Below are 247923 nucleotides of genomic sequence, written 5' to 3'. Positions count from 1 at the left end.
ATTTCATGTAACCAGTGGGCCAAAGTTCAGTTAAGAGATTGAGGGTGAATTAGCATAAATTATTGAACAATGCTGGAAAACAATTCAGAAGTATATCTCCTATTCATATAATGGTTACTATTACACTCATTACAGTGTGGCAATGTAATTGTTATATAATGACCAGTATACACAAATGTAAAATAATTTAAGCAGACAACCAAATCCTTAAGGCACTCATAAAGTCTAGTTAAGGTAGAAGACTTTCAGGAACCAGCTTACCTGGGATTGCCACAAATTACTGGAAATTTAGATGCTTCAAAATAGATCAATGTCCAGTTTTAGACAATTGTGATTATGGAGGGGGTGGGGTTGTTTTATACAAAATGATCACAGATGTTGACAGAAAAGGTCTCTTTGAGCCAGAACACTGGTGGCTCACACCTGTAATCCTCGCTACTCAGAAGGCTGAGATCTGAGGATTAAGGTTCAAAGCTAGCTAGAGCAAGAAACTCCTTGAGACTCTTATCTCTAGCCACCAAAAAGCCAGAAGTGGTTCTGTGACCCAAAGTTGGTAGAGTGCTAGCTTTGAGCAAGAAAGCTCTGCCCTGCACCCAGGCCCAGAGTTCAAGCCCCCCAACTAACAACAACAACAGAAAAAAAAATCACACTGGGCACTGGTGGCTCAAGCCTGTAATCCTCAGGAAGCTGAGATCGAGGATCGAAGTTTGAAACCAGGCTGGGCAGGAAAGTCCATGAGATTCTTATCTTCAGTTAACAACCAAAAAACCAGAAGTTATGGTGTGACTCAAAGTGGTAGAGTGCTAGCCTTAAGTGAAAAAGCTTAGAGACAGCATCCAGGCCCCAAATTCAAGCCCCACAACTACTACTACTACTACTACTACTAATAATAATAATAATAATAACAACAATAGATCTCTTTGAGGCATTGCTAGCAGACTATTATCTTCCTTAGGTTCCCTCTTACTGAATTTGGCATTTTTGCAGATATATTGATCTTTATGGAATATTACATTTTATATATAGCTTAGTGTTTCTGGGCTGTGTTTACATTATTGGACTGAAGTTTTGTCTTTTATTCCTCCCCTCATTTATGAACAAAAGTTCATACCAGGGCTGGGGATATAGCCTAGTGGCAAGAGTGCCTGCCTCGGATACACGAGGCCCTAGGTTCGATTCCCCAGCACCACATATACAGAAAACGGCCAGAAGCGGCGCTGTGGCTCAAGCGGCAGAGTGCTAGCCTTGAGCGGGAAGAAGCCAGGGACAGTGCTCAGGCCCTGAGTCCAAGGCCCAGGACTGGCCAAAAAAAAAAAAAAAAAAAAAGTTCATACCAACTGATACATGGTAGTTTTTAATACTTTTCAATCATGGAATTAAAATTTTTGCATTTTTGGGAAAAAAGGACAGTACTTTCATTTTGAAGGAAAAGTTTATAAATTAGAGAGCTAATGTAATTATATCTTGTGTTGTTTTTCTTTTACTGAAAACTTTATTTCCAAGCTCAAATATTAAAACAGGACATATATCTTGATTTATATACAAACCACTTCAGAGGAATTTAATCAAATAAATTTCTTATAAACCCAGTAATTTTTAATGCAGTAGTGCTATGGGCTGTTTAACAGCATGTAGTAACTCTCTTTATGAATATGAATACTCTCACTTGTAAGCAATGAGGAGCTGAGATTCTACCTCTTATTTAAACATTCAAACTCTTCAAAACCTATTCTTTTTTGCCAGTCCTGGGGCTTGAACTCAGGGCCTGGGCACCATCCCTGCGCTTCTTTTGCTCAAGGCTAGCACTCTTATCAAGCCATAGGGCCACTTCCAGCTTTTTCTGTGTATGTGGTATTGAGGAATCGAACCCAGGGTTTCATGCATGCTAGGCAAGCACTCTACCACCAAGCCACATTCCCAGCCCCAAAACCTATTCCTTTATTTCTGAAAAGGTAAGTTACTACTTCTTAAAAGAAATGCACTATTTTATAGACGGGTGTGGGTGGCTCATGCCTGTAATCCTAGCTGCTCAAGTGGCTGAGATATGAGGATCGAGGTTCAAAGCCAGCCTGGGCAGGAAACTCTGAGACTCTTTATCTCTAACAAACTACTCAAAAAAGCCAGAAGTGGCACTGTGGTTCCAGTGGTAGAGTGCTTGCCTTAGCAAAAGAAGCTCAGAGACAGCACCCAGGCCCAGAGTTCAAGCCCCAGGACTGGCAAAAAAAAAAAAAAAAAAGCACTATTTGAGTGTGGAATTGATTTCATAATGCTTTTATTAGGGTACTTATTCTGTTTGTTTTGTATTGTATTACTGTATCCTGAGAGGCTTTTGAGTCTGTCTCTTGTTCATGGACATCATGATGGCTCACTCAGGTAGGTTCTGATATAGCTACTAAACCTAGCTGCTCCTGATATCTGAGGCTCACAATTCCAAGCCAGCTTAGGCAGGAAAGCCTGTAGACTCTTATCTCCACTTAACTACCAAAAAGCCAGAAGTAGAACTGTGGATCAACTGGTACTTTGCTAGCCTTGAGCAAAAAAAGGTTCAGGGACAGGGCCTTGGCCCTGAGTTCAAGCCCTAAGACTAGCGCAAACGCACACGAAAAAAAGTTTACCTTTCTCTCCTGATTTTTATCTTTTCACTTTCTTATTTTTGGTCAACTCTTTCTCTAATTTCACTATTTCTTGACCATGAACTGTTAGTAGCCCTGGAGACTGCCTCCCTTTTAAGTAACTTTTTTTTAATTTTTTTTTGCCAGTCCTGGGCCTTGGACTCAGGGCCTAAGCACTGTCCCTGGCTTCTTTTTGCTCATGGCTAGCACTCTGCCACTTGAGCCATAGCGCCACTTGTGGCCGTTTTCTATATATGTGGTGCTGGGGAATTGAACCCAGGGCTTCATGTATACGAGGTGAGTGTTCTTGCCACTAGGCCATATCCCCAGCCCCCTAAGTAACATTTTTAAAATACTTTGCACTCCAGCCACTGTTGCCCCTTTGTAGCAATAAAGTTCCCCTGTCATTTATTTCCAAATAGTAAAAGAAGCTAAAATAAGTTGTGACTCTAGCTCATTCTGTCTTTCTGAATTCACAGAATTCAGCAGCCAACACACCCACAAATTTGGATGGCTAAATATGATGGATTGAGCAGCTAAACTTGAAACAATCATGTCTTTATGTGATGTGTATAGAAAGATGATGCTACTCTTCTCAAAGAGGAGTATTTAAAATCAACTTACATGAGAGTTTTTGTTGTTATAGTTCTTTTAGAGGAGTTCTTTTAGAGATAGTCCCTTGTTTTTTGGAGGCAAGTGCTTTGAACTACTTCAGATTTATGTTACCTAAATATTTCTTTTTTTTTGTTTTGTTTTGTTTTTGGCCAGTCCTGGGCCCTGGACTCAGGGCCTGAGCACTGTCCCTGGCTTCTTCCCACTCAAGGCTAGCACTCTGCCACTTGAGCCACAGCGCCCCTTCTGGCCGTTTTCCATATATGTGGTGTTGGGGAATCAAACCGAGAGCTTCATGTGTAGGAGGCAAGCACTCTTGCCACACTAGGACATATTCCCATGCCCACTTAAATATTTCTTACAGCTAAATATTTGTATAGCCACTATCACGATTTGATGCAGCATATTGCTCCTATATTTCATGTTTCTGTTTTTCTGTTGCAAAGCACTAATGCTGATGGAAGACCTAGACCATTACAGTTCTCATCTTTGAGTCTTCCCATGTGCTGCTTTCTTACAGTGACATGGAGATCAACTGAAACACTCCTAATTATACCATGAGGTTGATTCTAGTCCCTCTGGGAAGAAATGAAATCACTGCATTTTTGAGACCATTTTCAGTTGTTGTAAATGTAGTTACATTAAAGTTTATTTTAAACTAAAATTCAATAAATAGTTCAGCTAGGGAAGATCTCCTAAACCATGCCTTTATTTGGAAAACCATTGTGATATAATAAGTTGTTCTTTCTATGAAAGAAGAATTAGATGAAAAAAATTCTAAAACTATGAAATTGCAGTTTTATTCTTTAGAAAAAGATATTAAGCTTTAGGCTCAACTGTGCCAATTTCATTTTCCTTCCAGCTTTTACTACCTCTGTGTCATAATTTTAGCACATAACATATAACTCCTGTCTTTTAAGGCAGTTACCATATGGTATTTATGTCAGACTGGATATATTTATCTAATTTTGTGTGATTCTTTTTTAGCTCCCAACACAATTCTTGAAAGTAATACCACTGTTGTTATACTTTCTCCATACAATTTTATGTTGAGATTTATCAGTTATATCTTGTAATCATGAAAGTCTCTTGGCTTCAAACTTAAATTTTGTAGTTTGAGTGGTGCTCCCAACCCACCCCCACACAAAAGCTGTATTGTTATAACTGCAATTGTATAGATCCTTAATTTGCTTTATAAGAGTCACACATCATGACTCTAATTATGTCCCAGCAGTACTAGTTTTCTCATTACAACTTAAATTATAACCTCTTTGATACTTTACCTTCATATCTAATGAGTAACTTAGTTTTTCTTTGTATAGTCTCTGCTTTCTCATTCTTACTAGTTTCAAAACACTATTGTCACTGCTGTCATTTGACCGTGTTCAAACCCTATTTAAGTATAATTGAAATATGTCTAGAACGGCTTACATGTAGGGTCCATTTGGAAAGAAAATATAGAGTAAAAGGAATTTTTTGAGAACCTTGTTAAAGCTATTAATATGTAAAATGAAAAAGAATATACCAGCCATGTGCTGGTGGCTCATACCTGTGATTCTTGCTACTCAGGAGGCTGAGATCTGAAGGATTGTGATTCAAAGACATTTAAGACGAACAAAACCTTAGGACTCTTATCTTCAGTTAACCACCAAAAAGTTGGAAGTGGAGCTGTGGCTCAAATGTTAGAGCACTAGCCTTGAGTAAAAGAGCTAGTCCCTGCTAAAAAAAAAAAAAAAAAAAAAAAAAAAAAAAAAAAAAAAAAAAAAAAAAAAACATACACACACACACAGGTAGACAAAATCAGTATTTTACAAGGAAAGATTTGAAATTTTGAGTAAAAATTCTAGGTCAAGTATGAAACATCCTCATGTAGTTAGATGTTTTGCAGGAAAGGGTGCTGGATACTGAACTGAGGCTCTCATGCTTGCTTACTAAATTAAATATACCCCTCCCATCCTAGCATACACCCCTTTAAACTTTTATATTTTTATTTTTTGCTGGAATCAGGGTTTGAACTAGGGCTTTGCTCTTGCTTGGCTTGCTTTCTTGGCTTGCACACCACTATTTGAATCACAACTCCAGCCTAGCTTTTTGCTAGTTACAAAGATGAGTCTCGCAGACTTCTCTGCCTAGGCTAATTTGAGCGTTGAGTCTCTAGATTTCAGCTTCCTGAGTAGCTAGGAACAAGTACAGGCATAACCCACCAATGCCCAGCTTTACACATTAAGAAGTTCCCTATCAGTGCCAGACCATCCCTTCACAGCTCAAAGGTTGGTTTGACATTTCTTTTGTAGCAAGGCATACCTGTTTTCCTAGCTACTCCAGAGGCTCACACAGGATGACTTGAGTCTAGGAGTTCAGAACCAGTCTGAGCAACATTCTGAGACTCTTGTCTCAATAAAAGAAGTAAAAAAAAAAATTTTAATTCTATTCAATCTTCATTTTGGAGTACATAGTCTGTATAAGCCGGGAATTTATGTATTATCACTTCTTTTAATTCCCATAGCAGTCTCGCTAATTTTACAGAAGAGGAAGTCAGAGTTGAGAGGTCCCTCACTAGGGTCACACACCTAACATCTAGGTGAACTAGCATGCTGTTCTAAGAACACTAGTTTTGATGTTTGACAAAATTATGATTCCTACTCCAAGGCTTACTAAAATACACTGGAAATATTTTGAGGCAATTACTATTTCTATAAATATGAAATACAAACACATACACTTGAATATTATAAAGAACATCAAATTCTAGGAGAAGAAAGATTTGTGTGATAACTGCAATCTCCAAATGAGCTGCGCTGGGTTTTATTAGTCCAACTTTAGGGCATTTTACACACGGTGTAGAACTTTCTTCCTGCTAAAGGCCATTTAAATATTTAGAATATACTCACAGAACATGCAAAAGTGCCAATCCATAGATTGACCTCAGGTGCCCAACTAGAAGCATTATTCATCAGTGTGCCCGATACAGGCCTTACAAGGCCTGCATAGTAGCTGTTTCTCACCACTTCCAGAGATCTAATTTATTTCAGAGACAATTATACACTAGTAATATAAGTGGTTAAGAACTGAGGATCTGGGATAAGACTTCAAATCTCAGTTCTGTTACTTCTGCTACTTACTAAATACATGATCTCTCCAAAGTAAAGTTCTAGTGTTCTCATCCTTATTGTTTCCTTACAATGTGACAGAAGTCATCTGGAGTTCTCAATTACTTGTAACTAGTTGAGGAAACCACATACCCAAAATGATACCTAATATAAGACTATCTGCTTAAGTACCAAGGCATCAGTAACAACATTTTTGCTTCTATTTTATAATAGGCATTTAGTCTCTGTCCTTAGAAACTTTACAGTTTTGAAGAGAATACAGACCTTTAAAAAGTGTGCACAAGTTCGGTGAAACACAGTGCAGATTAATATGGAATCATAAAATACGTATCTTAGCCTGTTCACCTGTGCCTCAGGTTAATATTGCTTGGGAAAACCAATGAAATGAAAAGGTTCAGTGGTGTTTATATGAGATTTGAGATAGGTTTGAGAGATATTGGACAGTATGTTAGGCAAAGACCTGAGAAGGCCAATCTGTGAACTGAAGACACGGATAAGAGTGCATTTTGGTGTTTTCAGGAAAAAAAAGTTTGTGAGAGATCAAGGCCCAATAATGAAAATTCCTTGAAAACCACACAGTATAATACAGGTAAAGGTTCTGAGTATTGTTAATAAGCTGAAACCATGGAAGATAAAGTTAACAGCAGAATAAAGTATAAGAAATACAGAGAAGGAAAAGCTAGAATATGATGCAGTTGTCCTGCTGAGATTGCAACAGGATTAGCTGAGAGTGGTTTATTTGGAAGGGATGCTTCCATTCAGAATATTATGGGTGGAATAAATAAAATAGGGATGGTAAGTGAAAATCCTGATGACATCACTGACAGGTTAATTGCAGGCATTGGTGACTCACACCCACTGTCCCACCTACTCAGGAGGCTGAGATCTGAGGATTGTGGTTTGAAGTTAACCTCAGAAAAGTCAGTGAGACATCTCCAATTAACCAGAAAACATAACAAGTAGATGTGTGACTCAGATGGTAGAGTGCTAGCCTTAAGCAGAAAAGCTAAGGGTGGGCATGAGCCCCTGAGTTCAAGCCCCAGTACTGACACAAAAAACAAACAAGAAAATTGTGGAAAGGAATCTAAATGATAAACCAAGTGCAGTGTTTTCTCTTTGTTCAGAAACTTTACTGCACTAATAAATATGTATACCTAAAATCAAACAATAGCCACTTAAAAAAAATCTGTACCATTATGACAAAGCAGTTTGCTCACTGTGCAGTGACTTAAGGAGTGATACCAAAGCAGCCCATTCATTGCTTATGAAGATGGTGTGAATTTTCTAGATTCCTTAGTCATTCTGTCAGGAAGGTGAAGAGTCAAGTTTATGCTTTGGTAAGTAAAGCATTCAATTTCAAGTGCTTTATATATGCACACATACCAAACACATTATTATTGGTTAGAAACAGTCCAGAAGCATATCCTAGGAAAAATATCTTTAGCGGTTGCTTTAAAATGCTTAAGATTACCATAACCTTGTGAACATCTGGATAGTGACCTACCTATCCAAAAGTATTTTTACTTTCTAAATATGCACAGGCTAATGTTTCTATGCAACAGTTCAAACAGGTTGCTTTTTACCTTGAGAATCTGTATTTTAAGAAAAATGTTTAGGTGAGCTGGGAATATGGCCTAGTGGCAAGAGTGCTTGCCTCATATACATGAAGCCCTGGGTTTGATTCCCCAGCACCACATATATAGAAAACGGCCAGAAGTGGCGCTGTGGCTCAAGTGGCAGAGTGCTAGCCTTGAGCAAAGAGAAGCCAGGGACAGTGAGTGCTCAGGCCCCGAGTCCCAAGGCCCAGGACTGGCAAAAAAAAAAAAAGAAAAAAAGAAAAATGTTTAGGTCCCAACACCATCACAGATGGTATACAGATACTACACAACACAGAAACAAAATGTTATTGTAACCTTTCTATGAGTGTAAGTCAGAAAAAGACATATTTGATCCTGAACTTCTAGGCTCATGCACCAGTTATCTTACCAGAAAGTTTACAGAAGCTAAATCACCTGGGTCTTTGCATCTGGCCAGAGAATTATTCAGGCAAGACATGAACATATGATAGGAAATTTTATTAGGGAACTATGGCAAAGAAAAAGAGAGCACGTGGCATTTGTACAACACTTCAGCCAGTCCCCACTATCTTGGCCTTGGGTTAAACAGAAGTCTAATTGGTGAGTCTCCTGTTTCCTGTAAGATTGTTATGCCGAAGATTTACTGGGCCAAAGACTTACTGTCCAGGCCTTATTTCCTCATTCTTTTGTAGCTCCCAGCCCCCATTTCCTTGTCAGACTGGTTTTGGTTTATCAGCTTATCCTACCATCTGCAAGTTCCATAGGCCTGCTTTTCTACTAACCTATATCATTATCTAATTTGCACGGAGACTCTTGGTTTAAGGGTCTATTGTCCAGAATTGCATTGTGCTGTGTTGGGGTTGGGGGGAGGGGTGTCATTTTTGGTAAAGGGGAATTAAACACATTCCTTGTGGCTTATGCTTTGTTGCCAGATTTGAGTCTAAAGTTTAGTGAGCCTTCTGGCTACCTTAAAAGATTCAAAGTCTGGATAAGCTCATTCTCAGTTGTAGCTGAACCTTCATTGCTCAATTCACTCCCTGTTTTTGTAATATACAGTTTGGATTTTCAAAAGCTTCTATACAGAAAGACAGGCAGAGTAAGAAAAAGAGAATGTCTACATTGGAATTTCAGACATTTTCTTAGCACATGGGGCACACAGTATTGTTACCTAATTACTATGTATATAGTATACGTAATACATACTGTAGTATCCTGGCCACCTAGGTGAGACTGGAACCCACAATCTGGTATACCAGCCACCACAGTGGGACTGGAATCCACGACAATAAAGTCACCAGCACTCAATCGGGCTAGGAGTCTTCAGCTGTGCACAGCGTCTGTTCGCCACTATCGACATGGTGAAGAACAGCACTGGGCTTCAGTGGGGCTGTGTTTTTAAAGGCAAAACCCACACAGGTGGTCACATGTACCACACGAAGGTGATCAAGGCAAGGTAGGCAAAGCAAGCAGACAAACAGAAGCAGAATTGGCAGTGATAGCGATTACAATTCTGGTGAACTCCAGTAAAGAAAGCAATAGATCATTTTAAAGTAAGCAGTATACTCTCTTGGTTCAATTCTTGGTTCTGGGTGTGACTGAAATGTACAGCATACTCATTTAATTTCCTAATTTACCTTAAATTTCTCTACTGCTGGAATTTTATGCTGGTTGTCCTCATTCCTTTGTTTTTCAAAAGTCAAGCAGCTTTAGGTCAAGCTGCTTTGGGCTCCTGATATTCAGCTTTAGTTTGCCTTTCCCTAGGCCTTGTCTAAGCCTTAGACCTGAGACCTTGTCTAAGCCTGCCGTTTCTAGGGGCTCAAAAAGGGGGCTCCCCTACACCTTTCACTTGGTTTCCACAAATATGTATACACACATGGGTTTATATAAAATTTTGGGTTCACAGGGCATCCTGTATTATACCAGGTAAGCCCTGGTAACTTTTGCTTTAAAATAACACCCTACAAACATTTGTAAAGGAGAAGAGGAAAGTTATGAGGGCCAAGAGGGACTAGGCCGCGGGCGGTGGGCAGTGGTCCCTTTCCCAAATTCGGCTTCAAAATGGAAAGGAGCCCGCGGCGCGGCCCGGCCGGGCTCGGCCCGGCGCCTGCGCACTGCGGCGCCCGCTTTCCCGCCGTTTTGTGCGGAGCGCCGCGGGGTGGGGCGCCGGGCCTCGTCTCGGCCGGATGGGAGGAGGCGCCGGAAACTTTCCACGCCGGCCGGAGAGTACAACGTGTCCAGTCGGTGGCGGCGCCGCCATCTTTCTCGCGGGCGTAGGCCGGGGAACGCGCAGGTTGTGCTTCGCCCCACGGAGCGGCGTCGCGGCCTCGGAGGTAGGGGGAGGCCGCGCCGCGGCTCCGGTCCCCAGGTGACGTAGCCGGGGGTCCCCCTGGCGAGGCTGGCTCCTAGCGGCGCGGCGTGGCGCAGCCGGGCGGGGCGCGCAGGACGCCGCCTTGGCCCCGGATGTAAGATGGAGGCGGGGGTGGGGTGGGGAGTGGTCACGTGGTGCGAGCCGCACGCCCGCCTCCTTAAGTGATCGCTATGGTTGGTGGGGACGCACTGGGGTGGCAGAGCGCGGGGCGGCGGCGTGTCCGCGGACGCCGAGCCGCCTTCACGCCGCCCGGGGCTGGGTGGGACGCGGTCTCTGCGCTCGGCGGCCGCTTCTGGAAGGAGCCAAGTGTCACCGCCCTCCCTGCGTTGTCGGGGACCGGGTGGCCTGGGGAGTCGCTCGGCGCCGGGAGGGCGCGGGGCTCCCGGCGGCTGGCGGAGCGTGGGCGGCGGCAGCGCGGGGGACGCGGTTCCTCCCCGGAGCTCGGGGCCGCGGCCGGGCTGGGCGGGGTCTCGGGAGGGCGCGGCGGGCCTGGGCGAGGCGGAGGCGCGGCGAGCCGGCGAGGAGGACGGAGCGCGGCCCGCGGGGCCCCGACACCCCGGTCCTGGCTGAGGTAGTAGTTTGTGCTGTTGGTCGGGTTGTGACATTGCCCGCTGTGGAGATAACTGCGCAAGCTACTGCCTTGCTAGTGCCGGAGACGCTCAGCGCCGCCGAGGACAATGGCCGGGGACCCCCCTTTGTGTTGCGGGGCGCGGGGACGGACGGCCTGCCCAAACCCGCAACCCGCGCCCCGCCGTCTGCGCGGTCGGGCTCGCCCTCCCCGGGGGGCGTGCGCGGGACTGAGAGCCGCGTTCCAGCTGGTAAGAGCTGAGTCTCGGTGTCCGTCCTCCCCCTCCCCCCCCGTCGAAGGGAGGGTGCAGTTGTGCAAGCTACAACTTTTCACCCCGAGTGGTTGTAAGGCCGTTTTGCTGGAATGCGGGACGGGGAAGCCGAGTGCGGGTTTTGCTTCCTTCCTGGGCTGCCGGGGCGGAATGGAAAGGAGCGAGCGCCTCTGCCATGCTGAACCGGCGCCGGAGGGTGCCAAGGGTGGGGGTGGGGGGCAGCGCGGAAGACCCCCGCAACCACAAAGTTTTGTTTTTCCCCTTTTAGATCTGCTTTGCTCAGTTCTCTTGAAAAGAAAAACCATGTAAGCCGAAAGCAATTTAGGGTTTCGGGCTTAAACTTTGCTTATAACTCCTTGAGAAGATTGGACTGACATATAACTGCACTGTTAAGATTTTCTGATGTACAAGACAAAAATAAATTCTTTTTACAGTGTGCTGTGGCTTTGTTTGTTTTAACTGGAGGATCAAATCTTGCCGGCGTGCTAGGTTGGTTTTTCTGAGGGGGGTTGGGGGAGCCTTGGAGTCTCATGTTCACATGGTACTTCGTCTCACTGCATTTTAGTGTGGGAATCGTTAAGGATCTCGGAGTTGGAAGTAAGGTTTCTAGACGATTTCGAGCCTTAATAACATACAGTTGGATTCGTGAATGAGTTCACATAGAAAATGCAGTTTCTATGGAGCAAAGGTAGTTTGGATAACAACTACTTGATATTTTGAATCCCTCTAAGACACTATAGAAGAAACTTTAAAAAAATTTTTTTAACTGGGAAAAGTAGGTGATAAAGTTTAGATCGTTTCGTAAAACCTTGTCTGTGATTTGTGCAGAGTTGTATAATTATGGTATTTGGGCGCTTCGTATTTTAAAAAGTTAATTCTTTGCTAAGGAAAAGGCACAAGGAGAAAAAAATTGGAACACATCTGAATTAGACCCCTCCCATAGCCATTTAATGCCTTTGTAATTATGTGTTCCTGGGTGAGTTGGTTTAAAAAAAATGCTATGTGGACAAAGTTATCTATCTCACGTGAAGGATAGAACAGACTCTGACTCTTGCCTTGAATCTTAAATACTTGCTGCGGGCTCTAAGCTTGCTTTTTTTGATAACAAAGAGCAAGGAAAACTTAGGACTTTTTATTAAGTAACTTCTAGAAACAATATTGTGTATACTATATACAGTACTTAAAGCCAGTCACCAAACATCTATTTCCCTAACTTGTAACTTTCTCGGCTTTAAATGGGTCAATGAAGAAACCCCACTACCCTATCCTGACATGCTATATGTGGTTTGTCATGTGCTTTTAAATTTTGTCTAAAACTATATTAATGCCTGCAGAGTAGCATTTCAATCTGTTAGATACATTGTTACTTTCATATTACTGTTAGCAGAGAAAATACTGTGAGCACCTGGCTTGGTTTTAGTTCCACACTTGATCCATTTCTTACTTTTACAGTTCTCTGCAGCGTGATGAAAACTACCAACTGAACGTTTTCATCCTTGACTGTTACCTGCAAGATGAATTTACTTTATCAAAAATACAGTTTTGTCATGTGATTGACATTTACATGGTGCAATTAACTTTGTTAAAGGTCTACCATGAAGTATTTAAGTAATTTGTGGTAGTAGAAAGCCACTGCTGGGAAGGGGTAAGACAGTATTTTGAATGTCCTAATAAATACTGATCCAAAGAAAGGATGGGTTGTGGTAATGACATTTTAATAAGTTCCATTTTCAGTTAGAACTAGACAAGTTACAGTGTAAGGATGTGCCCGGTGGAGAAGATTCTTGGGGAACAGTTTGCTTCATTGCCTCAAAGTTAAGAATTGTTGGTGTATAGGAAAGCTTCACTTACACCTTTTTCAAATGAAATGACCTTTTTTTTTGGGGGGGGGGTGGTCCTGGTCCTTGAACCCAGGGCCTGAGCACTATCCATGGCTTCCTTTTGCTCAAGGCTAGTGCTCTACCACTTGAGCCACAGTGCCACTTCTGGCTTTTTCTATATATGTATTGCTGAGGAATCGAACCCAGGGTTTCATGTATGCAAAGCAAGTATTTTACCACTAGGCCATATTCCCAGCCCTCCATGAAACTCATAACTCCAGTTAACCAGCAAAAAACAAAACAAGTGGAGCTGTTGCTAGAGTGATAGAGTGCCAGCTTTGAGCAAAAAGCCAATGGACACTGCCCAGGTCCCTGAGCTCAAGTTCCAGTGCCAGCACACACACAAAAATATGTGAAATGACCTTTTTTCAGGTAGCCAGCCCATTTTTGTCTTGTAGAGTAGTCCCCAAAGCATTCTTGCAGAGGCACCTGATGGTGAAGATTAACTATGCCCACTGTATGCACAGTAACTGTTGTTAATTGCCCTGTGTCACACCCCTTTCCACAGTATAGAAACCTGACATGGGAGGCAGTTGTATTACACTGAATAACCAGTCCCTTCAGGCTTTTACAACAAAAGGCATATGGAACAATCATCTTCAAAAATGAATTTGATGATACCTAAATGAAGAGCTGTATTGTCATAAAATCTGCAAGCCATTGGTACTACTAACAGCTAGATAATCGAAATGCTAAAGTTACCTGTTTGGTTGTCTAATGTTTTTGTTAGATTATATTGTTAGGCATTACAGAGAAAACACAATAACTGTTTTCCCCAAGGGTGGGGGATGTTAAAGGGGAGGTTTAAAAATCAAAATGTGGAAAATGGAGAAAAAAAAAAAAAAGCATAAAAAGCTCTAGTGCCTTTCTTCACTTTAGAGGTCTGGGTGGCTGAATGCCCAGGCCACATTGACCAGTTTTCACATCACACCCTAGAGACAACTAGAGCCCCACCTCCCATGGTGCACATATAGCTAGCTGAACATCCCCTCCGTGAAGGTCAAGTAACAGCTTACATTCTCATCAAGCTTCTAGATGCAACTTCCCATTTACAAGACCGTTAAGATGCCGAAGGCCTGGCACAGGGAGGCTGAGGTCTGAAAAATGGTTCAAAGCCAGCTCGAGCAGACAAATCCTCAAAACTTATCTCTAATGAGCTAAAAGCTGGAAGTGGAGGTAGGACTCAAGTGGTACAGTATGTGCCACTTGAAAAACCAAGTGAGAGGCCCTGAGTTCAAGCCCCAGTAACAGCAAAAAATAAATGACCTCGTATAAACCATCTCTCTCCCCTTTCCTCCCATCTCCTACTACTTTATTCAATCCCACATGCACAAGTAGATGCAGAGGAACATGTGAAATAACCAGAGTGGGTGCACTGGAAAGTAATAGAGACAGATGATCTGTGTTCTTCAAAATAAGTAAATTGCAAGGAAAAATGGTAAAACCTACAGATTAAAGTGAACTTGATGTCAGTTAATTGCAATGTGTACACCTTAAGATCCTCATTTGATCAAAGCCACCAGGAAAATAGAAGCCAATTAGAGTACTTTAAATAATGCTTGAATATTTGAAGTTTGTCATTTTTTGATATTATGGTTATTGTTTAAAGGCACACTGAGGAATTTACCAATGAATAATTTAGGACATATGGATTTTGCTTCATGCTTTCAAAGAAAGCTTGTTGGCTTCCTCCTGTAATCCTAGCTAGTTGGGATGTGGAGATCAAGAAGATCTTGGGTCAAGTCCATCCCCAGGCCAAAGAGAAAAAGATCAAGAGACCCCATCTTAATTAATTAAAGGAAAAAAATGCACTGTGATACGTACCTGTCATCTTAGCTACATGGAAAATGTAAATAGAAGGAATGATGTCTAGGCCAAACCAAGCACAAATGTGACACCCTATTTGAAAAAAAGGGGGAGGGAGGGACCTGGGGATGTTACTCAAGTGGCAGAGCAGTTGGCCTAGCAAGTGTGAGGTTCTGAGATTAAACCTCATTATTGCCCCAAAGAAAAAGAATCCATTGGGTAAGGAGATATGCATAGAAAGGACTATGTGTAGAAGAGACTTGACCTTGTGTGAGTATTTGGGGTTACACTGTTCTGTTTTTGTGGTATGGGATGTTGCATAGTGAAAAAGATATCTGAAACCACAAGCGCATGCAGAGGTCAACACTCGACAGGTGAGTGTGTCTTTCCACACCTCTGAAATACAAGTTCTATCACATTCCATTACAATTCAGATCACATTTGAACTACAAGTTCACACATGCTGTAGTGGTACCATTGTTTAAATGTATTATAATTTTGTATATAGTTTTTCTTTATCATTTGGCCATCTTGAGGTTTGAACTCAGAATCTTGTGTTTGCTACCCTCATGCTCTACCACTTGAGCTACCTCAAGCACTTTTTATTATTTTGCTTTAGTTATTTTTTCACATAGGGTCTTCTGTTTTGGCCCATGGCCGGCCACAGACATTGGTACTACCAGTCCTGTCTCCTAAATAGATGATATTGCAGGCATAAGCCACTGTGCCTGGCAAAATTATGTATTGTAATGAAAACTAAGAATTAGTAAGAAATGCTGGGTGCTGGTGGCTCATGCTTGTAATCGTAGCTACTCAGGAGGCTGAGATCTGAGAATCACAGTAAAAAGCCAGCCTGGGCAAGAAAGTCTGTGCGACTTATCTCCAGTTAGCCATCAGAAAACTTGAAGTGGAGGTGTGTGGCTCAAAGTGGTAAAGCACCAGCCTTGGGCAAAAAAAGCTCAGGGACCAAGCCCAAGCCCTGAATTCAAGCCTCACAACTAACAACAACCACCACAGCAAAAGAATCAGTAAGAAATGCTGAGGGTGTGGTTCAAGTGCTAGAGTGCCAGCTTTGAGGGAAAAATCTAAGAACATGAGACCTTGAGTTCAGCCCCCATACCTGTAAAACAAAAAGGGTGGGGGATGTGGGTGGGTTTTTGCTTGGATACCCACAATAGCAATCCTCAGTGTTCCCCCATGAAGAAAAGAACATCCAGCACTTTTGTAGGCTTCTCAGGTCTGCTTTAGAGAAGGATGCTGAAGTGGACATTGAAGCCACTCAATTGCTGGTCTTCTCTAATGGACCAGAAGTACTTCCAGATAGCATGCTGTCTGGAAGGCTGTGTGAACCTGGTTCCCCTAATGGGCCATCTGAAAAACCTTGGAGTCTAAAGTATTGTTGAGTCTCACTATGGAACCGCTCTGTGTGCTAGCTACTAAAGCCCTTACTATAGAGAAACCTTTATTCTGAAGGACTGACATTTCCTGGGTGGGCCTGGGGAAAGGTTTTCATTTGCCAAACCTCAGTGGGGCTTTGTGTGATGTTAAAGCCATCATACCGCACTGATTTGCTTGTTAAATTGAAAATAACGAAGTTCTCAAGAAACACTGACTTCCATCAATAATAACACCCTCCCATACACTGAAGGCTTACAAAACTTTAATAAAAAAAAGAAACCATGTAACTTTAGGAATGAATTTATTACTAAGTGAGTTTAATTCACCAAAGGAATTTTTCCCTAGTATTTGTGCCATTGTTGGTTTTTGCAGTGTTTGTTTTTAATTAACATTTTAATTGTTTGGTTTGATCAAATATTGAATTTGAGTTCAAAGATCCATTTCCTCTGAGGATGAAAACTGAAGAGGCCACATAATTAACAGAAAATCCGCAGTTTCCAATTTTTCAGAGCAGCCTTCCCTAGTCTTCCCATGGCATGCAGTATGTGGTGTTTTTTCCAGCATTTTATACAATTAAGTGATGCCCTCTTACTGCTTTGCCTCTTGTCTTCTTTGCTCATTTTATTTCTTATTATTTGCCTAATTTCTTTTTTACTTGCTAAGTAAGCTATGACAATCTGAGGAGGAAGTGGGTCTAACAGGGTTAGTCCATGTATGGCCTCAGGTGTTATACCTACTTTCCTTGTTTGCCATACCTACAAGGAGAGTTTGTTCTGGAGGGAATAATAAACCCAAAGCCCAACAAAGCTCTTAGCAAAGGCAAGTGCTTCATAAAAGGTAGCTATTGGGGGTGGTCTATAAGGTGTTTTTTTTTTTTTTGTATTGTTTTAAGTAGTTGGACAAAGGAGCTTGAATTCAACAAGTCAGATTATTAGAATGCATCTTGATCAATGTCACATTGCATATTTACTATAACAGTGCGGGTTTGTGGGAAATAGCAATGGCTGTGCTTTAAGTGAATATTCTGGAAGCAACTTGGAAAAGGATAGAAAACAAAAATACTATTTCCTTAAAATCTTCATTGCTAATTTTGGCAATCTCTTTGCCTAATTTTGGTGTCAGATTTGACCAACACAGCAGCCCAGCTGAGTCATTTCTTGTTGACTGAGTTCTAGACAAGTGTGGGACTTGAACCCACAAGCAAAGGCGTGCTGGCCTATCACTGCAGCAGCAGTGTGGCATTGTCTGGATTGACAAGTAGATGGCCAGGAGTTGATTTGCATGACAGCCTAACAGTTCTACAGAAACTAAGAAGCTGACCAAATGGTTGAAGCTCTCTGGGTCTCTGATCTGCATGGAGCTTCTCATTAGAGTGCCAGGCCCTCTTGACTATCCAGGGTGTGGATGCAGGACCGTTGAGTGGCAGCACTGGAGAGGGAGGACGGGGCCAGGTGGTCTGCTGAGGCCACACGGTGGCCCCTATAGGAGGAATCCTGTTGTTGCTGAAGTGTATAGTATTGTTATTGTGACAAGTGCCTTTTTAGTTGAAAGCAATATGTCATCGCTTGTTTAAATGACAGATGGTTAGGGTTGTTACTGTTTCCAGCAAACCCATAACAGGGAAAAAAAACAAAACAAAAAAAACCAAAACAAGTAACATTCCGAGTCCCTGGTTTTCAAGAATACTGGGGTTTCAGAAGATGGAAATCCTGTGGTTTCAACAAGGGCTACAGAATAATAAGTTCCCAATTAGGTCTGATCCACAGAATCTAGGATGATGTTAGATTACATGACAAAGAGGGAATAATGGTAGCTAATATTGTAGACAGAATTGAGGTGGCTACTTTGCTGACCTTAAAATAGTCCAGGTGGGCCCAGTATAACCACAGTGGAAGAGTCGGGATCAGAGAACCCACAGGACACAGAAGCAAGGAGAAAGTGCCTTGAAGTGAACGCTACACTGCCACAGCTGGCTGTGACAATGCAGGAAGGAGAGGGCAGCCAAGTGATTCCAGATGCTTCTAGAAACTTAGAAAAATTAGAAGGAAACACTCTAGGAAGGGCTTCCAGTCCTTGTTTTTAGTCCACTGAGGCCTGTTTTGGACCTCTAAGACACAGAACTTTAAGAAAATAAGAGTTTATAGTAACTCGTTAAGTTTGCCCTACTTGGTTACAAGAGCAATAGAAAACCAATACAGCATTTAACTGAAAAAATTAAATGTGAAAAGTTGATGAACCTTAGCTGGGTACTAGTGGCTCAAGCCTGAGCTCTTAGCTACTGAGGAGACTGAGATCTGAAAAATCATGGTTCAAAGCCATTTTGGGCCGGAAAATCCATGAGACTCTTATCTTCATTTTACCAGTACAAAGCCAGAAAAGGATCTGTGGCTCAAGTGGTAGAGTGCCAGCCCTAGTGGGGGGAAAAGAAAAAAAAAAAAGAGCTTAAGAAACAACCCCTAGGCTGGGAATATGGCCTTGTGGTAAGAGCACTTGCCTCCTACACATGAAGCTCTCGGTTTGATTCCCCAGCACCACATGGAAAACGGCCAGAAGGGGCGCTGTGGCTCAGGTGGCAGAGTGCTAACCTTGAGCAAGAAGAAGCCAGGGACAGTGCTCAGGCCCTGAGTCCAAGGCCCAGGACTGGCCAAAAAAAAAAAAAAAAAAAAAAAAAAAAAACCCAAAGAAACAACCCCTAGAAATTGAGTTCACACTCCAATATCAGCACAAATAAATGAACAAATAAAAATTAATGGACCTAAAATGTATCTATTTTCAAACAAGATATTAATAGTGACATGACAACACAAAGGCAAAGAAGAGAGCATCAGTGGAGGGCATGGCTGGCTGTCTGCACAGGACAGAGTATTCAGACCCTGTTATTCTTGTATCACATGGGCTGCCTTAGACATGATTCCCTCTGCCATAACCTACTCTCTATGCTGCTTCCATTTTCTCTTTTCGTTCTTTGTTTTGCTTTCTGTGATCTCTTTGCTTATTTACTGCTTCCATTTCCCCATTGTTTTCTCAGATCCAGGTTTTCCCCCTTCTACCCTGACCCTAGCCAGTAAGAAGAAAACTGTCATCCAGAAACCAGTCACTCACACCTGTTACCCTAGATACTGAAGAGGCTGAGATCTGAAGATCACAGTCGGAAGCCAGCCTGGGTAGGAAAGTCCATGAAACTTATCTCCAATTAGTCACAGAAAAAGCCAGAACTGGCACTGTAGAGTAGAGTGCTATCCTTGAGCAAAAGGAGCTCAGGGACAGCGCCCAGGCCCAGAGTTCAAGCCCCAGGACCAGCAAAGTAAAAAAAAAAAAAAAAGTAAGAAAGAAAATGTTCAGCTCTGTCTACCTACTCACCCATCCTTACCACATCTGTCTTTCCCTGGAGAAGAGTCAGGCATGGCAGCTGGTGAAGACCACAAGAAGTAGAAGAGGCATCTGAAAACACTAAGGACAGAAACAGCCACAGGAAGGGTGATCCACGGGAGATGCGACCTCATATGGATGACTTAGTGCCACCATTTTCCTAGGAGAAGTTATCAAAGAGTTAATTTTTCCTATGCCCTTGGAGTAAAAGGGAAGTCCTCCACTTCTCTAAATAGTTAATGGCACACAGTAAGAGCTCTTGGCAGGGTTTAGGAGGCAGAGTTAAGCACTCAAGTGTACCAGGGCCCATCACCATCTGTGATCTGTTCAAAATCGGATCCACATTTATAAGTCAGATATTTACAGAGCCTTCACCAGATACTTGGCAAAGAAACTGACAGAGGTAGTGTGGTAAGCGACAAGCATCGAGTCCAGGGGAGTCAGTGCGGGTTGAGATGAATCCTCTCCTATCATCACGAGTAGTTGCCACTTCCCTGGCTTGATATATAAGCAACTTATTGGAAGTGGTGTCCCACAGCGCATCTAAAATCAAAATTCCTCCCTGTGATGGCAACTCTGGGTGCCTGCAGAGAACACAACTACTTCTTCTTTTGAAATTTCAGCAGGTGCTTCTAAGAAACAAAGGAAGCTGGGTGCTGGTGGCTCGCACCTGTAATCCTAGCTACTAAGAAGGCTGAAATCCAAGGGTCAAGATTTGAAGCCAGCCTGGGCAGGAAAGTTTGTGAGACTCTTATCTTCAATAAACTAAATGCCAGAAGTCAATCTGGGGCTCAAGTGGTAGAGTGCTAGCCTTGAGCAAAACAAAAGGTCAGAGACAATGTCCAGGCCCTGAGTTCAAGCCCCAGGACTTGCAAAAAAGAAAAAAGGGTGCTCCTTTATCCTTTATTTCAGGGTTCTCTATTACCGTAGTTAGATGTGATGTCCCCTGCATGCAAATAATGTTTTTTGTTTGTTTGTTTGTTTTGCCAGTCCTGGGCCTTGGACTCAGGGCCTGAGCACTGTCCCTGGCTTCTTTTTGCTCAAGGCTAGCACTCTGCCACTTGAGTCACAGCGCCACTTCTGGCCATTTTCTGTATATGTGGTGCTGGGGAATCGAACCCAGGGCTTCATGTATACGAGGCAAGCGCTCTTGCCACTAGGCCATATCCCCAGCCCCGCAAATAATGTTTTAATGTTGTTCCAATATGTGTTGTTATGCTATAGATTTTTATCAGATGACATTATATTGGATGAAACTAAATATTTAAAAGGGCCATCTGACAATGTTAACATACACATGTTGGACCTGTATTTCCACTCATTAGAAATGGAAGAGGGGACTTAGAATATCTTAATTTGAATCACAATATTGCTACAGCCCCCTCATTGTCTCCTTGTCTTTCCCTCTACCATCTTACCCATAAACTTCCATAAGAGAACAACAGAGCACCATTGGCAGCCGCCTCCCTCTCTGTGCCCTGAATCCTGCTTCCCTGAGTTCAGTGTTTTCACTCATCCTCCACCACCTTCCCTTTGTCAGCGTAACTCACTGAAGTGTGATTGTTGTCTTAGTCATCTCCATCTCCCACTCAGGTCTGATGCAGTGGCTGCCCCATGCCTTTGATGTCAGCCCCTCAGCCTTGGTACTGGGTGTAAGAGAAAGATACCTCCCTACCTAAGAACTCTCCATGGTGGAAATGTTTTCTCATTCCTTCGTGGCTCTCACCTGTCTCTTGTTTCTTCATGCTGTGAATTGTTTCCTCTGCCCAGACTTAAGGAGAACTATTATTACTATTCTCAGAGTGCTGAGCTGTCATCCACTAGTCCTGACATCCCTTTGGAGAAATAAAGCCATGTGGAGCAGTCTGAGGCAGGTGAAGAAGACAGCCTGGGTAGTCAGTCCAGTTGAGCTTTGAGGTGACTCCAGTCCCAGCTGATTGTAACTACACGATGGATTTGTAATTTTCAGGTGTACTACTCCACACAGGGGCTAGAAGCATGACTCAAATAGTAGAGTGCTCACTGCACAAGGCCTTGAGTTCAACCCCAGGACAGACAGACAGACACAGACAGTCAGACACATGGAAAGAAAGAAAAGAGAGAGAAAGAAAGAAAGGTGGTTAAAGAGCAAGAGATCCTCAATACTGTCAGCACTCCAAACTAGTGTTTCCGTAAAGCCTTACTCTACCACTCCAGTTCTACTGACTTTTCTAACTTGCAGTGAGCTCACTGATACTACACATTTCCCATGGCACTTCCTGGATTGTGTGACCAAGTGAACTAATTTTGAAATGTCAGACAATGAAAATACATCCTTTGTGGGGCTGGGAATATGGCCTAGTGGCAAGAGTGCTTGCCTCTTATACATGAAGCCCTGGGTTCGATTCCCCAGCACCACATATATAGAAAATGGCCAGAAGTGGCGCTGTGGCTCAAGTGGCAGAGTGCTAGCCTTGAGCAAGAAGAAGCCAGGGACAGTGCTCAGGCCCTGAGTCCAAGCCCAGGACTGGCCAAGAAAAAAGAAAAGAAAAGAAAAGAAAATACATCCTTTGTAATCTCTTCATCAAGTCCTACTAGGTACTGGACAGAAATTTAACAGTTGAACTGAATTAAAAGTATCCATCTGCATTTTAGCTCTCTGCCAACTACTTTAGCTTTGACTCTTCATAGTGTCTTTTAGAGCATTCCTTCAGATTACAGCTAGGAAAAGGAAGGCACCCCTGAGGATCGCTCCACTTAAAGGCAGGGTGTCATGCTACCGTGATTCTCAAAATGTCTGGGGTGAGCAGCACGGGACCACCTCCTGCCTTGGTCATGGGGCAGTCATGAGGATGACTTAATCATGTCACAGTGAATCTACCTCTCCCACTGTTGCACTGGGATCAGCTTTCCAACACATCACCTTTGGGAGGTGCATTCGACCCATGGCCCCTGGGAACCTGATGGACAGGTTCTTGAGCTAGGGATATAGCTCGGTAGAGAACTTGGCCTGGCATGCCTGAGGCCTTAGGCTGATACTGAGCACTGGAAAAAAAAAAATCTTGGCCTACTCCATAGTCACCAAATGAGAGATTCTGGTGGGTGAGTCTAGTATCTATATTAATATGCCTTCCAGATAGTTCTGGTGCCTGTTAAAGCATTAGAAATGGGCTGGGGATATGGCCTAGTGGCAAGAGTGCTTGCCTCGTATACATGAGGCCCTGGGTTCAATTCCCCAGCACCACATATGCAGAAAATGGCCAGAAGTGGCGCTGTGGCTCAAGTGGCAGAGTGCTAGCCTTGAGCAAAAAGAAGCCAGGGACAGTGCTCAGGCCCTGAGTCCAAGCCCCAGGACTGGCCAAAAAAAAAAAAAAAAAAAAAAAGCATTAGAAATGTTCATGTGTTAGAAAGAGTCCCTGTGTATGTAGTCCAAGTACTTGGGAATTTTTAGTCCTGATACTAGTTGTATATTTACAAGAAAGTTATTTTTTCTCTTTAAAAAAATAATCTGTAATATCATTCCAACCCTGCCACCCATCCAGAGATGGGACAAATAAGTAAGGTATCTGTGGCCCACTCATTACGGTGATGGAAGTCACAATTAAGTGGGACACAGAGCGATGAGGATGATGTAATATTCCTGCCATCTCTAAGTGGCTACACAGAGGTTATCAGCAGCCAAATGCTCAAGAACTCAAGGAAGGCATCTATACTATGGATGACTAAACCCCAAGATGGCAAAACCACAGTGAACCCAAAGAGAAACAAACCCTGTTCTCTAGGAGTCCCACCAGAAATTTGAAACAATTGCTCAGTTAGCACTGCCTTCTTACTCATCAAGCATGCGCTGTGGGACAGACCACTTCTGGACCAGGAATGGGAAGATCTAGGCCTCGTTGTTCTATCTGCTAACTCCAACTGATACATGCACTGAATCACTTCCCATTTCTGGGCTTCTTGGTGCTGGTTTTGTAGAAGGTGATGGTTGGAATGCTAGGTTTTTTTCATGTCTACAATAATGAGGTTGGGAGTCCGAACGTGGATTAAAAGGGCCACCGTTTAAGAAAGGAGCTGGCTGCCTTTGCAGGAAGTGGTGGGCCCTGTGATAGGCCTCTGGTATGAAGTGTCCTGGGGCACCAGGGTGGACATTGCTGTATATGTGGTTGCCTCATATTGCAGTGCAGGCTGATGAGTGAATGCTCCTAGTAATGAACCAGGAACTGAGCTCGAGAAAAATGAAATTGGTGAGAAAGGTGAGTCATCTTGCAGTTCCTAAGGAAGAATCCTGGCAAACAGGCAGGGCTGGCTCTGGGTCTGTCCCAGGTCCGCAGCTATCTTATTCACATGACTCACAGCAGGTATCAGATTGTCCCAGCCTGGTGGTCATTCCTTATCACAGTGGTCTCTCCACAGAGTGAAGGAGCAAATGAGATTATCCTAATTTTTCACTTTTACCACATGTGGATCAAAAGGGCATTACCCATGAATTTAAATAAGCTTTAATAACCCTTTTATTAAAATGAGTTTGCACTAGAATTCATTCAGTTAGCATCCCATTAATTATTTGATTGTAGGATTCATGTTCACTCTGGATATGATGGTGCATACCTGTAATCCCAGTGCTTCATCCAGATCCTGAGGCAGAAGGAGATAGAATTTAAGGTCAGCCTGGGCTACATAGTGACACATTGTTTCAAAAACAAACCAAAAGTGTGACTCCTGTTTATTCACCCTAGTCTACCTCCACTTCCATGCGAATCCACCTGATGCTCTTTGTAGCATCTTGGGGACATTCCCAGGCCCTTATTTCCTGAAGCTCCAATTGCACTGTGATGGATCCATGGGGTAAGTCATGGGTTTTGGTCCTGAGAGGGCGCCTGGTGTCTGAGGCATGGGTTCCAGTCAGTGTATCTGACAAAATTATTCTTTTCTCATTTCACTCTGTTCACATTTAGTTTTCCCTTCTGTCTCTTTTTCAATCCTACTCCTTTGTGCTTTTTCCACTCCTCCATTGTGCTTTTGCCTTCCATCTGTCCTTTTCCTTTCAGATAAGCTTTGTTTTCCACCTGCTGCTGGCTAAACCATTCACCCCTCTCCCTTCACCAGTTCCTCTTGCCCTTTGTGACCCAGGGCAGGGCTCAGCAGGGGCGGAGCCATCCCCCAGCCTCTCATGGCTTGTTATTCTTTCCCCGGGTGTCTTCACCTCTTACTATCTCACATGCACATTAGATAGTTAAGTGTTTATTTCCTTAGGCTTCTTACTCATCTCCACAGACACATGAAAGGGCTTCACTAATGTTTGCAGAATGAATAAATAAAAACCTAGAGGCTGTCAGAGTCATCCAGAACTGCTATTCACAAGCACAGCTTGAGCCCCCTTGGCAAGCCCCTGGGCTGACAGTCTCCTGCCCCAGAAAAATTCTCCAAAGGTTCAAGTCCAAGAATACCCCAAAGGAAGGGGGACTGTCAGCTAAAACAGGAAATGGGCAGCGGGCAGCGTGTAAGAGCAGGGGTTCTAGAAATGGTGTGTGCGATGGCCTAGAATCCACAACCAAGGAATTGTGTGTTCCTAAGACAAGCAGGACATCTTTCTAGAGCAACTAGAGCTGCCACAGAGACCCACAGTCCGTGAGGTTGAGTGAGGCCACACACAAGGGGTGGTGGCTTTTGTTGTTGTGATGGCATGGACAAGGAGCTGTGCAGAGGGAGGAGGAGATGAGGAGGCTGAAGTGGAAAGAAAGGGAAGCATCTACAGGGCGACCCAGTAAGCAAATGAATGGCAATAACCACAGCTGACTTGGGTTGTGATGACTGAGGGGTTTCCTACAGTGCAGAGAGCAGGCCAGAGGAAAAAGCAGAAGGGCAGAATGGCAGATGAAGCCAATGCTATTGCACAGCTGCTGGCCTGACTATCCTTGGAGAAAACTACCACAAGGGTTCAAGTGGCAATGTTGACATCACACAGTATTGTGATTTGCTTCTGGCCCATACTATTGGAAGAGCAGGATTATTTGAAGCTAAAAGTAATACTAGTATTATTTGGAGGGTGTGGGGGGAGGTTCTCTTTTGTGATTTTGGCATTCCCTGTCATCATGATGATTCAATATGCTGGAAGAAATGTGAATGGTTTTCTACCATTTTCCTTAGAAGATGAGCAAGAACACCTGACTGAGAGTCTTTACCAGGGAATGACGTTGAGAGGTGAGTCAGCTGGCAATCAAGATGTCCATCAGCCTCACTAACACCTCACAAAGTTGCACAGCCAGGATCACCACCATCCTTGTCTTCTCCCTTCAGTGCTTGCATCCTTCCACAGCTACTTTTTCTTTTTCTCTCCATTGTAGGGCTTGAACTGGGTTCTGTCCCCAAGCTCTTTTTGCTCAAGGCTAGGATTCTACCACAGTACCACTTCCTGTTTTCTGGTGGTTAATTGGAGATCAGGGTCTCATGAACTTTCCTGCCCCGCCTAGCTTTGAACTATGATCCTCAGATCTCACCCTCCTGAGTAGTTAGGATTACAGACATGAGCCACTAGTGCCCAGCTCATCACTACTCCCCCCCCCCCCCGACCCCGTCCTCTTCCTCCATGACCCAGGAGCAGAGATCTGTCTATACACAGGGCAAATTTCCCTTCCAAACTCTTTTAAGTCTGAAAAATGTAAGTCTTAAGACAGACTCTTCCATCTGTCCCCTCTGTTTTCCCACAGCACTCTCTTCTTACATCTGTTATCTGCCTATCACATAGTTCTGTTATCTGCCTATTACATGGTTCACACATCTAGGGAGGTTGGACACAGCACCTCTGTGCCCTATGCACATTCTCTTTGAGCCTGTGGCTCAAACAAGTTCCTGTTACTGACCTCTATTACTGCTCTGGAAGGCCACCTTTCCTTTCTACTACACTTTGCTTTGGTGACAGGACTACATGGGCTACCTTCCTTTCTTCCCTAACAGTGTTGGATGGGACTAATCAACGCTGACCTCATCCTGCTGAGCCGGTTCCACCTGACAGCATTGCACTTCTCCAGCTAGACAGTGGCAGGACCATTACTGATGGCCTCTAGACCTGCTTCAGCACTTCGTGTAACCTGGCAGTGAGTGAAATGTACAACCTTCCAACTCAATGACATTTAAGGCAGCCACTCATCTGCTCAGGCAGCACAAGAAATTGGTATTCAGCTGCTCCCAGTCGATGTTTCTGGTTAGAGCGATAAATAAAAGAAATGATTGTGCCATTGCAATAGCGACACACCAACCTGCCCTCTCCCCTAAGTAATCAAGATCTGGCTTTGTTCCTGTGGCCCAGAGGAGTGAGTGCTAAGGGTTGTAAGTGTAAGTTGTCTAGGGCTGTGTGTCCACATGTGAGTCCTCCCTTTCACAATACCACAAATGAATGGATGTACAAAAATCCACATCCAGCCCTGCTGAATGTGCAACTCATTCGTATGAAAACATTTTCCAATGCATAACTCCTCTCAATATTCTTATTTAGGCTTTTATTCATGAGACTATTCATGAGTCACAGCATTCCATGGTGATATTTAAATGGCAGTTCCTGCAAAATGACCTTAGTGTGTTGCATTTAGCCAATCGTGCATAGATACAGTAAACACTAGTGATGCCTATTGTACACTCGGAAGCAAGAACTAATTTTTCCACACCAAGATTATGAGATAGATAAAAGATTTCTAAAAAGCATGTCCCAATAATTGTCCCCAGCCCCCCCCCCAATTCCTTCTAAGCTGTGTTGCATTATTTCTCCCAGTAAAATAGAAACAGAAGCAAGAAGGGAAAATGTCTTTCTGTCAACCCTGTAAGCTCTGATGTCTTCGGTTTGTATAAACACTAAGAGGAGCGAAAAGACTATGTCTCAGTCAACCCAAAAGATCTTCACCCTCTCTCAGGCGAAATCTGCTTTAATCAGCAAGCTAGCACATTCTGTCAAACTCTCCGACTTTTCAAAGCAATAAATTCTTCCCTTTCGGCAAAAGCTAGACCTCACAGCTGCCGTGGATTCGACATTAAAGCGGTTACCAAGTTGCTTTCCCTGCTCAGCCAAGAGACTGCTCCCTGGCTCTGCCCTAAATTAATAAAGCCAATCAGAAATGCACAACGCCCGGACAGCCAATCATTCTTCTCGAGGTTTATGTCATCGTCTCTGCGGTTAGATAAATCACTGCTAAAGCTGTTACACCAATGACCATAAATTAGGGGGCCTTGTGTGTGTGTGTGTGGGGGGGGGGTGGTTGCGTTCCTCCCCTCCGGAGGACACTGCAGACTATGATCCCTGGGAGGGGGGGGGGGGTGCAAAGGGGGAGGGGGGATGGGGAGGCCCTGGGCCTTTGCAGTCCTGGAAGGCAGCCTGCCGGGCTCCCATTGCTGTGGGCACCGGCCGGTGACTCGCACGCACGCCTGGAGATGGCCTCAATCCCTCAGGTCTGGGGACTCCGCGTGTGCGCCCCCGTCTAGTTTATTTACAGCTCAGGTTAGGCCCGTGATGGCTGGGATGCAAAACTCATTTCTCAGTCCGGTTTTTAGTTTCACTCTCATCAAGGAGCCTCTTGGCCGTGGTGGGATGGCAGCCAGGGGCTGCCGCACGTGCGGGCCGAGTGGGTGGCGGTGGTGGGGTGCGGGGCGCAGGGAGCAGCAGAGCTCGCCGGGGAGCCTGGGCGCCCGGCCCCGCAGCGCGGTGGGACCCGCTTCCGGGGAACCCCTAGGTGCCCACCAGGACAGGGATCAAGCCCCGAGGCCTGGGCGGCGGCGTTTCTCTCGGGGATGCTTTGCTTCCCCCGCCCGGCCCCTCCCCCCGGCCACGCCCTCTTCGTAAACACTGACTGGGGCGGAGCCCAGTGAGTGTTGGGGTTCCACCCGCGCCTAAACCCCGAGTGACCTGCTCCCCCTTCCACCGAGTCCCTGTGATCCCCGGGAACGCAGTGGGGGGTGGATCGGCAGGAACGACTCCCAGGGGCAAGGCTGTTCTTTCCGTGAGCACCGCCTCCAGCTGGAGCTGGCCCGAGTGTGTGCGTGAGAGACTGCATGTCCCCGAACCCTGCGTGCAGCCGGCCACAGCTGGGCCCCCTAACAGTGCACGTGGATGCCCGCGAGCAGGAAAACGCAGGCCAGCTGCTCCGAGCCACTCACTGCAAGCTGACGAAGAAGACTGGGCACTCCGCGGCGCCTCCGTCCAGTGGGCCCTGGGGGCAGTTTTTGTTTTGTTTGTTGTTTTCTGAAAGGGACAAAGGAAGACCTGGGGAAGTCCTGGCGAGGAGCTGACTGGAGTATTTCTCCTCCTGCGGTGATAGACATCAGAACTTGTCTTTTGTGTACTATCCGCTCCCTCTCCAGGCTCTGGGAAGGGTGGACCTGGCTCTTCTCGTCGTCTTTCTACTGCGCAAGGGCCTTCTGGGCTTGCCTTGTTTTGCATCCCTTCCTCCATCGCCTGAGTGGCTCTTCTTCCCTTCCTAGAAAAGCGGATCCCTCTTCTGCCTGCCTGCCTTCCAGCTCTGTCACGTCCCTCACAGAAGCCTCTTGGTTTCCCTGCTTGGCCACTCTACACGGCGTGGAGAAGCAAGAGGGGCCCAGGGATGGGGTGGCACCGCGAAGCCATACCAGGACAGTAGTGCATGACTTCTCTCGAAACCCTAATACCCACAGACACCGAGTGTAGAAACAAGTGTGGGGCCCTGTTATAAACTCGTTTATGTCCACTAAAATCCACCCCCCACACCCCACTCCCCCGGGCCACAGAGTATGGCTGGATTTGGAGAAAGAACAAAGGGATTTAATTAGGCTACATAGAATCACATGGGGGAACCCTAATGCAGTCTGGTTTCTTAGAAGAAAAGGAAATTTGGATCCACAAAGAAACACTAAGGATATGAGGTCCCCAGAGAAAAGACTGAAGAAACCATGCCACCACCCACAAGCCAGGAGATACCCCAAAAACCTGGACCTTGGGGCTTCTAGGGTGAGAAAGGAGAAAGACATTCCTATTGTTGCAGACACCAAAGCTGTGTTCAGTCCTGGCAAACTAATCTTAGGAGGCTGAAACATCCACTGGACTATTTCTTCTTTCCCTGAGTTGGCACTGGCCTGGCACAACTTAAGCACTTACCCACGAATGAAACTACTCTGTTCATAAAACTCTATTTCTTCCCTCTTGTTTGCCCCCCCCTCCTGTGCCTGCCAGCATTTGTTCAGAAGTGTGTTCTTGATATCCTTACACATGGATCTCACCTCAGAATTCAAAACATCCTAATAAAGAATTCAAGATTCTGACTTGATAGGTCTGAGGTCTGATTCTGTTGACAGGGTCTTTTCTTAAAGTGCCACCAGGGTGAAGAGCCACTCTAGCAAGGGACAGGTATTCAATGGGTTTGGCTCCCACGCCATTGGATTTAGGCTCAAGTGAAAATACTTCCAATATCATGTTGTTGAAATTTATGTCATCACGTCACTCAGTCACACACCTTACTGCTCAGTTGAGGCAAAGGCCAAACAAAGCATCAGAAAACATCCATGTTAAGATTATTATGGAAATAAAGGGGATCAGTGGGAGGTGAGTGGGGGGTGGTAAGAGGGGGTTAAATATACATATACATGTATGATAATGTCCTAATGAAAGTCATGATTTTGTACAATGAATATATGCTAATAAAATGCATAAACCCTCACATTATAGCTTGTAGCCTGTGTTTGGAGGAAATATGTTCACTTCATCAAAAGCAAAAAGCTGTTAGTACATAAAACATTCTCTCTTATTTCAGGTCAACTGAGCCCATAAAGAGAGATGTCAAGAGGTGTAGAATACTGATACTCTGACAAATGGCTCTCCATCCAGACATCCAGGTTTTGTAATAAACAGTGCCTCCAGGCACCCTGACAGAAGATTTACCTTGTACCATTACTTTTATTGCAAACCAGTGCTTCAGAAGGAAGTCTCTGTTTAAGTACACTTCTGGTTCAAGAGGATTTGAACATAATTCTGTTCAGCCCTTTAGACACTGGACATATTTCCTTTTATACTACAGGTGGGCATGAATGGAAAGTTACAGTTCACCTGTTTCTCACTGTACTAACACGTAGAAAATGCAGGAGCTTTGGTTTACACTACCAGGCTTATGTATCATTCACTCTGCTTGGCTGAAAGACTTAGAATCAGGTCTTGGTGTTCAATGATCAACATGAACCCTTGTAGCAAGCAGTCAGGAATTGCTGGCATAGAGTGTCAATAAGGTACCAAGAGTGGCTGTGGTGCTTTGTCTCTGGTACTCTAGAGGCTGAGGCAGGAGGATCACTTGAGCCCTGGAGTTTGGGACCAACCTGGGCAACATAGGAGAACACACATCAAACAGCAAAACAGAATAGAACCCCCTCTAGAGGGAGAAGGAATAAGTCATGACCAAAACAATACTTTTTTTTTTCTTTTTCTGGGGTCAGAACCCCCAAGTGGTTCAGTGCAAAATTCAGTGATAGGGATTAGACATGAAAAGTCTTGTTAAAAATGTACAAACTGGGCACTGGTGGCTCACATGTGCAATCCTTGCTACTTATGAGGCTGAGATCTTATGATCATGGTTCAAAGCCAGCTAAGGCAAGAAAATCTGTGACATCCTGATCTCCATTTAACCTTATTTTTTTCTTTTGTTTTGCTTCTTTGCTCAAGGCTGGTGCTGTACCACTTGAACCACACCTCCACTTCTAGATTTTGCTGCTTACTTACAGATAAGAATCTCTCAGATTTATCTGCCTGGGCTGCCTTTGAATGGTGATTCCCAGATCTCAGCCTCCTGAGTAGCTAGGATTACAGGCATGAGCCACCAGCACCTGGCTTCTACTTTTACTTTATGTGACTACAATTACAAATATTAAATTTCAACAAATTGGAGAAATTCAGATTTGTATGTCACTTCTGGGGAAATGTTTCCGTCAGGTTTCCAGTCAGACGTTCCAATGCCTTGTCTCTGTTCCTCCAGTGACCTGCTCAGATCTGGTCCTGGAAGTTCAAGTACCCTGTCCCTATCATGTGCCCAGTCAGGTTTGAAATCTCTTGCAGGCAGGATCATTGGGATTAGTAGAGCAAAGGAGGTTTAGCTGGCTGGAAAAATCTTGTCAGAACTGTGAGAGAAGAGATGGAAAAGGCAGAGAGATTACACTGAGCAAGCGCAGTGGTTTCAAGGCTCTCATGACAGAAAAAGCAATTAGAAAGGCAGAGTAATTGCTAGGGTATATAATTCATGCTTTGGTCTGTCATTTAGGTGAAGGGAAATGGAATAAGTCTGAAGTACTTTACACATGGGGATTTTTAAAGCATGAGATTTTTAAATGATGATCATTTCTTTTTTTATTTTGCCAGTCATGGGGCTTGAACTTAGAGCCTGGGCACTGTCCCTGAGCTTCTTTTGCTCAAGCCTCTACCACTGGATCCACAGCACCACTTTCAGCTTTTTCTGTTTATGTGGTACTGAGGAATCGAACTCAGGGCTTCATGCATGCTAGGCAAGCACTCTACCACTAAGCCACATTCCCAGCCTGATGATAATTTCTTAAACACACAAAAAGATGCACATATGGTTGTGTGTGTTGCACGCATGTACACGTGTGTGCACACTGCTCCTGGCACTTGAACTCAGAGCCTGGGTGCTGCCTTTGAATTTTGTTTTGTTTGCTTAAGGCTAGTGCTATACCTCTTGAGCTACAGCTCCACATCTTGCTTTTTGGTAGTTAATTGGATGTAAGAGTCTCAGGGGCTTTCCTGCCCAGGCTGGCTTAGAACCAAAATTCTTGGGTCTCAGTCTCCTGAGTAGCTAGGATTACAGGTGTGAGCTACCAGCACCTGGCTCACACAGGATTTTTAAAACGTGTTATTCATTCCTGGGGTTGGGCATATGGCCTAGTGGTAGAGTGCTTGCCTCGTATACATGAAGCCCTGGATTCGATTCCTCAGCACCACATACATATAGAAAAAGCCAGAAGTGGCACTGTGGCTCAAGTGGTAGAGTGATAGCCTGGAGCAAAAATAAGCCAAGGACAGTGCTCAGGCCCTGAGTTCAAGCGCCAGGACTGGCAAAAAAACAACAACACAACAATTAAAAACAATTAAAAAATTAAAACTTGTCATTTATTCTTAAGCAACACAATCTTGGGGAACAAAAATAACTTTATGACTGGAAGGCTCATAAGTGATACGACTTGAGAATAGTCTTATGGAACTCTTTTTTTCGGGGGTGAGAGCCTCTAAATGGTAAGAATTTTCCTGGCTTAGTAATGATTAATGTGAATGGCATGAAGAAACAAAAGCATAACCCTGGAATGTAATTTTTATGAGATCCAAGCAATACTATCTCTGCCTTATTGCTACATGTTGGTTCCCTATTTCTGTCAGCCCATCATGTTCTTTATGAAAAACTCTTTCAGTGGTGCTGGGGCTCAAAGTGATAGAGTGCTAGCCTCGAGCAATAAGCTCAAGGACAGGGCCCAGGTCCTGAGTTCAAGCCCCATGACAAAAGAAAGAAAGGAAGAAAGAAAGGAAGGGAGAGAGGGAGGGGAGGGAGGGAGGGAAGGAAGGAAGGAAGGAAGGAAGGAAGGAAGGAAGGAAGGAAGGAAGGTTATTTCCGAGGTCACAAGTGTATTTTCTCAAAGCCATTTTTTTTTTTTTTTTTTTTTTTTTTTTTTTTTTTTTTTGCCAGTCCTGGGCCTTGGACTCAGGGCCTGAGCACTGTCCCTGGCTTCTTCCCGCTCAAGGCTAGCACTCTGCCACTTGAGCCACAGCGCCGCTTCTGGCCATTTTCTGTATATGTGGTGCTGGGGAATCGAACCTAGGGCCTCGTGTATCCGAGGCAGGCACTCTTGCCACTAGGCTATATCCCCAGCCCAAAGCCATTTTTTTCTTTCTCAATTTCTCCCTTCTCTTCTCCTCTATTTCTTAGTTCTTCCAAATCCAAATTGTCTATGTCTTATTCCATTTATCTATTGTTGTACAATATCATCCAAAATGTAATCACTTACAAAAAACTGTGGTATTTGCTCACGGTTCTGTGGCAGGAATCTGGGTGGGGGTGAGGTGGGGGGGGGGGAGGTTGACTCTGCTGCTTTACACAGCTCAGAGCCTCAGCTGCAGCAGCCTGAATGGATGGCGAATGGATGGCGAGAGCTGACTGGGCCTGTCTCCTCCTGATGTCACCTACAGTTACTCAGGGTTTAGGGACTGGAGACATAACTCCTCATGTCTGGGCATGTTTGTTTCTCTCCCGTGTGGCTTTCCACCATCCATCAGTAATCAGGTCTGACAATGACAGGGTATAAGCATCCACCGGCGAAAGCAGGTGCTGTGGAGCCTCGAGAGAGCTCCACTTGGAAGCCTCTGCATGTCATGTCTGGTTTCCATTAAGTCAAACAAATCACAAGGGAGGCCAGATTCAAGGTAGAGAGAAACAACTCCCCTTTCTTTGGGAGGAAGGCACATTTACAAAGGACCTTGGTTGCATTGGTGAAAGCCATTTTGGGAGAGAAACTTAACCATTGCTTTCAAGAGTTAATGGGATAAACACAATGTGGCTTGTGATGGTATGCTATGTGACGTCTACCTTTTAGATGTGCCAATCTTCTGGTCCATAATCTAAGGTTAAACCTCTCCCTGGGTTGCTGGTGTGATGAGGGGAGAAGGAGGCAGCATAAATACTAGGGTTCAAGAAGAGGTGAATCACTGGGGAAGCTTGACCATTGAATCATTCTACACAGCAGTCTTCCATTCTTCTCTCTCAGAATCAGAGGATGCTGGAACTACATCTAATGAGCCTTTGTGAATCACTACAGTGCTCCCTTTCTTCATAGCTTTGTGATCCATATTTTCAGATGCTTATACTTAACTTGGGCCCAAAGTATTAAATGGAAAATCCCAGGAACAAACAGTTCATGACTTGTAATACCATAGGTATTTTTGTGTGAGTGAGCCTTGGTTCTGGGGCTTGAACTCTTAGGAGTTTTTGCTTAGTTTTTTTTTTTTTTTCTGTTTTTTTGTTTGCTTGCTTAAAGTTGGCGCTCTGCCACTTGGACTGCATTCCACCACATGAATTTTATTAGTTAATTGTTATAATTGTTTTATTACCATTGTTACTAAATTTTATAGTGCCTAATTTAAATTAAATATCTTAATGTGTATGTGTAGGAAAAAAAGATGATTTGCCTGTAGGGTTTGATAAATATTATCTGCTTTTTCAGACATCCAACTAGAACCTTGGAAATATCCTCAGAGGGTAAGGGAGGAATATAGTACTTTATAGTACTTTCACTTTGAAATATGTTTTGTTGATACTTTCTAGATTACTTTTCACTTCCTGGATTCTAGAATAAGCACCATCAGCATGCTTTATGTCTTATCGCAGCTGTTTAAGTAACCTTCCTGTATGGAGATATTTTTGCAAGTACTTAAAAATGTGTAGGTGATGAAGGGTGTCTTTTTTTATCTTTTCTTTTCTTTATATTAGTTCTGATATTGGGGCTTGAACTTGGGGTCTAGGCACTGTCCCTTAGCTTTGGTATTTGAGCTACAGCTTCACTTTCAGCTTTTTGATGGTTAACTGGAGATGAGTCTCAAGGGCTTTTTTGCGCAGGCTGGTCTGAAACCACAATCCTCAGGTCTCAGCCCCCTAAGGTAGCTAGGATTACATACGTGCATGAGCCATTGGCACCAGGCTTAAGGGACTCCTTGAGTCTTACCTTTTTCTGCAAGATGGTGCTGGCCTCTTAGTCAAGAATATCTCTTGGGAGTAATTCTTCCTCCAAATTTTTGTGTGTTCAGCATGCTGTCCATGGTAGCTTCCCTAGAGGTGCAGGCCTTCCCTCTCAGTGAAGGCTTAGAGTGTTGGCAATTCTTCATTCTTGATTTTGAGTCTGTGCTCCTAGCTGATCACTTCACATTAGTCCATTAAACTCTCTTGCCATTCTATCACTTGATATGAAAATTACAGTGAGTCCAAAGAAAAGACACAAAAAGTTTTGCTAAAGATGTCCTATATACATATATGTATATATATAATATTTTATTTTAAAATGTCATTGAGCATATACAGTTCTTTAGCTTTTTCCAGGGGACATTGCACCTAAGTTTCAAAACACACAAAATAGATCCCCTTTACTAATCAGTTCTTATTTGGGGGTTACAAAAATCAGTGTTTCACAATCACAAAGCATAAAGGTATATGGTTCTGAGATCATTCCAAGCAGATTCTTCTCGATTCACTGTACGTAGGGGAGTTTTGGAAACCCAGAGAACAATATGCATATTCTTACAAATGATCATCAGTTAGGCCTTCCTGGGTCTCCAAACAAACAAAGAAAAATGGGAGGCAAACTAGGGGTGAAATAGTAACCTCAGGACTCCCCCCAAACAGACACAAAATACTCCTGGAAGATTGGAAGAGTGGACACACAGCTCTCCTTCTTCAAGTACATCACAGTAGAAAACAACAACACATTTACAGCCTTGTTTGGTCACTGTCTACCTGGTTGTTACACAAACAAAACTTCATCTGAGACATGGAGGGAAAAAATGAAAGCTATTTACACAGATAAACATAATGGAGTAGAAAGCAGCTCTCCCCAGACTGGCGATCAAACCAGACAGGTGTGGCAGGGCTCCTGGAAGAGACAAGCCAGCCACTCAAGAGACACACCTGGTGGGAACCTGGGTGTGCTAGGGTGTACATCATTGCACAAAAGCCAAGTTAGCTCCCAGGAGTGCCAGCAGTGGTAGGGTGGGATGGGGGGAGGGACATTTCTCTAACATATAGTTCCATCTGTTGACCAGAAACGCTCACTATTCTCCTACATCTGGTCATGTGTAGGGCCAGCATGGTTGCTTTTTGCATAAAGGACAGTCTCCTTGCTTTCTCCAGCTGTGCCAGCAGCACTCCTTTGTGGAAGTTCGAATCTCTTCAAATCTGTAACATCTGCACTACAGAACGGGCAGGGCTGCTGAGCCACTTAGAGAAAAGTGAGATCCTCAAACACAGAGAAACGAAAACATCCACTGCCTGGCTTCAGGGACTTTTAATCTTGTTCACCAAAATCCACTACTGGATTTCACTCCTCCCAACGGAGAGGAAGGGGAAGAGCTGTTCACAGGTGACTCCAACCGCCCCCCCCCCCCCTTACTAGAAACACTCCACTGGGGATCAGGGTTCACACCTGTAATCCTAGCTACTTAGGATGAGGATGGTGGTTCAAAGCCAGCCTGGAGAGTAGTCTGGGAGACTCTGACCTCCAGTTTACCACCAACAAGTCACAGTTGGAGGTGTGGGCTCAAGTGATAGAGCGCTAGCCTTGAATGAAAAAAAAAAAAAAAAGCTAAGGGATGACACCCAGGCCCAGTAGTTGGCACACACACACACACACACACACACACACACACACACACACACACATTTACATTTCAAACATCCCAAAGGTGAACACTGTGGGAAATAATGAAATACCCACCTCTCCACAGCTTTTTTTTTTTTTTTGAGACAAGGTTCACTGAGTAGCTTAGATTGGTGTGAACTCTCAGTCTTCCCCCTCAGCCTTGAATTCTCCACTTTTTAGGCTTTGCTCCAATAGACAGCTGAGTGTTTCGCCTAGCCTAGTTTTGATTTCCTTTTGCCTCTGGTTGGGTCTGCACCACCACAGAAGGCCCCACTCTACCTGCTGGCAAAGCTCTCCCTCAGGGTGACAGGAACACAGCTTTAGTGGCTGAGGAAGATGGACGGGCTTTGAGTTCACACTTTTTAACTGTTACCATATATTCCAACAAACAGGGGCTGGACCAGCAAAGAGATTCAGGGCAGGCACTGGCCCAGAAAAGAGATTTAGGGCTGAAAGGGCTTTTCATTAAAGGAAGTGGCCACACAACCCCCAAGACAACCATAAAGACCTGACTAGGAAAACAAAAGCTTTTCATTACACAACTTCCTCTGAGGCTGTTAGGGCCAGCAGATTTGGCTATAAGTCAGATACACAAGATTCCAGGATACATATATATGTATAAATATGCTCGGCAAAATTCTGGGTGTGTTGTCTTTTGACCTTTCCAGGAATGCTTCAAGGACCCACTCATTATATGGACTCAGTTACTGATCCAGGCCAGGATGACTTGGGGCTTGGGTCAAAAATAAGGCCAAAATGGAGTAAGCTCAATTCACAGAGCAATATTGGTGCTGGGTAGATCAGCCAGGGCATTCACAAATCATTTTTTCCCACTTTCGATTTATTTACCTCATTTGTAGTTCTATTCCTATCCCCCAAACACAAACATGGCCTTGGCTTGCTACATCTTTCTACCCCAGGGGATTTTTGAAAAGAATTCCTGGATACCTTTTTGTAATTCAAACCAGCAGAATGAAATGCTCCTGGGTTTTAGGATAATTTGAAGGAGGCAGTTTTTCCTGAGACATGCCTTGGCAGTCAATGAATGGGTGAATAGACTAGAAAGCTGTCATAATGTCTCCATGATATCTCTACCCAAGTTTGACTAGAGGCTTTGATGAAGCTAAAGTTCAGGTAGGGCCCAGAGAGAGGTGCAGAAAAGCAACAAAAGTGAAAGGCATTGGGAAAACAAGAAAGATCCCCCGAAAGGTGGCTTAGGGGTCTCTGTGGAAGTCTTTCTTCCATTTCCAGTTTGTGTGTGACTTTGGGAATGGGGGGTAGGGGTGGGAAGGAGGCAGGAACTGAAAGTGGGCCTCTGCTGTTGGAGGTCTGTAGAAGTTTCCCCATAGCATCACATTCTGCCAGGAAGCAAATGGTTTACCACAAACCTCTCCCCACAGAGACGTTCAGGGCAGCTCAGACAGACTGCACAACAGGGAACTCTGTCAGATAAACACAGCTCCTGACATCGTAGCCCAACTCTCTGGCAAAATGCTGGCAAACACCTTGAGGGGTGAATTCAAGTGTTTACCTGGTAGACAGGGCACAGGGTCCGTAACTGGGGAATGAACTCACTCCTGAGAAGGCCCTGAGCCTCTCCTAAGAAAGTGTGGGCAGCTCTAGGAATGTAGGCTGTTTGTCACCCTGGAGGAAAGGCTCCTGTGCTCACCTCTGGGAAGGAAGCTCCATGACATGAGAACAGGAATTGCCTCTCAGAATTTGAGAGAATGATACCGATGACTTTTCTTTATTGGGTAGGTTGAATGTTTTAATTCCGAAGGAGTTGTCAAAATGGTGACTGCAGCCAGGTGCCAGGTGGCTCACCCATGTCACCCTGACTCCTCAGGAGGCTGAGATTGGAGGAATGCTGGTTGAAGCCAGCCTGGGCAGAAAAGTCTATAAAACACTCACCTCCAGTGAACCACCGTAAAGCTGAAAGTGGAGCTGTGACTCAAGTGGCAAGAGAGCACAAAAACGAATGGAGAGCATCCTTGCCCTGAGTTCAAACCCCAGTACTGGCATAGACACATATTCTCTCTCTCTCTCTCTCTCTCTCACATACACACACACACACACACACACATACACACACAGAGTGATCACACACCAGTAGTAGCTCTAGAGGAAAAGGATTAATGAGTGAGATGCTGCTCTGGAATGTTCCTGTGCTCCTTACAGGCAATCTGCCTATGAGAAAGAAGTGATTCTAAAAATCAGCCATTTCTTCTGGGCAGATATCTGGGCAGATATGGTATCTGGGGTGTATGTGTGTGTGTGTGTGTGTGTGTGTGTGTGTATGTGTGTGTGTGTGTGTGTGTGTGTGTGTGTGTGTTGTCCATGCTTGTGAGAAGCACGCAGAGGACCCACAGTAGGAACAGGTTCTGATTTCTTCCTTCTGTGGCTACAGTGTGTTTCTGGGGAAGGACACAGAGAGCAGCATGGGGATGATTTAAAGCGCCACAGCAAGTGGGCCTTGCACAAAGATGACAGAAAGAGAGCTGCTGGCAGAACTCACAGTTAAGCTGGAGGATAGTTACAGCCCACGAAACCTGAATCAAAACCATCCTCAACGTAGGTACAGTGAACGGACATGAGGACTTCCTAGTGGGGGCCACCGCGCGCAACTTCCTACTTGTTCCCAGGACATGTGACACAGCAGGTGGGAGAGGGAAAACCCATTCCAGAAAAACCCAGACTCTCAGCAAAACCTCCAGCCAGATAATAGAGGAAACACCCACCCAAAGAAACACCTACATTTACAAGAAAACACAATAATTTGGTGAGAAATGCAATGCAGGAACGAATATTACACAACAGACACTCTGTTATGCAGCCCCCACCTCGGGCCCACTGCCTGGGTGGTGTGGGGTGCAGGACACGAGGCCAAACCAGCCTGGGTTGGATCCTGACACAGAAATTCCTCAGTAAGGAGCTGGAAAGTCCCAGTCTTGATCCACAGGAGGGAAATGAGATTCAAAGAATGTTTAAAAAAAAAATCCTTGCCACCCCCCCCTCCATCATCACTACAAAGGAATAGAGAGAGGGGGGAGGTAGGGAAAGACAGAATCCCTGAAATAAAGCTCGTGTGTACTAGAAGGTGGGTGCTTCTGTTTTCTGAGGCATGATCCCCAGCTTCAAATGTGGCACTTTCAATCCAGAGAGAAGCTGGCAGCTTGACAGGCTAAAGAATCTCCTGTCAGTTACACCTGAAAACAGATGCCCCAGCTATTCTAGATATAATAAATAGGAGATCTGTGCCCCTCCCGCACCCCCCCCCCCCCAAATAGGCAATAGCTTCTGGGAGGCCTGGCCAAGAAACCAGCAGACACACAACCCTTAGTGTACGCTTTGTCTTTTGATCTTGTCAAGTGTCCAAACCTGTTACTAAAGAAGAAATGGAAATCTAAGGGTCATCTTGAAGCATAGCTAGAGGCCTTTTGGCAGCAAACTCCCTACCTGGGCTCGGTAGAGATTCCATCGCCTGGAACCCAGCCAGGGCGCTTCCCAGCTCCATCCTGCCCAGAAGCATCCCAGTTTTCTTTCCCTCAGTCCTCCCAATCTCCCAGGTTGTTTTCAGGACAGTTTGTTTCCATGTATTAAAGGAATGACATATACAGAAATGTCGTCTCCTGAGCCCAGCCGGTCATTTGATATCCGCCATCCTCTGTCCTTCAGAACGCCGCGGGCACGCATCACCAGGTCCTGGGCTGCCAGCGTGTACCTGCACGGGGAGGGGCCGGGAGAGGACAGTTAGGACAGCAGAAGCCAGGAGTAGGAGAGGCTGCTAAGTAGGAGGCATCACTACAGCCCTACAGTCTTCAATACCTTCCAGGTCAACAGAAGCTGAGGTCGTTTTTTTTCCCCTCAAAATGTAGGAGGCTGATGTGAGAGAATTTTTCAAGTGGCACATGGACAAGGTTTTCGAATAGCTATGAGACATTAGAAAATCGAACGAAACATTGTCAGGGGACTATCAATACTGATCAGAGTGGAGAGGGTCCTTTAGCTGACAGACTTCAACAAAGACCGGCTGGCCATATTTGGTATGAGATGGACTAATTTCTTAGTCTATGCCAATAAATATATGATTCACTTTTTTTTTCTGTTTTCAGGGTCAGCAAATAACTGGATTATGACCTGCCTCCTTCTGTAGGCTTACCCACAGGGAAATAAATTAGTTATTTATGTTTTAATAATATCAGTTATAGTTCTCTAGATAAATGTCAACCACTATTTTGGTTTATAGATTAATCTTGTGAGCCTGGTTAAGGACTGAGTTCAGGTCTGATAATAAATCTTTTTTTTTTTTTTCTCGTGTCACTACTGGGGTTTTAGCTTGAGGGCCTTATGTTCTCACTTTGCTTCAGCTTTTTTGCTCAAGGCTCTATCACTTGAGCCATACCTCCACTTTGGGCATTTTGTTGGTTAATTGGAGATAAGAATATTACAGACTTTCTTGCTCTGGCTGGCTTTGAACTGTGATTCTCAGATCTCAGCCTCATGAGTAGCCAGGATCATAGGTGAGAGCCACCCCTGCAAGTTACTTTATTCAATGACAGTGTTTCCCCATGTGAACTTTTATGGGGTTCTGCTTCAAATCCACCTTAGGGCTCTATTGGCACAGCCTTAACTCTTATCTCAATTTGTTTCATTACAACCAGGTTTTCTCTAAAGGGTGAAAGGGAAAACTCCATTATATGTAGCTATTCTTTCTTGTGGTGGTGAATACAAACTTCTCTCCAGAAAGTAACCATTATTCCTCTGTACAGCTATTTAACTATAATGACAAAATCATAATAAAGTAGTTGTTTTACTATGCGCCCTATGTGCCCCCATGACATAAAAATCAGATTTTCTAGTGCTAGGACCTATGTGAGCTAATTCCTTTTTTTGAGGGTTTAGCATCCTTATGCCACAAGAGTATTACAAGGTTTATCACACTTTCCCTGTGTACTGGGCCTGCCCAGCTATTTCCTCCACTTCCTGGAACATCTTGCGTCAAGTACCTGTTTTCAGTCATGTGCATCAGGCAAGGAAGGACAGCTCCAGCCTGAGGAAGTTCAGGAAGAATCCCTAGGACCTCTCAGCTCGACATTGTTCTGGTGAGCCAAGATTCCTCTGCATGACTCACGCGACGTCCCTAGTACACATATGTTTTCCCCTGTCAGACAGTAGTCTGAGGGACAAGTGCAGAGGACTGAGTTGACACTGTATTCTGTAAGTGAACAAATATCTGAGTCTAGCAACAGCTTCGTGGTGCACTCTTCATGTGATGAGAGATCCCGCGGTGGTAATGGAAGTCAGAAAACAGGAAGGCTCGAACGATTTTGGTCATGGGGCTGAACAAAAGGGCATCCATATGCCTTAGACTGAGGGGTGTGTTAGAACATGAACCATTAACAAAAACCACTCAGGACAGCAGAGTAAAGATGGGGATGTAGCTAAGGATGGAATGGGAAGGGGACTCATACTCCTATCAGGGCTGGGAGCCGGCTGAGGAGTCTGGTGCTTTTGGAAGTTGCAGGCAGCCCAGGGCCATCACTGAATGCCTTCTTCATGGGTACCTGGGCAGGCTGCATTAGACACTGCGGGAGGAAAGTGCCCACTCTCTCTCAAGGAAGACTCTCCCCAGGAGACAGAGTTTGAATTTTGAGAGCATCTTTTTCTTCTGGTCCAAGCTTTCAATATTGATCAGCAACACTTTACTGAAAGAAATGGCTGCCAGGGAAGAACTGGACTTGGCAAACTCCACAGGACTGTGCTTTGAAGTGTGTGTGTGTATGTGTGTGTGTGTGTGTGTGTGTGTGTGTGTGTATGGGGGGGCAGAGAAAGAACAGCAGGGGCCGCAGGGAGAACAACAACCAAAAAAAAAAAAAGGATGAGGGGTGGGGAACTATGGGAAGATGCAAAGCTCTTTTCACAACCACTGACAAAGTTGGGGCAAAGGAGGCCAATAAATCCTCAACTGCTCTCTCCTATGGCAGTTCAGGGATTCTTTCTCTTCTTTACTGGTGCATACAAAAAAGTGTGGGTGTGGATTGCCTGAAATTTCCCACCACCCAAAAGGTGGCTCTGGAAAATTTACTCTGTGAACCCCTTTTCTTAGTGTAAGTCTGGAATAACAGTGCTGAGCTGAAGGGCATGGCAAGTATCAAGTACTATTTTTCCATAAAGCATTTTCCTTATTAGACGTCATGCCTTTCTCCTTCCCACCAGTTTTTGTCTTAAGTCATCAGCCTTCCAGAGGCTGCTTTCCACAAGAGCACCTCCAAATCAGCACAGGAGTGTTAGAAGGCAGCGCCTCAGGCCTCAGCCTCCAGTGCTACCTCCCAATCCAATAGCTTTTAGTTGGGTGGGAACTGCCATTTGCCATTTGGAAGGTAGAGAAAGAGGTCTAAGGAAAGGGAGGGTAGGTGGCAGGAACTGGGGAATTAATGGGTTCCAAATATTTGCATATAAAAGGCAGCCTCCATCTGCTAATACCCCCCAGTAACATAATGTGATGGGAACAGGAGGAGGAATCCTCTTTGCATTCTGAGCAGGCCTCAGAGATTTAAGAGGTAGAAAAGCTTCCCCCAGTTCTGGAAGTTGGCAAGGGTCTATGGTGACCGGGTGGGTGGAGGCTGGGGGCTGGCATGGGAGGTAGCCTTTGTCATACTTGGAAAGGGACACATCCAAGGAGGCAAGCATGGTTAATGACTGGTAAATGTTAGTTATTCTACTGGTAACCAAGTTACCAGAGAAGCTGAGCCACACCTCTAAAGCTGGTGAGACTGACTTCGGATGCCAGCCTGGGGTACAGGGCCTCCAATCAGTCAAAGCACCCTGAGCTCCTGGAACAAGGCCACAGGCTGGAGAGAGCTCCCCACTCTGGTGGGAAGGGTGAGACCTCCTGCCCCTCTCTACCCCCCCATGGCCGGGCTTTGTCTACCTCTTTGCACCCTGAGAGCCAGCGGCTCCTTGGTTTCTTAGGTGGGGAATGTTTCTTTTAGTTTAAATCCCGAACAGCAAACAAACATTTCAATACAATGGTGCTGAATATACCAGTTCCTTCTCCGTCCTCCCTGGCAAACTCTGGAATGTCCTGATGTGGCCACACAGCGAAGTGGCCACACAGCCAGCTCTGCTCTGCCAGCCACATCAACAACCCGAAGGACAGACTGAGGCTGTGTGTGCGCAGTTCAGAGGCCAAGCAGCCAGAACCTCAGGCTGCCTTCCAGATTCCCACAGATCTGAACAGAGGCAACAATGCCCAAGAAACAAAACTGAAGATTTTATCTCATCTTCAAACACTCACGAATTTGTTCTGAAAACCTGCAAGTGATATCATGTACGTGTGTGGGGGATCTCTTTCCTTTTTGCATTTGAGGCATACATAGTTCTTCAAAACCATATGGTGCTGCTAAAAAAAATTAGTTCAGCTAACTCAGGGAAAGATTTCAGGAAAAAAAAAAAGCTGTCTTTTGCCAAAATAAATTTCATGTTAGCAGAGCAATACAAACTAACATTTAATACCTAGCATTACTGTCACTGGGTGCTTTACCTTTAACCGTCCATGGATTAACTTCTTCCTTCCCTAGGCATATAGGTAATGGCAGAGGGTGGAGGTGAATGGCAGGAAAGGTGTGGCCATCAGAAGGGCTTCTCCATAAAGAGAAGGGAATTGTGGCACAAGGGCACAGGCTTGATACTCATTAAATGATCCTTGATAAAGCTGGATAGTAAAGTGCCAGGTAGAGACTCTGGCAACTGTAGTAGAGTGCCAGGTCCTGGGTTAAATAAATCTCTACACGTGCAGGGAGATAGAAGGTCATTAGTTCTGAGATACAACAAACAAACAAACAAACAAACAAAAATCCCAATTTGGAAAATCAAAGCTTTGCAAAGTTTGCCTCAGCATTTGGAATGTGGGTTCATGCCATGGTTTTGTTTGGTGAACTGCTCTCCGGTATCTCTTGCTTTTGCCTACTCCCATTCCTTTTAAGCAATATTAACAATTTATTTCTTTCTGACAAAATATTAAGGATCTTCTCTAAGTGTTTACATGTGTCTTCCATTTTGAGTATATCACCCAAGGAGATCCATGAGTAACTAGACAGGAGATTGAAGATAGTGTCTTTGAAAACCCCTTACAGAGCTTTCTCTCTGAGCCTTCTCCAAATCCTGCAGCATCCTTAGGTCTCGAGAGAGTCTTACTGGAACTACAGAGAACCAGAGCTGTGTGCAGCCCAACCTCATGACCTCCAACAGCCCCACTCTCGAGGGGAGCATGATGCGTTTCCTATGAACAGTTCATTTCACGACTGACCCCACAAAAGAGCCAAAGCACTGCCAGCTCTGCTACACTTCGGGGCAAACTGCAATAAAAAGAAAAGACAAAATCCTGCTGCACTCATGGTCTGGCTCGCCTACAAAGCTGCCTTTTAATTTTCTGGTTCCTTTGTGGAGACAGTTCAAAAAAGAGCAAAAGAACTTAATAAGGTGCATTAGGGTCAAGAGAATCACACAGTTCATTTGTCCCACATGGGCTTGAGAGCAAGGTGTGAGGGTCAGAACTAGGCAGACACCTCTGTATGCTAATCATCTCTTCTCCCACAAATGTGTGTGTGTGTGTGTGTGTGTGTGTGTGTGTGTGTGTGTGTGTGTTTTAAATTCCTTTTTGGGAAAGATGTCATCAGGGGAAGATAAAGCTGGCAATTTGTTGAGAATGGCTGTCATTAAGAGGCAAAAGAAATAGAAGATGACAAAAAAGCCTGGATACAATATAAACAAATTACAACAACTAAGAAACCCCAAACTCCTATCACTGAAAGAGTTGTGCTTCATGTCTTTCTATCCGCTTCCTTTGTAGACAAAGCTGGGGAAAACATGGTAAAATTCAAAGGAAAGCCAAGCCCACAGAAGCCTTATATGTGGAAACATTTTGTTATTCTTTGTGCTTGCTTTTTTTCTCTTCCTTCTCCTTCCCAGGTTCCCCTTCCGCTTAGTGCATCTTTCTTCCCTCACTCTGTATGGATGTATGGATTGGAACACAGCCTCTCTCCCTTCCCTGACCCATGACTGCACACACAAACCGGTGGTCCTGTGCTACATGCAAAGAGAAATGAACCCTTTGGCGTGGGCCTTTCTCATCTCAGCAATTATGACTTGGGCTAAATCCTGTCAGGGTGACTTCCTCTCTTATTTCCATTACATGGGATAAGATTAGTACAGCTTCCAGCTGAGGGGATGCTGGACTCTTGGGATTGAGCACGTGGTGTTTTGGGGTCTCTTAAGGAGACCATGCTAAGCCCCAGGTGTTAGAGTGGTTCACTCTGCCAAATTATACACAGATAGGTGCAAAAATGCCTCACAGGAGAGATCACCATCCTACACAACTGCTAGTTCCATTTCTGTGATTTCACAATGTGGCTTTAATTACCCAGGAGACCACAGGCTGGGGAAATGACCTCATATTGTGTTTCACTGTCAGATTGTGCAGAGCTTTTCCTGATTAGGGGTCATAATGAACGAATTACACAAATTCCGTATCATTACCACAGACTTCCTTTCTTACAAAGAATTTTCACATTTGTTAATCTAGTAATTTTGGAAAGTCTGACATAAACTGTCCCCTCCTGCCATCTCACACTTTGTTTGGCGACACTGTCCACACCAACCGGCAGCCATACTGACTGTTGGGCTCATTGAATGCGCCACATTCTTCTCCAACTCTGCCCCACTCCTACATGGTCTGGCTCATGCTTAATTCTTCAACCAGTAGATATCTCTTAGCCGAGATTAAGCACCCACTTAATTATTCATCTGGTAAATTTCTGGATTACAAATTCCAAGATGGCAGAGATGAGGTCTGTTTAACTCCTAGATTCTTTTTCTAGTGTCTAGCAGCCATTGGTTTATAAAATAGATCCTTAAGATTATATCCCAAATGAATGAATCTGAATAAGATGTATACCACAAATTAAGTATCACCAGCTATGTTCTATTGTGAGAGCTTAAAACCCAACCAGAATTAAACTGACAGCTTTTCCCTTGTGAAGCCATTATACCCTTGCTGAACTTTTCCTTTTACACAGGATTCTTTCTCAGGCTTTGGCTTGCCATCTTCCCCAAAAGGCAAACTGAAAAACATAGTTTTTAATTTCTTCCCTGTTTCAAGAGGATTCCATCACACCTTATCAATGGTTCTCATGGACCCCAGGAACCTGCCCTGACCTGGTGCATGCACACCGCACATGGGTTATGGGTGCCTGGCAGGCACAGTTGTTGCTATAGAGAGAGAAGGTAAGCAAAACCAGGCCAGCTTGGGGGTAATTTTAAAAGTGTGGCTTGCCTTTTAACTCATAACTGGCAGTTGGTTTTGTAAAAACTTTATAAAATAAATAATCACAGTAAAGGAAAATCAACATGAGAATGTGGCTCAAAAGAGTTGAATAGATTAAAACTAAAAACTTGCAAGGAATAAATAATAATTCAAATAAAACACTCTCTCATTATTCTACCAGCAGTTCCTCTACAGTTGAATAAAATTATACCAAATTCTTCTAGTAAGAGAAAGACGAGTTAGATTTGTGTTTTTCAGGAAATAATTGTTTTCGTTGTGAAATATAGAAACCTTCTCATAATAAACACAAACATTTCTATTTAGTACCACTATGTATCAGACACCTCACCTTATGTCTGTGTATTAGATCCCCACATCATATACAAGTAACCAGAAATCAACTCATTTCTCCAAGATTACAGGCTAGAAGAAGAGCCACTATCTGAATTCAGAAGGTCCAATAACTGATCTCCTGTTCACAGCCATGGGACTTACAGCCTCACTTATTTTACACACCAACAGATGTACACAACATTTATAGTTAAGAAATAACAGGAATTATGCACCTGCTATCTACTTAAAGGAACAGAACATTACCAGTAAGTATCTTAGAATCCCCGTGGGCACCTTCTGAAGCAATATGCTTATGTCCCTGTCACCTTTCCTCCCAAAACAACCTGTCCTAAAATTTGGGATAATTTTCTATTGTAGATTTAATACTATAGCCCTGAATGACATGTGGATGTTTTCACCTCATATAACTAGAATTATATTATTACTATCTATGACTTGCTTATTAAACTTAACATCATGTTCTTGAAATTCCTGCCTGTTAATGAGCAAGAGCTTTGGTTTATTGCCTTTGAGGGCTGTATTCTATTTTTATTTATCTATCCTACAATTGGATATAAAAGTAATTACAGTTTTTGTAATACAAACAAATTTCTGGATATCTTTTCACAGTATTGAGGATGAAGCAGGGAAGCAGGCCCTACAATTTTACCAGTACCAGAATTAACTGGCTGCATTGTTAATACACACATTGTTGGTTTTACCACTGGAGTTTCAATGTAGTTGACCAGAAGCTAGATCTAAGACTTGTCTTTCCTTCTCTTATTTCCTGCTCTTCCTTCCCTTTGATTTCCTCTTTTCCTTTTTCCCTCCTTTCCTTCTTTCCTTCTCTCCCTCCCTCCTTTTCCTTTTTTAGACAGGGTTTCACTATGTATGTAGCACAGGCTGGCCTTGAATTCCTTGTACCTTGAGGGTGCTAGGATTCCATCCGGCCCTACTCAGCTGAGGATGTACATTTCTGACAAGTTCTCAGATATGGCTGATGCTGTGTGGTCCAAGGAGCATTTCTACAGACTACAGAGCAAGAGTAGAACGGCTGGGTTATAGCATGTGTGCCTAACACCTCATTGGTGTGCCAAGTGGTCTCCTGAGCATTTCTAAAAATTCACATTCATCTGCTGTTGCTCCACATCCCTGCTAACATCCACATCCCTTTAAAAGGTTATCAATCTGGTGAGTAAACAGATCTCAATGCACTTTTTTTTTATATGTCTCTGATTACTGAAGTTAATTTTTCCCCCAGCTACGCAGTCTTATGTCTGCTTCTTGCTCATTTTTTTTTTTTTGGTTCCTTTTCTCTTCTTTATTGATCTGTGAGATTCCTTTTATACAATCCCACAATAACAATCCCACTTTAGTTACCCACATTGGAAATACCTTCTCTTGGTTCAAGGCTTGCCATTTTACATTTTTTTTTTTCTCAGTTGTGGGGCCTGAACTTAGGGCCTACATGCTGTCCCTGAGCTTTGTCGCTGAACCTAGTGTTCTACCACTCAGAGCCACAGCACCACTTCCAGTTTTCTGGTGATTAATTGGACAGAAGAGTCTCACAGACATTCCTGCCTGGGCTGGCTTTGAAACTCGCTTCTCAGATCTCAGCGTCCTGAGTAGCTGGGAGTATAGGCATGAGCCACTGGTGCCTGGCCCATTTCATATTCTTTATTTTGTTTTTGAGGAACTGATATTTATACATTTAGTATAACCAAATCTATAAATTAAAAACTTGCTCATACTTTTTCTATCTTAAGAAATTCTTCCCCAAGGCCATAAAATACTTTATGAAATTCTTCCCTATTCCAAGGACATAAAATAATCTCATATGCTTGCTTTTTCCTTCCTTCCTTGCTTCCTTCCTTCCTTCCTTCCTTCCTTCCTTCCTTCCTTCCTTCCTTGCTTCCTTCCTTCCTTCCTTCCTTCTTTCCTTCCTTCTTCTTTATTTTTATACCAATGCTAGAGCTTGAATTCAGGGTCCCCTGGGTTTGCTTTTCTGCTCATACCTGGGGCTCTACCATGTAAGCCATGTTTTGACTTTTTGAAAATTAGGGTCTCATGGATTTGTCTCCCCAGGCTGGCTTCAAACCTTAACCCTCAGATCTCATTCTCTGGAGTAGCTAGGATTAGAGACAGGTGTGAGCCACTGGTAGCAGGCTTAGGTGCTATTTTCTAAAAACTGTATTTTTCATTTTCACATTTGAGTCTTACTTCATCTAAATTTGATTTTTTAAAGGATGCAATGATCATTTTATTTTCCTATTATTTAAAGTACTCTGACTTTATCTTAATATCTATCAGAGCAAGATCTACATAGCCCTAACCACATTAGTCTTGGTATTCTGTTCTCCCACACATATCTGAAAATCAGCTAATGTTTCATGAAAACTCCATTGGTATTTTGGCTATAATTGAGCTGATTCCATAGCTTGGTTTATAATAAATTGATATCTTATTAAATAATATATATATGAAAATAGTAACGTCTACTGTTTTAACTTCTGCTGCATGCGTAATTACTATTTTTCTAATAATAATTTTCATTGTCCTCCATCTTTATTAATTTTTCAGAAACAATGTCTATTTTATTAACTTTTTTTTTTTTTTTGGCCAGTCCTGGGCCTTGGACTCAGGGCCTGAGCACTGGCCCTGGCTTCTTCCCGCTCAAGGCTAGCACTCTGCCACTTGAGCCAAAGCGCCGCTTCTGGCCGTTTTCTGTATATGTGGTGCTGGGGAATCAAACCTAGGGCCTCGTGTATCCGAGGCAAGCACTCTTGCCACTAGGCTATATCCCCCGCCCTATTTTATTAACTTTTGATTCCCTTTTAACAGATTTTTTTGCAGTGTGGTAAGACATAAATAAAATAAATTGTACTATATTAATGATTTTAAAGTTTATAAAGTACATATTAATGTTGTTTAAGTACACCCAGGTTGTTTTGCAATTATTGCCATCAGCCCTTGACTGCAGTTTTACACTCTCCCAACTGAAACTCATGGAACACTAACTCCCCACCATTTCCTCTTTTCAACCATTGGCAACCATTTTTGCTTCCTGCCTCTAAGCATTTGACCACTCAAGGCACTCAAAGGAATGGAATCATAGACTGTCCGTCCTGTTGTAAGAGCCTTGCTCCATTGACATACTGTGAAGTGGGGTCTCATATGGTTTGCAAAAATAAAAATTCCCTGAGTTCATTCTGCTCTTTTTATTTCTTTTTTTTTTTTTTTTTTTTTTTTTTTTTGGCCAGTCCTGGGCCTTGGACTCAGGGCCTGAGCACTGTCCCTGGCTTCTTCCCGCTCAAGGCTAGCACTCTGCCACTTGAGCCACAGCGCCGCTTCTGGCCGTTTTCTGTATATGTGGTGCTGGGGAATCGAACCTAGGGCCTCGTGTATCCGAGGCAGGCACTCTTGCCACTAGGCTATATCCCCAGCCCTTTTTATTTCTTATATTAGATGTTGTTACTGAGTTTGAAGACTACAGACTTGGAATTTTAAATTAAGATAGTTATTTATTTGTAGCCTGAAACCAGGAAAAAACCACATGGCCTACAGATAGACATACTTTGGCTCCTTAGGGCCTTGAAGTTGTAATGATTCCTTTGTAAATTAAATTTAAAAAGAATTCTTTTGTGCATGTTTATGTGGAGAAAAAGACAGAACTGAACAGTAAACCCTCAAGAGCTTATTAAAAAAAAAAACCCTTTGTGTTCTTATGGATTTTTCTTTCTGGTTTTCTTTTTCTGTGGTCAGGAGTCAGGAGCTTGTGACTGTAGATTCTCATGGCTCTGGGGAAGTTTTAGATGACGTTACCTTGTGACATGGGAAGGTGGGTCAGAGGTGACTGAGTCTTGATCTAGACTTAGCTCAAAAAAGAAGGCACAAGTTCTGCCTTTAAAATTTTAATAACAAGTATCTAATTTCCATTATAATTTCCACCCTTGATTTATAAGGTGTTCAGAAGCTATTACTTTGGAAATTATTATTTTAGTAGGTTTTGTTTTAGCAATTTTAAAGGTAAAAAAATACCTTTAACCAGCTCTCAAGTGGAAAAATCATGGCTCACATAAGCAGATTACTACCCCTTATTAATTACAAGCTAATTTTATCCAGTAATTTAGCTCTATCATTTTTCATCCCACATAGTAGACATTCCTATTACTATTTTATATAGCCAATGTAGATTTAAATATACCCATGTATTTACTCAGACGAGCGTAATAATCCATTTTATTTCTCAGCATTTCTATTTAGGACCATTTCCTTATGTGAGTCTAACCCTTAGGATTTCCATCAGAGATAGGTTGACAATAAAATGTCTCTGTTTATGTTAAGCTTGAAAATTTCTTTACCCTACTTCTTTATTGATGGTTTTACTCCATGAGAAAAAGTTCTAGATTGACAGCTTTTTTCTTAGCCAACTGAAGATATATTCTATGGTGTTTTGGCTTCTATTGTTGCTTTTGAAAAGCTGGCTGTCAATTTAAATGTTATTATCATTGGTGTTATCTTTTCTTGTTGGCTGCTTTTAATATTTCAGAGAGGGAGAGACTTTAAAAGTCTTCAGTTTCATTAAGATGTACCTATTTATAGTTTTCTTTTTATTTCTTCCACCTAAGATTTGTTGGGCTTTCTGGATTTTAGATTTAGTATCATTCAAGAATTGTGGAAGATTTTCTTCCCATCTCCTATAGTCTTTCCTTCTGCAATTCTATGTAGAACATCTTAGGGCATCCTCCTTGTCTCTTAATGTCATTTCACATTTCTCTGTTTCTCTCTGAGTTGTATTCTAGCTTATTTATTCAGACTGATATTCTAGTTTATTCTAGTTCAATCTGCTTATTTGCTGGATATTTAATTCCCATTAAATACACTTAAGATTAAAAATTTTTTTTTTCACTTTTTCAAACAAGGTATGTATCCTGGGTTGTCTTCAAACTCTTTGTTTGGTTTTGGATTGTTTGTGGGGCTTGAATTCTGGGCCTGGGAACTGTCCCTGAGCTCTTTTGCTCAAGGCTAGTGCTCTACCACTTGAGTCAAAGTGCCACTTTGTCTTCAAACTCTTGATGGTCTTGCTTGAATCTATTAGTACCAGTATGAAATAAGCACATGCAACTATACTATATATTTACTCTGTAAACATGATATTTCCTTATTTTAAAAATCTTCAGTCATTTTTATAGCTTTTGTCCTTGCTCATTCTTTAATATTCTTAATAATTTCTAAGGAAGATCACTGGCCTAGCAAGTATGATTCCCTGAGCTCAAATCCTAGGACCTCCAAAAAGAGCAATTCCAAAGTATGTTAGAATATTTTATATTTTTGACCAATGAATACAACAAGGAAGTATTTGTCTAGTTCTACTGTCTCTATTATTTCTGCTGCCTTATTTCTGGTCTTCTTTGTGTTCTTCTTAGAGCTGCCTTTCTGTAGAGATAATTTCTATTCATTATTTTAAATGAATATATATTAGTTGAAGGAGGATTTCATTGTGACATTTCCACACAGGTAAACTATATCTCTTGATCAAATTCATCCCTCCCACCATTCTGTCTCACCCTACTCCCGTTCCTTAAAGCATTTCATATTTCTGTTTATTTTTTACAATCTTCTAGTATTGTTTAAGAACTTTACATTGCAAACATATTAGGAAAGCTTACTTTAATTTCTCTCTCTACTCAGTGTTTCTCAAAAGAAACAATCCTCCAGTGAATAAAACTCAGTTCTAGGAAGAATTTTTCATTACACCTATCAGCAGGATCAAATTGGGATTATGTTTATGTTATTTTGGGTGATATAAAATAAAAATGTGAGAAAGATACAGTGCTAAATGAATTTTTTACCATCTACATCTTGGTTCAACTTAAGGAGGATTAAAAATATATGTACATGTATATTTTTGTGTCACTAGAGTTTTTTTTTTTTTTTTCTTCCCAGTCCTGCGGCTTGGACTCAGGGTCTGAGCACTGTCCCTAGGTTCTTTTTGCTCAAGGTTAGCACCCTACCACTTGAGCCACAGAGCCACTTCTGGCCTTTCCTGTTTATGTGGTGCTGAGGAATAGAACCCAGGGCTTCATGTATGCTAGGTAAGCACTCTACCACTAAGCCACATTCCCAGTCCGTCACTAGTGTTTTAACTCAGGACTTGCTTTGTAGGCTGGAGGCCAACTGCTGAGCCAAGTCTCCAGATCTCATTATTATTGTGCTCATTATGTTTTAGATAGGATCTTGCTAGTTGTCTGCACATGCACCTGTGTTAAGCTTATCACTGAAGGACTTGTCTCTCCCCTCTTGGGCCCAATCATTTTATGTATGCAAAGATGGAATATGAAGGAATGACCCCCCCACCCTATTATCCCAGGTGTATACAGATGCCAGGCAAAACTCCAGGTATGCACACAGGTGCTTGGTGTGCAGGACAGGTCAATCTACCTAAGCAAGGCTGTAAATATTCCATTATGGGCCCAACCAAAAAGCTACCACCTCCCTAGATCTAATGGCGTTTTCATTAACCTCTGCCTCCTTGCTCAGACCCCATGTAAGCCCAACCCCAAATCCACCCCCCACATAACCTCATACCCCTGTGCTCTCACTGGCAATAAACAGTCCTAACCTATTGAGAATTGAATTTGGTCTATTCCTTTTTCTTTCTCCTCCATTTTCCTAACACTCATTGCTAGGATGACAGGTAAGCATTGCCATATCCACTTTCATTCTTTCTTTTTCTAGGTGTTTTATTCCAATTTAGTAACTATAGAACATCTTCCTAATAATTTTCTTTCTTTGACATGGAGTATTGTGGAATTTTCTATCCTGGAACCATGAAGCTTCCAATCTCTGATTTTCATCTAACTTGGAATGACAGGCAAGCATCACTGTGCCTACCTATGGATTGAGAAGGGGTCTTGTGAACTTTTTTGCTTGGGCTTGAACTGTAATCTTCTTTTTCTTAGCCTGCCAAATAGGGTTACAGGTATAAGTAAGGGCACCCAGTTTAAGGAAGATTTGGTCAAGAAAAGACCTTGAATAAATTTGTAGTGTTTTCTGCACTTTGGTTATTGAGTAATCTATATTGGACTCTATTATAAAACATAAATGAGGAAATTACATGGAATTATTTATTTCCTTTTTGCAAGAGAAATAACCCTACATTCACAGAAATGCATATACCTGTGAGGGTCGTCTGGATCACAATTAGGAAGAAACTGAGTGATTGCTTCTGCTACTTCTTCATTTGTTAAAACATCCCAGAGTCCATCAGTAGCCAATATAAGCACATCATCTGCTCCATGATCATATTTGGAAAGATCGTAGACTCTCACCTGAAGAGAACAGGAATATTACTACTTAGAAACACCACATTGTTTTGTCCCCAATAAGTTGACTTCTAATTCCCCTTTTCTTTTTCCTGTCCAGCCTAGAGGTCTTCAAGGATGTGCTACTGTAAGGTACCTGATTATACAGCAAGCCTTGTGACCAAGGACAGCCTCCTTTGGAGCCTTGATATATAGACACATGGACACAATCACACCTATAAATGAGTCTAAGAAGAGGGCTTAAAATTGATAATAAAAAATAGCTGACGTCTTAATGTTTAAAATATAGATTGAGGGCTGGGGATATGGCCTAGTGGCAAGAGTGCCTGCCTCGGATACACGAGGCCCTAGGTTCTATTCCCCAGCACCACATATACAGAAAACGGCCAGAAGCGGCGCTGTGGCTCAAGTGGCAGAGTGCTAGCCTTGAGCGGGAAGAAGCCAGGGACAGTGCTCAGGCCCTGAGTCCAAGGCCCAGGACTGGCAAAAAAAAAAAAAAAAATATATATATATATATATATATATATATAGATTGAATATCTTACTAGTACATACTAAGGGACTATCCTATGCCAACTGCTATGAATACAAAGATGAATTGTAAACTGCCTTGCTTCAGATGATCTCTCAGTTTGTGGGAGAAACAAAGCTGGACTTCAGTGAGAGCTCGACAAATATTTGTTTTGGATGAAGGAGACACACTTTACTTAATGTATTCATTTGAAACCCTTCCTGCTTTCCTTGCTCTGAGATTTAAGGAACCAAACTCCTCCCATGTAAGGATGGGGGGGGGTGTCTTACCTGACACAGGCTCAGTGAGCCTCATCATAAATAAGCTTCAAAGGACATATGCTCAGTCTTAACTTTAAAGTATGTTTTTGTCTGGACAAACTTCTAAGTTTCTCCTCACCTCTAGAACCTTGAAAAACTTGGATATTTCAGCATCTACCTAGGCCCTTTCAAAAAAGACATAAGCATCTCTGATCAACTAATAATAAAAATCAATCTCATAGTTGGGTGCTTGTGGCTCATAGCTTGGGCAGCTGAAATCGTTGGGCTTATATTGGGAAGCTGGCTTGGATAGAGAAGTTCACAAGACACTTTCTTAGTGGCACATGACTGCCATCTTAACGATGGAAAAGCCTAGCAAAGGCAAGTCATGTCGAGGCATGAACCTGGGGTAGGAAGGGAAGCCCTTTCTCAAAACTGATAAGCAGAAAATAGAATTGGAGCTACTTCAAGCAAGCAGTCCTGGAGTTCAAACCACTTACCACGAAGAAAAGAAGAAATAAAGAAAAGTAGATCTCATTTGGTCTATGTTATAGTTCTATATCCATGTTCCCCTACTTCAGGGCTGGAGGAGAGAGGGAGGAATGGAGAGGAGCCTGGAGTCTCATTGCTGTTCCTTCCTGATTTGGCAGTAGAGCCCACGCCTATACCACTCAGGGAACTGAGGACTAAGATCAAATCATGAGCTACTTCATTCCTCTATTCTGTTTTCTAAAAGCAAGACCAGATGAAAGCTATTGGATGGGGCAGGGGGAAAGGAAAGGAAGCGGTATGTGATATCCCATCACATAGTAGGCCTTTGGTCATCTCAGATTTAGAGACAATCAAATTCTTAGAGGCCTATTTATTGTTCGAATGCAGTTCTTTGAAAGCCAAGCTTCCCATATTTTAGAAAGGTTTTCCCAGGCCTGACACCTTGTGTGGAGCTGGACTTAAGGATTAACAGTCTATACCCAGAAGCAAGAGGCAGAAAACAACAAATGCCTATTCCCCAGATTCTTGGTAAATGAGTTCAAAAGAAAAAGGGCCACCAACTGTCTGTGGTAACAATTAGCTAATGGCCTAGTACATGAGCCACACCCAGGGGAAGAGCACTTAGAGATGTATAGCACTGACTTTTAACATCTCTCAATCAAAGCTAAGCTTACATTCTGGAGAAGGCTCAGTGTTGCAAGAGCCAAACAGCTGGGATGAAGACAAAGGAAGAGGGACTTTCTAGAAGACAGGCAAGTTTCCAATGCCAGAATTCTATTCAGAAGCTATTAAAGAATGTCTGATTTTCCCTTGATGGGAAGCAATCAAAACGCCTTCGCCTTGTTTCCAGTGGCAGCTGGGTGTGGGAGCAGTGCTTTCTCAAGTGTTAGAATACACACTTGCAGCTGAAAAACCATTACCATGTGGCTTTTAATCAGTTCTGAGGTGAGGTTTGATACCAGTGCTGCAGGTCAATGGACCATATGTACTTTAGCAATGCTATAGAGGGTTCCTACTGGGCTAAGTTTACAAAAGAAAGAGATGGAGGGCCTTGTGGACTGTGGAAACCACACATATTTTTCCCTAGGGCTATGGAAAAGACAGCAAAAGTCACTCCTGGCATTCCAACTTCCAAGTCCTGGTGCATTGTGCTATTGTTTCCAGTTGTTTAACAACTGTTTAAGAGAAGACTGCCAGCTTCTTACCAAGGCATAGCTATTAGACATTTCTGTGATTTCCTTGAGCTTTAGTGAATGTTCAGAAAAAGGAGTTGAGGAGATGGATATCAGGTGGCCCAATCTTACATTTGAAGCTAACTACGAGATTCTGTTCCTCTTTGGGGCCTTCTAAAAGAATTTTTTGGCTAGGCAAGTGGGGTCTTACAAGCCTGTAGTGCTTGTAATTCTAGCTCAGTGAGGGGTAAAGACAGGAAGGATGGAGACCTGAGGCTGACTAGAAGCAAAAATGAGACATCCTAACTGAAAAATAAATGCAAGGCCTGGGGTGTAGCTCAGGTGATGGAGTAGGCCTTTCCAAAAGGGGAGTTTCTGGGTCTGATGAAAACATACAGTTAATTTAAGGACTTGTCCCATGAGCAGAGAGCCAAACTCTCTGAAATGTTTTCTGCTGACCCAAGAAATAAGAGAGGTTGAGTGCCTCAGGCTGCCATTGCCCTGCCCAGGACTCAAATGGAAAGTTGGCCCACAGAACCATATGGACTCATAGAAACCTGTTGGAAAATGCTGCTCTTCAATCCCATCAATAAATGGAATCCTTCCCTAATTCTATTCACATTTCCACTCACAGCTCACTAATGCAGTTTCATTAGCTAACATGAAAATCCCTTTCAATGCCATTTTCCACGTAATTTTTATGCAAATAATAAAAAGCTAGTAGCAACCCCATTCCCTGAGGTGCTCTTCAACTAACATCCTTTTAGGTTTTTATTGCTACCCTTTGTTTCCTGCCCTTTAGCCAATTTCTAGAGGACTCTGCCAAGTTTCCACTTACCACTCCTGTCTTATACATTAACCTATGATGCAGAACATTTTGTGAAAATGCTTTTGGGACAATTGGACTGCCATGCAAGTCACCCCTCCTTCCCAGCAGCAGAGCCTTCAAAGGGTTGGGGGGGCGGGGGGCGGGCTCCAGGGTCCTGGCTTCTCTGGCTGAAGCTGCTGTTGGTTTTCCTCAGTCAGACCACTTGCTTCTCCCAAGTTCCCCTGATCAGTTCCTGAAATAGCTTCTCCATGTTCTCAGAAGGCTGACATCAAGCTAAAGGTACTGAGGCTGTCTGGGAGTGAGGCATTTGGAATAATATCCACAGGCCCTGGAGGGGAGGAATGCATACGTATCACCCTAAGGGAAGGGGACTGAAGCATGTGGTAAGCGCCTCTAATGCTTTCCTCCCTGATTCTCATCTGCCAAGAAAGGGAGGGAAAGGCCACAGGAATTCCCAGATGTCTTGCTGCTCTTTATAACAATATACAGATGATACTGGACTTACAATTGGATTATATCCCAATGAACCCACTGTTGAACTGAAAATATTGTAAGCCAAAAATGCATTAATACATGGAACTTGAACATCACAGTGTAGAGTAACAGGGTACAATGTAGAATACCGGTCACTTCTCATGGTGATGGTGTGACTGGAAGTTGTGGCTTTGTGTTGTTGCTCTGTGTGGCCAAGAGGAAGGATCTTACTGCATATTGCTAGCCCAGCAAAAGATAAAAACTCAAAATATGGTTCCTACTATGTATTGATTTTATACTATCATAAAACAACAACAAAAAATCTTCAGTCAAACCACTTGGGTTTTGGTCCTTTGTAATTGGAGCAACTAAGAGCCAAGGCCTTTTGGATCTTCTGTCTTTATTATGTGTTTATTGAGTACTTGCTATATGCTAAGCACTCAGAGGACAGTAAACAAAAGTGAAAATGAGGAAGTCTCTCAAGTGTTGTAAGCCAGTGAATTATATGGATAATAGGGTGTCTCTTGGACAGTGGCTTTGGAACATGTGAGGCTGTTTCCTGAAGGTCCTTTCCTGAATCTTCCCTTTGGGCACCTGCTCCTCTTCTGGATTACAAGGGTATGGACACAGTGTTAGACTGGTGGGGCTAAAACAGGTGATGCCACCTTCTGTTGCCACAGAAATTATGAGGGCCACCAAAAACAGCTTTTTGTCTTGTTAACATTCTGCAGGAAAAATCCTTTAAGTCCACTAGCAAATTTATCTCTAGATTCACCTATATGCTCCTTCTATAGGACTCATTATTCTGAAACTTTAATATTGTTTAAGGAGTATATGGGTCCTATTTAGCCAAATTAACATGCAGTAATCCCACTTTAAAAAAATTTAGTTGTTATACCTGATTGGGATCAGGCATCAGTGTGAACAAAACCCCTAGGTAATCCCATGCAAGTACTGGGGGCATCTCCCCTGGAAATATTAATCCTGGTGGTGTTTGCCTATAACCCCAGCTGCTCAGGAGGGGAGACAGGCAGTTTGAGCCTAGCTGGGACTAAGTTCATGCAAGACCCTATGTGAAAAACAAACTAAAGCAAAAGTGGACTGGGAATGTGGTGTAAGTGATAGAGTGCTGGCCTGTTTGAGGTCTTGAGATCAAGGCCTAGTGTCACAGAAAAAGATAGAAAAGGAGAAAATAAGGGAGCAAGGGAAGAAAGGAGGAAGGAAAGAAAGAAGGCAGGAAGGCAAGAAGACAGGAAGGGAAGGAGGGAGAGAGGGAGGAAGGGAGGGAGGAAGGAAGGAAGGACAGTGATTGGCTATGGGATGGTCTTCCATGTCCTAGTTGTTTCTGAATGTAGAACATAGCCCAGGACTTTATAATGACTGCACAATCAGAGGAAGCATTTATCCTGTGGGGTATTTGCCTTTCCACTAAACTATGAACACCAAGGAAGTCAGCTGTCTTATCTTCTCCTTAAAACTCATTTTATATTTCTCCTATGGGCCTACAACTATCTTTCATGAGTATGTTCCAGAGTGTACTTTGTGACAAAAAGATAAACAGGGGAAGAAGGGAAGAAGAAAAATAAATTGAGAAGATTCTTTAATTGAATGGTGACCCCACAGACTTTCAAATAGTCTCTGAAATGTACTGTGCTCACAGGCAGCAGAATTAGTCCACACTTCCCCTTTCCTCCCATTCTCAGAGTAGCTGCTAATAAACAGAAAGTCACCATTGGTAGAGAACAGGAATGAGCTGGGGGCAAATGAGAGCCTGACTACGGTGTTCAAACAAGCAGAGTGCTGACTGCTCACAGGGCTCTCAGCTTCCCAGCACTCACAGACACTCCTAATGTCATCACTGGCACCTGCTTTCCACAGGAACTTGTGGCGAGTACCTCCATTTAGCACTCAGCTGGAGAGTGCTGTCTGATCTGTGCTCCCATCTTTGTCCTAGTACTGATGATATTCGTGACTTCAAGCTACTTTTATAAAATAATCAGTTCTTCCTTTTGCTGAATGCTCCTCTGGGATGTCCTCAAAGCTCTTTTAACTTCATCAGCTTAGCAAAGTCTCCAAGTCTTTTTTCCCTTTAAAGTGCTCAGTGTGGGACAATGAGCTCCTGCAGCTCATGCTAGGCTTTGTGGCAGTGAGAAAGCAATAAAAGGCTTTGCTTCCAGCTCTGGGACTTGAGACGAGCTATATTCTCTCTCTCTCTCTCTCTCTCTCTCTCTCTCTCTCTCTCTCTCTCTGTCTGTCTCCGTGTCCATCTGTCTTTCTGCTTCTGTCTGTTTCATTTGTCTCTCTTTCTCTCTTTCTCTTTGTGCTGGTACTGGGGCTTGAACTCAGGGTCTAGGAACTTTCCCTTCACTTTTTCACTCAAGGCTGATATTCTACCACCTGAACCACAGTTCTACTTTCAGCTGTTGAGATAAGTCTCACAGACTTTCCTGCCCAGGCAGGCTTCAAACTGTGACCCTTAGATCTCAGCTTCCTGAGTAGGTAGGATTATAGGTATGAGATACTGGTGCCTGGTTACCAGTCTGGTTTTTAATCTATCATACTTCCTTCTAAGGTTATCTTGAGTGGTCAAGGGAAAATTTTAAAACAAGATTTTCCTTGCTATCATTCAAGGATAATTATCATCATTACCATTTTAGAAAGATTCAAAATGTTCAACTATGTTTATACATTCTTTACCTACCCACGATCATACTCTTGTATATACAAGCATGCTCTGCTTCACTTACTATCTACACAGCTACAGCACGCACACTATACCATTTCCCCACCACTTGTGGACTGATATTGTTTCTTATGAATTGGCCAGGCTGCAGAGAGCACAAAATAAAACAAATCATTTTTGGCTTGGGGCACAAAAAAATCCTATCAAGAACTAGAAGATTCTACAAGTAAAGATGTTCACATAAGATGATCATTAAATAGGATTCAAGTTTTCAAGGGAGAAAACAAGAGTCCCAAACAAAACAGTTAACAGTCAGTCTCGATGTGATAGTGAACTGTGGTAATCTCTGAGTGTAAAGTTTTCTCGGAGCTGATAGAGAAGAACAAATAGTATTTATTGACCATCTTTGACCACACATCAGGCCTCGCAAGATCATTGGATCTTATTGCTTTTCCCAATGTCTCATCTGTCTCATCAGTACAGGTCTTTCTCCTTATGGGAGAGGAAAAGCAGGCTAAAACTACTTATGTGACCAGGTGCTGGTGGTTCACACTGTAATCCTAGCTACTCAAGAGGCTGAGATCTGAGGAGCTCAGTTCAAAACCAGACCAGGCAGGCAGGAAAGTCTCTTATCTCCAATTTAGCAGCAGAAAACAAAGTGGTGTTGTGGCTTGAAGTGGTAGAGCACTAGCCTTGGGCAAAAAGCTCAGGGACAGAGCCCCAGCCCTGAGTTCAAGTCCCATGACCGACAAAAATAAATAAATAAAATAAAGCTGTATGCATGGTTCACACTACTGGGGTATGGGTGTCCTAGAGTCCAAGTTCTTTGTTCTTTTTAAGTAAGCTGTTGCAGATTTTTTTTTAAAAAGCATTATCGAGATTTTAAAAAATTCCTTGAAATGAGCTGCATGAGCAATCTAGAGCTATTTAAAAAACAAGAACATCAACAACAGCTGATAAGAATCCAGAGAACTAACAAGAGAAAAATGAAACAAAGGGAAATTCAGGATCCTTCTGCCAGGGCAAGAAGAAAGGATAGGGAAGTGATAGTGGAGGGAACTGGCTCGGAAAACTGATCCTCAGACAGCAAAAGGCTTTGTTCTTGCAAAAGCCCAAACTGGGGCTAAAGACAACAGCACAGTCTTGGACTGGAGGCTGGAAAGAAGAGTGAAATGAAGACAAACCCTAGACTATAGAGGGCCTGTCACAGGCCCAAAAGGGGCGTGGATCAGACAACATCTGGAAATGAAGGCTGCAGGTCTGTGCCAAGCTGCCTGAGTAACAGGACACGTTGAATGTGCTGGACTGGGGGTGGAAGAATTGCTAGGGCAGAGGGGAATGTGGAGGGCCGGGGGCCCCGTGCCTGTGAGTGAACAAATCCTTTCCTTCTCCACTTGAATCCTTTCAGGATGGTATAAAAAAGTTGAACAGGGAGCTGCAGTAAGCAAGGAGACTGAGACCAGGCTGGGCATAGTTTCCTTCTTGTGAGGGGAGGGGCTGAAGCCTGGGCTGTCACAGACATAATAAGGTGCTATGGACCCAAGAGCAGAAACGTCTCCATTGTAGCTTGCAGCCAGAAGGCCCGGGCTCCCATGGCGGGGCCTCTTGTGGAATTTAGGACTTGGCCAGAACTCCCTCCCTTCGACCCCAGAAGGTTTGGGGGAGGCTTAATAAACCTGGCGCTGCTCTTTGGGTTTGGCAAACTCAAGGTTTTTCCAGCGCCTTGTGTTCAGTGAAACCGAAAATGTGTTTGGCTAAGAAACCCTTCTCTAATTTTTAAACCCCTGTGCATTTTTTATGCAAATTTGATCCACATGTTTTTGATTTATTTATATTGAAGTCATCAAATCAAATTAGGAGCTACAATGATGAATGGGAACAATGCTAATTTCCAAGAAGGTTTTGGAGTCCTTTTTCTTAGAACTAAATCACATTTCCTCATCCACCCCCCTCAACCGTGAAAATTACCAGACTGAGCTGGATTTGAAAGTTAGAACCCCAAATGTGAAATCAAGATCCAGGCTTGGCAAAGACAAAGCCAAGTAGAGGAATGTTCATAGGAAGTCACAGTTAGAAAGCGAGGGCGGGCTGTGTGGGGGTGATGAAGACAGGGAAGGAGCCTGTTATTTTTCACTCAATGACTTAAATAAATTAACCTGGCTTTTGAGGGTCCTTCAGAAGTCTCCTAACAACTCCCCTTAAATATGAACTTACCACAACCTCCTCAGGCAAAGGCATCTTAGCCCCAAGGATAAGGAGGGGGGAGGGTGTATGCAGAACCTATAAGTGGGTTGGGTGCCAAACCTATCTTCTTTCTTCTGCTCTCCTCCACAAAAGCCAGTTCATGCTGTTCCTCCTCTCCCCTTCTAATGGTACTCCTTCCCCCTCCCCACTTTCCTGGCTCTGGCTAAGTCCTTTCCATCTGGAAGCATTTAAAATGTACAACAATTTTTAATTTCATGCAAGATACCTTAAGATATATACTACATACCCGTTGAGATAAATTATAAGTACATAATCATATTTTGCACAATTCTGTTTGGCCTAGGCTTCTACACATATAAAAGACCATTACTGTCTTTTCCAATTACCTTTCCTACTGTATCATCTTCCTGAACTTTAGTCTGTACCAGCTTGCTATTCAGTAATTGTACAAGCTTGGGGAGTTATTTTACTTCCCTGAGTCCCAATTTTCTCATCTATATACTTACAGATGGGTCTAGCGGCTACACTTCCCTCATAGAGGTAAGAGGATTAAATGAGGTGCTGCATGTAAAAATCTCTGTATATTAGATTGGGAAATCGGATTTTCAAAGGAAGAAACAAGCTTTAGGATGAATTACCTAGTGTGGTGACTATGGTTAATAGTAATATATTTAGATTTCAAAATTGTTGTAAGAGTATATTTTTAGAGCAGGTCAATTCCTATGATCAATAGTAGCAGAGTGATTAGAAGATCTAAAAACATAACTTGCACAGAGCATTCTCCTTTAAATCACACTGAACTTTTCTTTACACACACACACACACACATATACATGTGTGTATGGGAAATGAGAGAGAAATTTTAAGTCTTCTTGAAAGAGCAAAATGCCTAATTAATGTTTGCTGAAATTCCAGGAAACTTCTGGGAAGTAGAAAAATAAGGTACCACTAGCATGTCTTCCCTTCAGGGAGAAAGTAGAGAATGAGTCCGATGACAAATTGGACTCCTAAGGGTTCAAAGTTCAGAGTTTAATATACTTTTTTCTGATGGGAAGGAGTTTTAGCAGTACTTCCTCAGAATCGAGAGATGGGAGCCCATCGGCTCCTGGGGGTCCTTGAACACATGTATGGAGTATTGGTCTTAGTGATGCAGAACTGTCACAAGGGCCCAGCTCCAGAAAAGTACTTGCTTTCTCTACCAAGCTGACCTCATTTGAGATCCTAGGGTTCATGCATAATGTTTACTAGAGCTTTTTTTTTTTTTTTTTTTTTTGCCAGTCCTGGGCCTTGGACTCAGGGCCTGAGCACTGTCCCTGGCTTGCTTCCCGCTCAAGGCTAGCACTCTGCCACTTGAGCCACAGCGCCGCTTCTGGCCGTTTTCTGTATATGTGGTGCTGGGGAATCGAACCTAGGGCCTCGTGTATCCGAGGCAGGCACTCTTGCCGCTAGGCTATATCCCCAGCCCTTACTAGAGCTTTTTTTTGTCTCAGTGACTTTATCCAGATATATTTTGGATGCTAGTCCCAGCTCTAGAGGACTCTCAAGGAACTATTCCTGCTCACAGACCTACCAAGGGACTAGGCTATCTGGTTGCTTGGGCCCATAGAAGACACTGGAGTAGATGGCCATACCATGTGAAGGGGGAATTGTTAAACTGGAATGCTGTGCATGAGTTGTATGGTCATGTATGAAAGGTGAGCTGGGTCACTCAGGCTCCTCTCTAAAAATAAAGATTTGAGAGAATGTGAAACTGGGTTGGTTGACTAGAAGTGGACATAAGGAATGTGGCTGGCTACATTAGTGGCAAAACTCCCTTATGAAGTCTGTCAGACTCCTGCTGTGTTAGCTCTGCAGGACTGCTTTGATTACTATAAAGCCTGGCTTTTCAAAGATTCTTCTTATAAATAATATAAACATCTCTCCCAATAGAAATACCTCCCCGTTGTGTATGCGTGTTAGCATGAATGGATTACAGTTTTCTCCAGTGGAAAGAGATGACATTAAAACTGCATATATTGAGCTGAGTATGGTGACTCACTGCTGTAATCCCAGCTAATTGGAAGGCTGAGAAAGGAGTATCATGAGTTCAAGGCCAGCCCAGGCAACGTAACCAAATCCCATACCAAGGCCAGCCTGGGCTGGTTTTACGGCCCAGTGGCAGAGTGTACAAGGCATAGATTCAATTGCTGATACCACCAAACAACCAACCTATACAAATAAATGAACAACCAAAACCCAGAATTATACAAAGATGGACTTACATCTAAATATTTTGGGCACTTCTAGTATAAAGGCTAGTGCTCTCTCTCTCTCTTTCTCTCTCTCTCTCTCTGTCTCTCTCGTGTGTGTGCGTGCATGCATGTGCATGTGTGTGCACGCGCCCTGGGGCTTGAACTCAGAGCCTATGCACTGTCCCATTTTTTGTTAAAGGCTAATGTTTTACCACTTGAGCCACAGCTCCACTTCTGCTTCTGGCTTTTTATTTATAGATTTTTCTGGTAGTTGATTGGAGGTAAGAGTCTCATGGACTTTTCTCCCCAGTCTGGTTTTGAACCACAATCCTCAGGTCTCAGCCTCATGAGTAGTTAGGATTAGGGGTATAAGCCACTGGTGCCCAACTTAAAGCATAGCTTTAGTGATTAATTTCAAAGCAAAGCATGGCAAACACCACTGGTTTCTCACTTAGCCCTCTCTCACCTCCATAGAGAAACTAGAAATTAAAGTGTGTTTTTTTAATTCCTCCCAACTTCCTTTGCAGTGATGGGACAGCCTGGGAAACAACTGTGGCCAAGGTGATGCAAGAGAATAGATGTTGAGATATAGGCAGTCCCTTCCCATCTTTATAAAAAGGTTGTGCATCAAGCTCCTGCCATCATTTGCAGCCATAAAGGGCAACTCAGAGAAATACAGAAATGCAAGCCTTGGTACTGTTGAAGACCCAAACCAACACACATGATTGTAGAAACCTGATTTTTCAAAAGCAAAATATAGAGGACCAATATGTTTTTCGTTTGACTTCTCAAAAAAAAAAAGACAGGATGGTAGAAGCTCCCCAGGTAATTAAAATCTAATGAGAAGATAAGGCATACATAAATGACTGACATCAAACAGTGGAATCAGGAGTAGGCAATGGTATTGCTTCTGTCTGGGGGAGAGGGAAATCAGAAAGTCCACACAAGAGAAATATCTGACCACACCGAATTGGATGTTTGGGGATGAGAAGGAAGGGAATTCTTGACAGAATAAAGAGTTTCACACAGAGGAGAAATGGGAGGTCATGTACAGGAATAACTTCACCTGGCTGGTACGGGGGCATGAAGGCCAGATTAGCAAGTTGGACAGAATTAGGAGCCTTCCATGGTGATTAAAGAAGGGTTTCTTTATTCTCCAAGTCATGGGGTACTACTGAAGACTTCTGAGCCATTAGAAGTCAGAGTAGTTTTGGGGGTGAGCTCACTTGATGGCAATATATGGGATGGACAGAAGGAAGTGGAGAAGGCCACGAGAAGGCTATGAGGCTCTCTGGGGAGAAGGGTCTGAACCAAGATAGGCACAGTGGGAAGGAGCACAGGAGAGGAAGAGAGACAGGAGAGGGAGAGCTTGTGTTGGCTACTGTCTGGACAAGGACTGTGAGGAAGGGAAGGCATAATGTAGAGAACATTTTATTGTACAAAATAGATAAAACCTCATGTGTTACCTCTGGAGCTGAAGACAAGAATGGTTTTATGTAGATGTTGGAGTCATGCACCTTCAGGTCATGGTCTCCAAGTCCCCTGGTCACTCCAATAGTTGCCATTACCCGGGCCTAGGATTACAAGGAGAAGGTAATCAGAAACATATACCAACAGTGAAGGCATCCTACCACATGACATCTGAGAGGAGTGAGGAAAGAATGATTTCCCAATTCTTCCAGCCCATTTTTCCATGCCCTTTGCTATTACATGAGTACTTATTACCAGGGAAGGCTCACTAAAATCACTTCTGTATTAGGCAAGTGCTTTTTCAACTACTTACCCCAAGCTTATTGGGTGGCTCATGTCTCTTCTATGCTTTCTTGAGACTAAAGGAGGAGGACTCAATTAACTCATACTAACACAAGTGCGATACATACTGAAATCAGTTTATATCAAATCCAACAGCAGCCATCCATCCATCCATTCATCCATCCATCTATCCTTCTACCCTTCTGCAACATACCTACTCTACCAGTATTTGTTGAATCCCAGCTGGGTCCCCAGTCCTGTAATAGGTATTAACAGGGATGTAAAGTCAGAGGCATCATCAGTCTTCCCAGAGCTCACCTATTAAGTTTTATGGGTAGAGAAAACAATTCATTACTAATTCCATGATCCATCCTTGTAAAATTCCATGAATTCTCCCTCTGGACTTAGAGGAACAAAATGGCACTAAAACTACAGCTACTCAAAGACTTCTGGGGCTGAAATTTTTTTTTTGAGGGGTGGAGGATGGTTCAAGAAATTAACACATTGTACTAAGATCTATAGTCAGCTTAAATATCTCCTGCAGTGCAGTTTTGATTTACCCAGTTACTTATTGAATACCTACTATGTGCAGGTAGTATATAGTAGGATACACAAATGTCTAAAGCTTCATCCTTATTACAAAGAACGTGGCTGCCAGGTACCAGTGGCTCATGTCTGTAATCCTAGCTACTTAGGAGGCTGAGATCTGAGGGGAATAATTCAAAGCCAGCATGGCAGGAATGTCCATGAGACTCTTATCTCAGATTAACTACAAAAAGCTGGAAGTAGAGCTGTGGCTCAAGTGTTAGAGCTGAAGCCTTGAGCACAAAAGCACATAGACAGTGTCCAGGCCCTGAATTCAAGCCAGAGAGAGAGGGGTGGGAGGGAAGGATGGAGGGAAGGAGGGAGGGAGGGAGAGAGGGAGGGAGGAAGGATCTTGACAAAGGAGGTAAGAGGTACATGTTGAACTAATAACATGGCCAAGTAGCATGGTTAAATGACATGGCTATGTGCTGAAGGTAACATGATCAATGCGTTGTGTGAATTTAGAAGAAATAATAATTCTGAGAGAAGGTTCACTGGAGGAAGTGGCCCTCTATCTGAAGGCAAAAGGATGGATAGCACCATGCAGGCAGATGCATGGAGAGGCAAAGTGCAAGTTACTGTGGGCAGAATGAAGTCAAACGGCCTAACCCTTAGGCCATTCACAACACAGACTGTGTAATGTCATGATCCAAAGACCTGACCTTCAGTCCTTATACTACTTGGCTAATAGAGTACCTCATAGGGGCTGAAGGTATAGGCTCAGCAGTAGAGCATCTGCCCTGACTTCAATTTCTAATACTAGCAAAACAAACAAACAAGCAAAAAAGTATCTCATAGAGGCAAGGATGAAGCAAATAGTTTGTGCAAATAGTGCAACAGTGTCTTCATCTTCACCTTAGTCTCAACAGGCTGTGAAGTTTGGAGCTGATCTCAAGTCAGAGGTTAGGTAGAGTTTATATTACATACATTTACATTAGAGTAGAAATGAGACCATGACATGTATATGTATTTTTTTTAAGGGCTAGAGTCAAACACAGAGAGGAGATACAGAGAGGAGCCTTCAACCCCTGGTCCAGCATGCTGACAAAACCCTGTCCTCTGCGGGGAGGCAGATGGGCTCTCTTCCAGCTAAGAAGTGTTCAGCTCTAAGTGTGAGTGTGCTGGGTCCCCCTCTGCTTTCTCTCTGACTAGCAGCTTCTCTGGCTGGAAAAAGTACATGCTCATCATACTTTAGTCCAAAGGAATCTGATGTTCCTGCTAGTAACTAAAGCTGTTTACAAAGTATACAGGTGTTACACAAACCCAGAAAAAATTCTAGGTTTCTAGAATTTTTACTTCCATGAGACTTCTGAGAAGTCTTCTGGGACTCCTGAGTTCACAGACAAGGGTGGTGTGCTACTTTTGTCCAGGGTGAGCCTGCCAACAAAAGCCAAATGGCTTTTAAATAGGCCAATGACAGAATTGGCCAGCTACTTAGCACAGGATTATCAAGCTTTAATTAACAGAAATGCTTGAGGAACACAATGTTTTGGTGAACTGAACTTTTTGCTTAACTGGGAACCCCCTGATCCTTTCATTCTTGTTTCTGATAACCTAAGAACATATCATTCCATTTTTGTTTTGCACAATGGAAGGCATACTGAACAGCTTGCTTACTGCTGAAGCATTCATCCTAGGTCTGCCATGTGTCAGGGAGCAGGCTGGGCAGGTACTAAGATACACAGATAACAGGGTGTGGTCTGGAGCTTAATGATAGCAGGGCAACACAGAATTTCAGTCCTACTAGCAACTGCAGCTTCAGGCGCAAGTCAGTGAGTGCAATGATAGACATCAATAGAATCCATGTTAACAAAGGATACACACATTCCTCTCAGGAAGAGAGCTTATTCCTGTCAGAATTCTCAACCTGAGGTGGTGAGGTGGGAGTTTATAAAGTGATGTCCACATGAGTCAGGTATTTTGATTTTGTTTCTTTCTATAAAAAGCCTTTATCTGTCTCTCCCTGTCTCCTCCCTTCATCACACACACACACACACACACACACACACACACACACACACACACACAGCTCCCCTCCACGCACACATAACATACATGCACACATATTCTGTACAAGAAGAATGACTTTGATTTCCTGTGAGTTATCCTTTCTTGATTAAAAAAACTATAGAAATCTAGGAGGGAAATCATTGAAGATTCTCTTTAATGTGAATTTAAAAGAATCAGACCTCTTAGCACTGAGTTGAAATGTACTGCTGTTCAGAGGAAGAATGCAGAGATTCAGCAGGTGCTTATTTTAACTGGGCAATGGGTCCAGAGCTGAGGAAGCTTTGAATCTACTGCAGGGATGAGGATCTCTGCTCCAGTATTTCACATCTCTGTTCATTTCAGAATCAACAACTTTCTTGCCCAGCTGTGTGCTACTCCATGTTTGCTTCTCCTCAGGGCCCTGTGAACTACTGATGGTTTTTGCTACTTAGGCTTAAGGCTGTGGCTGAGGTGAATGTAGCTTAATTATAGTAAAGTCTTGGAGTTGTTTCCATAGGCAAGTAAAAAACTGACTTGCACAGTGTGAACTTCCATGGTGGAGCATGAGGACACTGGAGCTTGGGAGAGGACACCAGGGGTCCACAGTGACCCTTGCTGCCTGTGTGATTTTGCCTAAGCTGTTAAATCTCACAGTACTGGATGCCACATCTACCAAATGGATATGTACAGCTGTCTGGATGTACCTCCTTTTGCCATATGTAAAAGGAGATGGTGTATGTCAAATGGAATAGAGGGGGAGGTTATTTTCACAAAATTGACTTTTGTCCCTTATGCTCACCACACATCTTCCTACCACTAATCTTGCCACTCCTTGAACTTGGAAGGTAGGTGACCCAAAGAATGATGGATGTGGGGCTCTTTTAAGCTGCCAACACCATAAAATCATTAGTGACTGAGTGGAACATTCAGACTGCCACAGGCTATGCCGACAAGAAAGGAACACAGCCTCCTCTTAGTTCAGGATAGTGTGTGTGCCTACCTTCTTGCCTTCTCCATATATAAGGGGAAACTTCAAGTCATCGTCCTCAATGGTTTTGTATGCCCTGTAGGAGGATAAACAACATTTTAAAAAAGGTTGACACTCAATTAGTGACCTCTGCCCTGACACAGGCCGCTTGACACTTCATTTTCTCCAAGACACCATCCACTCACTATGCTGCCTGTCTCTTTTTTGATAGTTATTCTCCCTACAGAATGTGTGTGTGTGTGTGTGTGTGTGTGTGTGTGTGTATTTTAGCAAACCAGAAAACATTGTCTTCATATGTTTGACTAATGGGAAAAGAAGTTGGCATAACTGTTCACAATAGCCAAGTTATGGAAACAACCCAGATGCCCCACTACACATGAATGGATTTTAAAAATGTGGTACTTATATATAATAGGATTTTACACTGCCATTAGACAGGATAAATTTAATGGCATTCACTGGTAAATGGATGGAACTAGAACAAATCAAGCTGGGCGAGACAAGCCAAGAACAGAGACATATAGCATATGGCCTCTTTGATATGCGGGTGTTAGAATTAAAATGCAAAGAGATACAATAAAGTAAATAGGTCTCAAGATACCAAAATACAGTAAAAAGAAAAGAGGACACAGAATGAATGGGAAGTGTGTAGAATAATAATAACAACAACAACAACAACAACATAGCAGAGAGGACCGTCACTACATTGGACATGAAAGGGAACTAAGCAACTCATGGGTGGGAATGGGAAGGAAGGAATGAGTGAAGGAGGGAACAGATGTTGCTAAACAAAAGGAATGTAATGTACATATCATCTGAAATGGAGAAAATGAGTTTATTGTTAAAGTTCTTAGGCTTCATGGGCTATGTAGAATAGAATGACAATTTTCATCATTGTGAAAGTTAAAATGTACACTGTGAAATATATGTAATAACTTAAACCCAATTAAAAAATAAAAAAAAGAAGTTGGCATATTCAGTGAGTGAGAAGGGGAGATGGGTTTCTGTTTTTATTGTCTGTGTACTCATGATGCGGCTCAGCCAAAGGAATTTGATTCTCCTCACTGTGTAGCTGTGAGAAAGAGTGGTGCTCAGAGGTGGATGGAGTGTGAAGCTGCTCCCTGAGCCAGCTCTCACCTTCAGGGGCCATTTACATCAAAGCAGCAGTACTGGAGTGCCTGGGGAAGGAATATTTAAGAGTCTGTATGACCTTAGCATGCTATTCAAGGTTGAGGGAAAATTCTTTGCTTCACAATAGCTGTTAGATAGCCATTTGACACATAGGAAAAAACAATCTGGTTTATGCTTTATGGGTTTATTCCAGACATGGCTGCCTTAATTCAGTGGCCAGAAAGTCATTTGCTCATAAGCAAGTTAAAAAACAAACACTATGTCCAATTATTATCTATATCATCTTGGGCAAAGAGTGTCACCTTTCTCATTTTTAGTTTCCTCATCTATAAAAATGAGGGTAATACACGGATGTAAAGAACTTGGCCTATGTCTCCACTTATTAAGAGCCTGTGTTAGTGCAGCTATCTGTGATATTTAGTAGGTAATTAATATTAAGTTATTAAGAGGAGCAAGTAAAAGATGGAACAGGTTAGGGAATATAGATGCTTTACTATGATGATGTCTCCTGAGCGCATAAGAAAAACTAATTCATTAAATTGTCTTCCAATCAGACACACACTTAGGACAGCTAGGAAGCAATGCTGAAATCACATTTATGGAAGCTCTTGATGTACAATAGACTGCAATCTAGTTTAGAAAGCATGCCACCCTAAAGTTAAAGCAACTGTACACCTCCTGTTCAGAAGTCTACTTGGGTACTTTGTTCTTTCCCTGGGTGGGAGTGAGGGGCAGAGAACACATGAGGTTTGGGCACCAAATGTACCTAGGTTCAGGTTTGGCCCTGGTGAGTGGATGTGCCCTCTGGACTTCATTAATCAGGCAAGGCTCACTCGTGGGCTGTTCTAAGGACTACTCGGCACAGTGCATGTTGAGAGCTAATAAAGCCAGTTGTTGCTGCTACTCCTGGCAAGTGAGCCCAGAGGTAATCTAGGAATCAAATTTTCAAGAAAGGAACTATACTATTTCCTTTCCCTGAATCTATCAAATTAACTCAAAGTGGAAATAGCCACTTTAATGTTTTATATACTCCGATGAACTATTTTAAACACTGTGGTATACAAGTCACTTGGAGGAACAAATAAAACTATTATTAGAAGCCTGCCCCAGCATGGGGATTGATGGGGTTTATAGACAAGTGGTTCTCAACCTTTGCTCCACACTAAAAAACATTTAAGGGCTTAAAAAAAAATATCTTGATGCCAAGGCATCAGCAGTGAGCAGAATCTATGGGGAGTGAGTCTCGGGTTATCAGTAGTTTTTGAAGCCTTCCAAGTGATTCTACATGCCACCAAGGTTAAGACCCCCAATGCTGTCCAAGCATCAGTCAGGTCAGATTTGAAGTGAGCTAAGCCCCTCACCATCTTGACCCCTGAAGAAGACAGATGCAGAGCTCCATGGAGGGGAAGAAAATGGCCTAAGAAAGATCTGCAAATGAGCTGACTTTAGAATGCTATATGGAGACAGAGAAGAATAGTACAGACTAAGGAGTGAGTGTATAATGAGGACCACCTGTAGGAGAAGCACTAGCCTGGAGATCCAGGGACAGAAATTCGGTATTGATGGGAGGCAGAGATAGGTAGACCCGGAATCAAGGACGGGAAATTACTTAGAGCTCACTCGATGCCAATGAAGAGACTCTTAAAGGTTTAAAAGAGCAGTGACAACCCTGTTTTCTGATATCACCACACGCCTAGGCCACTGACTCCTCTAAGGCAAAGACCTTTTGGAGCACAAATTCTATGTTACAATAGCTCTGAAAGACAGTTACTCCCGCTGAAGTTTTTATCCAGCAACACAAATTTTAATGTTATATTTTAGCTTCTGCTTATTTATCTTCAGGAACAACAAAAAATTAAAAACAGAAATGACAACCTTGGAAAAAGCAAGATTTATTCTGTTTCTACCAGTGCTAGATTTTAATAAAATATGAGCCCTCGCTCTTCCCACAGCAACAAATGGCAAGGATAATAACTATTAGAAGAGAAAAATACAACACTCTCTTCCCCTTAGTCTTCTGCATCCTAAGCACAACTCATCATAAAAAAGTAAGTGCACTTCCACTCATAAGAGTCTTGAGGAATAATGCAGGATGTATTGGGGGTGTGTGTGCATAGCATGAGTAATATCCTGACTTTCATTCCCACCACAGACACACACACACACACACACACACACACACACACACACACTCAAGAATTAAAACTAGAAAGCTGATGAGACACCGTATAGCACAAAACAATATCATTATAGCAGAAAACAATGATGAAACATACATGTGTGTTATAGAGTTAGTTACAGAGACTATCAACAAAAACAAACAAGGCTGAATATAAATAAAATAGGCCTCAGTCCATAAAAAAGGAAGACCTGAAGAGATTTTTCTTGGCTCATTTCCTTTTCTAGTTTATGTTGACAGAGTAGATATTTTACTCTGAATGGAGAATTCTGTTGCTCTTACTAATTTTATCTTGCTAATTTCATTTTTTAGCTCACCCAGAGCTTTTGGAATTCAGGTCCTTCCATCCAAAATATGAGTTCTTTCTAGTGCTTTGACATGTTTAGTTTGAAAAGTCGCTCTGCCATCTTTATCTAGATCACTAGAATAAGACCCCAAGTGCACCAAGCCATTACAGACCTTCCTGCAGGCTGAGCTACTAGACAAGAGAAGCTATCAACATTTCTTGGAGATGCGTGGAAGAAAAGTTAGCAATTCGTGAAACCATATTCTGTACCATGGTTTTGCCTCATGAAAAAAAATCTGTTTTCTCTTTAAGGCAAACAATAGATGGTAAAAAGCTTAGCAGAATTCTATCGAGTCAAAATGCACCAACTGCAGGCTCAACAGTAGAGAGGCAATGAAATATTAATGTTGAAAGTGAGAATATTTAGGATTTAGAAAAGAATGAGCTGAAAACTCGGTTCCATGTAGATGCTGGTCTCATGGACTGTGACTCTTTAGGGATAGTTCTTAGGTTACAGGAAGCCTGGACCGAACCATTATCTACTCTGGGTTTTTCTCTCATCCAGAAGGCTAAGAGCAGAAACTCAGATTTTTTGCAAAGTTAAAATGCATCCATGTGCACTATTTCCATTATCAAGCAGCTTGGAAACATTATGCAATGGGGAACTAATTGAATTTAACTTACCAGTGAATCTAAGGTGGTGTCTCTGATTCTACAACATCCACATCCTGATTCTTCAGTCCTGATTCTGACTTTTCTCCATAGCATCTTACCACTATTCAATGCTTCAAAAGGTTTGTTTCCTTACTATGTTTCTTTCTTTCTTTTTTTTTTTTTTGCCAGTCCTGGGCCTTGGACTCAGGGCCTGAGCACTGTCCCTGGCTTCTCTTTGCTCAAGGCTAGCACTCTGCCACTTGAGCTACAGTGCCACTTCTGGCCATTTTCTATATATGTGGTGCTGAGGAATTGAACCCAGGGCTTCATGTATACGAGTCAAGCTCTCTTGCCATTAAGCCATGTTCCCAGCCCCACCCTTACTATGTTTCTTTTCTCGATTGCTCTCTCACTCCCCTTGAGTAGTGTGAGGACAGAGGTTTTTCGCTTTGGTCACTATGGCATTTGGGACACAGGCGAGAGTACCTAGCATGTAATGGGTACCCAAGACATGGTTGATTAAGCAACCAAAGCAACGAATACCTTCTCCAAGTAGAAGCTTTGTGTATTTTCTTATTTGCACACACATTTACAAAGCAGAGCCACCATATTCTTCTGCATAATCCAGCCACAGGGTACTCCTTGCTCTGGTCTTCATGACCCTGGATGTCTTAGTGTGCTGCACTCTTGGAATTCTGCTCTGGCTCCCCCCACCCCACACACACACCCCTTTTTTCTTCCTTTGTTTCAGTTCAGTACTGGGGCTTTGTACTCAAGGCTACATGCATGTTAGTTAGGTGCTCTATCACTTGAATCATGCTCCCCTAGCCTTTTTGTTTCAGCTCAGCATAGGCAAAATAGCAAGATCCCCTTCCAAAAGAAGGAAGAAAAAAGAAGTGGAAAACAAAGTAGAGGAGGAAGTAGTAGGGAGAGGAAGTCCTTCCTAGTCTTTGTTGCATTCCTCCATCCCCAACCAGAGCTCTCAGCTTGACTTTCACTCACAGGCTAGGAGCCCATAGTTCATGCTTTGCATCATCCATAGATTGCTTCCCACGATCTCTCTTCTCTCCTAACTCATGACCTTTCACTAGAAAGAGGAAGAGGAAAACCACTTGCACCCCTAAGACTAAATTTCTTTAGCAAAACTTCAAAGTCATTAAAAAGAATATGATTCTGTCTGGGGGAATGAAAGGACTCTCTCCCTTCAGGGACTGCATAATCTCAACAATCCTCTCTTACAGTTCCAAGGACAAGGACAAATGAGTCACATTCTTCCACTAACCTCTGGACATTGCCTTAGATGCCTGTCCTCCCCTGGGGAACTTTCTTCTTGAATTCTCTCTCCCTTCCTGGCAGAGTCTACTGTGGTGTGGTAAAGCACACTAAGCTTGGAGTCCAAAGTTTCCAAGTCACATTGCAATCCTCACGTGAGTGAACTTGCTGTGGAACCTGGGGCGGGGGCTGAAGCTTCCCTGAACTTGCTTCTTCGGCTAGATACTTCTTCACAGGAGAGTGGTAAGGATTAAGGTCAAATACATCTGGGAAAGTCCTTTATAAAGGACACCACATTACTTAATCCTGAGTTGTGGCTTTTAAGTTCATAGGAGCCTGATGTTTTTTCTTTTGATTTTCTTTTCTTTTTTATTTATTTAATTTTTGGCAGTCATGGGGCTTGAACTCAGGGCCTGGACACTGTCCCTGAGTTTTTGTTCTCAAGGCTGGTGCTCTGTCACTTGGAGCCACAGCTCTACTTCTGGTTTTCTGTTGGAGATAAGAGTCTCATGAATTTTCCTGCCCTGGCTGGCTTTGAACCGTGATCCTCAAACCTTAGCCTCCTGAGTAGCTAGGTTTATAGGCATGAGGCACCAGTGTCTGGCCTTTTAATTTAATTTTCTTTTCCTTTTTCCTTGTCTCTCTGTTTCTCTGTCTCCCCTCTCTCCTCTCTCCCTCGCTTCCTCTTCCCTTCCTCTTCCCTCTCTCCCCTCCTACCCTCGTCTCTCTCCCTTCCTTCCTTCCTTCCTTCCTTCTTTCCTTCCTTCCTTCCTTCCTTCCTTCCTTCCTTCCTTCCTTCCTTCCTTCCTTCCTTCCTTCCTTCCTTCCTTCTCTGTCTCTCTTTCTCACCTCTCCTCCCCTTTTTTTTTTTTTGAGACAGGATCTATGTAGCAAAGGCTGGCCTTAAACTTGCAACCATACTGCCTCACCTTCCCAAGTTCTGGCATTACAGAGGCATACCATTATACCCAACAACAACCATTTTTACAGTTCAGATGTGGAGTCAATTGATTACCAGAGGCAGAAGACACAACACATATCCAAAGCAAAGCTCCTTCTGGCTACATAACCGAACCTCCCCAATTTAAGTTCCTTCTACCATTGCTAAAGATGTTAAAGCGTGAAGGAGAGTACATATGCAACTTTATCCAGAAAAGTTCATTGTCTGGTCTAATGTGAAGCCTGAGCTTCTCAGAAGGATGAATCAGAGATAACAATCGAAAGGGGATATTGCTAGGTTCATTTGAAACAGTCTTAATTGGAGATATTGCCCCCCTTCAGCTGGGAGCCCAGAGTCCCTCTCTAGGAGAGTCAGGAAAGACACAGGCAGTCTTGTTTTCTTCACAGCAGAAGCCAAGTCCTAGCCCGGAAGAGGCACTTTCCACAGGGGTTCCCGACTTGCACGTATTATGGTGGCAGAAGCATCTTGGTCTTGAGTTTCCATTCCCACCATTCCGGGACAAAGTCTCAACATCAGTTCAAATCTCAGGGGGCCCAGGAGGAAATACCACCCAGTCCTGGCAGGTCCTAACAGACATGTGTCTGCAGAACAAATGACACTGGTGGCTTTTAAGAGTGGCATGACCCCAGTTAAGCAATTCTGGAATCTGGAGTCTGCAGAGACTCTTCTCCCTGACTCACCTCTCCACAGCCTCCCTCCTCAGACCTTCCTGGAAAAAGCAGTGCAGGACTGGGCAACTACTTCAGGCTTCCTCTCCCCCACCCCCGCCCCCCTTCTATGAGCCATTTGTATTTCCAAAGGCCCATGTCTGACCACAGAGCTCCGGAAATAGAGGCTGCTTCCTGTTTCTGGAGAAACCTAGCAGGCAGTCAGCTCGCGTCCTCAATGCCAGAGTGTATGTGCATCTCTTTTAAGGTCACAAAGATGATTTGGCTATCTGAGTAAGTCTTACAATTATTTTTGAAATGTCTTTGCAGAGCCTTTTTTCTTCTTCTGGGTTTAAACGTTCAGTTTGAAAATTTTCAGAGATTTCTCACATTGACCTGTGGATTAAAACTTGGTATGTAGGAAAGACGGACTTAAACTGTCAGAGGACAGGTTGCCTGTGGCTCACGCCTATAATCCTAGGTACTCAGGAGGCTGAGATCTGGGGATTGTGGTTAAAAGCTAACCTGGGCAAGAAAGTCCATAAGACTCTTCTTCTTTTATTATTATTATTATTATTATTATTATTATTATTAATTTTTGCCAATCCTGGAGCTTGGACTCAGGGCCTGAGCATTGTCCCTAGCTTCTTTTTGCTCAAGGCTAGCACTTACCTCTTGAGCCACAGCCCCACTTCTGGCTTTTTCTGTTTTTATGTGGTGCTAAGGAATCGAACCCAGGGCTTTATGCATGCTAGGCAAGTACTCTCCCTCTAAGCCACATTCCCAGCCCCATAAGACTCTTCTTATCTTTTTTTTTTTTTTTTTGGCCAGTCCTGGGCCTTGGACTCAGGGCCTGAGCACTGTCCCTGGCTTCTTCCCGCTCAAGGCTAGCACTCTGCCACTTGAGCCACAGCGCCGCTTCTGGCCGTTTTCTGTATATGTGGTGCTGGGGAATCGAACCTAGGGCCTCGTGTATCCGAGGCAGGCACTCTTGCCACTAGGCTATATCCCCAGCCCCCTCTTCTTATCTTTAATTATCCATCAGAAAACTGGAGTGGCACTGTGGCTCAAGTAGCCACAAGTAGCTCTCAAGTAGAGAGCTAGCCTTGAGCTGAAATGCTCAGAGACAGTGCTCAGGCACACAGTTCAAGCCCCATGACCAACAAACAAAAAACCTGTCAGGGAAGTGTCACAGAGGCAGGCTCATACCAGAGTGAGGATGTATCCTGGGATAGGCTAGAGAGGTTAAGAAATATCATATACAGCAAGTAGTTTGGAAGTTTAAAGTATACTTTATGTTGTTGTTGGTCAGGTTCAATTTATCTGCTATGTGCTCAAAATGGCATAGCAGGCAAAGCTGTCTGCAAATCTAAGTTTGATGGAACATATTTTGACTCTCTGGGCTCCTGAACTTATGTGCTAGTAGATTGTTTCAATAGGTCCCTAAATTCTATGATCCTTGGAAAAATTCCCCAATAGGGTGGATTTTTTTCCAAACAAATACTGTCTTGCTTTCTTCCTTTGGTCCCTGGGTGTCTTTTAAATGAGATGACAGCTACATGCACTAAGCTCTGAAGAAGTGGATGCATTTCTGCTCACAGTCCCATAGTTCGATCCAGGCACACACAGTATGTTGGACTTGTCAGAATAAGATTCTTACTTGTTGACTCACTAAGAAGCGCTGGCAGCAATCTAACTAATAAATACCTGAATACCTGTGACGAGAGGAAAACCTCCACATTTCCTTAGCCACATGAAAAGGGGAGTCTGCTGGCCTCTCCAAGAATGTTTTTCACAATGGGGTTTAAGCTCTGGTCTTGGAGGGCATTCCTTGCTTAGAAAGGCTGACTCACAGTCCCTGGGAAAATGCTTGCCTCCTTTCTTCCCTCCATTGGCATTCTTTCCTTCCTTTCTTTGGTCTAAAGCCTTCTCTTCCTCCATCAGGCCTATGGGTGGCAAGCCAGCGGCAACAGAACTTCCATTTTTTCTTGGTGCATTATCTGCTCTGGGGGAGTTGACTGGATTAGAGCAGAGGTTTCACACCTGGAACCAGTGGTAAGACACATCAAACTTACAACACAGTACATACGTACACATACATCTTAAATGAAAAGATTTACCCTTATCTGTGATATATACTTACATTTTTTCTAACCTATGATATTGAATCTGTTGACATGTGGACACTAAACTGACTTTACCACCTCACAGGCCTTGTGCCCACAGTGAAATTTGGTAGAAAGGTACAGACCTGCTGTTAGTAGATTCTGTCAAAGAAGATCAAAACAATGAACCCAATAGAACTCAACAGGACTCATGTGCAAGTATGTGCTGAAAATCTATTGGGTGCTAACCACTGGCAGAAATATTGGGTTAATGAAGTTAAATAAACCAAAGGTCATCTCTTAACACACAGGTCCAAGTTTGGTAGCAAGAAAAGGATTTGTTATAAAAAAAGAAAAAGAAGAAGACAATGCCTCATGTCAGTCATTTGAAAAACAAAACCAACAACAAAATCATGCAAAACAGAATAAATAATATTTCATCATAAAACACTCTGAAAGACGCTTAGAGAAATTCCAGATTTGGAAATCATTACTGGCTCACTATCCTATTGGGATGCATTAACACTGGCTAAAATATAAGCAGGAGGAGAGCTTCATATTCTACTCAGTAACACTAGATTTCCCCAGGCATCTGAATCATAAACCCTTACACCATTTGAAACCACAAATGAGGACTGATTTCTGCTTTCTCAGGAGCCATTCATTCTGAAACAAACATAACTTTTATTGCTTTTATATATATTGCATGAGACCAAGTCAATATATGCAAATCAGGAGATGACCAAAATGGACCATACAGCCACAGTTGGTGGTGAGAAAACAGGACATATATTGTTATAGTGAAGGTTCCTTCTGTATAGGCCTGTTCCTCTGTCCTGGCCCCTGCAGTCCTTACTTAGAAAGCTTCGCCTCCCCTGGCTATCCTGGCATTTGTATCTGAGCAGGGGGTTCTGCAGACACCTCTCTCCCTAGGAGAATCCACACTTGGGACTCTATTCTGTGACACAACGTTTACAATTTTCCACCTAAGTGACCTTAAGTGGCTAACATCACACTGGACAAAGTTTGAGTACCTCAAAAGCCTCCATGCATTCCAAGTTCGTTGTGTCTTAAAAGAACCAAGAAAATTTTGCATAAGCCTACACATAACCAACACTTATATGTACAATAGTTCCTCTCCACATGCTTGAAATGTTCAAGGATATGGGAAGGCTTTGTAAAATACATGGAAAATCTATAGGAGAGTTACAGTACCTCCTTTGGAGTTTCCTTAAAATAGGATTCTATAAAGAGGATGACCCATATGTCCATCTCACTGTAGTGTTAGCTCAGTATTTGTTCTGATGTGATTATACATTTCATACTTTAAAGGTGTATAGACCTCTTAAGGGTGGGAAAATATGACAGTATTCGTTTTCATCATCTTTGCAGCATGGAATTCAAAGTTCCTCAAGGATTAACTGGAATCTACTTACTGAGCTCAATGATTGGCTTCATTTTCCACCCTGTTCTATGGCAGCACTTCCTCCTACAAGTGCCTTCTATGAGGCTCCTATCGGGATTATTATCTATCTGATATACTCCAAAGTAAACTGCCCAAGGGGTCAAAACACTGACATTGTTCTCTTCTGGGTGGCAAAAGACTGCTTGCTCCTTGTGAGTGCTCCGCACATGCTTTTCAGGGCCCTGAGGGGGAGTCTCTGTGATAAACTAGTCAATAAAGGGTTAATGCTTGGCATAGTGGTGGGCTTCCAGGACCCTGTGGTAGCTCAGCTGAGCCTCCTCCTCCATGCTGTTCTTTTTTTTTTTTTCCTTTCATTTCTCCCAGAAGTGTTTTTCAGTTCTCCATGCTGTTCTTTAGGACATTGTAATATTACCCCTGGCTTCCATATTCCCCAAACACACATCCTATCTTAGCTCTCTAGACATCTGTTAGTGCTGGATCCTTCATTCAACGTCTCTCTCTCCAGTCCCCAGCTTTCTTGAAGCCCCACTCCTGATTCAGGCCTTCCTTCTCTATGAAGCTATTCCTAAACTCAATCTCCCCTCCTAAAACCAACCATTCCTTCTATCACCACTGTGGGCTTTTTTGGAAAACTTTTCAACAACCTCTTCTTATTTTTGTCTATGTTCTAACAGTGTCTTTTCCCCATGGCTGAGATTTTAGGAACAGATCGAAAGGTAAAATGGAATTTTTTAATAAATTTCCAAAGTGCCAGTGCTGAATCATCTAGTAACATCATAGAGACTAAAATAAAGTCATCTAGGGGAGGGCTCATAAAACAGAAAACACCCAATTGATTAGTGCCTGGGGACAGAGAGGGTGGCATGATATGACTTAATGATCATCCTGATGGTGTTTCTTCACATACATTTGGGCCCTGCCTCAACTGTGTTGAGCCATCTTCATTTGTCCTGATGTGAGCGAGCACACCTTGATGCTGCACCACTAAACTGCCTTTCTAATCCTTTTTGGCTTCTAGCTTCACATTACCTCAGGATTAAGCATCAAACACACACTATGTGGTAAGCCCCTGGATCCTTTCTACTATCCAAGGCATGTCATGATTGTAGAATTAAACATTCATCTGGAACTTACTATATGCCAGGCTTTTTGTTTAAGGCACCTGCCATAATAACTTGCATGACTATCGGCTACTATAATTAACCCCCTTTTACAAATGGAGAAACCACAACTGCGAGCAGTGACATGATTTCTATAAGCCGCACAGGTGGGAACTCACCCAGCCATGCAGCTGGCTTTACTATCCCTGTTTTCAACACCACTTAATATATTGTATGCCACACATGTGTACAATCAAGATTTGCCAAATATAAACGAGTACCCTGGAGGGTTCAGTGGCCCAAAGTACACTGCCTCTCTATCAGGGATTTCTGTAAGCTCTTGATATCCCAAAACTTTCCCTTATGACTTAGAGTTATATTACCAGCACATATGGACTATGAACCCCCAAGCACTAGTTGTGGGGAATGAATGTTAGATACACTGTGCTCACGCGCATGTCAGTGAGTACAGGTAAATGCCACGATTGTTCAAAGGGTCTAAGAGACCAAGACAGGCTTGCAAGTAGTCTAACCACTTTGGAAACATTGGGCTTCTAGTTAGCACCGAAGCAGAGATGTGAGAGCATGTGGGTGTATATGTGTGCAAGGTGGGTATACATGTGTGCAAGGTGGGTGCTTGATCAATAGGGAGTGTGCTGATAGGAGTGTGGCTTTTCTTTCCTCTCCCCATGGCCTGACAAAGCCCAATTTTCTTGGCTTGCAACCATTTGTAAAGACCCTATAGCTTCCTATGACCTCCTGCATTGGGCGTGGAGTGGGAAGTCATTCATCAGTGTCAGGAGATGTGCTGCACACAGCAGGGCCAGCTTTCTTCCCTGCTGCTCCTGCAGCCAGAGCTGCAAATCCTGAAAAGATGCAGAACATGCACATTGCAAATAACCATTCATCATCTGGGTTCATGGAACCTCGGAGGGATCCCTTCCCACAGTCCCAGCCCCCACTGGAATTTAAGACAGTCAGGATATGGGGGTACCTAATCCCTGCTCTAGCCAATCCTCATTCTGGATAATCCATTGAAGATTTTGGGGCTAACATTCTCCAAAGTGATAACCATTCCTCTCCCTTTCTCCGTCAGATTTTCAGATTGCCCTCAGCAATTAGACTGCTGCCAAGGTGGCCCATAATCATTAAATTATGAAAATACAAGTTGCTGGGAGGAAATCAGTATCAGGTTGCACTAGGGAAAGGCCTGTCTTCTTGTGAAGTAATTATAAAATCAGAATGTGATATTTCTCTGGTGAGTCTAAAAAGCCTGCCAGTGTGGTCTGTGGTACAACAGTAATATCAGGATTTGCACTGGGGCGGGACTTGAAAGATCCTTCTGTGCCTCCCAAATACAAGTCGGAGGCATCTGTAGGTAAATTTCCAAAGACTGAGTTAAGAGTGATTAAAGACAAAAAGAGGGGAAAGTATGGAATTTGGAATTTTCAATTACTCTGTAAAACTCAAGAGTTGAGCTGTTAGAAAATGCAGGTTTTTCCAACTAAGACTACTGACTCTGAGCTCATTAGGACCCACAGGCAGGGCTAACATATAAATTCAGTCTCCAAAGAGGGACACTGTCCCTTTAAAAACTGCCTGGGGAGCAGTGGAAAAGCTAATGAGGAGTGTCAGTTGGGGCAGCTTTATTAGGTGGTCATGGGGAGGAGGAAGCCTGGGGTTTCTATAACAGGCTTTCTGCGCTTGATTCAATAAATCAATTTGTATTAAAAGCGGGTGCTACTCTGGAGTTGTTTTCCCAGAGCCTTTTATGGCACTTCTCAATCTGTTCATCCACAGTCTTGTCAGCCTGCCCAAACGTGCTGTCAGAGAACACTGAAGAAGAACTAGAAAGAAGATAGAAGCTATGTCTACAATACTTGTAAAACTTGACCCTGCAGTTCCAGATCATGCCTGGGCTGCCTCTCGTGAATTCTACTTTCCAGAAAATATTTGGGTGGTTAGGAAGAAGACCAAGGCTATTGAACTGTGCCTCTCGTGGCTGAGCTGGGACTCCCAACAGAATGGAGAGGCTTAGAAAGGAAGTTGCCTTTTAATCACATTCTTTGGGTCTGAAATACATTGTAAGAAGTAAAAGTAAAAGCAAGAAGGAAAGAGGCTAAAGGCTGAAATGAACTGGGATCCCTCCCTGGCCAGCAGGAGTGAGAGCTGGAGAAGAGTCAGTTGGTGACTGAGAAGATGGGGTGAAGCCCATCCTCCATCTGACTCAGTAGGGTCAGGGGTCACAGAGAGTGGCCTATGCCATTTAGTTTTCCCTGTCTGTCCTTTGCTTTTTCAAAATGGTGCTGTTGCATGTTCACTGCCTACTGAGCAATTGTGACATGGCTAGTGAAACATGAAGAATTTGTTTTTTAATTTTAATTTTACTTAACTTTAGCAAATTGAAATATAAATAGCCACATGTGGCTACTGGCTGATGCACTTAAGAGCACAGAGAATGCAAAAGATTTCCTTTACCTTCATCAAAGTAAGGAGCAATGAATGGAGAAAATGATGGTTAACTGCTCTGTTCTCCATGGAAAATCGTCTGATTTGCTCATGGTCTTAAGGGAAACAGAGGAGGAAAATTATCCTGACACATCATTAAGTTAGAGTCATAAAATGTTAAGGGTTGCAAAAGACAAGAATAAAAGGTTACCATCTCTGGAGTCTTTCTAGTGGAAGCTGCCTTTCCCAGAAGCTCAAAAAAGCACAACGGAAGTCTCCCATTCCCTATAGTGAGTCTCAACGGGCAAAGGAAGCATTTTTACAAAGGAGGTACCTTGAAAAGGCAAAGCCTCAAAAAGCCTATCACCCAAAGCAGCGCTCTCCTTGCAACGTCTACCCGGAAACAAGATCACCATAAGGGGAGAATTCTAGTTGCTTAAAGGAAGAATTCTGGTGTGCCTTGTTCGTGAACAGAACCATCTGGAGACAATTTCAAATTCATATGACGGACTTTTCTTCTTTGGCCTCTGCTCTCTCTATAAATCCCATCAGCCCAAGAACAGCTGCCAGAGAACTTGGCCTGAAGCCAAGGGTGAAGTCACAGCCCCCTCCCACACCAATGTCATTCTGGGCCCCCAGCTGGCTTGTCACCCCATGTGGCTGGAAGCACGGCATGAAGAGCACTGGTCCTATATATGAGAAAGCAAAATCACCAGCACTCACAGGAGGAGGGACCTGGTGCCACAAAGCCAGCTGTGAGAAACTGTTGTTTCCAGTCGCTAACATAGATGCTTGCCAGCAAATTATGACCTGAGACAGCTCTGAGGGCTGTGGGTCACGACGCAGAGCTCTCAAGATGACACAATGCCAGCTACAGTGTGAATCCTGCAATAGCAGCTCAACACAAAGGACTGGAGGGTGGGGGTGAAGGGAGGGCCCTGGCTTGAGAGATTCTGGCACCAGGACCAATGACACCAGGCACAGAAGGTGAGAGCTGAACGGGTGATGGGAGAGCAAAGGAAGGCCATACCAGGGACCAAACCGTGCTGGGTATAGACAAAGGCTTTGTAAATCAAGCCACTGAACCAACTATCAGAGGAGAGGAAAGAGGGGGAGGAGGGGGAGGTGGGGGAGCCAGGGAAGAGACCAATTTCATTATGACAGGCATGGTGACAATAACCTTTTGTCCTCTAAACAATCTGGGCCTGCCAAGCTGCTCCACAGTCTCTGAGAAATCAGGAGGGTGGGGAAGGGTCCCTGGCAGGAGGCAACAGACTCATCCTTAATGATGAGACAAGGCTTCCCAGAGCTGACATCCTTTCCTCCACTTCCTTCCTGCTGCAGACACACCACAGAATGCTGGCATGGTGCTCTTCTAATGAGAGCAGTCAATTTTCCTAAGCACAGGAGCTTTAGGTTCTTCCCCACCATCACCCCCCACCCCCAAATCATGGTGACGAGTATAAGGCATCTCTGTTTAATTTGGCCAGTGATCTAGGGAACAAGAAAAGTCACTGCCGTCCGTCCTATTCTTAAAATGCGTCATTCCATCCTCTCCTTCTCTAATGAACTATCAAGGAGACTCTGTCCAAGTAGAAAGAAATCCCCTTGTTTACATTTATACCAGAGTTCAAAACTGATGATATCTGCACACTGCATCAGAATAAATTCTGGAATAGGAGTCAGAAAGCTGGGCAGTCTTTATTCTGATTCTTGTTTACTGGTGAAAATGGGGTAAACCACTGAATCTCTATTTAGAGACAGTTTAGAGACAGAGTCTCTATTTGGTCAACTTTGAAATGGGAATAAAAGAATTGTTCCACAATTGGCAGTAGCTAATAGTGCGCACTCTGAATCACAGTCTGGCTTCATATTCCAGCCTTGGAAGAGTTAGTCAGCCTCTGTGCCTCGGTTTCTTCATCTATATAATGTTCCTCCATCACAGGGCTGTTTTATGAGTTCAATATGAGGAATTAGGCACAGCTCTCATTCACAGTGCCTAGCCTATAGCTCTAATAACTGTCAGCCAGCCCCATTACTATCATAATTAATGAGAGTGAAGGGGGACATAAAAATCTACACAAGTAGGAATTTACTACAAGGATTAAATGGCTTAGCAGTGGGGGTGGATCCTGTTATAACAGACAGTTTTCAGAGAAATCAGTTAAAGTGCAAGGCTACCTCTGGAGCCAAGAAACATAAAAGTAGGACTAAGAGAACTCATTTGCATCCTCGCCCATGACATCTTCCAAATGCTCATCAGTCTACCTTCAACCCTTTCCAATACCTTTGTAGTAACTGAAGACAGTGAGAAAAGAAATCAGATAGAGTTTCCTTACCTCACTTTCTATGGCATTGATTTAACAGCCCTTTCCCACCAAGCAACTAAGAATGACAGCTGATTCCATTTTCTTTAAGTCCTAGAAAATAAATCTGTTTGGTCTGAAGCTTTATGTCCCAGGGCAAAAATACTACTAAAATGAGCTCATTAAGTATGGGGGAAAGGGATTACAAAAACTTATGGTCTAAACTGTAATATTCCCAAGTTACCCCAGTGAACACATACAGGGCTTTCCTTCTCCCAAAGTCCCATTTTCAAATTGAAAGAAAGAACAAATAAGGAAACACACAAAGGTATGCATAAACCTCTGCTCATAGTTAACCTTGTGAGTCAACAGCCATGTTGGGAATTATGCTGAAAACAAATCATGTCTGACAGAAGCCATTCTTAGTCCTGACTCTTCAATTATTTAGTGGTTTCTGTGAAGTTCCATGTAATTAAAAACAGGCATTTATGGACTGCTTATCTGTGCTGCAGGACCCCCCACCCCACAGCTGGGAGTGGGGGATGGATGGGATATTTGAGCACATGAAGCTTGATGTAACAAAGCTCCTGAAATTACTGAAATTAAAAAGGTGATCTTTAGCCATGTCTTAAAGGAAAAGATGTACAAGCCACTCCCCCAAGAAAATATACCTTGGAGAGATGAGTTTATAAAAATCTAATCTCATCATAGTGCTTGAGTGGCCTGTTTACAGCTTTTGAAAGCACCTTGCACATTAAAGTAGAATGTCTAGCTATCATCTATTAGAAGTGCTTTGGAAAGCTAGTACACTAAGTTGTTCTCTCCATGAACTGACACTAAGTATCTGCAAGAAATATACTCTTCTGTTTGGCAGATTTTTAAACATGATATTTACAAGCTCTGAAGACTTTGATCTGACTTGCCTTTCTGGCATAGAAAGACATACAAACAAGTTCAGTGTCTCCAAGGCAATGTCCCCACTCTCACTGTTCACACTGGCTGTCTACAACGTTGGCCTGGCCCCCACAAATTCTGTTGACTATACCCCTTTTCTTTCAGCCAATTAACATTTGCAATCTTTTTACTATGTGGCAGTCACTGGACTACAGGCTGAGGCTCTTGTGTTCTTTATCGCCCTTAGAAGCTAGTTTATACTAGACATATTTAAATAGATAATGGAGCTATTGATGGCTAACCTGCTTGTTTCTTGTTCCTTGTGTTGTTGTTTTTGTTTTACTTCTTTCCTTTTTCAACCCTGTAGTTAGTCCTAGAGATCTCATACAGATATTTCTATGAGTTTTTTTTTTTTTTTTTTCCTGGAGACCCAAATCTGCTTTCTGGAATTAGTCTTTTCCAAGTTTCTCTTAACATATAGCCTTTTCAAACACTGCTTCCATTGAATTCTTTTTCCCAGGACTATACAAAAGGCAATTTGCAGTCAATGTAAATTTCTTGTCTGGCTTTTCGTCTTCTGGTATGTTCTGTCAATATAAGCTGATTTTGCTTCAAAGTGCATTGTTTTCCTCTTGTACTTTGTCCTTAGGCATTTTCCTCACTCTCCTTTTAGATCAACTTAAAAAATATTGTTTACAACCATACAGCATCCTAACTTTTTCTATAATAAATATAGTATAGTATAGAACTCTATAGTAGCTGGGTGCTGATGGCTCATGCCTATACTCCTAGCTACTAAGGAGGGAAGAAAAGAAACCCCAAAGCAGAGATGTGGCTCAAGTGCTCAAGTAGTAGAATGCTAGCCTTGAGCCAAAAAAGCCAAGTGAGAATACAAAATCCTGAGTTCAAGCCCCAGCACTGGCACAAATGGATAGGTAAGCAGGAAGGTAGGCAGGTAGGTAGATAGACAGTCAGATAAGTTATCACTACAGTGCCCAGATCAAACCCCTAGGTATTTTCAAATGCATTAGTTCTTGCTCTCAACTTTTCTGCAAGATGTGCTGATTTTGCTGACTGAATGTAAATCAATTTAAAAGAAAATTCAGGTAGAGTTAGAATAATGACTCTGGGACATAAAACCTCAGAGCTGCAAAGATCACAAACTCTGTGACAAATCTATTCATGTTTTAGAGCAGGGCAAAGATTTGAGACTGTGTGGGCTTTACAGACTTTATTGTAACTATGCAACTGTCTGGCTGTCCTGTGAAGGCAGTCATAGATCAAATGTAAGCAAACACATGTGGCTGTACTTTTCTTTTTTTTCTTTTAAAGAATAATTTGGAAAATCAGGTGGTGGGCAGGCTTTGGTGCTTCAGCCATAGTGTGCTGAATTCATTATAGAAGAAGAAGAGTGGATCTACATGAGGCTCTTCTTTTTCAGTTAGCAAAGGACAAGCAGAAGTCCCTTAGCTCAGCTTTAACTTGTTCAACTTGTTCCTTTGTAACAACATATGCCCAGGAAGTAGATCTCAAGCTTAGAGGTTATCAACATGGGGAACCCTACTGGCATACTTTGTCACAATTGTTTTAGTCAATAGAGAAGTATCATGAAAGGGACTTCTTTGCTTTTGTTGGGGACATAGTAAGGAAAGGGGAAATTATGTAAGCAGGTATGAGGTTTACTTATTAGGATCTCAAGGCATAAGAGGAAGTTCTCTTTCATTTCCTCTCTATACCATTTGCCACTAACTGTTTCTGTCTTTCACCAAGTCTCTTATTCAGGTGGAATAAGCACATGAGGTCTAAGTCAATGGTCCTGGTGTGCATACAGGTGTTTTGGGAATAAGACATGCCTTGTTAAGTAAGTGTTCTTATTTCAATCTGCCTGCCACATATGCTGTTGGTTCTGCCTATCTAAAGGTTTCATACCTGAGGATTTAGACAATTGTGTGTGGAATTTTTTCAAGTTCCTGCAATAAAAATGTTCATATCATTTTTTATTCCCTAAATGATATAGCATGGGAACTTCTTACAGAGCATTTACATGTGTTAGGTATTTTAAGCAATTTAGAGATGATCTAAAGTATATATGCGTATGCTAAATACAATAAATACATGCTAGTTTACTTATGGGAGGGTTGTGCACCTTCAGATGTTGACTTCTGTAGGAGATACTGGAGCTAATCTTTCCCAGACACCAAAGGCTGCTTTTAATGAAACTAATTCATTACTTCCAGTCTCCATAACAACGTTTCAATCTTCTTTGTTCTTCTTTTCACTTTATCCTTGTAAAAATAGGGGTTAAGTATTTATTCAACTTGGCTCATTTAGAAAATCAGTTGGGAATATGTCCATGCCAGTCTAAGTCAAGAAGCCTTTGGAAAATAACCATCAGCTCTTCTATATATTTTATCTTATTTTAATTTTTTTTGAAGAAAGGTCTTTCTGCATAGCTCAAGCTGACTTTGAATTCAGAATGTAGCCCAGGCTAGCCTGAAAGTCGCTATTTTGGTTCCTTAGCCTACCAGGTGCTGAGATTGTAGGCATAGGCTTGTAACGACTAACTAAAGAAAGGCCTTCTATCCCTGGTTTATAAACATAAAAACTTAATGTATTTTAAGTTTCCAAATGATTGCTCCATGCAGGAATAAAGAATTAGGTTAGCTTCACAGGGAAAACAGTGCTTGAGATCTGAGCTCTGGTCCTAAGCAAGTACAGGAGTAGGTGTAAGGCCTTGTCCTTTACAAACATGGGCTGCACCACCTCTTGTGATGCTACACACACAGACACACACACACACACGCACACACACACAAACACTTTCTCTGAGGTGGTGCCCAGGTAGAAGGAGGCATGCTCTTACCAGCCTGTCATGTTAAAGTCCCTGTAGAGCATCTTCTTTCCAAGCTCCTTTCTCTGTACTCTCCTTGGAAACTCCAAATGTGTGAACTCATTTCCCAGCAAGTGAGGCTGCATGAATGCCTAAATAGAAAGAAAAAGCCACACACATATTTAGAGGACAAAATAAGTCTCAAAGATGTTTTGCAAATTGAGACAGGCCATTCAAAGACAAGAAAATTGTCTCATATTTTAAGAGAAATAGATTTTTGAATTTCAACACTAATAGAGGATGAGTGAGGAAAATTCATATACTTAATTTACAAATTTTTAATCTAATATAATAAATTTTGTAAGCAAAGGTGCATGTAGCTGAAGGTGGAAGGAAGAAAGCTTTTCTAAAGTGATTTTTAAAAATTAATTTATTTTTATTATAGAGGTGATGTACATAGGGGTTACATTTATATGAGTCAGGTAATGAGTACATTTCCTTTCATACAGTGTTGTCTGTTCCCTCATTCTCTCCCATTCCCTCCCTCCCATCTCCACCCACAATTTGTATAGTTCACTTTTATCAATGTCCAGTGCACTGCACTTGTTCACCCTTTTTCCTCAAGTTCTGTGCCCTCTCCCTACCTTCCTGAAGATATACATGTGAATACATCATATGTAAGGTAAAGGATACAGAATCATCAGGAATAAAAAAATTAAAAAGAGTCTTTTGTTTCTATAACTTAGGAGTTCCTTTCAGTATATATATTAATTCATATAAATATGAAGAGACATTTAGGTATTGCACCTTTGCAATTCTCTCCTAAGACTGTTCTCTTTTGATGTCACCGTATGTAAGTATATAGAATCTTGTGTAATTTGTCATATCCCAGTGCATTTTAGATCTAACTTCTACATATCAGAGAGAACATGTGCTGTTTGTCTCTCTGATCTTGGCTTACCTCACTTAACATGATATGTTCTAGTTCCATCCACTTCCCTGCAAATGACATTATTTTATTCTTTCTAATGGCTGTGTAAAGTCCATAGTATATAAGTACCACATCTTTAGTCAAGTTCATTTTTAAGTTCAGATGCAAGGTGGTTCAATTTTCTGGAGTGGCTCAGTGGTGAGATAAGAGGTTCCATGAACTCAGCTCTCATCTCACTCTACTGTAGGCACCTACCAGGCAAGGCCTTGGAACAAAGCACAGAGTCTTCAGTAAACAAAAGGGCCTGAGGCTGTGCGGTGAGGCTAGATAAAGCAGACAGGAGTGTTCTGCTGGAGCCCCTCCAGTTTGCTCTGCAGTCATTGCTTCAGTCATTGGAAGACCATTCAGGAGCAGATGGCTTCTCCCCATCCCCCGAAATCTCAGTTCACAAGAAAAAAAAAAAGTCTTAAGAAAAACAGCCACTTAGGGAATTGCTTCGAAAACAACAAACCATCTGACTGTCACATCCAAAATTCAAATCTAGCTGTCCATGAGATGGAGCATTCCCATTTTAACTTCCTTGCTCACAGGGCACACGTTGTAAGCATACACGAACTAAAACTTCCTGCATCGTCTTGTGTCTGCATGCTAGTGGTGTAATGGAATGGATCAGCTCTTATTCTTTTTTTTTTTTTTTTTTTTTTTTTTTTTTTTTTTTGGCCAGTCCTGGGCCTTGGACTCAGGGCCTGAGCACTGTCCCTGGCTTCTTCCCGCTCAAGGCTAGCACTCTGCCACTTGAGCCACAGCGCCGCTTCTGGCCGTTTTCTGTATATGTGGTGCTGGGGAATCGAACCTAGGGCCTCGTGTATCCGAGGCAGGCACTCTTGCCACTAGGCTATATCCCCAGCCCCGATCAGCTCTTATTCTTTGGCATGGAAAAGAGTGGGCCGGGCACCTCACTGCCTGCCTGGCACTGTCAGAATGCACAGGACAGATGGCCCCTTTCTCAGTTCATTGGTACAGGTCACCTATTCTGAATCCCAAATGATAGGGACTGGAAGTATTTAGGATTGGTGTCTGAATGTGAAATAGACCTATCTGTTTACAATATTTCTCTCTCTCTATTTCCATACAAATATACATTTAATATTATTTATGTATTATATATTGGAAGAAACCTATATTAAAAATGCAAAATTCGTTTGTGTTTCATATACACCTTATACATTTCACCTGATGATAATTTTATTATCGGTATTATCTATGTGCCTGAATTTTGACTCCAATCTCTCCCAAGAGATCAGATGTGTCATTTTCCATTAGAGTATCATGACATTTTATCCCTCCAAAGTTTTCAGATTTTTTTTTTTTTTGCCAGTCCTGGGGCTTGGGTCTCTGGGCCAGAGCACTGTCCCTGGCTTCTTTTTGCTCAAGGCTAGCACTTTACCCCTTAAGCCACAACACCACTTTCAGATTTTTTTTTCTGTGTATTTGGTACTAAGGAATCGAACCCAGGGTTTCATGCATGCTAGGCAAGCACTCTACTACTAAGCCACATTCCCAAACCCAAGTTTTCAGATTTTTGAAGTTCTGGACTAGGTATATTCAACCTATAATAGGCATCACTGATAGCTTCCTTCCCAGGGTACCCCGTTGATGCTCAGGGAAGTTTGGAAGTACTAGTTAGTCACCAAAGCTCCGCTTCTCAGAAGCCAAAGGAAGCAAGTGGAATACTGGCCAGAAATGAATACTGAAGAATGGACATTCATGGAGAAAGAGAATTGGACAATGGCGTTAGGAGGTATTGGGAATAATGTCAGGAATCTCAGAAAACCAAAAATTTTCAGATTCTGCTGTGGCCCAGTTGTCTTTAGAAAGAAGTTTGTTTCTTCCTTATAGAGATATGGGGAGATATCTCTGGCATATGATAAAGGGGGGAAGGATGAGGAAAAAGCAATATCCTGTTTCTGTTGATTTCTCAAATGCCAGAGCAACACATTTTACAATCTGTCCTAAATTCCATTATACCAAGTGGTATCCAGAAGCCTGGGGGGGGGGGGTGGGGAACATCCAGCAGACAAGCTGAGCAGCGCTTCAAGCCTCCTTGGATCAAAACCACTGTGTACAACTTGTCAACAAAATTTAATTAATAAAAAAAAGAAATTACCTGAGGGGAAAAACAAAACCACTGTGTAAAGGGATGCAGTGACCTGTGAATCAGACTTTTAGCCATATCCCAAAGTACAAGCCAGAAGTCCACACCACAGACCTGCTCTACTAAGTATTAAGTTCTCTTTCTTTCCAAAACTCACCTTTGTAAAACTCAGTATTTATGCTTCCTAGATATTCATCAGCAGACTTACTCCCTCCCCCACCATACTAAATTTAAAGGTCCCTCAAAATCATCTAGAGTATATCCCTCTTCCAGGCCTGGAGCCTGCTTAGACACAGGAGACAGGAAGATACACAAGTCTCATTTTCAGATGTCCTGTCCTATCTCAATCTGCTTGATCTTGCCCCAAGATGAAACTATGACCTTAGGATCACTTCTTTCCTCCCCTCCCCTCCCCTCCCCTCCCCTCCCCTCCCCTCCCCTCCCCTCCTCTCCTCTCCCCTCCCCTCCCCTCCCCTCCCCTCCCCTCCCCTCCCCTCCCCTCCCCTCCCCTCCCCTCCTCTCCTCTTCTCTTTTCCCTTTTCCTCTCTCCTCTTCCTCTCTTCTCTTCTTTATTCCTCTTCTTTTCTTTTTATGTAGTGTTGACAACCATTTGGCTCCCTTTCTGTCATAAACATGCCTATTGTCTTTGTACTGTGACATTTTTCCCAGTCTCTGTATATCTGCCATAATTTTACCACTTCTCTTCATCACAATCATCATCCACTTCTCAATTCTAGGTCTCCTTCTTACCAACACTTTGAATACTCAATGCTGTATGTACCCCGCAGGCCCTCTAGAGTCAATGATGTTAAGGTGACACAACACAACTCAAGAATCAGGTAGGAGCCAAGGAGACATATGGCTGCTTAATGAAAAATGCTAAAATACACATTTAGTTTAAAAAATACACATGTTGGTCTGTAGAGGAAAATATATGTGCTTTATTAGTACATCTTTCCTTCCAATTGTAGTGCAAGCTTACCTTCAAAGTCATGAAAACATTAGAAGAATGTTAACTGAAAGTTTTCTTTTTCACTTATCCATATTGACGAACATTTCTATCACTAACCATAGATCATAGATCATTTTCTTTTCTTTCTTTTTTTTTTTTTTTTTTTTGGCCAGTCCTGGGCCTTGGACTCCGGGCCTGAGCACTGTCCCTGGCTTCTTCCCGCTCAAGGCTAGCACTCCGCCACTTGAGCCACAGCGCCGCTTCTGGCCGTTTTCTGTATATGTGGTGCTGGGGAATCGAACCTAGGGCCTCGTGTATCCGAGGCAGGCACTCTTGCCACTAGGCTATATCCCCAGCCCTTCTTTCTTTCCTTTTTTAAATCTTTGGTGGTGATTGGGACTGAACTCAGGTCCTCCTGCATGATTGCCAAGTGTTCTACCATTGAGCCACATCCTTTACCCAATTACATGTTCTTTTAACTTTAAAAGCTATTTGTGTGTGTGTATGTATGTGTTTATCTGTGTGTGTGTGTGTGTGTGTGTGTGAGAGAGAGAGAGAGAGAGAGAGAGAGAGAGAGAGAGAGAGAGAGAGAATGAATCCTGGGGTTTGAACTCATGGCCTGGGCACTGTCCCTGAGCTTTTTTGTTCAAGGCTGGCATTCTACTACTTAGCCACAGCTCCATTTATGTCTTTTTGGTGATTAATTAGAGATAAAAATCTCACAAACTTTCCTTCCCAGGCTAGTTTTGGACTGTGATCTCAGCCTCTTGAGTAGCTAGGATTAGAGGCATGAACCACTGACACTTAGAAGTGGTTATTAATTTTCTTCATAAAAATATTAGCTTTTTGAGAACTCAGTATTTATAGGCAAGGTTTTTAAAAGTTAAAAAGCAGAGATATGGCTCAAGTGGTAGTGTCAGACAGCAGAAAAAGCCAGCACCAGAAGAAAAAGCAAAACGAAGAGTGTGAGGCCTTGAGTTCTCAAGCTCTAGTACTGACACACACACACACACACACACACACACACACACACACACACAAATGAATTTTGTTTTTTTTTTTTTTTTTGCCAGTCCTGGGCTTGGACTTAGGGCCTGAGCACTGTCCCTGGCTTCTTTTTGCTCAAGGCTAGCACTCTGCCACTTGAGCCATAGCGCCACTTCTGGCCATTTTCTATATATGTGGTGCTGGGGAATCGAACTCAGGGCTTCATGTATGTGAGGCAAGCACCCTTGCCACTAGGCCATATTCCCAGCCCACAACTACTCCCTGTTTCAATAACTTGCAGGAAAGTTGAAGTCTTCAGTAAGAGGGTTCAACCAGGCAATATTCAACCAGGTACCCTGCCTTCCATATGGGGCCTGGGGAAGCTTAGGATTCCTACCAGGCCAGCAAGGTTATATTAGGTTGGGCAATGCAGAAAATAGCCCAACATCTTGGGGATCTGGAAACTTCTTAGAGCCTTCTTAGCATTCCAGAAGCACAGTCAGTGAGCAGTATTTCATTTGTACTAGCTTTTCCTGCTAAAGTATTGCTTACATCAGTATTCTGGAGTCTTGAATTCTAAAAGTGATTTTTACCTCAAATTCACTATAAGCAACAAACCCCAAGTTTAAAGCCTGAAAAAATGTGGCAGGATTTGTTGGGTTGCTTTAAGTAATACAGCCTAATGATTTCTTGGCCTTAAACTTCTAAGATCCATGAATAATTTTTGCATGGGTTACTTTACTTCTGATGCCTATGCAATTCATGAATATAAATATGTATTATGACTTGAACCCCTTCCCTGGGCAAATTTCATAGAGATGGTGGCCTATTAAAATGTGGACCAAATTCAAAGTGAGATCAAGTATACACATTAAGAACCAACTTCCACCAAAGTAAAAATTCTGAACACTCTCTTAAGCATTCCTTATTCATTGTACATGCTAGAATGTATTCTAACTTTTTCTTTTTGGCAGTTTTGTCTGCATTTGTGCAAAACATTTGTACTGTGATGCAAGTGAGTGAACTTGGGTACATGCACACACATTGGGCACAAACATCAGCTGTATTAATTTATTTATGTTCTCTGTATGTACATGTGTGTGTTTGTGCATGTGTGCATGTGTGCCCATATAGTCCTGCTTCATAGGTTGGCCTGTAACTTATTGTATAGCCAGGCTGACCTCAAATTCATGCTCTTCCTCCTTAGCTTCCTAACTGTTAGTATCAGGTCAGGACAATACACATTTCTTATTTCTAACTTTAGTAAAATTTCTTCCTGGCTGTTTTGTGGCCATCTAGGCCAATGGGTGGTGTGAGCCAACAAGGAAATTATCTCAGGCTTGAGGATGACCAGCCAAAGAAATTCATGCAACAGACGTGAGCTCTAGCACGTGCCAAGTACACGAGGTCAAAGGTTCTAAGAATAAAGAAAAGAGGCCCCTCTACTTGGAGCTTACACAGCAGAGGGAGAAATGGAGGAAGGCTTACAGGCAAAATGAGGAGATAGAGCCAGGGACTAAGGGATGAATGATGGGACACTCCTAGGGGTGAAGGGTGGTGGATATCAGACAGAATCTGCAGAGGATTTTTAAGAGCTGGTGTTGGGAGATACCTAAGAGCTGCCTCCAGGAGAGAATGGTGTGGGCAAGGAAATGGCAGAAGTGTGGCTACCTGTAGGATGCTATCAGGGATGCTTACGCAAAGGGTAGTTTGTGATTCAATAGCAGATCTATACAGTTATATAAAGCAAAAGTACTTTTAAAAAAAATCTGCTCAGTGAAATATAATACATATGGTAAAGTACTTGTATAATATATGTCTGGGCTGATGGATTTTCACAGACTGAACATACTATGTAGCTAGCACTTAGATTAACCAAAATATTTCTAGCACCTTGGATCACCCCCTCCCTGCCTGTCAGGACTCCATCTAAATCACCACTATTCCAGTAAAGGGGAGCATATTCCAAAGTATTCTAGATTGGCTTGGCCTATTTTTGTACTTCAACTGGAATTTGGAAGGATGCCTGGGCGGGGGGGCGGGGGTTGAGTCTGTGAGATTCACCCATGTCATGTATAGTCACAACTTTTCCATTCTTGGTATTACACGGTAGTTCATGCTGATACTGTGCCGCCATTTACCTGCTCATGCTACTCTCTAAGTTACCTGTTTGGGCTACTACAATCAGTGCTGTTATGCTCGTTCCAGTCTTTTCATGAAGGTTTCTACCCAGCTCTGCTAGGCAGATATCTGGGAGTGCAACTGCTGGGGCATAGCATATTCTGCTCCAGAATGGACTGCCAAATCCTTCCCAAAGGAGTTGCTTCAGTTTCCACTCCTATCAGCAGAATATAGAAAGTCACAATACTTAAGTTAAATTTGAGGGCAGATTCCATGGCAGGCGATCTTTTGTAAAGCCCTCTACAACTTTTCTGATTCATTTAAAATGTGGACTTCTGAGTATTTGAGAGGAAGTTATCAGAATGAAGACTTTTGGTGTCTAATGCAAATTTTCTTTCACTGAGTAATCTTTCGTGTGCGCGCGCGTGTGTGTGTGTCCTTACAGGGGGAAAAGTCTCATTGGATTGTATGAGGAGGATTGGAAGCTGTACAATTTAAGATGATTTATCATGATAGAAAATCTAAGGTCAGAATGAAATGGAATTAATAATGTCAGCCAAAGCCACTAGTGCTCACTAATGGTCATGCTAACTCAGAAGGGTCTTCGGGAACCAAGGCTGGCTGCTTAATTCACTGTACAGAAATAGACTATTTTGGGGTTTAGGTTAAAAATTGAAGGAAAAAAAGGAAAATGGCTGGGTCCTTAATATGTATTGGTTGGATTCTTTTATGAAGGAAAAAACCCTATGATTTTCTCTTAAAAAAAAATCTCAAAGTAACAAGCACCAAGTTTGTATGCATAAGGTTACTACAGAACTGAATACTGATATAGTTGTGCCTGATTTATGTTTCAAAGTGCATGTCTATATTTCTGTGTGGTCATTGGAATCTATTGTATGAAAAATGCCATAACAGCTTTATAGATTGTCAGTGTTTAATTAGAAAATAAGAAACTGACATACAATTTTACAAGACAGCAATAAATGAGGAAGGGGACTGGAATTGGAATGGATTTATTTTTTCATGATTCAGATGTTCTCCTAGGCACAAAGTGGAGAGCAGTTTCTTTGTGACAAAAGCCAGGGTGGCTGGGTTTAATCATTGTTGTGGAAGTGCAGTGGGACAGCATGGTGGCGAGCCGGTCATTGTAACTTAGAAGTACCCTTGAACCTCCCTGGTAAATAAAGATTCCTGTCTTGAAAGGTTGGGGCTTAAGAAATCCTTAAACTCTAAACTTTACACTTTAAATGCCCAAAGCATGAAAAAGCTGGGCGAGCCAAGAGGTACAATACTGTCTACTTGAAGCCTTTCCAAGCCCAGCCAGGGAGATGACAAACAGAACCAGGCTCTGCACAGAGCCAGGACGAGTTCCAAGGACACCACAAGAAAGCACCTCAGATAATGTCACTCTTGTGTGTATCAGATGTGTGTATGAAACCCACTTTCATCTCATCTGTACATTGCCCTTGATGAAAACCAGCTGCAAACTTGGGTTATTCTGCAAGGACAGAAGTATATTATTTGAAAGTTTGATGATACCAGCACATCTTAATGTAATCAAATCAGAGTGTATAAGTATGTCTGGGCAGAGTAGAGGGAAAGCCATACGTCTCACACCTTAAGACTATCAAGATCCCTCAAGGGAGCTCCATTTCTGGCTATCACCTGAAGTAAAGGTAGGGGCAATTTCCTCCAAGGCACTGAATCAGAGCAGTCAGTTCTGCTGAGGAACACCTACAAATCAGATCCCTTCCCTTCTAGCTCAGTCTTGACCCCATCAAAATGCTTTCTGTAGTTTGGTGTACTCCTAATATATTTTATTTCAATCACTATGGAAACATTAAAAAAAACTCAGCTATAGAAGAGCATAGAAAGCAAAGCTTATTCATGCCTGTAGAATCATTGGCTCTCTCTGGTTGCTGGGACAGAAGTATAGGGCCTTGATCCCCACCATTACACAACTGCCATATTCTGTGTGAATGTGTCAACTCCACAGCCTGCTTAATTAATCACCCTGCCTGAGAATCTATGGAGCAAAGTTCGCATTACCTAAGAGCTGCAAGCGTGAAGGGCCCTCCGAGGTCAGGACGCAAGACCAAACAAAATGAATGTGCCTGCCACATCCGTCATTGGGCAACTTGCTTCCAGTTCTATAATTCCTGAATGTCCAGACTATGCATATCAAGAACATTACTTTCTGATGCAGATAAAAAAATGGTTCCTGTAGAAAGGACTCTGACTATTTTCTCCACCCCAAATCCCATTATCCACTTCCACAAGTCAGACAGCCTTGGGACTGCAGACATCTGCTCAAAACAAGTGGCAAGGGACCTAGAAATTTTAATGATTGTAACATAAATGTTTCTTCACACACTATAACCATAAAATGTGCTCTGACCTAAGACTAGGGAATGCATTGTTGATTTTCCAGCAATGTGCTAACTGAGTGAAATCACAAAAGGGAACAGGATACTACAATTATCATTGCACTACACTTTGACAATTAGTTCCAGGAATAGATGCTCAAAAGAATGAGCAACAGAAGTGGATGCATTTAAAAGCATAAGATAACATACTTTAGATGATCCTTGGCTTTACCATGGTTGGACATAATGGTCTTTACAAGAGCATGAAGGCGTAGCCATACAACCATACTGTTTTCACATTTAGTAAGTATGCAATATACTACTGAGATAGTCAACATTTTGTCATAAAGTCAGTTTTGCATTGGATGATTTTGCTCAGTTATAGGCTAATATAGGTGTTCTGAGCATTTTTAAATTAGGCAAGGCTAAGCTATGATGTTTGGTAAGTTTGGTGTGCTAAATAGATTTCTGACTTAAGCTATTTTCAATAATTGATGGGCTAACAGGTACATAACCACAGTGTAAGTTGAGGAACATATGTGTTTCATATTGCCATAGGATTTTCATTTCCATTTCAAAATATGCTATGCATATCTCAAGGGAAATATTACTTTTGTTTAATTCAAGAGAAAAGGTGTTTGGGAGATGGTGTATGAGGGGACTGGGGTCACACAGCTCATGATGAGGAGAAGTAGAGAAAACCATAGTATTCTATGGTTTTTCTTTCATAGTTGAAACTAGTTTCATGATTTTTCACCAGAAATGGAATTCTCACAAATATTGTTTTTTACCTTAAGATTATTTTATGCTGGGCTTGGAATATGGCCTAGTGGTAGAGTGTTTGTCTAGCATGTATGAACCCCTGGGTTCAATTCCTCAGTACCACATAAACAGAAGAAACCAGAAGTGGTGCTATGGCTCAAGTGGTAGGGTGCTAGCCTTGAGCAAAAGAAGCACAGGGACAGAGCTCAGGTCCTGAACTCAAGGCCCAGGACTGGCCAAAAAAAAAAAAAAGAATATTTATGCTATAATTTTCTCAAATACTTGTGTCAGACATTCATATCAAGTAATTATTATCACTGCATCTGGTCATTTCAAAATACCATTCTTAGATTCCTGAAGAAATAAGAAGTTGGACAATTAAGGCAATTTTACCCCTAATGTGTGAGTGAAATGTTTTAGTAATGAACTTGAGAAACCTATGGGATTTAGAGTAAAAATCAAAGAAAATATAGACAGTGTTCTTCAAATTTATTCTAACATTAAGCTCTGTCGGCTAATAGTATCCACACTGAATGCTTGAGACTCTAAAACATGTTTTGATATAAAAACATTGAAATTGGCTCAGAAATAAATGATCTTGTAGAAAGGATTTTGTGAGAAACAGAATATTTGTATACTCTCAAGTTTCATATATTAAAGCTAAATCTCTAATGTGATGGCACTGGGATGTGAGAGGCCTTGGGGAGATGATTAGGTCATAAGGATATCAATACAAACCATACAGTTCTCATGAGTGGGATTTTAGTACCCTTGGAAAGAGGCTCGAGAGAGCCTCTTTGTCTCTTTGGAAAGGAAAAGATGGTTGTCTGTGTGCCAAGACTAGATGATGAATAGGTCCATGTCATTTTCTTGAACTACTCAGTCTCCAGATCTGTAAAAAGTTTCTCTTGTTCATAAGCCACCCATTTGGTAGTATTTTGTTATAGCAGCCCAAACAGTGCAAGACTCATTTGAATGGCCAAGACTTCAATGCATCAATGGCTAAAAAACTGTGTGCCACAAAATAATTCTGCACGTTATTGCATTTAAGTCCTACAAAGTCTTCCAAGGTTTTCTGCCGGCTAGGTTCTCCTCCCCTGGCGCAGGGATGCTAGGCTTACTCTCTTATCTGCGCTTCCTTTCTCACCCTCTCCCCTGGTCGCCCGACCAGCAGGCAAGGCCAGGGTGGAGTGGGGGGCTAGGGAAGGCCTCAGGTGCATGTGTCCGAAGGAGATCCCCTCTCCTCCCTCCTTACCCACGAAGGAAGCCAGGCGGAGGCCAAGTCTCAGAGACAGCTTCAAGAGCAAATCTGATTTAATAGGGGAGTGGCTAATAGTTAATATAGTAATGCTGATGAGAAAAGGGGTGATAGACCAGGAGCTGGCGATAGGCTGGCGAGCTTGTCTTAAGACCCCCTCATGGGCTAACGTCACCCCCTTAGCGCCACCCCTGGGCAAAGCCCGGGAAATGGGGAGCACATGTGCTAGCTGGAGAGAAGTTGGGGGGCTGGTCGCAAAGCCAGCCCTTCTGGTTCCAGACCCAGAAAGGTGTGGCCTGCACTGTCCCAGGGCTGGGGGAAGGGCAGCATCTCTGGATAGCTTTCCTTGCCCTTCCCCCCCTCAAGGCCAAAGATGAATCCCCAACAGTTTTCTATCTCCCCAACTCATGACTAGGGATCAGTGAAGTACCTTGTGGAAATTATAGAGTTTTGTGATAAAGCTGATATTTATCTTCTTCTAGACATCCCAAATTATCTTTCTAATCTGCAAGGAATCTGGGTAATTTTTAACATTTCCATTCCTTCTTAAAAATGAGCTTCCTATGTTCACTCTTATAATAAAGATTATTGCAAAATAACGAGCACAAAGGGCTGGGAATGAGGTTTCATAGTAGAATGTTTGCATAACATGTATGAGGCCCTGGGTAAATGTCCTCAGTACCACATGAACAAAAATAGTTAATCAAATCTGTACTATCTTGTAATAGCTTAAAAAATAAAGAGCATAGATTACTATTGTCTGTTATTATTGTCTCTAGATCCCTGAGGGAAGTGGACCCGTTTTTTGTTTTTGTTTATCTGGTCCTGGACCTTGAACTTGGGGCCTGGGAGCTGACTCTGGGCTTCTTTTGCTCAGGGTTAGAACTCTATCACCTGAGCCACAGTGCCACTTCCAGCTTGCTCTTTGATTAATTGGAGATAAGAGTCTCACAGACTTTACTGCTAGGGGTGGCTTTAAGCTGTGATCCTCAGGTCCTAGTAGCTAAGGTTACAAGCACAAGCCACTGGTGTTGGGTGGGGAGTGGTTTTTAGGAGTGGGTACTGGAGAGCCAAAGGACTCATGTGTAATGCTGTAATGTGCTTAGAGGGAAGGGTGGAGGTGAATACTATTTGGTATTGATTGTCAATCTTCCATTGAGTCAATAAATGCTGATTCCAAATCTCTGTGCCAGTGGCTGTGCTGGGTACTGGCTTTCTAAGGTGACTAAGGTAAGGGATATGCCTTTCATAACTTAATCCAGGGGTAGAACCAGAGATCCGGAAAACAATTAGCACATACAGTGAGAGCTGTGCCACAGGCCTCTAGATGTTGCTGTATGTACAAGCCCTCAGAACTGACCCCCTGGGAAGAGTTGGGTACCCTTCCCAGAGGAATGTTAGCTCTCCTGAGATCCCACAGGAGGAGGAGACCTTCCTGGCAGAGAATAGAAGTGCCACCTAGACAAACCATTATTTCCAAAGGCCTGGAAGTTAGAGTGCTTGTGACATGTCCTGGAAATACAAGGTAGCTATCAAGCGAAAGCATGGGATATGTATTGATACTGGTTGTGGTGTCAGGGAGATATTTTTGGAGATGTGAGCAGGATTTTGAGTGTGCCAAAAAGTGTGTCATGGGGCTGGGGATATAGCCTAGTGGCAAGAGTGCCTGCCTCGGTATACCCGAGGCCCTAGGTTCGATTCCCCAGCACCACATATACAGAAAACGGCCAGAAGCGGTGCTGTGGCTCAAGTGGCAGAGTGCTAGCCTTGAGCGGGAAGAAGCCAGGGACAGTGCTCAGGCCCTGAGTCCAAGGCCCAGGACTGGCCAAAAAAAAAAAAAAAAAAAAAAGTGTGTCATGAATTCTGTATGTTGTAGGAAGCCAAAGGATTTTAGGTAGAGCATGACAAGGTCCATGCTAACATCATTTGCAATGAGGGACGAGTTGAAGCCAGCCAAATGGCAGAGGTCAGCTGTGATGAAATCTACCTTTGCAACTCAAAGACCCTTGATGACCCTTCTGTCTATCTCTCCATTTTATAAGCAACAAACCAACATTTAGAAAGCTAAGAATCTTTCACAAAGCTATCTAACTTGGGAGTAACAGATCCATGTTCCAAAATAAAGATGTCTGTGGGCTACTGTAGAATCCTTTCCACCTGCCTAGATTCCCTACTAGTAGCTTTGAGCTTATTTGCTTGAAGACAACGCCACAAAGTTTAAGAAATAACAGCAGGTAAAGGTGAAGCTGTTTTTCACTGGTTTGGAAATCTTGTTGTCTTATATACCAGATGATAACAGAAACACAGCTTCATTATAAAATAGTGTCTCTGTGTGTGTGTGTGTGTGTGTGTGTGTGTGTGTTCATAAGCACACACACAGAGGAAAAGTACATGGTTACCTTCTAAATGAGCCAGAGTAATTCCCAACCATTTATACATACTGAAATTCAGAGCTATAAATAGCATTTGTTAACAGCACAGATAAATTCTTTCCTCACTAGGTAGGGAATAAAGAAATCGATTGGTAAGAAAGTACTTCCTACACTTTATCACGAGGTTAGTCTCCAGAGATGTTTGCCCCAAAGTAACTTGGGATGATTATCACAGTTTGCCCCCACCCTCATCCCTTTTTTTTGCCCATCTTAGGGCTTGAATTATGGGTCTTCTTTTGCTCAACGCTAGTGCTCTACCACATGAGCCACAGCACCACTTTTTTTTTTTCCTGAGCCATTTATTGGAGGAGGTAAGAGTCTCATGTGCTTTTCTGCCCGGGCTGGCTGTGGACCATAATCCTCAGATCTCAGCCTCCTGAATAGGAAGAATTACAGGTGTGAGCCACCAGCACCCACCTCCTACAGACCCTTTTAACTGACCCCCTAAGCTAACACTCTGCCCCTGCACAGTGAGAACAGGGAGGTTGAGTCTATTCTGTTTCCCAGCAATTTAAAGCTTCTGAGAAGCAAAGCTCCCTTAAAGTATCTCCCATCATTTTGCCCTAAAGCGAATGAACTTCAGAGCAAACTTATTTTCAGGGCAGAATCTGTAGTATCCCCAAAGGATTCTGAGCCTTTCAAATGACTCTGAGGTCATGGTATGTTGAGGGTGGTGGTGGTGGTGGTGGTGGTGGTGGTAGAGGGGGAGGAATCTCAGAGCTGTCATGAGGGCAGAGGATCCTCCCCGCAATGTGACCAGAGGTGACCCAGCGTGAATTAAAGTGAGTACCAGGCCTTCAGAACTTCATACATAGCCTTCAGAATGGCAGATACCAAACCATTCAAATCAGCAGAGCACATTATGCTTTCAACTGATTGCATATGGGAGAGAATCAGACACAGTAATAAATCGACAGAGGAGGAGTGTGTCGTCACACAAGGAGCCAGTATGTGTGATGCAGAAGGTCTGTATGGGGGAGTTAATAACATATGTCCTTCGACTGCTGTGGGCCTGTTCCTCCCAGGCACCTGATTCTTACCAGGTACTGAAGTCGCTGACGCTCAGTCTCAGGGGTGAATTCCGAAGACATGGGGATGATCTCTCCATTTCTGATGATTATGGCCCTGCAAGGGTAAAAATGCAATCTCATAATTTCTCTGACATTATGAGAACCATATTTTGGTTCAGAACATACACAAGTACCAGGAGATGTGTTTTCTTGCCACCTTCATGGCAGAGTTCATAGTTGCCCACTCCGGATATTATATGTGTGATTTTATGCTACTTTAGGTGTTCTACATTCTAATTAGCTTATGATAACCTCACTTTTTCTGCTAGCTGGAACCACTGTATTAAAGCCCCAGCAAGAAGCATACTACTCAGTATATAACACATGCTCAGTAATTAAGTGGATAAAGGAATGGATAATACAACTGAGGCTTGCTCCATTCAAGGATTAGCCAATAGAACCTTCTGTGGTCATGGTAATGTTCTTATCTGTGCAGTCTAATATGGTAGCCATTAGCCACAGATACTAAGCATTTGAACTGTGGTTAAGACAGTAAAGAAGTAAACTTATAATGTTATTTAATTAAGCTTTAGGCATCCCATCAGCTAATGTTTAGTGAAGTGGACAATACCACTCCAGACCTTTGTTACTCAAAGGATCTGTAGCCCAGCAACACTGGCCTTATTTGGGAATTGGGAAGAAATACAGAATCTCAGATTCTATCCCAGACTTACTGTATCAAAACCTCCACTGTAGTGAGATTTCCCTAGGCAATTCATCAGCATGTTAGAATCTGAGGTCATTTGGCCTAGACTTTCGAGTTTCTAGGGCAAATCTTGAGTCCAGAAAAAGCCACTCACTCTCATCCCATTTTAAGGCTCAGAAAATTCAGATACTCTAAAAAAATGTGTCCAAGAGCTATTGCCGACTTAGGGACTTTAGAGACAGCAGAGTTCCCCAAAGACATTTCTTGATGCCTGAAAGAGGCTGTCAGACCAATAGTTGTGCAACAGCCTTTCCTGGGGTTAATGGTAGCAGTGACTTCTGTCTTCATACCTTCTAATTCTGAAGTGGTTTCCAATGACTACTTTCTAGCCGTCTATTGATTGGTTAGAGCAGAAGTGTGACAAATAGAAGTCGCTTTGGGAATTGCATTTTATATGAACCTAGCAATTCCCTGGTTCCAGGAGCCAGAGTTCTGAGCTCTGTCACACTTCTCAGCAAGGCATGGGAAATACCTTTGATGAGCTCAGCTCTAGGGGTTACATGGTAGATTCTAGGGGATGCTGTTTCTTTGTGCTAGAAACTCCCAGGGTGCTCTTCCTTGCCAGCAGGAGAAGGTGTTCCTGACTTGGAAACAATTTTTATAAAGGGCTACAGCTATTAGCCCTATCAACTCCTTGCCACCAGTGCCCAGTTGCTGCCATCACACGAACTGGTAGAGGGATAGAGATAGAGTGGGACATGACAATAAAAATGGGGGGGGGGTCTTTAAAGAATTTATGGCTCCAGAAGACAAAAGAGTAAGAAATGACAAAAATTAGGGGAACTATTCTAGGAAAAAGAGGATTCTTGCTGTAAAACTCTGGTTGATCTTTCTGGATTTAACCTTACTCTTGCTGCTCCTTTTATTCGACTTCTCCTTTCCAATGGCCAATCTACTGCTGTGAGTCAGCTTGAAATGTTCTCCATTGTCCTTCTGGTGACCTTCATGCTCCTTCTCTGTGACCTCATAGGGTCCCACACCTAGCTATATCACTGACCTTACAAGTCCTGCCTGCAATTGTTGGCTTCCATGGCTGTCTAACTACCCTAAGGAAATTTTCCTAGTAGGAAATTTGAGTATTTGAGTCTCCAGTGCTCAGTGCCTGGCATGTGTCAAGCAACAGCAATTTTTGAGGAATAAGTGAGTACATGGATGAAGAGTGAGCTGGACTTGGGTGGATGAACAGAAGTATTTAAACACGAAGGCCATAAGCAAGACTTCTTAGCAGCAGCTTTATTAATTCTACATAGTCCAGGCTCAAAAACTTATATATTGTTTTTTTTTTTTTTTTTTTTTTTTTCCAGTCCTGGGCCTTGGACTCAGGGCCTGAGCACTATCTCTGGCTTCTTGCTCAAGGCCAGCACTCTGCCACTTGAGCCACAATGCCACTTCTGGACATTTTCTATATATGTGGTGCTGGCGAATTGAACCCAGGGCTTCATGTATAGGAGGCAAGCACTCTTGCTACTAGGCCATATTCCCAGCCCCCACTTATATGCTTTTTCATTGGTTTGGCCTCAGAGTATGTCATCGCTGAGGAGTGACATGAAGGACAAGGATAAAGGAGGCAGGGCTGTTCTCCTTAGAGCTGAGAGAGGGAAAACACAGCAAGGGCAGCAGCCACCATCACACTAACTTTGTTTCCAGATTTTAAACTCACCCATCAAGTGGTTGTATTTAATTCTAATATAACTTTAGGCACAATTCTTGATTATTGTCTTAGATAGAAAATTATACCAAATCTATCTATGCTCAGAGAACTCTTCACTTTTGTTTGAACTACTAAGTTCTTCCTTTTTGAGACAACCAGGGATTAAAAATGACAGCGTGGCTGCCAACGTGACCAGTCCCTCCACTCTTCCTATGTGATTCTTGACTTTCTTTTGATCTTTCTCTCTTTCATCCCTCTGATCTTGGGATCAATTTGTCAGAGTGCCTGTCTCCAATCATGAGTTGGGCAATAAGAGAAAAGGGGGCTTCAAAGGGAACATAGGACATATAAAGAAGGCTGACAAAAATCCTACTCAACAACTAATCAACTACAGGACTCCCTTTAGAGCTACATGTTCTCATCAGAGACTTTTGCACTTGACATTTGCATTATTTTACAAGATGCTTGTCCTAAAGTAAGTGGAAACCAAAACAAAAGTAATGGCAGCCCTGGGGGTCAAAGTTAAACTGGGGACAGCTTCAACCTGACTTCCAAGAGCCTCAGGCCTGGATCTCTAGATGTTACTGTGGAGAGAATCTGGATGGCATTCCATTCACATATCCAGGGTTTAGAGAGAATTTGAATGGCAATCGCATATTCGTGGTTTAGATTAAATGAGGCAGTTTCTAGGAGCTGGCAACCACCTGACTCTACAGAGGGGATGATTTCTAAGCATATCCCCCAATCTTTTTCTGTATTTTTTAAAAAATGTCAGTTGTGGGGCTCTGGGCCTGGCACTGTTCCTGAGCTCTTCAGCTTAAGGCAAGCTCTCTACCACTTGAGCCACGTGTCACTTCCAGTTTTCTGGCGGTTAATTGGAGATAAGAGTCTCATAGACTTTCCTTCCCAGGGTTGGCTTTGAACCGTGATCCTCTGATCTGAGTCTCTTGAGTAGCTAGGATTACAGGCATGAGCCACCAGCACCCAGCTATATCCCCCAATCGTATGTTAATCTTTCATCATAGAGACCACAATTGAAATCACTACTTTCATTTTAATTCTTGAATAGAAAATGGGGCATTATTGATAACATGGCAAATTATAAGGCTTAATGTGTTCTTATGAGTCAAGTGGGAAGATGAGAGAATATGAAATAAAGGTATGACTAGGGTTTGGAATTCAGGGTGCCCTGCTTTTGCAAGAGAGGTGCTCTATCACTTGAGTAACATCCCAAGCCCCTTGCTTTAGTTTTTAGTTTTTGTTTTAGTTTTCATAGAATCTCTCATTTTTGCTCAGGTCTGGCCTCAGACTAAGATTTTCTTATCTATTCTTCCCATGTAGCTGAGACTGCAGGCACATATTACTGGAATAAGTCATCCCTGGCTTAAAGATAATTATCTGAAATAGGTAATTATATCAAAACCTATCTATGCACAAAGAAACATTGATTTGAGTTTGGTTCACTGTTCTAACTGACCATTTGTATGATGGGAGCTTAACAATATTATAACCATGTTTGAATGAATAGCAATAGAGGCATGGAGGTGGGAGAGATGGTTCATTTTCTTTATATACTTTTGTGCTATTTGGTTGTAATGGGAAATGTGTTTTGGTTTTTTTTTTTTTGGTACATTTTGAAGAGAAATCTTTGGATTTAACCACATATTCCCTAGAGTCCTCCTGAGCATGGACACATGTTTGAACATGAAGGTGTTCAACATCTTCATGAATCCAGGTGCCCCTGACCCCAGTCTATAAATTCTACCCAGTGAACAAGTCCTGTCTTCAACATTATTACTTGGGCTTCAGCATAACTAAGGAAGTGAAGAATCAATATAACTGAAAAGCCAGCAGCTAAATTTTGCTATAAAAATGTGAGCTGATTAGGCCTGAAAATGTCTGTACTTTTCTCCATCACTGCATTTTTAGAGGGTACCAATAAAAGTACATTCAGAGCTGCCAATAAAGCTTAAAATAAAAAAGTACTAAAATCACTTCTGAGAGATGAACTGGGTGATAAAGAGCTCACCAACTCCTGTTGTTGATAGTCATCTTTCAGTCATCTCAGCCAACAGAGGAGTTCTGCAGGTGCAATGTCCCCCTAGCCTAGGCATTTGCAGCTGTTCTGATGGAACCATTTCTCTTAAGAGATAAGGACTGGTTTTCAGCTATGCCTATAGGCACTGATAGTATAGACACAGGGAAGCTTTTATGTCTGTTCAATGAATGCCACTGACATAAGAAAAAACAATCCCATTTTCAACTAAGTTGTGGTCTTTATTATCCGTGGCTATGTACTGCCAGATTATACTACCGGGAGTAAACCTGGTGGGAAATGTCCTTGCTGGGAGGTAGCAAATGGCCAGTTACAAGACGGCATCTCTCGTTCCAGGGTGAGCAAAATTCAACAGACTGTTGCTCTCTATATCTATAGTTGATTATAAACAGCAAATATTCAAAAGAAAAAGCATTTTTATTCAACATGTATGTTTTTATTTCGTTATTATTTTCTAAATAATGGAAGGGTGCAGAATGTCTGGCCTACAGGCCATATAAGGCCCTCAAAATCACTTGGTATGTGATGGAACAGACATGTATTCTTCTCGTATGCTTTTATTGGCTGCCTGCCACCATCTGGTGTAAGGATAATTTTGTATGGCCCACAAATGATGTTATAAATATCCAAATGGCCCTTAGAAGAAAAGATAGGTTCTCCAGCCCTGCAACTCTATAACAATGACATGACACATCCATTATATTAAGTGTGAGAAATAATGCAGCGATAACTTAAATGTTCATGGGAGGATGTGTGGAGGTTATATGCAAATACTATGCTATTTCATATACAGGATTTGAGCAGCCTTACATTTGGGTATCCTGGTGGGTGGTGTGCTAGAGTGAATTCCTGTGGGTGCTGAGGCATGAGTCTATTCTGGGATGTGGGGTGTGTGTGTGTGTGTGTGTGTGTGTGTGTGTGTGTAGAGAGAGAGAGAGAGATATGAAAGGGAGGGGGGAGAGAGAAGACTACTCTCCTCAAGAGAGTCACTATCAAAAGAGCTGCTCCCACTTTAGGGTGCTTTTAGGTTTGAACAGTGGCTTATTCTGGCCCCTTCATTTCTAAACATCACAAAAATAATATATTACCTCAGTAAAGAAAAGCTCAGATTCAAGGAAAAAAGGAGCAAATTTAATGTTGAGGGGGATGAAGCTTAGAGAATCTAGAAAGCAAATGTACCTTCTTGAAGCATGTTCTTTCTGTGGCCCTCAGGAAGCCTAACAGTCCTTTCCCTGCCTGGTTCCTGTGCACATTCAAGAGTAAAAACCTTTTGTCTTGCTGGGGACCAGTGGCTCATGCCTGTAATCCTGGCAACTCGGAAGACTGAGATTTGAGGATTGCAATTGGAAGCTAGCCCTGGCAGTAAAGTCCATGAGAGTCTTACCTCCAATAAACTACCCCCTAAAAAGCCAGAAGTGGAGCTGTGGCTCAAGTTGTAGAGCACTAGCCTTGAACAAAAAGAAGCTCAGGGACAGCTCCTGGGCCCCAAGTTCAAGACCCAGGACTGGCACAAAAAAAGGAAGGAAGGAAGGAAGGAAGAAAGGAAGGAAGGAAGGAAGGAAGGAAGGAAGGAAGGAAGGAAGGAAGGAAGGAAGGAAGGAAGGAAGGAGAAACCTTTTGTCTTAACTCTAACAAAATCTCCAAGTTCAGCCAAATGATTTTGAAGATAAGTGCCATGAACACACAGCATGGGATAATTGATAAATACATTCCTTTTCAGCCTCAAAGGCTTTGTTCAAGTGCACATGGAATGGAGAAGGGGGAGAGGAAGATGAAAAGAAAGAGGGAAGGAGAAAAGAAAAAGACACACACAAACACACACACACACGAGACAGAGACATAAAGGCAGAATTTCTCTGTAGCGCAGGAATGGGAAAGGAAGTGGAAAGGACTTCAAAATGGAAATGAGAAAGGAACTCAAAAAATCTGCGGGATCCAAGAAACAGGTAATGCTGTTTACAAGTCCAGCTGCCGTGGAGTAAAAGGACAAAGCACAGGGATCAGCTCACACTGGAAGCCTGAGTCCAAGTTATTTCATTTGGTTTCGTTTAAATTTCTTCCTCCTGCAGCATGAGACCTTTCTGGGCAGCAAAGCCAAGTGTTTTAAAGGCTGCTATTAGAGTCCTGGTGGGGCAGAACTTCAATACCATCTCTAAATACTGAGCAATGTACATCACATTTATAATGACAATAAAAATTTAAAAATCTACTGAGCAATCAGCTAAACCTGAAGTGCAAACTGCACCCACCTGTGTAGTTTACTTGTGTGCCCCTGTAACACATACATGTGTGAGGGAAGAAAATTCTGCAGTATGTCTTCCCTTGGGCATAATGTATTAATGATAGACTAGGGGTAAAATCTAATCAAGTCCTCTTCTAATCAAGTTCTCTTCTAGCTCAGGAAATTCATGGATTTGGAGGAAATCCACATATATGTTGGAAATTGGTGATAATGAGGCTCTTGGTTGTGAGGGAAATGACACTGGCCAGGGAGGCAGAATTTCTCAGTGCTTGTTTTGTTTTGGGCTGGTGTTGAACCCTGAGCTTTGGTGTTACTTTTCAGCTCTATAGGAAGAAAGGGTAGGACCAGATGATTTCCTAGGTACTTTTCAGATCTGAGCTGAAATGCTTCTGAAAGAAAGCCTTAAACACCCGTGTGGTGGGTGAACTACTACTATAGTTTTATTACTTTTCTTCTCAGGAGGTGGTCATCACCACAATTTAGATGCTAATAAATAAAACCCCACACAAAAGCACCAGGATGGGAGAAGTCAGCCGGCCTTAGTGCTTGTCTTAAATCAAAAAGGACAAGGAACTCATTATTGAGCAAGGCCCCCAATGTAATTTCTCTGTTGTCACCAGTCCCCTGGGAACACCAGAGCAGCAAACAAAAGGCATCTTCCTTACTGTTAAGAGTATTCATGGGATGGCCTGATTCCATTACACACTTTTTCAGCTGAAAGTGATTTGAAACGCAACATTAAACTGCACATTTCCAGAAGGGAAGAGAAAAATCTGGTACAAGGTGACAAAGAGAAGCCATTTGGAAAACTCTTTTTGACAGTGTGTATCAATTCCAAGGTATGAGGGGAGGCATCTATTCTGTCTAGAAGCATCAGACCTTGCAGATTCTGCTCAGATGCAGCAGAAGCATCAGTCTCCTTCAAAAATATCAGAGATGTGTTGCTGGGAAAGAAAGCAGGACAGCTGACAGAACAAGCCAGAGTTACCACTGGCAGAGGAGAGTCTCGGCTGCAGATGCTAATTAGAAGTGTCAGACAAAAAGAGTTAAAGGGAAAAAACAATACCACGAACTGGAAATTAGTTTGGAGGTGTTCCTAGTCATTCCATGTTCAGAATGGCTACCAAAGAAGTTTGCAATACAATTATTTGTTTAAAAAGATCTCACATACACAATAGAGCTCCTCAGCAAAAATGCTCACAGAGGAGGAAATTCAGATGTTCAGGTAGCAGCAAAAATAACTGACCACTCATAAAGCAATCACGGAGTCAAATGTTCCTTGCCTTCCTCACAGCCAGCCCAGTCTGTATTCATACCACCCAGAATAATTTCTCAATGTCATAATTCAGCCACTTTCTCCAAACATCTTGCTATACCAGCAACATGAAAGCACCAGCACAAAAATTTCCAGACCAGGTAAAAGCCACATAGCCATTAAGAATTTCAAAGTGTTTATTATTCCTAAAACAGAAAGAAACAGTCAAAGCTCCATTTGTAAATTAATAGTAGGGCGGTTTGTTGTCTTTGAAATATAGCCCACCTACCATAAAATTCACCCTTTTATTTTTATATCTTAGTCATTTTCAGTACATTCCCAAGGTTGAACAATCATCACCATTATTTAATTGTAAGACTTAAAAAAAATCTCAAAAAAACCCCTATTCCCTCCACCCATTAAAAGTTACTCTTCTTTTCTCCCACTGCAAGCTCTGGCAGCCACTAATCTACTTTCTGTTGCTAGGCAATAATCTGTGCTCAACATTCAATATCATGGAATCATATATCATCAATGGAATCATATGGGTTCATTCACTAAGTTTGTTTTTATATTGATATTGTGGCATGCACCAAAGCTTCAGCCCTTCCTGTGGCTGAATAATTTGCATTGTATAAATTTGCCACATTTTGTTCATTTATTTATTATCTGATGATAGCTTAGGTCCTTCCTTCCTTCCTTCTTTCCTTCCTTCCTTCCTTCCTTCCTTCCTTCCTTCCTTCCTTCCTTCCTTCCTTCCTTCCTTCCTTTCTTCCTCCCTCCCTTCCTTCCATTACAAGTGATGCTATGAATATTTGTGTATAAGTGTATGTGTAGATACGTTTTCAATTCCTTTGTGCACATGCCTAGGAGTGAACTGCTGATTCATATGGTAACTCTGCATTTAACCTTCTGAGAAACTACCAACTTGTTGCCAAAGGAGATATACCCCTTTAGGATTTTATGTTCCCAATGGATGGGTTTTTACACTTTCTCTTAAGGGACTACAGAACTCAAACTAAATTTACTTCTAAAATGAAAATCTCACAGTGATTTCTTTCTTGGCAATGTTTTAAAACCACCTTGCTGGAAAAGTTGTGGCTGTTTGGTTAGATTTCAAAGGATATATTGGACAATTAATGGGTCACTCTTCATTTGCATAAAAAAGCACACATTCAGTTCATCTCAAGTGCAGGGTCAATGCCCAAAAGACCTCATAGTTTCTCAGTGCAAATTTGCACAACCACTCCTTACTTTCCAAAGAAATAGCATTTTTTTTCCCCTCATGGCAAGTAGTCAGGCTGGAGGTATCCAAAAAATACTTGGTTTTCTTTCTACCAAAGTCACTTTTGAAGTAGTATGGTCTTTCTCCCCCCCCCCCCACTCCCCCACCTACTGCATCTCTGTCTCCTCCTCTTCCTCTTCCTCATTAGCTGATGACACAACAGCTCACTGTTTCTGTGCCAAAGCAGGTAGGACATGCAGAGTCTAGAAAGCAACCTCTGTACTAATGCTGTGCCTTCATCACACCACTGTCAGATTTGTGTCCAATTCTGAGTCTTTACTTTAAACAGGCAATGTAGTGTGAACAACTAAACTAGGAGAAAGCAAAATCAATTCAAGGGAGCCAGAAAATAGATGTTCTCAAGGTGGATAAAGCAAATGTGGCATTCCTCCCCACCCCCTGAAAAAAAGAACCAGGAGTGATTGGATCACATTTTTCACACATGTGAAAGTTTGGTTTGAAGAATAATGGCTGATCAGCCCTTCATGCTCAGAGGGAAACAAACATGAGGAAATTCTACTTAAATCAAATCAGTAAGGTTCTACAGCAGGAAATGGGAAAATAATTTCTTGATCTTCACATTATACAGCTGACAGAATGGCCATGGCTCTCTATCCCTGGAATTCACAAAGACATGATGAATCTTTGCCTGTGTTCATCTGCCAAGAATTTGAAGCGTCCTTCACTGCTGTTTATGATACTATAAATCAAGAATTACATCTGCTGTGTGAAGGCAAAACTGGATCCATGAACAAGCAGATATGGTCTATATAATGGCTGGAGAATGTCTTGCAACCTACACTGTGAAAATAGACATCCTCTGTTGCTACCCGTTGCTCTGTTGAAAAGTGGAAGTGTATACCATCTGGTAGACTTGTCTGTGTCCCACAATTAGGCTACGTAGATGAAATGTTGCTTCCAACTTCTATGACTTGTATCTCTCTGCCTGGAGATAGTGACCCTATATTAGTTCCTTACACAGCAAAGGCCTCAGATGTCCATCTCTCCTCTACTGAATGTAAGCCATTAAGCTTATGTGGCTTAAGAACTGACTATACTCTAGTAGGAAGTAATCAAGGAGTCCAAAATCTGCTTCATGCTATGAACTATACTTGAGTGAGTTAGCCACTCTTGAGACTCCATTTCCCCAACTTGACACATGGACAATGTCATTCTCAGATTGGGTACATGTGCAAAAGGACTTTTAAGTATTGCTTATTGGTGAGGCTGAATGAATTATCAAAAGGAACCCATATATATATAGAAATCAATGTAGAATAATCAATTTTTTGGGCTATTGTTATTTTGCACACAATGATACCTATCAACAAATGAGATTCCAAGCAACTACATGAAAGAAAAAACGAAGTGTGTTTAGTGACTTTGCATAGGCTTTTAATAATAAAATGGTATGCTGATATCCACTGTTGTTTTCTTTCTGTTGCTGAGATCTACAGGGCTATAAAAGAGAAAGGAGATGAACAGAAGAGCATAGGGATAACACTGCATTTCTCAGTCAGTATTGCTAGCTGGGTGCTGGTGGCTCATTCCCATAGTCCTGAGTGTACTCAGTTCTGAGTTCAAGCCCTAGTACCAGCTCTCTCTCTCTCTCTCTCTCTCTCTCTCTCTCTCTCTCTCTCTCTCTCATATACACGTACACACAATGGGTTTGAAATGTTCATACAACTAAAGATTTCAATTCAAGACAATTGAAATTTGCCTTTGGCTCTGGCTGTGGAAAAAGTACAGGTGGGCTCTATAAGGCAGGGTGGGGTGCAGAGACATTGGGTCTGAGCTTTATCCCACACAGGGCAGTTCAGTCTAAGTGGTGCTATCTATGACTAGAGAAATCACAAGAAGAGGGCCAGAGACACCCCCCCTCCCCAATGAGGGGCAGAAGTCCCTCATCTACTATAAGGACGAGAAGGCCAATGGAGGATTACAATGGGTGTCTTTTTTGATAGCTGGGACTCCAGAGTGGAAGAATAAGTCTTCGTCTTGGGTGGTGGTAATATAATGTTTTCTTTTTTTAATCATGTTTATTTGTAAGTTTAAAATTGCACACGAATAACATATACTGCTTATGTAACAATAAACATATTTTTAAACAAAAGTTTCATGATGTAAGTTTGTATATACAAAATAAATTCCTGAGGGGAGTCATCATCAACAAAGAGGAAGATCATGGGGAGCTATGGTCATGATCGATGGCAGGTATTGACAGGAAACATAAGGAAGAAGCAGGAGGTGGGGCAAATCAGGATGGGCAGCTGAATCTTGAAGTTACTAACTGAATGGAAGAAGAGATGATGGGACATAAAAGGAAAAAGCTGTGTGCTGGGCTGGAGTGTAGCTCAATGGTACAATGTTTGCCAAGATACACAAGTCTTGGGGTTCCATCTCAGCCCCACAAAAATAAACAAACAAAACAAATTAGAAAATTTTAAAAAACAATTAAAAACAAACTGTCAGAGCCATATGCTACAAGCTGCAGAGAATAGAGGAAGCCAGAAACCAGGATTTTAAACCAGGAACCAATTAAACTCTGATGTCAGCAAAGATTTAACTCAAAGGAAAGTATCTCCAAAGAAAGGCTCAAAGAGAAAAATCATTCAGAGTTCACAAGGGATACTCAATGTTCTGACTGGTCCAGGTAGAAAAGGAGATTGGTAGAGGTTGGATAGCTAGAAAAAAACCTTAAGGGTTAAGTTCTATAAAAAGAACAAAAGAACTGTGGCATATCCAGGGCTAACTGTTCTGGGGAGATGCCATAGACAGATGGCTTTTTTTTTGGGGGGGGGGGTGAGTTGTGGGGCTTGAACTCAGTGCCTGGGCACTGTCCCCGAGATTTTGCACTCAAGGCTACCACTCTACCACCACTTTGAACCACAATGTTACTTCTGGTTTTCTGGTGGTTAATTGGAGATAAGAGTCTCATAGATTTTCCTGCCTGGGCTAGCTTTGAACCATGATCCTCAGACCTCAGCCTCCTGAGTAGCTAGGATTGCAGGCCACCAGCAATCAGCAACAATAGATGGCTTTTTAATCCCTATATTTCTTCATGCTTCCTCATGATCTTGGTAATGTTGGGTTGTGAATATGAATTGTTTGTATGGGGACAGTAGAAAGAAGGAAAACATCAATAAAATTAAAAGCATAACTTTTGATAAGATAATCATTTCCTGTTTTTCTAGTTTTAGTTATGCCCAAATTACAAGCCTAGTTTCCATTCCCTTTTCAACACAAGAATGGACAGAAAATACTTATGTGCAGGCATGTCTGAAAAAATCATCTTCAGGTGCATAAAAAAATCTTAAGCTGGGCTGGGGATATAGCCTAGTGGCAAGAGTGCCTGCCTCGGATACACGAGGCCCTAGGTTCGATTCCCCAGCACCACATACACAGAAAACGGCCAGAAGCGGCGCTGTGGCTCAAGTGGCAGAGTGCTAGCCTTGAGCGGGAAGAAGCCAGGGACAGTGCTCAGGCCCTGAGTCCAAGGCCCAGGACTGGCCAAAAAAAAACAAACAAACAAACAAAAAAATCTTAAGCTCTGGACAACTAGTTACTTAAGGATTAAGATCTCCCTCAAACTAAAATAAAAAACAAACTCACCCTACGAAACTCTGTTTCACAGGAAGAGAGGAAAATGAGGAAAGATGTAAATTTACTGTAAGAAAATACATTCTAGTAATTCCACCAGAACTATGTTATCAAAAATTCATAGATTCATTGATTTCAAATGCTTCTCTGAGGGCGGGGGCGAAGTTCAAGTTGCAAGTATGTCTTGGTAACTACATTATCTGTGGAACTTCCATAATTCCCTCCAGAAAATGCTTAGGAGAAGCACTAGCCCTCAAGTGCTGTTTCCGGTATCCTGATTTCTATAGATGTATTCACATTCACAATTCAAATGTTTAGCATCTGTCATTAAGGTACAAACTGAACAGATCAAGAGGCTATTAGAACACAGTTAACCTATTCCCATTAGAGGGTCTCACTCACAACTACCTCTCAAAGGAGAGAAAAGCCAACTTTCCATGTGCAAACCTTTCTAGCCTTGGCCTAGGACAATTTAGAAGATTTGTGAAGTACAGAGGTTTGTGAAAAGTACAGAGAACATCAACAGAGACATTTTGTAATTGAAAACATGATTTTCTGTTTAATAATCAAATTGTAGTACTCAAAAGCTATGTACTTCAAATGACCCCAGAATCCTAAAATATCCCAACTACAATCAAATCCTTCAATCACAGATGAAACAGTTAACCCTTTCTCATATTTAGTTGAAATCATTCAGAATCTTTCATTGCACTTGTGAGGTCTCTATCATGGGAATCAGTGTCTTCATTTGGTTTCCACATGAATAACACTCGAAGCCATAAAGTCTTTGAAGGGGATCTATTTTTGCCTCTAGGTCTGGTGGCCTCAAAGTTCACAGGAATCTCACAGATGCAAACTATCTGAGCATGATTCATCTATGCCTACAGCCTTCTTGCCTAAGGGAGGTCCCAACATGTGTGGGATTGCTGTGTTTACAATGCTTATGGGTTTATTTGTAGCTGAGTGTTTTCACAAGTCTGAAGGACTGAAAGGAGATTTACAATGCACATTTACAGAGAACTAAGATGAAGCTCAGCTCCTTAATCAAACCATTGTTTGATTGCACTGTGGCTGACAGATAAATGTTTTGCCAAAGCTCCAAACTTCTAATCTTTCTACCAACACCACAGCAACTGTCTCATCACCACACTAGCTATATTTTATTTAAATCTTTAAAGTGTGGCAAAGAAGTGTGCATGTGCATGTCACACCTTTGGACTACATGACAGAGAAAGTGGTTTCTCTTCACCCTGACATACAGTGTAAGGCCACTTCTCAGAAGACCTTCTAAAATTATTTTTTCCTACAAAAGAGAATGAACTGGTCAGACAACCTAAATTAGTCCTGAAACCCAGATTGAATATTATTTTCTACCATAGAACAGTCACACTGTGTTCTATAAAACTTTTTACTACTCATGGTCCTCTGCCCCAAAAATCTTGTTTATTTTTTATTTATACACAGTACAAACACCATTGGTTACAAGATTTTCAAGTTGAAAGAGTAGAAATAACACCTAAAGGAGAATAAAAGCCAGGCTCATGCCTATAATTTGAACTACTTTGGAGGTTGAGATCTGAGGATTGCAATTTGTAGCCATCCCAGACAGGAAAGACCATTATACTCTTATTTCCAATTAACCAGCAAAAAGTTGGAAGTGGATGTGTGGCTCAAAGGGTGGAGTTCCAACCTTGAGTGAAAAAGCTAAGGGAAAGCACCCAGGGTCTGAGTTCAGATACTCTGCCCCCTCCCAGAGAGAGAGAGAGAGAGAGAGAGAGAGAGAGAGAGAGAGAGAGAGAGAGAGAGAGAGAGAATAAAGTCTACTCCATTTAGGCTCATTGATGGCTAAGAAATAACAGCTTACAGTATTGTAGGAAAACTAAATAAGGAGCCCAGATCTCAAAGAAGGCAATAAACAATTTATGCCATTTAAAAGCTCCTAAGGATGTCAAACCTAAGAAAAGCAAGGGAATAGAAGTTTATACTCATGATTTAGAATCACTAAGAACGGCTTATTTTCTCAGCCAGACTGAGAAATACAAATATCACATGTTCTCTTTCACATGTAGAAACTAAACAACAACAACAAAACCCTGCTAACATCAAAACACCAAGTGAAGACACATCTCTTGTGCTTTTTACTTTTTCCAGACAGAGCACTGAGAACCCCCAAAGACAACCATTTTACCTGAGCATTTTATGAAAGTTTGGAGACTAAGTCCTAAGGAGAAGACGTGCTAAGTATACTGTCTCCATAGGCCATGCACTCTTGGGCATGCTCTGCCTTGATTAGTAGCTGTGGGTAACGGTAAAGCAAAAAAGCTGCAAGGCTTACAGATGAAAAGTGACCTCTGCAGGCTGGTGTGAAATAATGGGCATGGCTTCTGGCATGGGTATCTCTACCCTCAGGATCTAGCCTGTACCCAGAGACCACAGGCAAGCAGAGCCACCCCACATGGGCCCAGCTGGCCACCCCATTCTGCAGCTCTTGTCTTGACAGCATTGCCCTGCTGCATTCTGACAACTTGGAGTCATCATTTCAGAGAATCCAATCAAGTATCAAACATGGCTTCTACCTGACCCTGTTTGTGTATGGCTTTTCAGAGAGCTTCCTGTCTCATTCAAGTGATTAGATAGATGTATGCACAAGTCCATGATGGGGCCATGTGATGGAGACAGCTTTAGAGGTGTTCACCCAGAGAGAATCAGTGAGGGCTGCCAGACTTAGAGGAGTAACAGGGGCCTTCTAGTAAGACACTGGAGCTAGACTCCTTTGGGGGAATCTTACATGATCATTCCTCCCTCTAATTTTCTGTTTGGTAATGTCCTAATTTCATTAACATAAAGGTGAATATATATATATATGCATACATACATACATATGTATATATTACTCTGTATGAAGAAGTATCTTAAAGTCATTAAATAATTTGCTAGAAGTCTCCAAGCAAGATAGAGAAGCAGGTCTACTTGGGCTTCAATACATTATCACCTCCTAAATTAGTCAGGGCTGCATTTAGGTCTGTAAATCCTAAGATATGACTGGTTGGAGTTGGTTGCATCAGGGTTGGTGGAGAGCGGACCCTTCCTCTTGTCACCTGTACCCATCAGCCACTGCACAGCATGTGATAAATAATGCCCTGCATTAGTTCAGAGCTGAGCACACATTCAGGCAGAGTGAAGTGCATGAATGGAAGCAGTGTCAGGAGCAGTGGTTCTGCTTTACATGTGGAGGTTGCTTTCAGAGGGGAGACTAAATTGTTCACCACTTGACACAGATGATGAAAGTACAACATAAATTGCTACCACCTCTTGCCAGTCCTTAGTTCATTCATCCTCAGCATCTCTGCTCTTCATGGATAATTAGAGAGAATACTTGTCAAATACAGAAACTTAAAATCACTAATGTGACTCCAAAACCTATTGCTGATCATTAAACATTTACTAGAGGTGCATAATGAGGTGGTGGTAAATGACATTTCTTCACAGAGAGTCTTCAGCTTAGACATTTTATTAGCTCAATTGTTTCATTTCAGGGATAAAGAAACTAAGGTATGGAACAACAGTGAGTTTTGGCCAAATCAAAAACAATCATTCACCTTCACCTTAGGCCCTTTATACTCTATTCTGTGCTTCCTTTCCTATAAGAGCTGTTACTTCTCCCCTATAATCCCAGTTGGTTTTGGACAAGTAAGTGGGCAAGAAGTGTAGCTTCAGTGGCAGTGTGCCAATCTATCCAAACATAAGATCCTTCACTTCAGTACCACACACACAAAAAAATAGAACCTCCAAACTAAAAGACAAAACAAAAAATCCCCCAAACCAAAACCAAAAATAATCAAGTGTAGCTTGGAAAGTGCCAGAGAGGCAGCCCATGAACGCACTCTTTCTGGGAAAGCCACAGTGGGACTCAGGCCTCTGTTCTTGCTTCAATCTAACAGTTACCTTTTCTCTTGTCTGCTTCTGTCTGTCCCATGTCAGTGGTGACCATATACTCTCCTCAGGTCCTTTGTAAAACCCAATGCAGTTTCACTCACCTCAAATCAATTACAGCACAACATAAAATGGAAAGTTCCAGCGATAAATGGTTCATTTTAAGCAACTTCAATTATAGTACTATATATAATTATAGTAGTTTCATCATTATTTTAATCATTTCCTATGCCTCCATTCTAAGTCACACTTTTACCATAGATATGATGTATAGACAAAGCACAATCATCTATGGGGCTCAGTACTATCCTGAGCTTCAGACATCTATGGGGAATTACGGAATATTTCCCTGGCAGATAAGTAGCATTGCTTTTGTAATACTCAGAGTGTTGAACTCTGGTGAATTTCCACCCAGACAATTACCAGGGACAAAAATAGTGAAATGAGAACAAATGGGAGTGACCCAGAAGAAAAGAGAGAGCACACCCACAGAGACCATTCACTCTAGGGCGGGCATGTTGAAGCATTGTCTGGGGACACTGAAGTCCCCTAGCTTATGTCCTAGATCGCTGAGAGGGGAACATATGCTGGAAATCTAGGTATGCCCTAAATTAGCAAGTGGAGACCATGGCTGCAACTACAAGACAGAGCCAAACCACCAATATGAAGCAAATTTGTCTCAAATGTTGGGTAACAGCTATACTGAACAAAAACATTCTGTGCATATGGGGGGCTCAGACACCAACAGAGTTTGAAAATTTTAATAATTCAAACAGACACAAATTAAATCCAGGTGATCTGGTGAGACCCAGTAATACTACATTTTTACTGAACAAATTAAGACTTTGACAACCTTTCTTCCCCCACCCCCCCCCCTCCTTGTTTTCTTTCTTTTGGGAAACACTTGGGTACTTTGTGTTAGGTACTGCAGTCAGCTAGAGATCCAGAAAGCAGCTGTCATTGCTGCACAGAAGCCCATAATCTCAGAAGAAGCCAGGGTGTGTCCATGAAGGTGGGCAGGAAGCTCCACTCAAGAGAGCTGCATGGTACAGTACTGCAAAACCAAAAATCACTGGTAGGAGATCCACGTGGAAAGATGTAGGGCATGGGGAGGTCGAATGTGGGACGATTTCTCAGTGTGTAAGGAGCTGGACAAATGTCTATATACAGGCTCACTGAGGAAGGGCAGATGGCTTGGGCTAGAGGACTCTGGAGAGTTGGGGCTCGCCCAGTTGGGAGAACCCCACAGGTTATTTATAGAGTTCAGATGAGCTTAGTAGTTTTGAAGGGCTTTGAAAGGGCAGAGGGGTTATCTTTGTTGAATGTTATGCTTGTTGTAGGTGGAAACTGGACTGGTATCAGACAATGCAGAAATAGGGAAAGTGAGCCTCTATTAAAGGTTTCTGAGAGATGTGTAGATACCTCACGGAAAGTGGTGTGATGGAGATAAGTAAAAACACTGCATTTCAGATGAATTTTGAGTCAGAATTGATAGGATGTGCGTTGCAATGGAATGTTAGAAGCTGGAATGGTGGTAAAGGTGACGTTATTGGTATCTCCATTCCATATGTTGGGACAGAAAGGAGTATTTCTCTACAATTGGCTATTTCTGTCATATTAGTAGTGACGTTCCTACACTAAGGGCACATATTTTCCCAGGGTCCTTTAAAGACCACTGAAAAGCCTGCAGTGGTATGAACATTGTTGTGGTCTTTTCAAGCAGAAATACCATTTCTAAGCAACTTCTAGAAGGGACTAAGCAGAGCTGAGCTGGCTTCCAGAAAATCTTTGAGCAAAGATAATTATGAGAATTGATTCTTGCTACAAATGAGCTTAGAGAGAGAGAGAAAAACAGAGGAGAGAGAGGGAGGGAAGGAGAGAGAGACAGAGAGGGGGGAGGGAGGGAAGGAGAGGGGACTAATTATGTTGTAAGAGGAAATGTGAAGCAATAGCAGAGAGAAAGCAAACCTGGGGCCCTTAGCACATGGAATGGCATGAGTAAACAGGAATCTGTTTGGGATGAGATGGGGAAACAGAAAAGACCTCAAGGACGAAGTGATGCTTAAGTCAGCTCTTCTAGAAGACATACCAGAGTATGATTGATAGAGGAAGAAAGAAGTGTGTCAGCTGGATGTGGAAGCATGTTATAATGTAAGAAGCAGGGGTTTAGTCGGGGGAGATGCAAGTACATGGTCTGTTGCTGGGGCTTGGGGTGTGAGGATGAGATATGACAGAAGATAGGAGGTGGGTAAAGAAGGCTAAGGGGTACCACCTTGACTCTGAACATAAGAAGCCATTGAAGGGCTATAAGTAGGAAGAGGTGCAGCACCCCACCCCATGTTTGTGGCCTTGGAAAGTGACTGGATGGGTACCAATTGAGTAGCAATCTATGTACAGAGTCCAGGTGAGACTCCAGTACAAAAGAAGCAGCTGGCTACGGACAGGAATTGCTGACAAATAAGGGTGGGGGAAGAGGAGAGAAGGGATGTTGGCAAATTACCCTAGGGTGTTTGTTTTAAGCACTTAGTGACATCTTAGAACAGAACAAAACTGGGAACACAGGAGAAAGGGAGCCATTACAAAAACGAAAATCCCTTTAGTTCTCCAAATTTTAGGTATGCATTTTGTAAGACATCTTATTTATTTATACCTTATCTTGTTCCAGAAAGGATTTAAAGGAGGATTATATAAATGCACAAAAGATAAGATTAAAAATAGATATGCATGGAAAATAAAGCAAGAAAGATCAGAGGAAGCTAGGAAATTAAGTTAATGCAGAAAACATGTGCCGTGTTTGTTAGAAGTGGGTCACAAATGCTTTCTAACAGGCAACACACCCAGGATCAGTTAACTTAACTCAGGGCACAAAATGGAAAAATAACCACCACCTTGCCCTCAAGCCCTGGTCTCTCCCTGTGGTGCACATAGGGAGGAGTCCTCTGTGGCACGTGGAAAGAGCAGGTTGCATGATAAACTGAGCAGGCACCTCCTCAGCACCCTTCAGTGAATACTGTGGGTGTTCCACAGAGCTGTCTCTCCATAGACTTCTCCAATGGAGGTCTATGACATGAATTTGGGAACTCCTAAATCCTCCCACACACTGTCTCTTTCAACATAAGCTTTCCGAATCACTCATAAAAGCCAGTTCACAGTTGCCCTGCCCAACAAATACCTGGGAAGTAGTTACTTTGTGCCATGCCAGAGCCTGGGCAAAGTTGGCTTCAGGATATAGGAAAGTGGGATGATGAACTCTTAGGGAAGTTAAGTCTAACAATGTCATAGGGCTCATGCAAAACCCCGGATGTTCTGCAAAGGTAATGACAGAAGATGTGAGAGGCAACTAAGGCAGGAAGTAATGGGCCCTGAGGTATGGGAGAAGCCAGTTTGGACTTCATACATTTTGGAAAACCAATGATGAAAGTGGTTGTTAGAGGTACATGAATGTTTCAGGGATTAGAGGTGGAGAAGTTGGCTTGCACTGCAGGGATGAAGTGGGCTGATCAGTACAGGAGAAAGGAGATGACAGAGAGAAATCCTAAGAGATGATCAAACAGATGACCTCCAGAGTTGTATATCTTTACAGAAATTGCTTTGAAATCCTTCTGTAAGGTAGTATTTTAGTAAAAGAAGTAGCAGCTGCTATCACACATAAATCTCAAAAACCTCAATGGTTTTCAAGATCCATAGTTATTGTCAACAAGAAATACAAAGTCCATTTAGCTCAAGGTGAGCTGGGAGGCCTGCTTCATGGATTTATGGGGCATGAGGACGCCAGGTGCTCTGCCCACTTGTGCTAGTACAGCAGAGGCCATGTGAGCTTGTCAGCCTCTAGCTTCTGGGAAGAGGATGCTCTGTTTAGCAGTTTCCTAGGATTGTTGTGATAATTTACCACAAACTTGCCTCAAACAACAGACATCTATCTACACTGTCAGAGTTCTCTGAAAGCCAGAAGTCAGAAAAATCAAAGTGCCAGCAAGCTCAGGGAGGTGCTGGAAAAAGCATCCTTTCTTTTTTCTCCCATATTCTAGTGTTGAGGGAGTTCCCTGGTGTTCCTTAACTTGTGTCAACTTAATCCCAATCTTTTCCTCCATATTTTCTTGGTCATCTTCCCTGTGTCTCTTTGTCTCAACATGGCTTTGCTACTCAGTCACTGGATTTAGGTATACCCTAGTCCAGTTATGGCTTTATTTTATGTCACAAAGACTCTAATTTCCAAATAAGGTACTGTTAACTGATGCTAGGAATTGCAACATCATCATACTGTCATAGTGTGTAAGGGATTTTTAAGGGTTATAGGGTTACTTCCGCTCACACTCCCCTTGGCTGAAACTTAGCCTCGTGGCCATATCATAAGTGCACAGAAGGGTTGGGGAAGGTAGTCCCTGAGCCTAGAAGAAGAGGAGTTATGGGAAGCAGCTAGTAGTTCTGATACAGTATGGCATGTAAGGTGAAGAAGAAAACCATGGTCAGGGGAGTGGAAAGAACAGAATGAAACCCATATGATAGGAGGGTTCACTTCCCTCATAATAGGGTCTCCTAGGTGTAACAGGAAAACCCGTTAGTGTGGCTTTTCTCTCTTCCAAGTACTGCTGGACATCTGTAATGTGGTGAGCCTGAGAGAGTCAGGCTCTGCATATTTGGAGGGAGAATTCTGGATGTAAAGGGGACCAGCTAGAAGAAGACAGCAGCAAGGGCAAATTTGAGCTAAGACAGGGAACTCTGGACATGTGTGTAGGCCAAGGGGGAAAAGCCAGGGGGAAGGAAGCAGATGAAGAATTACAAAGCAGAGATTACTAGTAGAGACTGTTTTTAGAGAAGACAGGACCAAGATCACTAGTGCAGGAAATCAGTATAATCCTCAAGCTAAATAGTGACACACAAATCCTGTGAAATAACAATGATACAGAAAAAAAGAGCTGGGGTTTGTCTATCTTCCCTCCCCTCCCCCCCCCACCCCCGGCCCCGCTAACTTCCTTTGTACTGGGGTTTGAACTCAGGGCCTTGAGCTTGCTAGGCAATCACTCTATCACTTAAGCACACCCTTAACTCTTTTTTATTTAATTTTTCAGATAGAATTTTGCTTTTGCCAGGAGCCATCTTTGCACCATGATCTTTCTCTCACTGTCTCCAGAGTAGCTGGGATTGGAGGCATGTACCATCACACCTGGCCCTGTTATTTGGGGATTGGAGGCATGTACCATCACACCTGGCCCTGTTATTTGATCTTTTTGAGGACATATTTATTTTGCATAGCTCACTGCTCACTGTCAAGCACCCAGGTACATACATGACACAGAGAGATGTTAGGAAAACCCACAAGTGTGGCTTTTCTCTCTCCTAATGTCTTCTGTCTCTCTTCAAATACCTCTGCTAGACATTTGTAGTATGGTGAGCTTGAAGGTTCTTGTAGAAATGTCAGCTCAACCAGAAGACTACCTGCTGGCAGTATAACAAAAGCAGTAATTAACATCTGCAAAAGTAATTACGCCCCTGTTGCTGACAGCATAGTGGCTCTGGAGAAAGGCAGTATCTAGCACTTTCTGGTGTGGCATCATTATGTGCTAGAGGTTCCTATCATGAGAGCCCAGTTTTGGAGGTAAGAGGCTAGCTGTGACTTGTGAGATATGTAGGAAAGGTAAGGCACACCATTGCATACCTTTCTAGGCACATCTTTCTAGCAGAATCATGACAGCTGTAAGTACAAAGGTGGGCAGATACACCCTCCTGTATATGAGGGATTAGTCCATGAGCAGAAGGAAGCAGGGCACAGTTGCTAAGTCATAGCAAAAGTTGTCTTGTTAAAAAAGAGTGCTCATAAGTGAAATAATTAAGTATCCATTCTAAAGAGCAGTATGAAGATTCTGGGGATTTTTGGTCCTTTTTTTTCATTTATTCAGTGTCTTCTGTGGACAAGAGCAAAATATGAAAAGCATGGATTTGAAGATATAGTACTGTAACGTAGTTTTAACAATTCCATAGAAAACACCAAAAGACTGCTGATGAAGGATATATTACTAGTGATAACTGTTACGTTTATTACAGTAAAACACTCACTGAGCATTTACTATGCAGCCAGAAACTGTGCTTAGCATTTTATATAGCTTTAATCATGTAATCTTTCCACTATACTTATCCCAGATAAACTTCCTTTTATTCTAATTTTTCAGATAGGGAAGATATAAAAAGGTTGAGTATTCTGTGCAAGGTCTCACAGTACTAGGACAAGTGGCAGAGGCCAGGACCAGAGGATAGCTTGACTGTGTCCAGAATCTTTGATATTAACTACAATGTAACTACAATGTAACATTGTAGGTACTCTTAAATTATAGGCCTTGGCTGTAAGATTTCACTTAAATAAAGGGTCTGAGCTGAAGATGGTGGCTCATGCCTGTAATCCCAGTACTTAAGAAGTGGAGACAGGAAGAGCTCAAGTTTGAAGCTAGCCTAGGATAACAACAAGGTCTTGTCTTATAAATGAATGAATGAATAATTAATAAATTGAGGGTCTAGAGAGTACATCAAACAGTCTAGATATGTTTCAGTCTATTTCTTAATTACACTGAGAACTGGAATAGTCCATTTGGAACTCAAAGAGTCTTTAAAATATTGTGATATTCAAGCTCAGAATCACAAGAACATGACTGACTGAGGGAGTGAGAGAAAAAAGGGAAAGAAGGAGGGAGAAAGGATGGAAGGAAGAAAGAAAGGATGGAATGAAGGAAGGAAAGAAGGAAAACGCTGACACAGAAAAACAGAGACAACAGAAGTGGAAGCAAGTAGAGAGGTGAACTAATATAAACATTGTCTGAAACTAATCTTTGCAGGCAAGCCTGGTGGGGCCCTAGGCAGGGAGAGTCCCTGAACTATAGATTTGAAAGACTCTTATTGCCAGTGGTGCCACAGGAGAGAAACTCAAGGCTTTAAGGGCTGGGCAGTGAAGCACAGCGCAGTGCAGAGGGTGTGGGTAGGATTTGGGACAAACAGCACCATTGCCGGCTTCTGTGCAGCACCCAGAGAAGCAGTGGCCTTGCTTGACAGCTAAGTTCTCTCTCTCTCTCTCTCTCTTTCTCTCTCTCTTCCTCCCTCCTACCCTCTCTTACCCTCTCTCTCCCGTTTTCTCCCTCCTTCCCTCTCTTTCTGTCTGTCTCTTTCTTTCCATCCCCCCCCTCTTCTTTTAAACACATCTAAGTCTTGCAAGGAAAAGAAAAAGAAAAGAGAAAAGCCCATTGTGTGCTTGCTAAATGCCTGAGTTTGGAGTCCTTTAAAAGAACTTTGCTGGGAAAGGACTTTTTGTGTTTCTTAGAGACAAACATCGCTTGCCAAACACTAGGCAAAAAAAAATAAAAAAATATTCACAAGACTTGAAAATTGGAAAGGATACCACAGGTTACCCAGTGTGCCAAATTGTCGTTGTAACCTATCTGGACACACACACACACACACACACACACACACACACACACACACACACTCTTCTGTGATGTGCTGACTTGAATTCAGCATATGCTGTCCAGATCCAATCTGGTAAGAATGTAACACTGGGGTCCTGCACCAGTATTTAGCAGCAATACTGGCTAAAATGAGTTATATTCCACACTGGAGTTCTGAAGCAGCTGAGAATGCAATCTGAGGAGTTCGTAACACACAGTTTTTACATCAGACCAAACTCGTGCAGCCCTTTCATTCCAAGCCTGTTTATACTGAAATGCAAAATTTATTCCATGTTTCATAGCTCATTATGAACTATGATACATGAAAGTAGCAAACTTTACTATTTGTAGCAGTAGCAGTTGAAGCAGTAATATACTGATAATCTCTATTAATATATATGCAATTTATTGAGTGCTTTTTGTATAGCAGTATAAACACTTCAAATGAACCCAGTCAGCAAGTAATCTTTCATGACTTCCCCTGAATTATGTTTTCTTTCTTTACTGTGGAGTCTCTCTCATACTAAAATGCTCCATAAGAACAGAGGGTTTGTCTTCATTATTAAATTTCTAGTTTCTAGAACAGTGCCTGGTACACAGCAGGCAAATATGTTTTGAATTGGATTAGCTCATTAACTCACCTGTGCCCACACTGCCCTTCCCATCACTACCTTAGTTTCATTCATTTCTCTCTGCTCTGCAACTGTCAAAGGTGCATTCCTGTTTGAAGGTCTTTGTACTGCATCTTCCTGAAGGCCTTTACTGAGAAACCTGCTTGGTTGGTGCCTCACTTTCTTCAGACATCCATTTAATAGCTGCTGGGATCCATTTTCCCCTTCCCTCCCTGTTCCATCTGAAACTCACAGCAGCCCTGAAGAGTAGAAACCAGCTCTTTCCACAAGTAAGAAGGCAGGTATTTTCTGCAGGAACAAGGGCCAACTTTTCCAGACTCTGGCAGATACCTGACTCATTATAGCCATATGAATATTTGTTGAATCCTGCTCCTATCATGATATTTTATTCTACCTCTTTCTGTATCTTCATGTTGAAGCTCCTTTTTAAATGCATTAAACAACTGTACACAATTATCACAAATAAACTTTGGATGGGTTGAATCATGTTTATAAATTATCCATTCATTGCAGCTATTAAAGAACTCTACTAAAGATGACACCAGGCAGAGCAAATAAAGCTGGGTACTGATGGCTCACACCTGTCATCTTATTTACTCAGGAAGCCAGCCCAGATAAGAAACTCTGTGAAACTTACTGCAGTTAAACTTCACTTAGGTTTGGCCTGCTAGGCACTGTGGTCATTTTGAATCTTGTTAGGTCATCTTATTTGGTTTCACATCATTTGCAAATCAGATGACTTGGCCTGAGAGTCTTTATCTTAGTGTGGACTCCAGTGCCTTTGGGTCCTTGACCATCATTTCTTCTGACTCTAATCTGCTGTTTTATCCTCTCCTGCAGCCAGGGATAGAATAGGTCACTAACCTGACCACAATAACCTCCTTCCTATCAGTGTTACATGCAAACTCTGTAAGACTTGTCATCCTTGCCTCCCAGGGGGCTAAGAGAAAAGGGAAGGTGTTAAAATCACTGGTTGGTTGAGAGGAGAAACTTCCTAGTTTCTTTGTGTTCTCAAGGGCCCAACCACAGGACACTAACAGTGTCCTGAAAGGCATGTCTGACTCATTCCTGATAATGGACTCTTGGCTCAGTGTAGGGTTTCACAGGGCATCAGATCCACACAGTAGTAAATGGAGATTGAGATAGGAGCAGATCACCTAAGAATTCTCACCTGACTCGCACTTTCTAGATGAACAGAAAGCAGCCTGATGAAAAGGGATCCATGGCCACAGGACTAAGGTGTATGCAGGCCCCTGTACCCCAGGCAGCCACGTGGTGGAAGGGAAGAGGAACAGCAGGCATAGTCACTTCCTTGCATGTCTTGTCTTGCTGTAATATCAAGTCCAAAACTGGTGGTGTTGCCCCAAGTCTGGCCCTTCAGCCCTCAGGCCAGGAAGAGCCATCATTTTTAAGCCCCAAGGTCACAATCGCTCCTTCCTAGCTTTCTCAGATGCCCAGAGATAGACTTTAGAGTAGGGATTTGAAACTTTGAGCACACGTCCAGCCACCAGGAGGACAACACAGACTGCTGTCTTCCCATCTCTAGGTTTCTGCTACAAGAGGTCTGGGACAGAGACATAGAATTTGCTCTTTGACATAAGTCCTCAGGTGCTGCTGCTAGTTTGAGGAGCACAGGTGGAAGCAAAGGATGTCATGATGTTAAACACTGGGGGGGGGTGGGGGGCGGGTGGCAGGGAGGAATTCCACAGAGAGAATATGCAGATGCCCTCTGTGTGGATGCTGAATAGCTTGACAGGAAGAACTATTTTGCACTATCCCTTGGTCTCTATGTCTATACAAGTATTTGTGATTTGGGGCTAATCTTTTCTACAGGGTTTAGGCATAGCTAAGGGATTATGTAAAAGATACACTGAACAATACAGACTAGGAGGATACAGAGACATTCAGGACCAGCAATTTAACTTCTCATAGTAGAAAATGGTGGCTCATCTTGGTTCTTTTGTGTGCTGTTTTTCAGATCCATGTCAAAGAAAGTGAAAGGTGTTGTGAATTTAGTGCAGTCAATGGAAGAAGATCAAATATACTTCTGAACTCAAAGGAAGGCTCCTATTAAAGAGGCAGTTCACTAGCAGGTATGGGTAGATGAACCACTTATAAGCAATGAATGAGGAGCTTCAGGAAGGTTCTGTACAAGCCATTGGTGAAATCTACCAACATAAAAGGGAATGAACAGTTCTTTACATTCCCTGGGGTTGGCGGCAGTTACATAAATGTTTCATTATCTTTCTACCAGGGAAGGAGAGAAGCCTGAGAGAGAAGACACCACTGATATGTAATTGGTTTTGAATTTAGAAATGTAAGTCTTGTTTAATATCTAGCTCCTATCCTCAAGAAAATTCAGACTTGCTATAGGAATTCACCTCTGATCTAATACAGAAAGCTTTAACAGAAATGGGATAATTGTGAAAAACTAAAAATGAGCTAACGAGAAGTGAAAGAACATCATCTTGGCTGAACTCATAGGCTTCATGGATACAATTCATGGATGCGTTCTCACTCCTGTTGTACAGAGCTAATTAATAAACACATCTGACCTCTGGGTCTTTCCCAGGAGGATATCAAGAATGTAAAGACACTGTATTCATGGCAGTAACTATTTACACAACAGACACCTGGAGGGCCCAGAAGAGATTTATATTATTACCTACAGATGATTACCAATATGAAAACAGAACATTTAAAATGGGCTTAAAACTCTGAGGCCCTTGGAAGAATAGGCAGCCCTGACTTTGGGAAAATTTTTTTTCAGTATTATAAATGAATGAACTGGGTCACTCAAAGCTTCTTTGCTAGATGACTGCTAAATAATATATATATACTATAAAACATTACATATGTGTATATATATATATTCTTCTAAGTTTTGTATCTATCCACAATACATTTTAGGCAAAGCCCACGATGCTATTGATTCTAAAATGTCATCAGTTTACATACAAATAAATAAGAACAAAAAATTCTAGCTAGACATTCTTGATTTAGAGATGTTCCAATGAGAAAAGCAACCATTCCTACTCTTGTCTTGGCATGGATGGGAGATCTCAAGGTACAGAACAGAGGACAATGTGCTTTGACTCTTAGTCCTGAGCCCCATAGCAGCTGGGGAGCTTGGGCAAACCGTTTCACCTTTCTATGCCTCAGTGTATTTTTCATAAATTCCATTTACCCGATATTATTAATAATGCTTATTGCTCATTATGTTACTGAATTAAAAGTGATTTGTTATATTCATCTAGTATGTGCCTGGCACTTATCAGCTATCACCATTGCCATAATTCTGGTAATACTGGAATTAAGAATTTAACAAATCTTAAATGGGTTTCCTTTCAACTGAAGTTGTTCACTTAGTCTCCGTTGCCAAAACTTAAGACATTGTTTAAAGTGGTAATGGCTTTTTCCCCAAAGCCTTAACTTTTGAGAAATGAAATGAAATCATCTTCTAAAATGGAGTCAAAGCACCTTCCTAAACTGAAGAACTGCAGAGCCCTAAGCAGCTGATGACTCAAACACCATGGGTGATAGTTTGCATATTGCTTTGCATGACATTTGCACACTACTGGTTCATTTTCGCTTAAAGTGAAATTCTGCCCACCATCTGCTTCTTTGCTAGTCCCCCCAGATCCCTAGGTGTTGGGGTTGGCTGCCTTTTCTGGGATGAAAAAAGGAGGTGGGGAGTGTCATGTAGTTTCTGCATGTGCCTCAATGGCAGGGGCACTCAGCTAAGAAAGAAGGAAAGTGTCCTCAGTCGTGGGCCAGGCCATAGCGGCTTAGTCACCTACACTGTTGGCCATTTTGCAGAGCATGGTTACTGACTCATTGACTGCTAAGCCCCAAACAGCACCAGGCAGTATTTACTGAAAGCAGCTCCTCAGTTCACAAATACACATCAGGGGCATGATACACAACCAAGTGGCTTAGAATGAATGTAGTTTCTGACTACCAACAGCTTCCCAATCAAACCAGGGCAAAGCTTCCCTTTTCCTCAGTGTGAATAATTATGGATTAAGGAACAAACAACAAAGATTTATACTAACTCTCAAAAATGTTAAGTTTTAGTGAGGCGTGGGTGGCTCACACCTGTAATCCTAGTTACTCAGGATGCTGAGATGTGGATCATGGTTCAAAGCCAGCCAGGACAGGAAAGTCCATGAGACACCTACCTCTAATAATCTACAAAGCACGCAAGCAAACAACAACAAAAAAACATAAGTAGAGCTGTGGCTCAAGTGGTAGAGCTTTAGCCTTGAGCACAAAATCTCAGGGAGAGTGCCCAGGCCCTAAATTCAAGCCCCAGGACCAGCATACACACACACAAAGGTAAAATTTAAAGTAAACATAAGGCAGCTAATATCTAGCAATTAAAGGAAAGAAAAATTAGCACTTAATTAATCAGGACACTGTTGTCAATATCTTCTTCTAGCCCCATCATTTGCTTAAAGTCTTTGGATTCCTGACATCATGTGCATAAATGTTAATAGATCTAGATTTACATAGATATTAGCAGGTTAATTTAGTCGCCTTTTCTTGTGAATAATTAGTTTTTAAAACTCAAAAAACCTACTGAACTAAAACTCAAAAAAACACTATTAGTTATAGATTAGGCAATGATCCTGTAAGATGATAGATGTCGAGTATCTTTTGTTTATAAAAGAGCTGAAAATAGTTGCAAATGAATAATGAGTTTGTGAACAGCACATATAAATTATACATACTTATATTATTCTTTGGTTTCTACATGAATCATATGAATAGTAAACCCAACTAGCTAGTTGTAAAATTCACAGTTTATGTCTGGATACTGAGTATTTATATCTGGTATTCAAATTACCTTTGAATATTATGTATAAGGTTTTAGAAGTATATTTTTTAATCATATGATAACTTTTATTTTGTGCTTTATAGTTATATCAAAGATACTGGTTGGGCTATTAAATTTATTATAAGTAAATCTAATATATCATACTGTTATGACTTCAGTTAAACTAAAATTTCAACAACAGACCCTAAGAGATATCATCCATAAAGATCAACCTATATAGCACTGCTTTATTTTCCAAAAAAATGTCACTCCCACACGATAGTCTTTTTTATTTACTTTATTTTATTTTTTGTGCTGGTCCTAGGGTTTGAACTCAGGACCCAGACACTGTTCCTAAACTTTTTTTGCTCAAGACTAGAGCTTAATTACTTGAGCTTCAGCTCCACTTCCAGCATTTTGGTGGCTAATTAGAGATAATTAATTAGAGATTAATTAGAGATAAGAGTCTCACATTGCTGCCCAGGCTTATCTGGAATGGCAATTCTCAGATCTTAGCCTTCAGTTAAGATTACAGGTTTGAAGCAACAGTGCTGAGATCTAGGCTAATCTTTAAAATGCTAAAAATTTTAGAAGTCCTCTAGTCCAATACTATTATCTTTAGATACAAGGAAAATCAAGGTCTGATCTGAAAAGTGCATCCTAGAAGAACCTGGCAACAGCCCTGAGGAGATTGGCAGGCATCTGCACAGGGCACTGAGGCTTGGAGGATGAGAACCCTGGCTTGGGGAGTGGCTCTGTTAAGGAGCCTGGTGGAGCTTTGTGGGAATTAAAAGAAAAAAAGTTCTAAAACAAGGAAAAGGAATGAGGAGGAATTGAGCCTTGAAGAAGGGTAATCTAGCATAAAAACATTGCAGGCCCATCAGTAGAGTTACCTTGTGAAGTTGAGGTCATCTGGTGAGAGGTGCTTCCCGGGGGTGGGGTAGGATCAGGAAGGGATCACTTGTCCCTCCCTCCAGATAAGCAAGGTAAGTAAACTCACTCTAAGGCAGAGGACTAGTCAGAAGCAAGAGGTGAGTGTGAGCATAGCAGGTGAATCATCCTCAACCAGAGCCTTAGCAACTTACCTGTCTCCCAACAAGCTTGTGATCTAGAACTGAACAAGAGGCAGGGCATGTTTAAAAGCTGATTCTTGTCTAGAAGCTGCTAAATCCTAGGGCAATAGGGAAGGAAAGACAAGACAGCAGGTGTGCTGGTTACTTTCCATTGGCCCCATTTTGGAGGTGCAGTCTCGCTGTGCTTATACTCAGACAGGCTAACCTCCAGAAAGGGAGAGAAGAAAGGAGGCAGAGTATTTCCTTAGTTCTTCCCATTGCTCCTGCCCAGTGGCCCTCACTAGTGGCTCCCTTGTGCTGGCCCTGTGCTCCGCATGTTCCCATTTACTTCTTCATTCACTATGGACACATCTGAGTTGAAGTCCATCTAACGCCAGACTCTGACTCAACACCGAGGAATACAATAAACATAGCATCTTATATACATTTTCCTTTACTGAGCAACTTTTACACTGAGACCTGAGATACTTTGCATGCAAAATTGAAGCTCACACATATGGACCTTTGAGAAAAAAATTCATCTTCGAACTCTCAAAGCTGCCTCTGCAGTGCAATCTGCTCTGGTCTCTGGAGCCCTCAGTAAGGAAAGACTGGGAAAGGATGCTTTACCAGGAGGAGGGAAGACGAACTTCCTCTAGCCACATCTCTTTGTAAATGGAAGGAAAGTTAGGGTGAATTTCTTGATTGATTCAAGGAGGCCAGTCTTTCAGTGGAAGCAAAAACATGGGCTAGTGTTGGAAGGGCAGGGCTGGAGGGAGGCTTAGGCCATGGACGAGGGAGGTTTACCTGCACTGCAGCCCTGTTTGTCCTTGTGTCCTAGACTTTGGTTGCTTTCAGAATAGTCTTTAGGAAAAGGTCCAACCACACAGACAGCTTTTTCATTACTCAGGTATGTAATACATAGTAGAACTTTTTTTTTCCCATGAAGTCTGTAATTTTAAAATTCCCCAGTCCAATAGTGAAAAAGCATCATTTATTAAAAATAAAATAAAATTAACATCAGCTTATCTTATTACCTAGCAATGTTGGATAGAGTTTCATTGTGATCTCTGGACCAAGTTCCTTTTTAGCTGAACCCCAGAGGAGACTACAGCCTCTAAGGATATTTTCTTAAGAGGAGGAGCTCCTAGGTTCCTGGAAGGGGGAGTGCGAAGTCACTGTGGGAAGTGCAGTGAGCCTGGGAGTCTTGCCAGGTCCCACTGCAAACACTCACTTCATTGGAGCCCCCACCACACCCCACTCCTCTCCCATGTTCAGCCTCTACCAAGCGTTCATTGAAAAACAGACTCTGAAGCCAAGAATACACTTGAAGATTACTGGTTTAAGAGACCAATCTCAAGTATATCCATGAGCTGCTAATATGAACAAGTAAAAGACTGACTTTATCTTTTAATACCAATGTGATGATTTTTAAGTGCATTTTTATTAGCTATAGTAGGCTTATGCGTGTCAATATCTAACCCCAAGCAGAACTGTTTTATTTGTAGCGATTTAATTTTCAAAGACAAGGTAAATATTATCAGAAGGCATTAGAAATTAGTAAGGATCAGGTAGCTAATTTGCTTACCTGCTGTCTCCAGCATTTGCCACATAGAGCTTCCCCAAAAGACAGACCACAATGAGGGCTGTGCAGCCACCAGAGATATTATAAGAATTTCGCTCTCGTTCTATTTGTAGATCCTGGAGAAGAAAAGAAAAGAAGTGCTAAGTTGTGTAGGAACTTGTAGTAAAGACTTTCTCATCCTTATTCCCACCACACCTACCTATGTGTCGGGGTATATTTCCATGGAGGACAAGGAAATCCTTGTACTTGCTTTCCTACCACCCAACGAGCATTTCCAGACAACCTGGTGCAGAACTTCTAGGTGATAGACAACTTGTATACAGACAGGAAACAAAGGATAGCAAACAGACACAACAGACAAATTGCAGAATAAAATGTGAATCATATCCAATAAACATCATAGCTTATGGAATATTTAGTCTTTGTATGGACTGTCTGAGCTGCCACATAGAACATTAAATAGAGAGGCTAAAAATGCCAAATATTTGAATATGATCAATGTTTTTAACTCTTAAGTTTCTAATAAAGTTTCTTATTTGGCTAGATAAAACAGATGATTTGAAGAACTATCTACTATTCAGCAAAGGCAGGAGTCAAACATGTATTCTTCTAACTCTGACCTAACTTTTCTGCTTCCTAGAGCCACAGGTTCATAATGATGACACACTGCTAATGATGACCAACATCTATTCAGTACTTTCCCTACATTGGACAGAGTGCTAAGTATTCTGAGTTCAGAATCTCATTATATCCTCAGGACTATCATTAGTAATTTCATTGTCCAGATGCACAGAAATGGGTAGGCTGCCCATATTTACCTAGCTAGAGACTGGATTCCAACCTGGTTCTTGCTCCTTTAAAACCTATTCTTTGCTAACTATTGTGGCATCTTCAAGAAAATTACAAGCAGACCAACACTTCGATAGGCAGTTGTACAAATCAAGACATAGGCCTTGGCAAAAATTCAGTGTCCTTGGGAAAATATAAGTCAAGTAGAAAAAAACATTGAATGTTAAGCTTAAAGTTATCTACTTCCATTGGGGCAGGAAGGGGAGTGAATGAGGGTTGGAGAAAAATTACAAGAGGAAAAATGGCACCATGGCTGATCTAACGATGCTGTTTGTCGATTTCATTCCTGAGTATTTTTCTGAGTCTTAAACCCATTAGAACTGAGCCACTTCCACCAGCCTCCTCATGCTCCAAGGAACAGAATTCAGTACAGCTTTTTACTAGCAAGTGCTGTGCTCCTAGGGCTAAAGATAGTTATATTAAGATAGATACATCACCAACAGAAAACTTAGAACAGAAGAATCTAGGATGAGGGACAGGCTGGGGCAACACTGGTTAAGGAGTAAGGAGAGAAAACATAGAGCACAGAGGAGAAACTACATGCTAGAATGAACTGGGGAAGGGAAGGAGAACTGAGGAGAAAGAGCAGAGATTAAGGATGTGTGTATGGGGTATGATAGTTTACAGGTGAGGAAGAAAATATTCCAATAAAAGGACAGGACAACAGCATCAAAAGCTGCAGAGGGGCTGAGCCACGAGGATGGTGTTCATAGGACTACATTAGATACTGAACGTTTACTAGGACTTTCTATAAACTGGCTTTCTTACACAATGGTTTTAAGGATTGAATTAGATAAACATGGAGCTGGGGCTTAGCAGGCCAAGTGGATCTTTCTCACAGCCCGGAAGCATCACAATTGAGAACAACATCTTTTCTCAGTCACTTTAGACTTTGAACGTCTACACAGGACCAGGTAAATGGCAGTTTAGGAAATGTCTGTTAAATGGACAAATGAAGAAATGACAAAATATATGAGTTTTGAAATTATCAAGGAAGAGATTCTACAATTGACAAATGAAATGCTTACCAGGCAAATGCTCACAGAGATGCTAACTAAGGCTCGGCCCTTGCTTCAGTTAAATGCAAGCAATGGGCCAAAAAAAAAAAAAAAAAATAGGCATTCAGACACTACACAAGGAGGGCCCAAGGCTGAAGGTAAAAGCTATGAGGGGCAAGGATTCTCTCACAGAAATAAAAGGTGAGAAAGAAAACATCTATGTGTCAGAATTTGGTTTTTGTTTCACTTCCAAAATATATAAATAGGACCAATAAGTCTTTTCATTTAAATGACTCCTATCAAGTTGACAATATAATACATGTACATTTCATAAATATTCAGTATAGAATAGTCTACAAGTCTACACCCCAAAATCATTGTTTTCTAACATCCTGGAAGGAACTGTGATAGGCAGAGAAAGTATCATTTCACAACTGTAAACATTAGTTTGTACTCCTAAATTCTAGATGAAGATGACGTCTATTAAAAATTCCTTGACGGGCTGGGAATATGGCCTAGTGGCACGAGCACCTGCCTTGTATACATGAAGCCTTGGGTTCGATTCCCCAGAGCCACATATATAGAAAATGGCCAGAAGTGATGCTGTGGCTCAGTGGTAGAGTGCTAGCCTTGAGCAAAAAGAAGCCAGGGACAGTGCTCAGGCCCTGAGTCCAAGCCCCAGGACTGGCAAAAATAAATAAATAAATAAATAAATAAATATTCCTTGAGTATCCAATTGCTTCCAAGCTGTATGTAGACTAGAATGTGAATGGTGTTTGACAGGCTTAAGCAAATGATTAGCATAACCCAAAGGGGGGTATTTCTACAGAACATAGTCCAAGTTAAAAAGAGTGGACATGAAAGAGTTTTTTTGGCATTCAGATAGGCAAGTTTATTTTGTATCACAGGTGAGCAGGAGGAAGGCATTCTTATCAGGGCTTCTAACACAAAAATGTCTGATTTTAAAATTATTTAATCCTTAGAGGAAGAAAGAGGCATAGTATTCAACCCCAAGATTTTTCTAGAGCAGTTCATATTTCCTTTGAAAGTTAGGGGAACATTCCAGTCAGTTTATTGTTAATCCATATTATATTACATTAATGGTGTGCCTCAATATCATGTTCTTTTTACTTGATTTTTATTCTTTTTCTTTCCTCTTTCTCTACATTTCAATTACATTCCTTTGAAGCTTCCTCTGAATAAGAAAGGAATGCTAAATTTGGTAGCACTTTCTCATGAAGAGTGGACTAAAGTCTTAACTCTATTTTTATTCAAGAAACTGCTAATCTATGCATGCTCTCACTGGCCCTTTCCCACATCTGTGTGGAAATATGCACGTGCAAACACACACATGTTTGTAATAAATGTACTCTCTTTGAGATCACGGCAACAAGGATTTGAAGGATGTGCTTCTGCAGACTCAATGTCCCTGAAGAATTCACTGCCATTAAAACAAACTCTTCTATTTCTTCTAAAACTGTGCGTAACTAGAACAGATTCTAAAAATAATTGCTTCCCTTCCCTCCTCCTTAAAAGCCAAAATAGCACATTTATTTTTTTTCTACATACACCACCTACTCCTCTTTAAAAGATGTTTAGAAAAATCTCAGTACTGAAAGGAACATTAAAGGACCATCTGGGTGGTTCTTTTACTATCAGATTAAACATGATAAATGAAGTCAATAAAGATATATTTACCACTGAATTAACTGCCTTTTCCCCCTCAAACCTTCAGTTTCTCAAATGAGCTTAAGCATTTTTACACTCTACACAAAAATAAAAGTATGTGACTATTTTTTAAAGCCCTTAAATGTAGAGCATTTTTTTTTTTCTGAAATCAGTGAGTGCAACTATGAGAAAAACTGTCTACTGCTTTGGGCTAAGCAGTAGTTTATGGAATATTTTCATTTTAAGCTGTCAATGAATTCCAATACAAAGTCTAGAATAATTTACTAGCAAAATACATTGAGACACTATTAACCTTTTCAAGTATGGTTTAAAAGATCAATAAATGACTCATAAGATTCCTTTAACAAGATAATTGATTTATCTACTCAATCAAGTGCTTGAAAGACTTTGAAAGGTAACTTTCTACTTGCTAAGACTAAGGTATTCTGTTTGGCAGGAATAAGGAATTACGTACTGTGACTGTTTAGGTATGAAATTTAAGCTAGGTTTACCTCAAAGTCACAAAACAGATCCAATTTTTAAGACTTGGGATTTTACTTTTCTCCTTTTGTTGCAAGGAATGGGAACAGAAAAGAGATATACATGATTTGAAATGAAACTGATTCAAATGAAAGAATCGCAAGATTTTTTTTTTTTTTTTAACCCAGAACAGTTGTAATTTGGTTTGAAAGTCTCACTAGTGATGTGATTTTAGGGTCAGGTTTTATTTCCCAACAATTTTAGATTGAAAAAAAAAATGCAGTATCTGTGAGCAAAAGAGAATGCTGGGTAGTTTCAATAGGGCCGGGCAGTAACCCCCAGCTGGTTAAAACATGGTTCTGAGAACACTGCTAATAGTGTCAGTCACAAATAACAAGATTCTGCATGGTTTTAGTATCCAGGTCTCATCCTGGTTTATTCTGAGAACAAGGCCATCTGCCAGCCAGGCAAAGCCAGTTGGAGGGTTGTTGGGATGGGAGAGTATTGACAAACACTGCCATCTTCTGGCTTTTATGGAAATTACATGTTCATTCCTCTGAAGGAACTTCCTGTTCTAATAAAAACAAAGACAAGTCAGAACTCACACTTAAATATAGATGTCAGTCCTCCAGATGTGGCGATACATGCTTGTAATCCAATCACTATGGAGACTGACATAGGAGGAAGATTTCAAATTACAGACCAGCCAGGGTTAGGGAGACCTTGTCTCACAAAAAAAAAGTGTAAGTTCTTGTTTTACCATTAATATGTTAATTTTTAGCAAATGCTAAGACTTATAAACTAGAATAAGCTTTGCCTTTGTTGTGCCCCATTCCCGCCCCTTTGGTCACACTGTTACCTCCCTCCCTCCCTCCCTCCTTCCTTCCTTCCTTTAACAGAGCCAAGCTGCCTGGTATTTATAGGAAGCTGTTTGGTAGTTTCACAAATAACCAAATTCTAGTATATTGTTCATTATGACAGGGAATCTGTACTGACAACTGAAAAGGAAACAGGACCCTTCTGGCTAGATCCAGAACTCAAAGCCCGTATGCACATTATAGACTAAAAGACTAATCACTGCTGATTTGGTTCTGTTTTCTAACAGGACAAAGGCATCAACCCCAGCAATGGAACTGGCTACCTCTATGAGTCAGAAATACTTCTATTAATCTATTCTTTTTGGAGCATGGAGAAATAGTGAGATTTGAAACTCAGACTTAGAAGACTTTTTTTTTCATATTTATATCTAGAATCCATGGCCAAGAGACCAACCTAAATGTAACAAGTGACAAAACAACTGCTTAATGTTACATCCAGATTATGATGACTCCCCCCATAAGGCCCCACTGGGGATGGGGTAATTCCAGAAATAGAGACTTGAAGTGAATTGGGGAATTGAATACCAGGTTACTAGAATTCGGTAGATAGGAGTGAAATTAGGAAGAGCACAAAAGCCTTGAATGTGGTCTGATCTTAGATCCGAAAAGGAAAACCTGGAATGTGTTCTGGTCAATATTACCTTGTTTACCAGAATTATAGTCACCAGTAATCATTAACTGCCAATTTTGCTTCTGTATGTCTTCTTGTTTGCTTTATCTAACTTGCTCAACCACGACCACCTTCGTGTGGTTTTCACCTTTAAAAACCTGGGCCTACTGAAGCTCAGTGCTGCACTTCACTCCCCGAATGGTGAAATGTAGACACCATGTAGTAAATAAAACCCTAGCTCGATTAACTGGGTGTCTTGGGGTCTCCTTTGAATTCAGGATAAAACACCACCCATCTGGCCTGGCCGTGGGTTAGAGTCCCACTTTGGTGACCAGGATACAACACATAAGCCTAACATTGTTTCAAAGCATTGTTGGGAAATAGGGGTAAAGTAAAAAAAACAAAAACAAACAAAAAAAAAACCACAAAAAAACCTTGTCAACAAAATTTAATTAATAAAAAAAGATTTGTCAAGTTAATTCAAATTAAACCAGAATAAATTGAATCCAGTTGGCTCAAAAAATGAAATATAAGATAGTGCCTAATAAAATTTGGGAGTAAGTTTTGAACAACATATTTAGGTCTATAGTCCAGCTCTGCCATTGTCTACCTATGATTTTGGACAAGTTATTTAACTTCCCACATTGTTGCTTTTACTTTGAGATATGATTTACCTTTGTTTTAGCAGGGCCTTGGCAAAGCATGAGTTAACAAATAGTAGCTATTATTATCAACACATGCCAACCATTGGCTCCAAGACGCTTAAGATCATAAGACTGGTCCACACTTGAACTTGTTCTTTCAAAATAATTTCAGCAATGCTCTTTGAAAATAATATTGTTTTCTGATATTTTGTTTCTTTAGGAAGCCAGGTCATTTTCTATAGTGGATACAGGAGGAATTGGGTACATAGTCTTCTCACTAGGACAGAAGATCCAAGATGACACTCAACAGGGCACATGTATATTGTGTGCCCTTCACAGCACACACAGTAGGTAGGCCAGCAGTCAGAGGTCACCTTTCCCATAAGCCCCCACACAGAGCCAGGCACCCCAAGTGTCAAAGATGAAGGCAATATGTTTCCAAAGGAACTTGCATTGTTCGATACAACTGCTACCATCTCCCCTGTTCAAAGCATGCTTTTATCTTTGTCTGTTCAATTTTCTGAATAGTATCTACCAAAATATGAACTACTTATTCTGGCTTGCTGTTTTTTTTGTTTTGTTTTTGCATTGGCAGCTGTTTTCCAAGAAACATTTGAAAAATGACCTGCCTGTGGTTGAAAAAAAGATAACTCTAAGGTTCCTCATTAAGTACTTTTCTCAATGAAGCTCTCATTTGGAGTACAATTTTTGCTGCCAACCCAGTCTGAGCCATTGATAGGAGCAGCCCAAGATCCTTGCTGAGGCCTTCCTCAATGTGACAGTGGCCTCTAGTGGGTGAAACAGAAAATGCAGCAGCAATTTCAAATTAATGATGGTCTGTGTAGCCCCAGCAATTGCTGAAGATGAAAATCAGTTTCCTTTGGCTTTTCACTCCTATCATGTAAACTGACCCTTGCCCCCATTACCAGGAGAGGGCTCACTGTCAGATTCTTGCCACAATGATATACTTAGCATTCTGAGCATTATCAGTGTGTAGAAATACTTAGTGAGATCAGAACTTTTACAAGAGCCACAGATAAGATAGTATGCCCAGCCTGGGTAGGAGTCAATTTTTCTATCTTGATTTCCTTTTCCCTTAAATAATCTGTTCAAGCCTTCTGGTATTTTTTGTTGGGATTGCAGAGGTGCAGTCTACCCGGTGTGTGTGTGTGTGTGTGTGTGTGTGTGTGTGTGAGAGAGAGAGAGAGAGAGAGAGAGAGAGAGAGAGAGAGAGACAGACAGACAGAGACAGAGACAGAGACAAAGAGAGGCATTTTAAACAACCTTCTAATCAAATGGGCAGGTGCGACAAGCAAGAAAAGCTGAGAGCAAAGAAGGAAAGAGTTTGAGAAACAAACAGATGCAAATCTGAGGTGTGACGATTTGAACTATTTGTCATCAGAGGATGGCATTCATGTGTTTACTGTCTTTCCTCCTCTTCTCCGGGCTTGGCCTGATGTTGTCATGAGATCTTGACATGTGTGCCATGAACATTCCATGCTGGGAAGGTGCTTCTAGTTCTTTTGCTTCATAGAACAGCTTGTTATCCCTTTTTAATCTCCAGGTTTTAAGGACACCACCACCCACTTTGCCTTATTCCAAGTCCTTATAAACAACTTAAAATATCCCCTACTCTTTATCTGTATGCAGGTTGCTGCTAAGGAAAGAACATCTCTGGAACCAAAATAATTGCATCAGTACAAAGTGAGCTCTCTACAGACAGGAGGGGCCACCGAACAAGGCGGAGGGGGCCTCGTGGGCATTCCCACCCGGCAGAGGCGCAGCAGAAGTCGGTGTGGAGCGTCCTCAGACACCAGGCCCATTCAGGCCGCGAGGTACAAACCCCTGTGCTCCGGTTACAGGAAAGACAAAGTCCATCCTCTAGGATACTGGCTCCTGGATTCTGTTGTCTAGTGCCCACACTCCCCCCCCACCCCCCCAAGAGTCTTGTATCCGAACATGGTCTAATTGCCGACCCCTGGCCAGATGGGTATAGAATGTGTCTAGGTGCTTCTGAGCTTCCCTCTCCTTCATCTTCTTTTTAACTTTTCCACCAGAAACGGAAGGCGTGCAGGTGGGACAGGCAGAGACACTAAGGCCTCTGTCAAGAAAGGAGGACTGGCCCGCGGTACCTACCATCTCTTTGAATGCGCTCTCCAGAGCCCCGATCACCAGGCACTCGTGCGGAATCTTCTTCTCGGTGAAGAAGCGCGTGGGAGGGGTGCTGGGGGACCCCGGGGCGCCCACCCCTCCGCGCAGGGAGGCTGCTCGGGTCAGAGTCCTGCTGTTGGGGGGCGCGTTCTCAGGCTCCTCCCCCAGGCAGGTCGGGGGCAGCACGGCCGAGTTCTTCAGGATGTCCACGATGTCCTGCAGCTGCTCGGTGATGTGGTGCTGCAGCAGGCGCGACGCCACCACGGCCGCCCCAGACCCTGCGTGACCGTCAAACAGGGACCAGTAGTGGCAAGAAACGCCCTCGGATTCCTGGTGGGAGAGGGTGACAGGGAAGAGTGAGACCCACAGTAGCCTCTGCCCCAGGCCCCTGCTCCCTGTATCCACTCTTGTCTGTCTTAGGTCTGAAAATAGTGGGGGTCAAAACTTGATGACAGTGCTCACAAGGGGTCCCTCCGATGAGTGACTACTGACACCACCACTCAAGGGATGAAGGGATCTCTGCCTCCACCTTGGAGAAGAGCTTAGATGCTTGCACACTAGGTTACTCCTGGGAGCTTAAGATCTACCCTAATGGGATATATAGGGTTTGCAATATTCTATACAGGGGAGCTTCTACAAACCAGCTTAACCATCAAACTCTCCCTTCTGTTTCAATCCCACACTAGGTTTGGCCTGGAGTCTTTGAGAAAGTTGAGCTCTTTTCAAACACAAGGAAAAAGTTGATCACATTTCCCCCTAGTAGGGCCCTTAGCATTCAAAACAGTTGTCCCATTTTCCTTGCTTAAAACTCCAAATATTTAAAACATGTTTTCCCTTAGACACAGGGTCTCACAAGGCATAGCTGGTTCAAAACTGCTTTTCCTACTTCTCCCTCCTTTGCTTCTCCAGATGATGTCACTGGACTTTTCAGGTCCCTCTTATGAATTTACTTGAGTTCCCTCCCCTACCATATTTAGTGAACTTCTAGACTAGGCCAAGATGTAATTTGAACTACAATTTAAACTATGCTTAAATTACCTATGTATAAGAGCTATGTGACAGCCAGTGTACTAGCAATGGGGCTCAATGATTGACTGAAGAAGATATTAGAGACCTGTTTTGCTCTTAATAATCCAGTGAGGAAGATAGATACTGATAATCACTCAAACAATCACACTGGTTAGTGCCACATGGAAGTACCTTGAGGCCAACCCAAAAGATAAGGAGAGGAGAATAAGAATACTTGGCAGCAGTATCAAGAGGTGTAAAGGCCTTGTGGTGGGAAGAATGCATGAAAAATAGGAGACTAAATCATGGCTGTATGGCACAGTGAGAAAGTGAGAAAGAAAAGGAGCGGAGAAAAGTGTCCGTTTAGTCCTTACAGGACATATGAAAGATCTTGAAGGTCTATATCCTGACAACAGAAAAATCACTGATTGAGGTGAGAATGACATCATCACTTTGTTTCTAAAGGATCACTCAAGCAATGCAGCAAGCATTAGGAGAGTGAAATCAAGGATGACATTAGAAAGTAAACTGTATCCTAAAAAAAAAAAAAGCTCACAGAAGCACACATAGTAGGCTATGTAATGGAGAGGGAAGTGAAGTGGAAAGAACAGTGGCTTAAGGATCAGCAGATCTGGATTCTCACCCAACCTTCCACACTACTACCTGAATGGATAGCAGTGCAGATTAGAGTCTAGTTGTGTCAGGCACAAGTTGGATATTCCTGTTGCTCAACCCCTCTTCCATGTGGTTTTCAAATATGTAAAATGGGGCTGGGAATATGGCTTAGTGGTAGAGTTCTTGCCTTGCATGCACGAAGCCCTAGGTTCGATTCCTCAGCACCACATAAACAGAAAAAGCCAGAAGTGGCACTGTGGCTCAAGTGGTAGAGTGCTAGCCTTGAGCAAAACGAAGCCAGGGATAGTGCTCAGGCCCTGAGTCCAAGCCCCAGGACTGACAAAAAAAAAATCAAATATGTAAAATGGGCTTCAGTCCTTCACCAAAATGAGGGGCGGCCTTAGAACCCCTCCCCCCCAATAGTGCTAACTGAAAGTTCTTTTTTTTTATTATTAATTGGACATAAATTTTTTTACAAGGTGTTGTGCAAAGAGGGTGCAGTTACATAGTAGGGCAGTGTGTACATTTCTTATGATATCTTACAACCTGTTTTTCTATCCCTTGTCTAGGTCAGGTTGACATATATGCAATATACAATGTATCAAGAACATATACAGTATTCACAGACTTGGTCTCTACTGTCTCTCCGTCTCCCTTTGTTAACAGTCATATATCAGGGAGATCATGCCCCTTTGTTTTCTGTGTTCTAGGCTTGTCTCACTCAACATTATTTGTTCGAGTTCCGACCATTTCCCTGCAAATAACAATATTTCACCATTCCTAATCGCTATGTAGTATTCCATTGTGTATAAGTACCATATTTTTTGGATCCATTCGTCTGTGGAGGGGCATCTGGGTTGTTTCCATATTTTAGCTGAAAGTTCTTTTTGAAGAAACAGATTAGAGGGGGATGAAGCTTAGAGAATCTAGAAGGCAGAGGTGCCCTATTGAAGCACATTCTTTCTGTGGCCCTCAGGAAGCCTAACAGTCCATGCTCTGCCCAGTTCCCAGTGCACAATCAAGAGTAAAAACCTTTTGTCTTGCTGGGGACCAATAGCTTATGCCTGTAATCCTGGCAACTAGGAAGGCTGAGATTTGAGGATTGCAATTGGAAGCTAGCCCTGGCAGTAAAGTCCATGAGAGTCTTACCTCCAATAAACTACCCCCTAAAAAGCCAGAAGTGGAGCTGTGGCTCAAGTTGTAGAGCACTAGCCTTGAACAAAAAGAAGCTCAGGGACAGCTCCTGAGCCCCAAGTTCCAGACCCAGGACTGGCACAATAAAAAGAAAGAAAGCAAGAAAGGAAGGAAGGAAGGAAGGAAGGAAGGAAGGAAGGAAGGAAGGAAGGAAGGAAGGAAGGAAGGAAAGAAGGATGACACAAAAGGCATCAACCTGGAAACCTAGGACAGGAGAGTACCAGGTGACTTAGATGGGAAAATCTAGTGAAAGGCTTCTTATCCAACATCTGTTTCCTTTCTCCTTACTACTGACTCTGAGGCAGCAATGGGCCCATTACACATTACTTCCCAGACTCTCTTGCAGCTATGTGTTATAATGTGAGCTGGCCAGTGAGCATGAAGTGGAAGTCTCTTGGATGGAACTTCCAGGAGAGATATTGCTTTCCTAAGGGGGAAAAAAAAAGGCCCAACTTGATTGGCCTGGTCTTTTGCCTTCTCTCCCCTTTTGCTTCCTGTCTGTATTTCTTTTTGTTGGTATCATAGAAGCAGCATCTGTAGGTTTAGTAACACCTTTGCAAACAAATGAAAGGATGAAAGCTTCATGTTCAGTATGGTGAGACAGGAAGTCAGAAAAGCTTGGGCCCTTGTGATCTTGCAATGGAGGGCACACAAACCCTGTATAACATTGCTTTTGTGCTTCTTGTCGTATAGACTTCATTAACATTTGGACAAACTATAGTTGTTAATTTCTTCAATAAGAGCTGCAGACACAGAAAAGAAAGGATGTGCCTATTTATATAGTATCCCAGAACTTGTGGAATGAACAGAAGGGAGAGATGAGTACAAAGGCAGGCACAGGCACACAAAACAAAGCTGAATCCCCAGCCCAAGATTCTTAATCTGTAAATAGATGCAAAGAGCCCATGAATCTCTATTTTCACAAATCTCTGAAAGCTAGCATTTTCTCTTATTAGGAATATAAAGCAATGTTAATACCAGCACGTACACTTGTCAAAAGAATCAATACACTTCCATTTAAAATATATTGAATTACTGTCGATGCTTATTACTACTTTAAGTTTATAGACATTACCAAGCTAGGTCTTGTTATCTGCTGCACTAATAAAGAGTAAAATATATTAGAAATTTATTTAATTTTTTGATAACCACTTCAATGTAATTAATTTTAATACTCATATATTTAATTTTGTTTGCAGTTCAAAACATAATACTGCACAAAAAGGTGAAGGGCATCACCCTCTAGATTTACTGGGGGGGGATGCATGGAAGATGAGTCTGAGGTCTTGAAGCTGCAGCCTCATAGCCCTATGTATATTGCTTCTGACCACAGTATGGTTTCTCCTTAATGAGGAAGAAAGAACACTCATCAACCAACTAGCTTGGACAGTTTTTTCTTGACCTACCAATTAAACTTCAAAGAAATAACTTATGGTTTACAAAAAAGTACATTTGAATAAAATAAATATAGATAAAATAACAAATAGGTTTTTTTTTTTTAGAATCCAGTTACTCAGTTAACATGGACATACTTTTCATTACTGATATGACAGTGTTCTTGTATCTAGAATGAGTGGAGGACTTTTTTTTCTTATTTATTGTGAAAGTGATGTACAGAGAGGTTACAGTTTCATATGTTAAACTTTGGGTACATTTCTTGTACTGTTTGTTACCTCCTCTCTCATTCCCCCCTCCCCTCTTTCTCTTTCCCTCTCCCCCCATGAGTTGTTCAGTTGGTTTACACCAAACAGTTTTGCAAGTATTGCTTTTGGAGTCATTTGTCTTTTTATCCTTTGTCTCTCGAATTTGATATTCCCTTTCACTTCCCTAGTTCTACTACCCCTATATACAGTTTCTAATGTGCTCAGGTAAGATAGAGTGATAATGCAGGTACAACCACAGGAAGGGGATACAAGAGGATCATCAACAATAGAAGCTAAGGTTTCATATGGCATGTTGAAAGTAATCACAACAATGATACAACAGTCGTTTCCATAACATAGAGTTCATTTCACTTAGCATCATCTTATGCATTCATAAGGGCATAGCTATTAGGCTCTTGTGATCCTCTGCTGTGACTAGCCTAAACCTGTGCTAATTATTCCCTATGAGGGAGACCATAGAGTCCATGTTTCTTTGGGTCTGGCTGACTTCACTTAGTATAATATACTCTGGTTTCTCTTCTCTTCTCTTCAGATCTTATAAATCTTTTGCCTTTTACAAATATGTTTTAATAAGGAAGGAGAGTGTTAAAAATCTGCGCAAAAAGAATCATCAGGAATCCTTTCATATTCTTTTATCTAAAAATGAGGAATGTTATTATTTCTACTGTTTCTCACAGACATTGACACTGATGCCCTCATGTGGTAGAAATGAGCTGTGTTTTCATTCATTGGGACATTAAATGGGATATCTGGAAGCATGCAGGGGCTTGGGTGCTTTCCCACATCCAATAGTTCTGGTAAACTGTGACCCATTACAAGATCCTTGGTTCCCCAGCTAAGTGGCACAGTAGATTAAATTATTAATTTTTAAGCCAAATTAACAATCAGAGAGGAGCAACAGGCCTTATTTATTTACAAAAATCCCCCACAAAAATGGTGCTGATACATGAGCAAATTAAAGACATGTCAGTGCAGGTATATTTATCCCTAATAAGGACATTATGATCATATCTGACAATAATTATATCTAGCCCCAAAGAACCAAAACATTCAGGGGAACAGTTGAAATATGGAATGGAACTTGCTATTGTTCCTGATAGAACATTAGCTAATGATATCAGGTGCCTTGAGACATTAGCTCAGGATAACAGAAAGTCTGTGCTGTTAGAAAGACAGAAAGAATTACTGTGGGGGGGAAAACACTCAGAAAAATGTCTATCATGTACTTATCATCATATAACTCTTCACCATTATTATTTTAAAACCCTACTTTTAAACTATATGACTTTAATATATGTTTATATTTGTAAAACAATTTTATACTGCATGTTAAAAATGAGTAAACACACTGGGGATACAGTCCTAGAAATTGTTTTTACTGATGGTTTGGAGGTTTCTAATCTAGAAATAGTCATCCTCAGGAGAAAAATATCTTCTGTATGCCTTCTGATAAGACACACATGCTGAGGGGCATCTGGGTTGATTCCATATTTTAGTTATGGTAAAAAATGCTGCAACGGATGTGGTTGTGTTGGTGGCTTTAGTGTGGCCTGGTTTGTGGCTATTTGGATAAATGGGTCTTTTGATGAGGAACCTCCATACTGAGTTCCTGAGTGGTTGAACAAGTTTCCATTTCTACCAGCAGTGTAGTAGTGTTCCCCTTGGGCCAAATGGTCAATAAAATATGATATTCATATATATATATATGAATTTTATGCTTCCATCAGAAAGAACGACATTACCCCATTCATAAGAAAATGGAAAGACTTGGAAAAGACTATCTACATTAAGCCAAGTAAGCCAGACCCAAAGAAACATAAGTTACATGTTTCCCCTCATTTGTAATAATTAGAATGTGCCTATGAATTTACAAATAAACCCAATGGATAGCAAAAGACAAAAAATTACAGTTGGTCATGATAAACAGGACTCTAAACACTCACATAGTGAAACCACAGGAGAATATTCTTAGGAGAGGATTGGAAGGGCTCAATAGCTGTGTGCATATGGTCATATAAAATGATGCTTATTGAAATGAACTCCAAGAAATGGAAACAATAGGTTTTTCATTGTTCTTCTTTCCATTCTTCTTCGTTTTCTTTTTTCCCCACCTTTGTCACTGTTTTTCATTTCTGTACCTTTGTCATGTATGTAAATTTATCTGATCTGGATAGAGGAAGGGGAAAACACAGAAATGGTGGAGCAAAGGGTGAACTAATTCAGCAGTGATACTACATACTTTATTGGAAATGAGCTATACAACTTGGGGGAGGAAGTGGGGTCGAGAGGGAAAAAAACTGGGAGAAAATGAGGGAGGGGTTGACACTGTTCATTACCTGAGTATACAGTAACCCCTCTGTACATCACTTTTACAATTAAAGGTAAGTATGCTCTGAATACTTGACTTTTATCTTCTTTTCCTACCTTGTAAACTACTCAGGTATTTACACAGCCTTGAGAGAAGCTATATAAATCATGTAAAAGGAATATTGCAAATGTGAAATTTTACTTTCAGTGAAAGTTTTATGTAAAGTTGTGTTGTGGTATATCAACTATTGTATCAACAACTTCTCCCTAAATTAATTACAGAAAAAGGATAAGTATTGTAAAATAATACTGAAATGTAGCTGCAAATGTGGCTACTAGGATAATAACAACCACAGGATAATTTTTATCAAGCATCCCATGCCAGCTTTTCATATTTTTAACCCTGAAAGGAAGGAACTACCTGATGTACAGCTGAGGAAACTGAGGTATGATGAAATCAGGAAACTTACCTAAACCATCACACATTTGGTAAGTGTTAGGACCAGGATTCAAACTTAGATAGTTGCTATTCAGTGAGAAGCCTTTATCTTCTTGTTATGGTTTATGTGAATGATGACTGTTCCATAACTTAGCAAGAAATATGGACTGAAAGGATGACAGTTTCATTTTAGTTCTGTTATGCACCTGACTCAGTAAGAGCTGTGACCCCATTTCTGAGTTCACAGGGGAGACTATTATCTACTAAGAGAAAAGAGAAATCATAATGTAAAGGAGAAAATGTTTGTTGAAATTGTTCACATCAACATTGAGAATTGCTATCGCAGGAAGAGGAGTTATAATCTAGACTCTGAGGCTAGCCTGGGTGGGATCCGCATGTCCCAGCCCCGTGTCTCAGCATCTTCATCAGTAAAGATAGTGATGCATACTTATAGATGAATTACGAAGATATATGGATTGATACTGTCAAAGCACTAAGATCAATTTCTATAATAAAAATGCTGTTTAAGAAAAAAAAGAAGGAAGGAAAGAAAGAAGATAAGAAAATCTCAAGAGCTATTGCCCTTTGCATGATCTTTCTCCCTAAAGCTGTAGGCAGTTAGATTACAAGTGAAGCAAGAAGTTTCCTTCTTAAAACTATTTATTTTCTTTCAGTCTGGCTATAAGAATTGCTACAGTGATACATTCTACGACAGAACCAAGCTTTAGCTATGTTCCTAGCACTGCATATATCTCTTTCAAACCTGGTCTTCAGGGAAACAAGCACCCATTAAGGCAATAACTTTAGTCACACTGGCTGATATCAATACCTAGTGGCAAAGACTCCTCTTAGCCAGTGGCAATAGTTCTCTGTCCCTGAACTAACAGATATCTGTTTGGAAAGAATCCATTGCCCTTCTGCATATATATGCACATATATAATATACATACATATACACACATATATACATATATGCATATGTACATACACATATATCTATGTATAATATATCTATGTATATAATAATCTATAATCTATGTATTACCTAATATATATAAAATCTAATATATATATCCTAATATATATTTTACCCTATATATTACCTAATACATATATTAGGATATATATATATATATATATATATATATATATATATTCTTACCTGGCACTGCTGACTTTTTTTTTGGCCAGTCCTGGGCCTTGGACTCAGGGCCTGAGCACTGTCCCTGGCTTCTTCCCACTCAAGGCTAGCACTCTGCCACTTGAGCCACAGCGCTGCTTCTGGCCGTTTTCTGTATATGTGGTGCTGGGGAATCGAACCTAGGGCCTTGTGTATCCGAGGCAGGCACTCTTGCCACTAGGCTATATCCCCAGCCCCCACTGCTGACTTTTAACTATAATTCTAGCTACTCAGTAGGCTGAGATCTGAGGATTGTGGTTCAAAGCCAGTCTAGGCAGGGAAGTCCATGAGAGACTCTTATCTCCAGTGAACCACCCAAATTTTGGAAGTGGAGCTAGGGCTCAAGTGGTAGCTCACTAGCCTTGAGTAGGGATAGGACCCAGGCCCAGAGTTCAAGCCCCAGGATAGGCATACACACACACACACACACACACACACACACGCACGCACCAATAAAATACATATATATTATATACATAATAAATAATATATAGCATGTGCATATATTAGATATAGATATTATACATATATAGTATGTATGTATGGTTTTTATTCTCTTGACATATTCAGAATGAGTCAAAAGTTACTGTAAATACAATAAATGAATAATAGCTACTCCTATTGCCTTTTATAAGGTGACATTATTGCACAGAGTAAATTGCCAAATGAATCCAAGTATATGCAGGAGGATTGTTGGTGTGGAGCCAGAAGTGACCTTCACTGTAAAGCTCTGGACTGAAAGAACCTTTCATATAGAAAATGGGTGAAGAATGGCAGATGTTCAGTTCACAGTTGAAATTATCCTTTTCCTCTTTTCGTTACCACCTCTCCTGCTGCAATTTACTCTCTCTGCCTTGAATTCCCACAGGGCTGCTGTGTCTTCTGCTGAGAACGATAATCAGCTTCCTTCTCCCCTGCTGATGAACTTGGCCCTGATGCTGACACAGCCATCTCCTGTTATTGTAATTAGACACTGAACTAACAGATTAAGAAACTACATACTTTGATGTGTTTTGACTAAATTAAGCAAAAAAAAAAGGGTAATTTTAAGGAAATAGGCTTGAAATGCACTTGTCCACAGTTTGCTTTCAAGTCCCAAATCTGCTCCCAACAAGGAGTCATATGTGGGGAAAGTAGGAGGATGAGGTTTTGGTGATTTCCATAATACTTTATTTCTCCACTTAAACATTCCATAATAAAGACATGTATTTATTTATTTATTTATTTATTTTTGCCAGTCCTGGGCCTTGGACTCAGGGCCTGAGCACTGTCCCTGGCTTCTTTTTGCTCAAGGCTAGCACTCTGCCACTTGAGCCACAGCGCCACTTCTGCAAGTTTTCTGTATATGTGGTACTGGGGAATCAAACCCAGGGCTTCGTGTATTAGAGGCAAGCACTCTTGCCACTAGGCCATATCCCCAGCCCAGACTTGTATTTCTTAACACTGAAATTATAAGAGGTCTTAGTGAGCTTTCTCCTTCCTTAGCGAAGTTACATTGTTATAGTTCCCTCCTATTACCTCATTCCTAAAAAGACTAAATACTTGGGAACTGAAAAAGCAAAATCTCTTGGGAAATAAGTTTACATGTTGATGGCAATTACTAAGATAAATCAAACTCTTTAAAACCTTTCATATCAAAAGAAAGAAAACAGAGAAAGGATGATCAATTCTCATACATCTTGGTCTGGTTAATTAAAAGGCTTTCAGTGGGAGGCAAAAGGCTGTTTGGGGATAAGATATTATTCCAACACAGCATCTCTCCTAAGGGACAAACTTATGAAAGTATCTTCAGCATCTTAGATTCCCATATTTCCTGGCTAGCCATACTATGTCTTCAGATGAGAGGTATAGGAATGTTCAAGGTTTTCGCATTGCCATTGAGTATCAAGTTCTAGCTACCAAACTGTAAGCCAATGATGGGCTTCACAAACAAATTAACCCAACATGGTTGATGCACCAGGATAGTTCCACTTTCACTTGTGATGTTGAATATTTTACTCTCATATACTTCACAACCACTTTATCAGAGATATCAAAACTTTTCTTCCTTATTCTCAAGAGGAACATTTGTATTTGTTTTTTAATGTACATCACACAACACTTACTAAAAAAAAAAATAAAACAGGCCTATAATCTCAGCATTGGAGAGGCTGAGACAGAAGGATCTTGGAGTTCAAGGCTAGCCTGGGATACACAGTGAGACCTTGTCTAAGAAAGCCTAATCACAACCAGACCAAACTAGACCAAACCAAACCAAAACATAGGTCCATTATGGAGCAGTTGAAAAGGAAAATAAAATAACATCCTCTTGAATTTCTTCAGGCTCTAATACTGAATACTTTGAAACTTTTAAATTTGTATCCCTTTTATGTTTTATAACTTCTGTAACTCCTGACATTTTATTTTGCATGTGGGTAGAACCTGAAGTTGATATGTGGATTTTCTTAGAAAAAAAGTCACCACTACCAAGAACTCAAATAAACACAAGTAATGACACTACCTTCATACCTCATACCTCACTCATTCAGGAGGAAGAATATGATACTTTATTATTTTATCTACCGTTTTTGGAAAGTTGGCTTGTTTTAAATAGAAGGCTTAAGTTGACTTTTTTGGGCTTAAATACATATATTAAGAGGGTCAAATAATTGTTATAAATTTGCATGAAATATGACTTAAGGTTGCCTTAATGTCTTTATCAAATGATAGCTATTTGTAGTAAGAAAAAGTCATCTCACTGCTACCGGGCTACCTTGTTGCTGCTAAGTATAAGAAATGTGAGTGGAGATATGGCTCAGGTGGCAGAGTACCTGCCTAGCAAGCATAAGGTCCGAGTTCAATCCCCAGAATGGGGGCAGAGGATGTGTTAGTGCACAGCATTAATCCGAGCTACTTGAGAGGCAGAGATAGGTGGATCTCTATGAGCCCAGGGCCAAAGCACAAAACCCCATCTGAAAGACAAACTAAAAGCAAAAAGACTGGGTCATGTCTCCAGTGGTAGAGTTCTTGCCTCACAAGTATAAAACTTTGGTTTTAATCCCTAGTACTGAAAAAAAAAGGTAGCATATATGAAATCATACTTTTGCTAAGTTTCTTTGCACATCACTGATATTTCCAACAACATATTCCTATGATAATTCCTCTTTTCACTATGAATTTCATGTTACCTGATAAAAAATTTTAGGTTTTCTGCATGCTCCAAGGAAGATGAAGATGGTATTAAACTTAAAAGAAGTATTGTAGAAACAGATATTTTGACTTTACTAAATTTGTTGGGGACAGAAAGACTAAGGAAAAAGGGAGAAATTAAGCAAATGTGCCAAGGAGGGAATCCCATGCATCTTTTGTCATTCTTCACACTTGCCAACTCAGCTTGGTGGAGAGATAATCAGGCTGTAATTTATCTTGTTCCATTTTGGCTTTAACAGTATGTGCCCATAGTTTTCCACTCTTCTATCAAAAACTCTCCTTTCTTATATTTGCTTGGTAAATTACTACACTTCTTCATTCCTTTGAGCATTGCTGATAGGAATGTAAAATGGTGGTGAGAGTATGGGGAAGAGAATTGGCAGAATAAACAGATTCACCATATAATCCAATAATCTAACTGCCAGGAATATATAACAAAGAATGTAGGAATTCAAGAGCTATTTGTACATTCATGCTCATAACATCATTATTTACAAATAGCCTGAAGGTGAAAACAGCTCAAATGTCCATCTGTCAGTGAATAGATAATCAAAATATATATGATATGTTTGTAGGATGAGATATTCATTCTTAAGAATGAAATTCTGATTCATGTTCCCAATGGATGAATCTTAAGGACTTTATCCTTAGTGAAATAAGCCATACAAAAAAGACAGATAGCATATGATTCTAGTTGCATACAGTATCTAGAGTAGTCAAATTCAGGAAAAGAGAGAAAATAGAATATGGTGGCCAAGGGCTTAGAGGAGAGAAGAATAGAGAGTTAATGTCTCATGAACACAGAGTTTCAGTTTGAGAAGATAAAATTTTTAGAGTTGGATGATGGTGATGGTTGTACAAGCATGTAAATATACATAATGCCACTGACTACTACAGTTTAAAATGGTGAGTTTTAGGTTATCTATATTTTAGCACAATCAAAAATAAAAATGTAGCACAGCTCTTCCCTCCAGTGGTGGGGTGCTTTTTTTGTTTTAACTGTCTAAGGCCATGTGGCTACAACATCATTTGAGAGTGATACAAAATAATCAATACAAACAGATGAGGTGAGGGCAGCCAACAAGAATTGATGAGAAGCGCACACACTTTGTCTCATCATGTACCAAATCATTTACTTTTGTGTGTAGGAGGAAGGAGAGGGGTTGAGGAACAGCAGGAGCCATTCCAACTGCAGCAGTAGCAGCAGCAGCAGTACAGCTGGACCTGATAGCAATGGCCACAGATTCAAGAGGAGAGTGGCAGCGGAGCCACCAGTGTTGGCAGTGATGGTAGCAGCAATGGCAGACCTGGCGGTGGAGGTAGCACTGACTGCAGCACTAGTGAGGCCAGGCAGTAGACGAGTTCTGGAGAGGTGTGACACTAACTGCTGCTGTCAAGCACTGAGGATCTGATACCTGAGAGCTATCACACTTGTTGCTCTAGGGCTGAGGTTCACAGCACCCAAGGCCTGTACTAGACTTCTAACACTAGAGGATACCACCAACTTAGATGATATCTAGAGGATCAAATAAGTTCACTGGATTCTATCCCCGAACTAGCAAAAGTTAACGAGGGCTAGATGCATGGCTCAAGTGGTAGAGCACCAATCTAGCAATCACAAGGCCCTGGGTTCAAACCACAGCATGAGCAGAGGCATGGAGGAGAGCATAGAAGAGCAGAAGAGATCATATAATCTCTCTCACCCACAAGTGAGTAAACATAGGAAATCCAGTGGGTCTTATCCACAGAGAAATGACAGAAGAGGGACTGCCTTCAGGATATTACTGCTGACATTTATTAAGAATTTATCAGTTAAGACAGTTCCATGTTTTCCACAGATGACTAGATTTCATTCTTCCAACCAGCTGCCTTCTATCATTTGGTAGTTACTACTGCTAATCTTCCCTTTTTGCAGAAAAGACAACTAAGACTCAAAGAGGAAGTAAGCAACATTAACCAGCTAATAACTGGGAGGCTTTCTGGAGCCATGTTACTCTAGAATCTGTGTACTTAACCATTATGATACTTTGCTGCCCAGTAGAGCCTCAGCTCTGGCTCTTTTGGCCAGGTCTAATGCAATGTTTCCTTCAGTCTTGAAAACAAGTACAACGAATGAGTGCCATAAATCTGCTTTTTTAACCTTTAAAATGACCTAGTAGTAACAAAATAAGCTAGCATTCTTTAGTATTCTCTGATCATAAATGAAATAAGATGCGTTATTTTTTGACTATGAAGAAATTCTGACAGCTTTTAAAATTCTACAAGAAATTTTATACAAAAATATCCTTAAGATTATGGCAATAGTTACATTTGGGTCATTTTGTTCATCATTCCCTAATTTTCTCAGTGATTACTCCTCCCTAGGACTAAATAATCTAGTGATGGGCAGAATACTGATGAGTGCCTGTCCTTTTCTGAAGACTTTGTTAGAACTTCTGAGGATGTGTCTGTTTTGTTCTCCAGAAATTGGAGAGAGGAAATGTGCTTTATGGTTTGTCAGTGGTAGGGCATTCAGTGTGCTTAGTCACCCCATGGAGTGTGAGGGCTTTGGGCCAATTGAAACAAATATTAATTTGGAAGAATGTCAGACACAGACTCTAACTGGCCAACTCTAATGGACAGGCAAGGGGAAAAAAGGGGCAAAGTCACAGCTGGGCTCCAAGCCAACAGCTACAGTTATTTCTACATCCCCCCTCCCCCCATGAGAGGCTTCTAGATCATTTTGTTCACAAAGAACTAGAAATGGCTTCTTTGAAACCACCAAAGATTTTATACACACACACATACACACACACATACTCCTAAAACAAAAAGCTATTTATAGTGCTGGGGACATTGAATTTTGTGTGTGTGTGTGTGTGTGTGTGTGTGTGTGTGTGTGTGTGTGTGTGTGTGTGTGTCCTGGGGCTTGAACTCAGGGCCTGAGCACTGTCCCTGGCTTCTTTTTGCTCAAGGCTAACAATTCTAACAATTGAGCCACAGTGCTACTTCTGGCCTTTTCTATGTATGTGGTGCTGGGGAATCAAACACAGGGCTTCATATATACAAGGCATATATACAAGGCAAGCACTCTACCACTAGGCCATATTCCCAGCCCCAGCATTGATTTTTATTACTTCTATTCCTCACTTGGATAAATTCCTAATGTCTTTCAGTGGGGCTAGCATATGTGCTCCACCCCTCCTGAAAACCAAGGACAAGAAGAATCTTACCGAATTCTCCTTTAGTTGCAGCCCCTCCCCGTTGGGAAGGGAGGACCGTCTCTTGGAGTTCCTGTTTGGGGTTGAGGCAATAGCCCCAGCTTTCTTCTTTACAGTGAGCACCTCACAGCTGGCTTGGTCTTCATTGTGTGTACTTTTCCCGGCATTGATGACCCTGGAGACAAAGCCAGAAAAGCTCATCAAACAGCGATGTCCAGAAAGCTGAGAGTGGGGGCTGGGAATATGGCCTAGTGGCAAGAGTGCTTGCCTTGTATACATGAAGCCCTGGGTTCGATTCCCCAGCACCACATACATAGAAAACGGCCAGAAGTAGCGCTATGGCTCAAGTGGCAGAGTGTTAGCCTTGAGCAAAAAGAAGCCAGGGACAGTGCTCCGGCCCTGAGTCCAAGGCCCAGGACTGGCCAAAAAAAAAAGCTGAGAGTGTAGTCACTGTCTCTAGGGTCAGCCAAGGCAAGTATCCACATATGGCATAAAACTAAAACACTACTCAATACAAAAGACCTTATGGCCATGGTATTTTATATCCTGAATAAACAGAGTTTTGAAAATGGAATTATATTGACACCCAGCACAATACTTAATGAAGAAGTTGCTCTGAACTGAATTCACCTTTGTATGTATCTTAATATGTATGTATCTTACTTAATGCATCAACTCCATGACCCATTCTAGTCAGAACACATCAGGCAATCAATTTTTCTGGTTAATTAAGAACCTTTTTTTTTCTTTTTGCCAGTCCTGGGACTTGCACTCAGGGCCTGAGTACTGTCCCTGGCTTCTTTTTGTTTAAGGCTAGCACTCTACCACTTGAGCCACAGCGTCACTTCCAGCTTCTACTATATATATGGTGCTGAGGAATCAAATCAGGGCTTCATGTATAGGAGGTGAGCACTTTACCACTAGGCCATATTCCCAGCCCCAGAACCTTTTTTTTTTTTTTTAAAATCCAGGTAAAATCAGAAACGCTGGTTCAGGGGAATTCTGTTTCATTTTATTCAACTGATAAATGAGCAAAGCCACCATCAATCTTATCAAACAACATACTAGTAATTTATAGCACATTGTAAAGGTAAAGGGAACAGAGAACTATACTTCAATATGCCACACTCACTTTCACTTCACACATAGGATTGAATAAGGCAAAAGTGTGTTTTAAGTTAATTTTAACTCTCCTTTTCCCTCAAGAATAACATTCATCACAGTAGACTACAGAGCACTCTTGACTAGCACAGCAAAGGCGCGTACTAATATATCATAACAAGTTGACACTGTTTTGGCCTAATTAGCAATTTTTGTTCCAAAGACTTTTGAGAAAGTGTTGCATTGCATAACTCAGGCTGGCTTCCAACTCCCAAGTGATGGGATTATAAGTATATTCAGGTGGGCTCACTAATTCCTAAATATTACCAGCAAAAGGTCTGTTTCAGAAAAACATGCTACCTCAATTCAGGTACCTTCTGTGTCTTTCTCTCCTAGTTCAAATATTTGCGTTAAAAATTGTTTTGTTATTCTTATATAGTTTATTATAAATGTCAAGCATGTTTTATAAATAAAAATCTACTTTTACTCATTTCACATATTTTACTTTAAAAATTGAAAAGCAGATTCTTGTTTCCAGTGTTTTACAATTATTGTTCAGAGGCCTGTGTAAGGAGATGAGAATGGGCTGACCTCTGCAAAGTCAGATGCGCCTTTGCTACTTACCATACTCTCTCAAGGGCGAAGAGGTAATGAAAAGGAGGGTTTTCTGTCTACTTTCCTGTCTTACCTTCACTTTTTTTTTTTTTTTTGCCAGTCCTGGGCCTTGGACTCAGGGCCTGAGTACTGTCCCTGGCTTCTTTTTGCTCAAGGCTAGCACTCTGCCACTTGAGCCACAGTGCCACTTATGGCTGTTTTCTATATATGTGGTGCTGGGGAATCGAACCCTGGGCTTCATGTATATGAGGCAAGCACTCTTGCCACTAGGCCATATTCCCAGCCCTTACCTTCACTTTCTTTCCTCTAAGAGAGACACATTTTCACATGGCTTGAAAATAAAATTTGAGGATATAAGGCTATGTGCATGGTAGTTACTAAATGGAGTCCCATTTCCCACCAGAACTATGTAATTTACCCCAGTGTGGCACAGCTGGAATTCAGAACTAAGACTACATGATCCCTAACTCAATACTATCTCAAGATTTTATGGGGATATCAAGTTGTCTGTCCCAGGCCAAGTGGGACTATCAAGTTGTATGGAATAAGAAGCTCTCATCCAAGTTTGAGACAAGAGAAAATGGAGCTCTCCCTCCTTTTCTGGCTAATGAAGGAGTCTGGGAAGAGGTAAAGGGAAAGAATGGGTGGCTCTCACCTGCCTCTCCTAGAGAAGCTCATGTTTGATTCAGGCCAAGTCACTGGGGGAGGGGGTCTACAGCTGCAGTTCATGATACAGGACATGCATCTGTTGGGAAAATCCAAGCCTCTTTGCAGGGAAGTGAACCAGGCAGTCAGGGGAAGGAGGAATGAAATACCATTCATCTCTCCTCAGTTACTGGTAGTGAGTTCCCAAGCAACATGTCTTGGGTGAACTGTTTACTGAAATATCATGTTTATACCATGGAGGTCTCCCATACCAGGGCCTTCTCTAGGGAATGCTGAGGTGGAGGCTTGGCTGCAGAACCAGTTCGTGACAGCCACTCCTTCATTTGTCTTCTCTACAAGATCCCAGCTGTTATTTATGGAACTTGGCATCACTCTCATCAGCATCACCTCACCTTGTGCTTTAGTCATGTGTTTTGGGGTTTTTGCTCTGTTTTTTTTGAATAACAACAACAACAACAACAACAAAAAGCAGCACTATTTTTCAATAGCTACCTGCCAGGCTGACTCATCAACTGCTGATGTTTTCCAACAGTCTACAAAAGTACTGTAATTACTCAATTCATGATCACTGTTCCCTGACAGTACTTTGGTTCCTAGCTCTCTTTGTGGATATTAAACTTCAAAGTTGACCTTCACCAGGAGGTCCCAAATACCTTATTTTATGCATGAGAAACTCAGATTTTCACACAGCTAAATACAGCATTGCTGTGAACACACTTCAATGCCCCAAGCTTCTGCTTCCACTCTCAGGTTGAGTTATTTTTTCTATTGTGTATCTATTCCTAGCAGCCCATGGTTCAAAGGTCTGTGCTGCAATGACTCATCAGAGCCACAGAGCTGTTAAAGAATACTTACTGGTGACCTTTCTTTGCCACATCATGTTGAATATAGCTTGTGAAAAATACCAATAAAATACCAAAAGTCAGAAATGTCTATCTAGTTGGAAGACAGTAGCCTCAACTCTATAAGCCTGTCTAGTCAGACATTTATTATCCAGATGATAAAATACTGACCCAATTAGTTAAGTAACAACTAAGTCAACTCTTTCAAATACACACACACACACACACACACACACACACACACACGTCTTCTTTTTTATTTTGTGGCACTGAGGATTGAATTCAGGATCTTCTGTATGCTAGGCAAGTGCTCTATCACTGAGCTACACCTCTATCCTCTTATCCCATATTTTCTAGTATTTTAAATTCCATGCTCCACATAGCTTTAGTAAAAGGTCCAATTCTTCTCAAAGTTTAATGACTATCGACTTAAACATTCAACTTAAACATTGTTCCTCAAAGGCCAATTTTTATTTACTCAGTGCAAAGCAAATCTATAATTCCTCTAAAAATCGAGAAAGAACTTGTTTTCCAAGCTGAGTAGCAGCATATACTTAGTAGATGCAACAGTTTTCTTAGATGAAAACATTTGTGTCAGTAGTCAGTCATCTGTGTCTTTTACTATACTCCCTGGAGGTCACCAGGTAATTTTTTAGAACCTTACCTGCTAATTTTGTATAACTTCTAATTTTGAAGACTTAAAAACAAAATCCTGTGGAACCATGAACCATCCTCCTTTTGGTGATCTTATTTTCCAATCTCCTATAAAGAAGGAAAATATTTCCTTGAAATTAAACCAGAGGTAATAAATTGTGGCTGTTAACAGTCCAGGCTCTCTCCTTAAAATATGGCACAAAGCAGGCACTGTTTGCAAGAGGCAGAATTGACATTGCTACTTCTAATGGGGAGAATAACATCTTAATGTGTTGAGAACCATCTTTATGGGCCAGAGGCTGTGCCAGCATTTCTCATGTAAGTAATTAACTTATTTTGTTCTCTGGTCAACTCTGAGTTAGCTACCACTGTAAATGTCTGTTAAAAGATAAGCACAGTGAATGAGTGGCAGAGTTTAATCAAGTTTCTTTTGAAAATCTCAGTTCCTTGGCTTTAATCCATGAAATAAATTGAGTTGCTAAAATGTATGTGTATGTGTGCATGTGTGCACAAGAAAGAGAAAGAGTGTGTGTATGTATATGGAGGGTTGGGATGGGGAAGGAAGACTTTAATCATCTAAGGAACTGGTAACTTTGAAGGTTGAATTAAAATTTTGGAAGGAAAAAATAGTGGAGAAGGGTAGCTTTTGTCTCTTCAACTCAGAAAGTTTATTCCTAGTTTTTCAACTCTGAAGATCACTACATTTGTCCAGAAAGAGACATGTGGCAAAGTTTGCTTTAACCTAGGAACCTTCTTTCAGTGGTTTTTGTTTTTTTCTCCATATAAAAACAAGTAAAGTTAGAACTTTATGGACTCGGAAGTAAAAAGTTCCTGTGCATGTTAGTTTTAGCTCAAAGTTATGACCTATATACCAGGTATGGTATGAACCTGATCATGAAGGTATAAAAAACGGCAAGGAAATCATTCTGTACTTCTCTGATGTCCTTAGGAAACCTATTTACCTTCTTTCTGCTGGTGAAATAATGAAACAAAAAATTTTGGTAATGCATTCCACCTAAATTTCAAAAAAATTCCTGTCTCTAATTGTAACTGTTTATTATCTACGTTTTCCACTTGCTCCTAAGCATGACTTAATGTACATTCATTTGATGCTTACTATATTAATTATACAGTAACTAACCTCAAACATTCTCAATGAATAAGCTCTAGCCAAAGTCCACTGGCCTAGAGAACTTATAATTGTCACAAAGGCCAATGGCTTGGAACCTTTTTCAAAAGATATTTCATCAGCAAAAGATGTTTCCTGAAGGATTTCCCTGTTCCCATGTACCATGCTAAGTATCTGACAGGTGTCAAGTCATTAAGTACCAGACCTTCAACTCAGTAAAGTATAGGATCGGGAAGAGGGACAGTATTAAGATGTAACTGGTTTTAGTGAGCCTTTGTGTAACGTGCAGCTCTAGTTGTGTGTTCCGGGCAAATTACTTTTAAAATGGGGAGAAGAATCACTTCTCATCACCAAAGAGCAGTGAGAATTAAATGCTCTAGTATCAAATGAATTCAAGAGTGCTTAGTACATAATAAACACTCAATATGTGATTTAATAATAAAACATCAAATACAAAGCCAGTTACTTCTTTTGTTGAGCCCTAGGGATTTTTCACAGCTCCCAAAGTTACCAGAAAATCTCCTCTACCCTATCATCATTGTTCCTCTGCTGCTGCAAAGATATGGACCACCTCAGACATTAAGAGCCTTAAGGTGGCATGGTCATTGTTTTGAGTCCTGTTCTCAAATCCCATGTGATGGTACAGAATACACAGGAAAAATCCCACATAGCTACAAATTCCTACTCCTTTCTACCCATGGATGTCCATTCTGGGCTCCCAAGTTCCTGGGTTCACTCAAGTTAAAAAAAAAAAAGACCGAATAGAGACTTTAATTTTATTTTGAAGAAGTTTTAAACTCTGGAAAGTTTAGGTTGAGACATTCACACTAAGTTTTAACATTGCTGATCAGACAGTAATTATACTAGTTAAGGACAAGGTATTTATAAAGACCATTAGATGAAGTAAAAATTTGCTGACTCATAAATCACTGAGAAGCAGACAGCAAAATACTATGCAGGGGAATGAATCATTTATAGGAAGACCGAACATAGTCATTGATTATCAGAGTTCCTTTTGACAGGTAACCTTTTAGCAATATTTCTTATGGTTCTCTGAACTAGTTACTACCACTAAACTAGGCTGGAGCTTCCAGGGAGATAACTTCTTATTCTTGGTTATTGGCAAACCACAGCTCTAACCAGGAACTTAATCATTTGATAACAAACACTGGTAAACACACCTGAACAGGTAATAGAATGACAACTTCTCTGGCACCAATTCAGCCACCTCCATGTGGGAAAGGGGAATAGGAAGTCACTCTAGTCAGTCAGATGTCATCAGGGAGGAAAAAAGACAGGATGAAACTTTTTTTCTCTTATACCATCAATTTTACATGGTCACACCTATTACACAAGTGAAACAGGGAGAGAGCTTCAGGTTTGAGTAGAACTTAACATGTCTCCTAGTTTCACTAGTAATATTAACTGGAATGAGCTTTGATACTAACATTTGGGAGCTATCTTTAGCTTAATTACTCTTATCAATATAAGAACTAGAAATAAAAAAACCCAAACACTATCAAAAGAAGATGTGATGTTGTCTCCAAGATCTCCTTACATACACATGAACATATTTTCTTCTTCATATTGGGTTGCTTAGAAATAACCTTTAACATAGTGAGGTAAATATTAGAAAGTTGCCTTTAGGGATTTCCTTTCAATTATCCTCTGGGTCCTAGTGGGAAAAGCACTATTATCAACGTCCAACTTCCATATTTATATAAGGAAATCTGTCCTTTGTTAGATGCTGGCTCAATTCCCATGCAAAGCCACAGTGCTGCTCTGTAGGGGTCATGTGAAACCAAAATAAGGGCTTTCTTTTTCTTCTTTGATGAATTTTTTTGGAGGCTCACATTTAGTCCATTGCATCTTCTTCTAAAAATTGGATTTTGTTTAGACTGTTTCTCCAATTGGGGTATGGATCATGGAACACAAAGAAAAACAGTCTATGAGAGAAGAGGTGCAGCAAATGATACACGTGAGGCAGCAGCCGACGCCAGATGAATCTGAAATGAAGTTTTCAAGTTTGTGCTATTTTAAATAAAGCCAAATTTTTAAAAGGTTTATTACAATATTTATAGGTGGTGGCTCATGTCTGTAATCCTAGCTACTCAGGAGGCTGAGATCTCAGAAAAAGAGTCGGAAGCCAGCCTGGACAGAAAAGTCCATGTGTGAGACTTTTATTTCCAATTAACCTTTAAAAGACTGAAGTGGAAGGGTGCCTCAAGTGGTAGAGTGCCAGCCTTGAGCAAAATAGCTATGAACCAGTGTTCTGGCCCTGAGTTCAAGCCCCAGTACTGGCACACACACACACACACACACACACACACACACACACACACACACACACAAATTACTTTTAGATACCTTTTAGTGGCTGTTGGAAATTTTCAAAATGGTAATGTTTTATGTTTTTACCAATAAGGTCTTTATTTACTAGGCAGATGCATCAATACTATAAACAACATGAGAAAAATGTATTGTTCTAAAAAAAAGTGAAAAGTCCATTTTAAGTATGTTCTTCAAAAACACAAACGTAAAAAAAAAGCCCTGAATCTAATAAAATATCAAGGAAAAGCAATATTATAAAATATTGTAATCTCAACATATATCAAGTACTTTTCTATCTATTTGTCTATCTCTCTGTCTATATATCTATCTCATCTATTTATCTATCTATTGCTGGGAAATCTAATCCAGACCCTGTACATTCTAGATAAGAATTCTACTACTGAGATACATTGTAGCTCTGAAATATGTTTTTACTTGTTTTTCCAGTCATGGGGCTTGAACTCAGGGTCTGGACTCTGCCCCGAGTTCTTTTTGCTCAAGTCTAGTGCTCTACCCCTTGAATCACAGAGGAACTTCCAGTTTTTTCTGGTGGTTAACTGGAGATAAGAGTCTCATGGACTTTCCAGCCTGGGCTGGCTTTGAACCGTGATCCTTAGATCTCAGCCTCCTGAGTAGCTAGGATTACAGGCAGGAGCCATTGGCACCTGGCCTGATGTTTTTTTTTTTTTAATTTTTTTTATGCTGTACTGTGTTCACACATAATGTTCTTGAAGTGAGTTGCACATAGCCTGTAAGTAAAACACAGGGAATGCAAGAAGAGATTATGACATGGCACATGGTTTTAGTAGTCCACCATACTTTGTCAGTCAATCACAATATTACTGAAAAACATTAAGAGCTATAATTCATTTCCCACAGTTACTTCAGTCTTTTGTTTTTGCTTGCTTTTATTCTATATATACTATGTCTAAAAAGAATTTGTTTTGGAAAACCCTCACCCCTAGGTTAATTAACTAGCAGAAAATGTTTGTTCTCTTTCCAGTATAAAGCCTGAACAAAACATACCAAGTACCCCTTTGGAAACATGTTATCTGATCAAACATTTTTGTGTCCCTAGACCTAGGAAAAAGCTCAGTAAATTATCAAAGTCTGTCCAGCTTACAAAGGAAAGAACATGTCAACTTAAGCCTGGAAGCCCCAGAAGAGCCAGTCTAGGTTACATGTTAGGCAAATCCAAAGCTAGAAAGTATGATGAGACTTGCTGTGATGTTGAGTAAGACACATGTGCAGCTTATTGACTATTTTAAAGTGGATGTTCAGTATACTCTTTAATAAAATGGGTAAAGTAGAATATCAGTGTTAGTAAAATAAAAGTATGTTTATAATGTTATGTTTCCCCACCCCCATCTCAAGTCATGTAGCAGGAAGTAGGCACTCAATAAATAAATTCAGTTTTTGCTTTCATATTCCATGAGAATAATGAATTAACTTTTAAGACTGCCTATTTTTTAATGCCTAACATATTTTATCTGGGTTGCTATTGTTTATATTAAAAATAAAGTTTCTTCAGAGTGATGTTAAAGATCAATTGGTTTTATTAGTGAGTCATACATCAGGTTATATCCTACATAAAATTTAAAAAATGCTCTGTTGTTATAGGAAAATTAGGTTTTGTAAGGTGCCTTGAGGAAGAACAAGGACGTAGTATGACATTATTTAAAATGGACTGGTTAATGGTAAGTTATTTGGGACACTTTCTTTGTAAGGATTAAAGCAGGAGGAGCTTCATTATAATGTCAGCTCAGGTTGACTAAGCCAGGTTTAACTCACTTCTGAAAAAAATCTCATTTTTAGGAAAATCTAATTTGCATCAGGATTTTCCTATTTCCTTAAAGTTCCTGTTTGATTCAGTGGCAATTATCATGAGTGGTTCCATTTCACTTTGTTCAGGCTCATTACAAAATCCATAGCCTACCATAAATTGTATATAACACTTGGCTTCAATGAAAGTTAAGTCTACATACCAAAGGGGAAACTGTGTCTAATTATAGGCACTTCTATCAGCAAATGAGCTTAGGATCGAGACTTGCTTGGTAAGTCCCAAATATCTCAAGCAAAGTGGATGAGGTTTGACAGAAACCATACCAAGTTAAGGTAGCATTATAATTTGAATTGTTCTAAATTTGTTTCTTTTTTTTTTGTTTTTTTTTTTTTGGCCAGTCCTGGGCCTTGGACTCAGGGCCTGAGCACTGTCCCTGGCTTCTTCCCGCTCAAGGCTAACACTCTGCCACTTGAGCCACAGCGCCGCTTCTGGCCGTTTTCTGTATATGTGGTGCTGGGGAATCGAACCTAGGGCCTCGTGTATCCGAGGCAGGCACTCTTGCCACTAGGCTATATCCCCAGCCCCAAATTTGTTTCTTTAACTATAAAATGGTGCTACTGTTGGAATCAAGAGGAGCACTAAAAGTAAAATGCAGAAACCTGGCAAATGTTTATATCTGCCCAGAATCCCTTTGTTCTAGCCATTCTTTCCCTCCTCTACCCCACACATAAAGTTGCTCTGTGGTCTACAAAAGGCCACCTGACCAAAGAATAATCAAGAGCCTTTGCATGGAAAATGAAAAATAAAGGTAGGGGAAGGAAAGACAGAAATAGAGGACTGGGAATATGGCCTAGTGGCCTAGTATATATGAATCCCTGGTTTCAATTCCTGAGCACCACATATACAGAAAATGCCAGAAGTGTTGCTGTGGCTCAAGTGGCAGAGTGCAAGCCTTGAGCAAAAAGAAGCCAGGGACAGTGTTCAGGCCTGGAGTCCAAACCCCAGGACCAGCAAAAAAAAAAAAAAAAAAAAAGAAAGAAAGAAAGAAAGAAAGACAGAGATACAGAGACAGACAGGAAGGCAAAAGAGGAAGATTACATAAGAGAAGAGTATAGATTAGAAATAGAGTCTACAGCCATACCACCCTGAACGTGCCCGATCTCGTCTAATCTCGGAAACTAAGCAGGGTAGGGCCTGGTTAGTACTTGGATGGGAGGAATAGAGCCCAAATGAAGCCTCTAGTTATAGCTGTTCCCAAGATTGTCCTTGAAATGTCTGATTAACTCCAATATTCTATAATAAATTCTCCTTGGATAGTTGCCAATTGCAAGCTAAAGGATTTACATTTTAATTCTCAAAGTATGTTCATTTATAATATAATTATTAAACCATAAGCACTTTGAAGGCAGGGAAAGAGTTATATTTGACTTTGGAGCCTTGGAGGCTAGCATAGTATCTGATACATATATTTAAGCAGTAAGATACTTGCTGAATGAAAGGTTACTTCAGGGAAGAAGTAATAACAGAGTTAAAATGCTGAAAATGAGCTTAAATATTTATAGACATTATCCTGTGCTAAGAAGCAAAAGTGGATAACAACACGAAAACAAAAAGTAGAACATTTCTGACAGTGTGATCAGAAAGAGCCAATAGTGTACATATCTGAGTCACTTGTTCAACAATATTTAATATCCTAACTTGAATTATTATCAAGTGAGCTAATCAGGTTTATTTTGGGAATTAAAAAATAAGTTGTATTCTAGGAGTACAAGTTCATGTAAAAAACTATGACTGAAGCTTACCATCAAGAGACCAAGATGTTCAGTCATTAGAAATTTAGCAACTGAGGAAATAAAATCATCATTCCCAACCATGACCCTGGGAGAACTTACATAAGTCGCAGAAACAGTTGGAAATTCCAGAGTCAAAGTGAGGTAACTGTTTACCTTCCTTACTGCATTTCATCCTCGAGATTAAAATAGACTTCATTGTCCCAGAATCCTGGCTGTAATAAGAAAGAGGCTCTCAATGGCTGAGAATGAATTTTAATAGCGGAACCAGGAGCCTAAGACAGGAAATCAGGAGGAAGAATTTTTCTTCATAAAAAGGGCTTGTGGATAATTTTCATTTCATTATGCTTTGAAATTATATTTTTGAATGGTGGTTGCAACATGACCTTTCTGCACTGACATGAAGTATAAATTAATCACCAAATCATGAGTAATACAGAATTCTTACATTTTCCATTTCCCAAAATCCTAACTTACAATGCATTCCTGCAAATGCTATAGTCCAAAAAATCTGTGATTAAGATAATTGATTTACTTAGTAGTTTGACTAAAACCAATACCAAATAGTGGCTAGACGTAGATTAAAAACTTAGATCACTTATATTTACCTAAAAACTAATAAGGCTACTGGTTCTCAAATTTCTGTATACCTATGAGATTTGTTTGTGCCTGGAGTGCTTCTCAAACCACCAGCTGGGGCTTCACTCCAGAGACTGACTTAGAGCTGAGGTAGGCCCTGAGAAAAGTTCCCCAGTAGAGGTGATGTTCATGGCTCACTGCTTCAGCACTGATCTAAATGAAACATGGCTCCTTTGCTTTAGCCAGGCACTGAAATCTTCTTCCTCAGTCTACTAAGCATTTGAGATGTCTAGTTTGTAAGTATATAGCTCATATACTTAAATATGTTTGTCATTAAATAGTTTACATACATTACTATGGGTTGTTATCACTGCCAGTGGCCAAAGTCCAAGCATCTGACAGGATGGAAAGTAGATCCTGGTAAGGAATGGAGTCAGAGTGGAAGAAACATGAACTTGAGGATGAAAGAGGTATCAGCCACTTTGAGGGGCAGGAGCTTAGCTAGAGGTTGTGGAGATTCCCAATGAAGAGATGAAGAATAAGAATTCTGGCTGAGTGCTGGTGGCTCATACCTGTAATCCTAGCTACTCAGGAGGCCGAGATCTGAGCATCATAGTTCTAAGCTAGCCCAGGCAGGAAAGTCCCTGAGACTCTTATTTCCAATTAACCACTAGAAAATGGCAAGTGGTGCTATGGCTTAAAGTAGAAGAATGTTAGCCATGAATAAAAGAGCTCAGGGACAGCACTCATTCAAGGGCCCAGTACAAGCTCCATGACCAACAATAAAATAAAATAAAAGGTATATGGGAGAAGGGAGACTTGAATAATGCTGAGAGTGTACTACACATGAGACTCACACTAGGAAAAGATGGGCAACAAGAGAGAAATGGTAACAAGGAGGTAGAGGTAAAGTCAATGGACAGGAAACGTTTCTAATAAGGGAAGTGGCTACAATAAAAGGAGTTAAATGCCATTCAGATTATTAAGCAATATCCAGTCCAAATGGAAAACTGCCATCTAAGGCAATAGCTCCTAGGTCAAAGGTAACTATACATATTAATTCAATAACATTTTTATTAGAACAATATGACACTATGTCGTCATTGTACAACATCTCATTTCCGTCTCCCCAAAAGGTATGTTTCATTTAATGAAAATTGAATCCAGAAAAAAACTAATTTTAGATAGCACAGTGGTAAATTTGCCGCAAGTCCCCTCTGGCCCCAAAGCCTGTCTTATCAACAGTCCCACAGTGCAGAGAAAGGCTGACTAGCTTTGGATTCGGAACTCAGGATCCAAAGATACCAGGGTATCCTGGGATCAAAGAAGCCTAGTAAGTTAAGATTGTCGTTGTTGTTGTGTGTGTGTATGGTGTGCGCAGGGCTTGTACTTGGGGCATCACTCTCTTTGAGCTTTTCTGTTCAAGGCTGATGGTCTGCCACTTGGGCCACAGACTGGAGACAGGAGTCTCGCAGACTTCCCAGCCCTGGCTGGCTTTGAGCTGTGATCCCCAGATCTGAGCCTCCCGAGTAGCTAAGGATGATAGCTGTGACCCACCGTAGGTAAAGTTTTAAGAAGGAACAAAGTTTAAGGGGTTAAGCAAAGTTGAAGCGCCCACTAATCTGGCAATTATGAGGTGACTGGGCTGGCCATAGTGATGCAAGTTTATAACCTCGGCGCTCCAGAGGCTGAAGCAGGAGGATTGAGAGTTCTGGGCCGGCCTAGGCTGGTGAGACAGAGTGGGGTGGGGGTGGGGGCGCGGGGAACTACTTAAAGGAAGTACATAATTTACAAAGTAGTGAAACATTTACCCCTAAGTTTTGAGATGATAAAAATGTACCAAGCTGGCGGCTACCAACCTGTCGTCACTGTCTCTTGTCCCTCCTCCTCTTCCTCCTTCAATTCCCCCACCCTCCTGTCCCTTGCCCCACCCCCATTCTGAACACTATTCAAATCACCGTTTTTTTGTTTTTTTTTTCTTGCTCCACAAAATGGCCACCGTGCTGGATCCCTGTGGCCACGTGACCCGCTGCCCTCTAGTGAGTGCTAATTAGACCAGAAACATCCCACAGCATCTCCAAGCTCAGGAACTGAGGACGAAGAAAGAACAGAAAGGAAGGAAAATGAGACTCTGTGCTCAGGAGAGAATGGGGGAGACGGGAGGCCTAGGTTCATTTTGAAAGCCTTGTTGCTGAAAGGCAGGAAGAGACAAGGCCCAGTTCTCGCAAGATTTTCGAGACTGAGGCTAGGGTATTCACAAAGAACAAGGGAAGGAAGCACAAACGGAATAAGACATCATTTGATACCCACCCCCGCCCCTCCCAGTGGGCTCCAACGCAGGACAATGAAGGGTGATGGCTGTAAGTAGGAAATCTCGCGAGGTTAGGAAGGCACTGAGCGGGGGAAATCTCGCGATGTTAGAAATCAACGCCAGCGCGACCGCGGAGGAGGGAGTTGGCTCCCGGAGGTGCCCATGACGACGTGCTTACGAGCGGCCGTGCGTACGAGCTGACGTAGCAGCCTTTGAGTGGCTAGATTACATCCGTGGGCCGCGCACGCACGCCATGCACTCCGGAGCCGCCACCGTTCTCGTGCGGGAAGGCGTTTGTGGCGAAGCTAACCCTCGCTCAGAGGTGGCGGCGGAAGACTCGCGGTCTCCGTACCCTTCAGGGATGAGTCATGTGGCGGTCGAAAATGCTGTTGGGCTGGACCAGCAGCTTTCGGGCCTAGACTTGAACGCTTCTCCGGAGAGTCAGGCCGGAGGAAGCACGGCCAGCAAAGGCCGCTACATCCCTCCTCACTTAAGGAACCGAGACGCGACCAGGGCGTGTTACGACCGGGACGGTTTAGGGTGGAGCTCCAGTAAGGAGAAGGATGCCTACAGCAGTTTCGGGTCTCGCAGTGATTCGAGGGGCAAGTCCAGCTTCTTCAGCGACCGCGGAAGTGGGTCCCGGGGAAGGTTTGACGACCGGGGACGGAGCGACTACGATGGCGTCAGTAGCAGCCGCGGAGACCGAAGCGGCTTCGGCAAGTTTGAACGCGGTGGGAACAGTCGCTGGTGCGACCGATCGGACGAAGATGACTGGTCCAAGCCCCTCCCACCGAGCGAACGCTTGGAGCAAGAACTCTTTTCTGGAGGTAACACGGGGATTAACTTTGAGAAATACGATGACATTCCTGTGGAAGCGACGGGCAACAACTGCCCTCCACACATCGAAAGTTTCAGCGACGTTGAGATGGGAGAAATTATCATGGGAAACATTGAACTTACCCGTTACACTCGCCCGACTCCCGTGCAGAAACATGCGATTCCTATTATCAAGGAGAAAAGAGACTTGATGGCTTGTGCCCAAACAGGGTCTGGAAAAACTGCAGCGTTTCTCTTGCCCATCTTGAGTCAGATTTATTCAGATGGTCCAGGGGAGGCCTTGAGAGCCATGAAGGAAAACGGAAGGTATGGGCGCCGCAAACAATACCCAATCTCCCTAGTGTTGGCACCAACCAGAGAACTGGCAGTGCAGATCTATGAGGAAGCCAGGAAGTTCTCGTACCGATCTAGAGTTCGTCCTTGTGTGGTTTATGGTGGTGCCGATATCGGTCAGCAGATTCGAGACTTAGAACGTGGGTGCCACTTGCTAGTAGCCACACCCGGCCGTCTAGTGGATATGATGGAAAGAGGAAAGATTGGATTAGATTTCTGCAAATACTTGGTGTTAGATGAAGCTGACCGGATGCTAGATATGGGGTTTGAGCCCCAGATACGTAGGATAGTTGAGCAAGACACCATGCCTCCAAAAGGTGTCCGCCACACTATGATGTTTAGTGCTACTTTCCCGAAGGAAATACAGATGCTAGCCCGTGATTTCTTGGATGAATATATCTTTCTGGCTATAGGAAGAGTTGGGTCTACTTCTGAGAACATTACGCAGAAAGTAGTTTGGGTAGAAGAACCAGACAAACGATCGTTTCTGCTTGATCTCCTCAATGCCACAGGGAAAGATTCACTCACCTTAGTGTTTGTGGAGACCAAAAAAGGTGCAGATTCCCTGGAGGATTTCTTATACCACGAAGGGTATGCATGTACCAGCATCCATGGAGACCGTTCTCAGAGAGATAGGGAAGAGGCCCTCCGCCAGTTCCGTTCCGGAAAAAGCCCAATTCTGGTGGCTACAGCAGTAGCAGCAAGAGGGCTAGATATTTCAAATGTGAAACACGTGATCAATTTTGATTTACCTAGTGATATTGAAGAATATGTCCATCGCATTGGCCGCACAGGACGTGTAGGAAACCTCGGCCTTGCTACTTCATTCTTAAATGAGAGGAACATAAATATTACTAAGGATTTATTGGATCTTCTTATTGAAGCAAAACAAGAAGTGCCATCTTGGTTAGAAAACATGGCTTTTGAATACCACTACAAAGGTAGCAGTCGTGGACGTTCAAAGAGCAATAGGTTTAGTGGAGGCTTTGGTGCTAGAGACTATCGCCAAAGTAGTGGTGCCAGCAGTTCCAGCTTCAGCAATAGCCGTGTGAGCAGCAGCCGCAGTGGTGGAGGTGGCCATAGCAGCAGCCGAGGATTTGGTGGAGGTGGCTATGGAGGTTTTTACAACAGTGATGGATATGGAGGAAACTATAACTCCCAGGAGGTTGACTGGTGGGGTAACTGAGCCTGCTTTCCAGTAGGTCACCCTGCCAAACAAGCTAATATGGAAACCACATATAACTTAGCCAGACTATACCTTGTGTAGCTTCAAGAGCTCAAAGTATATTACCAGCTGTGATTCTCCAAAGGGAAAAAAAATTGAGAGCTCAAGGTCACAAGAAAAGACAAAAAAAAAGGCACAATCAGCAGCCCTCTTTGGAAGGTGGTTTGAAAATTTATTGCGTTAGTTTGAATTAACTCCCCTCTCGCCTTACCCTCAAACTACATTTATAATTTTGTGACTGACAATCATTTGTTTGTTAATATACTGTGCCTTTAACTTTACACAACTTTTTATTTTGATATCTTGTTTGCTCAGTAATGCTCCAGATATCAATTGTTTTGACAAATTTGCTGAACTTGAGCTAAAATAAAATTTAAAAAAAAGCACCAAGTCTGAGATTGAATGTACTAGACTGAATGTATACTTCATGTGCTTTCATGCATACACAGGTTAAAAAAACCCTTAAAATAGTATCTATAATTTCATAAACTGACGTTAGTGCTAATTTACAGATAATACAGTTTTACAATGTGCTCACAAATTTCTACAAGTTATACCTACAGAGTGAGCGAATAACTGATTTAAGATTGGCCACAATCTCAAAATGCAGAGTATGTGTTTTCATAATGAAAAGATTTAACTGTTTTGAACTTTCACATTATTTTAAAGCTCATATTTAGTGCACTAATAAGTGTTAACATTTCATGAAAATAAGAGTTTTTGTTTTGGGGAACCTACTTAATACTGTGATCATTAGGATATAGTAAAATGCTGGTCCAGTGCCCAGGCCCTAAGTTCAAGTCCCAGGCACCATCCCAGAACTTTTTGGCTCAAGGCTAGTGCTCTACCACTTGAACCACAGTTCCACTTTAGGCTTTTTAGATAGTTAATTGGAGTTAGGAGTCTCATGGGGAAAGCTGAGGCTAGCTTTGAACCACCATCCTCAGATCTCTCAGCCTCCTGAATAGCTACACCCAGTTGTACCTTTAGCTGAGAAAATTAGAATACAAATGTATGTAATAAAAACCTTGAAATAATTAAATGGAAAATAATAACAACTAAAGGGATCATTTGTGGGAGGGATAGAGTGGAAATAATGAAAACTAGACTTTTCTAATGATGTATGTTTTTAAAAATAATTGCAACTTATAAAAAGTGCCTGCTTTGCAAAGTGTAAGGCTCTGAGTTCAAATCCCACTACTGTAAGAAAAAAATGCATGAGTAAATATTTAAAAGGAAAGCTAAGAAAAAAATAGACCCTATAATTGAGAACAAACCCAAAGCATAACAAAGTGCACTAACAACATTGGTCACTGCAAGTAAATAAAATGTTAAAAAAAATGTAAGTCTTAAAATTTGTTTAACAGTTTTACTATTTTATTTTTCAGGGCTATACATAGATTTTATTTCAGGCTTAAATACAGAAGTTAAGAATTGCTCCTTAACTGCAAGGAAAGGTGATAATGTGGGGACATTGGGTTCACATTCTCATACAAATGTTTTTTTCTTCCCTAATCTCAAGATTGTTGGTCCTACAGTAAGCCTGAGAAATGAGTTACTCAAAATGGCATGCTAAAACACTAAAGATCTATTTTGGTCTCTGTGCAGTACCTAACCTCTGATTGGTAATGTTCCTTGGTGTGATCTTGTAACATACAATTCAGTTGAGATAATTTGTACTTAAGAGGAAATTCCTGGTCATACTTTAGGAGCTAGAACCTTTTCTGTGAAAGTGGTTGCTTTCAATAGGCATTTAAGGGTAGCCACAATCTTACAAGAATTGATTTTCTAGGGGGTGCATTTTCACTATTTTGCTGTAGAACCGTCAGTTCTGAAAATTTGAAACTGTTACTCAGATATTCTTAGGATATAGAAAATAGCCATAAATATAAATTAAATCCAAGTCAAGAATAACCTTATGTTTAATTTCAATTGTTCAATTAAGTTCATTATGAACTCAGATGGTGAACAAACATAACTGCATCCACTTGAGTACTAGAGTAAAGATACTCTAAAGTGAGCACTGTGAACTTGCAGGTGCTGGTTTCTAAGAACCATTCCCAACTAAGGAAGCCAGGGATTCATGGTAAAATGGCTGGTTTCAGGTATGGTACTGAAAGTACAAAGTGAACCAGGGATTGCTTGTTGGGCTAGAGAGTGAAAGAAAATCATTTAAAGATAATGGAGTATTTCAGAAGGACAGGAATGCATTTGAAAGGCCTTTTAACTGGTTAATTTCATGACCATTCGAACATCAAAAACAGGCTGTAGCAGAGAAAAAAACTAACATAAGTCCAGCCATAGTTGAAAAATCTACATTTCTACGATTGGAGGTAATTTATTATCCTAGCTACTTATTTTGAAAATAAGCAAAGCAAGACAATTTCCTTTTAAATAAAGAAATAATGGCTGTAGATAATTTTGGAAAAACTATAGTTCTTCCTAGTTAGAAAACATTTGCACAATGTTTGTGTCACTGTCAAAATGCATAGGTTAAAATCATAACCTCCCATGTGATGAAGAGGTATGGCCTTTGAAACGTTAGGTCATAAAGGAAGAGCCCTCCTAAATGAGAGTAATGATCTTATCAAAGAGATGCCAGAGAGCTCTTTAGCTCTTCTTCCCACATGTGAGGATGCAACAGGAAGTTATGTGTCTGCAACCAGAAAGGGGTTCTTACTGGAATTTACTGAGACTGGCAACCCTGAGTTGGAATTCTGGCCGCTAGATAGAACTGCTAGAATTAAGTTTGTTGTTTTTAACCTACACAGTCAGTGATACTTTTTTAACAGCATCCTGATCTAACTTGTAAAGAAAAGTTGTTTATAGAAGAATTGAGGGCTAGCAGATAGTCATTTGCATTCCTCAGGGATAAAACTGGTTTGAGTAAAAACCATGAACAGTTATTGACATCCTTAGGTGATTAGTATCACTTCTCCTATGACTTCTGAATTTTATGGAGATAAGCATATTTGAACAAGTGAAAGAAATGGTGAATACCATCCTAGCCAAGCCATCAAATATATATCTTGATTGAGACAGCCTACATTATGAGTGGGTCAGCCCTCCCAATGGGGTTTGAAACCGCAACATAACATCAAGTGGAAAGTACTCTCCCCAGTCCAGCCACCCCTTAAGGCATACATTCTAGAGCATAAGAAGCAAAGGAGATAAAAAGTGGATTAAACAACAAAGAAAACTAGAAAAACCTAAAATGTTACATATGTGAACAATTAGTTAAATTTCTTAAAATCTACATAAATTAGGCATGTTAGTACATGACTGTAATTCCAGCACTGGGGAGATGGAGGAAGGAAGATCATGAGTTGGTGCTACAAAGAAATCCTGTCTTTAGGGGGCTGGGGATATAGCCTAGTGGCAAGAGTGCCTGCCTCGGATACACGAGGCCCTAGGTTCGACTCCCCAGCACCACATATACAGAAAACGGCCAGAAGCGGCGCTGTGGCTCAAGTGGCAGAGTGCTAGCCTTGAGCGGGAAGAAGCCAGGGACAGTGCTCAGGCCCTGAGTCCAAGGCCCAGGACTGGCCAAAAAAAAACAAAAAAACAAAACAAAAAGAAATCCTGTCTTTAAAAAAAAAAAGAAAGAAAATACAGTTGAGTGGGAAGTTGAAGACCTCCATCTCAAGTACATTAGTTCAAGGTTCTGTCTAGTGAAAGCTAACAAGTGAGTCTCATTTTCCTCATTCTCAACCCAATCTAATTGCACTGCAGACATCTTAAGTTTTACCTTAATGAGTACTGGATATTTTTGTGTATAATTTTGAGCTTTGTTTTGGAACAGAATTACTTGTAAAGAGATTATTTCAAGTTTTCCTATTAAGATGTGCTGGAGATATATTAAAAATACTTCAAATAGTGGAGAACAATTAGCAAGGGAGGGAAGAGGAAAAGATAGGAGGGAAAAGGAGGAGAGTAGGGAAGCAAGCAGTTTTTCAATCTTTTTCTTTTTCCTTTTTTTTTTTTTTTTTTTTTTTTTTTTTTTTTTTTTTTACTGCTGCTTCCCTAAGGAGAAAAACTTTAAATTCTATTCTAATAAGAGAAACTAAACAAAAAAAAATTTCAGGTAGAACAACAGGGTTGTAATGTGTACGATGTTTCATGTCCCTTGTCTTCTCTTGCTAAGAACCTATTTTTCCATCAGGTTGCCTTTTTTTTGTTGTTGTTGGTTGTGGGGCTTGAACTCAGGGCCTAGGCACTGTCCCAGGGCTCTTTTGCTTAAGTCTAGTACTCTGTCACTTTTGACCCACAGTGCCATTTCCAGTTTTCAGGTTGTTAATCAGAGATAAGAGCCTCACAGACTTTCCTGCGTAGGCTGGGTTTGACCCATGATCCTCATATCGCAGCCTCTGAGTAGCTAGGATTACAGATGTGAGCCACTGGTGCCCGGCTTAAGGTGTCTTAATACTAAAAATGTTCCTGTTTTGGTAACAGAGGCAACACTTACTAATTAAGCAAATTTAATATGCTCCATGTAGTGAGTGAAAGTGAAAATGACAGAGCCCCTGAACAATTCCAATACCCTCCACTTGGTTCAGGGCCTATTGAAAATATTTTCAAAAACATTCTCTTAGCTTCTACTCTAATTACTCTCAGAAAATCTCCCTCTGTACCATTCTCATGATTTTATGCCTTTCTTTTTCTGGTCCCGGGGCCTGAACTCTGGTCTAGGTGCTGTCCCTAAGCTTTTGTGCTTAAAGCCAAAAAAAGCCACAGCTCTCCTCCTGGCTTTTTGAGATAAGAGTCTCATAGATTTTCCTGCACGAGCTAGCTTCGAACTGTGATCCTTAGATCCCAGCCTTCTGAGTAGCCATGGCGCCTGACTGATTTTAGGTCTTTTGCATTGACTTCTACACACCACCTTGAATTTTAACTATAGAGTCAGGTATCTTTCCACTGTAGTGAACTGACAAGAGCCCAAAGATATAGAACTCATCATTCTTCATCTTTGTGCTGTCCAGAGGATGCAGCCTAGACATTGGTACCCAGGTATATAATAATATACTTGTAAAAGGCACCAGACATAGGCCATGCCTTTCCTTGGGGCCTCTTGCACAGCCGGCTTAGTTGGCTAACAGACACTCATTCATCAACCCCGCTATGTGTAACTGTAAAGTAGAAAAAGCCTTTTTTTGTTCATTTGTTTTTGTAACAGACTCTACAGCATCCCTTTTAAATGTGTACTTTCCAGCTACCACCTACATCCATGCCACTTCTCTCTTCCATTGTTCCTACTTCCACAAAGCAGAAACATCTCCACTGTGTCCTACAAGGTCTGATGATGCCTTAAAGGATGTCCACTGACTTTTCCAGTCACATTCTGTTCTGTTATTCAATTGAAAAATCTTAGTCTGCATAAAATGCTAGGTCAGGCAAGATAAGGGTGGCTGACCTTGAGGCTGAGATCTGAGGATCTCAGTTGATACCCAGCCTTGGCAGGAAACTCTATGAGACTCATCTTCAATGAACCTCAAAAAATTCAAAAGTAGAGCTGTAGGAAAATGGTGGAGTGCCAGCCTTGAGTGAAAAAGCTAAGGGACAGCACCTAAGTTCTGAGTTCAGCCCCAAGGCTGGCAAACAACAAAACAAAACCAAAAAACAAAAAACAAAAACCAAGGAGGAGGTTCAGATCACCAAATATAGGGAGATCACAATTCACAACCAGTTATAGAAACTAATTTGTCCATATTTTTGTCCCACTTCCTGCTCCACAGGTAAACCAAGATGTTTACATTTGCAAAATGAACCCCTCTGTGACTTGCATTTTTTTTTTTTTTTGCCAGTCCTGGGCCTTGGACTCAGGGCCTGAGCACTGTCCCTGGCTTCTTCCCGCTCAAGGCTAGCACTCTGCTACGTGAGCCACAGCGCCGCTTCTGGCCGTTTTCTATATATGTGGTGCTGGGGAATCGAACCTAGGGCCTCGTGTATCCGAGGCAGGCACTCTTGCCACTAGGCTATATCCCCAGCCCCTGTGACTTGCATTTTTGATAGCCTGGTGCATTATCTTTAATAATAGCACTGGCTGCATTTAGAGGAAGTTAACTGTCTCAGGAAATGATGGAAAATGATCCTTTCATATCTGCAGCTAGTAATCTAAGCTCTGAATAGCAGCGCATTCACATCAGTCAGCCAAGTAATGGCCGAATTCTTCTTCCAAATTTGTACTACTCATTGTCTTACGGAACAATCACAAATGAAAAGCCTTCAATGTTCTGCATTCAAAAATCTGAAGTTAGGAAGTAGATCACTTGAATGAGAAGAAACCAAGCTATCATCTGACCCCCAAGCTCCGCAGTAGGCTTTTCAGATCCCAAGGGACAAAGCTTCTTGCTGAAACAATGCAAGGAAGGGTCAACTCCATCAATGCTATTGAGGATTCTATCTGGGATTTCCTCAGTAGGCCCAATCTTTCACTTTTCAAATGACATCCTAAAGTCAGATGTCCAGAATTCAGAATAAACAACTCAAGAGCTAAAAGAAAACTTCACAAACCCTGAAGAGACAAAGAGAAAAGTGTAGGAGGCGAGGTGGGGGTACAAGAAAAGAATCAACAATGGTAACCTTTGAAAGTATTCCTTACAAGGCTTCATAAATATTCAATCACAAATCAAGAAACTAATGAAAACAGACACACAGCTCAATGTCATTAAAACTGATGATTATGGAGAATCAGAGCTGAGACTTTGAAAATGATTTGTATAAATGGTCTCATCTTTCAGATGAGGAAACAACTAGAAAAATTGCTCAAGTTGTCCAAGGTTACTTCCCTGTCTCATGCTGTTTCTGTCACTTAATGTTGAAGGGTCAGCAGACCTCAGCACTGTCCAATCCGAGTAAAAAGGTTAAATCTCCAACAAACCATATAACCGTTTCCTTTCAAGAATTCAGACTCTTTCTTCAATTTATAGCAATTTCAATTACTGCTGTTAAGTAAGTTTCCTGGCTACAGAAATAATGGGGCTATTGGATGACCATGGCTTAACATTGGCTAGATGTTTTAGGCATTTAGCAGTTTGTCACTTATCCAGCACCTCTGTGTACATCTTCTTTACATTCCAACAGTACTGCAATGCAGGAGGAGTAGACATTATTTTTTTCTCTTCCATGTCTCATTTCTCTTCCTGTCTCATCACAAAAACAACAATCTGAGAATGGAGACAATGGAAACCTACTAAGATTGGGAGTGAGGTTTACTGACAATAGCATCAATTTAAAAATCAAGTTAGACTGGGATAAAATCCTACCTTATATCTTTACTGACAATGAAAGTTCTAGACATCATTTCTTTTTCTCTTCTGACAATACTGGAGTTTGAACTCAGGGCCTTACATTTGCTCAGCTGGTGCTCTACCACTTGAGACACAGTCTCCAACCCTGCCATTTTTTTTTTTTTTGCTGGTTATTTTTGGAGATTGAATCGAACAGACTTTTCTGCTTGGGCTGACCTGGAACTTCAGTCCCAGATCTCAGTTTCCTGAATGCTTAAGATTATATGTGTGAGTCACTGGAACCTGGCTTGTAACTCATTTCTGTCCTCTGTGACCTGGGGCTACAGTAAACCAACTTCTTTCCAGGTCCCCATGAAGATTAGACAGAACTTCCACAAAGTGCCAAAAACATAGCAGTCTCTCAAGTGAATGTCAGGTAGCATTTTGAAGCACTAAATTAAATCTTGGAACATATTAAAAGCTTCACACTACATACTATAACTGTCTCATTAAAACTACAAAACTTAAGCTGGGTGCTGTTGGCCTGTAATCCTAGCTATTCAGGAGGCTGAGATCTAAAGAAAACAGTTTAAACCCAGCCTGCGCAGGAAAATCTGTGAGACTCTTATCTCCAAGTAACCACCAGAAAGCTGGAAGTGGCACTGTGGCTCAAAGTGGTAGAACGCTAGCCTTGAGCAAAAGAGCTCAGGGTTAGTGCCCAGGCCCTGAGTTCAAGCCCCACAACTGACAAAAACAAACAACAGTAACAACAAAACTCGCTGGGCACCAGTAGCTTATGCCTGTAACCCTAACTACTAAAGACTTCCTGCAAGGAAGTTCCAGGCCAGCTAGAAAAGTAGGTTTCAGCTCTTAGAGCAGGGCTCAGCCTGAAAAGCCGCCTGAGCCAGAATGTGCACCCAGGGCATGGCGATTCTTGCAGCACATACTCATTCTAAAGAGGGCAAAATGTACCCAGCTCCAGCTCATTATGGGAATATGGCTGAGAGTTGCCAAGTCTGTTGGTATTTCAAGAAAGGATCCATACTATGGAAAATTTCTAGATTTTGAAAACACCGTAGAACAAATAAAGCACACTTGTGGCAAATCTGATCACTAGAAGTGCCAGTGTTGCTTTGTAGTCTTAGTGTATCAAACTGCAGGGAAAAAACAAAACAAAACTGTGCTCTGGAGTATTTAACCTGGAAAAGTGGGCAAAGGGAAACAATTATGAAAGACTTAAAGTATAGGCTACCGAAATAAAGATAAAAATCATGAGTTAGATGCTAGGGACTCATTCATGCCTATAATCCTTACTACTTTAGAGGCTGGGGAATAGGATTGCTGTTCAGCCTAGCCAAGGAAGTAAAGTTCACTAGATCCCTTCTCAAACTCATGGTAGATGCCTGTCATCTCAAGCTATGTAGGAGGCCAGCCAGGACAGAAAAGTCTGTGATACTCCATTTCATTGAAGAGAAGTTAGATGATGTGGCATTCACAGAGAAGACTGGAAACATGACATAGGTGGATTGTGGCTCTGGCCCTTGGAAGCAGGATTCCATCCTAAAAATAACCAGGGAAAAAAGCAGGGTTGAAGGTGAGGCTCAGCAGGATCAAGGCATAGCAAGTGTGAAGCCCCAAGTTCAAACTCTAGTGCCACCTGAAGGAAAAAAAAAAGGTAAAACCAGAACAGGGTTAGTCATCAACTTGATGACCACAGGCCATACATGTCACCCTAGGATGTGTCCATACTAGGGGAAAGGGGAAGCCCTGTGGTCACCAGCAGGAGTGGGAGTTATTAGAAGATAACTTCTAGAAGATGAGACTTTTTGAGAAAGGCTCTGATCTAAATAAACTTGAATGTCTCAAAACGGCAAGCTGACATGAATACTTCTGCACCCTCTCTACCCACCTCTTTAAAGCTTTCAGACACCTCAGTGACAAATGATTTTTAAGCCTCTGCTAATGACTTTGTTTATGATGACATAACAGTGTCATTCCTGTGAGGGGAAAATTGGAAGAACTTAGGGAAAGCAGTGTAACAAACCTTTGTGAGTTTGGAGTGCAGCTTTTTATAAATATGTAGACAGCTACCTTCCCTGATGTTATCAACCTAGAAGTAGCAAGGAAAATCAGCCGCTTTTATGTTTTATTTAGAAATTTGTGACTCAGAATTGTCACTCTGAAAAAGTATGCTGAAAAAATACATTTGTCAGAGATTCTAATCTTTGTCTCATACATTGAAGGCAGGGCATGCACAGGAAGGCACCAATTTTTCTCTTATTGTTTAACTTAACATGCCATGTCAATCCTTTGTAATGCTTTAGTGAAAATTTAATCATTTGTATAAAGTTTTGCCTTTCTTCTCTCCAAGGTGTTGTACAATTCTGAGAATTTCTCTAACTTTAAAAATCACTGAAACACCATTACACAACATGGATTCTACCTACAGAGCTGTTTAAGTGGAAATAATTATAACCTTAACTACAGATCATTATTCACCCAGGTGGACTTGATTAACCAGATACCCTTTTTCCTAAATGTAAAAAGCATTCATAGCTGTAGTTAGAATTTTTTTTTAAGGCTAAGCTTTAAGATGATCATTTGAGCACTCAGAATGAGAGGAGGTGTCATGGAGACATGTGCAAAGCCTCTCTTCTACTTTCTCCATCTCAGCATGTGCCCGTGCTGCTATTCCCTAGGCCACCAGGACACACTTGCCCTTTCCCTATCCTTCCAGCACCACAGTTTAGAGAAAGATCTTTGGTACTTCCTGACATCCACACTTTGCATCTCTGTTGGTTTTTCTTTATATATATATATATATATGTATATGTATACATATATAATTTATATATTTTATATATATATGCGATACAAACAATTATTGAGCTTCATCTTCTGGACAAGAATGCCAAGTTAGTCTCTCTTCATAGAAAACGATCACAATCTGAGGACACTTAAATTTGCCTCTTTTGCCAGCGCCAAGTCAGCTTCATCTGAATCTTTCCATTTCATAAGAAACATCAATACTCCACTGCTGTCTGTTGCACCAATTATTCGTTCAGGATCCAGATCCCTAGCAAAGCCCCTTGGTTTGTCAGCAACACCTTTTTCCTTTGATTTGCTATCATCAGATTCACTGTCTGATAAAGATTTTCTTTTTGTACCATCCTTTTCTTTATCAGCTTTTTGAGTTTAAGAAATGCTTCAATTAATTCTGGATTTTCTTCAGGTTCCCAAGTATTATCAGCATCTGTAAATCCCTTCCACTTCAGGAAATATTCTACCTTCCCATTCACTACAAGTCGGTCCAGTACTTTTTCTACAACAAATTTTTCAGGCTCTGCTTCTTCAACTTTTTACTCTTTCCATTCTATTTCTTTCCCATTTTTTGCAATGTAGTCTTGTTAGAGGCCATTTTAAATTGTAGACTTGAAGAGCTATTACTCAGATGCTCCGGTCGCCATGCTCCGGGCTTCTCGTTCCAGTCACATCCGCAGTCACATCCGATGGCAAGCTAGTCTTAAGCTGAAGAGCTCAGGGATAATGCCTAGGCCCAGAGTTCAAGGCCCACCACTTGTCTCCTCTGCAGGTCCTTCGTCCGGCATGTGAGGCCCTTAATAGCCCATGAGGAGAGTTAGGGACCGACCGCCTCCAGTCAGGTCCAGCCCCTGGCTTCGCTCTGCGGGGCTCGTCTCATCTCTACTGACCTCCACTCAGGTCCAGCCGGGCCCATCTCTACCAGCTCGAGGTCCTGCTCCGCCTCCTAAGCTGCTTTTCTTTTTTTTTTTTTTTGCCAATCCTGGGCCTTGAACTCAGGGTCTGAGCACTGTCCCTGGCTTCTTTTTGCTCAAGGCTAACACTCTGCCACTTGAGCCACAGTGCCACTTCTGGGCATTTTCTATATATGTGGTGCTGAGGAATTGAACCTAGGGCTTCATGAACCTAGTGCTCTTGCCACTAGGCCATGTTGCCAGCCCTCTGCTAGTTTTAAAATTGGTTCTAGCTACTAAGGATTCTAATACCCAGAGGATCACAATGGAAGGCCAGCCCAGATCCCCCTCTCCAAAAAAATAGACTATGTCTCTAAAAATGACCAGCAAAAAACAATAGTCCCATTTTCAAACCCCACTTACAAAAAGAAAAGAAAAAAAAAGTTCATAAATTCTGTAACACCTGTCCCTACAAAAAAAGGGAAGCCCATTTCCCTTCCTCTTGGATGCGGATCAGATTTGTTTCTGATATAAAAAAAGAATAATATGTGAATAGATAAGACCTCACAGCTTCCTCTTTGCTCTTGCTCCTTGGGTCAATGGCTGGGAAGAATTCAGCTGATGTTTTCTACCCCAAACTAGCATGGATTTGCCAGCCATGTGAGGAAACCATTTGCTATAGTATTCTCCAGCTTTCACTGAGCCTTCAAATGACAAAGAACCCAGTTCATATAGGGGTGGCAACCTTCTGGGAGAGAGGGCCACAGCAACACAGATAAGCTGCTCCTGGATTCCTGACTCCCAGAGACTGTGCAACATAGATGTGTCTGTTTTACACCACTAAAATGGGTGTAATGTGCTGAACAGCAATAAATATGTAGTATAATATTATTTTCCTTTATTTTCTCTGTCACTTAAGCATTGAGTGCCTGATTCTCACCCTATAGGACAAGCTCCACAGAGGTGTCTTTCCTGGGGTTTGAACTCCAGGCCTTGCAGTTGTATGGGCATTCTATCACTTACACCACATTCCTAACACTTTTATTTTTGCATTACCTATTTTTTCAAATAGGACCTCACATTTTTCCCCACCAGGGCCTGCCTCAGACTATAATCCTTTTACCTATGCCTCCTATATAGCTAAGATTACAAATATGACCTACCATACCTGGCTTATTAATTGAGATGGAGCTTTGCTAACTTTTTGCCCAGGCTAGCATACAATTGGAATCCTCTAGAGAACCCTGTCCCTCACATAGTTGAGAGTTGGGATTGAGTACAGGTGTGTGCCACCATGCTCTGCAACTGACGACAATCTTAATCACTATTTCCCTGTCTTGCCCTCCTGCCTCAGATTTGTGCACATAGTGGACCTTTATGCCCAGCTTTGCCTATGGTCCACTTACAGCCTGGGAGAAAATGCACCAGAACGTTGAGTTGATCCTCAAATACTCACAGGACTTAAGATACAAAATGGCAATTTGCAGCCTACCTCCTGTTTGGAAAGGGCTTATTATTAATATAAGTCTGGATTTGGAGCATTACATTTGGCTCTGACTATCCCACTGTCTGTGAATTTAATGCTAAATCAGCACTCCAATACCTTTATGTTGAGGGGTTTCATCCACCCCATCAGTCATTTATTAAACATTAGGAATGTGAAATTCTTATAATAGATCAATGCCTGTCAAGCTTTAAAAAACAGTATAATTCCCCTTTGATTGTTCTGCCCTCTTGTCTACCTTCCTCTGAGTTGACCTTCCTAGTTGCTTCCACAGATTCATATTACTGATAAATATAACTGCAGGGAAACAAAGCACTTAAGCCACTGGCATTACAAATCTAGTTCCTTTAAACTAACTTCCTCATCTAGAAAGGCCTTGTGAGTACATTTACCCAGAAAAGCAGGCAAACATTGTTTTGAAACTTGCTTCTGTTGTCCAAAGAGTAGTGTTATCCTAGGATGCACCGCTGTTCTCCATATTAGGTTTTAGGGGTGGTACCTTGAGTCTGTTCTACTTTCATTTTGCTATTAGAGTCTCTGTTTCTTCTCATGTTGACCATCAGATAACAACAGCTCTGTGTGGCTCTAACCAGGAAGACAGAATTCTTGATCAGTATAAGGCTGCAGGCATAGCAGCCTCCAGCCCTGCAATGTGTCACTAAAAAACTCAAAATGCCGCCAATGGCTCACAGCCAATCACAATCCTTGGAAGCTGTCTATAATAATGGTGGTGCTGGTTATTTTCAATATACCATGTGAAATTATGCCTTTTTTTGTCTGTTTTCCCCATTGTTTTACCCCTGATGTCACTATAACTGATTTTGGTACTCTGGGTATTGTATATATGTTTTTTAGAACTAGGGAAGAGAAGGGGAACATCATAGTGGAGAGACAAAGGATAAAAGATGTTCCAATACAACAGCAATACTTATAAAACTATATGCTGTAAACCAACTATACATGGGGAGGGAGGGAAGTGGGGAGGGGAGAAGGTGGGAGAAAAATGAGGGAGGAGATAACTTTGAATAAGAAATGTACTCACTGCCGTATGAAACTGTAACACCTCCGTACATCACTTTGACAATAAAAAAAAAAAAGTGGTGGATCTCTTGCACTCAGTATACACTCCTTTCCAAGGACCTGAAGTTTAGGGATTGGTGACAGATCCTGTCTAAAGAGCACGTAATATCTGTGTTTGAGCAGGTCCTTAGTTGGTGTTATCTTCCTGTGGTACTGATTCATACCCTTCTGGGTAAAGGGGAACTTTAGGTACAGAGCAATCAATCATTCTACCCTCACTCCATCTCTATATTAAAACAAACAAACAAACAAACAAAATCTGTATTTTTAAAAACCAGGCTGGTATCTGTTCAATACCTCCTTAGTGACTAGTGTCATATTTTTATGATCTCTGTAGCAACTAATCCCAGCAGACAACCTGAATTTTTACTTGACCCCATTTTCACTTACATCAAGAGAATCACAATAAACTGACAAATATCACCAGATATCTACTTACATTATGATGCATAAATATTCACGGACACAAATGAGCTCTGGAGACAAGGAAAGATCACAGCAGGATCAACTTCCTTAAGGACTAGAGCTCTAAGAAGGACAATCAGGAACAAAACACTCCTCCTCATTACTTCCCCAACAACACACTTAAACTCCACTGAGTTCCCAGGATGCTTAAATGCCCTGACGCTGTGAAATTTACACAGATCACCCAGCTAACAATAACAGGGCCTGGAGCAAAATCATATAAAAAAGACTCAGGCCATGGTGTAAACTATTCACTTATCTGTCTCTACAACATGCTGTAAAGTCCAGCAGGGGGACACAGGTAACAACCATGTGATGGTGTCCCCAGGGCGACTCCTTGAAGTGTGTACCATTGTAATCAGTGCCTTACCATGCTGTATTTGGCAATGGGCATGAAGCACAAGTGTCTAAGTTGCCCTGAGGTTAAAACAACCGTCTTACTGGAGTTTCTGCCTCAGCTTTGCCTCTAAAGTGTTTTCACTTTATTGCTTTTTCAATTCCTACATTACAAATAATGTTCTAGTAGATTACTACAGTCACTGCTTTAAAATAGTTCACTTCCAACTCTGAAGGTATTTATTAGAGTCTTGATCTATACCAATTTGTTTTTGAATTCTTTACACACATATTCATTTGGTTAACCCTCAGATGCAAAAATGGTAGCAGTAGAAAAGAAGAAAAGGAGATTGGAGAGATACCAAAAAGAAAGACTCTATGGGGCATACTAACAGACAAGACTCTCAGACCTCTGGCTTTCTCTACTGGACACTGTTTTCTCCTAAATGGAACAGGGAAGGACTATGGGGAAAGACAACAGATTGATTCTTATGCTGGGAAACACTCATGGACCTAATGCGGATACTAGGTTCTTAAAGAACATCTGGGCTAAGGATGAATATATGTGTTTGAGAAGAATACACAAATGGAAAGATAGTCCAGCTCTTTAGCCATGAGGAAGGCAAATAAAAATCACAATGTGATATTCATACTCTGATGTCATACTCTGATAGGTTTAACAAAAAAATGGCAATAAAAAGTGTTGGTGAGGGTGTAGAGAAACTAGAATGGTCATACATTGGTGGTAGGAATGTATAGCAGTTCAGATACTTGGGAAAACAGCTTGGAAGTTCCTGAAAAACTTGTACAAAAACAGGGCATCTATGGCGCATGCCTGTAATCCTAGCTACTCATGTGGCTGAGAAAATCTAATCTCCCCCAGGTCCTGAGTTCAAGCCCAGGACTAGCCAAAAATAAAAATGAGTAAACAAATAAACAAACATGTACAAAAAAATCATCCACCAAATGCATTCTAAGCAAAAATCATCACATCTAACAAATTCACTCTTAGGTATTTCCCTAAGCAGAGTGAAAACATTCATGTTTACATATAAACTTGCACATGGATATTCATCCCAGTATTGTTCACAAGAGTAAAAAAACAAAAACAGTCCAACTGTTTATTACCTGATGGTTACATAAACAATGTGGTATATCCAGAAAAGGAAATATTATTTGACTACAAATGAGAAGATCCATGTTACAACATAAACTTTGAAAACATGCTAAATGAAAGAAGCCAGATACAAAAGTCACATGATTCCATTCATAATGAGGTTCCAAAATAGGGAAATTTAGAGATAGCAAGTCAATGAATGGTTATGGACAAGGGGAACAGCAGTATGGAAAGTTACTGCTATAGTATACAGTTTCCTTTGGGGTGATGAAGTTTTTAGGCAGTGCTAATGATTGCATAACCTTAAAAATGTCCTGAGAAATAACAGAATTGTAAACTAGGTGAACCTACTTATGTGATGAGTGAATTATATGTTAATTCAAAAAACAGGAATTATATACAGCAGGCTCGTAGCAACTATAACTTTATATGTAGGACATAGACTTTAATATTAATTACTAGGATTTGCAAGAAAATCTAGAAGCTCTTACTAAGCTTTTGAAATGCAGATCTATGGAAATCAACACAGCATTTAGCTTCTTATCAAATGTTTCTCTATAAACTTACACTTCAATTGAGTATGGATTTTACAATCCCATCAGAATGTCTAAGATGAGGTATAAACATACTAATTGGAAAAATACATCTTCTGCTCTAGTTTTTAAACTCAAAGATACAAGGAAGTCATGTTAATGCATAACCAGAGAACGATGAGCTTCAAAGCAGAAAGTAAAATTAAGGCCCAGTACTATCAGGTGATGTATTTTGATAGACACCTGCCCTTAGTTTCCAGGTCACTGTGACAAACAAGAAGATAAAAAATGTCTTTGGTGCTAATGTTGCTCTTGAAATTTCAATTCTGACATCTGTTTCACTGAACATTATTTGGTGCAATTTACAATCAATAGATGTTGGTAGGCTGTCCACTCAGATGCTGTTAGCTGGAAGCACATTTCCTTCCTCAGTCCAACCACAAGATATTTATATCCTACATGCACAAATTCTCTGTGTGACAAAGAATACATTTGCACACATTTCAGCAGTCACCATAACAAAATAGTGCATTATTCTCTTGCTAGCAAGTGTTGATCAAAATATACTACTGTTAGACCAATTGAGACATATGGAGGGGCTGGGAATGTGCCTTAGCAGTAGAGTGCTTGCCTAGCATGCACAAAGCCCTGTGTTCAATTTCTCAGTATCACATAAACAGAAAAGGCTGGAAGTGGCACTGTGGTTCAAGAGGTAGAGTGCTAGTCATGAGCAAAAAGAAGCCAGGGACAGTGCTCAGGTCCTGAGTCCAAGCCCCGGGACTGGCAAAAAAACAAAACAAAACAAAACAAAAAAACGGAAATTATTTTCCCAAAGGGGTTGAAAAATCCACCTCTAAGTATCTCTGTTCATCAGCCCTATAACTGGAAATAAAAAGACTTAACCAAAATATATTGCTAAGATGATATATGAAGTTACTCAACAGATTCTTCCACCATTTTGAACTTACTACTTTCTGCATGTACTATCTGATACACTTGCAAAGCCCATTTGTATGCTATTTCATTCAATCCTTCCCCACAGTGACCTTCTGTGTCGGTCTTTTTGTCACTTGATTAAATACCTTAAGAAGGAGGAAGGATTTACTTAGGCTTTCAGAGGTTTCAGTCCCTTGTGGTAGGGAGGACATAGTAGAGACAAGATAATCTGAGCAGTTCTTGTCATGGAGCACCGAGCAAATACCTGTGCTGGTGGTCATCCTCCTTTCTTTCCCTTTTACTTTACCTGAGCCCAGTCTATGGGCCTGTGCTGCCCACATTCAGGATGAGTCTTCCACCATCAGTTAATCCTTTCTGAGAAAGGCTTTCATATATACACACCCAGAGCTGTGCCTTATTAAGTTACTAAGTGCTTTTCAATCTAATAACCAAGATTAACCATCATACTCCCTAAGATTGACAAGAAAAGCATTGTTTTCTCTTAAATTTATAATTAAAAAATGTAGGTAAATATAGTTCCAAAGCCATAGCCTGTTTTGTGGTGAAGTTCAGTCCATAGTTCAATACATGTCCGAGAGTTGGGAATCTTCACTATAGCATGTGGCCTCTACATGGAAATGATACTGTAATTGCTTAGGCTGAGCATCAGTCTCTGTGTCCAAAGGAGACCTTGGCACAGGCTACTGACTAGAACGACCAGACACAGCTCTGAGCAGCTTCCACTATCCCCCTCTCACTCCCTGAGCTGGACATGTGCTGGTTCCATGCCACTGTGCTGGCCTAGTTCCAAGTTCTTCAGCTCCTTTCACGCTCAGCCAGTCATAATCTCTGCCAGCATCGATGTTGGGGACAACAGTGGATCTGTCATCTCATTCCAAGAAGGTTTACCTACTCAATGACTCATCTCAACTCCATATCTTCTCCAGGTAGCCAAACATCTTTGTACTCAATTCAAATAAAAGGCAAATTAGAGGACAGAAAGGTCAGGAGGTTTGTCCAAAATTACAAAGCTGATAAATGCCAGAACAGGGCCTAAAACCCACATCTTCTCATTGCAATAACATTGAATTTTTCCACTTTGTCACATTTATGTTGATGATATAGCATATCATTCATCATATCCATTCATCTATATAAATATTCAATGTTCTCCTTGTTTTTTTCCAGAAAATATTTAATTACATCCTACGCATAAGGTCATATAAAGAATTATAGGGAATTGAGTATATGAACAAAGATGATCACTAGCCCCATAAACCAGTCTCTGGAGACAAAAATATAAAGCAACTGCAAATTGTGAACATGGAAAGATGAGAATAGGGTGTTCTTTGAAGAAGGAGATGTGCAAAGGTCCTAAGACAGGAAATACCTTTGAGATATGACAAAGGCAGATCATAGGCCTCACTTGAAAGCATAAAGAATTTTGTTTATGTCCTCAAAATGCAAGAGGCAGTCACTGAAAAGTTTCAAACTTGGGGATGCTGGGCCCTAAATCACACTTTTAGAAGATCATTTTGGCTGATGTCCAGTCTAGAAAATGAACTGAAGGGAAATAAACACAACGACAAGGAGACTACTTAGACCATGACAAGTATTTCAGGCAAGATGGTGGCTATTATTGGAGGGTGGCAACACAGAGTTACATGAGTAACTATTAAGGAAATCCAAAGGCTCCAGGAGCTGGACCATTGTCTGAGAACCCAAGGACATACCTTTAAAACCCAAGCCTCAAATCAAGTTTAAAAACAGGTCACGAGTCTGAAGCAGACATGGAAGATTTTCCAGCTGGTTGTGGCAGTCAGCTAGCTTTTTAAATGGCAAGCTATCCCTGTTACTTTAGTCAAATACAGAACACACTCCCCAACAATTCCTGCAACAACCTTTCTAAGCTATTACCAAGACTTGGGACCTAGAAATGGGACCATAAAGGAGTCAAGACTGCCAAGAATCATTTCCTAAGGACAGAGGTCACATTTTGTTTAGAAAAGTAAACATCCAAAGTAAGAAATTCTCATCAGCAGGAATGCAACTCAGATGTCTATTTTTCTCAAAGAAAATTATGATGGCTTTAAGAACAGTAGAAACATATTTGGATAGCTTCTGTACTTTATATTAATTAAGAATGAAAAACTGAGCCAGGTGCTGGTGTCTCATACCTCCTAGATACTCAGCAGGCTGACATCTGAGGATCATGGTTCAAAGCCAGCCTGGGCAGGAAAATCCATGAGACTCTTATACCTAATAAACTACTCAGAAAAAGCTGGAAATGGCACAGTGACTCAGGTGGCAGAGTGCTATCCATGGACACAAAAAGGCTCAGGAACAGCACCCAGGCCTTGGGTCCAAGTTCCCAGACTGTGGGGGGAAAAAGAATAAAAATCTGCCTATCATTCTCAGTCTCTGGGCTGAATTGTGGGACTGTTGAACACTTACCCTTGGATTCCTGCAAGAAAAAAATTAAGGAGTGAGCTGGAATAGGGGGAGAGTCACAACAGTTACTGGAAAATAACAAGTACTCTGAGGCCTATTCTCTAGGAAAGGGGAAAGGTTCTAATGGCCAAAGCTAGGTCCCCATAACACTACCTGGGGACAGGAGATATATATTCACCACCTAAGCATGAGTGAGGGCAGGTGGTTATATTTATTAGTGAATTCAAGGCTGGGAGAAAGTTTTTGTTCCCTGCTTTGAGGCAATCAGCTTGGGTCACATGTGCAGAGTACTAACTCTTAGGTTGGAAGTTGGAAGGTACCAGATAGGGGCATGACCACAGCACACTAAATTCTAAAACAGAAGTGTATTCATGAAGGTTGGAAGCTCTGACTAGGCAATCCTAAAAATTCTAATGAGAGGAAAAGTGAGTGTTACTATGGAAACCAGTGAGACTGCTCAGATCTTAAATGGTGGTGCTGAATGTTGGAGAATCAAAGTCAAAGGAGGAAAAGGCAGGCAGAGATGGTGTGGCCAGGCATTTTACCCATAAATCTAATGATTAGCCAGGTGCAGTGGTACACATCTGTATTCCCTGTGTTTAAGAGGCAAAACAAGGAATCATGAGCTTGAGACCAGTCTGATCTACATTACAAAAAACTGTCTCAAAAGAGAAGCTTTGCTTCAACAGAAATCCAAAGACTAAAATGAACTGGGAATTGCAGAAATCATACAGATAATAAAACCAGGCTTTTAGGGATGAACTCTTTGTTAAAATATTATGCATATTTTTATATAGCCAATGAAGGAGGAGGTAAGTATGGAGGATAGGAAATTTGGTACAGGGAATAAAGAAAAGTTTGCTCAGGTAGAAAAGAACAAATGAACATTGATAAGGTAGAATGAAAGTCCAAAATGAGTATTAAAATCCAGTAGAGGGCTAGGAATATGGCTTAGTGGTAGAGTTCTTGCCTTGCATACATGAAGCCCTGGGTTTGATTCCTCAGCACCACATATATAGAAAAAGCCGAAAGTGGTGCTGTGGCTCAAGTGGCAGAGTGCTAGCCTTGAGCAAAAAGAAGCCAGGGACCGTGCTCAGCCCCGAGTCCAAGCCCCAGGACTGGCAATAAATAAATAAATAAATAAATAAATAAATAAATAAATAAATAAATAAATAAATAAATAATAAAAAAAATTCCAGTAGAGTTAGTAAAAACAAAAAAGAGTTAGAGTTAGTTAAAAAAAAAAAAGGTTCAAATTGGATCAAGCAAAGTGGCTTGGTCTTATCCTTCACTTTAACAACTTAAAAATGTATTGCTGATTCACTATCAGTCAACAATGGGTGAGGAAGAACTCTAGAGAATGAATAATGAGCAGGTCAAAAGCATGCCAGTGTGGTTTGGTGTCTACATGGGCAGGGGCCCAGCTCATGCCCTGTCCCAAACCACCTTCCTTCTCCTTCCTGACAGCCTGATCTGCAACTTGAACAGAGCTGCAGAATGCATGGCTATCTATCACATCTGTGCTGGGAGGAAGCCGGGGTGGGGGGGGGGCGGGGGTGGGGGAGCAGTGCATTTCCTGCCCCATGGAATCAGGACTTGATCATCTTTACAAGCTGAAGAATGAAATAGGGATCAAATAAAAGGTCTGAACATGGGTTGTAAAACCAAAGCATATAAACACAGGAAAGAGATCAGACACTTAGGAAATGCTAAACCATTGAAAAGACAAAATGAAACCACATGTGCAGGTTTCAGCAGACATGAATGGTGAATATACTGTACCTACAGCTCTAGCTCCAAAGACATAGCACAATTCAGGGATATGATGGGTGAGGACCCACGTTCTTGGTCTGCTAAAGACAGATTGGGCCATTTGTTGAACAATGCATTCCAAGCTTTCTGCCTCCCAGATGTGGAGTAGAAAAATAAACGTATGAAAGGAAAAGTAGTTAAGGTGGAAAAAAGACTTAAGACTACACTTAACTTGGGTGCAAAAAATGAACTGTAAGGGCACAAACAGGTGTCTTGAAATGACACACTGTCCAAGGTGGAGGGTGCAGTGTCTTGTCTGTGTGTGCCCGAGTGGTAGAAGCAAACCAAAAGCAGAAACCAGCCATCCAAAGTCATATGGAGCTGCTCCCGAGATCACCGTCATTTGAGTTTTTAAATGGAAACTGGGTGCCACTTGACAGAAAGAACATAGAAAAGACCTGTGAGCAACACCTCCCCCTGAACAATGGCCTCTTACAAATCTGACATTCAGTTATATAAAGTCAGTGACAAGTTCCCAAGTGAGGCCCAGTCCAATGATGTCACTGCCACCTTCCAGTTTTTGGCATACACCCACATGCTAAGCCTGTCTCTTGAGTTGGCGCCTATGCCCATTGTGAGCATATGTTTAATTTTTTTCTGTGCCTACAAACATCCTGTTGATCAGTTTACTTCTTCTTGCATTGTCTTATATCAAAAACAGTCCCAATGTGTTCCCTGACTCCAGCTGTCCATACTTTGCTCTAATGAGAAGTTGAGTCTAGGCTCAATATGAAATAACCATTCTGGAGGTGTACTCTTGGCCAATTCTTTCAAAATCTTGGCTATTTTCATGCTTCCAGAACTCACACTCTGTGACATACTGCCATTTATAAGCTATTCTCATGAATGTGTGTCCACACAGACCTCAAGCCTGACTGCAAGAGCAGAAGACACTGCTGATGCATCCTCGTGGCGCACAGGGAAGCTAAGCCTCTTCTTCAGAGAGAGGATGCTGCCCACCAAAGCGCAGTCAGTGCTTTTGGGTAAACTCTCAGCCTGAGCCTCTGTCCCTGTCCATGGTCTCCTGAAGGCTTAACTCTGGCTAAAATCATCCTTCCATGAACTCCCAAAGCACTCATCTGGGGCTATGCTCCCGAGTCTGAAATGCTTACCCCTTCTTTGGGGGCCCATCAGGACAGAGCACCCCTCATGCCTCTTTGCTCTGTGTACCTGTCCTAGGAGAACCAAATACTGCCTACAGAGCCTTCTCATCCAGTCTTGCTTGCAGTCACAGCCTTGAGTTCAGAACATGGCACAGAGCAAGCCATCTGTAAATGCTTATTAGATGAACAGTAGTTCCCAACTTCCAACGACCCTTGATCATAAGCTCCTTGAAAAACAGAAAGCATTTTGTTCCAAGGTACCATATAACAATAGTAATTAATAACAATTGGGACTACTGTGTGCTAGACATTCTGAGCACTCTCCTTTAATTCCTCTGAATTTCTCATGAGAGAGACAGGGCACACACTCACATACATACACTCATACACACACAAACACACACATACACATCTTGAGATAGTACACAGATAAGGTAAAGGGTCCAGTAGAGCCCATTATCCTAAGGCTTGCTGGCTTCTCCAGAGCCCAGCACAGTCACACTGGGAAAGCAAATGACTCACACCCACATCTGTCGGGTGAAGCCACATGGAACTCAGAAGAATGGTTAACAGAAGCTTGCTCTATTAGATGTTAAAATGCCAGCCAAGACTATGAACTGATTACTATTATTTGTCTTTGCAGGGATGTTAGCACAAGCATTTAAAATAGGAAGAAGGGGGTAAATCAGATAAGATGCGCTCCATTTTTAAATTCCTTAACACCAACACTTTACTTATTTCCCAGTATGGATTTCCTTTTCTTAAAATGTTATTTGTGCTGAAGAGGGGTCAGTGCTTTTCATGCCTCCTGAGTCTCCATCAGGGTATGGCTTTGTGTAGAGAAGGGAGGCCCATCTGCTGAGGTCTCTAGGGGGTGAGGTGGGGTAGGGGAGCCTCAGGAGGAAATCATAGCCCACGGTCTGATGGCTCTCTATGGAGAAGCTGGTTTCAATTTTATGCCATTTTCACTAATTTCAGCTCTTACTAAAAACAGAAGTAACTTAACACTTGATGCTTTGGTTTGTACACTGTGTTTTGAGGAACACTTCTAGTCCTAATAGGGCTCTGAGGAGAAGCTGGTGGCTGAAGAGTGAAGGTGGGGGTGAGAATTTCAAGACCTGACTTAAAACAATGTCTATGTTAAAAAATAAATGAAAGGTACTTCTTGAAAGTTATCTGTGAGATCTTCTTCATTCATATCGCCAAATGACAAGCCAGTTGTGTTCTGTGAAGATGGATTTGAGTGCTAAAACACAAGTCCATTTTCACTATGGACTTGGGCTAGTCAATTTGCCCCATCTGGGAGGGGTTGGAGAGGTGGACGATTCTAGTGAGTCACCATCGTATGGGGGGAACATTTGTTTATAGTTTTCCTTCTCTGTCCTCCTGGGAAGCCTGTGGTGTCCTTTTGTCCCTCTCCCCAAAATAGATATGAATGAGGGCTTAACTGTGGCTACACATTATCTGATATTTGGGAATGATTTCGCTGGAAAGGGTCCTTTGCTGATCAATTGAAGTTGGAGTTTTGGGAAGCAGGGTTGGCTTTGGCTGGCCTGGGAAACACCTCAGACTGTGATGGGAAGTTGAGTGAGGACAGCTTGCTCTGTAGCCATTTCCACCAGAGGCCAACATCCACAGGACCACAACCCTTTTACTAGTGAAGATATTTCTTCCTCAAACCTACACACTTTAAAAACTGACTTTTTGGGGAGTAAAATGAATTTTTCTCTGACTTATGTTCATTTATAGATGAGCATATAATTTATATATGTAGTTTAAATGGTACACTTATACATGCATCCATGTATGCACACATCAACACATATTAAACTTTATATATGCTAACCACCTGTGTTCTAGTTTAAACAGAACAGCAAACAATAGGCATCCTCCCAGTGGAGAACAGAGTAGGTTGTGAAACATTACTCTGAAGAAACAAATTTATGAAGATCCTGTTTGAGTAAGATTTGGGGGGAGAGAGGGGACAGGGTTCCCTCTTTCTTTGGCTAATGTCTACCAGTCCTGGAAAACTTAACTTCTTTTACTACTTCTTTGAAGCCTTGAGTTCCAAGACCAGATGGGATCCTTTGCCCAAACCCAGCAGGCATCTGAGTTTATATCATTTTACCTGGAAGACTGTACTCAAATAGCACACATGCTTTGTGTACTTGAAGGGATGCCATCTGCCTTTGCAGTTGCATACCATAATGGCTCTTGTCAGCCCTCCTTCTGTGTGTTCCTATGTGGGTCAGATACAAAGTTGCTCTCATCAGCTCTTCTACCCAGACAGGAAAGAATGGTTATGCTATAAGCATGATGATAGCATAACCAACCTTTCATTTGTCCACACTCAGCTCCTCCTCAGCACCTCTCTAGATAAGCCTGTTGGAGTGCCTTTTTCTCATCAGACCCTTAGGTGTGAACCTGCTCTATTCTAGGTACTCTCCTGGCACCGCTCAGATACCATGCTCACTTGCTCCTAGGTACTATGCATACGATCTGAGACTCAGTGTCTATGTTTTCAGCTCAGAGACACATTTGTGAGCAGGATTCATGATGGGCTAGAGGCACTTTAAAACCTCAGCAAACCACAACTGAATTCAATAGCCACTCTCCTCTACCTCAGATGGCCTACCTCTTCTAACCCCTATTATTTCAGTGAACCAAACACAAGTATTCATAGTTACCCAAGTTATTGGGAGCCATCTGTGATGATTTTGTGGTGTCAATTTGGCCAGGGTAAACTATAATTCTTCAGAATTTCCTTTCTAGGATGTCTCTGGTTAGAGGGAAGCTTTCTCATGAAGATGGAATTTGGAGGGGAGACATGGCCATCCTGTAGTATGTGCAAGCATTCATGTGCATGCATGCATGAACATACACACATTCTTCTAAATATCTGATATAAATCTAGGTGCTCTTGCGAAAAAATGGGCAGATGTAATTAACATTGACTTTAATGGGAATTATTTTGGGTGGGTTGACCATAAGTAGAGAGTGAGAAAAAGAGAAAAAGAGTTAGGAGGGTGGGATAGAGAAGAGAGGATAAAGACAGGAAGGAAAAGAGAAAGGAAGGGAGAAAGAGTGAGAAAGGGGAAGGATAGAAGAAAAGTAGATGAAAGGAGAGGGAGGAAGAGGAGAGGATGAAGAGAAGACAGGAAAAGAGAAAAGCCATGTGAGGAAGGAAAGGGAGAGAGGATAGGGAAGAAGAGAAGAAAGGAAAAAAGAAAGGTTAAAAGAGGAGAAAAGGAGAGAAGCAAGGAGGAGAGAAGAAGTAAGCAGGAAGAGAAAGGCCCTTTGACAGGGACAGAACCAACAGGCAAAAGAAAGCCAAATTCTAGAGTTGAAACTGTCCCTTGGTTCCCCCAAATCATCACCCTCAGCAAATGAGTGAGATGAAATCTCTTGCTGACACCGATTCGCATAAGCAAGCTAATTTGTTATCATGAAATACTGGTGTCATTTCATATTGATGTATTAGGAATGAAAACACTAAAAGTAATATATTGGGGAAAATCCTGATATAGTAGAAAGACTGTAGTGGGAGAAAAACAGATAAAATGAGAACAAAGCTTGTACTTGAGTTAATAGGGCAATGTGTATTCAATTTTCTGCTACTATGCAACAAATTAAACTGGCCCAGTAGATCAAATCTAACTAGAGGTCTGTCTTTGTTTTGCTTTGTTTTACTTTTGTGTAGGTCTTGAGGCTTGAACACTCTACCACTTGAGCCACAGCTCCACTTCTGAGAGATCTGTATTTCTTAAAGGGTTTAAAGTAAGAAGAATGTATGGGCCCACAATTAATGCCAGGAACAATCGCTGGGTACACTGGATAAACTCTCTTGCTTTACTAGTTTCTAGTTAGTCCTAGTTAGTGGATTTAGTCCATACTCAAACTTAGAAGCTCTTGTTAAGGGTAGTATAGTATAGTTATAGTTAAGGATAGTATAGTATAGTATAGTATAGTATAGTATAGTATAGTATAGTATAGTATAGTTAAGGACAGGATAGTGCCCATACTAGCAGCACTAAAATCACTGGAACTTACTTGAAACACAAATTCTAGTGTCTCATTCTAGCCCCACTCAACAAATTATGGTATACCCCATAAGTGATTCTAACATGTGCTAACACTTGAGAGCCAATAGCCTAAGGAAAGGCATTTCGAGGATCAGCTACCTTTGATTTAAAAAAATGTCCATTTTTGTGTTTCACCAAAGCAGCTCACTATTTTTGATGTGAAGAACCAGCCATTCTTCCAGTGGTGTTTTCATCTAAGTGTAAAATAATTTTCCAGTGTTATTTTTACTCCCTCACCTCCCCTATTATAAGTAGCAAATAAAACCACAGCACTTAGCAATTCACATCAGATATGCTAACTGTCTCAGGAAAGCAGTATTGGTGGAATGGATTTGAATGACATTAATTGCTATAAAAAATAGGTAAGTGAAAAGTCACCACAAATCTTCTAGATATACAAGTTACTAATTGTGCTGAGCAATGTGACATGGGTCCTTGGTAATACAGTGTTTTATGGCTTATCAAGCACGTGTCTCCACCCTATGAAAATCTCAATCTGTAGCCATCCTAGCATGAGCCTGCAGACAGGATTGCTTGGCCCAGATGGTTGAACACAACATGGGCAAGAGAGTGAGAGACCCCACATGAAAAAACAAAATGTAACAACAACAAAAAAAGAGGAAAAGAAAGAGGGACAATAGAAAGAGAGAGACAGAGAGAGAGAGAGAGAAGAAGGAGGAAGAGGAAGAGAGGAGGAAGAGAAGAGGAAGAAGGAGGAGGAGGAGGAGGAGGAGGAGGAGGAGGAGGAGGAGGAGGAGGAGGAGGAGGAGGAGGAGGAGAGAGGAGGAGGAGGAGGAGGAGGAGGAGGAGGAGGAGGAGGAGGAGGAGGAGGAGGAGGAGGAGAAGGAGAAGAAGAAGAAGAAGAAGAAGAAGAAGAAGAAGAAGAAGAAGAAGAAGAAGAAGAAGAAGAAGAAGAAGAAGAAGAAGAAGAAGAGGAAGAAGAAGAAGAAGAAGAGAAGAAGAAGAAGAAGAAGAAGAAGAAGAAGAGGAAGAAGAAGAGGAAGAAGAAGAGGAAGAAGACGACGACGACCTTGTTGTGCTGAAGCATTCATAGACAGACCTTGACCTTCCCCAGCTTGGATAAGTGGACTCTGACTGGATCCCAATGAAGGCCCATAAACTTTGGTAGTGGAATCTACCAGTAACCTTTGTGGCCTGGCTCAAAAATTTCAACAGGATCAAGCAGATTCAGCCTTTCAAGACTCTAAACTAAAGGACTCAAGAGAGCTTTGTTAACAATAGTAGAAACTGAACTAAAAGTGCAGTGGATTTTGGGGGAGTTCTCAGACAAGCCACAAGGGCTGCAGAGGACAGTCTGTCACAAGAGGAGAAGACAGCAGTGGTATAGAGGGAAACAGCCTATCACTAGGACAGGAAATGAAAATGCCCCAGCCTCAAAGAGCCAGGTTGATTGCCTAGGCCAGGAAACAGCTCATTATTGATCCTTCCTTCTGCTCCTACCCACCAGCCATCACTCATAGCAAAGAAGTGAAGCTATAGCACACATTCACCCTTAACAGAGAGCAGCAAACACTTTTCCATTGCCATGTCTACAGATACATAATGGAGGCAAAATACTTCTAAGGTTAATTAAACGGATTCCTCTAGATGTATAAAAGGAGGGTGAACTTTGTATTCTTTTTTAAAAAGTGATCCATCTGCTTATCAAGCAATGTTTTCTAAGTTAATTAAGTATGGAGCAGAAAGTCCTCTAAGCAGACACTTTCAATTAATTCTTAATTATGGATGCCCATGTATGTCCTCCAAATGGGCAAAAATAAATAAATAAGAATAGATTGTGGGGAGATAAAAAGAAAGGGCATAGAGCAAAAAGCATTCTTGTTTTTGATCGTTTTCTCCAAAGGTATCAAATGTTATCAATAGCTTTATAATTAGGTCGAAACCTACCATGAGGGTGGTTTCAAAACAGTGAGAACATACACACAAATCACAATACACTTCTTAATTTGTTCTTTAATTCTTACATGTTGCTAAGAGACTGTCTTTTTCAAGGCACAAATGCACAGATAATTCCAAATTTAGAAAACAGGCATACTTGCAAAGAAGCATCAAAAAGGCAGCTAGAGAGAGGTAAAATTTTATTTGGTAGCGATCAACCCACATTTCTCCCAACGGTTTCCATATTATTGAATGCTTGGGTGACTCATGCAAACTTCAAAATGTGTCATCTCCAGCTTTACGCCAATCTGTTCTGTGAGTGTACACACATTCCAGTTTATGATCTCCATAACCTTGCCAAAGTAGAAAAGGAGAAAGATCAACCTCTAAAAGCAAAACAGCCTGAAAATGAACAAAACAACTGGAAGGCCACAGAAAGGCCTTGGGTACATCATGACTTCTGGTGAACTGTCAAGGAATGTAGATCCTCACTAGGGATACACTGTAATCTAAGATTGTGGGCAGAGCTGGGAAAGATAGCACATCTTAACCATAAACACATGGTATAACAAAAATATCCATGTTTTATAGAAATCAGAGCATACTTTATACCATGCTATTAAGTAGATAAAGCTCATACAAAGTCTTCACTGGGCTTGCATGCCTGTCCCAATCTTGGTATCTTACAGCCTCACAACCATCCTGGAGAATAGGAATAAAAATAATCTGTGCTTTCAAGAAACTGAATAGTTATGCCCATCCAACAAAAATCCTATGTAGAGATTCTAACCCTCAACATGATGCTATTAGGGGTACAGCCAGTGGGATATAATCAGGTCTCAAGGGGTGGAGCACTCATGATAAGATCAGAGTCCTTCTAAAAGAAATCTGGAAGAGTTCCCTCATTCTCTTTCTGCCACATGGGTGCTCAGTGAAGTTAGCAGTGTGCCATCCAGACAAAGGCCCTCCTAAACCTCAGCTGTGTTGACACCCTGATTTCAGAAGGCCTGTCTTCAAGGCTGTGAGAAATACATTTCTGTCGTTCCTAAGCACCCAGGCATTTTGCTGCAGCAGCCAAACAGTCTCAATTCTGACACTCAGACATATCATTTCATTTCTGTGAATACTGATTTCCTTGTCACAACAAGAGAGGAAAGATATGCATGTGTGGGGAAGGAGGGTGGAGGATAATGGGTTCCAAGCATCTTTTGTGCAGCCAATATGTCCTCACATCAACTTGATCCTCGCACCAGTTCATGGTTTTTACAAAAAAGGAACTGAGACTGGGGAGGAAACTTCTCAGACTCCTGGGGTAGTAAAGATAGGATAAAAACCCTGGTCTCTCTGGCATCAAAGCAACACCAATTCTGTTTTCAGAGTCCAAATATGAGCATCTTCTTCTCAATGCTCCCACATATTTCAACCTCCATATGCTATGATAATCATTTCCAAGTCCAATCTCAGATCCCATCCTCTCTAACGAAGTGGCCTTCCCACCATCACCAGATAAACTCTTAGGATACTGAGAAATGAGGCCAAAAATGGCAGGGTCAACATCTCTATTTATTTCTACATAACCTGATATATTTGTGTGAGCTACAGTTTGCTCACGACAGAGCCTGGGCTTCCAATGGCTGTAGCAAGCATACAATTGCACAATGCATATTAGCATTCGCTGATGCCATATGTCCCCCATGGGTACCAGCCAAATCTCTAAAGCCATTCTTTCAAAACCCTTGGGAGGTAAGTTTACATTCATAATGAAGGGAGGATGATTATCATTAACTGAATCTCTCTTCTTTCCATTTTTAAATTTCTTGAAGTTAAAGCATCATTAATAATGGAACTTGGTGCCTTATTTCATAAAATGCTAACTGCTTCACATATGAAATCTGCAGCCAGCAGAGAAGCCCTGGCAGTTTGTGCCTCAGGCAACATAGGCCTTTTGTGTTGTCAGGAACTGCCAGTTGTACTTGCTTTAAAATTATAGACATCTCTATAGAATGTGCCACTACCAAAATGTATCCACACTAATACGTATACACTTACCACTAAGGTGGTCAAGTCCAATTACAAGAGCAGAGCTCTTCTCCAAGGGAGACATATCCTAAAGGCAAAGAAAACTTTTCCTATACATAATATAATTCCACTACTATTAAAATGCAGTAAGTTGCCATGTCAGTAGGTGCCTGGCAGGTAAGTTAAAGCAGAAAGAGCCTTTCCTGTGAGCATCTCTAGGGCTCTTGAATGCCTCTATCCCTTGAAGCTACAAGGACTAGCACAGGAAGATTGGGTCCCTAATTAATGCAAGGAGGGTAAGTTCTCCTAGCTATTTCTGACATAAGCCTTTAAGATTAGAATCAAATGGGATGACAAAAATGGAAAGCAAATAGGAACTAATTGAACTGTAATGTGATTTGCTTACTTCAGAGAGTTACTCTGCAACCAATTCAGAGAGATTACCAATACATAAAATATTTTAAAGTAAGTCTCTTTATTAAAAAATAGAATTTTTAAAGAGCTTACAAAGCAGAAACACTAGATCATTATGGAGACAAAGGTCATAATCCCAAGATGCATTCTTGGTCCATCTGTAGCACAGCATAGTAAGAGCCAAAGCTCCAATGAGGTGGCCATTGGGGGTTAGGACCCTGTGACTTTTTTTCACTTAGCACCTAAATATTAGTTATTCACTGTAGTAGCGGTCCTGACATAGATTTCCTTTGTGAATTAAGAAAGAGAATACTTGACATTTAATTGCAGGCACATAGGAAAAACTAGTCTATTCTCTTGCACCTGAAATACTTATTAATACTACAAAAATGCAAACAACAACGACAAAAAGAAACAAAAATGAGAGTAGAAATAGAACCATTGAATACAGGGAGTAGCTTTCGAGATCACAAATATTCAGCAACAGTTTAGAGATAATCATATAGGCGCCTATTGCCTATAGCCAATGGAGAACCAGTCCTACTAATTATTTTACCATATTTACTTGTGAGAAATTTAGGTAGCAACCAATTGTTGAGCTTTTAGAGGACACAGTCATACTGCCTACCATGGACATTTCTACTTTACGTAGAAATACTGAAAGTCATCATCAACTCCTTCTGGAATGCCCATGGACAGAGTAAAGCATACACTGGAAAGATCAAACTTCATGTATTTCAAATATCTAATTCAGAGTTATCTCCATTTTGAAGCAGCTAGAACAATTCTTTTTCTTAGAAGTGTTTTTCATCAACATCAAATCTGAAAGCCTATTGAAGGTCGCAAGATTAACATTAAAAACAGCTGGTGAATGGGTGGAAGGGTATCAATGGCAAAAACTGTAAAAGGAGAACAGAGTTTGGCTAAAGGCAAAGCAATAGTAAGTCAGGCACATGCATGGTCCAGAAATACCCTGGATTCATTTTAAGACTTTCACCTGGGATGTATTCTCATACTGCATATTTTAATGCTTTTGTGATATTTGAAGGAAGGAGAAGGAAAGTAACAATAGTGAATAAAAACCTGGCTAAGTAACAACAAGACCTGTGGACTACAGGTCAATAGTGGAGAGTAAGAACTTTCTGCGCCATTTTAGATTTAGTCAGAAAATGATGGAGACGACCCCCTCACCTTTAGTTCCTCCTATGACAGGAAAGAAAATGCAACATGAATAGCCAAATTTAAGCACTAGAGATGTAGTTCAGTGAGTTCAGTGACAGAATGTTTGTTTATCATATCCAAAACTTTGGGTTCAATCCCTAGAACCACTAAAACATTTAGTTTAAGATTTTCAAACTCCATATGTAGCAAGGAATCAGAACTATGTCTAGTTGCCACTTATTTTTGGTGGATATAAATACTTTCAAAACATTACTCAGTAACTAGGCTGCAGATCAGCATTTAACCCATAAGACCTGTAAAGAAGTCATCAGTTTCTAGAAGAGAACTGAGCAGTGTGAAGGCAACTGTGATAGTGGACATGGTTTTATATTCAGCCTAATTACTGAATAAAATATTCCTGAAAAAGGGGAAGAAAGGATGTACTTCTTTTGGAGTCATCTTATAATAGTGGATTTTAGTGATGGGTAAAATCTCAAACCACCAGTGCATGCATGCATGTGCGTGTGTACGTGCATGCGTGTGCGCACACACACACAAATCGGAGTACAGAAAAATAATGAAAACTTGAATTAGTTCAAGATGGTTACATTGTCACCATTTAAATTGAATTATAGGTACTGTTGGGATTTTTATCTCAATATGCAAATGTGGTACCATTGAAAAGCCCTTCAAAAGCCATGACAACATTAAAACAAAAAGCGATCTTTTACACAGAAAGCCTACAAACAGAGGTACAGAGTGTTAAACTAGTCCTTAGTAAAGTTTGTTTTTGTTTTTTTGTTTTTATTCCTGAGGATAGTATAGTATAATACCATGTCTTCCTGAACTGTTACCAGCAGCTTCTTCCTGGGTGCTAAGACAGAAGGAAGCTCCTTGAATGACTAATGGATGCTACTGAAAAACTGGGAACAAAATTAAAGAAGGAAGCTTACTGGTAGACAGAACTGTGCATATTTTATTATGAGATAAACTCAAAGGGCTATTGCCAAATGCCAAGCAGCAAAAGTAAAGGCAGGAGAAATGGTCTTCCTTGGTTATGGATAGAAGAAAAAAGTTTGGAGGGACCACTCGTTGCCAAGAATGTCAGCATGACCACTGTGTCAATGATAAGTCAGCAATGCCTTCTTTTCCTTTCTAGTACATCAAATAGTAGTATGTACAAAATTGGTAACTTTGTGTATGAAATACTAGGTTTTGGAAAAAAAGCGAATACTCCCCTATACACTTTGCAAAAAATATTTTCCAGCTCAGATGGAGAAGTAGGCCAAAGTTGATGCATTGATCCTGACTTCTGTCAAGCAACACAATAAGTAGCTAAAGAGGGGACTTCAGAGCCATGCTCTTTGGTTCAAATTCTGACTTTTCCACACTTACTAGTGAAACCCTGAGCAACTTATTTCCTCACCTATAAAACAAAATAACACCAGCGGCTGTAGTTTGGATCTGGAGTGTTCCCCCAGAGTCCCATGGCTTGGTTGCCATTGTGATACTGGGAGGTAGAGGAACCCTTAGGAGGTAGAGCCTAGCAAGAGCAAGTTAGGTCTTTAGGAGCATTTCCTTGGAGGAGATATTGGCTTCTTCTCCCTCTCTTTAGCTCTGCTTCCCCAGCAGTGGGAAGTGAGAGGTTTTCTGCCATGTGCTTCCTGCACAGGTGCAACCTTACCACAGGCCCATAGACAACAGGGCAACCTGACCATAAACTGAAACTTCCGAAACCAGGGGCCAAAATAAACGTTTTTAAAGTTCATATTCTCCAGTTGGTTGTTTTTTATTTTGTCACAGCAATGGACAGTAAATATAGTACCCATCTAATAAAGCTATTAGAATAATTAAGGGAGACAGTATTTGTAAAGAGCTTAGAGAAGCTTTTGGAAAATACAGCAAACATATAATATGAGTAATTACATATAATTAGCAATTGGGTGTCATGGCTTACTCCTGTATTCCTAGTGATTCAAGAGGCTGAGATGAGGATAGCATTCAAAACCAACCAGAGCAGGAAAGTCTATCAAATTCTTATCTCTAATTAACCACCAAAAAGCTGGAAGTGGAGCTGTGGCTCAAGTGGTAGAATACCAGCCTTGAGCAAAAAACCTGCAAGTGGTAGAATGCTGGCCTTTAGCAAAAAGGCTTAGGGATAGTGCCCAGGTCTGAGTTCAAGCACCAACCTCTCTACTCTGCCCGCCGCCCCTCCCCCCCCCCACACACAGTAGCAATCTAAAAGTGAAGGACATGATTTTGTAATGATATTGAAACAAGAAAAGTTAAAGTCTAAAATTACGTGTCATCATATGAAAGAGAGAAGAACATTCATTCTTAAAAAATGAAGCAATGTTTCTCCTATTAAATGTTTACTAGTTTACAAGGCTCTGCTGAGGTGGTATTAGAGGAAGGGAGAACTAAAGGAGAGATTAATCAATTTGGTTGAAGTAGTGTGTTTGCATGTATGAAAATAAAACAATGAAACCTATTGAAATTGTCTTAAGAAATGCGTAGACGGTAAGGGAGAGTGATAGAGACAGAGAGTATAATCAAGAAACATTCTGTGCATGCATGGAAATGTTGCAATCAACTCTCCCATGTAATTATAATTTAAAAAACGTAAAGAAGGGTGAATGCGGGGAACTTAGTAATGCTAGAGCTAACACAGGTAGAGAGTACACCCACAACAGAAGGCCTTAATGTACTGAATATCCAGGGAAAAGAAAATTGAACTGCATGTCAAAATGATGAATTACCTTAACTTTTAAGAAGTGCATCTACTATAGACTTCACTCCTCATATCAAGGAGATGAAACCCTTAGATCCCCTAACCGATTGGAGTGAAGCAATAACAGAGCATATGTTAGCTCCCAATGATGCAAAGAACCAGGAAGCATTAGGGTGACTGAGAAATGATCTCTGAAATGTCAGCCAAGGAAAACTTGCAAACCAAAGCATTCAGTGCTAAGTGTCATGCAAACAAAACCTAAGACCTGGATGCAAATTGTGGCTCAAGTCTGACTAAGATAACAAATGGCAAATAATTGTAAAATGAGGTCTAAGCAGATGACCAGTAGCTTGTATTTAATGAACTCAGTTATGACCCCCAAATCAAATCAGCTTATAACCAGATTTTCTCATCTCAACTGGTCAGATGATTTCCTGGCTCTGATAAGGTTTCTATAACTGTGGGAGTATACCACTGTATTATTTTATAGCAAGAAAAGCCTCAAAATGTATATTGCTATAATACTAGAAGCTATAAAAATATATGCTTTTGCAAAACTTGGGAAGTTTAAGAACAAATGAACTATCATTTTTTGGGTAGTTTAGAAGAGGATTAAGTGGGGTGTGTTTTGAAATCTCTGAATCTTTGTGTGCTGTTTCCAGTGTCAGCATGATTGAATGAAACAGTATTGTACTTGAAATTATTATAAGACATAAGTCTACAATCCATGTTTACAGAAGACTAATGAAATTGGTTTTCAAAATTTGATTTTAGATAGTGGTTCTCTCCATGCACAAAATCCCCTTGGGTATGAAAGCATATATAAAGTAGGTCATCACAAGAATGTCCAAGAGGGATGTAAATTGTATTTCTCCACATGAAAGACTATTCAGAGACACAGTAATCCGCTTCTCCCATCAAAATACGCCCCCCAAGATAAACAAAAGCTAAAAGTAACAATAGAGAAAGACTGGAGAAACCTTACACAGTTGATAAAAGGTCTTTAGTAGTAAGTCTATTAAAAGTAGGACATGAGAATAATTGGAAATTAACCACGACAGAGCCTGGCTCCAGTTATTTTCACAAATGCAGTCAGACATGCATAACAAAACAACACATTCACATTCCTGCAGTCTTAGCTTTGAAGTAAAATGAATCTGAAATGATGACGAGTGCTCCTGTGTTTGGAGCAATTAAATAAAATGGTGATGTTTTAGATGAGGAGAAGGGTAGATAGAAGTGGAGCTGAAAAATGCTCTGAACTTTCCCCTACTTATTTCTTCCTGAAAGTCTCAAAGGAAACATCAGCTCTGTAGCTTTGGGTCTGTTTCTTCCTAGCAACTTTTATTCCTTACTGATTTCAATTTTTTGCTTGTGATGGGTGGCTATCATTCTCTCTACTAGTCTTCTTCCCTACCAGTGGTAGCGTCTCTCTCCCATGCTCATGAATGGGAAGAAAACAAGGAAGGGCTGGTATTCATGCATGGTGCTCCAACCTGTACCAAGTACAGCAGAGGGAAATTTCTACTATCATCTCGTTCTTTCACCATGAATCTTCAGAGCTGGATATCATCACCCTAGCTTTATAGATGGAGAAACTGGAGTTCTGAGGAAATGAGCAAATTGCCACAGGTTATCAGAGCAAGTGAGTATCTAGACTTGAGCTCATGGATGCAATCTGCATGCTTGCTCTTCTATGATCCTAAGCTGCCTCTATACCCTACACCTTACACTAAGCCTACTGCTGTACTTTTTCAGATCAATTGCAAGTCAAATAACTTGATTTGAAACTGTGCACCCATAGAGTAGCAGATAGAATGTTCTGGTATAAGTGACCTTTCATCTATCCAACCAGTATTCCCTACATAAACTATATCACCCCCATCACAGATTGCAATAACTCTTGGTGTGACCTGAAAAAAAAATGTGTGCCTATATTGGAAAGGACCACTAAAGCTCATTCTATGTGTTCTAGCCAGACAGGAACAATGAGCTCTCCAAACCTGCCTTTCCCAATGTCAGTTGTGGGAAGTGTCCTGCTCCCAGAGGCTGATAGAGCAGCAGCCCCTACTCTCTTATCACTGTCCTCTCAGCACTTTCTCAGCATTAACAAGACGGAGAAGGACTTTAAAGCCAGCCTGTGAAGAAGCTCTTAGGGAAACATTAGCTAAGACTATTTTTTTTTGCTTTGTTTGTTTTTTCCTGTCCTGGGGCTTGAACTCAGGGCCTGAACACTGCCCCTGGCTTCTTTTTGCTCAAAGCTAGCACTCTACCACTTGAGCCACAGCACCACTTCCAGCTTTTTCTATATATGTGGTACTGAGGAATCGAACCCAGGGCTTAATGTATATGAGGTGAGCACTTTACCACTAGGCCACATTCCCAGCCCCAGCTAAGACTATTTTTAAAAGCTCAAAGCCAAAAAGAAATTAACCTTCTATTTGTTGTAAAATGCAGTGCACAGAGGAAAAGATGTACTGGGGACAAGCAGAGGAAAATCAGCTGACTTGGTTGTTTATGATCTAAGTCAAGCACATAGAACAGGTTATCAGGATTGAGTTTTGCTTATTTTTATTTTAGTTGAAAAAGCTTAGCTTAGCTGGGCGCTGGTGGCTTATGCCTGTAATCCTAGCTACTCAGGTGGCTGAGATCTGAGGAACATGGGTCAAAGCCAGCCTGGGCAGGAAAGTAGGTAAGATTCTTATCTCCAATTAACCACCAGAAAACTGGAAGTGGTGCTATGACTCAAAGTGATAGAATGTTAGCCTTGAGCAAAAGAGTTTAGGGACAGCACCCAGGTTCTGAGTTCAATCCTCACAACTGACCAAAAAAAAAAAAAAAAGAAAGAAAAAGCCTACCTTAAGAGGCAAAATGAGTGAATTTCCACCAAGCAAAAGGCATTTGTATACAACCTGCACTCTGAATCTATGTAAGAGGAGAAAAATGAACTACCCATGAATCCAGAAAAAGGCAGATATTAGAGGGAAGATATTAAGAGGAGAAGGACACTAATACTTTGGCACTTTCCTTCATTTCTTTCTTTATTAGAAATACATTCATGCTGTTCAGATAAAAATAATTTAGCATATTGGGTTCAGAAATCAGATGCTCGTGCACAAAAATTTAAGAACATTCCAATTATGACTGTGTCCTCATGATTTACAGCACTTTATCCAGGCTAACCCACCATAGTGGAGAAGATTATTCATGGAAGAAAGGCTTAACAACCACTTAAAGATGTCTCACAATAATTAAAAGTACCATCATCGCCTGCCTTCCATGTACATGAGCAACCCTTCTCTATCTCTAGCTGAACACATAAACAGTCACTTGCCTAGGAAAACTTTCCACAACCAAACTCAGCCTTAGATCGATCTTCCATCCTGGGCTTCATGCTCCCAGAAGTTTACCCCCTTAATCACAATTCTTCCTCATGCTATAACCATTGGTCTACCTCCTTAGCTACCTGAACATTCAGAAGCCCAAGTTTTTGTCTTGGTTACCACTAAATCTCTGTTAAAGTCTTTGCACTAATTGTTAAGTATTCATACAAAATCTCCAAGAAACACACTCATTTCCATTCTCCAGTTTAAAAAAAAAAGGAAAGATGACATCAACTTCAAAACACTATTCTTATGTGCCTGCAATGCAAAAAAAAAAAAATGGTGATTATAGGAAAGGATTCTAATTAGAAACTCAGACAACACAGTGAAAACCTATTTCGGAAGCTAGATAACTCGTTCACTCACCAGATAATTATTGCTTCCCAGGCCCAACTTCCAGCCTGGCAAAAGAACATAATCTAGAACCACTACGTTGCCTGGGCAACCATTTACTCTTCTAAACACGGGCAAATCCACCAAAGAGCATAAGCAAAGATAATTTCCTTTATGGTCCCATGACTGATATATTTCTTTTTTGCCAGTCCTGGGCCTTGGACTCAGGAGCTGAGCACTGTCCCTGGCTTCATTTTGCTCAAGGCTAGCACTCTGCCACTTGAGCCACAGCACCACTTCTGGCCATTTTCTGTATATGTGGTGCTGGGGAATCGAACCCAGGGCTTCATGTATGCGAGGCGAGCACTCTTGCCACTAGGCCATATCCCCAGCCCCTGATATATTTCTTTCTTTCTTTCTTTTTTGCCAGTCCGGGGCCTTGGATTCAGGGCCTGAGCACTGTCCCTGGCTTCTTTTTGCTCAAGGCTAGCACTCTGCCACTTGAGCCACAGCACCACTTCTGGCCGTTTTCTGTATACGTGGTATACAGAAATCAAACCCAGGAATTCATGTATAGGATTCATGTATAAGGGATTCATGTATAAGAGGCAAGCACTCTTGCTACTAAGCCATATCCCCAGCCCCCTGATGTATTTCTTGAATACTCTGATGTCCATTTCAGGCTAGTTCCAACCTCTCCTTACTCATGTCACATTCCATAGCTCGAGGGTCACCTAGGAGGTTTGGCAGAAAATTTGCACTGCATCGGTAGTTAGCTTTCTGCGTACAGCATACCAAAAGGTGACTCTGAATCAATAGATTCAATTAGTTGTTTTAGCAAAAGCTAGTAGGACAAATGCCAAGTAGTGACTCAGCATATGAGGCAAGTTTCCAAACATAAAATCCACCCTAATCTAATGGCGCAAGAAGAGAATATATCTAAGCTCCCTGATAACTAATCTAACAATTTTACTCACAGACTAATATGGCTCTAAGAACTAAAAGAAGATTTGTCCTCCCAGCTGTTCCTACATACAGACACAGGGTGGTCTTGGCATTACCCAACTGCTTCCACATGGCCCTGTCAAAACCCATTAGCTCATAAATGATACACTAATACAACTGGCACGGAGTCTCTACAACTCCTGTCCTTTACACCTGCATTTCAGAGGAATATCAATTCTGAGTCTTGCAAACATACACAGTGAAGGAAAGCAGAGGGGACCATGCAGAGATCTCAAGAGAGAGGCAAGGATGAAAACAATTTTAAATTCTAAAGATAATGGCCTGGACAAAACTGTCAATGGGGAGGAAGAGAAGTAGGGGGTCTAGAAGGTTTGAGCAACACTTGTATTTATTGAAGATTTGATTAGGAAAAAAATTCAGAACGAGAAGAAGCAAGGAATACACTTGGAGCTGAGAGATCAAAAGACTCGGGCTAGAGCATGAACAATAATTATTGGGGCAGCGAAGACATGGAGGATGACAAATTATGTAAAAGGCACTCGTAGCCTCTGGTTGGCATTTGCCTAAGCAATGAGCGGAGACCACCCACAGCTGTGGAATCGCACCAACTCTCACCTCCTCTGGCAATAGTGCTCCTGTCCTTCCCAAACCTTCACCATCTGGCTGACTTCTTTAAAGTTCAGCTCAAGGCTGGGATCGTGGAGAAAGCATTCTAGGCTTCCTGGAGGAAGTGCCTAGGCTTGGGGCCCTGTGCTGCTGTATTATCATGACAACATCACACTCCACTTGAGTGGTTTGTTTAGTTGGATGAGACTTCCTTTGACAACTTGAGACAAAAGGCCAATCTTAATTGTCTTGGTGTTCCAGGCAAGCAGTTGAGTTTTTGGCACAAAGTAGGCATTTGATGCATATTTCTATTGAAAGGGAATAAAGGAGGAAGAGGTTAACAAGACAGAGTAAGAATGTGTCCAATAACTTGAAGGGCTGAGGCAGGTGAGGGGAATGTTGTTTTATTCAAGAACAACAGCTCTTAGAGAGGACTAAGCATAAAACGCTGGGAAAATAAGAGAAGGAAATGACAGACGGGGTACAAGAGTATCAGTGTGTGTGTGTGTGTGTGTGTGTGTGTGTTTACATTTCTGGCAGGACATTTTGCTGAGTTCAAGCCCCAATATAAGAAAAGAAAAAGAGAAAAGAAAGAGATAGATAAAGAAAGAAAAGAAAAGAGAAAGAAAGAGGGATGCTGAAACAGCTCTGGTACGAGTACATGCACTGTGAAGCAAATAAATCAATCCTATAAGGGTATCAAAAAGCACATTAGGGAGGAAGCTGATGTCGGCAGAGTCTGGACCACTCATCCTTATCCACTGTCCCTGATGACCTTGTGAGAGCTATTGATGCTACTTAACATTAGAAATGGACAGCCTGCCACTTATCTTCCTCTTCAGAAAAACACAGCGAACAAACGGTTGAATTCCCAAAGAACCAAGACAAATGAACAGAATGATTCAGAACCTCGTAAAATATGTCACGAAGTTTTATATCTGTTCAGGAGCAAGCTTCTTCGTGCTGTTAAAATATAATTTCACCGTTGTGATTTTCTTAAACTAAATCTCAAGCAAGACATCATGTCCTTTACTTTTACGTCAGATATGGTCACAGCAAGCCAGCGACACAGTGGCTGCAGGGCCACACAGTAGTACAGGGTATTGATTAAAATTACATCAAGTGTAGCTGCTTTCCATAGCAATTTAGCTGCCAGTGCAGGAGAACATTAGCTTTGCACCAAGTGACAGCACAATTCAAAGAGCCATGGAGATGTTCTCGGGTCACCCACCTCTGAACAACTTAGGACTGACACAGAGATAAGATTCAAAATGATTTGTCATCTCCAGTCCTTTCTCTCCCAGGGGCATCAGTAAGAGGTTTTTAACCAAGTTTACATTTTAAAAACAGTTTTCAGAAGGCTATATTTGGACACCTGCAGAGCTTACAAATAATGATTTGGTTACAACCAAAAATGATTTATCCAAAAGGACATCTCAAAGTGGTACTTACAGCTTGAGATCCCCCATGATAATTTAACATGTTTCATTGATAAAAATGTAAAGCATATAGATAAAACACTTAATATTTTTCTGGATAATAATTATAGTAACAACATCAGTACTCTACAAATGGTAGCCAGGGTGAGGGGAACTACAATTTTTATTCATTTAAAGGTAGAATAGGCTTTTGGGAGTTTGGGGACAGTACACAGGCTTGACCTCAGAGTCTCAAGCTTGCTAGGCAAGTGCTGAACCATTTAAGTTGTATCTTAGTCCTTTTGCTTTTAGTTTTTTTGGCCAGGGTTTCGCACTTTTGCCAAGACTGGTCTCAAACCATGATCTTCCTACTTCCCCTTCCTAAGTAGCTGGGACTATAGATGTGTGTATCACCTCTCTTAGTCTCAGGATAGGCTTTTATTTAAAAGTTTACATCCCCCCCCCCGAACATTGTTATAATCCTTGCCTGGTGCTGTTTTCCTCAGTGCTATAAAGAGTAGAGAATGAAAAACTATTCCCTATTCAAAAGGATTAGTTAACAATACACCAGAGTTGGTTTTCATTGCTACTAAATTAAGAAATTTGCATCACTACAGCAAAGGACATTAGGTTTTCACTTTACTTCCATCTTGTTCTTGGCCCTCTGTTTTTGTTCCACCTTCTCTCACATCTAGTTATTCAGGAGGCTGAGATCTGAAGATCCAGGTTCAAAGCCAGCCTGGGAAGAAAAATCAATGAGACACTTATTTCCAATTAGCCATCAAAGAGCCAGAAAGTGGAGCTGTGACTCAAGTGTTACAGCATGTGACTTGAGTGAAAGAGCTAAGAGACAGTGTCCAGGGCCTGAGTTCAAGCCCCAGTACAAGACAAGAAAAAGAGAAAACAAATGTCCTAATGTATATTCATCCAACAGATCCCTCATAGATTGCATTTAAAGTATAGTAAATAAGACAAATGGAAAAGGCACTGCTTTTTATGAACTATATACAACTGTCCTACTTAAAAGGCAATAAAAGCTGATCCGTGAATTGGTTCTATCCTGGCACTTATTCCTATAGCACTGTACAACCAGAAAGGATTAAATCACTGACCTAACTTTGAAATTAAGCAAACTGAGGAGCCAGCTTGCCAAAGCCACAGGCAGGCTGGAGGAAGAGCCAAGAAGACCTGGAGCTGCCTCTTCACATTATTATCATGGAGCTTCACCACCACCATGATATTTCTCTGCCATACTGTGCATAAGTTTGATAAATTTGTTTTCCCGTAAAGAATGCTAAAAGCCCAAAGTTAAAAGGTCTGTACCCTTTTTACCTTTTCTCTTTTAGCATTAGGTGAAGTAAACAGACAATGGATGATATATGTATGTGTGTGTGTATATATATATATGTGTGTGTGTATGTATGTATATTAGTGCAGTACATTACTAAGTAATCCCAGAAGTGCCATGAATCTTAACGCCTAAAGATGTGTACTTTAGACCTATCTGTGATCAACTGGTACTCCTTTCATTTTGATCAATCAAATTGGATACAACTAACCTCCCCCAGTCATCTACAGATCTTAAGCAGCCCAAAGACTCATGGTATATAAGCCCTTTAAAGAAGAAATCCCTTCAGGGGAGAAAGTCTACTCCTAGCTCTACATACAAACGTGTGTGATATGCTATCACCCTTTAAAAGTGGTCCATGTTTTCCTATCTGTACCATGTAGTTAAAAAAAAATGAGATGGAATGCCATGGTGAACTCTCACTACCACATACTATACCAGAAGTCCTTAGAGCATAGTCTGGGAACTGCTAGGTGTCTTTAGGACCTCATCAAGTGATATACGAGTTCAAAACTGTATTTCCAAGGACAGTGCTCTTTTTCTTTCTCAGTCTCATTCTCTCATGAATGCGGTTGGCTTATGCTTGTCATAGTGAGACCAACGGACGGTGGAAGTTGGTAAGTACCCCGCTATCTGCCATCAGGCCAGACAGCTTTGCAAGTTATAAATACCTTTTTACATCTTTGTTTGGGAAAATACTATTTTTGTCCAATAAGAATATGCTTACATGCTTGTTAAAAGAATTTATACATTTTAAAACCTTCTCTGCATTAATTTCTAATATATTAAGGATCATCAGAGGTGGCCAACAAAAACAAAAGCCCTCAGAGTCACCATCAGAACAAATGCCAGTATCAGAGTGGATATTTAATTGCTGAAATTTAATCTAAATTTTCATATCTGTATAAGAAGATAATGACTTAGGGTTGGACAGAAAGGGGAAGAAGCCTCAGATAACTCTGAGCTTTTGTAGCCAAAGCAAACTGCCAGCTTCAGCAGGAACAATCCAGTTCATGCCTAATTCAATAATGTTTTAGCGTGTGCATAAAGGATTAATGAGCAGGCAATTTATGAATACTGTAATCCCCCTTTATCCATAGGGACTTTGTTCCTAGGACTCCAGTGTTACTTGGTTATAACCTATGTTTATAGCTTATGCATTTAGGAACAAGACACAGGAAAATATTAGGAACAACTGGTAGTAATGATAAACCCATATTATAGAAGCTACATGCTTCTTCTCTCGGAACCTATTTTATTATATTATACCCACCCTTCTTGTGAGGAAAGAGGATACAAAGCCAATGTGATGAGATGAAGTGAATGGACTGAGGTAATCCTTAAGCTACTACAGAAGAGATGCTCGAATATAAGCACTCTGCTAGATACTTTTCATCTGATAACCAAAACTAAGTAACTAAAGGGTAGCACAGACAGTGTGTATACACTGGATAAAGGGATTCACATACTGGATGGGACTGGGCAAGATCTCATCACACTATTTAGAAAGTTGCATATTTTAAAATTTATGAATTTTCCCTTTCATGTCATTGGACTGTAGTTGAACACAGGTAACTAAAAACCATAGGCCCATGGATAAAGAGGAATGGTTGTATTTTGCTTCAATTTCTTAAAAAAAATAAAACCACATGAAGGAAGGAATAAGGCAGTGAAGGATAAAAGGGTTAAAGGGCAGAGTACATGGGTTCATGACTGAGCCCGTGTTCAGAAATGTCAGTGGGTTTCCTAACTCAGTATCCTTGCACAAGATACACCTTTATTCTTTCTTTTTTTTTTTTTTTTTTTGCCAGTCCTGGGCCTTGGACTCAGGGCCTGAGCACTGTTCCTGGCTTCTTTTTGCTCAAGGCTAGCACTCTGCCACTTGAGTCACAGCGCTACTTCTGGCCATTTTCTGTATATGTGGTACTGGGGAATTGAACCCAGGGCTTCATGTATACGAGGCAAGCGCTCTTGCCATTAGGCCATATCCCCAGCCCGACCTTTATTCTTGTATACCAAGAAACTACTTTGCCCAACACCATCCATTCTTGCATGCTTCCTTCCTACTAAAAACTGGAAAGCTGGATGTATTTGTTGCCCCACAGGGTAACCCAGGTGCTGAGCATACCAAAGCTGCCAACACACATTCGTTTCCAGATGGATCTGAAACGTGTAGGAATGGTGGGGACTGTTACTCTCCCAGGGGCAGAACAGGTCACTTTAGATCAGCTTTCAGAACAAAGATGATCTTCCCTTCATTTGAAATTAAAAGAATTTCATTATGTGTCCACTCTTCCAGTGGACACATATTTGTGCAGTAGTATACATGGCTCTATATTAAATATTGAGGGAGTTCAGGTACCTGTGGGAATGCTCACACCTCACTCAGGATTATTTGTTAAAAGTTAAAACAATGTAAACAAGAGATGTTGCTGACTACTCTCAATTACATGAAAGCCATGAAATTCCTGTTGGGCTGTACTTGAGAGTAGGGTCTTAAACAACAGGTACTTTTTTTTTGCCAGTCCTGGGCCTTGGACTCAGGGTCTGAGCACTGTCTTGGGCTTCTTTTTGCTCAAGACTAGCACTCTACCTCTTGAGTCACAGTGCCACTTCCAGCCTTCTGTGTTTATGTGGTACTGAGGAATCAAACCCAGGGCTTTGTGCATGCTAGGCAAGCACTCTAACACTAAGCCACATTCTTTCCCCTTAAACAGGTACTTAAAGAACATTTCCCTAAAATTTAAAATTTAAGCTTAAATGTTATAGTGAAACCATAATGTTTTTCACATCAGTTAAGCACAGCTCAACAAATCACTCTTTTGAGAAGACTTTCAAATAAAATACTTATGTCATGTGTCTTAAAATTCCCATTTGAATATTATTCGTACAAAGACATCACTTTCAAATTATGACTTAACCAAGATGTATTTGTAAGGCTATGTTTCCCAGGACTGTTATTTACTTGTTTATTCATTCATTCATTCATTCATTCATCCATGACTATGATATATGTATGTATACCAGAGATCAAACCCAAGGCCTCAGAAATGCTAGGAAAATGCTACACCTCCAGACTCTCCCACGCCAGGATTGTTTTTTATTTTTTCTCCTTATTTATTGTTATTGTAGAGGTGATGCACAGAGAGGTTATAGTTATATAAGTTAGGTAATGAGTATAATTCTTTTTGAACCATGTCTCTCCTTCCCTTCCTCTCTCTCAATTTTTCCATCTCATCCCTACCCACAAGTTGTACAGTTTCTATTTTCTACATAGTATCTAATGAGTACCACTGTTGTATTTGTTCACCCTTGTTCCAACTTTTCTGTGTACCCCCATACCCTCTCAAATACAAACAAGTAAGACAAAAGGAAAAGAAAACAAAACCAGCCACCATTTACCATAGCCAAGATACAACAACCCAGATGCCTCTCAGTTGATAAAGAAAATGTGCTATATGTATGTATATGTATACTTGTATAAATACATACATACAAACAATGAAATTATATTCATCCATCAGAAAGAATGATATTGTGCCATTCATAAGGAAATGGGAAAGACTTGGAAGAAATTATATTAAGTGAAGTAAGCCAGAACCAAAGAAACATAGGCTTCATGGTGGTAACTAGAATGTGCTTATAAATTGACAAGTAAACACACTGAATGATTAAAAGATACGCATACACATACATACTGGGACATGATAAATTATATAGGACTTGAGACATTCACACACGGAGGCTAAAAGAGGATATGTACAGGAGTGGTTGAAAAAGGATCAATAACTATGTGCATATGATCACATAAAATAATATTTTATGAAGGGAACTCCGAGAAAAGGGATAGTTTTTATTAGTGAAAAATTAACTACCAGTAAGGAAAAAATGTTGTGACAATAAGTAGAATACAATGCAACTACAAAAAAATGATAGTGAAGGCCAGGTGTTATAGCTTATGCTAATAATATAAAAGGATGAGGCATTAGGATCATGAGTTCTAGATCAGACTAGATCAGACCCTATCTCTATCTCAAGACAAGAACAAACACACATCAGCAACAACAACAAAACTTAAGAAATAATAGAGTACAACATTTAATTTCTGTTTGCAGTGAAAAAAATCTACTAATGAATACATAGAATTAACGTAGTTTGCACACACATAAATATATACTGATAGATACACAGACACTGTCAATTCAAATTATGTATGTATGTATGTATGTATAATGTTTATGTCCTTTAGAGTGCTTATGAGAATTTGAAGTGCCTCCAATGAGCAAACCTGTAATGAAGAAAATTATTATGTACATTCCTGAGGACTCAAGGCTCTCCTCCATTTTTGACAGGTTAGTAGGCATCTAAGATATTTTTGAATTCTTCACATTCATAGTTTGAATGACAATTTTTTTACAAGAGAAATTTTTGCCCAAGGGTCAAACTCTCTGCTAGAAAAATAATACTCTCAGTACGAGTTTAATTAAACTTGCAGCTGACAAGCATCAGGGCTCTTGGGCAACAAGACGCACTTTGGAAAGCAAGAAAATAAAACTATTAAAACAGTTTTTCAACAAGGAAATAGACATTGTAATGTGCTTACAGAAAGCTCTGTGCATTTGAATCCCAATTAAAATAATGCCTACACGAATCTCAACACACCTGGATTGAAATCCAGAGGCAGTGCAAAAGCCCAGCCTATTGGCAGATTCCAAACAAGGGTATGAAAAGGGAGCAGTAAAGACTATTTTAAATATTGGGGGATTGGAGCTAGCAAAGAAGAGACTGTTGGCAGTAAGAGCTCAAGGTCAATTGCCACAGTGGCTAATCTTTTGCTTTTGGCTGAAATGTTATCAGTTTAATGCTATCATCATTCGATCCTAAGAGATGTGATATGTTTGGCTAATTAATTTTATAAAAAGAAGATTCAAAACTTATATCATAAAGCATGCTGCAGAATCATTCCCAAAGAATCTAAGAAAAAGAAATAAAGATGAACATGTCCTCGAGGGCATGAAGACTGGGAATCAGACCTTCATGGATCCATAGCATGTATTGATACAGCTAGAATCCTAATGTTCCCTAAGGCCATGTGTCAAAGGACTGGTCACTACCTTGTGACAATATTGGGAGAGAGTGAAGCTTTTAGGACTTCAAGATCTAGTGGAAGAAGTTAGGTCATTGGGCATGTGTCCTTAGAGGAGATTCCATACCCTCCTCTCAGTTTCTCTCTCTCTCTATCCCCACTCCCCTCCTTCCTGGCCATCAACAGGTACACAGTCCTCTTCTGTTCAGTACTCCTACTCTAATGTACTATGCCACCACAGGCCAAAGTCAATGTGACACCTGACCATGGACTGAACCTTCCAAAAGTGTGTGTGTGTATGTGTGTGTGTGTGTGGGGGGGGTGTTTTCTGCCAGTACTGGGGCTTAAATTCAGGGCCTAGTGCTCTCACTTGGCTTTTTCCTTTCAAAGTTGGTGCTCTACTACTGGAGCTACATCTCCACTTACAGCTTGTAGGTGGTTAACTGGAGATGAAAGTCTCTCAGACTTTTCTGCCTAGTCTGGCTTCAAACTGTAATCCTAAAATCTCAGACTCCTGAGTAGCTAGGATTATAGGCAGGAGTCTATTAAACACCCAGCTCAAATACATTTCCTATAGCTCATCCTCATAGGCTATTTATTTACAGCAAAGTATGCTATCTATTTTTATATTTATCTATGTTAATTTTTTATTTAAGACTAAGTAAAATCCCCAAACAATAATAATCCTTTTTGTGTTACTACATTTGATTTCCCAGCCTCACTTCTCTTAGAGCCTCTCATCTGTAGTCATGATATCTTCAAATTTGCTTCCTAGTAAGCATTTCCATACTACCTTTTATTTTTGCCAACTGTATGCTTGGGATCTAATTTGTCAATGGTCACCTTTTCAAAAATGCATAAAATGACTATTAATACAGCACACCAGGACACTTAAATACAGTAATTCAATAAGTGGATGCAGTTTTTATTTAAATAATCAATTCATCACTGGAGGTTTCTTTCTTATTATATGAAAAAGGTCATATGGTATAGAAGCATCATTTTTTAAACTTTAAACATCTATTTTCAACTCCCTGGTAGGCCAGTAGAGTGCACAAGCCACTTTGGGCCTCTCACATTGGCAAGTAATTATCTCTCTGTCTGCCCACAGACAGATAATTAATTACCCCAGCACTCTGAAAGCTCTGGTTTGTGCAAGTCATTGATGATGGCACATATACACACATACAAATACCTCCCCAAACCACACTACTAAGCACCAGTAAACCCACAGTGCACTTTGTGCTGCTGGCCTTGTGGGACCCCCAAATCCACTAATCTGGAAGAGAAAATTCCCTTTAAAAATGGACTCTGCTTAAACCAAATAAGCACTTAGGTAAGAGGTGTTGAAAAACACATTAAGAAACGGATTCTCGATTGGGCACTGCCTGTAATCCTAGCTACTAAAAAGGCTGAGATTTAAGGATCAAGGTTCCAAGCCAGGCCAGGCAGAAAAGTCTGTGAGACTACTATCTCCAATGAACAACCAAGAAGCCAAAAGTAGGGCTGTGGATCAAGTGTTATAGACTCGAACTTGAGAAAAAAAAAATGCCAAGGGCTACTGCCCAGACCCTAGTTCAAGCCTTAATGCTAGTACAAAGAGAAAGAAGAAGAAAAGAAAAGAAAAAAAGGAAAGAAAATGTTATGTTTCAGAAGATTCCACTGATCCAACCACACCAGAAAAAGAGCAACAAACCAGGTGCATTTATTTCTTCTGAGAGTGATAGTGAGTGATCTCTCTTTTGAGAAAAGAAAAACACCATGCTGGCCATGTCCTGACTCTCAGAAGCACTTCCCAGCACCATATTCTGAAGTCTGTATTAAACCAAGTACTTCTTGGACAACACCCACTTGACTGTCCCCCAGCTGAAAGTGATTCAAGCTTTAAACATAGTTTCCACTGATTAATTAAACAGGGGCTAAGCAAGGGATGCTTTCCAATCTGACTGTACATAAAGCCCTCAGTGACCTGAACGCCAAGTTATGTAGAGCTCATCAAGCAAGCCAGCATTGCAAAAGTCCAGCATGAGGTGCTCCCCTCCTCCCCCCTCTTGCCTCCCACAGAGGAGAACCCAAATGTTGGTGTGTTTTTTTTAAACGTTTTTCTTTATTGTCAAAGTGTGGTACAGAGGGGTTACAGATTCATATGTAAGGCAGTGGGTTCATTTTTTGTATAACTTGTTACCTCCTCCCTCATTCCCCCCCTCTCCTTCCCCCATCCCTCTTCCCCCAAGAGTTGTGCAGTTGATTTACACCAAATGGTTTTGTAAGTACTGCTTTTGGAATGGTTTGTCTTTTTGTCCTTTGTCTCTTAATTTTGATATTCCCTTTCCCGTCCCCAGTTCTAATACCAGTATAAACAGTATCCAGGGTATTGGGGTGAGATATAGTGGTAGAGGGGGTACAACCACAGGAAGGGAATATAAGAGAAACAAAACCAAACCAAACAATCAAATAAACAAAAAGACAAGAAAATCAAAACAAAAAAATACAAAAGGTACCGTTTCACACGGCATGTTGATGATAATTACAACAGTGGTATAACTCTTGTTTCTGTAACGTGGAGTTCATTTTCCTCAACTGAGGATGTCAAAAGCCTTGAAACCTAAGTTTTAAATTACTATGCGAAGAACTTAGTAGCTTAAAGTCACTGGACTAAAGGAAAAGTATCTACTAGAATTCTAAATTGGAAAGCTTAGTGAAAACTGTGAAATAACAACACTGGAAGGTTCCTTGATTTTTTTTTTTAAATCTTAGTATTAGGTTACAACATTAGGTTTACCAGCTTCTTTTGCATTATGACCCAGTGATTTGTGCTTTCCCCATGGTCCGTGTGGAACCAAGTCAATGGAAGATCACTGAAGCAATACATGTAAATGAGAATCCAAGCATGGAAGAACATCTGCAACCTCATTCACACTCTTCCTCCCCCTTCTCGTTTTCAGAGGTAGGAAAGACTTTCCTCCTTGACTAAACTTTCCTTAAATTGCCTGATATCTTTTCTCCACTAGGCCACACCCCCTCACACTCATTCTGCAGTATTCTGTGTTCTTACCAAGAATCTTGAGAATGAAGTCTGTTCAAAGGAATCCCTAACCTTGATTTCTAATTGAGTTCTTCACCCTTTGGCCTGCTTTCAGCCTAAGCCTGCTAGGTCAGTTTAGCATGAGTGATGTATCTTAGTAACTTTCCACCGACTGAACCCCTCATTCTGCTCTGTGGCTATCCTTCTTGTTAGGAGTTGAGCCTGAGTGTTATGTTGCAATGATTTTAAATAAAGTCTTCCCTATTGTTTAAACAATTATAAAATCATGTTCTCTTTAATAGCAGGTGCACTTAGAGGTCTTGGGACCTTCAACAAATCACAGTTTGCTTTCCCAGTGTGACATAAAGGCTCCAAATATCTAGACTCAAAATTGCTCAGAAGCACTAGCCAATAAAGCTATGACCCAAACAACAAAGCAGAAACAAAATAAACAAACTGGACTGCTGTCCTTGATTTGTGGCATCAGCCTGTCATGCTAGCTACTCAAGAGGCTGAGATTAGGACCAACTGAGACTAAAAATAATATGAAGAATAAGAATTATCCATTTCATGGAAGGAAGAAACTGGTATACACTTTGTCATCCCAGCTATAGCAGAAAGCATAAAATGGGAGGACTGTAGTACTGGCACACATCTGGACAAAAAGACAACAACAAAAAGAGACAGGGCTGGAGGCTTGGAACAGTGGTAAAGGTCCTGCCTAGCAATTGAAAGGCCCTGAATCCAAACTCAGTACCACAAAAGTCCATGATTTCATTTGAACTTAATTTCAAGGAAAGGAATAAAAGGAGGGAAGAGCTGAGTGCCAGTGGTTCACATTTATAATCCTAGCTATTCAGGAAGCTGAGCTCCAGAGGATTATGGCTCAAAGACAGGCCCAGCAGAAAAGTTCAAGAGAAGAGTAGACTGTAAAATACTCATTCTTATTTATTATTATTTGTACTCCTGTCCAGGGAGACTTCTACCAGAAAGGTAATGGGGGGGGGAGAGAAGACTTTTATAGTTAGGATCATTACTGTATTTCTTCTTAAAAGGGATTGACAGCCAATATAAAAAATATACAATTTCTCTCTCTCATCATAAAGGGCTGCTCATCAACATTAGAGTGCCACTTTCCTTTCTTGAGTCTCTCATCATTTGGTCAGTGACCAAATGATGGTAGTTCTTTGTTGCCAGAAAGGCTTGGAACTAGACTCTCTTCTGAACATGAGAGGAAAACCCTTCTGATTAAAGTACACTTCTTATCTCTAGTCCCAGAGCAATCATCTTACTTATTCTATCCTCCTCTAGAACCTTCTAGAACAAAGGGCAGAAAATTTCTACCTCTCATCAGATATCCTAGGAAAAGGCAGTATTTCTGGTGACAACTTCTAACCACTCATGGAGTTTCTCTTCCTTTTTTTTTCCTTTTCCTTATTTCATCCATTTGGATCACTCAGGATATATCTTTGCAGAAAGAAGACTCAAGGTGCAGTTTAAGAAAGTGGTCATGTGCACTAGTTGATAAGAGGAAGGAGATGAAAAAAATGACAAGACAATATCTTGGCCACCAAACAGGCAACTGTATTATAATTCAACACTGGAGAGGGGTTCAGAGTTGTGGGCTCTAGTGCTGGACTGCTTGGATTAAAATATAGGCTCTCCAAAGGTGTATGACCCAGGACAAGACCCTTAACCATTCTGGGTCCACGTCTACCAGTTGAAAGGATAGTCCTTACTTCATAGGACTGTAGTAAAAATCAGATGACACAATATAAACTTGAAAGCATTGTAAGTTCTAAAGAGTAAGCACCAACTGTGTAAGCTTTAATGAACATTATTTGCACATTTAAAAAGAACTAGGAAATTCTCCATGTAGTGAATGGGAATAATGTTCACAAGACATTTTATGAAAATGTTATAGAAGATCACCCTTAGTATGAATCTTTTGGGGGAAGAAAATAAATGTATGTTTTCATAAGGGCATCAAAATGGTCTGGAAAAGCACACATCACCAAATACTGGGCTGGCAGGTAGAGAGGGAAAGGGGTGAAAGGGAGCTGACATTTTTATGTTTTTTGTAATACATGTGTACTACTTTTATAACTAATTGTGAAAATCAAACATTTTACCATGGTCTTTCTGGTTTTCCATCGGACATTTCTCATGTTTTAGTCTGGAGAAGGATAAGCTTCTTGGAGATGGAAAACAGAGGCTCAGTAAGGATTAGGCAGAGTCTCTGCCCTCCTGTCTGTCCATCTAAGATTCCTTAATGGCCTTTCCTGCCCTGGCTACACCACATCCCTACCATTGGTATCCAGACAGTCTATGGTTTACTCATTATTGTACCTGCATATTTTCTGTCCTCAGTGTTTTTAGTATCTTCCAACCTCACACAACTTTGTCACTATTTGCCTGAGTTTGCTTCCCATTGTTCGTCCAGTGCCCTTGTTGTGCCAAGCCCATTGGAATGACCACAAATCTATACTGTTCCAGTACCAAGTGCCTCCTACCACTACAGGACAGGATACCACCAAGTCTTGTATTTTACCTTGCAAAGGATCTGGCCCCTGCCCCTATCCTCCCCCTTTGCAGGCACACCAAGTGCTTGGTGAGTTTTGGAAGGCTTTCCCCACTGCCTTTAGGTCTCTCCCTACCGCCTTTAGGTCTTTCCCTATACAGATTTTGTGTTAGCTTTTGTGTTAGCTTTCTTTTGAAAGTTACTTTATACCATCTTCTCTCTTTCCATTCCCCTGGCTGATCTTATTGTATATTAAGGTATTTGTTCATTTATTTATTTATTTTCTGTTTTAGCTCCCTTCCCACTAAGTCTTGTCTCCTCACACTCCAAGCATCTATCTCCCCTTACACACAAGCCTCTGGAGAAACGTTTATGGAATGGGGCAAGAAGCAAGACAGGATTGGGGAACACAGGCAGATTGCCTGTCAAGCCATCTCTAGCCTTATGGAGCATCCCTGAGCCTTGCAGCTTCGGGGTATCCAGCCACCAGAACCGGGTCAGCATCCAGGCTCATAGGGGTAATAGGAGTAAGGGAAGCTGATTGGTTCCCGTGTGGACCAGTCAGAAGGCTAAGCCATGCCCTGGTAGGGGAGGGCTAAGATTAGAAGCGGATAAGGTTAAAGGGAAAGAAAGGGGCAGGTGTGCCAGGCCCCGGCGTTCAGCGTGCGCTTCACACCCGCAGAGTCATGATTAACGTTAGAGGTCTGGTTTAAATCACCCTTCTTTAGTTTTCTAATTTAGTCAAGCTTAAATAGTAGATAATGGGGTGTGAGCAGGTGGGAGGAGGAACACCGTTACTTATCCTACCATTCATAAGATGGTTATTAATAGTCAACGGAGAGGAAGCTTTGGAGTAGAGGAAGGGCAACACAATCTTATCTGCACCCCCCGCCCCTCAATTCCAGTCCACGCTCCGCCAGTCTAGTGTAATCGGTTTTTAAAATAGCAAATCACTCAAATGCTCACTTAATCGCCAAATCTGATTACCAAAATGTTGAATTAGAATTAGACACCTGAGTAAGTTTCCATCCTCTCCCAGGACTTGGGCGGAAACAGCGCTGGCGTTTACCGAACGCGCAGCGTTTTACTACCTGATAAATCAGAAGCCAAGGAACCGCTGGGCTGCAAGTGGGGGAAACTGAGACCTTCGGAACTGTACCATCAGGAGCCGCAAACCCCGCCATCTCGGAGGAGTAGACCCCCAGGTGCAGCCACAGCTCCTCCAGGCCTCTACCCCCACCCGCTCTTCACCTGGGGGGCATTGATTTTTTTGGGGGGGGTAAGGGTGAAAAGGGGAGGGGAGGTGGGCTCACAAGTCTCTGATTTTCCTACTACGCTTCAACTTCAGCAAAGCTGTTCTGTCCACTTTTTATTTTTACCCCCAAGTGTCGTCACCTGCAGATTCAGGACTAGTCTAACCTGTGACCCTCACTCTATCCACCACCCACAAAGGGGGCCGCAGACACCGTGTCCCAGGCTAGGGAGGGGAAAGGGAAGTGGGGAGAAGGAAACGATCCGTGGACGCAGACTGCTCCAGGTTAAGGCCTGGAGCCCCGAAGCCCAGAGAGGAGGCAGGGCGGAGGGCCTGGAGGTGGGGTAGGGTGGGAGCCGGGGCGCGCCTCGGGGGTCGCCGCACTCACTCTGCGTAGCCGGTGGCCCAGGGCAGCCTCCGGGTCTCCTTGAGGATGAGGATGGGCCGGGCGATGTGATCGGCGCTGCACTCCACCTCGTCCGCTGACAGCCCGAGGAACTCGGGCCGCCCGTAGGGGAAACGCAGCGGCAGGTCGGAGCCTCCGCAGCCGCCACCGCCGTGCTCGGAGCCGGAGCTGCCAGCCATGATGCCGCCCATGAAATTGGCCACGGCAGATTTCACTCGAGTGAGCATATTACTCCGGCGCCCCGCAGCAGCGTTGCGAGCGGGAGGTGGCGGTGGCGGTGGCGGCGGCCCGGCGGGGTGCAGCGCGGGGCATGCAGGCTGCGGCTCCCCGAGCTCAGTGCTGCAGGGGGCCGAGCCCCGGCCTCCCGTGCTCCGTGTCGCCGCCGCCGCCGCCGCCTCCCCCCGCGACACTTCCGCAAGCCAGCGACATGGGCCGGAGCAGGACAGGCACCGCGCGCTCCGGGAGCGGCCCGCTGGCCGCCGCCGTCACCGCCCCCACGGCCTCCGGTCCCTTCCCCGCCCCCTGCGCCCTCGGCGCGAGCCCCGGGACCCGCCGCCGCCGCCGCTGCCGCCGCCGCCGCCGCCGCCGCCGCCGCTGCTGCCACGGCTACAGCCGCCGTCGAGTCATGTGATAATCAGGCTGCCCGGGCTCCCTAGGCGGCGGCGGCGGCGGCGGTGGCCGGGGTTCGGCCCCTCCCCTGCCGGCCCAAGCGAGGCCAGCACCCCGATCGTGACCTCCACAGGGAGAGCAAGCGTGGCCCGGCCGGTACCTGGGCGCAGGGCATGGGGGCGCTGGTGCGCTCGGGGGAGGAGGGCGCACAGGTGTTGGGGGGCGGTCACGTGACGCCCGGCCGTCGGCGTGCAGGAATCCGCTCCGGAGGGAATAATGCCTGTGCCACCCGGAAAGGAAAACTTGGAGAGCTTGCAGGAGAAAGGGTAGACAGGTGCAGCCAGAGCGGGACGGGGGACTTCCAAGTCCGGGAAGAGAAACCACCTGGTGTAAGAAGGGACCTGGCCTCCCCAAGACGACCCAACAACTGGGCAAAGTTTCCCCTGCATTTGTCCAGTGACTTTTTCCTTTTTTTTTTTTTTCCTTTCTCTGTGGCGCCAACCTTGTTTGCAACGAAGAGGAAGCCTAATAATGAAGACGGACAAAACCTCCCTGGGAAATTACAAACGCTATTTTAGCCCTCAGTGATTGTGTAGCAAGTGTATATATTCCTCATTTGTTTAGCGAAATTATTATTTTCCTCTAATACAGGAACAGATGCATTTTGTTTTTCCTCCAAAGCTGACCTCCTTTTCAGGGTCAAACTGGTTTCAGAAGAGCCGCGTTTTATTTATTCTTACAAAAAAATTATAAAGTTCCCCAAAGGCACAGATAAAACAGTCACTTAGTTAAATGCTAACGTTAAAAATAAATGCTCCACCTATGTTTTGGCGATTGTATATGAAAACCAAACAGAATGATAGCTGTTATATGTTGACCTTACTGAGTTTTTTAAAAATTATATTTTGCAAAATTACCTACCATATATATTGCTAGGACTGCGTCACTTGTGCAAGGAGACACTAAACAACTTCCCTGGAGTTAAGGGACAGAGATTGTCCTCGGTGAGGAGAGGGAAGGATATTGGAGGTGAAATCAATTCCTTGGAGAAGAATCAGGAGCCAAGGAAGGCTTGCCTTTAGGAGAAGCTTGGGTAAACCTCAGGATCCATCCTTTCTTAAAAAGGTGCTTTCCCCTTGACTTCTTCTCAACTAAGTTTTTCAGTTCACTCCACAAGATGATTATCCAAGAGATGACCGTCATTCACATGTCCAGTGAGATTTCACACTTTTCATTCTTTCCAGAGAAGTGTAATTTTATCTTAGTTCCCTGTCTCCCTCTAATCATAAAAATGGGGTCAGGATTTCATTTTATTTTAAAAATTACCTTTAGATAGTTGTACAAAGAGGTTGCAATTCAACATGTCAGGTTATGAGTACAATGCATCTTGATCAAGGTAATCTCTTTCCCCATTCTCAGTCTATACCAACTACAAGTTACTCAGTTATTTTCTCTGTCTGTCTGCCTCCTTCTACTTAAGGGTCAGGATTTTAAATAATGGTATGTCAACCTTTGGTTGGTTAAACTGTAAACTTCCAAGTGGGGAAATCCCTGCAGATGCAGTTACAGTGGTTGAATATGCAGCACACGTTCTATTATCATCTGACTGTAAGACATGCTTCAGTTGCTCTATGCAAACCCGTGTTGTAGTCCATTTGTCTTTCAACATTGTCTTTTGAATAATTCATCAACAGTTTGACTGAGGTTAATTTAATATGTTCTTCTCATTTCACTTTATTGAAAAGTTTTAGTATGTATGTGGAATAGAATTTTCATTTTAAAATAATTCCTGTCTGGCTTATTTTCAATTTAAAAGTCATACCCGATCATGGTACATCATAAATAAGTACAAGGCAATTATACAGAACTGCAAATGAAAAACCAAGACTATAACAATTTTCAGGAGATAATCACTGTTAATATTTTCTGCTGTCTTTCAATTTATTTTTCAAATAGAACATTTAACTTTATAATTTGGTAACATTAGCAATATTTGTGAAGCAGTATTCTGTACGAAGTTATCCTACTGTTTCTCTGCAATCGAATTACTGCAAGTCTCGGGAAAGTGCTGGTCTTCACACTAAACTTAACCCTGAACATTTTGCTCCCTGTGAATAAACAGGAATTCCCTGTTGCTCTCCTTAGACTTTTTGTAGTATGATTTGGAAATTGATTTTGGATTTAATGGGGCTAGTCATCCATTTTCCTCCCTTCCAAATAAATAACTTCCATACGTATTACAAGTACCTTCCACATCTATTACACATGCTACCTAATTCACGATGCAGTGATTAGCAATTGAAAGACCCTCAATGTGTTTGTTATTGATTATATACACCCAGTCATCAACAGATACCCTTCATTTGATTTGTTTCTTTTTCCCTCTGGAAAACAGGAATTTGAAGACTTTTATAGGGTAGCCATTTAGAGGATGGGTAGACAGACCTGTACTTGGATGATTTTCACATCAAATAATCTTATTGCTTAGCCTGGCACTATATCTGCATCTAGTAAATGACACTATCCCTCCACAGTACTTATTTGCAAGAAAAGAAGCTCTGGATAATTTATCCAATCAAAATATCAGAGACTCACTCAAAATATTCATTAATGACAAAAGGAAAAGCAACTTGCAGTGGGGAAATCTGGAAGATCTCACCATACATAGTGACAGTTCATCTCACTACTAGTAAGACATATTGACCCTCCTGTACCCTCTTCCCTAAACCCTTCACTTCTGTATAATCACAAGAAACCATGGGCCAAACCCAAGTTGGTGATGTTCTAGGTAACGCAGCTGATTTCAGAAGTGTTAAGATCCTGAAAGACTGAAAATCTGCCACAGATTAAAGACAAAGAAGAAAGCTGAAATGTAGCACCAATGTTAATTTCTTAGTTTGGACATTAATGTTAGGAGAAGCTGGGTGAAGGGTACACAGGGATTGAAAATTGCATCTTCTCAACACACATGCACACACATGTACACACATGCACACACATGCACACACACATGAGTATACACGGAAAGTATGCAAATACTTGAAAATCAGTGAGGAAAAAAGCGAATGATGTATGTCCAGAATGCATCTGTCCATCATCAATAAATGGAGCCAGCCTTTAATTATAGGGCTGGGTTCCTTGTGTTATAATCAGTAATTTACCAGTGCCTTCCTTTTAGAGTGTAAAATTTTGTAAGGTAAGAATAGTCTTATTTATCTTTGTATTTCTAACATCTAGCCTAACTTGTGAAAGTAAGAAGTTTTCTTACTAAAGAAAAAAATTCCCCAGTAGAGTACCTGCTTTTCAAACTCAGTAACCCTCCCCCACTACCACAGACATATCTCTGGTATATAGCTGGGCATGGCAGTATTTACTCTAGTATTAATCAGCTATTTGAGATACTGAGAGTTAGGTTTTTAAAGTAGGTAGCCGGTAAAGGAGAACACCACGCGGTATTCAGGCAGGAGAGAAAGTTTATTACCGAACTGCTGGCCTGTGGCCAAGATGATCCATGGCCGGAGAGAGGGAGAAAGAGAGAGAGAGACCCCCCCACCCAGCCCTGCCTTATATCTAGGGCAGGGGCAAGGGGTGTGGCCAGGTGGATTAGGATGTGACCTCAGGGAAAGGGGAGGTAACTGCCTCCAGGTCTGCAGGTTACCCAGGTAACTGGGTAGAGACTTAATGAGGTGGGGGCATCTGCATGTAGCCCTCAGGGAGAGGACCTATCACTGAGGCAGGAGGGTCTCAGCCCAACCTGAACAATAAGTAGAATAATGTTCCTTTTATGTTCTTTCTATTTAAAAAAAAACTTGTTACTAAGGTGATATACAGAGAAGTTACAATTACCTAGGTTCAAACAACCTAGTGATTAGTGGTAGTTTTTATTCAGACCCTATTTAAGTCCATTTCTTTTTGGACAATGTCACCCCATCCCTTGCTCTCTCACAGTTTTCCTCTCCTGCTGAATACTGTTTCTTAAAAAAAAAAAAATCCAGTGCAGAATTCAGAAAAGGAAGACTGTAACCTGTTTGAATCAGCCAAGTCTGTTGCTTTTATATACCAGATCTCTTTTTCTCTTGTGAAGCTGGAATCTAACCATGTGAGGTAAGTGCTTTACCACTGAGCAATATACTCTGTTTTTCTAAAGCTGTTTCTGACTTTATCTTTCATGACCTGTATTGTCTGTAAGCAGAACATCCTTCACCTATCAGATCTGGCAACAGGCCTTGCCAATTTCAATTGATATTCAAATTAGGAATAATGTGGATACCGAGTTTCCTGGGTCTCTCCTTCATGCTAAATGGATAACCTGATAAATCCTATAACTAGGATATGAAACCAAGAGCTAACACCAAAGCTTGGTTTTGCTTCAGATATACTTTGAATTCTACTTTTTCATAAAGTAATGATGGAAAGGGTGGACAATGCAGCAGAGATACTCACTTGACACTATGTTGAAAATGAACTATACAACTTGTGAGTGGAGATAGGAGGGGAAAACTGGGAGAGAGCAAGGGAAGGGGTTACATTTTTTTTTGAAGCAATGTACTCTTTACATGACCTATTAACCACAATCACTCTGTGTATCAATAAATCAATAAACCAATATACATGTTAATTATGGAAAAAATAATGATGGAGACTGCTGAACTTTTAGGAATGACTGACTTATTTCTCCATTGTAAATAAAACCATATATTTACAAATGCCACTTTCTTTATAAACTAAGGGGATTCTATCATACCTAAGTTTTGAGTACAGAGTTGAGAGTATTAGCAAATTTCATATGTTTCAAATGTAGAAAGCACTAAGTTAACACCAGATTTAGGAACATTTGGCCCCTTTAACTGGGAGATTGCACCTGCACTTCCTCCTGCTTTCCCACTGCCACTTTCTACAGGCTGTCCTGTCTTGTCACCCTGTGTCCCAGGCTGATAACAGTTCTTTGTAACTGCTTTGGGAAGTATATACATTCAAATCTCCCCCCTCATCATCCCCCCTGTGACATCTAGTTCAGATCAGACTCTTGACAGAAGCTGAACCTCTGAATATAAAACAGAAAAAATAGCCATCACCTTTCAGTCTATGTTAGAAGTTCACTTTAAGGATTGGTGAAATGATCATTCTTAACATCTCCTCTACTTGAATTTGCTATTGTTTCTGTTGTAACTTTGCAATATTAAAATTAAAATTAAAAAAATTAACCATCTCCTTTGTCTTTGCTTATAACCTTAAGGAAAGCAATGCTTACCTCATAGGACTATTTTGATGATTAAAGGGAAAAGAGGGTAATTCCTAGAATTCTTTCTGGTGGAGAATGGGTGATTAACTAGATAGGAAGCATAAAGATAACTCCCTGAGCCCCCGTGTTGGTCTGATTACATTGTTTCCACTGTACCTAATTATCACTGGAAAGGAACCATTGTTTCTAATGCTCCAGCTCAAGGCTCCTAATTCACCTTGGAGGAAAGTGAAATTTGGAGGTGATCAGAATGCTTTCCCAAGACCAGACAGCTAAGCAACACAAGTTCCTTTGGCTCTTCCTTTAATATAGCCAATAGAAAATTTACAACACAAATGATTTTCCTCTTACTCCCTTCAAGCAAAAAGTTGATGATTCTGTAATCTTGAGGTTTTGTAAATTTTCTGTGGCCATGCAGAGAAAACAATCCATTAGAAACCATGAGATAAGCACAAACGTGTCACTTGGAAATTGCTCCAAGTTCTAGACCAGTTATTTTCTAACAAGGTTTTATTATTTATTTCCTTACTTTTAGCTATTTTTTTTAATATAGGGTCTTGCTATGTAGACTGGGCTAGTCTTAAATTCAGTCTTCTACCTCAGTCTTTTCAATGTTGAGGTTCTAGACTTGTGACACCATATCTGATCCTAGTAAAGTTTTAGATAGAAACTTGTTTCTAAGTTGGAAGCTGCCTGGGTCAGGCTAAAATTATACAGAGAATCCAAATTCTACTTACTGGGAAAAAAAACCAACCTGTAAAAAATGATTACATTACTAACCTCTTTGCAAGCCCAGCTTCATCTTAGAATCACTGATCTCAGGATTATCCTTTGAAGATAATAATAATAATGAAAATTGTTTACTCATTGGGGAATGCAGTCTGCTCAGAGAGGGGCACCTAGTTGGGAAAAAAAAAAGAAAGTTAAGCATCTGAAGATTGCATCTTTTTGTACCCATTGGGTTTACTTATAGCAAATTCTAGTTATTACAAATGAGGGAAACCATGCAGCCTGTTTTTTTTTTGGGTCTGGCTTACTTCACTTAGTATAATTGTTTTTCCCAAATCATTCTATTTCCTTATAAATGGGCAATGTCTTTCTTCCTGATGGACATATAGAATTCCATTGTGTACAAGTAATTATACCTCAGCATGATTAATTAAATAGCAATCTAAACATTCACACAATGAGAACAAAGGAGGATATTCTTAGGAGAGGATCATAAGGGCTCAATAACTATGTACATAAAATTAAATAAAATGGGGGCTGGGAATGTGGCCTAGGGGTAGAGTGATTGCCTAGCATGTGTGAACAACTGGGTTAAATTCTCAGCACCACATATATAGAAAAAGCTAGAAGTGGCACTGTGGCTCAAGTGGTAGAGTGCTAGCCTTGAGCACAAAGAAGCCAGGGACAGTGCTCAGGCCCTGAATTCAAACTCCAGGACTGGCAAAACAAAAACAAACACAAAAACTATATATATGCTTATCAAAATGAATTCCAAGAAATGGAAGACTTTTTTTCTATTATACTGTTTGTAGTTCTGTGTGTGTGTGTGTGTGTGTGTGTGTGTGTGTGTGTGTGTGTGTGTGTGTGTTCTCTTTTCTTTTCTTCTTTCTTTTTTCCTTTGGTTTATTTACTTTGGCTGCTTTTCTTTTTGGTTTTTTGTTTGTTTTGTTTTGTTTTAAATCTCTGTACCCTTTGTCTTGTATATAAGGTTATCTGGGGAGGGGAAGGGAAAGCACAGAAATGGTGTGATAAAAGGTGAACCAATTCAGCAATGAAACCCACTTGACATTATGTTGGAAATGAACTACACAACTTTGGAGGGAGGGAAGTCAGGAAGGGAAAAACAGCAAGAGAATGAGCGAGGGGGTGACATTGTTCAAAAGGAAATGTACTCATTACCTGACTCATGTAACTGTAACCCCTCTGTACATCACCTTTGCAATAAAATTTACTAACAAGTATAGATTAGAGCTTCTTTAGGGACAGTGTCATCTAGCTCTGTGATGGGAAATATGGCAACTCTCTAGAATGTCTTGAATACAACATTGATTGTTTTTTTTTATTATCATGGTTTTCTTTATTTCTGGTATGGGGATCTTAAATTCAAAGTCTGAAGCTCTTAGTTGCTCCCCCTTTTAAAAATCACAGCTGGTGCTGATCTACTTGAGCCATATCTCCACTTCCATCAACTGTATTTTGAGAGGTTTTTTTTTTTATGGCCAGTCCTGGGTCTTGAACTCAGGGCCTGAGCACTGTCCCTGGCTTCTTTTTGCTCAAGGCTAGCACTCTGCCACTTGAGCCCTAGCACCACCTCTGGCCGTTTTCTATATATGTGGTGCTGAGGAATCAAACCCAGGGCTTCATGTATGTGAGGCAAGCACTCTTGTCACTAGGCCATATTCCCAGCCCCTTGAGAGATTTTTTTTTAAGGCTTGCCAATAAATATTTTTAGAGTTATCTTTTCAAAATTGAAAGAGAATGAAACATGATAAAATCATTTCCTATTTTATGTAAAAGCGGGACACCTCTTCTCCAATTTAGATGTTTATAATAAGCATCTCCGCTTTTAATAATTTCTTCCTTAGGTCTACTTTAGTGAATTAAAAGAAGATTCCTGACATATCTAGATAACTGTCAAGTCTGTAATAGTATTGGTTATGAAAAATTGGATATGCCTCCTGCCTCCAACAACCATCATCATCATCAGCAGCAGCAGCAGCAGCAGCAGCAAGAATGCCTGCAAACTTATTAGAAAAATAATTCTTTGGTTCCAACTGAGACCTAGGGTGGAAACACTGCCCCCTTCTCACTTAATAAGTCATCTAGGTAATTCTGGTGCAGAGCACTTGGGAGATACTGGGGTATGGGAAATATGTCTTCTTTATTATTGGACAGGCAGGTAGGGGTGCTCTAATTCTACATGGATACAGAGCAAGTTGAATGAGACTCACAAGCAATATGTATCTGGGAATGTCGGACCCATCCCTTTCTCTTTGATTTCTGTTGACTTCGTTTAGTGAAGAACCTGAATACACTTGCTTGGGTAGATAGGTGAATCTTTCTGTGTATGGAGTGCTGCAGAGAGGAAAGAATGACTACTTCCTCTGATCCTCCAAATTGGATTGATTAACCGACAGGCAGTCATTGCCAAACAAGGAAAGAAACAAATATGCAAATATGTGCATGTACATACATTATCATATAAATAAATGTGCAAACATAATCAAAATGTCATATAAATTTATATGTGCTCATATATAATATGTAATGTATAATACATACTATTCATCTATCTGTTTTTTAAGATTTTTTTTGTTTTTTTTCATGATTTCAGATGAGATCATTTTTTGTTTTGTTTTATTTTTTGCTAGTCCTGGGGCTTGGGATAGAGCCTGAACACTGTCCTTGGCTTCTTTTTGCTCAAGGCTAGCACTCTACCACTTGAGGCACAGCACCAGTTCCAGCTTTTTCTATATATGTGGTGCTGAAGAATCGAACACAGGGCTTCATGTATACGAGGTGAGCACTTTACCACTAGGCCATATTCCCAGCCTGGAATTTTTTTTTCTTGTGTGGTGGCCCTAAGCCTTGAACTCATGGTCTCACGTTCTTGCTTGGCTTTTTTATTCAAGGTTGGCACTCTAACATTTGAGCCACACCTTCACCTCTGGCTTTTTGGTGGTAAATTGAAAATAAGAATCTCTCAGATTTCTCTGCCTGGACTGGCTTTGAACAGCAATCCTCAGATCTCAGCCTTCTGAGTAGCTAAGAGTATGCACCAACTGTGCCTGGCTTCCTAGGACTTTAATCTGGCACTGAATCTCGAATTCTGTATCCCACAGACACTACAAATCCAACATGTCATGAATATAATTTATGTTCTCATCACGCTTCTCCTCTTTTGTGCTATTATTTTAACTAATGACATCAGCACTTGCTAAATCAATTTCAAAATCTGGAAAGTCTTCTCTATTCCTCCTCCTTTCTCACATTCCCACATTCAGTCGTCAACCAGTTTTGTTGATTCTGTCTTCCAAAAGCTTTCCAAGTCTCTCTCCCCGTCTGTTGCACAGTTCCTAAATTTGGCTCAGCTCCTCACGAGCTCAGACTTCCATGGCAGATTCTCTTGTGTTGTGTCTTCCACACAAAGCTAAAAAGAGCTTTCAGAACACAGCACCTGCTGATGGTACTTACCTCCAAGCATTAAGCTCTTCAACTGGCCCAATGGTTACTATTTTTTACATAGACCTTGGTTATCTGGGCCCTGGCTTGCTCTCTGGTCACAGAGTAAGCCCTCTTCTATGCAACAATGCTGTACTTTCGTCTTGCCAATTACTAGCTATTTCTGAGGCACTGACATTTTGGCCGCCCTCTCTCTTATTGGAACATGCTACTTGCCTTTGCCTAATGTGGTATGAGTGTGTCCCCTTCCACAGCTCCAGTGGCTAACTTGATTGTTTTCGTATCCCCCACATCCTTTCAGTAGTTAAGAGCTTCCTTTTTACGTAAGTGTATCCATAATCATAGCACATCGCATTGTGTTGCAATTATCTGGCTCCTGCTGTGTGAGAAAATAAAAAACAAAGGGCTATTGCTTCATTCCCCTCCCCTTTTGGATGTACAGTATTTTTTATATAGTGTATGAATCAAATAAATGTTGAGTAAATAAATGGGTGTGGCATAGAGGAAATGATAAGAGGAAGTGTCTCATTTAAAAGTCAAATCAGGGCTGGGAATATGGCCTAGTGGCAAGAGTGCTTGCCTCGTATACATGAAGCCCTGGGTTCAATTCCCCAGCACCACATATATAGAAAACGGCCAGAAAGGGCACTGTGGCTCAAGTGGCAGAGTGCTAGCCTTGAGCAAAAAGAAGCCAGGAACAGTACTCAGGCCCTCAGTCCAAGACCCAGGACTGGCCAAAAACAAAAACAAATAAAAGTCAAATCAGAGGAATTTTAGTAGTGCTTTCTAGACACAAAAGAAGATGGAAATAGAAAGCTCATAAACCTAGGCTATATCCAGAGTATCTTAATTTTGGCAGGTGATTTGAATTTATGTAAACATCCTTAGTATGATGTCAGGTACCTCTTCTACATGTTGAAAAGTGTTTAATGCAATACATCTGGGAAAAAAAGTCTATGTCTGAAATTTGAATGCTTTGGTGTTTCTTTTTACTTCCTGTTTTAAAAACTTACAGTAATGGGCTGGGAATATGGCCTAGTGGCAAAACTGCTTGCCTTACATACATGAAGCCCTGGGTTCGATTCCCCAGCACCACATATATAGAAAATGGCCAGAAGTGGCACTGTGGTCAAGTGGTAGAGTGCTAGCCTTGAGCAAAAAGAAGCCAGGAACAGTGCTCAGACCCTGAGTCCAAGCCCAGGACTGGCAAAAAAAAAAAAAAATCAGACTGGGGATTATGGCCTAGTGGCAAGAGTGCTTGCCTTGTATACATGAAGCCCTGGGTTCAATTCCCCAGTACCACATATACAGAAAACAGCCAGAAGGGGTGCTATGGCTCAAGTGGCAGAGTGCTAGCCTTGAGCAAAAAGAAGCCAGGGACAGTGCTCAGGCCCTGAGTCCAAGCCCTTGGACTGGCATAAAAACCAAACCAAAACAACAACAACAAAAAAAACAAACAGTAATGGTGGTTCATTTCTCTAATCCTAGCTCATTGAAGGAAGAGATTAGAAGAATCATGTATAGTTCAAGGACAACTCTGGCAAAAACTTGGTAAAAATCCCCATTCAATAATAAATAGACTGGACATGGTAGTGTTAATCTCTAATCATAGCTATTTGGGTAATACAGGCTTGCCCCAGGGAAAAATGGAGACTCTATGTGAAATATAACTGAAGCAAAAAGAGCTGAGATATGGCTCAAGTGGTAGAACATTTGCCTTGCAAGCATGAGGCCCCAAGTTCAAAATGATTCAATCATCCAAGCAAATAAATACCTACAAAGGCAAAGTAAAAAAAAAAAAAAGTGTTGTGCCAGCGCAAAGGCACATAAATCAGTGAACTAGAATTGAGTTGAAAATAATTCTTGTGTAGATGATCTAATAATTTTACTATTTATTTATTTCCCATTTGTGGCTCCAGGACTGAATCCAGAGCTTCAAGCCTGCTAAACACATGCTGTAGCACTGAGTTATCTTCTCAGTAATTTGGTAATTTTTAACAGGGGCATCAAGACTCTGCAATGATGAAAGATGTTTGGCATTACAAAAACACACCATGGACCTGGGGCTGAGACCTGTAGTCCTATCTATAGAGAAGGCTGACATCTGGAGAATAACAGTTCAGAGCCGGCTTGGGTAGAAAAATCCGAGACTCCAACTCTAAAATAACTAGAAAAAAGCTGGGCTTGAGGCATGGCTCAAATAGTAGAGGACCAGCCATTAGCAAGCACTCAAGCTAAGTGAAAGCCAAGCCCACTACTGACAAAAAGAAGAAAGACAGAAAAGGAAAAAGACAGAAAGACATTTATTAACAAAATAAAGAAGCAACCAGGATATGGGAGAAAATATTTTCTGCTCATATATTTGAGAAAGGATTTGTATCTAGAATATAAAGAATGAACACCCTTAAAACACTACAGCAGGAAAAAAAAAATCACTCACCCAGAAAATGGCAAAGGCCTTGAATAGTCAGCAGGAAAACATACACATGGTCAAAAGCACACGAAATATGCGTAACTCAGTAAGGGAGTACAGACCAGACTTATGCAATGCTACCTGCCAGTCCATAAGGACATTGAAGACAGCAGGGGTCTCATGGGTGCCATGAAATTAGACCCATGTCTTCTCCAGATCAAGATGGAAAGTGGGTCACTGCTGGGAAGAACTATAGGGTCTCTTCAAAAAATCAAAAACAACCTGGGGACAAGCTGGCTCATGACTATAATTCTAGCTACTCAGGAAGCTGAGATTTGAGGATTGAGGTTCAAATGATCCTGGGCAGAAAAGTCAGTGAGACTCTTCTTTCCAACCAATTATCAAAAATCTGGAAAAAGAACAGTGGTTCAAGTGATAAGGCCTCAGCCTTGAGTGAAAAAGCTCAGGGACAGTGACAGGCCTTGAGTTCAAGTTCCAGTACTGGTACAATCACAAAAAAATTAAAAACGGAATCACCATATAATATACCATAATCTAGCAATTGCACGTCTGAGTATGTATTTGAAAATACTGAAAGTAAGTAAAAAAATGGAATTTTACGGGGTCCTATATTGAAAACCTTTACTTCCTACTGAAACATAAATATATGGGATCTATCTGCTTTTGAATTTCCAATTGTGAAATTCAGAATCAAGTTTCATAGCTACTGTAGTTTTTCTGGAACACAGCGGTGAATCCTATCTTATCCACCAACCTTTCCTGGTAAACACTTGTTCATAAAAACAATAGTCAAACACTTTCAGAAACTACCAAAGTTTGTAAAACAAGATGATTAAAAACCAACTTAGTGCTGGTATCACGTCACCGTGCAGACTCTCTTCCCTGATGGTGGGGATTGAAACCAGGGATTTGAGTATTCTTTTTTTTTTTTTTTTTTTTTTTGCCAGTCCCAGGGCTTGAACTCAGAGCCTGGGCATTGTCTCTGAGCTTCTTTTGCTTAAGGCTAGCACTCTACCACTTAAGCCACAGAGACATTTTTGGCCTTTTTTGTTTATGAGGTACTGAGGAATCCAACCCAGGGCTTTATGCATGCTAGGCAAGCACTCTACCACTAAGCCACCTTTCCAGACTGGGATTTGAGTATTCTAGGCAAGTGTCCTGCTACTGGAGTCATGCTGCCAGACCTTTATTATTGTTATTTATCATCATCATCATTTTCATCATTATTACTACTACCACTATTTGTATTTTGAAGATAGAGTCTTATTAAGTTTAACTTTTCCGTGGCTGGCCTTAACTTTGAAATCCTGGGTAGCTAGGATTAAAGATGTGAATTACCATGCCTGGCTGAGGTTTTATTTTTTTAAATTATGTTTTGTTCATTCTCTGTGTTAGAATGGACCATAAGTCTAAAATGACTCTCTACTCCACTCTTTCCTAAAGTAACTGTGCAGTCTTTCTTGTCATGTGGACTAGTTACCCCTCTGCAGTTGCTCTCCCACAATTTTCCACATAGAAGCACTTGGCTTGGGAAAGGCATATCTGCTCCTGTTTGCTTTAGCTTGGAGGTCTGTGAGCTCTACTGCTTAGTCAGCATCCAATTCTAGGGATAGAGTAGGACAATTAACTCTTCATAGTCTTGTTCAAGGAAAGGCTATGCCAGTGAAACCCAGAAAAAAAAAACCAAAACACTGCAGTGGACTAGTTTTTCTTCAGAAACAAACCAAAGAAAGGCACGGCAGGCTTTTAGATGTCATTGTGCTTGTTAGTAAATAAAACCACCATATTTGATCAAGAAAAGCAGTATCACCTTAAACAACCAATGTTCCCCCTTTGAACTGAATGTCACAAAAGTGTACATAATGTCAGAATACTAGTAGCAGAATTACTGCTATATATAGTCTACTGATGAAGAGTAACAAAACATCATTTCCAATTGTTGCAAAACACTTGGATATCTTAAATTACAAAGAACAATGACTCCAGTACATTGGTTTTCTTTGTTTGTTTCTTGTTAATACCAGATTATGCTAAATACACATTTATGGTTTTATCTAGTTAGACAGTGTCCTTGGTTTCCTTTTTAAGGAAATATTCTTAGGGTAGTAGCAAAAATACAGAAGCTTATTTACCACAGGGTAAAGCTGAAAACAAGCAAGTCACTCTTTGCTTCAGAGAATATTAGAAACAAGTATAGTAGGTCATGTAAGCTTGTCACATCTTCTCCCAAATGGCACTCACACTTGTCCACGAAGACCACCTCTAAACACCATCTTTGGAAATTAGTTTTTCTTGGATTCTTGTTTTCCCCTGGTTATTGTCCTAGCATCTAATTTCTTCTTTCCCTCAAATGAAGTAAGTCCCTTTATTTGGATGGCTACATACATACCAGCCTGTGTCCTACATTAACATACTGATTTCTATTGTCCATATCCATGATGCTAGCTAGTCAGGAGACCAAGTCAGGAGTGATCTTTTTGGGCCTGAAATTATGTAACCAATATGTTGAAAAAACCGTATTCCATATCCCAATTTGATAGTCCTTTAAAACTGGGGGCATAGGGAGAGATTTTCCTGCTGTTCAAAGTTATGAAAAATAATAAAGACTAAAGACTCGCAACTAGAA

The 247923-nt window shown here is 41.5% G+C and overlaps 2 protein-coding genes and 3 long non-coding RNA genes across 5 annotated transcripts; 3 read left to right on the top strand and 2 right to left on the bottom strand.

Annotated features, from left to right (window-relative positions):
* Window positions 1-39265: 39265 nt before the first annotated feature.
* On the bottom strand, window positions 39266-233185 carry Ppm1h (protein phosphatase, Mg2+/Mn2+ dependent 1H). The gene is made up of 10 exons (XM_048360422.1): window positions 232804-233185; window positions 161712-161874; window positions 146889-147233; window positions 138629-138741; window positions 106350-106434; window positions 91379-91497; window positions 71119-71182; window positions 67259-67366; window positions 54790-54941; window positions 39266-40674 (listed from the first exon to the last, which is right to left on the bottom strand). Exons 1-10 carry the CDS (start codon window positions 233046-233048, stop codon window positions 40527-40529), a joined length of 1542 nt encoding a protein of 513 aa, XP_048216379.1. The 5' UTR covers window positions 233049-233185; the 3' UTR covers window positions 39266-40526.
* LOC125361841 lies at window positions 103860-124929 on the top strand. The gene is made up of 4 exons (XR_007213002.1): window positions 103860-103870; window positions 107436-107440; window positions 116638-116643; window positions 123914-124929. It is a non-coding gene; the product is annotated as an uncharacterized LOC125361841 (long non-coding RNA).
* Window positions 175128-180257, top strand: LOC125361808 (ATP-dependent RNA helicase DDX3X-like). The gene has a single exon (XM_048360413.1). It carries the CDS (start codon window positions 175754-175756, stop codon window positions 177854-177856), a length of 2103 nt encoding a protein of 700 aa, XP_048216370.1. The 5' UTR covers window positions 175128-175753; the 3' UTR covers window positions 177857-180257.
* On the bottom strand, window positions 200045-211105 carry LOC125361835. The gene is made up of 3 exons (XR_007212998.1): window positions 210580-211105; window positions 200261-200272; window positions 200045-200056 (listed from the first exon to the last, which is right to left on the bottom strand). It is a non-coding gene; the product is annotated as an uncharacterized LOC125361835 (long non-coding RNA).
* On the top strand, window positions 201809-218285 carry LOC125361827. Its single transcript, XR_007212997.1, has 4 exons — window positions 201809-203012; window positions 217695-217700; window positions 218027-218033; window positions 218262-218285. It is a non-coding gene; the product is annotated as an uncharacterized LOC125361827 (long non-coding RNA).
* Window positions 233186-247923: the final 14738 nt, after the last annotated feature.

This window comes from Perognathus longimembris, chromosome 1 (assembly GCF_023159225.1).
Source record: "Perognathus longimembris pacificus isolate PPM17 chromosome 1, ASM2315922v1, whole genome shotgun sequence".
Classification (NCBI taxonomy): Eukaryota; Metazoa; Chordata; class Mammalia; order Rodentia; family Heteromyidae; genus Perognathus; species Perognathus longimembris.
This window is presented reverse-complemented; position numbering and strand designations above follow the sequence as displayed.

Coding starts and splice junctions, on each gene's coding strand:
- Ppm1h (XM_048360422.1), bottom strand. CDS start 233,048: ATGCTCACTCGAGTGAAATCTGCCGTGGCCAATTTCATGGGCGGCATC. Junction 161,875..232,803: donor TGGGCCACCGGCTACGCAGA/GTGAGTGCGGCG, acceptor CTTTGTCTCCAG/GGTCATCAATGCCGGGAAAA. Junction 106,435..138,628: donor GCAAATGCTGGAGACAGCAG/GTAAGCAAATTA, acceptor TTACCCTTGCAG/GGCCATAATCATCAGAAATG.
- LOC125361808 (XM_048360413.1), top strand. CDS start 175,754: ATGCACTCCGGAGCCGCCACCGTTCTCGTGCGGGAAGGCGTTTGTGGC.